Source organism: Protopterus annectens, chromosome 10.part0 (assembly GCF_019279795.1).
Source record: "Protopterus annectens isolate FY-2018-M chromosome 10.part0, PAN1.0, whole genome shotgun sequence".
NCBI classification, from domain to species: domain Eukaryota; kingdom Metazoa; phylum Chordata; order Ceratodontiformes; family Protopteridae; genus Protopterus; species Protopterus annectens.
In genome coordinates, this window is record NC_056744.1 from 631,165,682 (window position 1) to 631,454,039 (window position 288,358).

Below are 288,358 nucleotides of genomic sequence, written 5' to 3' on the forward strand. Positions count from 1 at the left end.
TATAAAAGATGTACATAGTCTGGGCTCAGTCCTGAGGTTTCACCAGGACATAGATGTACTGATCCAAACATGCAAAGAGTATATCCAGGAAGTGCTGAAGTATCCTCGAGGCAGAAGCCTGTAAGATACTCAATGTGTCTCCAGTCTGTCTCCAGAGGTCCTCATGGCAAGTATAGTAAGGGCTATAGTTTCTTAGTATCCACAGTGATAAGAAGTCCACACATTCCGCCAGTACCCCTATGGGGGTCATACTTTCTCACTAAGACCCTCATAATACGCCTGTCCACTCTATCAATTATCTCCTGAGTATTAAAATATAGTGTTTTATTCTCTGCTGATATCTGTGCTTTCTTGGGCAGCATGCACCACTTAGCACAAGCGGTTTTGGCTTAGCCAAGACAAGCAGCTTGGACAGGTAATTGACAGCATCACCATAGATTGTAAAGAAGAAAGAATAAGCATGACTCTGCTTTATTTCACAAATGTGTGGACTGCAGAAAAGTGGGAAATTTTAACTATGAATCTCAAGCAGATGAGAGAACACTTCATTAGCACATGTTGTTTAAATCATTCCTCATTTACATTTCATTATGACTTCATTTACTCAGACTTATTCACAGCTATTATGTGTTAGTGTAATTGCCCTGTATGAATTGTGGCTTACATGTACTCATTTGTGGTCAGAGTGAATAGCCTTAACATGTCTGCATTATGACTATGAATACCACCCTTTACTTCATGTTCCCTCATGCCAGATTGTTTTACTTCATATAACTGACAAAGATAACTGAAAACATCCTAGCAGCTACACACCCTAGGCTTTTGAACCATTAAATTCACAAGTGTGTAATCAGTGATGGGTAGCAATACTGAACAGAAAGTATTTTCCTTCTGCAGCATATAGGTTACTCGAGTTTAGCCTCATGTCACTGTTTGTACAGCTGAAGAAGTTATAGACAACTAAATGTGCAGTTTGCCCTCCTTACTACTGGAGTTGACTGTAATTCAGAAAGAATGACACTGTGTTCTGCTGCCAAAGGGTGCCAAATGTACAAATCGTTGTGACTCATTTACAGTGTACTTGTTTATGCGACAAAAAGTTAAAGTAATAGCCTCACAACTCCTGGCATTATAGGTATGAGTTCAGGTGTATGCTGGGGGAGGGATGTTACTGTCATGTAACTGTGGATATAGGGGTATTTTTCTTTAGCTGACATTAAGTCCATTGAGGAAACTGAACAGGAACATGGTGCCTCTTCTCCTTTTGAGACAAGAATAAAGGCCATGAACTTATTTGTACAATTATTTAAAATTACACTATTAACCCAGCTGTACACTGACGACTTCTGTGGTGCCCCTTAAATTACATGCTTTCATAAATACTTTCATTTAAGTACTTTATTATGCCTGAACAATAGCTGTGTCTTGATTCAGAGATTCTTCAGAACAAGATTTTTCACTGTGTATTTGTCACATTTTCACATATTTTCCTGAGCTTCTTTACAGCAACTCACAACACTGATTAAGTTATTATACTGACTACTCATTAAGTCATTATAATGACTACTCTCATGACTGGAGTTTTGTTTCCATGTTTGGATAATGGCTTGATAAGCAGGCATGCATATTCTCTCTATTTCTCCATTAACAGTCCACCTGAGAAAGTCACAGTGGAGAATAGAAGTTCAAGTAGGTAATTTCTTTTAGTTAATTAAATTCTTGACATCTCATAATATAGTCCAGAGATTACTACAAACTGAAAATTACCAAATTTTCACTTCTGCATTCAGCCAAAAGCCTCTCTGCTAAGAAATTCTCCTGTTTTTTTTCTGCAGCAAGCAGCAGAGAACTGAAAACTCTGGGACCTGACTACAATGATGATAAAGACATTAGAAAATTGCAGAAGATGGCTGCTTTATCTTTCATCAGTTTCCTTTTTCCTGCATCACTGAATTATTTTTGGTTAGAGTATAAAAGTACCTTTATTATTCTTTTTGCCTGCAGACATTGATCAATATCCACTAGTACATGTACTACTGCTGCTGCTGCTGAATGCAGTTGATGAGAACAGATGGTGTTGTTGCTGAAATTATTATGTCAGCCTCCAGTCTCATACTCGGATAGATGGATACCTTATGCACTGTAGATAATGTTTCTTCAAAAAGCTTTCTGTTGGGAGACAGGTACCTCATTTAGTTTATAAAATGCTTCGTCTCTGACCACTTTATGGTCATAATAGTACTTCACTTTTTATTTCATCTAATTAATTTAGCAAAGATATAATTTGACAAAATGCATAAGCCATAAACTAGTATACAGCTAAGACTATGAAATCACTAAACAGAAACAAAACTGAATGAATCCAAAGCTGCAATTCATAAAGTTTCATATTTTTGTTCCAGTGCTAATATTTGAGTAATACAGTAAGTTAACATGAAAGCAAATGTTATAATACTATAGATAAACAATAAGCTATATCTCTTGCATAGATTATACAGCTGTACGATTCAATGAGACATGCTTCAGCAATTTACATGTTTGTCGAAGGTGCAAACCCTATCATGTGTGTGAGCTGAGAAAGTCGGTGCACTGGCAAAGCCCTCAAATGTCAGATGTGGGAGGCGTGTCCCCAAAACACCGAAATCTTTTTTTTAAAGTGTTTTTAGTATACTGATACAAATTCTACAATGTGCTATGTTGCACTACAATAGATGCATTTCTGCAGATATTTAAGCTACACAATGCTGTACTTATAAGAATTTTATTTGAATTTATTATTTGTTATACATTTGTTGACCAGGTAAGCCTACTGTGTCTGGAAGCTTTACCTGCTTAAGTGACTTACAAGAATCACACAGTGGATGAATGAAGGTGGAAGGAATCATTTATGAATAAATATGCTTATACTAAAACATAGCTTCAGCAATGTATCTTGGACAATAAACTAGTGTTTGAAGTTATAGTTCTCTTTTTTTAATCTAAAGTGTGAGTGTTTCAGCACCAAGTTGGAATGTTGCCACGGAATGTGATATACTTAAAAGATACAAAGAAGGTGGTCCTGTTGTTAAGAAGACATTATTTCCTTTGATAGTTGTTCTTGTAATAAAGAAGTCAATTATGCAATTTGTGTAAAATTCTTAAACTGTAGTCATACTAGTCTGTTAAGTACAGATTGGCACCTGGACGGGGGAAGAATTCCATTTACACTGCAATAGCAAAGTGCACAGTACTTGGCTTGACTGTTTCTTGAAGAGAAGGTTTGCTTTGTTTTCTGTTTTGCTGACAGCAGCATGAACTTCATGAAGTCACAGACTTTATTGTCTAATATTTCAAAGACTGTTGCTGATGGAGTTATGAAAAAGTACAGGCCACAATTTAGCAATGTAGGGTAGTACCATTTTCATCGAAAAAGCTCTTTTTCCTTCAGTAAAGGTGGAACATGCTCTGACACTCTTTTCCACAGCAACCTATAGCTATCTCTGCAGCTATCTTCCCCATCAATACCCTACTCCTTAAAATAAAAACACCTCCCTCCCACTTACTAATATCAAAACACAAGACAAAGTATATTAAATACTATCCACTAAAAGTTAAACCTCATTACTACCCTACTATCCTGCTTATATGAGGAGACATACACCCTAATCCTAGACCATCCTCTAACCCTACCCCTCCCCCCCACTAAACACCTCTCCAAACTCAGGTCACTCATCTACAACAAACAAACAAATCTCATTTTACGTTGTCAATACCAGAAGCATCCTTAACAAAGTTAGCCAATTCCCTTCTTGGATATTAAATCACACCCCAGATGTTATTTCCCTAACTGAAACCTGGCTAAATCTCCAAAACCTAGATAAAGACATTCTTCCCTTGAATATAACATAATCCACCTGGACCGTCAAAAGAAAAAGGGAGGTGGAGTTGTCATTGTCTATTCCAATAAACTTACTATTTCCCTTCCTATGCAATCTATCCTATCCTTTACTCCTGCTGAAGTACTAGCAGCTAACCTTAAGCTCAATGAATATACTACCATTACCATATTAGCCATCTACATTCCACCAGGAGATAACACTCCCCTGCTAGAAAATATTCCCTCATATTTCTCTCAAAATATCCCAAATAAAACTATCCTTCTAGGGATGTTAATATTAACTGGCAAACCCTTAGTAATCCACACTCTCCATATCATATCAATTTATATGGATTTACACAACTAATCTCTCAAACACCCCATACAAACAACTCTCATTCTCCTAGCACCTTAACAGATTGGATACTTGTTTCAAATCCTTCCAAATACCACAATCCTGAAACACTTCCTGACTCCCTGAGTGACCACTCATCCATAAAAGTACTCAGGTATACTCACCATCTCTCTAAACCACACAGAATTATCACCTGCCATAAACTTTCCAATTTTAACCCAGAAACTTTTAAAACCCTCCTCTCTAGAGTAAATTGAAACTTCCTTACCAAGCTTCCACTCGAAACAGTCCAAGCTTTTAACTCAACTTTCATTAACATCTTAAACTCACTAGCCCCACTCTGGAAAGTAAGAGTTAATGCTGATGTATCCCCTTGGTTATTTAAAACAACTCAGACCCTCATGAAACCAGAGATAGGGCTTGGAAAACACGGTTGCTATCAAAAGACCTGCCGACCTGATTAGGTATAAAGGACTAAGAAATCAGACTAAAAATCTCATAAATAAAGACAAAAAAGATTTCTATTGCAACCCTCCAACAACTCTAAAATCTGATCCTCAAAAATTCTGGAATGCTATAAACCAAATACTACACCCAGGCAACCCTACTTCACCCAACCTATGCCTTTAAAAGTCACCAGAAGAAATAGCCAACACCTTCAATACCTATTTTATAGAATCTGTATCCAAGTTATTCAAGTCAAACCCCAACCTCCCAAACATCTTTGCTCCCAACTGCCTGGGACCTTGTCCAACTTCTAACTCTGTAAACATTTTTTCCCTTAAACCTGTTCCTACTACCTATATCAAAACCCTTCTGTCTATGTTAAAAGCATGCTCTGCATCTGCTGACAACATCCTCTTATTTTCTCCAGATAGCAGCGCCCTCTCTTGCTCTGCCCTATCTTAATAAATTATCTATCATAATAAATTGCTCCATCTTTGGATCTAAAGTCCCATCAATCTGGAAACAATTTTACACCCTACCTATTCATAAAGGATGTAACTCCTCTGAAATTTCTAATTTCAGACCTATTGACATCATCTCCCCTCTCTCTAAAGTCTTGGAGAAATGTATACATAAACAAGTTACGCAATATCTCATACAAGAAAATCTACTCACTCCCACACAGCATGGGTTCCGACCTAAACACAGTATCACCACAGCTCTTCTATCCTACCTCAACACTATCTCTTTAGCCAGAGATGATCATAAACTAATATCTTGCCTACTCATTGATCTCTCAAAAGCTTTTGACACCGTTTCTCCCCCTCTGCTACTAAACAAACTGTCTGACCTCAACCTCTCCCCAGCTACACTTGCATGGTTCTTCAACTATCAAACTGACAGACTGCAGTCAGTAAGATGGCACTCTGCACTATCTAGTCCCCTTCCAGTAAGAATGAGTGCCCCCCCCAAGGATCCATTCTTGGTCCATTACTCTTTAATATCACCAACGTATTCTATTCTTCCTGCCTACAGTCTTCTATAGTCCAATATGCGGATGACTCTACAGTCATCACTATTGCCAACTCCCCCTCTGAACTCTTGTCAGCTACCCAGTCATCTTTTAACTCATTTGAGACATGGTGCTCATCCTCAATCCTAAAAAAACAAAGCTGTTACTGTTTCTCCCCAAAACAGTCCACCACATCAAATCTTCCTTCTCTATAATGTCCCTAAATAGTACCCCTATCAAAGTTGAATCCTGAACAAACCTCCTTGGTATTACCATCGATGATCAACTAAAATTTTACTTTCACATAAGTAATTGTATTAGAAAAACCCATCTGAAACTAGGACTACTATATAGGAATAAATAATTTCTCACCACAGACGCTAGGATTTCTCTCACTTATGCTTACCTTCTACCTGCTTAACATATTGCTCTCAAATACTCACAAATCTTAACTCCTTGCTACTTACCAAACTTGAGTTAACCTATCACAAAGCAGCTAGATTCACAGCTCAGCAAACCTATAAATCCTACCACTGTCTCTCCCTAAAATACTTAAACTGGCTTGAATTTCCTCACCTGCTTCTCCTCTCAGCTTTAAATCATACACTCCATTCTATATCAGCCTGCCTTCTGTCCAGCCCTAAGCTCCCTCATCTCCCACTACTCTCCTACAATACATCTCCGTAGTGCAACTCAAGATTTATTACAAATCTATAAACCCAAGTCAAAAACTGGGTGCAACATATACAGTTACTACCCATCCTTAGCATGGAGCAAACTCCCACTAGAAATCTGAACCCTCACACATCCTAAATAATTTAAATTGCCTACAAAAAAGTACTTTATATGGCATTGGACCTGCCACTGTTCTCACCCTCCGTGAATACATCCATCAAAACCAGAAACTTTCTTTTCACCTCTCCATCAGTCCCTAACTTCTATTCTCCTTTAGTCTTTCTTTAGAACTCCTGTTACTGTACACATCTTTTGATTCTGGAAAAAGTTTATGTATTACACAACTTCTACACTAATTTATCAAACTTGCTATGCATTTATTGTAACTTCTTATGCATGTATACGTTTATATATAATGATGTACTGTTGTTGTTTACATTGCTTTTTTCTCTGTTGACTTTGACTACTAAGAATTATGCATTACTGAAGTATTTCTTAAATTACCTTGAAATTGTAAAATTGTCTGTTTATATTACTTGGAGCTTTTCTCTCCGGGCCTCTGCTGAAAAAGGGCTTTAGCCCAGTCAGACACTACCTCTCAACAAATGTAAAATAAATAAATAAATAAAATGTACAACTGAAACCTGAAATGGCATAACCACTCCTTGCCCACCTATGAATATTATTACTATAAACATGGCTTAATACATTCCGTCTTCCATGTTCAGCAGCAATATTTTAAAAACTAATTTTTAATGCATGGGTGCAAAACAAGTTTTGTTTTGTTTTGTTTTTTTTTTTTTGTATAAAAGTGTTTGCATGCATAATGATGTATGTAAACACATTTTTATACAAAAATAAAGGTAATTTCACAACTTTAGACAGATCTTTAACAGACTATGACTGATCTTTAAGAATTTTACACAACTTTATTACAAGAACAACTACTTAACACCAAGAAAGACAGCCTGAGCTAAACAAGCAAGAGTTTCTGTCAGTGTGCTACACTGAAACAATTGTTTGACATAGCCACCTTTACATGTTTTCTTAATCTCTTTAGGTATACCAGATTGCATAACATTCCTACTTAGGGTTACCACCTGTCCCACTTTACGAGGGACAGTCTCTGTTTGGGCAGTTGTGTCCTGACAAAAAATATTAAAAATAGCAAATGTCCTGAGATTGTAGGACATAATTATTTCCTATATTTTATGTAATAGTTGCATAAAACAGTTATTCTGTATCTAAACTACCTAAATGTTATAAGAAACAGAATAAGCAACTAAAATGCTACAAGAATAAGCTTTTATTTAGGCAAAAAAGTTAAGTTCTATCCTTTGTATTGACTGTGGGTATGTGTCGGCCTGTAAAATCTGATGTTTGTACCAAAATGCCCCACTTTGGCCATTTGAAAAGGTAGCAACCCTATTCCTACTTCACCCATTGTTTTCAATAGGAGAGATCACATTAGAGATAGGTTCTGGAAAGTTTAGTGGACAGGTAGTGTTGGGGGATGCATGCATGTCTGTATATGTATGGCTGCATTGTGAGTATATGCATAGGCGTGAGTTGCCTCAGATGATGTGTGTGTGTGTGTGTGTGTGTGTGTGTGTGTGTGTGTGTGTGTGTGTGTGTGTGTGCGTGTGTGCGTGTGTGCGTGTGTGCGTGTGTGCGTGTGTGTGTGTGTGTGTGTGTGTGTGTGTGTGTGCATGCGCATGCGTGTGTGTGTGCATGCATGTGTGTAAATAAATTTGAAATCCCAGGCTAAGGACAACCACAAGGCATTTTTTAGCTATGTCTGCAACCTCCAAGACAATTCACAATTATCTGCTGAATTCATTGTTAATGGAGCCACCTATACTCAGCCAGAAGATATAACAAATATAGCACATTTTCCAAGCCATCTTGGACTGGAAGGGGCCTATTTGCACTTCTGTGAGAGAATTGTGCTGATTGGGACCTGCCTGGTAAAGGGGGGGTCTAGGGCTTGGAATAAGCATCCTCATTGGTCCTTTTGAATCTTTTAAAATGTTTTTTTCAAGTTTTTAGTTTCTGGTATTTAGGCCCTGCATTTGAGTAGGTTTCTACTTGTTTTTAACGAGCTGAAATGAGGTGGGCTATCAGCCACAACTCTGAGCTGAGATACCAGACAACTAGAAGTTTCTGAGCTTCCAAACAACCACAAGTTGCCTGTTTTTTTTATATTATTTACTCCACTTTTTATTGCCTGCCATCTACTTTTATAACTGTGTACTAAACTACACTGTTGTACTGCAACTGTCTGCTTTAATGTGTCTGTTAAATCAAATTTTATTGCTGTTTTCACTGTTTAAAAAGCTTTTTTGTTAGTTTCACTGTTTCTTAAGTATTTACTTGTATTTTTCACTGTTTTAATCTATCTGTTCTGCTTGTTCTCGTTTTCCTGCCCAGCAGTGTTTAAATAACTGATCTGTTAACTGCTTAAACATTTTTTAGAGCCTACGTGCTGATTTTCTGCTGGTTACAACACATTGCAGCAAGCTGTCATTTGTCAGAGGCAGGTCAGCTCGGACTCAGGTTTTAGTGGGGGGGGTGAGGAACAGGAAGGGTCAGGATAGGTAGGAGGGTTGAGGTGGGATGGGCTGTCCTGGGGAAGGATTGAAAAGGCTGTGAACAAAGCAAACAGTCTTTTTGATCTCTACCTTGGCAGCTTGTAAATCTCTACTTTAGCAGGTTTCCCAGTTTGAACAATGTGGGTGATCTATCTGAACAAGGTGGGGGACATTTTGATTTTGTATGAGAGTCCAGATTGGGAGCCTTTGGTGTTTTGTATCAGAGAAAAGGCTAGTTAGTTTATTGTTGACATTTAAAGACATTTTGGTTTAAGTGCATGTAGGCAGATTTTTTTAAAGTTACTATTTGATGTAGTGGCTTTAGTTTCAGTAATCTTGTAATTCAGATCAGTTTTATTTTTGAAATGCCAGGAGATTAGGTTACAAATAGGTTAGAGGGTAAAATATGTACTTGAAGCTATTAAGACTAAATTTAAATGACAGAATAGGTTTAAATTAATACTTTCAAGTAGGATTTGCTATGGGATTAAGGCTCACTTAAGGCATGAAACAAAGGCACACATGCCTAAGTGTGGCCTGGGGTTTAGGGATGAGATGCAAAAGATTTTAGCAAAAGCTGAAATTGTTTTTCTTAGCAATCTTGCAAATAATAGTTGTGGCCTGCAATTAATTAGAAGGCTGTGGTCAGTGAAGAATTATATGACAAGGCTAGTGAGTTGGGGCCTGCTTATATGCTTAATACAACATAAATCATGTTTGGTTCACTAACTTGTGCTTAATGCAAGTAAATCATGTCTGATTAATTTCTTAAAAAAAGATGATAATAATAATAATAATAATAAATAATAATAATACATAATACATACTTCAGCTAGGTGGGTCATTAAAGTTAATCTAGGTCTTATGGAATTTACAGCCATTTGTAGGTTGTAAATTAATACAATGGGTCATTGTGGATAGAAAAGATTGGCAAAAAGTGGAAACTCTTGTTCAGGACCGCAAAGCCCATGCTTACATTTGATAACCCTGTGGATTTATTTGTTGTTTATTCTACCTGCTAACTAACACATTACTAAACCTTGGCGGAGTAAAGAGCAGTTGGTGGTTGGGATTCTGTGGCTAAGTAGCAGAATATTGTAACCATTTCAATTTTAGTGGTGTTACTTTCTTTAAGGAAGAAGAAAAAGAAAAAGGGCAGAAAGGTGGGGGGGAGGTAATGGGTCAGTGCACAGAATTTCTTCAGGAAAGGCTGAAATATTTCATATGAGGTCAAAGCTTTGATTTGATGGTAATATTTAGATGAGTTTTTAGTTATCACTGTAAAGTGGCTGGTTGAACAGAAATCATATTTAAAGCATTTTCATGTTTGAGAAAGCGGGATTATTTCTAAATGGGCAAGTTTCATTTTAGCTGCTAATTCAAGCTAGGATCTTAACCCATGGCTGCAAAGTTTGCAAGAGAAGAAAAACTAGCTTGTGTTTGCTGCAAGCAGAAGGTTTTCTCATCCCCCACTTCCTGGAGTGTAATTAGGTTTTATAGGGGTAGGTTTGGTGGAGACAAAACAGATCAGATAGCACTATGCACTTACAAAGGGAAAGAGGTGGAAGTTTTATAGCATTCAACTTACAGTTCTTGGAAGGAATGCTTTAAAGCCTTAGAAAAACCTTAGAAATTTTGGGGCACTGTAAAGGCCTTGAGTTACAAAACTTTCTTAACAGTCACTTTATTAGCTCACATATTTTTGTAAGTTGATAGATGTGCAAATGCACCTTCTTGCCTTTAGATATCCACATCAGTTGGGTGGCAAGAATTCAGCAATAAAAACAAGAAAGCTTAGTCAAGTAGAAAGAGGTAAATGATAACGTTGTGTACTCCAGAATTACTTACAAACCTGGAGGCATGTGAAGATGTTAATAATAATAAAAATAATAAAAAAATTAAATAAATAAATAAGTAAAATAAAGTTAATAAAAATAGTAATAACATTCCAATCTGTTTAATAATAATAAAATAATAATATTACAAAATAATATTAATAACACTCCAATGATGATGATGATGATAATAATAATCATCATCATCATCATCTTCTTCTTTCGGCTGTTCCCGTTCGGGGTCGCCACAGCGGATCTTCTGTTTCCATTTCTTCCTGTCCTCTGCATCATGCTCTTTCACACCAACCGCCTGCATGTCCTCTCTTACCATGTCCACACCAACCGCCTGCATGTCCTCTCTTACCACGTCCATAAACCTCATCTTAGGCCTTCTTCTTTTCCTCTTACCTGGCAGCTCCATTCTTAGCATCCTTTTACCAATATACCCAGCATCCCTCCTCAGCACATGTCCAAACCAATGCAATCTCGCGTCTCTTGCTTTGTCTCTAAACTGTCAAACTTGAGCTGACCTTCTAATATACTGATTCCTAATCCTGTCCATCTTAGTCACACCTAGTGCAAATCTTAACATCTTTAACTCTGCCACATCCAGCTCTGACTCCTGCCTTTTTGTCAATGCCACTGTCTCTAACCCATATAACATAGCTGGTCTCACTACCCTCTTGTAGACCTTCCCTTTCACTCTTACTGGTACCTGTCTGTCACAAATCACACCAGACACTCTTCTCCACCCATTCCATCCTGCCTGTACTCTCTTCTTCACCTCTCTTCCACACTCACCATTACTCTGAACTGTTGATCCCAAGTACTTAAACTCATCCACCTTTACCACCTCTACTCCCTGCATCCTCACCATTCCTCTACCCTCCCTCTCATTTACACACATATATTCTGTTTTAGCCCTGCTGACCTTCATTCCTCTCCTCTCTAAAGCATATCTCCACCTCTCCAGTGTCTCCTCAACCTGGTCCCTACTCTCACTACAGATCACAATGTCATCTGCAAACATCATAGTCCACGGGGCCTCCTGTCTGATCTCATCTGTCAACCTGTCCATCACTACTGCAAATAAGAAATAATAAGGATAATAATAATAGTAATAGTAATAGTAATAATAATAATAATAATAATAATAATAATAATATTCTAATGAGATACCCAGAAGGTCCTCTGTGCCATTAGGTAGAGCAATATTCCTTTCAACTTCTTGGCTTAAGAATTCTGGTCAAAACCAAATAAATCTGTAACTATTATAGAAATTCACTTACCATAGATGCTGTGACAGTGTGCATTTTCTGATAAAAAAAGTAAGAAATGCTAATATCTGGCATTATTAACTGGATTAACAAAAAAAAAAAGTCACACTAGAATTCACTCCGGGTGTTGTGTGTGATAATTTACATGGTGTTAGTATCCAGTGTCATGCAAGTTTTACGGTTAGCTTGTTGTGTAGCAAATTGTTACTCAGTAACAGGGTGTTAAGAGAGATTGCCAGCATTTTTTAATCATTGTGCATTATTCTGCAGATATCTATTTGGAGATATTCAAGAAGAACGGGGGTCAGGGCCATACACACTCTGATGATCTTCCCTCACCTTTTTATTAGTGACCAGATGAATAAATGATGTTGGCATGAAACAAGTGATTAAAACAAATGACATTTCAGTGTGTATGGTAGCAGATCAGTAGACAAGCACAGCTGTGCTTCGTAGTGGTCAGATCTTGCAGGTCAGTGGATGGAAATTAAAGTTCTCATTTTGGAATGGTATATCAAGTGGTGATGAGGATGAGGTTGGTGATAGTAATAATAATTAATATTAATCAGGTTAGCAAAATGCAGTAATCTAAAGCTACATTTTATACTTCTGAAGGTAGAAATGTAAAGTAGTGCAATAAACCAAACAGGCTTTCAGAAGGGAATGAAAACTTAAAATTCTTAAAATCATTTTTCGGATTTTAGTACTGGAATAACCCAAATTCTGCATCTGATATCCAAGTACAAGGAACATTTATACAAAAGTGCATGTGGTTGTGTGTTCATGCACATATATGTATGTGTGCATGTGTATATATGTATATATGTGTATATTTCTGTATATATTTATATATTATGTATGTGTATATATATATATATATATATATATATATATATATATATATATATATGTATGTATATGTGTATATATGTATGTATATAAGTATATGTATATGCATGTATATATAATGTGTGTGTCTGTGTGTGTGTGTGTGTGTGTGTGTGTGTGTGTGTGTGTGTGTGTGTGTGTGTGTGTGTGTGTGTGTGTGTGTGTACAGGTATGTAGTGTATATATGGGTAGATGTATGCATATGTGTATTTGTATTATATATTTGCAATGCATATGTATAGATATAGGTATGAGTATTGTGTGTATAATATACATATGTGTGTGTGGGTAATATATGTACATATATTTATGGATATTCTGTATATGTATTTATATATGTATGCATATACTATATAGCTTTGTGTTTCTAAGTATATATGTGTGTGTATGTGCATATATGTATATATATATATATATATATATATATATATATATATATATATATACATATATATACATATGTGTGTGTGTGTGTGTGTGTATATGTTATGTATACTTAATTTCTGTAAGTTGACTCAACTGGCCATTGCATGTCACATCCCTTTAAGGGATACACAGGACCATCTTCTGACTTCAGTAAGAGGGGACATTTTAAGTTGGTGGCTGAAGGAGTATCCAGGTAGAGAGGCAGCGGCATTGTTAGAGAAAGGGCTTGTCACAGGGTTCAGGATACCAGCAAAAGTAAGAAAAAGGGGGTATTGTTAAGACCTGGAAATCTTTAAAAGACCATCTGAATATAGTTAAGGCTGAGCTAAATAAGGTATTAGAAGTGGGCAGATTAGCAGGGCCATTTCCTTGTCAACCCAGAAGAACAATCAAGGTTTTCACCTGCAGGCATAGTCCCCAAAAAGAAGCCAGGTGAATTTCATCTCAGTCATCACCTGTCATATCCCAATGGGAAATCTTGGATTACATAAATGGGAAGGGGCTTTGGCACTTTATGCTTCATTGAAGAAAGGGTGGAAAGGTGAAAGTGAAAGGGAGAGGGGACCTTATGGCAAAAGTGGATATAGATTCTGCTTTTAGACTTTTACTCTTAGCTACTACGAGCAGAGGTGGTTAGGCTTAGTTTTTGAAGTTCATTATTACATGGATAAATGCAAGCCAATGGGTTGTTTGTTTGCTTGTGCTAAATTTGAAAGGTTTAGTAGCTTTGCTTGGCTGGTGGCACACAGGTTAGGGGAGGACAACATTGTTCATTACTTGGATGGTTTTACTTTTGGGGAAACAAGAATGGGGGAAGGTCAGTGAGCTGCAGATACCTTTACTGAAATCTGCAAAGAGCTAGGGGTACCAGTAGTAATGGGTAAAGTGGAGGACCCCAGAAATAGATACCAAACATCGATAATTCATTAACAGACCTTCCCCTTTTCTCTTTTACAGTGGCCATGGAGCTGGTTGCTATCTCTAAATGCAAAACCTACTCTGGAATGAGTGCCAGATCAGTTATGGGTTTTATGTGTAGATGAGAATGGTGGCAAAAGTGTAATGCCCTCAGTGGAAGGGCAAGGGTAAGTCATAATAAATGCATACAGCAATTTTGCAGACTAGATTATCCAGAGGCTGGGAATCAGCATACTCAATTCCACCTCACCAATCAGGAAAGACAGTTTAATAATGAAGGAAAGAGGTTGGGAGTTTTATTAGCCTTGAATTGGTTTCATCAGGCTTTGGGGTTAAGGGACTTAGTTAATTCATTTCAAGTACACTCATTGTTTAAAAGGCTGGGGGAGGCAAATGCCCAAGATTCTTGACAAGAGGTACCCCATAGGTCCGCTGTATTATGCAAACTATGGCTTGCTGTTTCAGATGTTTGTTTTTCTTCTTATGAGGTAGCATTATTTAAGGCTGCCTTTTTGCTGGCTTTTTGTGGGGCATTTAGATGGCTGAAATTGTCCAACCAAACAAGAAGAAAAGCCAGCAGACAGTTTTGCCTTTGGCACATGTACATGTGCTGGGGGGAGTACACTTAGATTTATGTGGCTAAATCCAAAATGGATCAAGAAGACAAAGGTAATTGGGTAAGAGTGGCTACCCCAGAGGGTTTGGAATGGGAAGTGACTAAAGTGATGCTGGAGTACCGCAGCGATAGGGGTATGGGGTCTATATCAGTTGAGCAAAAAACCCTATTACGCAAATACGTCAAACCGCATTGCATGAAGTATGTAAACCTTGAACGTCCAAAACCGCAAATTCCAAAATGTCAATTTGTTTTGGTTGGCCCGTCTGCGGTATAGCTCCGTAAGGTAAGTGTGCGATAGATAGGACTTTAGGGTTAGGATATGGGTTAAGGTAAGTGCATAGATAGGTAATGTAATTAAGATTTAGTTTAGTGCTAGATGTAGGTTTTTTTTAAGTGCGTGTATGTGTGTAATTTATTTTGTTTGGGTGTATGTCTGTAGGGGAAGTGTGCTGCAGTTATGGACCTTAGGGTTAGGGAGGGGTTAAGGATAGTGCATAGATAGTTGTGTATGTGGGGTTTAGTGTAGTGTTGAAAGTAGGGTTTTGTTAAATGTATGTATGTGAATTATTTATTTTGTTTGGGTGTATGTCTGTAGGGTTTGGTTAGTGTATGTATGTGGTTTATTTATTTTGTTTGGGTAGGTACTAAGTAGCAGGTGGTGGGGTTGGCCAACTATGATAGTTCGATATTTTATTTTTCTCAGTTTAGTGTGTTTGGGATTTTCACAGTTCGAGGTATAGGGGTCGATATTTAGGTAGTTGCGTAAAGGGGTTTTCGCTCAACTGATATAGACCCAGGGTATGTTAGATGGCCCACTCTTTTGCCATCAGCAAGGTGAACCTCTTACACAATATCAGGTGAGAGCAGTTTTAAAGAAGGCAATTAAGTTGAGTGGCTTAGACACAGACAGATATACATTGCATTCTTTTCAGATAGGTGCAGCCTCATACAGACAAGAAATGGGGACTTTATAGGCCAACATTATGAGAATGGGCAGGTGGAAGTCCAATGCTTATAAAAACTGTGTAAGGTGTAAACAACTTTAACTTTTGTCCTTTGTATTTCAGCTCACACATCATCGGACCAGAAAAACATCTGGATAGTTGGTCACTCTTTTATTCGGAGGCTCCACCTCTGGGTCCAGGACAGGCTGGGCTTATCCTTCCAAAGAGGAAAATGAGTTTCTTGTAAACCAATTTGGTTTGGGGTATCAGGAATGCGGTGCTACCATCTTAGTGCAGTACTACAACAAGCAGCAAGAAGTGGTAAAACTCCTACAGCCATTGTGTTACACCTAGGGGGTAATGATATTGGTCAACATCCAACAAAAGATCTAATTGGTATGATGGTACAAGAGATAAATTGCATGCATGAATGCTGGCCACAAGCCATTATTTGTTGGTCAGAAGTGGTACCGAGAAAAAGATGGAGAGGGGCTAGGTCCATTAAAGCTGTGGAAATAATGAGACAGAGATCTAATAATTCTATGGATAAGGTGTTAAGGGGCATTAATGGGTTGTGCATTCCTCACCCTGGCATTTGGGTCTGATGACCAGATAGGTATGAAAGGGATGGGGTTCATTTATCTGAAGCAGGTTCACGTTTGTTTTTTTATAAGGAATTACAAGCAGGTTTAGCTCTGAAGGGCATCCACCTAGAATAGGATGAGATGTGCTGGCTGAAGGGAGGAATATTCCTCCCTTCTGTGGTGGAAGGCAGGAAAGGTAAGAGAGGCCAAGGTAAGTGGGGGGCGTCACAGGACTCTTTAGCTGGACCTTCTACAGGCCAGACAGCCCCAAGGGATTGTTGCCAGGGGACTTATCAACCCGACAATGGCTCCTTGGCAGATTGTAATGTGGACCAGAGGAATTGTGATGAACTGTGAAAAGTTGTTATCATGTGGGTATGATGAATCAGAAGGGCCGGATATCGACAGTGCTGTCTGTTGTCCTGTAGGTTTAGGGGAATGTTATGAAAGAAATAAATGGCCTCCCTAATATTCCTGCCTTGCACACATTGGCTTCTATTAGAGAAAGGTTATTGACAGTAATTGGCAATAAACACATGGTTGTGGCCATTTAATCCATCTGAGGTCTCTGTGTTTTTATTGAATATGTACCTTATGGCAACCTTGACTTGTTAAACATGCAACCTTGATACATATGTTGACAATGATGCAATGGAATGACATGTTCTGAGCTGGTTTTGTATAGAGCTGAATGGCTTGATTTGGACCATTAAAGGAATTATGAACAATGTGTTGAATGCTTTATGTAAGTAACATGGAAGGTTATTCTGGAGGCATCAATGGCAAGGTATGGTATCTGTAAAGTGTGGTTATTGGATTACCAGACTTTAGTAAAGGCAGGTAGAGCTGTACCAATCTCAGACAAAACATTTTTAGTGTCTCACTGCTATTTTTCCTGCTGTTTTAGACATTATCTAGTGTTTCCCATTGAAACTAGGGCAGCTAGTAGGTGTAGTATAGTCCAGAGATAGGCTTGCTACTTCTGGAACAGTTTATAGTGGTCTATTTGTTCTGAGCATATTTTCCAGGCCATGTTTGATTGGAAGGGTCCTATCTGCACTTTTTTGAGAGAATTGTGCTGACTGGGACCTGTCTGGTAAAGGGAGGCTAGTCTAGGGCTTGGAATAAGCAGCCTCATTGGTCCTTTTGAATCTTTTTAAATTTTTTTTCAAGTTTTTAGTTTCTAGTATTAGGCCCAGCATTTGAGCAGGTTTCTGCTTGTTTGCATGTTGTGCAACACCACACACTGCCTCGCAGTTGTGCATCAAATCCAGACAGTTAAATTTAGCAAATTGTCCCTAAAACCCAGGCAGAAATATCCATTCACTAAACTCATGCCTGATCAATTCTGAATAGCCACTCCTAGTGACAACAGTCTTCAACCTAGCATTATGGAAAGTGTGACTACCCTTGTTTCTCCTGCCATCCTTGTTGACTTGGGTCTCTTGAGACAGTGTAGATTGCCTCATGTACACAGACAACTCTCTGCTAATGACACACTCTAGTATAGAGTACAAGAGATGTATTTACACCAAGAATCGAGAGTCCATGCTCTCATTCACTCAAAATAGTAACATGGAGAACGTTGTCAACTCACCCACCACTACTCATATGCATACTACTACTACTCATACTCATAGTATGCATCAAACACATAAATCCACATACACCAAGATTCTCCCAAAAATGTGACAAAATACCAGAGACCTCCAAAACAAAAGACTGCTACAACTAATACAGTCCCCACAGCACCCATGACAGATACTAACACCAGTGTCTCATCCACCAAGCCAGTAAGGCATAACACTCAAAAAACAGATTTTCTTGTCATTGGGGACTCAAAAGTGAGACACATGGATGTCCCACTCACCTGGATGGACAAGGAGAAAGTCACAGTCAGCTGCCTATTTGGTGCCAGGATTCGTCAGATCACAAATGCACTCAGATCTCTCAGCAACAAGTACTATTATGACTCTGTCATAGTTCATGTTGGTGTGAATGATCTGAGATGTACCTCACTGGACTACATGAAGAGAGATATGGTTGAGCTCTCTGTGACCCAGGCATGTATGTCCCTAGCCTTGAGAAGCATACTAGCCTCACCTAGATTGATGCCACAGTATAAACAAAAAATGATTGATTTCAATAATTGGTTCAGTTTTTGGTGTCATTCAGAGAAGATCCAGTTCCTGTCCACCTGGCAAGCCATGGTCAACAAACCTTGCTGCTTTGCCAGAGATGGTTTGCACCTGGCACCTCTAGGCTTTCAGCTGCTGGCAAAGACTCTTGCCTCTCCCATAGTGCCTTTTTTAGGCAAGTTCTCAAAAACATTACTGACTTGATATTAACCAATCAGAACAAAATAAGGGTCATGCTGCTAAATGCTAGGAGCTTAAACCAAAAACTGCACTCCCAGGAAGCCCTTCTATCACTAGAACATGTAGATGTCTGTGCAGTCATAGAAACCTGGTTCAAGGCCTCAGAGAGTACCACAGCCTTACAAGGCTACAATGACTTCTGCACCTTTAGACCACAAAACTGAATGTGTGAAAACCAAAACAGGTGGTGCTTCAGTCTATATTAGAGATAAATTCACCTCCTGTCTAGTTAGACTGGACAACTCCATGGAGTTACTCCAGGTCCAGGCTACGGTGGTTAAGACGCCCATTCAAGTCATAGCCAGCTATAGATCCCCCTTCATGGGTCACGATGCCCATGAAGCCTACTTGACCAAACTGGAGACAATCCAAATTTTACCTAACACACTGGTTATGGAGGATTTCAATTACTCACCATTAATTGGAAAACCTATGCTACCCCTAACTCACTAATGCAAATGTTCCTTGACTTTGTTGATTCAAATGCCCTGGAACAAATTGCTCACACCCCAACAAGGGAAACAAACATTCTGGATCTGGTCCTCACCAACATGTCAAACAGATGCATTGCAGCAATTGTCGGATCCTCATTAGTTAAAACTTACCACCAATCAGTTTCCTTCAAGCTAGCTCTAAAACCAGAACTCACAAAGGGTGAAATTCGACTAAAGAACTTCACCAAGGCAAACCAAACCCTCCTAGCTGAAGGTATAAATCCATTCCAAGCCCCACCCCAAGCTGGAAGTGGTAGCTACACCAAAGCTTACATTAAAGCCTTGTACAATCACTTGTATAAGTGTATAAACTTGGCCATACCAAAAAAAGTCAAAGCCAGGGCCCCAAGTGAAAACAAGCTGCCATGATAGACATTCAGCGTCAACAAACTTTAAAATACATGTAAAAAGTTGCTGCCCAAGAAAACAAAGGCAATGCCCCAACAATGGAAAAGCACTCTACTCAGCCTCAACAAACAAATAAGACAACTTGTCAAACCTTCCAAGGACTCTTTTGAGAGTAACTTAGCAAGTACAGCAAGGATAACTGTAAGGCCTTTTACAGCTACGTACGTAACCTAAAGGGTAGGACCCAAGCATGTGCAGAACTAGTGGCCAATGGTATCACACACACTGACCCCACAGAGATAGCAAACCTGTTAGCAGATAGGTTTGGTGAAAATGTCACTCTCTTATCCCCTCCTAATTTACAACAAACGTTGCCCCAAACTTTCCACCCACCCTACTTGTCTGAAAAGAATGTACTCAAAGCCTTGTCCAAAGCCAAAAACACAACCTCTGTGGGTCTATATGACATCTCAGGCTGTCTTCAAAACAAGCTAGACCATGAAATAGCATCACCACTACATACCCTTTTCAATCATAGCCTAACCACAGGCTTTGTTCCTACAGAATGGAGAACAGCAAGTTATTCCCCTCTACAAATGTGGCCTAGCAACAGACCCAGGGAATTACAGACCCATACGCCTGACCAGCCTCATCTGTAAGGGCATGGAACATATCATTATGGACATCATAAATAAGGACATAGGTGACCTCTAAACCCTGCATCCTACCAGTTCAGCTTCATGAAGGGCAGATCCTGCCTGTTAAATCTGGTGGATTTCTTAGAAAATGTGACCAAGGCCATTGACAAGGGCAAATCTGTGCACACAGTATACCTCAACTTGGCAAACGCATTCAACACAATCCCAGATTCAGGCATTACCAATAAACTTAGCAAACTGAATGTAAACCCCTTTATTGTAAGATGGATTGACAGCTGGCTCAAAAACCAGACACACACTATCAAAATGGGTGACTCCACATCAACCAGAAGACCTGTTACCAGTGGGGTGCCACAGGGGTCAGTGTTGAGTCCCCTACTGTTTGGTATATACTTCTCAGAAGTTCAAGTCAAAACTAAGGGGTTGTGGCTGACCAAGATTGCAGACGACTGCAAACTAGGTGCAATCATTGAATCCCAAATTATGTCAGTATACTCCTGGAGGGTCTCACGTAGACCAGCGACTGGTGTATTAGTCACTGTCTCAAACTGAGTGCACAGAAATGCATCATCATTCCCTTCAGCACAAGTAATGTCCTCTCACATTATCAAGTCAACAACAATACCCTAAGTACCCATGACGTGGTAAGGGACCTGGGATCACAAGTTGACTCCAACCATCATGTGTCTACTGTAGTATGGAAAGCTCTCTATGTAGCATACTTGATTCGTAAAGGCATCGCCTTGAGAGCAAAAGAAGTTATGACCCCCTTATACTTTGCACATGTCTGGCCCATAATTGAGTATAACGCCCAATGTGGCATGTACCATTTTAAGCACCTGCAGCAATTAGAGAGACCTCAGAGGTTTCTAACAAACAAGATCAAGGGGCTCCAGCATTTGCTAGAGGCAGACTAACTAAAATCCCTGTCACTATACTCTGTATCATATAGACTTCTTAGGGGAGACTTATGCCTGGCCTACAGAGCAATCCAAGACCCAAACCTAATGAACTTTCTGCATATCAATAAATCACATGGGACTAGGTCTACTCATTTCAGGGACTTAAACATGGCATGGGACTTAAATAGGACATGCTGGAGGGACAGATTTATCTCCCAGTGACTGCCGTGTCTTTGGAAGAGGGTACCAATTCATGAGAAACAGAGCTATGACACTGTTCAAGAGGAACCTGCACAAGTGGATGGGGCACTGTAAATTCTTACTGGGGATACAGCCACAACCTTCCTGGACATGGGCAGTCGTCACTAAATGTAATCTTTGGTATTGACTAGCACTTCTATGGTATTACATTGGGATGAAGCAGCTAGGCTTAAAATGACCTCTGCCTCAATAGCCTAGTAGTCTACTATGATCCTATGATGCTATGAAGTTATTGGCAGAAAAATTCAACTCTAACTTTACCCATCTCTCCCCCTCAACCTCCCCTCAGGAAATACCATCAAATATAACTCCTATTCTATCAATGGAGAACAGGTCCTCAATGCTCTCTCTCTCTCTCTCTCTCTCTCTCTCTCTCTCTCTAAGGCCAAGAACACTGCATCAATGGGCCCAGACAGTATCACAGGATGTCTTCTAAACAGCATGAAACATGACCTATAAGGACCACTAGAACTGCTACTTAACTGCAGCCTCCAAAGAGGCTTCATGTCTCATGAATGGTAAACAGCAACAGTCATCCCTCTGCACAAAGGTGTGCTATCTACAGATCCTGTAAACTACAGACTCATAAGTCTCAATAGTCTCATATGCAAAGCCATGGAAGGAATTATCAGGAAAATGATCAATAATGACATAGGAATCCTCCAAACACTGGATCCAACCCAATTTGGTTTCATTAAGGGCAGGTCATGCCTACTCACCCTGATGAACTTCTTTCAGTAAGTCACCAAAATGGTTCACACTGCCTACTTTGACCTGGCCAAGGAATTTGACATAACACCCTACTCAGGCATTGTTGACATACTCAGGAGGTTAGGCATAAACCTTTATATCACTCAGTGGAGAGCAGGAACCAGGAAGTTAGAAATGGGGAGCCCTCCTCTACAAAGAGACCAGCCACAAGTGGAGCCCCTCAGCGATCAGTCCTGGGACCACTCCTTTTTAGAGTTTACTTCTCTAAAGTCAAGGTCAGTGTCAAGGGCCTCTGGCTGACTAAATTTGAAGATGATTGCAAATTAGGAGCTGTCACAGAATGCCTCATTGACACTAATGTTCTCCAGGAAGGGCTGACACAGACAAACAACTGGTGTCAGAGTCATGGACTAAAGCTAAATCCAAAGAGATGCATAATAGTATCCTTCGGGAAGTCATCCATCTCTGATAACTATCATATTGACAACACACCCCTTAGAGCTGACCCAGTAGTCAGGGACTTAGGGACACACATAGACAGTAATCTAGCCTTTAACCATCACCCATCTACAGCAGTGAGGAAAGCAGTCTATGTTGTGCAACATATAATACCAGGTGTAAGTAACATGTCCTTTGCCGACTGCCTCAAAGCCCTATTCCTGCATTCTGTCTCCTACAGGCTGTTGAGGGGAGATCTATGCCTGGTATACAAGGCATTGTCAGACCCCACCCTGATGGACCTCCTGCATATTTGCAAAAAAAACAGCATCAGAATTACCCATTGTAAAGATTTAAGCTTTGCCTGTGATACAACTAGGACCTACTGGACAGACATGTATGTGTCCCAGAGACTACCTTTTCTCTGGAATGGGCTCCCCATCCATGTGAAGAAGAGTTCCTCCCTAACCCAATTCAAGTGTAACTTGGACAATTGGAGGGGGTACAGGAAATATATCCCTGGTTTGGCACCTATGTCTCTACTGGACACAGGCAGCCTGTAAATGGTTCATCTCCCAGATCCCTGCTGTTAAATGCTTTATCTCCCAGGCCCCTGCTGTTAAATGCTTTATTTCCCAAGCCCCTGCTTATACTTATCAAGGGTACCTGAACTTGTCAGAGATTTGGGATGCATAGCTATGCTTAAAAAGGCTCTTGTGATCATTAGCATAGTACACACCTATGAACCTGCAACCACAAAAAAAGAGAATATATGATGGCAGTTGAAAGCTGCTTGAACTAGGACAGTCCTCCATGTGGCCCAAGGCATAGATCATATCAATGCCACAAGAATAACTAATCAGAGAGTAGGCTGAGTCCTTAGTCTCCAAAAGGTAAGCTTGATGTTCACCTGGCTTATTAGTGCCTGCAGGTGTAAAGTTCTACATCAGTATATCAGTCCATCAGTTCTGTGGAGGACAAGGAGACTGGATGGTGTGCAGGTATGACTTACACCCCTGGTGCTACATCTAGTGGTTGTGCCACTGTCCATCCCTAACTGGAGCCTGGGTAAACTAGTTTACTCCTGTGGAATAGTGTTTTGAGTCATCTAGTCACAGATCAGTAGCATTTGGAGCCAAGAACTCGCTTTTTGGGACAATCACACTTCATCCAGCTGGGCTGGCACATCCCAGATGAGGATTTTTTTCTCAGATGATTTACTGTCAAGATTCATATCTCAGAGTCTAGACATCAACACAACATTTGATATTTGGTGGGACCTTGAGTTTCAGGTGCCACACAGTACCACAGGAAGTTTAATGTGAAGCCAAGTCCAAGCCTAGTGTATGCCTCTCTTCAGTCTGCACTGCTTTTGGATGGCATGATGCAATTCACAGGCTCCCTGTAGCTTTTGCAAGCCACCTGCTCATCCTCATGCAATGCCATGTGCAAGCTGCTTCCCTTTACTCAGCCACCCAGCATATGTCAGTCACATACTGATCTTAATATAATCTTAATGTAATACCATGTGCAATGACTAAATTCCCTATTAATAATGCTGCTTTAAAGGGTCAGATGACATTGTGTCCATTTTCTCTGAGACGGAAAGAGATAAGGAGTCCACACACCTAACTTCACTACCAGATGATACATTCTTTGAAGAGAACCCCATGTTCATGAGATAGAGCTTAGCCTGGTCTTAAGCCTTTATTCATAGCTCTCAACCTTCCATCTCCAAAATGAGGAACACTAGCTGTCACAATGTGGAACAAATGGGCAAAATGTGGAACACATACTAATGGCTTGCTAACAACTTCAACTAGGAAGGCCATAGGATGGCTAAATATGCTGGTTTTACTTATAAAGAAGATCTTTTAGTGAATTAATATAATTCATTTCTATTTACTATGGATTTCACTTAAAAAAACTCCTAACACTGAATGTGTGACAGAGTCTTTCAATGTGGAACATTGAGGAACTTTAAGAAACATGAACTTTTTAAGATCCTAAATGAGGTACGTTCCTCGTAATGAGGTAGACTTGAGAGGTATGCCTTTATTCCATCCCCTCAACAAACACCTTGAAGAGTTTCTGGAAAGAGGTCTAAGTATCCTCTATCTCCTTTGCAAAGCCCTATAATACTGAACGTGATTCAAGCAGTCTGGAAGCACCCATGAAGCCAGATATCCTGTACAAGCTTCCATTTGATAGGCTTCATAGTGCTGAATGGAATAAGATCATTTTAGTCCAACATAAGTCCCAGAGACCATTGTATTTTGCCACCTGACAAGAAGCACAAAGGTTTGGAAAGATGTAGCAAGCACATTTATTTATCTTTCACAATGGGGCTTAGGGCCCTGATGTACTCATCTCACCTGTCCAAATTATAGTTACACTTAGTTAAGATGCTTCTAGCAATTGCACATGAAAAGTTGCAAACAGAAACCTGACAGTCCACTACAAAAACCTTTAGAGATATAGGCCATCACGTTTCTCACTGTATCTTTTCATGTGCAGATGCTTTGGCTTAAGATGCAGATTAAGGTGAGTACTACTTATTCAGAATGACATGACTGACTTTGTCCTCCCTTAAGGAGGAACTCAGAAGCAATATCATATGTGGGCATTTATTGAGGTAAGTGGTCTTCGGCCAGAATCTTTCCATTGATTTCCTACAGTTAACTCAGGCTTTCACCTATGTGGACGACTTTTGATCACCGTCCTTCCCTCTGTACGTTTTGGCCTTCTAAGCCTAGCCAGTTAAACAGCCCTGCAGATGAAGGGGCTTATCTGCTGGCCAAAGAAAGACATTAAGCATTAGACAGTCTTTCCTCCTCCAGTGCTGATTCAGCTACTAAAAAGGATGACACTGACAGATTTTCTACCATAGTTCTGGCTTTAATATGGGAATGTCCATGAGGAGGTAAATCTATGATTTGCTCTAGCTTGGGGAACCATCACAAAATGCTTGCGGGTTCTAGCCATGATCCCTTTTGGCCACATTCTGCAGCTCACTTTCATTCCCTCAGAAAGAGTACTTTTGGTGGATCTCAGCAGAGGTCTTTTGACAGGCTCAGACCCTACTGCTCAAAGGGACATGTGACTGTATTTTTGGAAAAGGATTTGGGGTTTTACTCTTGCCTCAGTTTGGCCTTATATCCAAGGGAGGAACATCTGCCAATTTGGACCTCAGTCACTTCAGTCACTTTAACCAGCATATACATTATGTCCAGTAACCCCAATGCAAGGATTCATGCCTTTGTTCCAGCAGGTGCCTGGATTGTGTTGCTAGACATGATGAATGCTTTTTATCACATTAGCATTTGGGGTCCACTCAAGAGATTTGTTTGGTTAACTATATTAGTGACAGCTAGCACAGAACTACTTCCTATAGTCCATGATTTGATTCCCACAATTTCCATTTGCTCACAGTATGGCATTGCAGCAAGTCACTTAAACAGAGATTGCTCCAAGCCAATTGGACAATTGGGCTAAGCTCCTCAATTGTTGCAAAGACTGGATGTCTAGTAACTACCTCTGGCTCATAAAAGATTGGATGCTAGTAAAGTGATTATAGGAACTGCACATAAAAAGGTAGCAAGTGATGCATAATGGGATTTTCACAACATGCATCCTAGCTTTGTAAAAAAATTGTTACAGGGCAACTAATACAGGTCAGCAGAGTAAGCACTGCTGAAAGAGTATTTACTAAAGAGTTTGTTTACAAAAAAGCAGCTAGGTGTTACCCTATATTTCATCCAGAGACAGTAGCTAGGAAGGTCATTGAAGGAAGTCAGAATATTTACAGGCCTTTAACACCGGTCAACACAAATACTACCAGTGACTTTATGGGGGCACTCCTAATTCCACAGAAAAAAATATAGGAGTGATGTTAACCTTTATTAATTTGCCAGTATAGATATCGGCATCTTCTGCAAGCTAACAGTGATGTCAAGAGACTGGTAGGGGATGTTCCTATTTTTATTAATAATAAGAATTTTAATGTAAAACTTTGTTTAAAAAGATAATAGTAGGACATTAATGCAAATTCCCTCATGGTCGGTTACATTTACTGGGAACAGGTATAAACAGTGAACATACATTTCTAATGCATCTCCTTTTTTGTGAATTCTAATCAGTAATTGGGCACCAGGCTGTTGTAACCAGCATTGCTTATGCTGCAAATTGCCTGACATGTGAAGTATTTTACATAGGTTACACAAGTAGGAAGTTAATACACGTGAATTTCTCATCATGTTATAGACTAATGCATCATACCATTACTGTTTCTTGTATTATATTTTAAAATATTCCTTTTTATTTCTTAGCCCCTCCCATTGTAAACCTTCCAGCTGACCACCTGCCACATTCTATATGCTCTCATTATAACTGTCCTCAGTGCCTAAGGTACTGTCTTCCAGGGCTGGACAGCCTTAACCATAAGAAGACTGACAGAGGGATGAAAAATGTTATGCTCTTGACCATGCTATACTGGATTTATGTGGCAGTGATTTGGATAACCTTTTTGATTGCAGGGGATATTGTAGGCAAGCAAAACAAATTCACAGTTCTGCACAAGGGCTGAATGATGATTTACATTTTAAGTCAGTTCTTAAAGAAGATATCTGAGAATTTTTTTTTTCAAAACATTTTAATGTGTTCATTTTAATAAGCACAAGTGACTCAATACAGAAAATGACTGGCTGCTGGAAGTCAAGTTCCATGATTTGGTGATGTTTAGATTTTAAGAAGATTTGTCTGACAAAGCCTTTCTCGATTGTGAAAAAGACGAAGTTTCTAACCTTTTATTATTTTACTTGCTTGCATTAAGGATGGCTTTTATTTTCTCTTTCAGTCATTCTGGTTTGTTTTTTGTTTTATATTACTTGTACATACGTATATGTGGAAGATGTGGCTGTTTTACTGCATTTGTATTATTTGATTTTTTATGTTTGAATATGTCAGATCCAGCACTGGCAGACTGTAAGTGAAGGCATGCAGTATGTGTTGTCTGTAAGCTGCAAGCATGCTAAGATGGTACAAACAGCGGTCCAAGCAACACAGTCTGCCACATGTGGGAGTTATTAAATCAGTACAACAAAGGATGTTCATTTCAGTATAGAGCTGGACAAAAACTTGCTGAGACTAGAAAGTCCTCAGTGAGCCAATCTGATTTGTCATAAAAGATTGAAAGCTAAGTATGTACCAAAAAAGGTCTCCTGAATACAAGCCAACATAATTGAATCTGATGCTTGAATTGTTGAAAATGTGAAACAAAAAAATGAAGTATATGCAACTGATCATTAAATACAATGATACAGTTATAAATTACTCATATGCATAAGTGCATACATGCAAATATTTCAGGCGCAGGCAATAATTACCATCTAGCCTGCCACTATACCAAAACTGTTATTCCCATAATAAATGCCCAGCTTGTTCTTAAACATCTAAACTAGTGCTTGCCTTAATGTAATTTGCGAGTCTAGTCCATTCATCAGCTAGTCTCTGAGACAAGCTATTATTACACTTCTCATTCCTATAGAATCTTCTACATAAGTTGTCTGATGATTCTCTAGCACTTTTTTATAACCACAAATACTCCCAGAGGCAGTTATATCTGAATGCCCTATATACCTGAATAAGGTATCCTTTCAAATATCTATATGAGATACTGTGCAATTTCAGATACTTTAGTCTTTCATAATAAATGCCCTTGGAATATTTCTACTGTACTCTTTTCAATTTACTCATGCTTGTTTTCCTATATGGTTTCCATATTGTTATTCTATGCTTAAGTTTGGGCCCCCTGTAACTAACAATGATTTTATCATTTCTAATTTTCTAGACTTTATAAATCTTTTTATACAAGCCATAGTTCTATAACTATCATTAACACTTGGTTGATATGATTAGAAAAACTGAAAGCTAGATCTACCCATATACTCAGGTCTTTAAATGAATCTACAGTTTCAATCATTGTGTGCTGTATTAAATATTCATCAAAGATCTTAATGCAGCATTTCTTAATTTTCTTTGATCAAAGCATCAAAGAAATTTTGCACAATTTAAGAAGCAGAATTGTATTTTGTCTAAAACAAAGAACAACAAATGTGTTCATTATTAGAATAATTAGTACTGTATGTTCATATTTCAGAGGAAGTATCAACATCAAGAGATGATTGTGGTGAGTGTTCATTCAACCGATTACAATCTGTTTCAACCACAGCTGGTTTATTTTATTCATCAAATATTTTTAGAAAACACTACCTCTGGAAATCCCCCCAGATTAACTGCCAGAAACCAAGATTTTCATTGAAGTCCAGCTCAAAACAATCAACAAATAAGGAGCATGAACTATTCCAAGCAGACTTGTATGACAGAGACTGTACCCAGTATCTCAGCAGGAAGAAAGGATGCTAGGTAGGCAAAAGTGTCTATAGAGAAATAGCAGTCACATCGAAACAGCGGAACAAAAAAGTATCTAATCCTTAATCAACAGCACAATGGGGGGTACTGGGTACTGATTTCATGGAAGAAGTCTTTCCTTCCATGGAGATTTCCACATTTTAAAATTCATCTAGGAATATTGAATATTTTGAACAGAATTTGTTAAAAAGAAGTTTTGTATTTGTACCTGCAGTAACAGCACAGGTCATGGATATTTTGATCATTGTGGCTATTCACCCATAAGCTTTATTTGGTCTATGTTTTAGAAGGAGAGGTAATCAGTTTTCCAGTTTGTTGTACTTTTAAGAAACCAAGCATGGTTACTCCCCCTCTACAGAACATGATAAAGGCATTTCATGACCTATATGAAAAGAAATTAGAGAACTTTTAGCATGAGGTTGGGGGTTGGTATAAAAGTTAAGTTGTTAACCTCAGGACCACAAGGTGCAGGTTTTGATTTTCACCTTTGGAAGGGAAATTGGCTAGACTTAAATTGGCTTGCAAGGGCAGTTAGCCTGTTACTTACCTGTGAACAAGCATGAATACATTTTACAACCTCAGATGAGCTAAAAGGTCCATACTACTTACTCTGAGCAGAGATTCTTCTATTAGATAAATTAAAGTGACCATGGGTGGGTGTATTATGCTCCTGGATGCTACTGCATCTATCTCTTACCTGACACTTATTCTTATAAAGAAGCTAATTTAATGATGTTAAATTTGGATATGAAGTTAATATTTTACTAAGGAAAGTTTTGAAAATGGAATGATTCCCAAAGCTTTGGCTGTTTTTTTTTAGATTGGTAATCCACACTTAGGAATAATATTTGGGATCCTGAAAATTCAGTGAAAAGTGATTGATCTATACCTTCTTCCAACTGTTGTTTCAGCTGGGTTCAAGAATAAGATTTAAGCATTGTTCATTGAATAAAAATTAAAAATTATTGTACAAAAAATTGGATCACGTTTAAAATTAATTTCTAACTTTAAAGATATTACTCTTACTGTTAATAATGTTCTTATTAAAATAGATGTGTGAAGTCTTTAGGTGGTCATTACATACCAAACTTTATTAACATGGTTTAAAGACTATTTACATATTGAATGCCTGAAACATTTGACAATTTTCTTCCACTTCTTTTTTGAAGTTTGATTTCATAACCAGCAAATGTAGTGCAGTTTTTCTTGGCCTCTTAGTTCAAAAATTCCAGCAATAAACTTCTCCTGCATTTTAAACAGTTTGACCCATTATCTTCTTTTAAACAAAAACAAGTGACTGCATGGGTAGCCAAAATGTACTCCTGGATTAACTGGTATGACCCTGCAGAGAAAGGATGAGCATGAGTGAAGGTACTGGCAAAGCATGAATGTTTGTAAGACTTAGGAACCTTGGAATATCTATGAATAGATAGAGAAGTCTGGATACCAACATAATGATTACAAAGAATGTACATAAAAAGATAGCAATACATATTTGAATTTCCACAGCATGCACCACAGTTCTTTAAAATAAAAAGTTATGTGTTCACCACAATGTTCCATCTTTGTTGTCCATTTTCATTCTTCCTCAACTGCCGGGTTCAGCTCCAATCCTCTGATCTGACTTGGCTGCTTCTTCCAGATCATAGAGCCCTGAACTCTCAAACTCTTCCCTTTACCCACAATGCCCCACCAACCTAACATACATCAGATCTTGTTTGCTACCCATGTAACTAACAGAGCAGTGCAAAGTAATAAAAGAAAGGATGCTAGAGCTCAAACAAGGAACAGAGGTTCCTAAAATACTTTTTGATCTCTCCAGAAGTAAAATAACGAGGGGCTAGGTGGGTAGAAAGTTGAGGAAGAATGAAAATGGACAACCCAGATGCAATTTTATGGTGAGTACATGACTTTTTTAATCTGATATTGTCCTGTTTTCTTTCATTCCTCCACTGTTGGGATCACGGTCCCCAGCTACTTAAATCCTGGGAAGACTCTAAGGAAAGATATTGTGGAGCATTGCTAAGTTAAAGGTTGCTTGCCCCCTAGAGACCAGGTGCAGTTTGTGAGGAGCAATAAAGGTATGAGGATTAGCCCAAGTTGCAGCTGCATAAATATCATTCAAGGAAAATCTGGACAAAATGGCTGATGAAATTGTCACAGACCTTGTGGAGGGGGTGCTGTGTGGTTTTGGCAAGGGTAAGCACACATTTTGATAAACAGAGGTAATACAATCAGTTAACCATTTGGCCAAAGTAATGCTTGAAAGTGTTTTTCTAGTTTTGAATCATAAAATGAAACAATCAACAGTTCAGACTTTCTTAGATGTTCTGTGAAGGTAAAAACATAATTGTCTGTGTACATCTAACAAATGCAACAAATACTCACCTTTGTTCCAAAAGTTTGGAAAGAACACTGGAAGATTAATAATCTGATTAACATTGGACTCAAAAACCACTTTTGGTAAAAAGGAAAGATTATTCAGTAATGAAACCCTATCCTTGCAAAAAACTAAATAAGAAGGCTTAGAAGATAACGTTTGAAGTTCTGACACTGTTCTGGCAGATGGAAAGCAATTAAGAAAACAGTTTTCCAGGTCAAAAATTTTAGATCAGATTTAGGCGGAGGTTCCAAAGGGGTTGAGTCAAAACCTGAAGTATGATGTTTAAATCCCAAGGAGTGGTACGATCCTTTAAAGGCGTCTGATTAAAAAGGTACTTTTTAGAAAGGCTTTGCAAAGTTTAGAGGAAGCTAAGGTAGAATTATTTACTACCAGATGAAAGTTGGAAATGGCTACTAATTATAGTTTAATACTTGAGGAACTAGCACCTTCATTAAAAATTGTTGCCAAAAAGTCAAGAACATTTGAAATCAGTGCTGAAAAGGGATCTAAGGTTTTGCTTAGGGCACAAAGAACAAATGTTTTCCATGAACTCTTGTAAATCTTTCTGGTGGAAGCTTAATGGGAAGATAAAATGTGACAGATGGAGGAGGAAGAACCTGGGCTGTCTTGCAATGAATGGAACTGGAGAAACCATGCTTTCAACTTGAGACCTGTTAAGTCTGGGTAAGTCATGCCTGTTGGATGAGACAGGAGGTCTGTAACTGGATCCAGAATCCATGGTGGATGTATAAGATGAGGCCAGAGGAATGGAAACCAAATCTGACAAGGTCAGTAATGGGCAATGAGGATAACTGTGCTCTTCAATCGAGATGCTTTTTGCAGAAATTTTGGGATTAGGGGTGGCAGGGGATAGGCATAAAGGAAATGGGGGGGTGCTAAGCATTATGAACAGCATCTCCTGGTGAATCCCCCAGTGGAGGTATCAGGGCAAAGAACTTTCTGCATTTGTTGTTGAGGGGAGAGGCAAATAGATTGCAGCATGGTTGGCCTCACTGATGGAAGATTGTCTCCACCACAATGATATTGAGAGATACTACTCATGAGCATCAGAATGGACCTGCTTAACTTATCTGCAATCACACTGGATTTCCCCAGGATGTGGTTTGCTATTAGAAAATTATTTGAAGAGATCACCCATTGCAATATTCTATACTGTGGTGGTGGTGCTGCGGTAGCATTGTCGCCTCACAGTAAGACGCTGTCTGGTTCGATTCTCATCTAGAGCGTCTTCTGCATGGAGACATGTGTGAATGGGCGTACCTTTGTTAAAGGTTGTGCATCAGAGCTGGCAACTCGGCATGTAAAAATCTACTGCGAATCATTAGCGGACCGGAGTTCCGCTGTGGCGACCCCTAACCGGGAAAAGCTGAAAGACACAACAACAACCCATTGCAATATTTTCATTAGCTTCTTGATAAACAGGGTAGTATCTGGCTCCCCCCTGTTTGTTGATGCACCAGACTACTGACATATTGTCTACCTAGACCATAGTAGTCCAGATTTGGACAGTGTCTTGAAAGGCCTGCAGTGCTAGGAGGGCAGCTCTTATCTCCAGAACATTGATATACACGGCCTGTTTGGGAGACTATCTGCCTTGGACTGCCCTTCCCAGGAAATGCCTCCCCACACCCAAGCTGAGAGGCATCAGTGGTCATTGTGAACTTGGGCTGAGGGAGAAAAAAGGGCAGCCTTTATAGAGTTGATTGGAGTGTGTCCACCAGAGAAGGTAATTTTTGCATGCTTGAGTAATTTTGACTAGCACGAATAGTGGGTGTTGGAGAACAGACAATTGAGTGGTGAGTGTCCATTGAAGTATCCTCATATGGAACCTGGCAAGTGGTGCCAGAGAGACTGCAGCTATCATGGAACCCAAAGCTTGAAGTATTAGCTGTGCCAGAAGGGAAGAATTTTGTATTATTTTCTTGACTTGGAATTGGATGATTTTGATTAGAGGTAGAAGAACAGAAACTATATGGGTGATTGTATCCAGGTGAGCACCAATGAATTCCAAACACTGAGCTGGTATGAGCTGAGAATTGTTGTAACTGATATTCCCAGATGGGAACACAGATGGAGTAAATAGTTCCTTTCTTGAATCAGTGGATGCCTTGTTGAAGCAGTCAGGAGCCAGTCATCTAGAAATGGAAGCACTCAGAATCCTAGCAGTTTCAGATGAGCTGCTACTACTGCCATGCATTTGGTGAACACCCTAGGGGCTCTGGTGAGACCAAAGGGCACTGGGTTGAACTGATAATGACTGACTCCCAGCCAGAAGCATAGGTATCTTCTGGAGCATCTGTTCATTTTTATGTGATAGTAAGCATCTTGATGATCTACTGAGTACGTCCAGTTGTCCTTGTGCAGAAAATGGCAGAATGGACTGAACCATGACTATTTGAAACTTTGTATATTGAACAGATATATTTAGTTTGCTGAGATCTAAAATTGGTCTCAAGTCCTCTTGTCTTTTCTGGCACTAAAAAGAACCTTGAGTAAGTTACGGACCCTCTCTGGTCTGTGGGGATCTCTTGGATGACTTTTTTTCTAGCACCTTTTTTATTTCTAGAAAAGCTGCGTCCTCCTGACTAGTTGAACTTTGGGGATTTTCTTCTAAAGTGTTAGAGTGTATAACATAATTTCTTGATATTATCCTCTGCACTCTTTTTTTAATTTCTCCAAATCTTTTGGGTTTCTAATACTATGATGGGAATGGACCCCATTCCCAAGTCAAAGTACGATTACAGTTCATGAAATTAGTATTATTCCAATCTCTGATGTCAGCCAAAAGTGCTCTTCACACCACTTGCAATGTGCCCAGTAATGACTCCTTCTGCAATTCCTATGGGGTTACATGGATTGGTAACATATCTAAATATGACTGTAAATTTTTTTATAAGACCCATTGCTCCAGCTACTATTGGAACAGTCTGGATATCTTTCTTCCACATTGCTCTCATTTCTGCCTGCAGATCCTGATATTTTATGACTTTGTGTCTCCCTGCACACAAGATACTGTAGTCACCGGGTGTAGCAATTTCAATGATCAATGCTACTTCTGTCTTCTTTTTTGAACACTATATCCAGTTTCCTAGCATCTATCTTTTGAACTGTTGGTAATGGGTGATCCCATGTGATATAAACTTCATCATTTTCTATGATATGATGCTTTGTGGCTTATGTTTCCAGTGTTTTTCAGCTACTTCAATACCATAATGTTTGTACAATCTCCAATGCAACAGTCTTGCCACATTATTATGACTTTCAGTATATAGTCCTTCTGCCATTAGTATGTCACACCCAGCAATTAGGTCTATGACTGTTTCCAGTCTGGTTTTACAAAACCTACATTTGTCTGTTTCTCCCACATGTTCAATGGACTTTGTAAACCAGCATGTACATAGCCCACTATCTTGGGCTGCCAATATTAACCTTTCATCTCTTGGTTTGAATTTGCCTCTCCTTAACCATTCCTGTGTTCATTCCTGATCATCATGAGGTTCTTCCAGACGTTTTCTATACTTGCAACTATATTTATGCTTTTTCCATATTTCTTGCCTTCCCATCTGGTCCTTCATCTTATATTCTTTCTTTTGGTTTTTGGCACATTCAGTTGCTGCCTGATTTTTATCTACTTCTGGTTTGATTTCCATTCCTGCTTGATGCCGATATGCTTCTGCTAAATTAAGCAGAGAAGTCATCTTAGACTTATTCTCCTCATGTTTCAAGACTTTCACTACATTTGGGTCTTGTGAGGTCAACAGATATGTGTGGAGTCCCATGATTGGAGATCTATACATGTAATTAGTTTCAAGGAGGCCCATCCCTCCTTCGGAACGGGGAATATATAATCTTGGTATACACTGATTTTTATAAATCATTTGGTGAGCCTGAAGCATCCTTCTTGTTTTCCTGTCTAATCTATCCAATATGTTTTGGGGCCTGTCAATCACTCCAAAACTGCAAGTTAGGACAGGAAGAGCAAATTGGTTTATAGCGTGGATTTTGTTCCCAGACGTCCACACTGTTTTCAGAATTCATTTAAACCTTCTACAGTATTCCTTACTAAGTTTTATTCACATTTGTTCATGTTTTATTGTTGATCCTTCATCAATTCCTAAATATTTATACATTCCCTCTTGCTCAGGTTCTTTTATATCACATTCTTGTCCCAAACTGATGTTTTCCTGGTGCTGCAGTTTTCCTGCTTTAAAGGTTGCTTTTGCAAATGTATCAAGACCAAATGACATTCTTATATCATCAGCTCCTCATCTGATGAACTATACAGTTTTAAATCATCGACAAAGAGAAGATGAGAAGTCTTTACACTTTGTTGTTTTTTAGGAGCCAAATTGTAGCCATGGCCTAAGTTGTTAAGTAAACAGCTTAATGGGTTAATGGTAAGGCAGAATAGCAATGGTGACAGAGTCACCCTGGAATATCCCCCTTTGAATTTTTATCCCTGGGATAATAATCTGTCTTTTATCATGGCTTAATTGCAAAGTGGTCTGTCACTGTTTCATGGTCACTGTAGTATAGTCGATCAGTGTAGGGTGTATCGTATACATTTTTAAGCACTCTTTTATCCATGAATGTGGGATACTATCAAATGCTTTTTTATAGTCAATCCATGCCATACTTAGATTCTTCTCCTTTTTACAGTTCTCCACTATGACTTTATTTAATAGCAAATAATCCTTTGTTCCATATGACTTTCTTGTATTACCCTTTTGTTCTACTGCCATAATTCAGTTTTCTTCTAAATGACTATAAACTGTCAGCATCAATTCCCATGTATAGTTTATACATCGTTGGAAGGCAAGGTTCACTCTTAAGAAGGAGCATTGTTTTGCCTGTTGTTTTCCAGGTTGATGTCTGTTCAGAGTGCACATATACATAGTTCTTACTCATGGCTAAATCCTTCTGCAAAGATGTTAATTCTTTTCACCAAAAGTTAGGTACTGTATCTGAGCCTGGGTTTTTCCAATTAGAGGCTTTTCAAAACTTTGTCTCAGTCTCTTTGGCTGTTACTTCATCCAATTTCATATCCTGCCCCTTTAAATGTCTTATTCTTTCTTTTACTTCTTCTGTCCATTTAGCATCTTTGTTATGTTCCACAGGATCTTCATAGATACTTCTACAAAATGTATCTACTTCCTCTTTTTTGATGGTCTTTCAGTTCCTTTTACTTTATTTCCCAATTCTCTATAAAACATTTTTGTGTCATCAATAAATTGCTTATTTTGTACTTTTCCTTTATATTTATCTGTGTATCTTCTTTTTCCGCTTGTGCTGAACTTTTTTAGTTTGTTATTTGTGATAGTGCATGATAGATCCTGGTCTGTTCTAATACTGTGCATTGCTTTTATCACATCTATCTTTCTCAGTATTTTTGTTGACCTTTCCCTCTTCTATAGTCTTCTAAGAGTGACACTTCTTATCTTAATTGCTTTATAGGTTTCTCTATTTGATACTTCCATTATGGCATTAGATTTTTCCCCTTCCTTTTCCTCACTACCCTCTGTTCTTGTGGTAGAACTTTATCAGTTATTAATTTAGCAGTACTGTAATATATCCTGTTTACTTCTATTATATCGCATGGATCTCTATGGATGGTTCTAATTACTCCATTCATTTGTTTTATCAGACTTCTGACTTTTGGGGTTTTATTGACCTTCTGCAGTCTATTTCTCTCATTGATTGTAATATATCTATCCATGTCTATTAAATCAAATAACCTTTCTCTTAGCTCATTTTCTTCCAAACTGAGGGCACATCCCTTGTTTTCCATTTCCTGTGGGCATTCTATAGAAAGTTCTATAGCATCTTTCTGTGGCACCTACTCTTCAATTTCATCCTATGTCTTCTGTTGTTCTGCCCTATGGGAACTCATTGGCCTATCACTCCTCAACATTGACTGCATCAGAGTTTCCACAGTTTCCTGTTCCTTTCCTTGCTGTCTAGCTTCAAGTGAATATTTATACTGATTTCCTGTGGAAGGCTCCAAAATATCTTGATATGGCACCTGACCAATTGCTTCCTGTTCCACAGGTTTCCCCTTAACTTAGATATCCATTGCTCTGTCCTGTTGTGGTGCTTTCTGCATTCGATTTTCTACACGGAATCCTTCACTTTGCAGATTCTCCATAATCTCAGTTTATATTTCTTTAACTTCTCCATTACTGATCTTCTTTTCTACTTTTCCTCTGTCTTCTTATTTTTTGTATTGTAAAGTTTTCCATCTCCAGATTCCTTTGCCTGTATTTTTCTTCAAATATCTTTGGTGCTGTTCTTTTTGTATTGGTTAGTTTTGCTTTCTCCTTTGCATAAATATTACGCCATATTAAATCTCTTTTTCTTTCCCACATCCATATTTCCTCTTCAGATGTTTCCTTATCTTCCTGTTTCTACTTTGAGGACTCACTCCCTCATGCTGTGATATAACCTGTATTAGACCTTCTACACCAAATCCTTCACTTTGCAGGCATTCCATAACTTCAATTTCTATTTTTTTAAAATTCTACTCTACTAATCTTCTTTTATATGTTCCATCTTTGTGATATTATTTTTTATTGTAAAATGTTCCATATCCAGATGCCTTTGCCTATATTTCTCTTAGAATATCTTTGGGGCTGCCTTCTTTATATTTATTAATTTGGCTTTCCCCTTTGCATAAATATTGCACCATATCAAATCTCTCTTTTTTTCCCATGTCCATATCTCTTTTTTATATTGTTCAAATATCTCTAGGTTATGTTGTTTATATTTTTGCCCTTCCTCAGATTCTTCTTTTTCCAAACAGATCAAAGTTTCTTGATCTATATACTGTTTTTCACAAATCTGTTGTATTGTTGTTGCCTTTCGGCTTTTCCCGGTTAGGGGTCGCCACAGCGGAACTCCGGTCCGCTAATGATTGGCAGTAGACTTTCACAGTGCCAAGTTGCCAGCTCGATGCCCAACCTTCAACGAAGGCACGCCCATTCACGCATGCCTTTCGGAATGCCACTCGACCCGTGGGAAGGACATGCAGACTCCACACAGAAGGCACTCCCTGCACACTAGCTGAGAATCGAACGGGAGAACCTCTTGCTGTGAGGCAACAACGCTACCGCTGCACCACTGCGGATTTCACACAAATCTGTTGTATTAATGAATGCAAATTTTCATTTGAAGCTATTGACAGTTTTTCTTGCATAAGCATTTGATATTATCCTCTGCACCCATAAGTCTTTTGTGATGTCTAGCCAGGAGCTCTGGTGCAGGGATAGATGACCCCTGGCTGCCTCCAGAGATGGACAGTTGGGCCTCCATTCAGGAGCACTGATAGGATCTGTTGCAGAAAGAATCTCTAGATCCCTGGTTTAGTGGACCACCTCTGCCACAGAAATGGTGCCTTCCATTGGTGTTCCTCCCGTCTGCCCCTGGAGGAACTATCTCCATGTGGATCTTGAAAGGGACCCTAGGACTTTTTAAGAAAATAAAGAAATAGAGAAAGGAAAGGAAGTGAAGGGAAAGAATTACCAAAAAATCATAAAAAAATATGAATAGTTCAGAAAGTGAAAGGGAAGACTACCAATTATGGTATTAAGAGATACTTAAGGAGTACAAGAAAAAAAGGCCTAATATATAAATATTAAAAGGGTAAAAAGGAAGAAAGAGAAATAAATGAAGTTAAACTCACTTAAAGCTGAACTATAGGATAGACAATACCCAAAGCTCAAGAGCTCGCAATCTACGTCTATTCACAATTGCGGCAAATGAGATCTGAAGTATGTTAAGTTGATGGGCATTATGGGTAAATGGAGGAGCTTGAAAGTTTAAGGTTCTATAATCTGGAAGAAATAGCTAAGTCGGATCTGAACCCGACAGTTGAGGAATGAATGAAAATAGGACAACATCAGATCAGAATTTAGTGAAAAAGCAGCAGATTTGAATCAGCAGGTTCACCACTTCTGAAACCGCATGCATTGAATAGGCTGATGTTTACAATAAAATGTTTACTGCTAGATATTGAGAGAAGTTCTGAAAGTTTCACAGAATTTGGTGTAGTGTGCAGATTTCAGCACAAGATTTTCAGTAAATCAAGTAATATACAAATGTGTCTTGGTCTAATGAACATATCTCAGTACAATGCAAATGCAACAAATTACCAGCAGTGTCAGTGTAACTACAGTCAGGTACCACAAAATTGTATTCCACAACTATGGCATACCACCTACAGGGAAATTACTCATTCATAATATGACATTACAAGAGGTGATTTGTCTGTTGTCAAAGTACTGTTCATACAAATGTACAACCATAAAATGCAATGCAGGCACAGTATACATAATGAAAACAGCACATCTGTGTTAACATGTGCAACACACATTAGGGTACACACATCAGAAGAGAAGCCATTGACACAATACAGTGGTGTTTGCCACAATAACAAGGCTACACGATAGAGGTACGTCATTACTTGTGCATCTAGCTCTTCTTTATTTCTGTAGAAGTCACTTGCGTCTTTTCAACCAAAAAAATAATAAAGACAAACTGATAAAAAATACAAATAAGGCAATGGACAAAGGCCACTCCAACAAGTTAATAAGGTTAGCTCTTTCGTACAGGTCAGTGCCTGTACTTCTTCAGACAAAGAAACACCATTAAACTGAATCACTTAAATACCTTCCCCCTCCAAGTAACCACACCTACCAAAAATCACATGAGTAATTAATAATTAAAAATACAATTACTCATAAAATAGTCTGTTTGAAAACAATCTGTTAAAAAAACAATTAAAAAGCCTGGTAGAAGTGTAAAACTAACAGCCAAAAATCTTATAATACACCTACAAAATATATAATAAATATGGATGTATTCAAAGGTTTAAAAATAGGAATGTTTGATAATTTTTGATAAAAAATGGGTCTATATTAGAACACCAAAGTTTCAAAACTTTTGAGTGTTCTAATATCGAACCCAAGTCAACGAAAATTTAAAACATCGAACATACAGAACAGCAAATTTTTTCCTAGCACACCAAACAAACAGCAATCTACACACATACAACTAAACTCTTACACCTAACCCTGCACTAAACTATACATACACCACTAACTATCCACTTACCTTAACCCAAACCCTAACGCTTAGGAACGTCACCTCACCCACGTCCTAACCTTAACTCACCTACCCCGCCCTAACCCTCACGTCCACACAATCGCACACTTACCTGACCCGTGCCCTAACCCTAACTCACCTAACCCACCCTAACCCTCACGTCCACACAATTGCACATTTACCTGAACCTGACCCTTAACTTTCCACCACAGTGCTGAAAATACCGAAACAACAGAAACGGACAACCAAATTCTTTCCCTAGGAAAAAATTTGCTTTTCTGTTTCTTCGATATTTTCAGCTGAAAACGGGTCAATATTAGAACACTCAAAGTTTTGAAACTTCGGTGTTCTAATATCGACCATAAAAAATACCATCTCATATAGGCAATGAATTCATATACTGTTAAATACATTCATACTGATAAATATATATATATATATATATATATATATATATATATATATATATATGTGGTTCTACCTCACTTCAACGACACGCCGGAACATCGACAGGGAAATCGCGAGCCCCAGAAGATCGACAGCGCAGAAGACCGACGCGACGGGACCTAGAAGATCGACAAGCAGAAGACCGACCCGACGGATGAAAGCACCGACGCCGAGGATGCCGAAATGGGAAAAGGCTGTGTAAGTATGCGGTAGTGACGGACGTTAGGGTGCGAGTAAGGTAAGTGGGGATAGGGGTGGGTTAAGTGAGTTAGGGTTAGGAGCGGTCAGGTAAGTGTCGTAGTGATTGTGTTTGGGTTAGGGCGGATAAGTGAGTTAGGGTTAGGAGCGGGTCAGGTAAGTGTCGGTAGTGATTGTGTTTGGGTTAGGGCGGATAAGTGAGTTAGGGTTAGGGAGCGGGTCAGGTAAGTGTGCGGTAGTGACGGACCTTAGGGTTAGGGTTTGGGTCAGGGTTGTAGGTAGTTGTGTATGTATGGTTTAGTGTGAGTTTGTAGGGATTTTGGTGTGCTTGTGTTGTGTATGTGGTTTTTGGACGGGGAATGTGTTTTGGTTGTTGATTGTGGTGTGTGAAGTGTATGAGGTTTCGTGTTTGTGTACCGTCGGTTATTTCGTTGTCGGGCATGTGGGATTTCGTGTTTTTGTACTGTCGGTTATGTGGTGTCGGTGATTGCGTTGTCGGTGTTGTGGTGTTTCGTTTATGTGAGGTAGAACCATATATGTATATATATATACACACATATATACATGTGTGTGTGTGTGTGTGTGTGTGTGTGAGTGTGTGTGTGTGTGTGTGTGTGTGTGTGTGTGTGTGTGTGTGTGTGTGTGTGTGTGTGAGTGTGTGTTTGTGTGTGTGTGTGTGTGTGTGTGTGTGTGTGTGTGTGTGTGTGTGTGTGTGTGTGTGTGTGTGTGTAGATCGCGAAAAAGTTCTACAATATGTATATAAAAATATATATATGAAAAACAGAGAATAAACATATATTCCCAAGTTTCTTATCTAATTAAACGCCTTAGTTTCAAAATGCAAGCTATGGAGCACACATCATTAATGCCTGGATGTCTGAAGGCATCACTCCTAAGTTGTCATAAGAGCTCACACCTTTTCAACCATAATGGAATAGGACCACCTCTAATGAGCCCATTAACTTGTTCTATAACCCTAAAAACAAAAGTATGATCAGGGTAGTTGATTATGTATTTTTCAAGTGCATTCTCAACCTTTTTGTTTTTAATGGCATATATATGTATATATATATATATATATATATATATATATATATATATATATATATTCGTACAACCTGTCTCTACATCTTCTATCCGTCTTACCGATATAGAAGACGGGACATAGTTTACACTTGGCCAAATAAACTAAGCTTTTGGAATTATAATTAAACCTGCCATTGCATGAAAATCTATAATCCCTGATTGTAAAAAGACAACCAGTGTCAATGTACCTGCAATAAGGGCAAGCCTCTTATCGAAATATACCTTTTACCCTTGAATTGGATGCCTTTCTGGTTTCTAATAAGGATTTCAGGTTTTGTCCCCATTTGAAAATAACCACTGGTTTGGTTGGTAAATTATTACTCACATTCTCATCAGCTGTAATCAGATCCCAATTTTTATACAAAATACGTTTCAAATGTAGGGCCTCATTACAAAAGGGTGTGATGAAAGACATCCTTATCTGGTTGTGATATCCTCAAATTGCTGTTAGTCAACTCCTTCAATAACATTCTTTCATCCAAGCTTAGATTATTAATATCTGGGCCATTCCTAAATAATCCCATATTTCTCAAATCAAACTCACAGATATGCTCAAATGCCATTAAAGTATGATTTAGGATAGGATTAAAAGTGCTATTTACATAAAAAGTATTTCTTGCTGGTTGAACATTTTCATGATGCATTCCCAAAAGCAATTTTAAATGTTATTGAAGGAGTTGACTAACAGCAATTTGAAGATATCACAATCAGATAAGGGTAGGAGCATTGCTATAATGGAGAACAATTCGAATAAAGAAAAAATGTCTTTACTTCTGGATACTGCTCATTATAAGTTTGTTTCTCTGAATGAGCTTCATGGTGCATACAGAAAAATCAGGGGATTCTTAAATTATTTATTTATTGAGGCACATATTTCGCTTGACATTTTCAATTTTCTTACTGTGCCAGCACCACAAATCCCTGTCATTTACGGAATCCCCAAGATACATAAAGACTTATACAATCCCCCCTTATCCCCAGTAGTCAATGGGTGTAACCATATTACATATCCTATGGCTAAATTTGTCGATACCATACTTCAACGCTTTCTGGTAAATGAACCCCAGGTATGCAAAGACTCTTGGTCTTTTCTAGCCAATGTGAATGAATTGATATTTATGGAAAATTATAACTTTGCTACTGTTGATGTGAAAGATTTATACACGGTGATCCCACACGACCTGGGCATAGACTGGGTTAGCCAGATACTTGTAAGCAAAGGTATTGATCATGATGAATTGTATTTAGTTTAAGAATTTTTTGGACCTAATACTTACAAATAGCTTTTTTCTGTTTGATGATTCCTACTATGTGCAAACAAAAGGTGTTGCTATGGGATCACCGTGTGGTGCTAGTTTCTCTAATCTTGTGATGGTGTTTTGGAAGAAGGAGTATATGCTGAACAATAACACTTTTTCGGATCTCATCCACTTCTACACCCGATACCTGGATGATATTTTTATCATCTTTAAAGGTAATGAAACAGTCTTTAGGCAACTCATTGGTTATATGAACAACACAACGGAATTCCTAAGATTTATCAGTGATTTTCAGGGAGAAAGCATTCCCTGTTTGGATATACATTTGAGTGAGGACCATACTAGACAGTGCTATGGTGCCACTATTTTTAGGAAGGAAACTTATTTGAATTCCTTCCTACATTTTTCCAGTTCACACCCAGGACACCAGAAAAAATCAGTTGTCAAAGAACAACTTGTCCAAGCAGCTAGAATGGTTTTTTGATGTTGATGACTTTTTTTAGGGGAATGTCAACTTTTAAAGGACATGTTTTTGAAGCGTGGTTACCCACAGGTGTTATTAGATGATATATTAGATGAGGTAACCTTTAAAAGGTCTACTGGCTTTTTTAAAGCTATCTTGAATGATTCTCAAATAGACGAGATGATGATGGGGAATGTTACCAGGGATGAAACTATTAGTCCACACACAAAACCCACTACTGACTTTTCTTTGTCTTTTATCACCCCCTTTTGTAATGAGGCCCTACTTTAGAAACGTATTTTGTATAAAAATTGGGGTCTGATTACAACTGATGAGAATGCGAGTAATAGCTTACCAACCAAACCAGTTGTTATTTTCAAAAGGGGACAAAACCTGAAATCCTTATTAGAAACCAGAAAGGCATCCAATTCAGGGGTAAAAAGTATGTTTCGATACAAGGCTTGCCCTTATTGCAGGTACATTGACACTGGTTGTCTCTTTACAGTCAGGGGGTATAGATTTCATGCAATGACAGGTTTAATTGTAATTCCAAAAGCATAGTTTATTTGGTCAAGCGTAAACTATGTCCCATCTTCTATATTGGTAAGACGGATAGAAGACTTAGGGACAGACTGTACGAACATATATAAGTCATTAAAAACAAAATGGTTGAGAATGCACTTGCAAAACACATAATCAACTACCCTTATCATACTTTTGTTTTTAGGGTTATAGAACAAGTTAATGGGGCCATTAGAGGTGGTCCTATTCCATTATGGTTGGAAAGGTGCGAGCTCTTATGGCAACTTAGGTGTGATGCCTTCAGTCATCCAGGCATTAATGATGCGTGCTCCATAGCTTGTATTTTGAAACTAAGGAGTTTAATTAGATAAGAAACTTAGGAATATATGTTTATTCTCTGTTTTTCATATATATATTTTTATACACATTTTTTACAACTTTTATATTATATATATATATATATATATATATATATATATATATATACAACTTTTATATTTTATATATATATATATATATATATATATATATATATATATATATATATATTTATCAATATGAATGTATTTAACAGTATATGCATTTGTTGCCTATATGAGATGGTATTTTTATTATCAAATTATCAAACATTCTTATTTTTAAACTTTTAAATACATACATATTTATTTTTAGGTGTGTTATAAGATTTTTGGCTGTTAGTTTTACACTTCTACCAGTTTTTTAATTGTTTTTTTAACAGATTATTTTCAAACAGACTATTTTATGAGTAATTGTATTTTTAATTATTAATTACTTGTGATTTTTTTTGGTAGGTGTGGTTATCTGTTGGGAGAAGGTATTTAAGTGATTCTGTTTAATGGTGTTTCTTTGTCTGAAGAAGTACAGGCACTGACCTGTAGGAAATCGCTAACCTTATTAAACTTCTTTCTACTGAATTGGAACTTGTTGGAGTGGCCTTTGTCCTTTGCCTTACTTGTGTCTTTTCCTCACAGCCAGTTACTTCAAGCTACAGTTTGGGTTCTTCTTTTACAAAAGAACAAGGTGTTGCACATCTACGACTGAACCCACTAACTACAACATTTTACTTTCATTTTTCAACTTGCAAAAGGCATGTAAAGTGGCAAATACAAGTTAACTCTACTGTTTGTCTTTATTATTATTTGGTAACTGAACAAGCAGTCCCTGTTAGATTACTTGTTAGCAGGGCTTGCATCTTCTTCTCAGTTAATTGTTTGTAAAAGCAACTGCATCTGTTCGGGGTAAGGCAATGTCCTATATATATATATATATAGACAGATCTTCTTCAGAAGCTCAAATTTTCAAAACTTCAAACTTCAAAAGGCCGAGACCATAAGATCGAAGTTTTGAAACTTCGAAAACATAATTAAAAAAAACATGTTTTACGTTTTTGCATGGGGGCAAGCCCCACCTGCACCCCCTCACACAACCTGCTAATTAAATATACCATCTCCGAGATCGCACTACAGTGAGGAGAATGGTAAATATCCCATTCCATGCTGTACAGTGATCTCCATTCAAAATGTTCGAAGTTTCAAAACTTTGATCTTATGGTCTCAAACTTTTGAAGTTTGAAGTTTTGAAACCTTGAGCTTCTGAAGGGGAAATATATATATATACATACATACATACACATTTATATATATATATATATATATATATATATATATATATATATATATATATATACATACATACATACACATTTATATATATATATATATATATATATATATATATATATATATATATATATATATATATATACATACATACATACATACATACACATATATATATATATATATATACATATATATATATATATATATATATATATATATATATATATATATGTATATTAGCACACACACAAATACATATTACCACAAAAGCACTTTTTTAGATATTCATACAACTACTTATAGCTACTACTTTGGACTACTATCCTTCTCATCAATGCACATTATTGGTCTCCTCCTTCATCTATACACTACTCACTTCTTCACCTTCCCTACGAGCAAAGTCATACCATACAGCTTTCTGCACACAGCCTAACCACTCTCAACTACCTTAGCTGTTTAAATACTGCCCTGCAAATATCTTCCCATCCTTTACCACACATCTTTCTCTCCATTTCTCATAACACTCCTTTCATTAATATACCACATGGCCATCATCTTACCAAACTTTCACTTTCTTCTACCTACCATCTAAACTCTCATCATCTCAACTCACAATGATAGTAAGTCAATTGCTACTGTTTTACAGACTCACAACACTAGCTCACTTCACTAACTGCCATAATAATCCCACATCATATCCCAACTCCCTCACAAACACACATTCATTACATCTCAAAACCCTATTTCTCTCCCTGTGTATCTCTTCTTCTCTGTACCACTATACATGCTCAGATCTGTTCTCTTACAGATATATTAAAGTTATAATAAAGTCAAAAATAGCAGTTTTAAGCAGTAATGAAAGTCAGATACAAATACAAATGGTTCCATACCTCTACTCACTCCACCTCCATCCTGAAACTTAGTGGAGATATTCACCATAACCCCATACCCACACATCAACTACTCACCATGGCCAATCCATTACTTTCTAATGCTCTCAACATAATTTTCCCATCAGGTAACGAAACTAACCTTATTCTTTTCAACATTGACCTCAGAAGTATCTGTAACAAAATTCATGATATCCATGCATATTTAGATTTTTACTCCCCAGACATACTAATTGCCACTGAAACCTGGCTAAAATAAGAAATAACTGACAATAAAATTATTCCCCCAGGTTTTAACATACTCAGAATAGACAGTAAACTTAACAGAGCAGGTGGTATTGTTATTGTTGATAGAAACAGCTTAGAAGTAACTCTAACCCATCTCAATATCCCACAATTTAATAATGCTGAACTTCTGATTTCATAATTCAAAATCAACCAAAAGAAATCTATTTGTATCTCAGTAGTATACATCCCACCAGGAAACAACATTACTACAGCCAAAAATATCCTACACTGGATATCTGACATCTCACAAGAAACCTTCATCTTAGGTGGCCTAAACATAGACTGGCAATCCTTAAACAGCAGCAACTCCAAAGACACTTTTTGTCTATTTGGCTTCACCCAACTAATAAGGTCCACCATCAGAATCAACAAAAGCAATAACAGGCAGTCCACACTGGATTGGATATTGACAAACAAACCCCATAATATAAAATCATCTGGTTGCTTACCAGATACTGTTTTGACCACCTCCCAACTTGTGTAATCAGACAACATGGTTTACCCAAACAAATAATCTATAAACAAGTATGCAATTTAACAAAATTTGATAAAGACACATTTTTTACAGCCCTATCCCACATCATGTTGAATGTATTAATAGTAATGCCCCGAGATGAAGCAGTTACTCACTTCAATTACATCTTCCTTCTTCTTCTTCTTCTTTTGGCTTTTTCCTGATTAGGGGTCACCACAGTGGATCACCTCTCCGCTCATGATTGGCAGTGGAGTTTTATAGTGTTGAGTTGCCAGCCTAGTGCCCAACCTTCCACAGAAGGCACACACACACACACACACACACACACACACACACACACACACACACACACACACACACACACACACACACACACACACCTAGGGCCAATTTAGAGTGTTCAATCCACCTACAGCATGTCTTTGGGATGTGGGAGGAAACCAGAGCACCCGGAGGAAACCGACGCGACCACAGGGAGGACATGCAGACTCCACACAGAAGGCACCCCAGCCGAGGATCGAACCGGAGAATCTCTTGCTGTGAGGTGGCAACGCTAACCGCTGCACCACCTACATCTTCCTAAAAATGCTAAATGATTTAGCATCAGTTAAGATAGGAAGGGTAAAAACTAACGTACCACCATGGCTGACAAAAGAGACCAACCAGCTCATGCTGCAAAGAGAAAAGCATGGAAAGACTGGTATAAGAATAAAACACAACACACCTACCAAAATTTTAGATATCTCAAAAAACATGCCAAGATCCTTGTAAAATCTGACAAGAAAGCATACTACAGTAATCATCAAAAAAGCACCAAAACAACTCCAAGCTATTTTAGTCGTCTCTAAATAAACTGTTACACCCTGGCCTTACCACTACACCCTGCCTTTCTACTTCAAACAACAAAGAGTCCATTGCCACTCAGTTCAACACTCATTTATCCAGTCAGTTTTCTATCAATAATCAATGACCACCTCACTTCACCCCTCCAACTTCCATCTATTCTCAAAAGCAGTGCACTGTATTTTAGTTTTTCAGCTCATCCCAACATCAACCATAAAAAATTACTAGCCAAACTAAAAGTAACAATCTCAGCTGCCAATAACTTTCCCATTGAGCTCCTCAAAATAGTTACAGAAGCACTAGCCTTCCCTGTCTCCATTCTGATCAAATGGTCAATAACTGGAAAGAATCCATTATTATAACCCTTCCCAAAGGAGGTATTTCAACAGAATTAACAAGCTACAAAACTATTGCTAAACTATCACCCTTCTCAAAAAATCCTCTAAAAATGTATTCACTGTCAGCTTATGAAACATATAACCAAACACGGCCTCATCTTCTACACCCAGCATGGTTTCAGGCCTAACCACAGTACTACTACTACTGCCCTCCTCAACTTCATCAGCATAGCAAACTGATACAGAAATGAGGACACTCTTGTTTCTTCACTTTTCCTTGACCTTTCCAAAGCATTTGTCCCACCAAAAGCTTCTTTCTGAACTTGGAACACTATGTCTCACTTATCCCTCCCTCTCCTGGTTTTACAATTATTCATGCAATGTGGTAGTTGCTAGAGATGAGACAGGGTCAGTCTATATGAAACTACATAGGAAAGATTGCCATGTCAATCATCTTTTACATCGCAATAGTGCACACCCACCTCATATTTTTAGGAACGTTGTCACCAACCAAATTATGAGGGCCTCTAGACTTAATGTTAGAGAAGTAGATTTTGACTGTGAATTAAGTAAAGTCACTGGCTTTTTAAGAGAACGAGGCTATGATGATAAGATTTTAACACAACATATACCTGCGGCTGTTCAGAAGCGAGGTAGAGAAGCAAGGCCTTACTCCTCTCAGAGAAGACAAGACACAGATAGAACTAAAGGAGATCATATAAGTAATCCACTTAGAATGTGTTTGAAATACACATCTGATGTCAACAGATACACTGAAATTATTAAAAAACACTGGCAGGTTTTGTTGACGGATAGCAGTATAGTTGATATTATTGACACTGTTCCTAGGATTAGTTTTAGGAATGACAGATCCATTAAGAGGCGATTGTGCTATCCTAAGGAGAATACAGTAGGTAGAGAGTGTTCTGGTACTACTCAATGTGGATCATGTAACTGGTGTGGATATTTAGACATTAGTCAGTCTTTTATTCACCCTGTTCAAGGGAAAGAATATTTTTTTTCATGTTTCAGCCACATGTGACACTAGACATGTTGTTTATCTTGCTAGCTGTAAGACATGTTCTATGTGTTGGCAAGACGGATAGACATCTTAGGGAATGTATCAGGGAACACATTTATAACATCAGGAAAAGTAGTACTACCAATGCACTTGCCAAACATGTTATAAATACTGACCGGACACATATTTTCAGTTTTAGAGTTATTAGCTCAATTCAGGAGAGCTTGAGGCAAGGTGACATTTATAATAGGACTGAAAATTTAGAAGCAGTATGGATTACTAAGCTCAGGAGTACAGAAGGACATGGTCTAAATGAGTGTATCCCCTTAAGACCTAGGTTAAGAAGGAGGCCATTGAAAAGATAACTTTTTGTTTTTTGTCCTTGATATGTTGTTTTTAGTTTTGATATGTATATTAAAAGTGTTAATACAGTGTTTTTATATTATGCACTTGAATTTTTATACATTATGTGTTTTTAAATTTTTTACACATTATGTGTTTTTAAATTATGTAATTAATGATTAAGGTCATGTGATATACTTGTCAGTATAAAGGTGTGTATTTTTAGTGCTTGTAGTACACCTGAAGAAGCTTGTTTGTGAAAGCGCTTGTGTTTTTGCACTAGTAAAGGCCTTTTTGGATACTACAGCCATCAGCGTCTTACTTTCTTCATTTTTACATAAAATCTGTATATAGTTATGTTGTAAGGAAGCAGGAACAACAATTCTAGGACCTTTGAAAATAATGCCATCTTCCACCAAAGTCTCATCTCTGTAAGGTAAATAAGTTTGCACTTCAGGCAGTACATTAGATTGCTTTGATGACCATCCAACATTAATGTAGTGGTTGAGCTTTTGCACAATAGGATCAGTCTTTGTATGCTCTCAGTTTATCATGTCTTGTGGTAGAAAAATGTATGCATGTCCATGACATCAACGTCAAAATTCTCTGCATGAAGCTGTTCCATTGTATTTTTGGGTGATCTGGATAAGATATCAGCCAGATAAAGAAGGTTGCCTTTTGTATAGACCATTTTGAAGTTGTACTTTTGCAATTTGAGCATCATTTCTTCTTTAGAATAGTAACAGAGGTTGGTGATCACTTTCAATCTGAATAGCTCGACCACAGATGTAATCCTGAAACTTTGAACATGCAAATACTATTACCAAAAGTTCTTTCTCAATTTCAGCATATTGCATTTCAGTTTGGATAAGAGTTCTAGATGCATAGGCTCCTGGTCTGCCTTCTTGAAGAATAACTGTGCCAAGACCAAATCTTGAAGCATCAAAGGAAAGAGTTACTGGTTTATTGACATCATAGTAACTTAACGTAGGTGGGGTGGCAAGTTTCTGCTTAAGATCTTCAAATCCCTTCTGTCAAATCCCTTCTGGTGCTGTCCAACCAAGACCATATAACATTTTTGCGCATCAGCTCTCTCAAACGTGCTGTCAACTCACTAAAGTCTGGTATAAACATGCATAAATAGTTGACTGCACCAAGAAAACATTGTAGAGCCTGAACATTATCTGGTGCCGGCATCTCAAGAATAGCTGCTTACTTGGATGGGTCTGGTCGCAAGCCAGTGCTAGTGAATAAATGGCCTACATATGTAACTTCTGGTAGTCTGAATTTCTACCTCAGAGGATTGAGCTTTAAGTTCACCTCACCTGCACTGTCTAGAACTTTCTTAAGGTTTCTGTCATGCTCTACTTCACCATTGCCTCCAGACAGTAAATCATCTACTATTATGGCACAAGGATAACCTGAAAAAAATTGCTCCATTGCACACTGAAAGACTCCCCTTGTAGAATTTATTCAAAAAGGCATCCTGAGGAATCTATATCTGCTAAATGGGGTACTAAAAGTATTAAGTAATGAGGATTTGCAATCAAGCATCATATGCCAAAATGAACTTTTTGCATCTAAGACAGAAAAAACAGTGGCATTATGGCTATGACTTCCTCGAGTGTATACATGGGATGATGTGGTCTCTTTAATGCTTTGTTCAAATCTCTTGGGTCAATACATATTCTGATTTCATCTGAACTTTTTTTGTGAGCTGCTACCATGGACAACAGCCATTCAGTTGGTTCTGTAACTAGATAAATTACACCTTGTTGCACCATTTTATACAGCTGAGCTTTTATTTTATCCTGCATAACTATCAGAACTCTTCTTACTGGTCTGACCACTGGACTGACCTCTGGGTCTAACTTCATAGAATATACAACTGGAAGTTTGCCCAACTTGTCATCAAAAACATCAGCATACTCTAAGAAAATTGCTTCAGTAAAATTGGAACTAGGTTATGTGCTTATATGATGAGCTTCTTTGGTAAAAGAAAGTAAATTCATTCTCAAACTGTCTTTGATACCTAATAATGACTGCACAGGTCTTTGGACTACATAGAATAACAATCTGTAACAGTTCCCAGCCAAATAACATGAAAGCACTACTGAGCCTTTGGTTTGAATTCCTTCACCTCCAAAAGCAACAAGTTTTACACAGCTAGCCACATTGAGTTGTTCATTAGTTTTTACCTTAGAAAATGTGTCTGCTGACATAACATTACACTTTGTGCCGGTGTCTACTTTAAGGTCAGTGGATTTACCATTGATCTGGACAGTACAAAACACTTAATTCTTTGCCAACAAATTTACTGCATCAACCTTTTCACCAATTACTAATGCACCATCTATGTAGAAAGTAGTATTGCAGCTCTCTATATAATCAACTTGCTTTTCTGAGTGATCTTTCTTTATAACTGTGTGAGGTTTACTTGATTTGCAAAATTTTTGAAAATGGTCCCATTTTTATACCTGTGGCATTATTGACCAAATGCTAAGCAGTTTTCTCTTTTAGACTCATGATTGGTACCACCATTGTGACAGTTAACAATAAAGCTGGATTTGGGTTTTGCTGACTCGCCCTTGTACTGCACTGAGCATGCCCTTTTCTTAGAACTTGCTGGAAAACTACAGGTTTTACCTGGGGAGCCCACAGGGGTGGCAGGTGCCATGTGCTTAGGCCTGCTTCTGCTACCCACATGTTGCATGCTGTCTACATTTGCTCTGGAGCCTGCTGAAATCATGCTCTTATCACTTCCAAGCATACTTGTGTGCCTTTCTGTAACATCATTGATTTGATAAATCTCAAAGCTTTGCTCAGCATTAAATCACTGTCATGAAGCAAAATATTTCTCACTGCAGCACTATTAATACCACACACAAGCTTGTCCTTTATCAACTCATCTTTTAAGTCACCAAACCTACACATTTTTGCTTTGTTTTTCAGGTCACTTATATAAGCTGCAATCAGTTCACTTATATAAGCTGCAAAAGTTTCCCCTGGTTTTTGATCTCTTGTGTAAAACAAATGCCTCTCTAATGTAATATTTGCCTGGGGGTTACACATTTCCCTGAACTTGCACTTCAAACACTCAGGGTCTTCCCTTGATTCAGCCTGTACAACAATGTGACATTTTTTTTTCCTTCTCCCTCATATACTGCTGGTGCATGCACAAATGAATGCTCTCTTTCAATGGCCACTGACCCAACTAGGTTTAGCAAAATGAATGCCCTGGTGTGTGCATCTTTGTCAGAATAAGCTGTGTGTATAAAAATGTTGTATCTTGCTTAAATATTCTCCAGTTCTCTTCAATATTCTGATCAAACACCAATGGTGATAGTTTTTAAAATCCATCTGCCATATTAACACATATCAGTAAAGGCTTTTTCAAGTATGCATGAACACACACACACATATACTGTACATATGCCAGAAATATATACCAGTACTTGTAACTAAGCCCAATAGCACAACAAGCCTCTGAATAACTGAACTTTGCGAAATAAGTCTCAACTGCACTGTAATACTCTTGAAATCACTGTACTGTAAGAAATCACCTCTTATCAGTGTAAGAAACATTTCACTATAACTGCACTGTGTGAATCAACTGGGCAGAAGAAGCTCAAGTTAAGAAACTTTCAAAGTAATTGCACTTTGCAAATAGCCAGTACACAGCACACTGAAACTTCCAAAAATGGCTGTACTTTGCTAAATAACTCTTTACAATGCAAAAAACACTCTGTAATGGTGGCACTTTAGGAATAGACACACCCAGCAGAAAAACAACCTTTTGAAATGGCTGCATTTTGACTGTACTTTATGAAATAGTTGCACTTTGCACACAAATAAACTCTTCAAAATAAATGCACAGTAATAAGCACACACTGTAAGCACTTTTACATAATTTGAGATATTTCAAATAACTCTAGTTATGCCCTGAATGCAATGCAAAATAGTAATTATGCCAAAACACAGTACTTTGACAAAAAACATGCAGCTGCCTTGCTTTATTTATGCTTAATGTGCCCTTTTTGCCCTTATTTTGTTTTGCTCATTTAATCTCTTTTCATGCCCATAATATTTTCTTATGCTCATTTTATTCTAAACATGCCATTTTGCTTTAAACATGTGTTTTGCTTTAAACATGTTCATTTTGCAATTCTGAGGTAATTCCGAACTCCTTGTGTGCTTTTCTGATAATTGTTTTATAAAATATCTTATTTTTAAACATTTTGTTTAATTAATAAACCTGTTGTGCCTCTTGCTTGTTTAATAATGCAGTTTGGGCCCTTATAATGCTCCATTCTATCTTTTCATTACCTTTGGTTCATTTCTGGCCCTTTTTCATGCTCATTTCTCTTAGTCTACCTTCACAGTTAACTCTGCACCTCATAGCTCTGAAAAACAGTCTCTGGAATCCTCGTTCTGACACCATGTTGCTTATCCAGTCAAGATAAGATAGATGAGTCTTTGTGGGTTCTGTTCAAGTAGTTTTGTTATGTACAAACACTTTAACTTAGATAAACTTATAAACAAACTAGCTATTACACTCATGCATGCCCATTCTCTGGCTGCACTCTCAAAATGGCACTGAAGCTAGCACATGCTTGCTATTTATATGCACGTGCCAACCTTGAAATGCTTCTTAAAGGTACAATACGCACACATTATTCTACATATGCCAAACATGGCTCTGTTCTTCTTGCTTACTTGGCTAGCTTTACTCAGATTACTTTTCTCCAGCTCTTATAGCCACTTTGTTTCCAACCTTTTTGTACTTTATCATTCCTCATCATACTGCACTAATTTCCTAAATTCTTAGATGTTCTTCGTGTTTTACTGTTGCAGTCATTACATTTGGGTTATCTGCTTGCAGTAGCCCTCAGTCGGCCTGATTAACAGTCTTGGGTCTTGCGTCGGTTGCTGTCCCTTCTTCCATGACGTCAGGTCATCACGGGTACAAAACATGCAGCCGACGCCATTACATTAGTCTTTCTTTCCGTGTGGTGCCTGAAGCAGAAGCAGTTCGCAAGTGCCAGTCGGCCGACTCCTGAAATTTTCGTTTTCGTGTTTCAGAAGCAAACTTTTTCTTGCTCCTTACCAATGTCAGTAAAAGTTAATAATTGCATTACTTGTGGAAAGCAAATATCTCACAAAGATTTTCATTCATACTGTATCCCTTGCCTAGGCTCTGACCATGACGTACCTTGCTGTCAGTTTTGTGCTTTATTTCATCAGAGCACTATCGTCGTTGGTATATTTTCGCCTCTAAATATTTCAGTTCTCGGTTTAATTATCCAGAAATGTCATTGGTTAGCCATCCGACTACCAGGATTCTAAAAAAATGCAAAGATAAAGACAGAGACAGGCCGCCGAGGTCCAAAGCTGCCTACGACACTTCTCCTAAGCCAGTCGCCAGTTCACCGGTACTCAGTGAGGTGCTTTCGCAGCCCCTGATACCCACTACTTCTGACTCACAGGCCTCTACTGAGATGTATTCGGAGTCCGGTATGCTGCGAGATGCTTCAACTGTGGAACCTGTGGATGTCTCTACCTTGGATGGGTCCGGAGCCACTGTGCAGGCACCGGCTTCTGAGGGTGTATTCGGGCCTACAGACTTGTATTAAACTGACGTCTCCTTCTTCATTTAGGCCAAAATCTCAATCCATGCCTAAGAAACTGATGCCCAGGCCACATGCTCAGGCCTCTATGCCTAAAAATCAAATGATAAGAATGACTGAAGATCTTATAACTCTAATCAGGGGAACCCAACCTCCCCCTTCTAAGAGACCTAGGACTGAAGTTGTTTATAAATCTTCTGACTAGGATTCTGATTTTTCTGATGATCTGGATTTGCCCTTATCTACTTATGAGGATTCTGATGCAGAGGACTCTATTCCCTCTGCTTCCCCTCCAGAGGATTTTTCGTTTGGTGAGACCTTACATACTCTAAGGAAGCATTTCCACTGGGAAAGCCAGGATTTTTCTGATTCAAAAAAAGAGGCTTAGGGGTTTCTTACTCCTGCCTCAGCATAGGCCTTTAGCTATACCTCCTGTACTAGACATTGTTGATGATGCCTTTTCAGAATCTAGTTTGGCCCTGATTCTTTGCCTCGTGCTCCCAGAAAGCCTGACATATATTAAAGGGTTCCTGATTCACACAAGTTCCTTTTTAAAAATCCTATTGCGGATCCAGAGACTATTTCACAGGGACCAAAGGGCATTAAGGCTTCTACTGCTAAAAATACTACCCTTTCGGATAGGGACTTCAGGGCGCTGGATAGATGGGGTAAGAAAGTTTACAATTCTGTAACCTTTGCCATTAGGGCTTTAAACTGCCATTTTCATTTGTTAAAGTATCAACAACATGTTATTGGATTGCTTAAACAGAAAATGATGTTGATTCCTGACTGTGCTGAAAATAATGAATTACAGGATTTATTGCATTCTGCAGAACAGGTTGGAAAACATACTTTGCAATGTGGATTTGATTCATTAGAGACCTCTTGCAGGGCTGCTGTTATGGGGTCTGTGCTCAGAAGGCATGCTTGGCTTAAGGAGCAATCTTTGCCTGATCATGTTAAAGTTAAATTGTTAGATGCTCCCTTAAATCAGGACCACCTGTTTGGCAACAAGGCTGAGAAAGTTCTTAAAACGATGGAAGATAAAGCTAAATCTATGCAAACTGTTAAAGATTTCTTACAAGTTCAGCCTCCTAGATTTAGTAGGCACTGGCTCTCTAAAAATTGGTCCTTTCCAGCTTCTTCCAGGTCTTCTTAAGCCAAACCCAGACACAGCAGAAACCCCAGGTTTCAGTCCCAAGGGACACACAAGACTAAGCAGTGGGGGGTTTCCGCACTCAAATCTGGGAGTTGTAAGACTCCCTCCTATGGAAAACAGTCTCAATGACTTGCTTTTAAAGTTTCCAAGCACTTCCCAACTGAATGCTCCTTTAGGTGGAAAGATTGGTCTGCTGGCCAAAAACTGGGAACTCATTACCCAGGACAAATGGGTTTTAAATATAGTGTCCCAATTGATACAGATTTCACTTCCACACATTACCAACACCAAGCGGGAGGCCAGATCTACCCCCAAATCAGTGGGCAGAGACCCAAAATTAAGTACTTTCTTTCTTAAACATGGGGGCTGTTTAGTTGGTACCAGAAGAGGAAAAGGGACAAGGTTTCTATTAGAGACTTTTCCCGGTACCCAGAAAAGGCAATACATGACATCCTATCCTGGACCTTTCTACTCTAAACACCTTTCTGGTGATTCCAAAATTCAAAATGCTGACTCTTCACCAGCTGCTTCCTATGCTAGGAAAAAATGCATGGTTGGCAACACTAGTCTTAAAAGAAGCATACCTGCACATCCCTATTAGGGAGTCTTGCAGAAGATACCTACATGCACTATCAGTTCTCTGCACTGCCCTTTGGCTTATCTACTGTGCCCAGGGTATTCACAAAGTGCCTAGCTCCAGTCATTGCATTTTGCAGGCAAAGAAATATTCAAATGTACCCATACCTGGACGATTGTCTAATTCAGGCAGAAAGCCAGGACATTCTTTTGAATCATCTGGCCTTTGTTCAAAGGGTACTGATTGTCTGGGGTTCACCATAAATTAAAAGAAATCACACCTGGTACCCTGTCAACAAATTATATTCCTGGGAGCAAGCTTGAATACAACTTCCCAGATGGTTTTCCTCACGCCAGAGAAACGGATTCATTTGACAACCTACTTTGAACAAGTGGCCACAAAAACCCAGCTATCTGCAAGGCAAATACTGCAAGCCTTGGGGTTCATGGCCTCCTGCATTCTTCTAATTCCATATGCAAGGCTGCATATGAAGAAACTACAATGGTATCTCAAAAGCCTATGGTGTCAACATTCACAGGATCTAGAAGCAAAGATTCCTATCTTACCTTGTCTACTCCTAGAGTTCCTTTGGTGGGCAGAGGCCTGCCACCAAAACAGGGGACTACCATTCACATTATCCCCTGCTGCCCAAATCTTAACAACAGATGCATCAGACTATGCATGGGGGGCTCACCTGGCAGGGAAGTTCATTCAGGGCAAATGGAACCCAAGTCAAATGCACCTACACATAAATCAAAAGGAAATGTTAGCTGTACAGAATGCTGTGACAGCCTTCAAGGACCACATTCTTCCAGGAGAACTAATGGTAAAGACGGACAATACCACTGTCATGTGGTACATAAACAAGCAGGGGGGTACACATTCTTACCCCCTCTGCAGACTAGCCATAGCATTGTGGAACACAGCCTTGAGCTACCAAGTGAATCTACAAGCTCAATTCCTGCCAGGAAAACTAAATACACTGGCAAATGGACTAAGCAGAAACCTCATGGACTCACACGAGTGGAAACTGGAACCAAGGATTTTCTACATGTTGATGAGCAAATGGCAGAGCCCAGATGTAGACCTGTTTGCAAACCCCCAGAACCATCAACTGGACAAATTTTGCACAAGGATTCCTCACAAGCTAGCTTGGAAAGTGGATGCTCTATTCTTCAGCTGGAAAAACCTATCAGTTTATGCCTTTCCTTCTCTGCCTCTGCTCTCCAAGGTACTACTAATGATCAAACAGGATAAGCCAAGGACAGTTTTAATTGCACCAGACTGGCCTTGCCAACACTGGTACCCACTCTTACGCAGTGTGTCAGACCCTTTCCCTGTTGTCTCAGCAGGAGAACCAGATTCTGCACCCTCAGTTGCAAATCCTGAACCTAGCAGCCTGGCTAATTACCTAATCTCTCCTATACCATCCCTCAGTAAATCAGTGATGGATATTATTTTAGAGGCAAGGAGGCTTAGTACTAGAAAATCTTATGCTGCAAAATGGAAAAGATTTTGTGCCTGGAACCACTCTCAAGGAATGAACACAGCAGTGCCCAATTTACCTCAGATACTATAATACTTGACTGAGATGCTTCATAAGTCTTGTCCTTTTCCTCCATCAAAATTCATGCCTCAGCCATTTCAGGTCATTATAGCACAGAGCCTCCCCTCTTCTCTCACCTACTGCTCAAGCAGTTCCTCAGAGGGGACAAAATTTTAAGGCCACCCAAAAGAGCTCCAACTCCAGCCTGGGATCTTAACTTTGTCTTGGAGAAACTCACTCTTCCTCCTTTCGAGCCAGCTGCTACTGCAGATTTAAAATTTCTTACCTGGAAAATAGCTTTCCTTCTAGCAATCACTTCTGCAAGAAGGGTATCTGAATTACAGGCCTTTGTGTCAGTGGAACCTTTCATCATCTTTCATGCGGGCAGGGTGTCCCTCAGAACCAATCACTCCTTCATGCCCAAGGTGGTATCCAGTGTAGCTCTTAATCAGTCCATTCATTTGCCTACCTTCTTTCCTAACCCACAGAAGAAAGGGGAACGGATACTGCACTCTTTAGATGTGCACAGACAGCTTAGATTCTACTTGGACAGGACTAAACCACAAAGGAAATCTGAACAGCTGCTGGTGGCATTTGCTTCAGGGACAGAGGAGAAAGCTATTTCAGAACAAACCATTTCAAAATGGATAAGCCAATGCATTCATTTCTGCTATAAGCACCATGGAAAACCTATCCCACAGGGCATCAGACCCCATTCAACCAGAGCTGCATCTACCTCTACAGCCTTTTTTAGGGGCATCATTACTAGGGACATCCTAAAAGCTGCTACCTGGAGTTCTGTACATACTTTCACCAAGCATTATCATTTTCCAATTTTCTCTAAATCCAGAGCTGGTTTTGCCACTGCAGTCTTGCAGGGCCTTATAGCTGGTCCTAATTCTATTTAAATTCCTCCTCCCAACCTTAGCTTTGGGAATCTACCCAAATGTAATGATTGCAACAGTGAAACATGAAGAACATAGTATAGTTGTGTACACATACCATAAATGTAGACGTTCAAGTGTATTCACTGTTGCAATCCTGGTTACCCTCCCCTCCAGCCACCTTTTCTTCTTTTGGCTATACCTCTACTTTCACTTACTATGCTCAAAAGGCTTTTTGGTGTATTTGATTTTTTTTGTTGGAGGTATATCCTTGTATTTATAGATTTAATTGCTTCCCATTTGGGAGTCATCTGACATCTGGGGCAAGAAAAACTGATGTAATGGCGTCGGCTGCATGTTTTATACCCCTGACAACCTGACGTCATGGAAGAAGGGACAGCAACCGACGCAGGACCCAAGACTTTGTTAATCAGGCCAACTGAGGGCTACTGCAAGCAGATAACCCAAATGTAATGACTGCAACAGTGAATACACTCAAACATCTACATTTATGGTAAGTGTACACAACTGTACTTTTTCCAACTTCTCTTACATCCCACCACTAACTACAATTTCCTCCACAGTCCATTCATCTTCCTGCTCATTTCCATCATTTCTTCTTTTATATCTCTCTTGACATCAATTTAAGCTGCATTGTTATTTGTCTGTCAGTAGATTATTAATCAACGCAAAAACACACCAGTTTGATCTTTTCACTGCAGCCATCATGCATGTAATACATTAACTGTCATAGTATTTTATTTTTCTGTTCAATAATTATCCAATTTATGTTAAATTCTTGTTTTTGTATTAAAATGCAATGTTCATGTAAAAAATATTTAAAAATTATATAAACAGGGTCATGTATAGATGTTTTTACCCTGTAATCTTAAATGTACACTATGTGTAAGTTAAATGCAGAGCTTTCTCTTCGGAGCTCTGCTAAAAAGTGGGTTTTACACAGTTGGACTTTTTCTGGTCAACAAAGACAAATAAATAAATTGATTAATATGATAACATCATGAAAATCAAAAAAATGTGAAATGTTAGTCCTTACCTTTAATGCCATATAGCAAGGAGACAGGCTACACAGATATTAATGCCAGATGCATACATTATAATATCAGAATAAAACTGTGTACTACATGGCACATAAACTAGCATTAAACATCACACAAAAGTGCACAGTGTCAATGGAACCTCACTGTCAAAATACATTAACATGTCATGTATGTAAACAAGTATTCCAAAAACAAACTTTGACACACTAATGTGTGCACAATATGCATATATATCACCTATGTGCATATATCACACAAGAATGACGTTACAGTGGTGTGTATGTGTGGAACGTTATTCAATTGTGCAGGCATAATGAAGCACACCTGCATATGTCATCACCTTTCCATGTATTCACGATGTCACTGCCAGCAGGACAAGTGTATGACACTGGCAGACATATCTGTTAAATACAAGGGCAGACTGGATCAGAAATAACAATGTCATGGTCCACTGTATGCAGATGAGGCAAGTCACATACAGAGTGCAAGAATACTTTTCCTGCATGTCCATAATGTTGTCTGCAGAAAAGACAGCATCTAATGATCATCAGACACAATGGTGATACTACCAGCAACATAAACTATGAGTATGGTTTTAAGTGTCAGTAATACAACAGGTAGCACACTTGCTTTTGGTGCAGAAGGCTGTCAGTTCTATTCACCCACCAGGAAGATTGATTTCTGATATTACAGTGTAACATAAGGGGGTTGCTGCACTCCTGATTACACCGTCTTTCAGATGAGATGTTAAACTGGGGCCCCATTGCTTGAATAGGTGGTAATTCAGGTGGATGTAAAAATCACATGGCACGTATCAAAAACAATAGGGTTCCTTTATTTACATACTATTTGTATGACATATTATTTACATATTTACATTTTTACATAAATCTATGCATATTTACAAATTTACAAAATTACTCAATTCTTTATATAATTTGCCCATTATGCATTCTATTTTTTCATCTTTATACATTCTTCTTTGTACTAAACCCCCGCTCTTTTTTCCATAACCATCACCTGATTCTTCCCAATATTACTGATAATATCCATTTCCCAGTAAACATTAAACATAAACTCGTTTAATCTCTCACTCCAAATCACCCATATTACACAAAACAATTTTTTGTCCATTCTTATTTTATATTCTTTGCTTCTATTCTTATGATATCCATATTCAATTATATCCATGTATATATCACAATTTTTTCAATTCTTCAAATACATTTTTCCATGTTTGTTTTCAATCTTTAACATTTCAAAAAACTTGTTCTGCGGTTTCTTCTATACCACAATGCAAACATATTCTCTTACTTTTCTTTTTAAAAGGCATATTTGCTTTCACTGGTAATTTATTTGGGTCTCCTTTGTATTATTGAATTGTCACTTACCAGAAAATTACATGCACGAGATGACTTAGCTGAAAACACATCTTTATGAAAACCCACTGAAATTATACTCCAGGGAACTAACCACTTGGCCACCATGAAAAAAAAAAAATGAGGGGACGCTCGGAGCCTAAATGGCCAACAGAGAGCAGTGAAATTTTAGAGCTCCATGAACTAGTAAAATAATATAGGAAAATGCTATTATTTTTAAGGAAAAAGGGTAAAATATCTATAGATAAACCCGGAAAAGTAGGAGACCAAACAACAATCCAAGACACTTGCAGAAGAAGGTAAGTCCACTCCAAGTATTGTAGTTCCTTTTCTTTAATATAGCATAACCAAAAATAATAAAAAATACAGAATATATATTAAAGTAGAAGATAAAACAACTTTGAACACAAAGCACTTTTCGTCCAACCTGGTGGTGAGACTTCTTCAGGTAAAGGCATTCACTAAAACCAATGCATTTAAATACAGTCCATGGTGCAAGCATTTTGTTAGTCAGCCAATGGGTGAGGGCTATTCCCAACACACTGATGATGCTATGAGGGTCCACTCAATAAGTAATTACTTAATTTAAGAGTTTCTTTCAAAACACCCTCTGGACTTATTAAAAGGCAAGTAAGTATACACCCTTTCTTGTCCAGTATTGTGACATAGTAAATCATACTCGTAATGTGTAAACATACAGTTATTAAAAATATTTAAATATCTGAGAACCTTTTAAAAATGTTGTTGTTAAAAATGTCTGAAAATATTTAAAAATATACATTTTATTTATTTATTTATTATTTATTTTACATTTGTTAACTGGGATAGTCAAACTGGTACATGTCCATTTTCAGTGGAGGCCCGGGGAGAAAAGCTCCAAAGAAACATTTATGCAAAATATACAAACAAAATATACTAACATGTTTCTACTATATACAACAAGATCATATTAATGAGCAAACATTAAGTCATTGACAAGCCGTAGTCCTGAGTTGCCACAATAACTCTAACCTTTCTAAATGTAAGGATTATGGGCCCCCTCTTCCGTCAGACTTCACACTGTCTATTGCCTTGTATGTCAAGCAGAGATCACCTCTGTTCTGGATGAGAACTCTTTTGAGATTAGGCAGACCACATAGAAGGATTTTCTAACCACCTTGGCAATATGATTGTCAAAGGTGAGATTGCTATCTACTTGGGTCCCCAGATCCCTTATTACTTTTTCTGTATTTAGGGGACTACCACCTATGTAGCAGCTCGCGGGTACTTTGATTTTTTTCCAAAGGAGATGACTATGCACTTTTTGGCATTCGGTTTGAGGCCATGATTTTGACACCAGGTATCCGACTTCAGTGAGACCCTTCTGGTGGGTGTCTTTATTAGCTGGAGAATCAATTATGGCCCCTAGTTTGCAGTCGTCTGTGAACTTGGTCAGCCAAAGTCCTCCAGTGCTTGCCTGTACCTCTGAGAAGTATATACCGAACAGGAGGCGTCCTAGGACTGAGCCCTGGGGGACATCACTTGTAACCGGTTTAGAGTCGGACCTAGAGTCTGCAACTCTCACTGTGTGGGTTCTGTCAGTGAGCCAGTTTGCAACCCATCTTGTGATATGGGGGTTAATGTTCAGGTTGGTGAGTTTGTCTATAATACCAGAATGGGGAATGGTGTTGAAAGCCTTTGCGAGATCTAGGTAGGCTGTGAGGACCTCCTTACCCTCATCTAATGCCTTGGTAACTATCTCAATGAAGTCCACCAGGTTTAGGAGGCATGATCTGCCCTTAACAAAGCCAAACTGGATGGGGTCCAAAGTTTAGAGGTTTCCAATGTCTCTGTTAATGAGTTCCATGATGATGCGTTCCATAGCCTTGCAGACGAGAATAGTCAGGCTTATAGGGTGATAGTTTCCAGGGTCCATTGTGGCACCACCTTTGTGGAGTGGGATAACTGTTGCTGTGCACCACTCTGTGAGTATGTAGCTTGTAGAGAGGCTGAGTTTGAACAGTGTGTTTAGGTGAGGGGTTAGTTCATTTTGGAGCTCTTGTAAGACACAGCCTGGGACACCGTCCGGTCCCATTGAGGCTATGTTTTTGGCTTTTGATAGGGCTGTTTTAACCTGTGTGTCGGTGATTGCTGGGGCCTTACATTCTTCTGGTATGGTTATGGGCCCTTTAGGGGTGAGAGGGGTGTGATGTTTGCACTGAACCTGTCTGCCAAAATGTTGGCAATATCAGTCAGTTCAGTGTATTTTGTGCCATTCTGCAAAAACTCAGAGCAGATCTGAGAATTTCCACGTAGGTTCTTGATATAGCTAAAGAACCCTTTGTGGTTATCTTTGGAGTCCTTGGCAATTTTTCTTTCAAAGCTAGCCTTGGATGATTTAATGAGGGATTGTAGTTTCTTGCTGATACCAATCAGGGATGTCTTTCCTTCTAGGGATTTTGCTCTTATCTGTACTAGTTTTCTCCTTCTATTGTAGAGCCTGTTTATGGCAGGGGTTCACCAGACTGGTTTCCTTTTCTTGGAGGAATGAGTCTTGGTTTTACTTGGGATAGCATGATCTATGCATTCCTGCAGATGATCATAGAGTGCCTTTGTATAGATTTCAGCAGCTTGGACAGCATTGTCCATTGGCGTGGGGACTGTAAAGCTTTCTACCTCGGTCTTAAGCAACACGAAGTTTGCTTTTGAAAAGTTTGTCCATTGGCGTTGGGGCTGTGAACCTTTCTACCTCAGTCTTAAGCAACACGAACTTTGCTTTTGAAAAGTTTTTCACGGTGGTTTTCTTGATTGGGGTTGGAGGCAGAATGTGAATATCCAGAGTGATTAGTCTATGGTCTGATCTAACCAGTGAGGGGTTGATGTCAGCTGTGGAACACTGGTCACCCATGTTGGTGATGACCAGGTCCAATATGTTGTTCCCTCTGGTGGAGGTATTGACCAGTTGATCCAGGGCATTTGAGTTTATAAATTCTAGGAAGCAATGGGCAAGGGAGTTAGTACTTGAGTAGTTCTCCCAGTTAATGTTTGGGTAGTTGAAATCACCCAGTATTAGGGTGTTTGGTAGGACCTTCATATTTCACAGTATCTCCAGAAATGTGGAATGGGGGTCCTGGGTCATGGTGGGTGATCTGTAGCAAGCTACAATTTGTATTGGAGGTTTGCCTGTTGTTAGTTGCACTTGGATGATCTCTGATGCATCGTGCTGCACCACTAACCTGGAGGTGTGAGTATCCTTGATGAATATGGATACACCCCTGTCTTTTGTGTTTCAGTCCAGGTTCTGTGGCCGAAAGGTGTGGTATGAGTTATAGCCTGGTAGTGCTGGGGTGCTCTCTGGAGCCTTAAACCAGGTTTCTGTTAATATCGATGTTCTCCATACTGAGGAGTGCCTCAAGTGCATGCATTTTGAGGTTTAGACTTCTGGCGTTGAGTTTTTGGTTACTTGTGTTATTTATGGTGGTGGGTTTGTCTTTTGAGCTTTGCCTAAAAAAGGCACTATGGGGGTGGCAAGAGCCTTTGCCAGTATTCAAAAGCCTAAGGGTGACAGGTGCAAGCCATCTCTTGGGAAGCAACGTGGCTTGTCGAGCATGTCATCCCATCCCCTTTGAATGACACCAGAAACTTAGCCAATTGTTGAAGCTGATTATTTTTTCTTTATACTGTGGCATCATTCTTGGTGAGGGTAGGATGCTACTCAGGGTCAGGGTCATACCTGCCTGGGCTACATGATCAGAGAGCTCTTCCATGTCTCTTTTCATGTAGTCCAGGGAGGTACATCTCAGGTCATTCACACCAACATGTACAATGACAGAGTCGTATTTGTACTTGTTCTGAAGTGACCTGAGTGCTTGTGTTATGTGGAGAATCCTGGCGCCCGACAGGCAGCTAACTGTAACCTTCTCCTTGTCCAACCCAGTGTGCCTGACTATAGAGTCGCCTATCACTAGTGTGTTGGGTATGATATTTTGCCTTAAGGGCTGAAATTGCGTGGCACACTGATTATGTGAAGTCTGTGTTGCATGGTTGGTGATGAGTTGTGGAGGTTGCTTAGATGTCTGCTTTGGAGGTCTCTGTTGCTTTTGCAGATTTTTATTTAGAGCCTCTGAGTATGTTTTTGTGTATTTATGTGTGTTATTTACCTGTGTTGGTTTGTTAGGTCTATGTGAGACTGGTGGTGTTTTGCAAGTATTACCCTTCTCCACTTGACAGTCAGTTACAGTCTGGGGTTGAGAGAGCTTTACCACCAGTCTGGTTGTATAATTGCATCTCTCGCATATATTAGTGTTTGGTGGTAGGAGGAGAGGGTTGCCTGTGTACATGAGGCAGTTGTAACATTGCCTTAAAATGCCCAGATTCACCAGTTGGACTGGAGAGTACACCAGAAACTGCCCTTTGGACATGCCTGAATAGGTAGAGTGAGCTGTTTTTCTGATTGACTGGTGTGGATGAATAGAGAGCCTTGTCCTTTTGGACAGTATAAGGGGGGCCAGTGCTAGGGGTATTTAGTGGTTGTTATGAGTTTTAAGCAAGTGCTGGGCTGTAAAATTAATGGTTTGAGTGCTAAAGTTGAAGGTTTGTCTAGTTCCAAGGGAAAAACTGAAAAGTAGACTTCATGGAGTCGGGAAAAGTTTAACCCTAGCTAACCGGCGCTGTCCTGTGCGCAAAACAGCGCAAATGCATTTTTTTGTATCAGAAAGATTAAAGAGATAGAAGTTAGCCCAAAATGGCCGGTAAAAGTACAGTTTCTGGCCAGAAACCACTCCTCCAAGGGCAGGTAGGCTGTTCAGAACTCCCCAGCTTAGTAAGGCGGGAAAATAGCAAGACTTTTTTTTTCAAGAAAACAGTAGAAACAAATGCAAAAACACTTTTATAGTGCAGTAATAGCTGTCAGACTTGAGTGGGAAGCCAGTAACTGTTAAAAATACAATTTACAACAAACGTTTAGGTGGAAATAGCAATAAGCATCAAGAAAAACCAAAAAAAGGTACTTAAACACTCCATTGTCTCTCCTTTTGTCTATCTGGCATTATAGGTCTCTGCAGGACACCTGGGCAGGATCTGCTGAGCTTATACAAACACAAAAGCCACACAAATGTGGTTTTATATCAGAAAGCTTAAAGAGATACAAATTAGCCCAAAATGGCCAATAAAACTACAGTTTCTAAGCAGAAACCACTCCTCCAAGGGCAGGTAGGCTGTTCAGAGCTCCCCACTATCACTGGTAAACAAAGAAACTTCCTTTTTGCCCAAGTAAGGTATGACCAAACACAGAAGCTTAAACACAGTCCAGGTATCAGCAGGTATCTGAAACTGGACTTTTCTAGCTTAGTAAGGTGGGAAAATAGCAAGATTTTTTTTGTTTTTTTGTTTTTTTTTTTCAAGAAAACAGTAGAAACAAATGCAAAAACACTTTTATAGTGCTGTAATGATTGTCGCACTTGAGTGGGAAGCCAGTAACAGTTAAAAATACAATTTACAACAAACAATGAATTTTAAAGTGCCAGCACAAATAAATGCAATTTCAGTGTAGAATAAGCGTTCTGAGAAGCAATAAATGCCAGAAAATTAGCGTTTATGTGGAAATAGCAATAAGCAACAAGACAAACCAAAAAAATGGTACTTAAACACTCCATAGTCTCTCCTTTTGTCTCTCTGGCATTATAGGTCTCTGCAGGATACCTGGGCAGGATCTGCTGAGCTTATACAAACACAAAATCTGCGCAGATGCATTTTTTTATATCAGAAAGATTAAAGAGATAGAATTTAGCCCAAAATGGCCAATAAAACTACAGTTTCTGGGGAGAAACCACTCTTCCAAGGCAGGTAGGCTGTTCAGAGCTCCCCACTCTCACTGGTGAACAAAAAAACTTCCTTTTTGCCCAAGTAAGGTATGGCCAAACACAGAAGCTTAAACACAGTCCAGGTATCAGCAAGTATCTGAAGCTGGACTTTTCTAGCTTAGTAAGGTGGGAAAATAGCAAGATTTTTTTGTTTGTTTGTTTTTTTGCAGAAAACAGTAGAAACAAATGCAAAAACACTTTTATAGTGCAATAATGGTTGTTGCACTTGAGTGGGAAGCCAGTAACAGTTAAAAATACAATTTACAACAAACACCGAATTTTAAAGTGCAAGTACAAATAAATGCAATTTCAGTGTAGAATAAGCATTCTGAGAAGTAATAAACACCAGAAAATGAGCGTTTAGGCAGAAATAGCAATAAGCAACAAGAAAAAACAAAAAAGGCACTTAAACACTCCAAAGTCTTTCCTTTTGTCTGTCTGGCATTGTAGGTTTCTGCAGGACACCTAGGCAGGATCTGCTGAGCTTATACAAACACAAAAACTGCGTAAATGCAGTTTTTATATCAGAAAGATTAAAGAGGTGAACAAAAAAACTTCCTTTTTGCCCAAGTAAGGTATGGCCAAACACAGAAGCTTAATCACAGTCCAGGTATCAGCAGGTATCTGAAACTGGACTTTTCTAGCTTAGTAAGGCGGGAAAATAGCAAGTTTTTTTGTTTTTTGTTTTTTCAAGAAAACAGTAGATACAAATGCAAAAACACTTTTATAGTGCAGTAATGGTTGTCGCACTTGAGTGGAAAGCCAGTAACAGTTAAAAATACAATTTACAACAAACAATGAATTTTAAAGTGTAGGCACAAATAAATGCAATTTCAGTGTAGAATGAGTGTTCTGAGAAGCAATAAACACCAGCATTTAGGTGGAAATAGCAATAAGCAACAAGAAAAAACAAAAAAAAATGGTACTTAAACACTCCAAAAATGCCTGGCTGCTTAACAAAGTAGATGACTTAGAAAACAGGTAAAGGAGAAGTAACATAAGGATCTTCAGATTGCCTGAAAACACTGAGGGTGAGGACATTATTTCATTTTTAACAACTTGGATTCCTGACATTTTAGGCTTAAAAAAGATTTCTCCTATGGAATTGAAAGGACGCACAGAGCACTGAGGAATCCTGTTTCTAATTCAACAAATATTCCACCTAGATCCATAGTTATAAAATGTCTTTCATTTCCAGACAAGGAGTTAATCTTAAAATCTGCTTTGAGAAAATCACACTTAAAATATAATCAAAGCCTGATAAGGTTTGATAATGATTATTCTACCAGAATAATAGAACAAAGGAAAAAGGTCTGGCCAATAATAAAACTACTAAAATAAAACAACATTAAGGCACAGCTTGCCTTTCCAGCTAAGATCAAAATCCTCTTTGCCAATGATATGAGAACCTTTAATGACTTTAGAAGAATCTTCTTTATTTATTAAAAATAACAACATAATTACTATCCCAGAAGAAACGGAATGGATGTCCCCAACTCTTAAAAGAATAAAATAAACAAATCCGTGGACTGATGCTAAAAAGAAGAAACAAAAGACTGATTCCAATATAGCTGTCTCAAAAAAATAACTCTTACAACTACTTCTCTCAAAGTATCAACTGATATGAACTATTATCAGTAATTACTTAAAATGAGCATGCATCCTAAGTATGAATTCTTAAAACAAAAAGTTTTTAAACAATTGCGAAACAGTAATGTTTTATTCAGAATAATTGAAGGTTCAACAATTCTACACAAATGCAGGTAGGTCATGATTGGTTATTTTCTATATAAGTGTATTATTTAATCTAAACAAAGCACCATTTAATATAAACATGGATTCATTTTTGAACTCAATGAATAGTTACCTTGTTCATTTGTGCAGTGATTTTTATTTTTCAATAATCTAATTACTTAATTAATTGGTTTAATAAGATACTTTTCATTTGTGTCATGATTTAAATGTACCAAATTAATATTTTATAAAAGTAGTAGTACCTGTTAGTTGTTTAAATACTTATCGCAATGTTTTAATGACACTCTCAGTTAAACTACATTTTTAGACATGTGATTTATGTCTTCTTGTTGAAATATTGGTTAGTAAGACCTTGGTATAGTTATTCTTTTATAATCTGTCTAAATGTAGCTATAATCAAAATTTGTCAGGTATTATAGCTAGCTGTGCTGTTTTAGCTAATCTGATATGGCATACAAAAATGCTACTGTGTCAAACAGCTTATAATATGCTGCCGTTCTCATCACTGAAGTGCTAAGGGTGATACTTTGCATTGGAAGTTTGCTACTGGCTTGTTAAAATGAAGAGTGACATGTTTCTGGACCGGCTTGGGGTTGAGGGGTGCAAGTGGATAATGCTACGATTATCGTTTTATCCGGGAACAGATGGTATGCTTCCATGTTTATTGGGTGTAGAATAGAGTGGTTGCAGGAATGTACGTCTTCTATTAGATACTGCAGCGTCTTGGGGGAGTTTTCTTTCTTTTTTTTTTCTATCTTCTTTCTCTTCTCTGTTGTTCCCTCACTGAAAAAAGGAGTTAAAATTGTAGCAATGTGAAGCTTTTGCTTCGAATGCCTCACAAGCCCCTGATATACATTACACATTTATACTTACAGGAATAGATTCCATTTATGTTTCCATGGTAATGGAAACCATGGCGACAATGCATAATGGCTGTGCGGAGCCTCCGGGATGAATCTCGGTATTTAGAAAGTCTCCATGTTTAAGAGGTTGTTGCTAAATTATATGCCTGCATACAGACACTCATTTAACACACTCTTCAACTTACTGAAATTGTTCTGATGCCCATTACAAGAGTAGCACTATATATTGAAAGTTTATTTTCTGCTCCAAAAAGCTTAAGTAAATATGTGAACTCAATGAGTTCGACATACTAAACTTTGGTAAACTGTATAATCATGCTTGGAAGGAGCTAGTAACCAGAATAATCAGTACAACATATGGTCTTTAAAAGAGCATAGCAAGAGCCCAAAACATACACAACAGTTATGAAATATATTAATATAGTAGTCTCAGACACATAACATACAATTGTCACATAAGAGGAACTAGTTTTACTGAATTTATATTTTAAGTGACAGGATCTAGTAACAGAGGCTTGTCTTATAACATCACCAATGCTTTAACATACCATAAAGACATACGTAATATTGAACATAAAGGAGAAGCATGTTGATTTATCATACAAGTAAATGTGCATAATAAGTCAATTGTTTTAACTTGAATTTCAGTGTTTGAAATGCATCTTGACCATGTGTAATATGTAAGATGTTACCAAGGGAACTAATGTTTTTATATATGACACTAAACAGGTAAAGTTGTTCAAAGGAAACAATAGAAGACTGAAATTTTGGAATTGCCACTGAATGCAATTGTCACCTTCTGAACAAACAGTCGTGAATTAACAATAGTCAATCAGTCTAATTACTACAGACTATACAATTTAGAAGTTTATTTAAATTTAAGATTCTTAGTATTTGTCATAGAATGGCAATTAATGAATGTAGAAGTGAAACTTTGGATAGAGTTGGTTTGTCTGTTAGACAACTACAGGAAGGACACCAACAATAGTGATTAGTAGACACAACAAGAGAATCTGTGGCTTTAACTTATAATATAATTCCTCTCATACTAAGAAGTGCCATATATGAACATTTCTCACATGAAGAATGTGGGGAAAAGGAGCGGTTCACTGGTATCTGAAAGGCATGAACTTTCATTAATGTTTACATAATGTAAATTTGTTATTTTTAGCAAAATAGTAACAAAACAAAATTATTACTTATATGCTAGTAAAGTATACAGTATAACCCCTGACATATTCAGTTGACTACATTGTGTTAGAAATATTAGTTATAAAGTTTTACTGTTACCAGTTCATATTAGATAATATGTTTTGTAAGTATGATTCCTCATAGTTTAGAGGATCATATAAGATAGATCTGATTTTCATTAATACTGGTGAATATGTTAGGTGACTATTTATGGTGTAACCTCCTTAGTGTGGTTTTATATATGACATAACTTACCATATTATGATTGACTTGCTTGTCATCTTCCTTTCATGTAAATACTAATTGTATCTACAATAGGTAGATAATTTATGCTGTAACAGAATTATTGATTAATCTACTAAAAGCAGTATAATATGTTGCAAACAATACAAATCTTTTTATTCCTATTACAAATACTCTCCATATGATAGTTTAGTTTATGGAGATCAGATGTTTTGGTTTGTCAAAGGTACGAGTGATAATCTGATGGACCTAGGTTTATCCATCAGATTTAGGAATGATTTTCATTCTATGGCTAGAGTGGATCTTAGTTATGTTAATAGTTATTATTTTAATTTTGTTATTATACAAAAACTTTCTTAGTGAGCCTGCTCAATATAACACATTATTGGTAAACACACAGAAAGTAGAACTAATAATTTCTCTTAAAAGTTTATATTTAAACATAAGCTTTGCTGTTATCAGAGAAGACTGTTTAATAGTCACAATAAAAATAAGGACATACTTAATAAATAATTCAAGATGTATTTAACCTTATTATCTCTAAATACTAATGGCTTAAATAATCCTAGTAAGAGATCAAATCTACTGAAATATTTAAAACTGAAAAAAGCACAAGTAGTCTTCCTTCAGGAACCTCATTTCAAAACAAATGACAGTTATAAATGGAACCCTAAGGAATATATGATATTGGCCCAATCTTCATATAAGAGGAAGAGAAAAGGGGTAACAATTCTATGGAAACGAATGTAATCATCCCAGAAATCATTTATAAGTATTAAGATAAAGAAGGTCTTATGGCATTTGTAATAGTTAAATTTAATAACAGAATATGGACCCTAGTTAATCTATACTGGTTCCCTGGCATTGGAATGGGAACAATCAAAAAACACTTAGATTTTATCTCCAATAATTATAAAGGTAACTTAATAACAGGAGGAGATTTTAAATGTATATTTGATGCTTCTAAAACTACAAATAAGAGACCACTGCATACATCTGCTGTTTCAAAAACCTTTAACAAATGTGTAGAATGATTCCACTTAATAGATACTTTCAAACTTAAAGAAGATAACTCTCTGTTGTTCTCCCATCAAGATCATAGATTTGGTACCCAAACTAGAATGACAAAATATTTGTTGCCCATGACTTGCATTCAAAAATTACCAACTTCTCAATCATTCCTTGCCCCTTTTCTGATCACAACTCATTGATTCTAAAACTCCAAAGTGGGTACAAACCATTAATCTCTAATACTAGAATCCCAGCATATATAACAACAATTAAAGAGTTTAAACCTTGGTTGTTATCAAAATTACAGTTTTTTTAGATATTAATTACACTACAGAAATAAACAAAGTAATGATATGGGGCTCATTAAAAGCTTACATATTTGGTAAAACCCTTACTTGGTACAAAAATAAAATCAGAGAATGGGACTCCAAATTATTAGATTTAAAATCTAAACTTTTGTCAGTAAAAACTAGAGAAAATAAAAAAAAAATATGGGCTAAGGGGAATCACATTATAGGGAAACAAGAATCTACTCTAAAATATTTAGGAATAGAGCTATGTAAAGATAATAATGAGCTTGTCTCAAAAAAACTATAATAATATCATCAACACAATTAAAATCTGTGTGGAAAAATGGAATAAAATAATATTAACATTTGAAGATAGACTACAATTAATAAAAATGGTTTTACTACCTAAGATTCTGTATATAGCATTGGCAATACAGCTGCTTCTAGAAAGGAATATACTTAAACAAATAAACTCATGCCTAATAACATTTTATGGTTTCCCAAAAGAAATAGAATAACCTTAATACATCATATTAGACCATGGAAACAGGGAGGACTAAATTTTCCTGACATTGAAACATATATAAAGGCATCCATATCTAAAACCATTACAGACTGGATAAATCCAAATTACCCTGCAAATTGAAAATAATTATTAACTGTAATATCAATAAATGAGTTTGAGTTACAAAATAAAATCCAAATATTAGATCAAATCAATATACCCTGGTAAATACTAAGTATCAGCTTGCAATAAATATAACAAAGCACATTAAACACATCTGATTAATTATTATATCAATTCATTCAATAACTCATTAATACAAATAGAGATTTAAAAATGTGGATTGACCTTTTAACACCATTTACAGTTACAAAGAATTATCCGCATAAAATATATAGATAAATAATTAAATTCCTAGGAACAGAAATGATTTGTTTGTTGGTTTTAATGTATCAAAAATCTAAAAGTTCTAGATATACAAATAATAAAAACAACATACACAATTCCACAACAAAATTGGATAATTATACAAAGTATTCTGACATATTTGCAAGATGTATGCAGAATAATTAAGAATTCTTCATTTAAAGAAATACCTAAACTTATGAAATACTTATATGAAATCATATATAATGATTATGATATGGGAAATACATTTCAAAATTTTACAAACCATTGATAAAATATAAAACAACACCCAGAATATCATATTGGAAATATATAACAAAAGGACACTCATTACAGTTAACTGATGAAATCAAATCAAATACCTTATCGGTAAAATATACTTCTTTTACACAATACTGGAAAATATTTAATTGGAAATGCTTGCATAGAGCATTTTTAACCCCAGATAGAATTACTAAAATCAATTCTTCCACAAATGGAATATGTTGGAGGTGTGAACAAGTTCACAAAGCAGATTGGAATCATATTTTCTATTACTGTCTTAAAATTAAGCTATAATGGAATGGTATAAATAACTTTCTACAAGCTTTATTTAATGAATCGTTTATATTATCCAAAGCTCTTATATTGTTAAATGTGAATGAAGATCCTCAATTGAACATGCCAAACATGTATTTATTATGGACAATACTTGCAATCTCAAGGAAGTGTATAACTAGAAGATGGAAAACAAACACACTACCAACTCTGAAAGACTTCTACAGCCTACTGAAGATCACAGCATTGATGGAAACTAAAATTAAAGAATTAAGGGTTCATCCTAAGCCATTGCTCATCAGCCCATGGAAAAAAGTCTTATCATTGATTGACACTATGCAATAATTGAACAGACATACTCTGATAACTGGATGGTCATATCTATAAAGTAGTTGTATATATGAAATTCTGTTATAGAAGTCAGGCTAATGCAAATAGTGTACATAGTTATTTAAGATGTTATATAGAAATACTATGGAATTCTTTTAACTGTATTTGAAAATAAAAACTTTTTGAGCCAAAAAAAAAAATGAACCAAAGCAAATCAAACTCATCCAAGCGGGGGGCTTTGCCCTCACAACCCCACTAACTAAATGTACCAACTCCAAGATCACACTATAGTGGGGAAAAGGGCAAAGTTCACCATGGTGGCCAAGTGGTTAGTTTCCCAGAGTACAACTTTGGTGATCCAGGTGTTCATTAAAATAAGGTTTTGATGAAGTCATCTCATGAATGTAATTTTCGTGTGAGAATTCGATAATTTCAGATAGACCCATTTCTTTACTCTCAGTCTCCACAGAAAATCTTGACATTCTACTTTATTACTACACCACTTATTTAATTCATTTATAGCTTTAATCTGTTCTTCTGGTAAATTTTCCCATGAGTAAACATAATAGTATTGTATCATTATATTTTTATACCATGTTTTCTGATCTTCTATATCATCAATCTTTATCTTCCACATTTTTATTTTTTCTTCATAATGTTCTATTTCTACGTTCCTTAATTTAATGAAGCTGCAAATACCACTGGATTTGATAATCTCAGTCCTCTTTCATCTTTATTCTTATATAATACTCCTATCTTTATTGAGTTTAATCAAGATCCACAGATAAACATAAAGCTTACTTCTAATACTTGTTTTTCATAAATTCTTGGAATCATAAACACACTTGATAAATACACTATCTTTTCTATTAATACTGAGTTTATCAAATTAACTTTTTTCTGATAAGATAATCTATATGTTCCCCGTAAATAACATATGTCTTTCAATTCCCTCAGAAGGTTTTCCCATTGTGTTCCACTTACTATTTTAGTACCAAAAGTTGTTCCAAATACTGAAAATTCTTTCATTGTAAATTATATTCCTCCTATCTTTATATTTTCCAAACCTTTACTTTTGTCGTTATTTAGTGTTGTACCCATTTCCTTTAAACAATCTACTACACAAAATATGGCTTCTTTCATCCATAAACTATTTTTAGTCATCATTGGCATATGTCATTAAAACTGGAATGTCTACACCTGTTTGCATTACAGACTTTGCATTTGCCATTTTATAATTCACCTTGCTTATTACCATATTCATAACTAAAGCAAATAATATTCCACTCATAGTACAACCTTGTCTTACCCCATTACTTATCCCTATTTCTTTACTTAACCAACCATTTATTAGAATTCTTATCTTATTATAACTATGCGTTGTCAAAAATTTTTAATTCTACCACTAAAATTATATACCTCTATTAATTCCCATAACATCTTATAGTCTATTGAATCAAAAGCTTTATTAATGTCACCAATTTCTCTTACTATCATTAGTAATTCTTGACATCTCTTTCCTTTCCTATCATATATATTTTCTTCCATTATATTTTCCATCTTATTTTCCACTCTTTTTGAAATATCTTCCTAAATATCTTATGATCCATATTATTTAGTACTATTGGTCTCCAATTTTTATATCATCCTTTTCATATTTTCCATATTAATTTTAATATTCCATTACATAGTTCCTTATAACAAAAACCTTAATTTAACCATTTATTAAAAACATGCAACAAGTATTCTTTTTTTATTCCATTAAATTTATATTAATTTCCTATCCTATTCTATCTGGGATTGCTACTAAATCTACATTAACCAGTCTAAGCACTTTATCTAATTCAAACATACTAATATCTTTCATAATTTCCTTATTTACTTGATAAGAAATAAATTTCACTTTACACATTTTATTACAGCCTGTCTTTCTTTCTTTAAACCTTTCTTCTACACAATGAATTACAGTTTCCATAACCTGTGTTTGTTTTCTTTCTACCTCTCCTTTCTTACTTTTCATTTCTCTCATTATGCTACTATCTTCTTTCACAATCTTACTCAAATATGCTGACACTTCTTTTTTTCTTTGTAATAAGTATCTTTGTTTATATAACAAATTCTTGATCTTTTCATAATTAATTTTGCATAAAACTCTTTTCCTTATCATAATATTCTCTCTCTCTCTCATTTTTTCTAGGTTCAGTCTTGGTGAATCAGGAACTGAGTCAGGCATTTTTCAAGCACTCTCACACATAACTTATCTCTCCTGGTACTATTGAGGTCCTCTGCATCACTATTTTCTGAAGACGTTCTAAATACTATTATATAACGTCTCAAATTACCTCCCATGTGATCTCCTGGAAGGAGTCATACATTGCCCATGCCATGCCCTGGAAGAATGTACCCATCATGTCCCTCATCTATGTCTGGAATACGTTGGTGACAACATCATGGATCTGGCCCATCAGATCTTCTGGCTGGTGTGGTGGAGGTTGCTGTCACTGTCGGTTCTCAGGAACAATGGCACATGATGGTCCTGGTCCCTCATCATTGTCACCATCATCCTGGTGTCCCCCTGGTCCTCGGAGTCAGACTCTGCTGGAAGTGGTCAAGAGCATCATCATCTTCTACAGTAGATGGGTGGACCAGCCCAGTCCCACATATAACAATATAAGCAAGTCATACATATGTGATGTGTTGTTAAGATGAGAATTAATCCATCTTTATTGCTTTTGTTAAAACATGCAATACATCCAATCCTAACATATTACAAACTTGTCTACTATGTAAGTCAGATTGTTATGGACAACACATTTGCAATACATCCATGTCAAAAGTAATCTAGTCACATAATTGAATAAATATGTCAGATAATATCATAATCTCTTTATGAAGAAACACACATCGTGTACATTTTGTGATGGTGTAGTGCCTGCTACTATTAAAATGGTTTAAGAAAGCTTTCCAGTAATAATATGCATATTGGAAATGTAGCAGAGCAGAGCTATGACACTTCCGAGTACATGTCAGAGCAGCATATAAAATAGCCCGCAAAGGAGGACACACACACACACACACACACACACACACACACACACACACACACACACACACACACACACACACACACTTCAATATAATCTATCTATATCTAATTCACAGGGCAAGGATTACTGTAGTCCAAAGTATAACTATTGCATTACAATATGTAGTTACATTTAGCAAGGTATCCAAACATCACTGAACAATGACAGCTGCAATGTTTAATGACTGTAATTAGTTAATATATGCACACAAATAAATAGAAAAACAAATATATGATGTGTAATTAACAATATCATCAATTTCTGGTCTATACGAATGATTAACAATTGCATAAGAAAAGCTATCAAGTTGTACTCATCACATGTCTGACATGAAGGTGTATGCAAAAATGACACCATCACAACACATTGACATCAATAATCTAGGTAGACTCACATGAAAAACTGAGTGCTTCCAAGCACCTGTTTTTACATATGCATGTTTTGCAGTATCAGCATGACATAGGCCTGGACAATACACATACACAGAAGTGCTGTATATTGACAGCAGTATATTTCAAAAAATTGAATAGCCAAATTGTCAAAACCAATATACTCGAGGCCATATGGTTGACAATTCAGTCTGTCAACAAAAAACTCAAACCCAAACAACACCAGCATATAACAGAAACAATGCTTTTGCAGGGGGTGCAAACCCCCCTGCACCTCAACAACCCTTGTTAATTATATATACTAATGCTGATTGCACTATAGTGGGGAAAAGGCCAAATTTCCTGATCCCTACTGTACAGCTATCTCAGCCAGAATGGTTAGATGGACTGAATTGTTGATCATATGGGTTTCAACAATTTGGCTGTTCAGGCCTTTGAAATACATCCATATATACCATCTCACATACAAGTTGTGAATAGCATTACAGAAAATCAACAGCTGCCATATATACAGAATCTGACTACAATGGTTAACACTCATATGTATGTTGAGATGTCTCTACAACAGTAACACAAAATGATAAAGCAGTAATATGTGAAATATCTAATACACATAGAGATAACTAGCATCAGATATGTGATCTTATGGAAATCACCATATATATATACACATGGAAGTATATTGTTGAGATATGTATGAAGCTGAGTTTAACATTGCTTCATGGGTAACAGATAATATCACAAAATTCTTTCACCAAAATGCTAATTTAATAGGTCACATCATCAAACACTGCCAGTTCAAAAGCCAGTATGACCTTGCTATGCTGCATGTACATAACAGAAATATATAAACTATCTTGTGAAATCATATGTGTCACTAAACCAAGGAATATTACACTGAAAAATGTAGCTGCAATCCTGAAAAAGGATATGCTCCTAGAGGACATAAGTCATACAGCCACTAACACAGTACAACTATGATTGATATGTGAGACAGTAAGACGCCAATACGTATGTAATGAAATGATCTTACAATCATACTTGTGCACCTAAACGTCAGTGTAAAAAGAGTGGACCTCAAGCAATAACTCTGTCAACATCACTGATATTGTGAGACAGCAGGCACCCATGCACTAAATGAACAGGCAAGATATGCACACAACAAATTAAGCTGAGAACCACAACCGTACATGCAAGTTGCTCACTGTATTCTGTTAAGACTGCAGAGACAGTAAACACTATTGTTGTATGCTGTCAGCAGCAAGTACCATTACAGCAATCTCATAAATATCATATATAAGAGATTTACATCTAAAACATTGTACAAGTAGAACACAGATGGCTATTATTTTAGTTACATCAGTAAATATCAACTAACCTCGATGTAGATGGCTATCATTTTGGCTGTGTCAGAAAACATCATCTAACCTCAGTGTAACCAACTAAATAGGTTCATAGGAGATTACTAGGCTAACAGCTTAAAAATCCCTAGAAGCTTAGCCAATATAACCTGATTTTAAACGATATATGGCCCCTAGGAGTAAAAGAATAACATGGGTTTGTGCCAATGCCTTGAATATCTTAACAGATTGCCCCTGTCCATAAAGGACACAGGCACTATTCCAGGTGTGAATTTGAGATTCCCCATCCATTGATCCAAACTGCATTTGAAGAGGGCCAGGGAGGTGCTCAAAGTGAAAAGGAAGTCTGTTCCAAAGAAGGGACAATCTCTAAGACACATTATCTGTCTCTCCAGCATGTTTTTTTGAGTCGCTGACTAAGTTTAGATCCCTAGATCAGGTAGCCCTCGTGCTGTTTGACTTGTGGATGTGTAACAGTTCCATCAGGGCTGGGTTTGTGAGTGTCTTGTAGGTCAGGCATAGGTCCACTCCCTAACAGTCAGTAGGAGACAGAGTAAAGGGATAGGGCTTTTAGTGTATCTGCATAAGACATGTTGTTTACACCCTGTATTTTCTTTGCAAGGAACCTCCAAGGTCACTCCAGCTGCTGCAAGTGCCTAGTCAAGTAAATTCCAAATGGCACATTGTATTCGATTATTTGTCTAATGAAAGCTGAATACAGTGAGACTTTAATTTCCTTGGATCTGGATGCCATACCTTTACTTATAATCTGTGCCACATAGAAGGACTTCCTCACCAATGTGTTTACATGGTAATCAAAGTTCAGGCTATTATCTATTTGTGTACCTAGATCTTTCACCTCCGAGTCTGCTTTTAGGAGTATGCTATTGAATTAATTTTCAAGGGTATCTGACTTCCCAAAGTGTATGAAAATGCAGTTTTTCACATACAGTTTTAGGCCATTGTTCTGGCACCAATCATTTGTCTGATCTAAACTCTCTTGAAGGATAGCAACATCACTGGGGAATTCAATGACTGCCCTCAGCTTGCAGTCATCAGCAAACGTAGTCAAAAATCAAACATATCTGAATTCAATTAACTTGTTCTCAGAGAGCATTTTGAATGACTTGTATGAATGCAGGTTACTCAAAATAATTTGCACAGCATGAGTTATACACACTAAAACACTTAGAAGATATACCTTGCTGATGTATTATGGGAAACTTACCATCAAATTTGCTTGCATGGATGCCTTCTGAATACAAATCTCAAACTGGAGATAGTGACATATTATTCAGTCTTACAGGGGAAACTAAAGCTGAAAATAAAAACATGTATCTCTCTCCTTTTACTGATCCTGAAGTCTGTGCATCCTTTCTGTACATAGGGTGCAATTTCTAGCTTATTCCTCAGCATCTACATGAATAAAACTATAAGAAACATTACATGACAAAAATAGTTTTGGCTTATGAAGTTAGATGCAGTTAATATTACAGTAACTCTGTACAGAATAAACAAGTTGTATGATCAAGCAGTATTATTCAAGCCTAAGTAACAGTTTCCATCTACAAACATTTATTTCAGAGTACAAATGTATCTCACACACTAGGATAATTGACTAAACACTAGGAGAAGATGAATTCAAACCTACAGCAGTCACCTATGTCCACAGCAGAGTCCAGAACCCTACCTGCCTAGCTACTTGTTCTATGCTCCCTGAGAACAAGTTAAGGGAATTCAGACACGTTTGATCTGTTACTACTTAGTTAAAGCGTGAGATACACCACCATGTGTCCCAGTCTAGCCATGTGTAATGATATAAAGGCCCAATGTAACATAAGAAGAATGATGTGATCAGCATTATGCACATTTTACAGTGACATTAAACAAGGTTAGTACCATATGCATAGTAAGTATTGGAGAATGACCTTTACAATGTTAGCACCTACCTCTCAATAATATATGAGTAGTGCAAGTACTATGACGTAAGATACAGCACAGTAAGGAACAAATGCACATACGGGGACATTTATAGACACCAAAATATCTATTAATACTATCATAGATGTATAGTGTTGAAGAGTTTAGATTTCTTGACATATTTATTTATTTATTACATTTGTTGATCGGGTATGTTCAACTGGGCCAGAGGCCCGTTTTCAGCGGAGACCCAGGGACAGAAACTTCACAGTAATACAGACAACAAACATAGTAACAGCAATATTAGTACAATAGAATTATATACAGCATCAAGAGACTGTACAATGGAAGGTCCTAATAAATATAAAAGAACCAGGGAGAAAAAACTCCACTGTAGTACAAAACATTCAGAAGTACAACAAAAAAATCAAGTAGCAGTAAACCTAATACAATCAGAAGAACTCTAAAAATACTGTTGCAATAGCAGCCAAGAGACAGTAGCTATAATATAATCTGTAGCACTGTACAATTGCAGTATAGAATGAGCAAAACAGTAGATAGTATGTAGGTAAGGTTAGAAGGTAAGGTGAGAAAGGTAAAAGAGTGGGGAAAATAGATTAGCCTGTGGTGAGGCAGGAGCACAGCCAGTGTCTTATAAGGTGTTCCTTTAAGAGTGATCTGAACAGGTCATGTACTGGATTATTTGTTATTGTGTCTGGAAGGGTGTTCCAAAGTTTGACTATTTTGTGTGAATAGAGGGAGTTGCACGTGTTGGTTGTGGGACTCGGTTACCTTTAGTAGGAGTTTGTTGGAAGATCTGAGGTATCTGTTATTTGTATTAGGTTGAACTAAAGAGGAGATGGCAGGGCAGTTGTTGGGATAATAGATTAATTTATGAGCTAAGGATAGTTGATTGAGAGATAGAAGGTTGGGGAGCTCAAGCCAGTTTAATATTGAGAGAGCTGAGTAGTGGTGGGATCTGTGTGGGAGATTAGTGGCAAATTTAGCAATCTTGTGGTAACATGATTCAAGATTGTTGAGGTCAGATTTTTAAAGGTTAGTAAATATGAGAGAGCTGTAGAGAAGGGTAGATAGAAGGTGTGTGCGAGCAGTAGCTAGCCTGGCTTTGGGAGTTAGAAAACGTTAGGCCCTGTAAAGGGCACCTAGTTTGATGTGGACTTTTTTGATGGTTTGGGCAATATGTATGTCAAATTTGAGGTTGCCATCTATGGTAACACCTAAAAGTTTAGTGTGGTTAGTAGGAGTGATACTGGTACCATTTGCAGAGATAGTTGATAGAGGGGACGGGGAAGTCTTGGGCTTTCTGTTACTGAAAACTATAATTTTGGTTTTGTTGGGATTTAAAATGAGTTAGTGTTGGGAGAGGTAGGATTCAATGTCTTGAAAAGAGGATTGCATTTTCAGTTGCAGTTCTTGGGGTGAGGGGGCTGAACAGATAAGGGTAGCATCATCTGCATATTGTATTGTGGAGGCATGTTGGGTTGCTGTAGTGAGATTGTTTGTGAATATGATGAAGAGAAGCTTACCGAGAATGGACCCTTTGGGTACACCCACGGTGATGGGAAGTAGGAGGGAAAAGAGAGTTTTCCCACTTTATAGCCTGTTGGTTAGAGAGGTAGCTGTCAAACCAAGTTAGTGAGGATAGACTAAGGCCATAGGAAAGCAGTGTATTTAGTAGAAGTTGGTGAGATACGGTGTCAAAGGCTTTAGACATGTCAAGGAATATGGAAGAGACATGCAAGCCTTCATTCATGAGGTGGTGGATGGTGTTAGTGAAGGGTAGGAGGGCAGTGCTGGTGCTATGTTTAGGCCTGAAACCATGCTGATAGCTGGAAAGGAGGTTATTGTTAAGGAAGAGGTTTATGAGCTGGTTATGGATGCATTTTTCTAAGATTTTTGCTAGTGGAGAAAGTATGGCTATGGGACGATAGTTGGTTAACTCTTTGGAGGGGCCACCTTTGTGGAGAGGTATAATATGAGATATTTTTCATATGAATGGAACATATTGTTCTTTAATAGAGTGATTGATCAGGACTGAAATGGGGTATGCAATTGAAGGGGCTGCAAGTTTTAGAAATTCATTTATGAGTTTGTCTGCAGCTGTGCAGCATGGTTTGAGTTTAGACAAGAGGGTTTTTATGTACTTAGTTTGTATGCGTGAGAAGGAGAAAGGGGTGTGATAGTTTATGGCTGGGGTGGGGACAGTGAGTGGCTGGGTTGGTTGGTTGTCTAGAAGAAAGGTGACGGTTTTGATGATGTGGGTGTTAAATTGAGTTGAGATAGAGACAGGGTTGTTTGAGGTAGCAGGGGGGTAGAGGTATGTCCTGGGTTTAGGGGTTGCTGATGGAAAGCTGGAATTTTTGAAGGTTGTTTTGGTTGTTTTGCTGACAGGATAGGAAGTATACTTGTTTGTCTCTTTTTATTTATTTATTTGTTGGTAGTTAAGGAGGTTGGATTTGTCTTTGGATGTATGATAAGCTGACCAAGCTTTGTCTCAATGTCTCATTAGTAGTTTGGTTTCTTTGGTTAGCCATGGGAGGGTTTCGGTCCTAGTACGAACTTTTCTTGTGGGGGCTAGATTATTAAGAATTGTGAGGAAAGTTTCACTGAAGTACTGAACAGCCTCATCTAATTTTAGGTGCTTAAGTGGGGACCAGTTTCATTGTTGTAGTAGAAGGTTGAAAGTAGTGGGGGAGAAATTCTTCTTGGAAATGATGTATTTATAGATTATGTTTCTTTGGGTATACACATATATCCTGTAAAGAAAGGTTGGATAGTGGTCACTGAGGGAGTCAGGTAGGCACCCAGCTAAGAAGCCTAGGTTTGGTTTGTTAGTTAGGATCCAGTCTAATGGTGACTGCTTATTAGAGTGTTTGGCAACATGAGTTGGGCAGTTTATTGTTTGGGAGAAGTTGAAGTCATTAATAAAGTTGGATGGATTATCAGTAGTGCAGGAGTGCCAATCTAAATTGAAGTCACAAAGAACAATAGTTTCTTATAGGTTCATAGGTTCATAGGTAGGTACTAGGCTATCGGCCCAAGGCCCTACGTAAGCCTAACCAGCAAGGTTCCATGGCTTACTCCACCCAAGAAAGTTATTTTCCTGTGCCACTGTCAAGCAGAGACACAGAAGTGATCCCTGGGGTGTATTTCCTATTTCCCATCCACTCATCAAGATTTTTCTTGAAGAGTGCTAATGAAGAACTTTGCTTGACATAGATGGGTAGCTTGTTCCAGAGTATAGGAAGTCTCTGGAACAGGAATCTAGCCCTCCAACGTGTCCTGTTTATTGTGGTGACAAGGTTTAGGTCCCTAGAGCATGTAGCATGGAGGGATTGGGATTTCTTTAGGTGTAGCATGTCCAACAGCCCTGGGTTTGACATAGCTTTATATGTTAGGCAGAGATCACCTCGGAGTAGGCGATATGCTACGGAGTAAAGCTGTAGTTTTTTGAGACGGTCAGTGTAGGGCATTAATTTGAGGCCAGTAATCCCCTTTGTGAGGTACTTCTGTGGCCTTTCCAGCTGCTGCAGATGTCTTGTGAGGTACATTCCAAAAGGGGCGTTGTACTCTATAATGGGTCTAATGAGTGTCGAGTACAGGGGAACAATGACCTCTTTTTTCCTGGATGAGAACCCTTTTATGATGAGGTGTGCTATGTAGAAGGACTTCCTGACTACTGTGGCGATGTGACTATCAAAGAAGAGACTACTGTCCACCTGGGTCCCAAGGTCTCATCACACATTCGGCATTAAGTAGACTGCCGTCTGTTTGGTAGTTCATGGGTACAGAATTTTTACCAAAGGGGATGACACTGCACTTTTTGGCGCCATGGCTCTGACACTAGGTATCTGTCTCAGTGAGGCCCTTCTGTAGGATGTCCACATCATTTGGGGACTTGACTATGGCTCCTGGTTTGCAGTCATCTGCAAACTTCATTAGCCAGAGGCCTTCTGTGTTAGTCTGTACTTCAGAGAAGTAGATACCATACAGGAGAGGTCCCAGGATGGAACCCTGTGGTACTCCACTTGTCACTGCTTTGAGGTCAGATTTGAAGTCTGCAACTTTTACAGTGAGGGTTCTGTCAGTGAGCCAGTTGGCAACCCATCTTGTGACATAGGGATTTATACCTAGTTTAGTGAGTTTAGCTATTATTCCAGAATGGGGGATGGTGTCAAAAGCCTTGGTGAGGTCAAAATAGGCTGTGTGAACCACCTCATCCACTGCTTTGGTGACTGCCTCAAAGAAGTCGATCAGGTTCAGGAGGCATGATCTGCCTTTCACAAACCTGAACTGGGTGGAATCCAGAGTTTGGAGTTACCAATGTCTTTGTTTATGAGTTCTGTGATGATACATTCCATGGCCTTGCAGACCAGGCTCATAAGGCTAATAGGTCGATAGTTCTCGGGATCAGTGGTGGCTCCCCCTTTGTGGAGTGGGATAACTGCTGCTGTGCGCCATTCAGTGGGCACAAAGCCTGATGCAAGGCTATTATTGAACATGGTGCTTAAGTGGGGAGCCAGTTCGTTCTGAAGTTTGTGTAAAACGCATCCCGGGATGTTGTCCGGTCCCATGGATGCTGTTTTTTTGGCTTTAGAGAGTGCAGCTTTTACCTGCATAGTTGTGATTACAGGGACTCTGTATTCTTCCTGTATAGATATGGGCCCTTTAGGGGGTGAGAGGGGGGGTAAAGTTAGCACTGAACCTATCTGCCAGGATGTTGGCAATATCAGTTGGTTTTGTAATTTTCGTGCCTTTGTGCTGTAACTCAGAACAGATCTGGGTGTTGCCATCTAGTTTCTTGACATAGCTATAGAATGTTTTGTGGTTGTCCTTGGATTTAGTGGCAATTTTGTTTTCGTAGCTAGCTTTGAAGGATCTTATAAGGGATCTCAGCTTCTTACCGAGGCTGACCAGGGAGCTCCTCCACTCATGGGATTATACTCTCTTTTGCAACAGTTTCTTCCTTTTGTTGTACAGTTTGTTTATGGCAGGGACCACCAGATTGGCTTCCTTTTTAGGGAGGATAGCGTCTTGGTTCTGTGTGGGATAGAATGATCCATGCACTCGTGTAAGTGCTTATAGAGTGCAGTTGTGTAGGATTCAGCAGTTGTAACTGTATTGTCCATCTGCAAGGGTGTCTTGGGTGAATTTAATAGCTGTCCAGAATAGTAGGTATTCAATAGTGGGAAGGTTATTGCCAGGAGGGAGGTAGGTGGGAATTATTATTATTATTGTTTTGTTGGGGTTGATATATAAAAAAACAATGCAGACAAATATAAACAAACACAAACTTATGTAAGTCTGTGCATATATTAATTATCCGGTAGCTATATAGCTATATAGAGATTTGTATAGACATTTATATATATGTAAAACTATGTACAGTAATATTTCTATGTATCTCTCTCCACATATGTATATACATATCCAAAGAGATACATATACACATACTTAAACACACACACACACACACACACACACACACACACACATATATATATATATATATATATATATATATATATATACGGATCTAGGACTGTTGAGCAAAAATTCAGCAGTCTGAATCCACTATCACCTAACACTTTTTAACGAAAGTGCTTTCACCAAAAAAGCGCTTTCGCTAAAGTGTGTTAAAAAAAACCCATTAAATCTACTTTTATGCAGGGGGGTAAGCCCCCTCTGCACCCCCTCTACTTTAATATTCTCACTTTGAGATCGCACTACAGTGGGGAAAAGGGAATTTTCCCTTATCTGCACCGTAGTACGACTGGCACAACAGGCATACTTACGTGAAAATGCCGCTTTGGTGAAAAGCATTTTCGTGTAAGTATGCCTGCCCATTAGCGATTTGGTGAAAAATGCTTTCGTGCAAGAGTCCTAGACCCGTATATATATATATATAGAGAGAGAGAGAGAGAGAGAGAGTGTATATCTTTGTTTCTAAGGTCATATTTATAGAATGATGTGAGACAAACAGGAATGTGTGTGAATATGTAAATTTATGACATGTAATAATAAAAGTCAATGACCTTTGCTGCTCTGTCTTGTGTGACAAATGCTGGCCTCATTCAACACCACACAATCATTAATACCCCAGAAATTGCAGACATGGACAAAAAACATCAAGATGAGCAGCATACGTAGATAAGGTAGTACAACACATAGATTACCTTTTATAAGTTGCAAGTATAAAAACATGCCTACATTTCTAACAAACAGCAAGCTGGCCATTACAGGCATTAAATCTCTTTTGTGGGCTATGAACTTATAAACACAAAATAAGTTGGACTGCAGTGACTTAGATTACCTAGACTGCTAACCCTTCAGTTACAGCACTGTCAAGGAGTTACATAGCCACATTTTCTGTACATTAAGTATAATTACAACAGCCACTAAAATGGACTGCATAGTCCCCTAGAACATTCACATATTTGTCTAATCCATACCAAAAGTAAAGTATGTGATCAGTTACTAATTACATCCATGTTAAGAAATTGCTTTGCATGGTATATTCCCAAAGTTTTGTGGATAACAAAGAAATGAGTAGTCATCCATGGCCTATGTGCTGCAAGCATTAATACACTCTGATAATGAAACACATGCATAAATTATTTCATACCTCAGCACAGAACCATGTGGATCTCATAAAGATATTTGTCTACAACTGTTCTGCATAACAACACTTTTGTAGGATTTGAACACACTAACAACCAACCTCAATTTACAATACTATATTGTCTTACCAGTTGAGCTACTGGACATCACAAATTGATTCTAGGTGGACCAGCTTCTGTTAATGTTTAGTACTGTCTTACCAGTGGAGCTACTGGACATCACAGCTTTTTTCTAGGTGGACCAGCTTCTGTTAATGATTAGTACTCTTAGTGGGATGTCACAAATACATACAGCCCTTAATAACACATTCTGTTGCTTAAAAATCCTGCACACCTGCATTATCTGTGGATAACTTCAGGATGCGCAGTTAGACAGACATCAATAATGAAATACTAAATTGCATATTCTTTACAGTTACCTGATTAGCAGTAATACATACATGAATAGAATATTTATAGACTCTACTTCATTATCTCACCATATACATTCAATAAATGATAACAGTAATTACTAGATGTTGAAGTGTGGATTATGGCACTTATTGGATACATCTGGGGGTTGGTGTCAAAGCTCTGTGATCCCATTGTGAAGGTTATCCCAGTCCTCATGCTGAAGATCATCAAATCAATCCTAGAGCTGCACACCATTCCTGCAGATTCTGATGCATCCATGGAGCTCCCTTGTAATCCAGCTCCATACATTGATCTGGTTGAAGTTCTCTGACATGCCTGCATCCCCTGTTCAAGTGCCACATAGACTGTTAGCACCTGAAGAGTCTCTTCATCAGTCCACTTAGGTGCCCAGATTCACTGTACTCTCTGTTTGGTCAAACTCTCCTTGAAATTGGTCGAAACAGTGAACAAAAACATCTTCTGAAAATTACTCACTGAGGTACCACACAGTTCACAGGTAGCAATGGTATTATAAGAAAATGTATCAATATAACATTTTAAAAATGGCACACAGGGGTGGTAGTAGTCTATTGGCGAGCATTGGCCATGTGTTCCAGATGTTCACGTCCAATGGTAACTATTGGGTATTTGCTCTGAGCAATATATACTTACTCTGAGTTATTGGTTAATGCTCTGAGATCCGAGAACTTACACAATGTTCACTGATGTGATTCGAAAAGATTGTATGATGATGAACCTCATTATTTATGAATGGCATCAATAGTATTTAATATCTGTTTGCACTGAGGTAACTTCACTGTTAGGTATACCTCCCTAACTACAACTTGTAACAATAAGGTAAGCAATCACGAGGTCAGATGTTTTATTGCTCTTTTAAACTACACTACTCAGTAACACTCTACTACGCTCATAGTATCCCGTGTGTACCTTGTAACCCATATTTCATGTATTTTTCATTTTGTAAAGTGTCTGCACATCGATATGTCACTTACATAAATATTAGGGTAGCCTTCCCCAATATGCATGTATATGGTTACATGTACATTGTTACAACAGAGGTCTTCCCCATATGCAGTTGAATGGCTATGTGCACCAACCCTGGTAAACTGCAAATGCAGATGGAATCCATTCCTATATGTAGGTATTGCTGTTTCATGTGTATGCCTATATTGCAGTTTGGGAATAATTTATGGGAGAACAATATACAAGAGTGTGCGCAAACTGTATGTTCAGAGTATGATTTGCAGATATTCGCTGATGTGTATTCCTACATTAGAAGCTGTAATGCCATTCAGTGGAACTGGGGAACCTCAAGATGGCTTAGCATGCCTTTCACATCTACCCATTGCCACTAAACTGTTCATTTTCATATGCTGATCTTGCTCTGCCTTGATTTTCCACACATACAGCTACATATATTTTACATTAGCATAAATGATACAATTGTGCTGATCTTTGTTACTGGTTACATTGACATCTGTGACATATCCCATATGGTTAATGTTGACTTGGTTGGTGTAGCTGGCTGTGAATGTGACTGTGAATACACCATTTGTTTTTTTTTTTTGTTTTTTTACTGCTTACATGGTGATATAGTGGCTACTTGAGTGTCTCTTAGTTGTCATAATTTCCCCAGAACTGGATTCTAATCCCACCTCTGGATATATGACATACAGTATCTTAAGATGTGGTATGGGTTAATTACATTGCACAGGTAGGCTTTAGAGGTCATGATGTATACTCAGCAATTGCTATATGTTAAGTATGTACCTGTACACGGTGATAGTAACATGACACCAATTTTTCTGCATAGCATTATACTGTATATGAAGGGCATTATATTGACATATGCTTTAAAGGCTGCATTGTCAATAACTGCAACTGCAGTATACCACCTGATATGTGCATTATCATCTTTATTTTCAGATGTCAAGTTGTAAATACCATGACAATTTTCCCCTAAAGAAAATGAAACTGCTATTGAGTTGTTATGGCAACTTGGCCAAAATTAGCTTGGATGGATGGTGATACTGTCTGGAGAAACCAAGTGTGGAGTGACATTACCACCACACAGGTGATGTACCATAGTTGCATATCTATGACTGTCCTCTTATTGGTCATGCACACTTACACACTGTATTCATATCACTATCTGTGAGTGTGTCTAATCTCGTCTTATGTTAGCGTTGCAGTATATAACGGCATGTGATATTTGAAAATGCTTTTGTAGTGTACCTATGCCATTTGCTGTTTAAGTGTGGAACATTACTTTGTCGTGTCATTTGTGCACAGACATGTTTATACCCATCACCAATGCACACTGCATATCTGTCAGACATTGGCCATTTGTTCAATATATTTTGCAAGGACTTGTAGTCCATCTTGTGTTGTGCACACATACATGTGCAAATTATCTGCTAAGCTATGGTTGTCCTGCATTATTCTAAGCCAGCTTTCTCTTGCTAGCATTTCCTTATTAATGTGGACCCATATTGTCCACGTCTCTTCCCCTTTCTATCTTTGGCCTATGTTTCACACACACACACACATATATATATATATATATATATATATATATACATGTACACCTTCTTATAACTTATCATCTTCACAATACAGGTGTGCTACTATGTTGGGTATCAAAAAAATATGCAAGGCATATGCACACAAAGTGGTGGCTATTGAGTAGATTCTATCTATGTTTATGTTTTACTTGTGTGTTGTGCATTACCCAGATATTTGCATGCTTCCAGCATATGCACAGGCTTGCAGTTCTTACCTTTTAATATAAATATGCTATTTCATACTGTATATGTATTACCATGTTCTTTATATTTAATTTTATTAGTGTGGGTATGTGGGATGAGCCTTCTTCATGTTCGGTTTATCTGAAGTTGTTGCACGTCACACATCTACAGTGCATACCTGAACATCATCTATGTTGCATCTGGCATGGTAAGTGTTATTTGAGATATAGATCCCATTTTTCCTGCATTTGGTGTGTATACTTATTGGTTTATTTCAAAGCCACATTAGTCTTTTGCTGTAGTAAAGCTGCTTGTCACTGTGCTTAGTTGTTTGCCTCTCACATGCAGAGTTGGAGGTTCTAGTCTGCCCTCCACATATGTGCTTCTGCATTTCTTTGACTGGATGTGATCATCATTGCTTGACTTACACTTGCACTGCCAACAGCCTAGTGGATGATAGTGTTTGATGTCCACTGTATACTGAAAATTACTGCTCTCCCCATTTACTATTCTAGGACACACACTTGCCATCAGTCATACTCAATTTGATATAATTGATACACAGAAGAAAAACGCACACGCTGTACCACGGCTGTAAACTTTATTGAGTTAGCGCTTTCAGGGATACAACCCCTTCATCAGACTACAAAAACAAACTCATTCACTAAATTTATACTACTCCAGTTAAGAGCACCATTAGTAGAAAATAATTCATTAAAGAGGCAGTGACATCTAAAAATATCATAAAAACATACATTCTTTAAAAGCTTCATAGAACACATAGGGCTGCAATACATGTCTCAAATATAAAAAAGTAATAATAGGAATAAATAGTAAATAAATAAATTAATGTTTCAGTGGTCGAGATTTTAAAAAAGGTTTTAGGGACACCTTACTATTGAGGCCTGGTGGTTTACCTGCAGCATAAAGCATAATCCACTTCTGTTCCGAGGCCTCAGTCTGGTTCATTAGGTCACCTCCTCTCCTATTCTCACACAATACCTCTAATATAAAAAATTTTAAAATATGATTAGGGCCTTCATTTTTATTATGTACAGCAAGGGCACTGCTCTCTTTACAATTCCTAATATCTCTGTAATGCTCAAGTATCCTATCCTTGAAATGCCTATTTGTCTTACCAATATAGTATGAGAAACATATAGTACAATATGTAAAATAGACAACATTGGGTGTCTTACAATCAACACAAAAATTACTAATAAACGTAAAACACAAATGGGAATGTGTAAAGTTAACACCTGGGTGAATATGTGTACATGCTGCACAGTTCCTGCATGGATACGTTCCCACTCTGTCAGATTGACACCTGCGAATAGAGCCATCAAACCTGTAGCATAGCTGACTCTTTAATATTTTATTATTATGGAACGTAAAGTCTGGTTTGCTATTTATAACATCCATTAGACCATCAACGTAGATAAAATACCGCAATTTCTGGCAATAACATCACATACTGAGCTAATGTTACTAGAGAATGTTAGAGGCATACTTAATTTATGATCATCTCTCCTGGCATTCAAACCTGTATCTATAGTACTATTCAGGTCTCCAGCCAATCTTTCATTATAGTAGGGTTTGCAGCGGTCACCCCTGGCTTTCCATGCCTCATTTATATAACTATCGATAATATGGCCTTTATATCCTCTTTCACAGACATCTGACTTCAAACTTAAAAGTGCATTATGGAGTTCTTTATCATCATTACATAGTCTCATCACTCTAAATATTTGCCCTTTCACTACATTACTATTAGTATAGTTGGGATGCATACTTGCATTGTGAAGAAGGTTATTTTCCTGACAGGCTTCCTATAGAGGTGTGCCTTAATTTCATTCAAAGAATCCTTACTTATAGTCACATCTAAGAAATCAATAACATCCATAGGATAGAGGACAAATGAACATTCCCATTGCACTAGAAATAGGTTGGCATAGCTAATTGCACAAGCCGTGCCCATAGCCATGCCAACCTTCTGCATATAATAATCATTGCCAAAAAGAAAAATATTGCTATTCAAAACAATATCTAGAAGGGTACAAATCAATGCACATTTAGTGGGGGTGAACCTCGCATCATTCATCATTATGTCCACATTGCCTATCCCCCATTCATTTGGGATAACAGTAAATAAAGACTGTATATCTAATGTAACAAAATAACATTCCGTATACATAGGGTCCCATTTCAATTTAAGTGTCTGTAAGAATGTTTTAGAGACTTTCAAAACACTATCACAGCTGTATGTGAAAATGTAAGAAAATTAAATAGGGACTTCCTGGATTTTCAAACAGGAAATGTCTTTACTTGGTCAAGAGAAAAGTCCTGTGAATAACATACAGCATGAAGTGAATGCTGGATCTACTAGTTCTACAGGTTTGGATAGGCGTGGCCAGGCAGAACCAATAAGTCAGACGCCTACTGCCTCTACATCAGCAAGTGCTCAAGCAGTTGCGGCTCCATTAAAGCAGAGAAATGGGCCTGATGATATGAGTAGATATGTTACGGACATCAGTTCTTCAAATAAATTATTACCATCTACTTCTATAAACTAAGGTCCAGTAGTTAGACCTAAAGAAGTTAACTCTCAGCGTCCGTCTTGCAGTAATTTGAGGAATGTGAATGATACGCATTCTGCAGGCAATGCTACCACTTTTTTATTGAAGAATCCCCTTCCTATAAGGGGACGCTCAAAGAACTGCAGTATACGGAGTCCGAGGAGACCATTGAGTGCGGAAGGACAGAACCGGAAAAGGTTCAAACAGGTCTGATATTTAACATTTCTTCCCATCAATTAACTGAGGCTGAAATGAGACTTCTGAATAAGGGCCTGAGTTTTGTTCCAGCAAAAAGGCAGTATTGACTGATGTTTTAAAAGATTTAAAGTTATTTGGCAGGAACCTAATGCTAAGAGCTGTTCTCTATAGCATCTAAATTTGAGAATAATGTTTTTAAAAAAACGAGTGTTTATGTTCCCCTGAACAATGTCATTATTGACACTTTTGTTGAAGTTTGTGAGCATCAGATTAGAGAATTTTTAAACTCTGAATATGAGTCTAATACCTTTGTTAACATGTGTAAAGATGATTTGGTTGCTTTAAATGAGCTGAAAATACTGAATTCTGTAGAAATATGTCCTGCAGATCAGGGAGGGGGTACTGTTATCCTCGATAAGGAGTTATACCTGAAGCAGATGCACCTGTTATTAAGTGATGCTGAGACATATCAGCTTATAACACTGACAGTAAAGAAGGCCATTATTGATAGAATATCATTCCTTGTGTTTGACTTATTGATTACAGGTATGATTAATGAACTACTGCTTGACTACTTTAATGTCAGTCATCCTGTTATTCCTATTATATATGGGCTGCCGAAAGTACATAAATGTCTTCTAGCTCCACCAATGCATCCGATAGTATCCAGCAGAAGATGGGCTACTGAGCCCTTGTCTATTTACATTGAGAAGAGTTTGCATCGTATGTTAGACAGCCGTGATAGTGTTTTGAAAAACATTCTTACAGACGCTTAAATTGAAATGGGACCCTATGTATACGGAATGTTATTTTGTTACATTAGATATACAGTCTTTATTCACTTTTATCCTGAATGAATGGGGGATAGGTAATGTGGAAATAATGATGAATGATGAGAAGTTCACCCCCACTAAATGTGCATTGATTTGTATCCTTCTAGATATTGTTTTGAATAACAATATTTTTGTTTTTGGTAATGATTATTATATGCAGAAGGTTGGCGTGGCTATGGGCACGGCTTGTGCCAATAGATATGCCAACCTATCTCTAGTGCAATGGGAATGTTCATTTGCCCTATCTAATGAAGTGTATGCTAGAAATATTGCCTGGTACACTAGATTTGTGGATGATATCTTTCTGTTGTGGAAAGGTACTGAATGTGAGTTGAAGGAATTTATCTGTTTTTTAAATGGAACTACTAGTTTCCTTAATTTCACGTCTAAATATTCTATGGATGTTATTGATTTCTTAGATGTGACTATAAGTAAGGATTCTTTGAATGAAATTAAGACACACCTCTATAGGAAGCCTGTCAGGAAAAATAACCTTCTTCACAATGCAAGTATGCATCCCAGCTATACTAAGCGTAATGTAGTGAAAGGGCAAATATTTATATTTATAATATATAGAGTGATGAGACTATGTAATGATGATAAAAAATTCCATAATGCACTTTTAAGTTTGAAGTCAGATTACTGTGAAAGAGGATATAAAGGCCATATTATTGATCATTATATAAATGAGGCATGGAAAGCCAGGGGTGACCGCTGCAAACCTTACTATAATGAAAGATTGGCTGGAGATCTGAATAGTACTATAGATACAGGTTTGAATGCCAGGAGAGATGATTATAAATTAAGGATGCCTCTAACATTCTCTAGTAACATTAGCTCAGTATGTGATGTTATTGCCAGAAATTGGGGTATTTTATCTACTGTTGATGGTCTAAAGGATGTTATAAATAGCAAACCAGACTTTACGTTCCATAATAATAAAACATTAAAAAGTCAGCTATGCTACAGGTTTGATGGCTCTATTCGCAGGTGTCAATCTGACAGAGTGGGAACGTATCCATGCAGGAACTGTGTAGCATGTACACATATTCACCCACATGTTAGCTTTACACATCCCCATTTGGGTTTTAAGTTTATTAGTAATTTTTGTGTTGATTGCAAGACTCCCAATGTTGTCTATTTTGCATATTGTATTATATGTTTCTCATACTATATTGGTAAGACAAATAGGTGTTTCAAGGATAGGATACTTGAGCATTACAGAGATATTAGGAATTGTAAAGAGAGCAGTACCCTTGTTGTACATAATACAAATGAAGGCCCTAATCATATTTTAAAATTTTTTGTATTAGAGGTATTGTGCGATAATAGGAGAGGAGGTGACTTAGCGAACCAGACTGAGGCCTTGGAACAGAAGTGGATTATGCTTTATGCTACAGATAAACCACCAGGCCTCAATAGTAAGGTGTCCCTAAAACCTTTTTTAAAATCTCAGCCACTGAAACATTAATTTATTTATTTACCGTTTATTCCTATTATTACTTTTTTATATTTGAGACATGTATTGCAGCCCTATGTGTTCTATGAATCTTTTAAAGAATGTATGTTTTTATGATATTTTTCATGATATTTTTAGATGTCACTGCCTCTTTAATGAATTCTTTTCTACTAATGGTGCTCTTAATTGGAGTAGTATAAATTTAGTGAATGTGTTTGTTTTTGTAGTCTGATGAAGAGGTTGTATCCCTGAAAGCGCTTACTCAATAAAGTCTACAGCCATGGTACAGCGTGTGCGTTCTTCTTCTATTTGAACAATTTATGTTTTGAGCATTAGCTGTTTTAAAAGTTGGATAGAAATGTATATATTTTTTTTGTAATTGTCACACAGTTTGCAACATCTCATTACTGCTCTGTGCATCTGTATATATGTTTTTCTGAGGTGCACCATGTCTATTATGCACTACCTTGTGTGTCATTTAATCTTCTTCCGTGTTGTACATTCCATATATGTGTTGTCTAAATACCTACCTTTCCTTTATGTGGATTACCAACTTTTTCCAAACCTCTTCTTTCCATGCATTTTCTATTCTTTTGATTCTCAAAAAAAAATGGGGCCTATTCTTGCTAAAAAAAATGCCCGTGTTCCTCTGTATCTCCATCTGACCTTCCTATTCCATATCTCTTTTGGTGTCCTTCTTCTTCACCCTCACCTCACATTTGCTTTTCTGTCATCCTGTTTCCTTGTCTGGGCATGTTACTTGTATTCCCCACAGATGTCCAACACCCATTGTTAACTACTGTTAGCCATGGTGATGTGGCTATGATTGCTTTTCACATTAATTAATTTTTTATTGGAAATGTTGCAGATTATGACAGATCCTGCAAATAATGGTGATTGTCTTCATATATGTACTTTTACATTTTATGATAATATACATGATTCTTTTCTATTTGTCAGTTGTGAGATTATTTGTGATGCTCATATGCAAATTTGTCTTCTGACAGTACTTTATGTATTACTGACACATTCAATTGAGATTGTATACCTTCCATAGACATACATTGGTACTGCACACATACTGCTTTCTAGAGTAGTTTTCCCTTGAATACATGACTGATTGCTGTGGTGCTGATGTAGCAGTTTATTTGTTGTGTTTGCATTGCGCCGAGGTATTCTTCATAGACTAAGGTACGTTTGCAGATGACTTGGCTTGCAATCCACTGAATTCCACGAAGTTTATGGAATCCAGTCCAAAATGCCTACGGTTCATATAACCAGCCACACTCTTACCTCTATAATAAGATATTAACGGGGTTCTAGCCAAACACAGCTTTAATAACGAGTTCATCTGCAGAATCTTCCAATTTCTGCAGATTATTGAAACTACAGTATGTTCTTAGATGAAGGTATGGTAAAACGCAAACTATTTATGGCACGGCGCAGTGGTGCAGTGGTAAATGCTGTCGCCTCACAGCAAGAGGTTCTCCGGTTTGATTCTTGGCTGGGGTGCCTTCTGTGTGGAGTTTGCATGTTCTCCCTGCATTCGCGTGGGTTTCCTCCCACTTTCTAAAAACAAGCTTCTGGAGCATTTTTCCCCAGGCCTCCACTGAAAACAGGATCTGTGGAACCTAGTCGGGACTTTCCCGGTCAACAAATGTTAAATAAAAAAATAAAATGAATTTACATTTTATTTTTTCTCTTCATCTCTCAAATGTATGTGTCTATTTCTGCTTGCATTATTTTTGATACCAGCAAATCAGACCTCTGAATATTAAAGACTTGCCAATATACAGAGAGAGCATTGTTTTCAATATTTCTTCTCTGAGGAAACATTACTACTAACCTACAAGACTCTTATGAAAATTATTCATGCTAGAGCATAATCTTCTAGTGCTAAGAAATCCACCTTTAGGAAAATATGATGATAAATGTTTATGTTAAAAACTAGAGCCATGCAGATAATCTAAACAACTAATAGGTTTATAATATAATTGAGTAGCAATTTAATTTCCTTGAGCCCCAGTTAAATAGACATCCATATAATTAATCCCGGTAAGATGACTATAACATGTAAAATCAATACCACATCTATTATTTTTAACTTCATTGATAAAATTTGGAATTAAAATAGAATCCCTCTTACTAATAAAAATCAAATCATCAATAAAACCAAAATAATATAAAACCTGTTGACTGGAATGTTGATTAGTATAGAGAGTCCCTCACATAAACTCATAAACAAACAGACATAGGTAGAGGTTAATGAAGTCCCTGTAGCTATGCCTTTATGCTGTCTAAAAAATCTGTTCATTAAACATAAAAAAATTATTCTATAAACCAAATAAATCCAACTGAGTCTAGTATAATGTCTTAGGTCTTAGGCACATCTTCCAAAACACATGTATGTACTGAGTTGGAAGTGTTTCCCTTTCTACATTATTGTGAAACTTGGCAGTTGGTACATATAAGTAGTGCAGGGGTGAAGGTTTCTGTCCCTGACATGGCGGTGCAGGGGGCTTACTCCTCTAAAATGCCTTTTAAGTTAAATTTCCTATGTGGAATAAAATGGGCCACAGTGTAGGAACTACATGCTACCTTTCAGTGAATTTGATGAGCTGAGAGTTTTAATGAGTGAAACTCAGTGTGTTGGAGCATAACAAGTTTCCCATTGAGAAGACAGCTAAGATTCACAGGGTGCCCCTCCAAAGATACTACTTAGGTTACAGTTTAGGGTGCCCCTCCAAATATACTACTTAGGTTATGGTTAACGTAAAGGCACAAACTGATAGAACAGCACTTCACAGTAGCTGACAGCCTGTGCTATATGCAGACAACACACTGTTGTGGAAAACAGACAAGAATCTATTGCACTAGTAGACAGACTGCTGCTCCTCAGGGAGGCAGAATGCACAGAATGGAAACAATGTAAGCAAAACACAATGACGTAGTTGATAGCATATACAGAAGGGTAAGGTAGTCCTCTTGCTCTCCCTTGTGTGAGCATTGTGGGAATGCATCTGAAAAGTGCAACAGGTAGCAAGTGTAGGCAATTGCTGTGGCAAGCTGTCACTGCACACTCCAGAGGAGCAGCATATAACAGATGGTAATGAGCACTCATCTGATGCCTAGCAAGTACGACACATTATCATTTCCATGAAAATGGTAAAACAGGGGGGACAGAAAAGTAGATAAAGGAGGAATATCAAACATGGTAGGAATACATAAATGGAAAGCAGGCCAATTACGTTTTGTTCATAGGTACTTGCCAGTCATGTAGTCCAGGAAACTACTTAGGAGTCTAGCCCAATCTCTCATCTGACCCAGAGTACTATCTGTTTAATTCACTTGCTTAAAGTCACACAGAAGGCAAATGGAGATTGAACTATCAAACCCTCTACTACAGAAAGCAACTTGTTAACATTAAGTTCATGGCCTTAATGTCCTGCACTAACTGTTCTATTAATCCTGGCTTTTTTTAGGGACAGGCCCCCATTTTATATATGTAAGAGGGAGAGAAAGAACGAAAGAGGAAAAAAGATGAAATGCACAAAAGTGGAGGAATGCAGAGAAAAAACAGGCAGTTGTGGCACACAAACATATGTAACATGACAGACAAACAAGGGCAGATATGCGCATATTAGAAGAATGGCAAATGCACAAACAAACAGTGTAGACAAATGGTTGGGAATAGGATAGAGTGCAAACATAATGTCTTTTGCCATTTGGTGCAGGGGGATATTACTGGTTACTAACTAGAGCATGTTCGAGAGTCTAACTGGACAGTGGTGTGGCCACATCCACCTCAAGTGGCTGAAGTTATAGTCCGATTGGTCTAGCGAATCTAAAATCTGCTTCAAGAAGTTTTTATATTTGGCAACCCAGTGGGTCAACACTTGGTCCATTGTCACTTCTACCACCCAGCCCAGTTCTGGCTTGGCTATTTAGATGCGACTTGCCCATGAGGAGTGAAAAGCACCCCAAGAAAGACATTGCCATCCCACTCGTCTACCTCAGTCAGCGATGGCTGGGGCAGATGTAGGCTTCAGATGATGTTCCTGTGACTCTGAGCTTCCACTACATCTTGCAGGAGGACACAAAAGGAAAGGTGTTAGTTGTGATGATGAATCACAGCTGTTACAAGGTGATACACAAGTGACAAAATAGAAGCTGACTAACCCTGCTGTATCCTACATCTGTGCTGTCTCCTGCAGCAGACAGCTCATTCTCATCCCACTCTGCCCATGCTTACAGAAACAAAGGGCACAGCAGTCATGAAATACCGGCGTGAGAATGATGCACAGAGCTGTTCAGATCTACTGCTGCATATGTATGTGCAAACAAGCAGAAGCTTAAGATGGTGCCCACAACCTGACAGTTATGGTACACTACCATAGGTATGTGCAATAAAACAGAAAGAAGACAGTATGCACTAGCATTTCTTATTTATTTATTTGTTTATTTATTGACATTTGTTAACCAGGAAAGTCTGACCAGGTAGGAGTCCATTTTCAGCAGAGGCCCAGGAAGAAAAGCTCCAAAGTATTACAAAACATTTTAAGGACAATAATTTTACAGTCTAAAAATAACCCCAAAAAACTGCAGTTTAAATAATTGTACCAAATTAGACATAATATGAAAACATTGGTTAAGAATAGATGCAGATTATAGGACAATGATTAAATATTTAGAGAAATTTTAGCCAGTTTATAGAGAAATTAAAGGTAAATTAGTATAATACAAACAGGAATTGCAATATGAAGTGAGAGAATGCAGGCTTGTGTTATATTAAGAAAGCAAGCCAGGTGAGAAAAAATGATAGAAGTAAGGAAATGAGTAAAGAAGGGAGAGTAAGGAGGTGTGCAGTACATGTAGGAATATACTTTATCCTAGAGATGAGCAATTACACTGCTGACTTATGGCTTGGAAGTCTTTAAGAATGGTTTTGAAGAATAGAAGGAAGGGTATTGACCTGATGGATACAGGTAAGGATTTCCAGGCCTTAGCAACGTGGTACAAGTACAGACAATGCCCAGCAGATCTGACAGGTTTGCAGACAGACATGAAGTTTTGGTCATTGGACTGTAATGACTTTCTGGGAACATATATATAGAATTGTATTTAGTGCTAGAAAAGCAGATGTATTCTGGATAATTTTATAGGTGGTAAAACACTGTGACGTTAGCTGATGTGATAGTTTTAATCATTTTAGGCTTTTTAGTGCTATACAGTGGTGGGTTCTGAAGGTGGTATTTGTTACGAATTTACCAACTTTGTTATAGCATTGTTCAAGTTTTGTTTTTTTGTGATGCCTAAAGATTAGTAAAGATGGGAGCACCATAAAGTAGTATGTAGAGGAGATAAGTTGTGGCAAGTGTACTTTTAGTTGTGTCTGTGGGAAAGTTTTTCACTCTGTAAAGCATCCCTGATTTTTTTTCTTACACAATTTTTTTATATACAGGTCGAATTTAAAATTATCATCCACTATCATCCATAATAATTTGCTTTGAGAATTGACTTCAGTGGCTGTATTGTCAAGAGAGAGAGGACTTTAAGTTTGTTTTTCATGATAGAGATTTGTAGAAAAAAATAGTAGTTTGTTTTGTTTAGGGTTCAGCATGAGTTGTGAGCTACAAAGCCATGTTTCAGTGGTTGTTAAAGCTTTCTGAGTAATTTTTTGGAGATATGTTATGTTGTCAGATCTGCAAATGAGTGTGAAGTCATCTGCGTATTGTACTAAGGAAGCCTGTTGTGTGGATGTGTGGAGGGTATTGGTGAGAATTTTAAAGAGGAGGGGACCAAGGACAGAGCCTTGTGGTACACTAGTGGTGACTGGCAGGTATGGACACAGGGTGAAGTGACATTTTACTGACTGATACCTATTAGGTACAGCTTTTGAACCATAGAAGAATGGGCTGAGAGAGTCCTAATGAGGACAGTAGAAGTTTGCTGTGACAAACTGTGTTGAAGGCTTTAGGCAAGTCCTGAAATAAGTAGCTGACTAGTTTCTGTTATCTCTAGCTTTATTGACAGCATCTATATTAGTTACAGGTACAGTGTTAGTACTATATGAAGGACAGATGCCATGTTCCGTGCAGGATAGGAGTTCTTCCTGCAATAAATAATTTAGCAATTGTTTTTGAATACATTTTTCAAGTATTTTGGAGAGGGGGGAAAAGATTTCTATAGGTCTAAAGTTAGTAGAGTCTGTTGAATTTCTTCCTTTGTTCTGAGGAATAATGTGTGACTTGTTCCAGAGATAAGGAACATGGGATTCCCGTACTGACTTATTTATGAGGATTGAGACAGGACAGGCAATGCTTTTGGCTGCTATTATAAGGCCATCAGCTAAAGTAGAGCATGGTTTAAGTTTGTTTAGGAGTAGTTTTATATAGGATGTGGGCACAGGTTTGAAGGTGAAAGTGAATGTGGTGATACATGGCTGTTGGGCAGGGTTAGAGTCAGATGTTGGACAATCCTTGGTTAGAGATGCTATGCTATCTATGAAATAAGAGCTGAGCTATATTGTGGTTTTGAGAGGTGAGTTATTGGGAGATGGGTTAGAGTAGAATTTTTGGCTGGGATGCAAGATTTTTTAATGGCTGTTTACAATTTTTTAGGGTTGTGTTTACTATTATTCTGAAAGTTACTATAATATAGCTTTCTATCTTCATTTATTTCTTTTTAGTATGATTGTAAAGGATTCTGAAGTTTTCAAGATGTTGCGGTGTTTTATGTTTCTGCCATTCTTTCCATGTTTTTTCTCTATCTTGAATTAGCATTCCACTGCATTGCATAATTAGTTTTTAGTCACTTCCTTCTAGAAGGTTCATGCCTATTTAGGATATTATAGAAAGTTATCAAACAAAGATCCCCTGAATCTGGATAAATTAACCAACAATAAAAGTATAATATTCCAAAAAAGCCAACAACTCGGAATACACACGACAAAACAACACTTTAATACAAAATAGTAAAAATATAAAACATGTGAGCGCTTTCACAGTCCTCTCTGCTTCCTCAGACATACTACAATAACTGCTGCTCTTGTTTAAATAATGGTGCATCTAGGTCATATCCAATCAGTTAACAGCATCTTGATTGAATAAATAAAAGTTAAAGGCATACACTATACAAACACTATATAAACAATCAATCATATAAATAGTGAACTAAAAATATATGTAAAAAAACTGTAAAAACATGCCCTATAAAATTAGATAGTGGTAGAACTGTAAAATATATGTACAAATATTAGAAGATGTGACCTAGATGTATCATTATTTAAACAAGAGCAGCAGTTACTGTAGTATGTCTGAGGAAGCAGAGAGGACTCTGTAAAAGCGCTCACATGTTTTATATTTTTACTATTTTGTATTAAAGTGTTGTTTTGCCGTGTGTATTCCAACGAGTTGTTGGCTTTTTTGGAATATTATAGAAAGTTGTATTACATTCATTTGCAGCATCATCTACGGGGAGGATTTTTAGAAGTTCCAGTTAATAGATGATATGGTAGTAATGAACATTTCTGTGTTAAACTTGGAAAGGTTGCATGTTGTTTTACAAACATGCTGATTAAGTGGATATGTGACATGTCTGGTTTAATTTCTCCAAGTCATTTGGGTTTCTAATACCATGACGGGAATAGACCCCATTTCTAAGTCAAAGTATGATTAACCTTTGTGAAATTAGTATTGTTTCAGTCTTTGATGTTAGCCAAAAGTGCCCTTCGTAACAGCTACAATGTGCCCAGAATTTACTCCTTCTGCAATTCATATGGAGTTGCATGTATCAGTAGCATATCTAAATTTGACTGTAAATATTTTTTTATGAGACCCATTGCTCCTACTAGTATAGGAACTGTCTGGGTATCCTTCTTCTACATTGCGCTCATTTCTGCCTGCAAATCCTGGTATTTTATAATTTTGTATGTCTCTGTCTGTATGTTAGGCACTGTAATCATTGGGTGTAGCACCGATATGCTTCTACTAAATTAAGCAGGTAAGTCATCTTAGATTTGTTCTCTTCATGCTTCAAATCATTCACTACATTTGGATCTGATGAGGTCAGCAGATATGTATGCAGTCCTACATTTGCAGATCTATACATGTAATCAGTTTCGAGGAGGCCCATACCTCCTTCAGAATGAAGCATATATAATCGTGGTAAACACTGATTTTTATATATCATTTGATAAGCATGAAACATTTTTCTTGTTTTCCCATCCAACTGATGCAATACCTTTTGGGTCGAATCATCCCAAGACTGTAAGTTAAAACAGGAAGAGCAAATTGGTTTATAGCTTGGCTTGGTTCCTAGATGTCAGGGTTGTTTTCACTATTTTTTTTTTTTTTTTTTTAACAACACCACGAACTGAAGTTATATAGCAACAACAACCAAAAAGAAAAATACCAGTGAGAAACAGCTCAACTTTCAAGAATTTAATAGACAAAAAACTATCTCACTTCTCTTAGCGCCTCGGCCAACGGCCTTTACAGAGTAGAAAAAAACAAAAAACACATTTAGAGTAATATATATAGTAAAAAGCCAATTAATACATTTGAACAATCAATTAATTATTCAATTATAAAATTTAAAACTTTAAAGTTACACTAGTCATATAAAACTGTGCCAATTACATTCCTTATTGAGTCCATAAGGACTTAAAGTGTTATATTTCATAATCAATACAGACTCCTTTTGTCTTAACACATTTTTTTGAAGAGTAACATTATTAAAATGTAATGGTACATGTTCTAAAATAGAAACTTTCATACATTCTAAATTGCCATCATGTTCATTATTAAAATGTTCTGCAATGGGGCTATTCATCTTTTTATTCCTCACATCTCTTACATGTTCCTTTATTCTCTGAGATAAAGTACGTTTAGTTTCACCAATATAATATTTCTTACATGAGCAGAAAATAACATAAATAACCACTGTACTAAGACAGGAGTATTTTGCTCTATTTAAGAATTTTTTTCCATTAATTTCTCTTATTTCCTCATTTATAAAAGGACATATAGAGCACTTATTACATGGAAAAGTACCTACTTCATTAATGTTAGTTAATATGAGGTTTTGTTTTTCCCTATATACACTATGAACCAGGAAATCCTGTATATTTCTACCTCTCTTGTATGATATCACCAATTCTACATTCTTCAATGAAATGATTTCTTTCTTAACAAAATCCCAATATTCTTTTATTATATCATTAATCATAGGAGAAAAATTTGTATATTTGGTTACAAAAAATAATTTATCTACATTCTGAACATTATTATTATACTGCACAAAATTATATTTATTTTTTAATTTTTTATTACCAAATACTTCATTATAACTATTCATAACATTTGATTTATTATAACCTCTATCAATAAACAAATTAGCTGCTTTCAAAGCTTCATTAGCTGCTAGAGAGGCATCACTGCTCAATCTTTTTATTCTAATAAATTCTCCATAAGGAATAGCTTTTAATGTGTGTATCGGATGACAACTAGTACCACACATTTTCCAATTCATCTTATCAAATTTTCTATGTATACTTGTAATGATTTTCTTACCATTACATCCCGTAAGTGAAATATCCAAAAAATTAATTTTATTTCCTATACAAGTATCATCAAATTTAATACCAAATTCATTACTATTCAAGTCATTAATGAATGTAGTAGATGAATCATACCCCCCATCACATATAAAAATTAAATCGTCAATAAATCTATAGTAACCAATGACATGTTTTCTGAAAACATGTTTTCACTATTAATTCTAGTCTTCTAAAATATTCTTTACTGAGTTTTGTTTGCATTTGTTCATGTTTTATTGTTAATCTTTCATCAATTCCCAAATATTTATATACTTCCTACTACTCAAGTTCTTTTATATCACATTCCTGTCCCAGATTTGATATTTTCTTGGTGCTATAGCTTTCCTGTTTTAAATGTCACTTCCGCGCATTTATCAAGATCAAACAGCATTCTTATATCATATGAGAAAGTTTTGACCACTTCCAGTTGTGCTTTCACCTCCTAATCTGATAAACTGTACAATTTTAAATCATCCACAAGAAGATGAGAAGTCTTTACACTTTTTGTTGTCTGGGAGCCAAATTATGACAACAACCTAATCTGTTAAGCAGACAGTTTAATGGATTAAGGGCAAGACAAAAGAAAAGCAGTGACAAAGAGCCATGCTGAAACATCCCCCTTTGAAATGTTATCCCTGGGATAATAATTTGTCCCTTATCATGGCTTAGCTGCAAAGTGGTTTGCCACTATTTGATGGCCACTATAATGTAATTGATCAATGCAGGGTGTATCTTATATATCTGTTAGCACTCCTTTATCCATAAATGTTGGATACTGTTAAATGCTTTTTGTAGTCAATCCATGCCATACTTAGATTTTTCCCCTTTTCACAATTCTCCATAACAACTTTATTTAACAACAAATGATACTTTGTTCCATATGGGTTTCTTTTGTTAACCTTTTGTTCTATTGCCTTGAGTTTTGTTCTAAATGACTATAAACTTTGTCAGCATCATTCTAGTATACAGTTTAAGCATTGTCAGAAGGCAAGTTATTTGTCTATAGTTTCTCTTAAGGAGGAGTATATTTTTTTTCTGTTGTTAACCAGGTTGGTATCTGTTCATGGTGCTCATATTAGTAGTTTTTACTTAGGGCTGAATCTTCATGTAGCAATGCTAATACTTTTAGCCAGAAGTTAGGTACTGCATCTGGGACTGAAGATTTCCATTTAGACGTTTTTCTTAATTTTATTTCAATTTCTTTGGCCAATACTTCATCCCATTTCCTATCCTGTACATTTGAGCTTCTTACTTTATTTTACTTTTTCTGTGCAGTCAGCATCTCTGTTATGTTCCACGAGGTCTTCATCAATATTTCTCCAAAATGTGTCTATTTCTTCTTTTTTTATGGTGTTTCTATTCCTTTTGCTTTGTTCCCAATTCTCTATAAAACATTTTGGATTTTCAATTAACTGCTTATTTTGTACTTTCCCTTTTTATTTATCTGCATATCTTCTATGTTTTTCAGCCTCATCTTATGTCTTTAGTTCATTATTTGCAATAGTATACAACAAATCCTGGTCTGCTCTAATACTATGCATTGTTTTTGCTTTTATCACATCTATCCTTCTAAGTATTTTTGCTGATCTGTTCCCTCTTCTATACTGTTGTAACAGTATCACTTCTTGTCTTGCTTTATAGTTTTCTCTATTTGATGCTTCCATGATGGCATTTGACTACTTCTCATCCTTTCCCTTTATTGCCCTGTATGTTCATGGTAAGACTTTATTATTAATTTTGCTGTACAGTAACACATATCCTGTTTATGTCTGTTATATTACATGAATTTCTATTAATAGTCTTGATTACTGTGTTCATTTGTTTTATCAGACTTCTAACATTTGGGTCTTACTGACTTTCTGTGATCCATTTCTTTCCTCTATCTAAATATGTCTATCCATCTGTATTAAATCAAGCAACTCATCTCTTAGGTCTTTTTTCTTCTAAACTGAGAGCACATTCTTTATTTTCCTTTTCCTGGGGGCATTCTGCAGAAAGTTCCAGAATATTTTCCTGTGACATATTATCTTCAGCTGCATTCTGTGTTATCCATTGCTTGTTCATATGGAAACTCACTGGGCTATCACTCCATAACACTGATTGTATCAGAGTTGCCACTGTTTCCTTGCTGTGAAACTTCAACTGAACTTTTGTACTGGTTTCTTATTAAAGGCAACTGATCATATGCTTCCCATTCCACCTTTTTCGCCTTAATTTGGGGAGTTACTACTCCATCATGCTATGACGTTACCAGTGTTGAATTTTTTACATCAAATCCTTCACATCACAGGTAATCCATAACTTCACTTTCTATTTCTTTAAATTCTTCATTACTAATCCTCTTCTTTACTTTTCCCCTGTTTTCTTATTGTTTGTATTGTAAAATTTTACGTATTGGGATGCCTTTGCCTGTATTTCTCTTTGAATATCTTTGGTGCTGTTTTTTGTACTGATTGGATCTGCTTTCTCCTTTGCATAAACATTGCACCATATTAAATCTCTTTTTCTTTCCCATGTTCATATGTTTTCTTCATATGCCTCCCGATCCATCTGCTTCTCCTTACTTTGGATACTTATTGTTCCATCATGCTGTAATATAACCTGCATTAGACTTTCTACACTAAATCCTTCACTTCCCAGGTATTCCATAACTTCAGCTTCCATTTGTTTAACTTCTACTTTACTAATTTTCTGTTCTGTGTTCCTCCTTTGTGATCTTATTTTTTGTATTGCAAAATTTTCCATATCTGGGTTCCTTTGCATGTATTTCTCTTCAAATATCTTTGGAGCTGCGTTTTTGTATTGATTAGTTTGGCTTTTTCCTTAGCATAAATATTATACAATATCAGAGCTCTCTTTCTTTTCCATGCCCATATTTTTTTATACCTTTCAAAATCCCTAAGTTTTGTTTTTATATTTTTGCATTTCCTTAGTTGCTTCTTTTTCCAAACGACCCAAGGTTTATTGGTCTATATAATGTTTTTCCTGAATCTGTTGTATTAATGAACAAAAGTCTACATTTGAAGCTTTTGATAGTTTTTCTTGTGCAAGTATTTTTCTTTCCTCTAGTTTCTCTTGAAATCTTTTTGAATATCTTCTATCTGGAAATGCTGGGTATCTTGCGTAATAGTAACAATACTTCATTTTTTTCTTCTCCTCAATAGTCCACTCTATTATCTTTATGGCACTTTTTTGGCCTGTCAGTTTTTGCAATTTTTGTGGAGTACTGCTTCCTTCTATAATGGGGGTCAACCTCCCCTGAGCTTCACCTAACCCCATTGCAGAAATGTTTCTGTTTCTTGCGGATTCTACACTGTCATTTTTTTCCAACTCTGGCACTAGTGCACCTACCAGGTGCTTTTTATCTTAGGACTTATGCACCCAGCTGTCTTTTTTATCATTTAACCTACTTCTGTCGATGAAATATGCTATATGAAATACAGTCTATATATGAGTGTCATCTGGTGAGATTTTGTAAAAACAGGAGCCACCTTGTGAAGGTACTCATCAAGACTTGAAGATGAATTCAATTCCAGCAATACTGCTCTCCTTTGCTTGCTGATTTTATCAATTCTCCATCTGGTTGTATAGATTGGGAGATGATCACTGTAACAGTCAGACATTTTACCGGTGGTGGTGTATTTAGTAGGGTCTAATATGAGGATCCAGTCTAATCGGGAATTTGATGTCTTGCTATAATGTGTGGTGCTTTTAATTAGTCATTTGAAACCATATAAGTTCATGCTAGATGTAAGGGAGTTAGAGTTTATGTCCAACCAACTGACATTCACATCACCTAGTAGTATTTTTTCTTGTGGAATTATCATGGATATCCAATGTAAGATGTCCTCCAGTATAGGTGTATTGTCACCGGCAGAGATATAAAGGACAGTAATACATATTTGTTTATAATTGTTAATTTCATAAAATTAATAAGAAGCTCTGCTGAACTGAATTTCAGTATTAGTTTGTTGTAATGGGAAATGTGGTAGTCGTTGGGAAATATTAAAGCAATACCACAACCCTTCCTCTTTATATGGTCAATATGAATGATATTTTAGCTGGAAGGTGCAACTTCTGAGTCGTTTATGTTCAGTTTAAGCCAAGTTTCAATTACAGTGAGAATATCAGGTTTATGTTGGGTAATCCAGGCATGTTGTTCAGCAGTTTTATTTATACTTCTAACATTTATGGCTGCAAAAGTTAGATTACCAGGGTTGGATGTTGATCACTGTAGGGTTAGAGTAGTGTGTGGAAGAGAATTCTCTTGATGTTCATTGTGATAGCTATTAAAGAGTCACAGTAGGATGAAAGATTTCCCAGTAGGAGGAGAAGAACAGAGGATAAACTGAGGATTAGCATGATTAAGTAAATGGATCTGTATGTTATTGTTGGCAGGTAGTGGGGAAGTAGGGATAAAGAAGTTGCAGGGCAGTAGGATATTTAGAGGTGGTGGTGGAGTCTTAAAGCCGATAGAGAGTAGATGGGTAGGAAATAAGTATTTTCTATGAAGGATGATAGGTAATTGTCCTTGTATTTTCTCTGGAATGTAAGGAATAGAGGGTTTTAAATGAGGATATAGTTAAAATATGTAGAAGTAAAGCTTTATTTGGGAAAGTAGAAAATACAGTGTAGAATAGGCAGGTACTATTAGGGAAGGGAGTGATTTACAAATAAAGTTTACAAGCACAGGCATGTATTCTAAAGCAGAAGCTTTAGAACACATTACAACAATTAGGAGCAAGTCAGCAAAAGCAAGAAATGGTGGCCACAAGCACACACACATACAGGCACAGCTACACATAATACTCCATATAACATCACAGTGTCATAACTATATACCTGCCAACAACAGCACACAGAAGAGACAGTCCCCTACAGCAGCCAACCTGATGCACCCTGGCATCTGTCAGAGGAAACAAATTCAATAAGGAACAGTGCTCTTTAAGGGAGAAAAAAGTTTTAAATTACAGCAGAAAAATCAATGACAGAAACTTACAACACCATTTGGGGCATTCATTCCTCACCTCTGTTTCCTATATCTGGGGATTATAAGGGTAGCAGCATTACAAGTCACTGCACAGGTGCCCACACTGTTCACCAGTATGGATGATGCAAGTCACCTTGAGCAAATGGTCTTCCCTGCATGGAGACAATAAGGGTTTTTGTATCATACCAGCTAGAGTGGACAGCAGTCATTACACATTTCCTATACAGCAACTCTACATAGACACTAGGAAGCACAAAAATGACCACTGCGTATGTTCCCAATAGCTGTTACAGAAGTTCAAACTCTAGGGAGCACCAGCACAGCTATGTGTATATTTTTCACCTGCAGGCATCCACCTGTCATTTGCATGCACACCATGGGACATCACATATTGTACAAAAAATCTTCATCACTTTGTTATCTCTTGTGTTTTGTGTTAGCAGCACAGACCATTGATATGGTGACAGGTGTAAAGAATGGGCCAGTATTGCAGAGTGATATCAGTACCTGAACAGGGTCTGACATGATGCCTACACTCACATTGAGTCACAGTCTCAAGACACATTGACACTGTCTCTGTGAGTGCCACCTTGGTGGTTCTGTACCCATTGTCCAGGGTATTGTTGTGGTCTCACTCACTCATTCTGCACAATAACTGTCATGGAGACTTTCCATCCCTGCCAAAGTGTCCTCCTATGCAACTGACAGCACCATTACTACACCCTCTTAGGGCTTCATTGATGGGGCAGCACACTGCTCAGACATGTGTGCACACACTGTGTGGTAGCCTGACAGGGGTTTCCAGCAACATTTCAAGCCATAACCTGTTCCGGGTATGGAGGTGCTCTTGGTATCAAACAACAGATGTATAGGACTATAATCCAAGCATAGTCTTCAGCTACACAAGCTAACTTGGAGATAAGTGGCATAACTTGCAGAAGTATTTGAGCCAGTAGTGGCAATGCCTCCAGGAGGCCTTGGAGTCTAGAGATGATGTCATGATAGGCCTCATGAGCACTCTGGTGCCAGGTGTTGCCACTGTGTCACCTCCATTATAAGGACAGCAACTGCCACCACTGTTGCCCTACCCATGACTGTTGGTTGTCGCTGGGCATGTGTCCATACATAGGGAGGCCATCACAGGGAACTCAGTCTACACCTGCAGCAGTGGGGTTTTCACAGTCCTACACTTCATGTTGGGGGGTGGCTCTGATAAATAGACACAAGGACTGGGATGTTTCATTGGTGATTTACCTTCAGGTTATGTTTCACCCCTATATATCTATTATCTGGGGGGCCTGTGGTCCTGAAACATCTGGTCATCCAAGTGGCTGCAGTAAACAGGTATGCAGTAGCTACACCAAGTAGTCCTCACAGAAAATCATGTCTGAAAATGCCTTCATCCCTACTTGTGACCACTGTCTCTACCTCCATTAACCACTAAACTAACCTCCACCCCCTAGGTTATGTAAATAGCCATGTCTCCATGTGTGGCTAGGTATATGTGCAAATGAAGATAAATCCAACCTGTACAACCTTCCCTTCTGTGTGATGTAAGTGGCAGTATCTAATGCACAGTCTGATTTAACAATGTACTGCCCAGAATGGCCTTTAGCTAATATTGCATGTACCTCTTTGTTCAGCTTGACATTGCATTGTCACTATGTATTTGAAAGGTCCCAAAGAGGTAGACTAAACATCATCATTTGACCTGCACTGCCATATACTGTCCCCAGTGTTATCTAAGCGGGAGGTATGGCCATAGATTGTTGCTTGTCAGCATCACTCTCATCATTATGCTGGACTCTAAAACAGGACTTGCTTCTGTAGGTGTGCAACCCTGTGGTACTGATGGCTGGGCTTCCTGCTTCTTCATTTTTATATTTTATATTAAGTAGCATGCAGAATACTGTAATCATCTTACAGGATGTGTTAACTGGCATACTGCAGTGCCCTCCAAGGACACATCTGGGCAATGGAGCCTGGCTTTAAGCAGGCCAAGCATTTTCTCCATCGTTTTCCTGGTTTGGGCATTTTTGGTGGTAGTGTTCATCACCTAAGGCACAAAATGGCATTCTGCATCACCAGTAACACAATAGGGGCATACAAAATGTATTATGAGACAGGTATATGTACTGCATGTGGCTTTAGACATGTAAGTGCACCAGTCTGCACCAGTTTGCCTGCACTTTCCTTCTGGGAGCCAATACAGATGATGTCTGTGCCATATGCAGGAGTCATTGGTTGCTTCCAGAGTACTATGCAACTATATTAATTACTCTCAACACGCAGTGTACACTGCCTCTCATCATGCAGTGTACACTACATCTCATCGTGCAGTGTACACTACCTCTCATTGTGCAGTGTACACCACCTCTCATCATGCAGTGTACACTACCTCTAATCGCGCAGTGTGCACTACCTCTCATTGTGCAGTGTACATTACCTCTCATCGTGCAGTGTACACTATCTCTCATTGTGCAGTGTACATTACCTCTCATCGTGCAGTGCACACTACCTCTTATTGTGCAGTGTACATTACCTCTCATCATGCAGTGTACACTACCTCTCATAGTGCAGTGTACACTACCTCTCATCATGCAGTGTACACTACCTGGCAGTTGAAAGGTCCCATAGAGGTAGTACTTCCTCTTAATATATCACTGTCAGTGGAATCGGAGTGGGGTCTTTATTGCCACTATATGCTATCTATGGTTCCCAATACTTCAGGGATGCAGGCAATGTCATAAAAAAACATTTAGGATAGAGACTCTTTCACCTGCAGTGCTAGGAAAATGGATATACACATGCACATCTCAGAATTGTATTCATCAGTTTCTTGGTCATTCTATAGGCTGCTTGTCTCTGGAAGGTCCTTGCAGCTAGAGTGATGAGAGCTACTCATACCTTTGTATCTACTGGTTGGGGCAGGCAATGAGTTCCTCCAGATGCCATTTGGGGGCTATAAATGTCAACCATATGTCATGATCTGCAGATGGTTTTGGAGCTACTGGTCCATCAACTGATGTGATGTGTTTCTATGCCTGCAGCCTTTTTGACTGTGCTTCTTTCTACTGTGAAGGGCTTCCAAGTGTCTGGCAGTAACTGAAAAACACAACAATTAATGCTGCAGTAGTAACACTGCTGCTTCCAGCATTATTGCCAGGTGTAACTCTGAATCTTTCAGAGTACTATTTGCCTTTACATTCAGAAGCAAATTATTGTGTGACTTCGTGATTGACAACTATAACTCATGACATACTTTCAGTCCTCTTTATTTACATCTCATTATGCATTTCTTCATTAGAATGTCATTATACATTTATTTGAATACCCCTCTTTAAGCACGTTTTCACTTGCTGCAGTACAGCGCTATGGTCTTCTATGAATCATTGTCTACCCATGTATTCTTGCTTTAGGACCAAGGCAGCACTGTATACTATGCAAACTGACTGTGATTACCAGATGTAAAATAAACAGTGTAATAGTTCCACCACATTTCAGTATGAGTACCACAGTAAAAGTCTTGAGTGGTTTACAGGACTATTTATTTACTATTTTAACTGTTGGTTTATTGTAAACTGTAAACTGTAAACTGTTCTTCTAACTTAGTATAAATGGCACAAGTAACTGTTCTGTGTTAAAAAAATATCTAGGTTTGGCATCTGCTGGAATATGAATCCTGGCTGTAATTCTTTTTTAAGTTAACCGAGTAACTGAGAACAATCAGAGTTAGCTCTACAGCATGCCAGAAACAGGAATCCACAGAACAAAAAACACACTGTATCCTCTGCAAAGAACTCACTTTATTAGAACTTTGTTTTAGTGCTTTTGTCTTAAAGACTTCTTCAGAAATAAAAATACTCTAAGAGCCACTCCATTTTAAATATGCAGTAATCATGTGATGAAAGCCATGTGAAAAAGTCATGTGATAGCATTGTGATAAAAATATAACACATCTGTGACACCCGTACACTGGCCTAGCAATCAAGGAGCCTCAATCCTCACCACTAACACAAATGAGGGGTGCCCACATTGGGAAGGATAACAAATACACACACAGCAAAAAGTACAATTTCCCTTAAGAGCACACAGAGATCATAGTCAGTCTGGGGCTGGTTTCTCCCTTTCTCTCCGGATCCCCAATAAGACTCCCCACTGGCACAGCTATAGGGTCTAGATCTCAGCCTAGTGGTCAAGTTAAAAGCTCCAGCACCCTCTCTGTCCAACCAGTGCTTTGTGTTCCTGCCCAAGTAGCTGACACACATACACACTTTGAGATATGAGTTATACACAAACACACAGACACTCCTGGGGAAGGCTGGCACAGGTTCTCTAGCTGTGCCCCTTCTACTCAGACTATACGGTAGTACCACTTGCCACCGACCACTAATATCAACTACTATAAGGCCCTTATCAAAGCGTGTCCAATTATTACTGTGCAATATTATTATCCAAATGGTAAGTGTAACTGAACAGCAAGGTTTATTTGGAGTGGCTTAGTACAGTATCACTATATGCATGCAATGTACTCTAGAGTTTAAATTATCTTTACATAAAACAGCCACTGTTGAAAGGTTTAAAAATATTTAATAATAAATAATAAGAACACAAGACAATACTTCTTACTACACAGTGCTTATTAAAAGTTCAGAGATCACAGAGAAATGCTTAAAATAATACAGTAGAAAAGTTCTGACATCAGTACAGACAACTAGTCTAATCTTCCGATTTCCTAGCTATTTCTAATAGCAATCACAGTTCTAAAAATAAACTTACATATAGAGCAAAGCAGTGCTGGTGATGTTGGATGTTCTGAAGACAAATGCAAAATGCCCTGAGTCTCTCTGTCCTTAAATTGATAGCACAGTACTACTGACTCATTTCAGATTACATCATTTTTTCTCTGGTTCCCAGGCTAACAGAAACTCAGAGTTTAGCACCCTTTTGATCTTGTACCTGGTCAAGAAGCTACAGCAATAAAAGACATTATACATGCAAATTCTAGCAATTAACTCTGGTCTCAAAACAACAGCAAGAATTCCTTCATCCAGATATTTCAGCTCCGAGTTTTGAGATCAAACAATTACACAATGCTTGACTTATCAGCTTTCCTCCAGCAGAGTGCAATGTGGTTACATTTTTGAAGTTCAACATTTAACAAAGAGAACAAGCATGTGGCTTACATTAATATTTACAAATGACAGAATTATCTACAATATCCTTTCTAGCTAGACTTTCTCATAAGATTTTTTTTCAAAACAGAAGTAACAACAAATAATCATTTATTTCCTCACTGCCTTCATTTTAAGCATTATTTATTATTTATTTATTTGTCTTTGTTTACTGGGAAAGTCTGAAAGTGGAGTCCCGGGGAGAAAAGCTCCATTTGCTTACATTGCATACAATTGCACTGCATAGAATGCTTTTAATACTGATAGATACATTCAGATAGGGGGTGGCTGGAATTAAATTCAGCTGACAATAAAGTTTAGGATACTCCAAAAATTTTTTCCCAATTCTTCCTGCCCGAAGTCATATTTATTTTTTCTAGTGCAATAAAACTGAACTTGGAAACCCTCTTGCAACAACCAGCATGTTTACTAAACACTTTGTTAGTGGAACCCTTTCTAGCACACAAGGCATCTTCTGACAAAATACTGATGGATTCACCGCACAACAGCAAGTCAAACTGCATCAGAAATCCTCTAGGTATATAAACCTCTTCTGCAACATCAACAGAACCATTTGGAGGGGCAGGTATATGTCACAGAGGATAGCACTGCTCTGGAACATACTGCCCATCCACAATGTTCATCCCTGTCCATATTCAAGTTCAACTTGGATTTATGGATGGGAAACATAAACTTTACCCCAGGACTGTCCCCTGTACTACTGATGGGCAGAGACAGCTCCTAAATGTTTTATCCCATGCATGGGTCCCCTCAAATTATCTAGGTATGATCCTAGTTATTCTCATTAGGGTAATATATAATTATTGACCATGGGATGGGTAAGGCTAATCTGTAACCAAATGGGTTAGGTTAATTTGAGCACAAAAAGGAAATTTGGCTTGGCTTAAAATTGCCCACAAGAACAGCTAGTCTATTACTTACCTATGAACCTGTGATGTAAACATGCTCATATATTCTTTCCCTTATGCTGTGTTCAGTTTTACTGACATAGAACATGGATGAGTAGCTAGCTAGATAAGCAAGTGGCTCTAGTCTCACAATTTGCCCTGACATGTCCAAACGTTACCCCATGATGCTTTAATATTTTACTATACCCAGTCACATTAATAAAACTACATAACTTGCAGTGATCATATTTCCTGGTACCACCCAGCTCTATGCCAGTTTTAAGCTGCTCACAGCTTTAAATTCTAGTACATTTTTGTTATTAGCCCTTCTCTTATAAATAAATCCGAGGGCAATACCAAATGTCTCTCTCTAATGTTGCCAAAATTTATTTTCTGAAACTTTTATTTTTGGTAAAATTGCTACTAAAGGATCCCATATGTATCCCATCATTACCTTCCTACCTTATGATAATGCCACATGCACTTAAAGGAGAGTTGGAATGACCCTTCCAAGCAGTATTGCCAAACATATAGATTACTGAAAGGAAATGTTGGCCATTCTAAAGGAAAAATATAAATTTCTTCTTGTTGCACATTAGAAAATTTTCAAGGACAAACATTTTTCTCTTTTCTGCATTACATCTGCATTCTTACATTTGGTATTGAAAATTGTGCTGTAGTCACTTTGATAATAAGTGCTAATAAAATGGTCCAAGTGACCCTAAAGTTACATATACCAAGTGCCATCCAAAAACTATTATTGGAATCACATTTAAATTAAATGCAACTTTTATTTTTGTTAAAATTGTTTATAAGAGCTGATACCCCCATTAATTCCTTACATTATAGTGGTATTACATAAACTAACACAAGGATAAGGGAACTCTTGAGAGCAGTATTGTCAAAAGTAACGGTTACTGAAAAAAACTCTGGCCAGTTTAAAGGAAGCTTACATTTCAATTTACTGCATATGGAATAATACATATTTTTTATGGCTATGCATTTTTGTTTTCTGCATTGTTTTTCATCTTTAGGTATGGTAAGGGCTAAGTGCATTGCTGTCATACTAACAGTAAGCACCAATATAAAGGCACAAAGGTCTGCTCATCTCTGTAGTACAAAGAGATAAAGCCCTGACTAGGACTCAGATGACCTTAGTGCGAATAGTACCTTGAGCACTGAAACAGCTTGGCAGGGGAGGATGGTAGTCAGTGGCTGTAGCTGGCCATGTGCCCATAACAGCCAGCCAGTCACCATAGCATGTGGAGGCTTGCAGGGCACTGGGGACATGGGCTTATTAATCTTAAATTGATGATATTAAAATCAGTGCATATTGACAGAACAACACACATGCATGGGGATGGAGGTGCTCCCATCAGCCTCTAGTGGAAGGGGTTCAGGCCTCATCAGAAATGCCCTTTTTCCAGGATGCAAGAAAGGGCACAGGCAATCTCCATGGCTGCCAGTATGAAGGCCACTATGGTGAGCACTAGAACCCTTGCTGGGGATAGCCTATGCAAAGGAATGAATTGGTTCCAGACTGATAGTTGAAGGTTTGATGATCAGCTCACATGGAGTGAAATCATATTAAAAAAAGGCACAACGAATACCAAAAAATACATATACCAAGTCCAATACAGAATTTTTTACTAGAATCACTTAATTAAATGCAGTGTTACAGAATCACTTTTTTTATTTTTATTTCACTTTTTGATTATCAGATAAGTTCATTAGGTATGACCTTATCAGTTACAGACTGAGCTCAGTATAAAAAAACGACACAAATGTCATGCAGATAGTATAGCATAAGACACAGAAAAAAACAAATTAGTACAAATTCTGAGAGGAGAGATCCGCTGTGGTGCAGCGGTAGCGTTGTTGCCTCAGAGCAAGAGGTTCTCCCGTTTGACTCTTGGCTGGAGTGCGGGGAGTGCCTTCTGTGTGGAGTCTGTATGTCCTCCCCGTGGGACGAGTGGCATTCTGAAAGACATGCGTGAATGGGCGTGCCTTAGTTGAAGGTTGGGCGTCAAGCTGGCAACTCGGCACCATAAAAATCTACTGCCAATCATTAGCGGACCGGAGTTCCGCTGTGGCGACCCCTAACTGGGAAAAGTTGAAAGACAACAACAACAGTACAAATTCTGAGTGGCAGGATAGTGGTTATAAAGAAGTTTCAGTGTTTCAGCATAGTACACAAAGAGACATTAATTAGTGCAGTCTACAAATGTATTGTAAGATAATGGTACTCAACAGCAGGACAGAGAACAATGTTACAGTATTATATATTAAAGTGAGCAATATAAAAATATATGATCCTGTTGCAAAATATAAGAGTAATCTGTACAGAAAGTGCAGTCACAGCTTTAAGGACTGTCACACAAATAACTGTGACCACTGGATTAAATAAAAGCCATATTAACTGAAACAAATAAATACAATGAGCACCAGTAAAAGAAATACAAAACAATTAAGCTATGCATGCTGAAGATTCATATGTAATTTTTCCCTGTACTGGTATCTAAACATGATTTCAGCATTAATTTCTCTCTCTCTCTCTTATGTTTTACTGCATTAATTTATTAGCCAGAAACTTTTTTCTGATCTAGCCATATCAGTTATCCCATGTAGTGAATGCATTTTCATATCTGACTGTGAAAAATGCTGACTTGACTTTCTAACACCAGACCCCAGTCACATTCAGACCTGCTAAGGTGCTCTTACACTAACCCTCATCCTTCCAGTCTTAGGGAAAACATCTGTGGGAGATGAACTCCACAGAATGTCAAATTACAACCTCTCCAGTATATACACAAATACAAACAGAGCCCTCTGCTTAGCAATGCCATCTGCACGGTATAAAGGTCTTGGGCCTAGTCCAAATGAGAGTTAATCTTATAATTTCATGTGCATGATATTGCAGAATGTGTCTTTTTCATTTGTTATGATAATGTTCAGCTAATAGCCTGTACTAAGACGTATTTAACATTTTCTAAAAGATCAACCATAGATTAAAGTAAAGATTCAGGGTTACATACTTGTTAATATTTGTTAATTTTATAGAAAAGTGAATTGCAAATCCCTTTCTTTGGAACACTGTTATACATCTGGACTGGTAAATGAGTTACTGCTTTATCACTACACTTATTTATCACAAATGATTTATTTCAAGCATGTAATCTGACTGCCAGCAATTTTCTGAGATGTTAAACAAAGTATATTAAGTGCAAAAAATGTGCTATATATCTGGTGCTCAAGTGTAGAGAGGCAAATGTTACTCTATTGTAAATAGCTTCAGCCAAAAAGTTGCTTTTCATGCTTCAAAGTCATGATGCGGTCACAAAATCTCACAGCTCCCACTTGCATGTGTTTATCTTATGGATGTTTTTAAATATTCATGTATGTACCATCACTGTTAAGTGCATATCTAGGAGGTCATAACCATAAGAGTACATCTCCCTTTCAAAAACAGAAAAATAAGCAAACAAAACAGAAAAATCTGCACCTTATAGCAACTGCCAAGCTATTTTGTTTCCTGATGATACCAAGTTGATAGGTAGAGGTTGTTAGAGTAAACTGTTTTATGTAAGTAAATTGCTTTATGTAATTTATATATATATACATATATATATATATATATATATATATATATATATATATATATATATGTATGGGTCTAGGACACATGCTCGACTAGCATATGTCCGAATCACAAAACGTCGAACATACATACACTAAAGCGCTTAACACCGAAAAGCGCTTCCGTGTATGTGTAGCTCAAAAAAAAATCTACGTTTCTGCAGGGGGGGGGGCTTTGCCCCCCTGCACAACCCACACCCCCTACTTTATTATTCTCACTCTGAGATCGCACACATACACGGAAGCACTTGTCGATGTGTGTGTGTGTGTGTGTGTGTGTGTGTGTGTATATATATATATATATATATATATATATATATATATATATATATATATATATGGTTCTACCTGACAAGGTCGACAATTGAGAAGATCGACAGCCATTTAACCAAGACGATATGAACGAAAACTCAGAAAACCGAAAGTGCATAAAACCGACACTCCAGAAGATCGACAATAACATAGCGCAGTAGTAAATACACATATCAGTAAAGTAACATCTGAATCACAGCACAAAACTATGGTAAATTGTCCGTCAGGAATATTATTTACAAATACAAGATATAATATTACCTCCGTGAATACATATGGATTACACAATCTGCCTACCAATACATGCTAATAAATTCCATTGCAGAGATGACAAGTACTTAAACATGTACGCATAATTAGCAATTAAACCAGAATAATGGTCTTAAATACTCGTGTTATTGAGCGTTTGTTGTGCTATGCACCGAAGACAATATGGCGAATGTGGACATGAATACTCCGGGAGTACTTGGGACTTTATACCAGATCGTACATTCCCAAAAGAATAAAGCAATGTTAATTATCGACAGTTACCTGTATTACCTTGAACATACATGGAAAACTAAAAGGTATTGGGCTTGTAAATATAAAAGTACAGAGGGCTGTAAGGGTAGAGCTGTTACCGTTTTCTTAGCTGATGGCGATAAGCTTGAAAAATCAGTTGCTCATTGCCATGCTGCAGAACCAGGGGAGCTAGACCGATACCTTGTGTGTAGTGAACTAAAACTTAGAGCTAGTATGGGTAAGGACACACCGTCACTGATATATGACGATGCATTATCGTCAACTTCCTTATCCACAATTCACTGTCTTCCCCAGAGAAGAGCTCTACTGCAACAAGTGAACCGTGTTAGACATCTGAAGTGTGGACTAACTGAAAAGGTTAAACTAACATTTGACACTATAGATTTCAGCAAGTTCACCCAGAAGAATGGTGCATTTCTAAGTAAACGTATGTCAGATAATGCAACAGACACAACAGTTATAGTGTTCAGTACTCTACATAATCTATTCGATTTAAGCCGAGCTACTATATGGCTAATGGATGGTACATTCTTTTCCAAAGGAGTGACCATTCGGCAATTATACAGCGTACATGCACTTGTAAAATACGGGACATATACCAAGTCCGTCCCTCTAGTATATGCATTCATGTCTAAAAAATCATTAAAAGCATATAACTATCTCTGGCATGGTATATTGTTTCTGCTCACATCAAATAGTTTAGAGATGCAAGTTAAATTCGTCTTATGTGATTTTGAAATCGCAGCGTTAAAGAGTATCAGACTCAACATTCCTGATGTCAGTTCTAAGGGTTGCCTCTTTCACTTTGGTCAAAACATCTGGCGAAAGGTACAATCTTTAGGTCTAGCATGTACATACAATAATTCACAGGAATTACAGCTAGCTGTGAAATCATTGGTAGCACTAGCATTCCTGCCTGAAGATAAAGTTAAAGAAACGTTTGATGAAATAAAGTCAACATTTCCATCAGAAGGAAAGGATATACTGCAATACTTTTCTGACTGGTATGTCTATGGGAAAAGGCATAAGTTCAATACTAGATTGACATCAGCAGTGAGATTTCTGCCATTGTTTCCAATTAAGTTTTGGAATGTTTTCGAACTTAATGAACTTTCTCTGCCTCAAACACAAAACACAGTGGAGGCGTGGCATAGGAGGTTAAAGTGCTTGCTCAGTGATAGGGGGACGGATTTGAAGTATTTGCTCCACATACTGACACGTGAACAAGACCGGGTAAATGAACTGAGAGTACGAATGTCTACAGGGTATGTACCATCACCCAAAAAGAGAAAAGTAGTACTTAGGCAACATCAGTTTGAGACGGTTATAGCAAATATGGAACATTATTCTAACGTGGAGTTTGTCAGAGCTGTTTCAAGACTGCTGAAGATGTGAACGATAAAGTTTAGAATGTTTTCATTGTTTTTTGACGTAGACTACCAAGATTTGAGTAGTAGAAAAATGTCTAGAAATATACATTATATATCATTTTTGCACTGGCACGGAGAATTGTTGATCAAAATGAAGTGGGTTTTATGTTTGTTTTGCGGTGTAATGGTGGAACACGTGTAAGATGACAAAAAACATGTTGATTCTGTACATAAACATGCTGTGGATATCTACATACTGCATATGCTGTTGTCGAGCATACTATGGAGATTTGTCGAACATATGGTTGTCGGTAATTACAACTGTCGGTTATTTGATTTGTCAGTGTTCTCGTGTCAGTCATGTAGTTGTCGGTTATTTGGCTTGTCGACCTTCTCAGGTAGAACCACATATATATATATATATATATATATATATATATATAATATAATGCATGTTGGGCACAGTGGTATTGATTCTTGGCATCCATATGTTTACACTTTTCTTCATGGGCAGCATAGTACTGCTGCAAGAGTTCCAGAATGTGGACAACATAGGCGTACCTTTCCAGACTGTTCTACACTGCTCTACACTTTTCATTATGGACATCATAGTGCTGCTGTGAGAGTTCCAGAATGCAGATACTGCTCTATAAAGGAGAGGAGAGTGACTGGATTTGGAGATTTTCTGAGGAAACTTCATCAGCAGAATTGGGAAATGAAAGGAGAGCTGACAGGTGGGCATTGGGCAAGGGCATCAGCCCAACAATACCTTTACAATAAGTTGTAAAAGACAATTAAGTCTTGGCAGAGAGTATTTTAAAGTCAGTCATTTAATACTTATTGTGGCTTAAATGAAATTAATATATTGACTCCAACCTAGCTGGTAAGTCTGTTTCTGTTCTGGTGACAGAGGTTAGTATCTGACAAAGCTGCAAGCTTATCAAGGGACCTTAAAGAAGCTAGAGGCATGGCCCTAGATACAGACAGTCCATTTCACCATCTTATTTATATTGATGCACCTGGGACAGAAAACACAGGGTACACAACATGCTCAGTGACTCAGTTTTATAAACTCCCCAAAACCTCGGAACAAATGGAAGAATAGAAGTTTATTATTTGGATGGTGCAGTGGTGCAGCGGTTAGCATTGTCACCTCACAGCAAGAGGTCCTCCAGTTCGATTCTTAGCTGGGGTGCCTTCTGTGTGGAGTCTGCATGTCCTCCCTGCTTTTGTGTGGGTTTCCTCCTGGTGCTCCTGTTTCCTCCCACATTACAAAGACATGCATCTGAAGCATTTCTCCCTAGGTCTCTGATGAAAATTGGCTTTGTTCCAAGTCGTGCTTCCCTGGTAAACAAATGTTAAATAAAATAAATATTACAAGGGATTTAAATAAGCCGCGGTGATACAGCGGTAGCATTGTTGCCACACAGCAAGAGGTTTTCCTTATCAATTCACAGCTGTAGTGCCTTCTGTGTGGAGTCTGCATGTCCTCAGCGCAGTTGAGTAGCCTCTGGAAGACATGCGTGAATGGGCGTGACTTCGCTGAAGGTTGGGCGTCGGGCTGGCAACTCGGCACCATAAAAAATCTACTGCCAATCATTAGCAGACCAGAGTTCCGCTGTGGCAACCCTCAACCGGGAAAAGCCAAAAAGACAAACAAACAAACAAACAAAGGATTTAAATAATCAGGTTCATAGTGAAGGAACAGTAGCAGTGGCAAAGGGAATGGTGGCATAGAGAACTAGACATATTTTTATTTGATAACAGAAAAGATGAGAAAATGATTTGGTGACACAGGTCAATAACAGAGAAGTTTTATGGGATTAGAATCTGAAAGGGTAAAGCAGGTTGGAGTGATCATGCTTACCAGATTAATGTAACCCAGTTCAGCACTGGTATTTGGAAATACTTCTTTGCTTACAGAGTGTTATACAGAAAAATAAAGTTACCATAATTAGTAGTGCAGACCAAAACATCTCAGGTATTTAAAGGACAACAATGGGATATTAAAGCAGATTGCTCAACCAGCTGTCTCATTTAGTCCCTGTTCGTTGATACAGCCTCGAAAAATCACCCATGCAGCTTTAAAAACTAATCCACTCAATTGTTTTCCCTATTAGGCTTCCTAACTTTCCATACTGTTTTACTTTCATTTTGAAAACCAAGTTGAAAAACCTCTAGCTGGCTCTAAAATTATGATGCCACATCTGCCAGAGCTCTTGTTCTACGTACCGGAGACGTTTCCTCCCCCAAAGTGATGTAATCCCCACCTGATTTGCATGCTGTATAGAACAGCCAGTGAGCCTCCCACATTGTGATGTCAGAGCTGCCTTGCCCAGCCCGCTCTTAACCTAGCAAAATGTTAAACTATAATCTCACGTTTCTGAAGAGCCCTACCGATATGTGACAAAGTACAGGTAGAAGCACAGTAACAGCTGCAAAAACTAAGAGAATAAATTTGCAATGATCATGCGTAGACATTAATTGCATGTTTTTACATAAGAAGCAGATGTCTGTCACAAGTAATCGACAACACTACATCAGATTACAAGAAGTATGCAATACCATAATTTTCTTAAATTATCACTTAAAAAAAGCATGTGGGTGCTGTCATGCAAGTCTGTGAAATATTTTGTGTTTATAGTGCATCATTTGTTAGCTATTTAACCAAACAGGAAGGAAAGATAATTGGAAGCCTGATGCTTTGCAAAACAGTGATTATTCTCAGTGCTATGGAGCTTGGTTCTAAATTTGACAGGAGTGTAACAAAAAAAATCTCCCACTGTAAGGAAGGAAAGGTTGACAAGAAAACAGTACATTAGTCTGGTCACCTGCTGTGAGCTGTCAATCACATGCAGATAATGGGTCAAATTACCCTTCACTCTTGGACAGCTAGGGAAGGTAGGTGTGAAGGGGGAGGGGAGATACCTTGAAGAACTAGATTTCAGCCTTCACAAAAGAAATCAAGTTAGCATTTCTAAGAAGAAAGAGCAATAAAATGCACTTTTCAATTCTGTTCTGTAGCATTTGCACTGCTTGTCTTTGAAGTAGTCATTGAAAAAGGATGCCATTTTAACCAAAAGTAGGTGACTATAACACAGCAGTGAATGCCTGTAAAATCAGTGGACTGACAGGAGCTTTAGGGAAAACGTGACAGATCTGATTACATTTTTTTGGAGACAAACAATGCATTCTGGGATACTTAGAGGCAGACTAAACAGTCAGAATTATTTCAAAATGCCAGACCCCATGTGGTCAGATTCAGAAATTGTGTATAAAAATATCTAAAAAGCTCTAAATAGTCCCAGAGTGGTGTTAAAATGTAGAAAATACCAAACCATGATGAAAATAAACATGTTTTTTGAGTCTGTGGGTGCAGTTGTCATTTAAGACAATCTAAGATACCTGTAATGACAAACTAAATAAGGCGAAGTCAGAAGACTTCAGAACTAACAGCGGAGAGACTGGGACTAGCTTGCGGTCAGTTGCAATAGCAAAACAGAGGAGGATGGAAGCAGACCAAGGGCTAGGTGAAAGAAACACCATAATCTGCATATTGGATGTGGCTTGCTATTCAGGTTTTTGTCTACTATCTTGACATTAAGAAAATGTACTTAACATGGACTAATGTAGTAGGAGATTTTGCAGCTGCCCTTATTCTGATGTCACCTTGCAGATTTTGTGTAGCAATCCACAGCACCAAACCAGCCCCAGCTCCATCCTTCCCCCTTTTTTGGGCTAGTGTGAAACCTCTAATTACATTAATAAAACTACAAAACTTGCAATTGCAACATTTCCCGGTCCCACCCAGCGATATGCCAGTTTTTAAGTTGCTCCTTTTCACCTAATTGGAGTTTTTTGTTTAATATATGCAGAGAATTATATTTGTCTGATCAAGTACAATAGTCTCAGATATGTAATTTCCTTTAAGGACCTAAATTTCAATCAAAACTACATTTTACCATACCATACCATACCATATTGCCTTGATCCCTATGGGAAATGGTGTCTATATTACCATGTCAACAGGGCTGTTCATCAAATGCCCATATGTCGACATATGTACACTGAAATACCTAAATGTCAAAAGGCCACAAAAGTGATTTTCTTCCCAGGGAAAAAAATCGCTGGTCTGTTGTTGGGAATTTGTCATTTCCTCCACTAGTGCAATCTCGGAGTTGGCATATTTAAGTAGAGGGGGGGCCGAAGCCCCCCACTTAATTGTGTCTTTCAGTTTGTTTTGTTTTTGTTTGCCCAGCGATTTTTTTCCCCTGGGGAAAAAAATCACTTTTGTGGCCGTTCAACATTTAGGTATTTCGGTGTACATGTGTTGACGTAAGGGCGTTTGATGAACATCCCTGTCGACATGGTAATATAGACCTGGAAATGGTGCTGGCATCTTTCCACTGACAGAAAGGGCTAAGCATACTAGAGAAATTACCTTTATCTTATTTTTGAGGTAATGTCAACTCAGTAGAAATATATTCTGGGTATGTATTGCATTCCCCATCTCTTCTTGATGTTATAATTCAACATCTAATGGAAATCAAGTACAATGCACATGACAAGTTGTCACTATGAAAGGCATGGACAAACTTGCATTCAGTATCAATGGTCATAGCTCAGTCACCTTCTAGCAATTATTAACAAAATCTTTAAAAGTTTATACCTAAATGCTCAGACACAAAAGGTCTCCAAGATCGAAATTTCATAAGGATGTAAATGCAACTATTGCTGAGTTTGGATAGCCATATTGCCATTGCTAGTGCAAGGAATTTCAGTGGTGACACCTTTCCAGTGAAAGAAAATGTGAATATCATGGAGACATTTGATAACTTTTACTTTTGTTGAACCAACAGAGACATATTCTGGATATATATTTTATTCCTCACCCTAAATACAAGTCATATAACTTATTTTGTTTAAAACTTTGGATAATGCAATATGAGGGAATGTGAAAGAGAAATTGATGTAAAATTCTGTATATGGTGCCTTTTTTTAACAAGAAATATCTCAATCATCACATAAACAGGTATCAATAAAACATTCAGGCATATTATAATTGGAACTCAGGTACAAACAGTACTTAAATTTGTAATTTAACCATTAAAGACATAACTGTAGCTCAATTTATATTAAATTGGCCATATTGCAATGATTAATATAGGCAGTTTTGGTGGTGGTATATTTCCAATGATAGAAAAATCCTCTAGACACATAAAAAAACATACATAGTCATATATGAGAATCATGTAGTTGATAAATGAGACAAACCAAGCAAATATTCGAAAGCGATGACCAAGGCAGGATGAGAATAATTCCAGTTTATTGCACCACAAATTAACGTAAACACGATTAAATACACTTGAATGAACGCATTCACATAATCAGCTGATTATGTGAATGCGTTCATTCAAGTGTATTTAATCGTGTTTACGTTAATTTGTGGTGCAATAAACTGGAATTATTCTCATCCTGCCTTGGTCATCGCTTTCGAATATTTGCTTGGTTTGGTGGTGTAAGGAGGTGTTTTTTCTGCAGTTTCTTGATAAATGAGACAGCTGATTGAATATTATCATCTATGTTACAATATATCACATGAAGAATTTGTGAAAAATAAGTGTGATTGTTTTGACTCAGTAAGAATTAGACTGGTTTAGATAGTGTCTACCATGCCAGCTACTGATCATAAAGTGCTGGATTTTATTTTGTGTGAGATTATAGTAGAGCAGGAATAGGGAATGTATCCTTTCCCTACTCTAATGCACTCTTAGAGTTGGTATATATAATAGGCAGGGAGTCTAGATGTGCAGCTCTCCATATAAGGGGAGAAGACGGCCTTGTCCTCCTGCAAAATAACTGCTATTTATGACATTTGCCAACCTTTTTGGTCTGTATGATGCTCATACTTCTCAACCACTTACAGCAAGAAATCTGGACAAAGCCATAGCAATGGGAGACAAAGGCCCAAAAATAGGGACAATTTTTAAATATTGTTCTTACAAAGTTATAAAGTTGATAAAATAACTGACTTTGCATTAGTATGAATTTTCTGATGGGTATGAAGTCTGAAACACAAATGTCTGTCACTATTTTCTGACTTCAGTCTTAAATGATTTGCAAGTGATTTGCCAGAAAACTACAATTTTATGAAAACTGGACCAAATTATGAAGCAAAAATCTGGACATTCTGTGAAAATCTGTACAGTTGAGAGGTATGATTGATGCTAGAGTGTCTGTGTTTCTTTGCATGTCAGTGGTTTGTGCCTTATGCTGGGCATTCATGGTGATGTTTATATATAAAATTATCACTTCTAATGTTTTGATGCAATACAACATATATGGCATTTCTCTTTCTGAAAAGAAGTGATATGCTCTCTCTTTATAAGAACAGAGTTCAATGCAATATATAAGACTATGACAGTGAAATGTCTATAAAACACTATATTTGATCCTTGTATTTTCTTTGTTGCTGTCACACCACTACTATGCTTGCCTGTTAACACCTATAGATGAAGAGAGCAATGGGTAGTTTGCACCTAAAAGCTCCCCACTTCCACAATGATATAACATTGGCAAGCATCCAGACCCATCATCTAAAGCCACTCTACAGTTGCTTCCTGATAATTATTTATGTGTACCCTGTGTATGTGCTCCTTCCTAAAATCCTCTCCCTTCCAGGATGAACATCTCTCATCCTCTCCTCTCAGTATCTCAGACACCTAAGACAGTCATTCAAACGAGGTTAAGTGGACCATAGTTAGGGCCTTCGTTGTCTCTATTTGCCACAGCATTAACTAAAACATTTTAAAATCAAAGCTGTGCCAGTGAATTAAGAACTACATTATTCTGTGCTGCCATTTACCTACAGCCCTGAGAAGAAGTAACATCTAAGAATGCATATAGAACACTATGGCCACACCACAGACCACAAGTGACACTTAATAAAGGAATAAATCACTACATGCTGATGTCTGATAAGTGTTGTTTCATTTTGTCTTTTTAATCATTGGTATACATCAAATCTGGGTCACAAATGCTTATAAACTGCTTTATTTTCATATAGATAATCTGATTTGAATGCAAATGAAGAGTGCATTAATGAGCTCTATATTTAGTGTAGACATGTAAGAATTTGGGGTTAGTGCTTCATTGCCATGAGAAGGGCATGTGCATAGATGTTTTCTCTGAGGTCTCTCTCTTATTTGATGAGACAGAAAGGCATGGTATGACTGCATGGCTGGGTCTACATACACAGTTTACACAAGGAAGCTCCAATCTCATTGGCATGTAACATACCTTCAAAGATAATTACCTGGTGGGGGTGTCGCTTGGATGGCAAGCTGAAAGCAGCAGAGTTCTTCAGCTCTGTAGTCTTCATTTTTTCCTGACATAATTTTTTATTTAATTTCACCAACAAAGACCTAAAATACTTAAATCAGATTCTGGAAGTCATAAGCTAGAAGTTGTTGTAATTTTGAAGCTAAAATTTTCATATTTTCCTGTCAAACTTTCAGAAAGAAGGGATACTGAAACCACATTCAAAAAGGAAAATGATCAGCTCCAAATTTCCTCAGCAAAAAATGCCAGTGAAGAAAGAAATACAGGCAATCCTTACTCAGTTGGTAAAATAAACAAATTAAACTCAAAAGTGGGCAGTATAAACGAAGATTCCACCAAGCAAATAACCTTAAACAACAAACGCCCCAGATTGCTGCTTTGGAAGATTCTGTAACAGATATAGACTACAGGTTAACAGAAAGAGAGAAAAACATAGACTTTTTCTTCAAAAAAACACCACACTCATTGAAAAAATAGACATCATTGAGAATAGAACCAGGAGAAACAACATAAGAATCTATGGCATCCCAGAGCAGATGGAGGGGGATAACATAATTAATTTCCTGACTTCTTGGATTCCTAAAATCCTAACCCTACCTGAAGCACTATCCTTCGGGATAGAAACGGCAGACAGGTCTTTGACTACAACTTCTGTATGCAGTAAAAACACCCGTCCAAGATCAATTATTGAAAGATTTATTTCCACTCAAGACAAAGACCTTGTTTTAAGAACTGTCTGGTTCCTTGCTCCATTAAAAATTGGTGACCACATTACTAGGTTTAACAATGACTTTTCACCCCTTGTAATGTCCAAAAGAAGAGCATGTGTCCCTCTAGTAAAATCATTATGAAAGGAAGAATCCAAAGCACAACTCATATTCCCAGCAAGAATAAGACTATCCCTGGTCAGACGGAAAGAAAACTTTTGACTCTCTCGAAGAAGCATCCACATTTGTCCAAAAAAAGAACCTTTTAAGTCATCCTGAACCCATGGATTCTTCAATGAACTTAAAAAGGCAAGCTTCAAAAAATGAGTGGACTATTAAAGAAAAAAAAAAGAAACCCAGAGACAAATGATTTTACATAACTTCACATTTCATGCAAGTTTTTGTTTTCTCCATTGTAAATAATGTGGAATCATACACAGAAGGTAATGTAACTTTTTTTCTCTCCTATTATCTTTCCCACAACAATGCTAACTTTATAGATAATATATATTACTTAAAAGTAAACCAAAATCTTATCTAACTGTAAACTACTATTTTATACTTTTATCTCTGTATATACATGACATAGCACTAGTGAAATGGTATAAAATTGCTTACTCATTTTATATATATATATATATATATATATATATATATATATATATATATATATATAAATATATATTTCCTTTATATCCTATACTTATTTCTTCATGTATGTGCCTTCCCTTTCTGTTTTAGTAGTAGTGTCATAGCATTTTAATCACTGCAGGAGAGAGAAATGCTTACTGTGTTACTGTTAAGAAGAAAGTGGTGACATTTTATTATTATATATACATTTACTACTTAACTGAACTTCTGTAATGTGCTCCATTTAGCTAAGATACCTTATAGCTGTGTATGGGTGACAATTTGGAATCTTTATTTTAAATATTCATCATTTTACAAGTTACGTTTAAAAGGTTCACTTGACTAGAAAATTCCTGACTACTTACTTTTTTGATGGGATTTTGGCAACGTTTGTGAGAAGCTCAAGCTTCTAAAGGCTTCAGTTAGCTCACAGACTCATGAGAAACCATCTGTGCTGTCTTCCAAGAAGTAGGTGTGACCTCTGAACCTGTTTCTCTTCGCTGAACTCTGGCAGCCAGTCAGATTCAAGAATGATTGTTTGAACTGTGTTTTCATTCATTTAGCAATTATTTTTTATCTAAAAAGTCTTATAAGCTTATGTTTTACTGTAAATAGTGATTTATTTAATCTGAATTACATTTATATTTAAATAAGAATTACAAATATATTTCTGACAGTGACAGTTTTAAATGCATATTTTCTGTCTGCTTTAATGACATTACAGTCCTGTATCTACTCATAGCAATAAACAGTTATTAAGATTAATCAATTTATCTTAGTCTGTTTAGATAAAAATAATTTAAGAAATTGTATACAGCTTCATGTTCTTAATTCATGCGCATAGATAGTATATTAAATTAAATGTTTCCTTTTGTATATTTTAATATACACGCAGTGTCCCTTCTGCTCGCTATTAATATGCAGTAGCTAGGACTTCCCACTAGATGTCATGAGAGGGTTAGTTTGTGTCTTCTATGAGAGCTAGTAAGCCTGGATATAGTATATCCATGCAGAAGGTTATTAAAATATATAGTTTTATTTTCAAATTTAGAGTTTTTATATTGTCTATAACAGTTTTAAAAAATGTATTTGTCATAATGAATCAAGGAAAGCACTTTTCAATTTTACTTATAATAGCAGTCTCGATCAAATGATAATATTTAACATTATATCTATTAATGTCAATGGGTTGAACAACCCCATGAAAAGGAGTAGTGTCAACAAACATTTAATGCTACATAAAGCAGATTTTGCATTCATTCAGGAATCCCACTTAGTAACAGAAGATCTAAACAAATTAACATTTAAAGATTATAAGATTTTGAAAAGTTAAAACTACAACCACAAAAGAAGAGGTGTCCTAATTTTACACAGAAAATCAATAAGAATTCCAGAAATAGTTAACTCATACTCAAGCAATGATGGTATGCTTTATTTAGTCACACTAAAACTAGACAAAAAGATGTACATTTTTGAAAACACCTACTGGATACTGGGTATTGGGACTAAAACTGTGAAAAAACATTTAGACACCATAACATTAAACTCTAAAGCTGAGATACTATTAGCAGGTGATTTTAATTGTATCTTGCCCTCCACTGATACCACAAGCTCTAAGCCCATCAAGATATCCCTGGTTGCTAAGCACTTGAACAACTGCATAAAAGACAGAAACCTAATTGACATTGATGATATAAAAATATTATCCTCCCTGAAGTATTCACACTACTTCTACAAATTTGGCACACAGATCAACATAGACAAAGTCTTTGTAACCAGTTCTTTACTGGCCAAAACTGATAATGTAATGCAGACATCATGCCCTGTGTCTGACCACAATGCTATCACCCTCAATGTACCACTTAATACTGACCCCTTAAATGTCTGCCAAGGACTACCTGCTTATCTAGTAATAGTACAAGGATTTAAAGAATGGTTTCTAGATGAAATAAAGCCAATAATAATGGAGAGGTTTCAGATATTATCCTATGGAACACTTTAAAGGTAGTCTTACGTGGTAAGGTCAAATGTTGGTATATAAATAAAAGGAAAACTGGGATAAAAAACTGGCAAACATACAAAAAGAAATTAATGAACTAAAACTAAAACTTACATCAAATGACAAATCTGCATTAGCTGACATATGTAAACTGAACAAGGAATATTAGGATATCATGCAGCATAAAATATCAATAAATCTGGAAAAAAATCAGATTGAAATCCTATGCAATTAATCCCAAGAGTAGGATTGCGATTAGATGTAAATATTTAAATGAGAAAAGTCATATAAAAGAAATAATATACACTAGAAATAATCAGACTATCAAAGTTAAAGATCTAAAAATATCTTATGTTTTAAAAAACATTACAACAATAACTCATCTACAAGTAATAACAGTACAGACAAATGTCTTGCTAATAATATTCAAAAGAAGCTATCCAAACACAATATTAATAACATACAGTGGATATAAAAAGTGTACACATCCCTGTTAAAATGCCAGATTTTTGTGATATAAAAAATGAGACCACAATAAATCATTTCAAAACTTTTCCCACCATTAATGAGACATATAACTTGTTCAATTCAATTGAAAAGCAAACAAATCTGTTAGGGGAAAAATTTAGAAAATAAAAAATGTACAATAAGCTGGTTTCATAAGTGTATACACTCTTAAACTAATACTTTGTTGAAGCACCTTTTGATTTGATAATTACAGGCATATAATAAGAGTAACTAAAAATTTTGGATTTTATCTCAACAATTATAAACAGCTAACCTAAGAATACTTCACACATATCTGTTATTTATAAAATTCTCAGAAAAGATTTTAGCAAAACAGATATTTCTGTTTGGAATTATTCAAGTGAAGTTAATAGACGGCAGGTATTCTCAGAAAAAGAAAAAAACTTTGTTCACAGTCGGTGTAGGAATCCACATCTTCCTTGTTCTGGCATGTATACACATGGAAATTTTTACATAGATTTTTTTTTCACTCCACATAGACTAGCAATAATATACAAGAAAGATGAAATGAAATGCTGGAGATGTGGACACCCTGATGCTGACTGGATACATATGGTTGTTAATTGCAAAATAATTTCCCCATTTTGGTTAGACTTTAAATATCTTTGTAACGCTCTATGGAATGACAGATGTATCATTTCTGACTTCCTTATCCGTTTCAATGTTCCTGAAGTCATTCTTAAAAACCAAACATTTTTACTATGGTCTGTCCTCCCTATAGCAAGGAAAATTCATCATCATCACCCCCCTCCCCCCCCCCACACACTTTTTTTTTACATGGGGTTCAGTGCTATACTCCTGTTTTCTTCAACACTCATGCCTGACTGTCACTGATCTTTTTTCACACAATCCATCCACCTCTTTGCTGGACATCCTCACTTCCTCTTACCTTCTTCCTGTCTGTCCCAAATCTTTCTCACTAGATTGTCTTCTACTTTTCTACACATGTGCCTAAACCACCGTAATCTGTTCTCTTTGATCTTTTCTGCAACTGGAGCTACTTTGGCTTCTGCTCCTATGTACTCATTTCTTTGTCTGTCCCACAGTGTGCATACTAGTACCTTTCTCAGGCACTTCATTTCCATCACCTCTAGTTTCTTCAACTGTTCTGCCTTTACTGCCCAGGTTTCTGTACCATGCAGTAGTACTGGTCACACCACTGTCTTATACACCTTACTTTTCAGATTCTTTGGCATTCTTCTGTCATAGACTACACCTGATACTCTATGCCAGATGGTTGCAGCCCCTCTGATTCTTGCTTTGACCTCTTCATTCAGACTATCCTTCTCCTCAACCACTCCTCCCAGATACTTGAAGCTGTTTACCTGTTCCACTATCTTCTACTCCACTATCTAGCAAGGAAAATTGTCAGTAAAAATTGGAAATCCCAATCTACTCCTGTCTTTAAAGTTGAGTTTATTCATCTTGTGAAATACATTTGTAAAAATGAGATTGCGGTTATAAAAGCAAGGACTAACAACACAACCCATCATTTCATTGCTTGGACAAAATTGTCTAATCTGTTAGAGAAATATTAAGCATTCTGCTATGTATATTGCTTTTTTAGCTGCTATGGACGTTGTATATTTATTTTTATTTTATTTTATTTAACATTTGATGACCGGGAAAGTCCGACTAGGTTCCACAGATCCTGTTTTCAGCGGAGGCCCGGGGAGAAATGCTCCAGAAGCATGTCTTTAGAATGTGGGAGGAAACCAGAGTACCCGGAGGAAACCCACACGAATGCAGGGAGAACATGCAAACTCTGCACAGAAGGCACCCCAGCCTCGGACCGGAGAACCTGCTGCATCACTGCACTGGCCTATATATATATATATATATATATATATATATATATATATATATATATATATATATATATATCTATATTTGGAAGAAAAAAAAGATAATTAATTGGTACTTTCCACTTATTTAAGGTGACTTGGCAAAAATTCCCCTTATACCATATATGTAATGTATATGCACATAGCCGAGGTACCATGCAGAAAGAATGTACTTTTCATGCTCACCGAGAAAAGACATATTATTAAACAGAGTTACCACATTTCAGATTTCTTTATCAGATGTACTACAAGTAATATGATTTACTACTTCAGAACTAAAAGTTGAGTGAAATTTTTCAAAATATGATTTCAAAACTATCTAAGAATTCCAACAGTGAACACAAGACTGAACTTGGGGTCAGTAGTTGATGGCAGTATAATTAGCTTTATGCATAATTCATTAGGTGCGACTACCAGACTCATAACAACTCTTTGCCGGTAATAGCAAGAGGTTGTTTACCCATTGCATTACAGTAAAAGTCTCAGGTCCACATTCCATATGTAGGCTACTGAGTCACTTTCTTTTTAAAGCTGGATCACTTTCTTCTGCAAGTGCAAACATTACAGGCTAGCTGTGGGGAAACTTAGGCTGCATTTTTGCAACATTGCATCATCCTTCTTTGTTTAAATCATAGTCACATAAGTTTTGAACTAAGTCCAATTCAATTAGAACAAAAGTGTGTGTGTGTGTGTGTGTGTGTGTGTGTGTGTGTGTGTGTGTGTGTGTGTGTGTGTGTGTGTGTGTGTGTGTGTGTCTTTTCTTTTTCAAGGGAGTTATTTACAGTAACCTGTTCCTGTCCTGTTTGAGGTCCCAAATGTGTTTACCCTCCAAGAAAATGTCTTCTTAAATCAGATAAATGACAGAACATGCTCCTATTATTTTTCATTTAACTACATAAAGGCAGGGCAACCTTATTAGTTTAAATACATGGGGGGGGGGTGGACTGAAGAAAACTGTCTGATTAAGTGATTTACTCAAAGTCACACAATAAGCAAATGACGAAGACAGAATCAAACCATGTACTCTTGACTTTAACCCTCTATACTAACTGCCAGACCCTCATGTTTTGATGAATAGCTAATAAATGCAGTCAGTCAGTAATGTCAGTCATTAAAATTTCATTTTTTTTTGCTTTTAAGAAAATACATGTGAATGCAAAACCTGTCTTGATAATTTTTAAGTGAATTATGGGTACTCTGCCTCCTCTGTCCAAGTTTTGCAGAATATATTTGATTTTGTCTCATTTTTATGTCCTATTCCTCACCCTCATTAACTGGTCTACTACTTAGCACAGATGACTAAAACTCTGAAATATTAATGAGTTGTATTCGGTGGCTAACGTACAGGGTTTGATTCCTTTCACCTTTAATTACCTACTGTGTGACTTAAGCAAGTTATTTAACCAAACAGTGCTCCCAGGTTGGCCCTGAAAGGGACAGTTTGTCCAGTGGGGTTACCCAGTTAAGAAATAAGTAATAATTGTTTTTTTTTCTGGTAAATCACTAAGGATAACAGTCATTACAGTTATATAGTTCTTATTATTCAGAAAATGCATGTCCATACAACACCTGTTGTTCTGTTAACATTTAAAGTGAATCAGAGTTGTTTTAACACCTAATGCTCTTCAGTGTTAAAGGCTTCACCCCCCACACCCCCCCTACTTAAATATACCAACTCTGAGAACGCACTTCTCCCTATCTGCACCGTACAGTGCTTTTGAAAGTCTATCTTCGAACATTCAAATTTCGAACGTTTGGTCTCGACCATGCAACATTCAAAATTTTGAGCATTCGAAGATTTGTCAAGTACCCTAGATATATATATATATATATATATATATATATATATATATATATATATACATCTACAAAAGGTACATTGTGGATGTCTGAAAAAGGAAGAGAAGATGGAAAATTAGTAATAACTTTTTTAAATAATTTTGGCATGTTTGCACTATGATCCACAGTGTGCAAACATACTTAACAGAAAAAGAAAAACATTTCTAATATGGTTTTCACAAATATACTGTAGGAACTTGCACTGGGTCCATACAACAGTAAATAAGTGCTGTTACCAAGCTTATACTGCTAAGAACCATGCAGTATCTGGGCTGTCAGCCCAGATATGTATGAAAATGAGGTGGATTTCCTGAATTGCTAATAGGAACAACCGTGTCTGCATATCCACTTTGTGCTGGCTCCTTACACAATGTTGATATTCCCAGAGGATGTGGATGACATCAGAGGGGTGTGTCTTATTATTTTTAGGATTTTTTGTTTCCAGCGCACATGTTTGCAAGGTGCGCCACATAGCTTAGCGTGTTCATGCAGACAGACTACCGCATGACAATGATGATGTTGGCAGCAATCAATTAAAATTGGAAATCTTCAATAAATATTTTTAACTTTTGTATAAGCTATGCTGCTTGCAGCTGTGCATAGTGCTGCATTGAGCACTAAGTAGAGCCTTTAAATAATGTTAATTATACCCTGGGCTGGTGAACTGCATAATAATTAGTAAATCCCACATGGTGGACCTAAACCAGAGCTGTATACAATATGCATACACCCTACATTCCGATTTTCCCTCAATACTCTGGGTCATTGGATTAGAGACTTGGGAATTTTATCTGGGATAATGCTAGGGGCTGCTGCAGGTCTGCTACATCTGCATGTGCTAGATGCTGATGTCAATGCTGCTGGTGCTATTGACAATAAGCGTAGGCCGAGAAGGAGGAGAGTGTTCAGGCCAAGGGTAACCTTTCAGGAGCTACAAGAGCTGGAGATTGTAGAGCGCTACAGGGTGGACAGGGACATATTACAAGAAACCAACCAAAGTAAAGAAACGGCAACCTCTTCCAAAACCAACACTGTGCAAAGAGAGGAACACCAAGGAGAAGCGGTCCAAAGTCTTAAAAGTTTTTATTCACAAAATAAATGAATGTTAATCTGTTCATATAACATGTCCAAATTCCTAACATTCTCATCAATAATGCATTTAATAATTTCAAGACCACAATTGTTGAACACATCCAATAACTTTTTATGGAATAAGGACCCTATTTGCACGTTATTAGGGTACTTCCATGTCCGTAACCCTTTCGGCACTATTTTCCGCTGCAAACACTCATTCAGATATCTATTCTCAATAACAATTGCCTTGTACTTGTACATAAGTTTTGAGGCGTCTTCTGTTTTCTTTTTAAAGGAATCAGAGTTTGTGGCGTAACTTCTGCTACCACCACAAGAGTCAAAATCAATAGTCTGTAATTTTCTGAGCCAAACATCCATCTCCTGAAACTCGGAGATGTTTACAGTACCTTTTTTATGTTGTCGCACATCGCGTACAGCTCCCCAGTTGTCTTCAATGTCGTTGTCACCTTCCATGAGTAGTCCCGGTGTAATCGCTGGGTCAAATGTTTGACCATTCAGTCCCCCTTCCTGTAAATCCGCTCCTTCGGCGCCATAGCATAACCTCTTTTGTTTCGGTTTCTGCTGTCTCTGGCCCAGCCCTTCGTTCTCGCTCGTCACTTCCTGTGGGAGGGATCGCTGTACCAAAGTCTGGCATAATGGTGTTAACAAGTCCACTAGGGCTGTAAGTTGCCCTACCAGTTTTCTAGATTGACTAGATTCCTCGCTTGAAATCGGAACCTCCTTCTCCTTATCCATACCACTAACAAACCAACCAAAGTAAAGAAACGGCAACCTCTTCCAAAACCAACACTGTGCAAAGAGAGGAACACCAAGGAGAAGCGGTCCAAAGTCTTAAAAGTTTTTATTCACAAAATAAATGAATGTTAATCTGTTCATATAACATGTCCAAATTCCTAACATTCTCATCAATAATGCATTTAATAATTTCAAGACCACAATTGTTGAACACATCCAATAACTTTTTATGGAATAAGGACCCTATTTGCACGTTATTAGGGTACTTCCATGTCCGTAACCCTTTCGGCACTATTACAAGAACTTACTGATCTCTGCCACCCTAAACTCAGAGCCAGAGCTAACAGAGGGGAACCCACCCCAATAGAGACAAAGGTATGTGTAGCCCTTAGCATACTATCTACAGGTGCTTTTCATAGACCAACTGGGGACATGATGGAGTGTCAAAGGCATCTGCAGCCAGGATACTCCACCATTTCCTGGATGCTATGTTGCCACATGCCAGTGAGTGCATATATTTTCCCCTTACCCCTGAGGTGAAGGCCAGCAATATTCAACACTTCTACTGTGTAGCACACTACCCTGATGTACTGGGTGTGATAGATTGCACACATGTAGACATCAAAGCACCACCTGGTGAGCAGGGTACAATTTATGTCAGCTGTAAGGGGCACCACTCCATCAAGTGTCAGGTCATGTGCAATGCCCAGGGGATTATCCTGAATGTGTGTGCTGGCAACCCTGGCAGTTATCACAACTCTCATATCTGACACACATCACAGCTGTACCAGATGTTTGCTGGGGGGACATCCCACAGAGCCATTTACTGTAGGATGCTGGCTACCCCCCCTGGAACTATGGATGATGACACCCACCACAAATGCACACACACACACACACACACACACACACACACCAAAGAATGCCATAATGAGGCACACGCACAAACTATGAACATCATACAGCATGTGTTTGCACTCCTAAAGTCACTGTTCCAGTGCCTCAATATATATCTGGTGGAGCCCTACAGTATAGTCCAGCCACATGTACACAGATATTCACAGTAAGTGTTATGCTACACAATCTGATTCTGCGGAAACAGCTGTAGCAGGATCAGCAAAGGGAAGGGATATACACGCCCCCACCAGTGTCTAGGTCACCACAGCCACAGTCACAGGAGGACTCAGATGAGGAAACCCCTGCTGATGTCCCTGTCCACGTAGGCATGCTCAGTATGCCCTGGCTTTGGCTAAGAGACAATGCATAGCACAGTCACTGAGAACCTAGGGACCTAGGGACTAACCTTACTCCTACTCACATACAGATATTAAAATTGATGCCAGGCAACTCACACATTCTGTACCTATCCATGTATTGGCTGTGTACTGCTTGCATCAGACAGAGTTAGCCTTGAACTGCAGTTGTGTCAACTGCTGCATTTGCAGGGTAAGTCTGTAACCTACACAGTAGTCTACTGGATTATTATGATATGTCAGCGTATGTATGGGCCGGGTACATTATGCAAGTAACTATAGTGGGCTAGTTGGGCAGAAATGCCATCCACATGGGGCTACAGATACCCACCCCACTAACATGTTTCCATTTCTATTCAGTAGGCCTCATGCATGGAATATTCATGCAGTCTTACTGCAACAGGTTACTTGTACTTCACTGAAGGGAGATGTTACACATTCGGGTTAAATAATAGTCAGACTATCACATATCCTAGCAGAACATGTGGTGTTATTTCCCCACCTCCAGCACAGCAGTATTCCCATGTAACTGCTGTAACAGTAACTCATCAATAGTATATGAGCATTTCACTCATTCTCAGGACAGTACTATAGAAATTGATCATTCATTGTATGTCTTGGAAGAATAACAATGTACATATTTATGAAGGTGATTGTGTGATGAAAGAACCCCTGTCTATCAAGCAACTTCTGTGGCTTAAAGGACTAAGGCAATCACCTTGTGTGATGGCGTTCATGGTTCTTATCTAGAATTATCCACTTGTTTTGGATATGAGGTATCAATAATTTGTGTTTTACAGACTGCCAGTATGTTTGTGTTGTATTATTTTAACCACTGTTACATATTAACTACATAAGACAACTTTAGAAAATATTAGCCAATGTGTGTGACATGCAACAGTGCAGAAACAGAGACAGATGTCATATTGCAGAATACACAAAATCCCAGACTGGAGTATAGCTAGGTGTGGTCAGTGTATCTACTGGTCTTTTGGCTTTTCCTGGTTAGGGGTAACCACAGTGGAACTCCGGTCCAGTAATGATTGGCAGTGAATTTTTACGGTGTTGAGTTGCCAGTCCGGTGCCCAACCTTCAAAGAAAGCACACCCACACACACACACACACACACACACACCTACCTGCATGTCTTTTAAATTCACTCAACCGTGGGGAGGACATGCAGACTCCACACAGAAGGTGCTCCAGCCAAGAATTGAATCAGAGAACCTCTTGCTGTAAGGCGACAATGCTAACCGCTGCACCACTGAGGTCGGTCAGTTTATAACTAGCCAAAACTCCCACTGGGCATGCTCATACATTTAGTTAAGCCGAGTGCAAATCTGTTACTCCTCGCACAATCACTTTTATAATATATAAATATATATATATATATATATATATATATATATATATTCTTTTAAGACTGAAAACATTTTTTGCTTGTGGCTTTAAATGGCCTTATATAAAAGTAAGAGAAGTTGGTTGTAATTTTACACTGAGGACGCCGGGGGCAAAACCAGTTACCGGTCTGTGGTTGTTGTCTGCTGCCAATTAGGCGATCACTTGTTTTCCACTGTTATGATGATGACAGAGTAAAAAGAAGCTATTAAGTGTACTTAAGTGTCGCCAGACTAATTTTTCTACCTGGAATAGGTGTATGTACAGACGTGGAAGCTTTGTTTAGCTGTGTACTGGACTAATTGTGTTTTTTGGATGTATGGTCGGTCCAAGCACTACTTTAAATATGTGCACCGAGGTTTTGGCTTTATATATATATATATATATATATATAGAGAGAGAGAGAGAGAGAGAGATACAGATATATATATATATATATATATATAGATAAATAGATAGATATAGATACATAGATACAGACAATTAGATACATCTATTATATACATAAATATATATATATGTGTATGTGTGTGTGTGTGTGTGTGTGTGTGTGTGTGTGTGTGTGTGTGTGTGTGTGCGTGTGTGTGTGTGTGTGTGTGTGTGTGTGTGTGTGTGTATGTCTGTATTTATTTATTTATTTAGTTAACATTTGTTGATGTCCATTTTCAGCAGAGGCCCAGGGATAAAAGCTCCAAAAAAATTACATAAGTTACAGACACTGATCAAGCAAGCAGTTTATACACTTTATCAAACTTAAAAATTAGTTTAGGTAGGTTTGTGTATTGCCTGACATACCCAGATTGTGGTGATTAAAGCTGCACTATGACACATATATAATGTTGGTCAAAGGAACAAAACTAAGGGCTCAGCAGTAGATAAAGCACTCAGTTACAGCCCCCTGTGCCTGCTGGATGTCATCACACATACACCAACAAGTGAATAAGTTGTGTAATGTATAATGTTGTGTACTCACGCATTGACAGGGAAAATTGTTTTTGGTCACAGGCTTGCCCATCCAAATTCAAACAGAGGCATATGGCCAAAACAGCTACTGTTGCCACATAGCTAGGATAATAAACAGTTGTCTGACTGCTAAACTACTAGATGCAGATGACAGTAAGAAACAATTTCACTCTGCAGGCCACATACCCTGTTCAACACAGGCCTTGTATATGTCCTCTAAAAGTAGTTTGCCTGCAGTCATTTATAATGCAGACTTAAGTTATGGTGTGTGTGCCAAGTATTGTGATCTGTAGTGTGTAGAACTAGATAGGGAGGAGATCTAATCTCACTTCAGTCCACTTCCTGTGTTTGTGTGTGTATGTGCATCACCCTACAAAACAAGTGTGAATCCTCCACTGACTTCCAAACTGCAATGAATATGCACTTCTTTGGCCCCTGCAGTTGATGCAGGCCTCCAAACTCCTGTCTTCCACAAGGCCACCTGATGTCATGTACCATAAGACTACCAACAGCTATCTGAATGTCAGATTTAAGTCGTGGCCCATGCATTAACTACTGTGATCTGTAGTGTGCAATACTAGATAGGTAGGGGTTCTAATCTCACTCCAGCCTATTTGCTGTGTCTGTGTGTGTATGTGCATTTCCAAGCAAGGTCGCAGATTGCCTCATATGCAATGCAGAGATCACCTTGGAGTAGTCTGTATGACATAGACCAAAGTTACAGTTATTTCAGATGATCCCCATAGGACATATGCTGAAGACTTGAATTTCCCTAGTAAGGAACCTTTGTGGTCTCTGCAATTGCCACTGGTGCTTGGAAACCTACATAACAAAATGGCCATTACACTCACATATTGGCCTGATGAGGAAAGAGTATATGGAGGTTATAACCACTTCATATCTGGGTGACAGTGCCCTCAGTAATGACATGAGCAAGATATAATGCCCTTCTTACCACTGTGGAGACATGGTGATCTAAGGTAAGGGAGGTGTAAACCTGTGTGCCCAGGTCTATCACACCTGAGTATGTATGTAAGGTGTTGGTATTGATGTGTTACTTAGCAGGGACATTGCTGGCACTGAAAGGAATTATACTACATATATTTCCATGGAGTTTAATGCCATGATTGTGTCAGCAATTATTTGGTCATGTATAACCCTCTTGTAGGATGTTGACATAATTTGGAGAGTCTATGACCGCTCCCAGTTTGCAGACATCAGCAAATCTTGTCAGCCTCAGACATTCACTTTGTGTTTGTACATTGGATAAATGAATTCTAAGACTTAGAGGACCCAGGACTGAACCCTGTGGAACACCGCTGGTTACAGCTCTGCTATTGGAGGTGGATACCCCTATTCTGACTTTATGAGTGTTATCAGTGAGCCAGTTAGTGACCCTCTAATGATATTATTGTTGGCAGCTAGCAGGGTGGGTTTGTTAATGATGCCCAAGTGGGGGATAGTGTCAAATGACTTGGCTGAGTCCAGGTGGTTGTATGCACAGATGTCCCTTCATCTCGGTCATAGGTGACTGCCTCACAGATGTCCACCAGGTTTAACAAGCATGATCATCCTTTCACAGATCCAAACAGTGTAGGGTCAAGTGTTTTTAGATTACCTATATCTTTGTTGATATGGTCCACGATGATGTGCCCCATGGTCTATACTTCCTGTGTTCAGTGGACACACCACCTCTGTGCAAGGGGAAAACAGTGGCTGGTTTCCAGTCAGCTGTGATGCAGCCGGTGGTTACACTATGATTGCAAAGAGTTTCCATGTTGCATACCATGTAGGACACAACCTGGAATATTAGCAGGTGCAATAGATGCTGTGTTTGTCACCTTACAGAGGCCATTCAGTACCTGCTCTTTAGAGATACAAGGTATGGGACACGTTTTAGGGATGTCATGGTGTACATGTGGTGGGAACAGGGGAGTGAAGTTGTCACAGATCCTGTCAGCCAACAGGTTAGCTATGTCTACAGGCTCATTATATGTGGCATCATTAAGTATGAGTTTGACAACAATCTCGGCCTTTCCTTTTACATTACACATGTAACTACACAATGCCTTGTGGTTGTCTTTTGTGGAGGAGGCTAATATTGTCTCATAGTTTGTTTTGCAGGACTTCACAACAACACTTATTTGCTTGTTTAAGCTGAGGCAAGAGTGTTGACACTTTAGGGGAGCTCCTAACATCCTAATGTGAGACACCAATGTCTAACTCTTATTGTAAAACCTGATTATGGCAGTTGTCCACCAGGCAGGTTTGCTGTGCCATGAGAAGCTTGTTTTGCCCCTGTCAGGTACAGGCAAGTCAATGCAGTTCTACACGTGCTTGTATAAAGCACTGGTGTAGAGCTCAACATAGGTGTGATACTTACTTTGAATGAGACCAATTTGTGCTCAGCTCTGACCAGGGAGGACCTCACATTGGAGGATCTACAGCGATCACCCATATTGATAAGCACCCAATCCAGTACATTGTCTCCCCTTGTGTGGCTGTCAACCCACTGGTCCAGGGCATTGTAGTTAAGGAAGTTGACTAACCTCTGGGCAAGTGAGTTTGAGCACGAGTAATCTACCCAGCTGGTAGGTAGTTAAAGTCAACCAAAACCATCTTGTTTTGAAGTATCTTGATAGACTAAAGTAGATCCATTTAAGCACAGTGGGTGTCCTGGATCATGGAGTTGCTCCTGTAGCTGGCAATGGCTTGATTAGGTGCCTTGCAAGCAGTTAATAGCATCTGCAGTTCCTCTATGGAATCATACTGTCTAACCAATCAGGATTTGTATCTATCCTTAATGAATATGGAACCACCACCTCTATTACTTTGCACACTTTAAATTTGAGGTCTGAATGTGTGGAAGGAGGTGTAGCCTGGTATGGCTGTGATGCTCTCCACAGCCTTGATCCAGATGTCTGTGACTGCACAAATGTCTGCATCTTCCAAGGTGGGGACACCTTCCACTGAGTGGAGTTTAGTGGTGACATTCCTAGCATTTAGAAGCAAAATCATGATGTTGTTTGTAGATGGCGTTTTCTTATTGGAAAGTTTTTCCTTGAGACACCACCTAAAAGGCACATTATGGGGGTGGCAACAGCCTTGGTCAGTAGCCAAAATCTCAGGGGTGACAGATGACCCTCTCTGGCAAAGCACTGAGGTCTGTTGAGCAGGTAATCCAAGGATGGCAGATAGTGGATCCCCTTACAGTGACACCACGCACAACGGTAATTATTGACGTCAATCATTTTCCATTTGTATTGAGCCTTCATCCTAGGTGCCAGTAAAATCCAGCTCAAGGCCAAGGGCATACCTGCCTGAGACACATAGTCTGTCAACCCACTCATGTCTCTGCATACAGTCCAGAGAGGTGTGTCTCAAGTCGTACACACCAACAAGAACTATGATGTAGTCATAACAGTACCTAATGTTGATATACTTGAGTGCATATGGCATATCCTGGCACCTCACAGAAAGCTGACTGTGACCTTTCCCCTATGTAGCCTGGTGAAAGGCACATCAATGTGTCTCACGATGTAATTGCCTATGAGTAATATGTTTGATTTTGTGTTGTGCCTTAGGTGTTTGACCGGTAAGACAGTGGTCCGTGAGCTATTATGTGTACTGTGTTCTGCATAGGTATGATTATGTGTAGCGAGCTTGAATTTCGGTTTCTGAGGTGTCTGGTGTTTACTTATGTGTCTGGTAAAGACCTCTGCACATGTAGGTATGTGTGATGTGGGTTTGGGTGGGGTAGGAGTTGTTCTTTCTAGGCATTTACTTCTCTGCAGTCATGGCCACAATCATTGGCCTCTGACTCACTACATTTGCAGAAGATTGCAAATTAGGAGTTGTCATTGAATCCCATACTGACTCAACAGTTATCCAAGATGGGCTGACACAGGCATTCAGTTATTGTCAGAGCCATAGACTAATAGTAAATGCCAAGGAATGCACAGTAATATCCCTTGGGAAGTCATCCATCCTTGGTAACTAATGTATTAACTGCTCACCTCCAACAGTTGACCCAGTACTCAGGGATTCATGAACACATAGATAGTAATCTAGCTTCTGATTGTCTCAGGTTGGTAATATTTGGAAATGCATTCTATGTTACGCAACCTATAAACAAAGGTATGGCATGTAAATCCAAGACAGTCATTGTTCCACTGTATTCAGCATTTGTCACACCTATCATAGAGAGCAATGCAACCTTTGGTATGTAACTAACCAGGCATATCCGACCACTGTCACATCCACAGAGGTTCCACAGTAAGTCAATACACAGTGTACATAACATGTCCTATGCAGAAAATTTCAAGTCAGTAACTGTGTATTCTGTCTTCAACATAGAGAGAGCATCAATACACTTATTTATTTATTTTTATGTTTGTCATGTTTTCCAGACCAGTGTGCCTAAACCAGCAATAAGAGACTTTATTTTCGCTATTTAAGTGCTGTGACTAAGGACTATCTAGTAAGAGCCATTACATTATTTGCACATTGTTCTTCATCCAGAAACAATACTAAACCTGACCTATATACCACCACTTGTAAACCAGAGGTTTTTTTAAACTGTTGAGTCACCTAGAGCATCACATTTGCTAAAAGGGGGATCACTTGAGAGAAACTGCTATTTATTTATCTTCCTTAGTTTGATTTCTTTATCTGTTCAGAGAAAATTTTACAGGAAGTGATAGAACGCTCACCTTTTTACAAGCCTGTTGCTTACACAAAACCAAGTGCCAGTACATTGGAAGCAGAAAGAGAAGAACAAACTTGTTTCATACTTGTTCCTCTTGCAGCAAATAAAGACGGAGCACAAACTATTTTGTTACCTGTGAACTCTGCTGCAAAGAAAAAGCAAGCAAAAATGATTTTGTTATTATTCCTACTGCTGCAAAGAGACAAGAGAAAAAACTGTTTTGCAAATGCAGATTGCTATATGTCCATGAAAGGACAAAGGACTGTAGCTAATTATGCCACACAACAGAACTGAGAGCAGTGGCTGTATCATTCCACTACAGATGTTGGTTAGCCAAGCAGGCTAAGAAAAGAGGAATAACGTTTTGACTGTTTTGTACTTTGAGTCTATGCAGCATATCATATTCTCTTTAGCTGGCTACAAAATAGTGACCTTGAAAAGTTTAAGTTCTACCTTTTGCTATTCAGATTAGTATTATTTAATTTCCTTACAATAAATTTTAACTTTTAACCCATCACAAGTGTTATTTGCATCCAATGTCTTACAAATGGAGGAAAATGTAGGCAGCAGAAGTTGCACTTTTCAGCCAAATGAATCCACATCACTCCTTGTGAATGTTAATTCACCTAAGACACTTGTTCTGTAGACCATGACTACAGTGGAGTAGCTTTTGTAGACTAATGCTTCTGCCATCAAAGGGAGGATTGAAGTAGGAAATTCAGTGGCCCAGCCAATGGCAGTGCCCCCTTTAAAACCTTTTATTTCAGATATAGAATTGTAGGCCAGTATGGTCACTTTTAAAAGGATTGCTAGTCAGGTGGGTTGGGACCATTCATCACGGGCTCATACTATATTCTAGCTATTCCTCTTACAGCAAAGGTCATGAGGTCATCATAAGTATGGATATTCCTACTACTAACTGCTCAGATTTTGACAAAGTTAAGAAAATATGTTGACCAGAGAGAGTGTAACAGCTGAGACCATAAGCTTTGCAAATTTATTAATCAGAAGCAGAGACAGCAAGGGCTCGATTATGCAACCTGAAGTAGATAATAAAATATTGGTTAGACCCAGAAGGATGTAACATTTATTAGACAGAGTTATAAATATTAATAATAGTTCAGTCTAAAACAGCCTTGACCACTACTGTCAAATGTTATATGTATTAGGCAGATTCCCAAAACTCTGATGAATTTGTAATGCTGTGGAAAAGGTTATTACAGTACATAAGTATGTATATGGAAACTACTAATAAACTTCATCAACAAAGCTAGCCCTAAGACAAGGGGTACTTTGACCCATGTACTTTGTTCTAAAGGTAGGAAACATGATCATATAGCCAAATACTGAAGGCTAGGTAGGAGATGCCGTCCAGGCAGCCAAGTATACAAAGGGAGAACAGAAGACCATGGATTGTGTGCATACTAATATAAGACTGATAGAAAAATAGCCCTTTTTATTGTATTGCAGTCAAGTGTACGCCCACAGTTGATATATAAGAGTGGCAAGGACTCTACAATAGTTAGAGTTCAGTACCTTTGCACAAGGAAAGCCCACACCCCAAAAATATATAAGCCATCACATGGTAACAGAAGATACTACTTACTCACCCAAGTGGAGATACAGACCCAGTGTGGGACAGTATTCCACCTGCTTGCAGTAGTGCCCTACCTCAACCATGACCTAATTATATGGAAAGATTTCCCTCATTTTAAAGATTACGAAGGAAATGGGGAGGGAAACTAACAGGAGATTGGATGGGTTTCACCAAATGAAATAAAGAAAATTACCAAATCTACATAAAGGGAGCTGGACTGAGACAAGACATAACCCCTAATAATATTGGATAAACCAGGCAGCACTACAGTATGGCTACATGTTCCCAAAGAGATGGAGAGTGGTAAAAAGGAAGAGAAAGGACATCTAGGATAAAGGAAATAAAACCACAGAAGCCAGGAATAGGGTAGGAATGGGGTAAAAGAGAGATATCAGAAAGGGGTGGAACTTACGAAAGTAAAGAAAGTGGAACAAGGGAGGCTAACCCAGAAGTAGAAGTATAGAAAATCAACCAGAACAACCCTGTGGACATTGAGAAGGCAAGCTAGAGATACACTGAATTTCCCTTCCTTGGAGAAGAATGGGACACAGACATCCCTGTGCCTGTCTTAGTGGGAGAGGAAAATAGACTACCCACCTTCATGGATACTTGGGAGGAAGGACCCAATCTGCTGGAACTCCCAACTAGCCAAGGGAATTTCAAAAAGGCTCAGTGAGGAAAACAAGACCCTAAACCAGGAACATAAGAATGTTGCTAGGGGAGTGAAACTAGTCTCCCCTACTCCCTACTCATATTTTGAATTGCAGAATGACCTACTCTGTTGAGCAGTGAAAGGCATGAAATAAGGTACCTATCAGTTATTGGACCATAGTCTTTTGGGGCCATGGTAATGAAGTTAGCTCATAACCATAGTTTAGGTGGCAACTTTGTGATGGACAGGTACAAAGTTTGGTTACTAACCAGTTTTATTGGCCAAGAATTATAAAACAAAATGTAGAAAATCTAATAAAACTGGAAGGAGTGACCCATAGTGGACATACCACCAGTCCATAAAGTGTCCTTAGAACATCAAAAGTCATAGTGCTCCAAAGAAAAATTGAGCGGCACAACAAAACTTCATTCAGTCCGCCAAAACACCAAAAATCACGATATGCGAACCAAAAAATATAACGTAGCAAAACCAGGACTCATTCAGTTCAAGGACAACTTTTAATAAAACAAAAACAAAGACACTGGTATGGGTTAGCGCTTTCACCTTTCGGCTTCCTCAGACCATTTAGAACCAAATAAAAACAGAGCAGTTTATATTTAAATATTGGCACGAAAACCACCCACTCATTACTTCTAAAGGCAAACGGACCAATGAATATAGAGATACACACTTTATAGAATACTTAATATAACCAACAATGTACATAGTACAAAGTTGAACTTATGGACAGCTCATATCGATCACATAAACATATAACGTAAGGCATAATTTCAAATGCTAAAAATCACCTATGAAAATAGTATTAAAACTTATATACATAATGTAAATATCAGAATATACACGAAAAAATAATAATAAATATAACACACATACATATGTATAATAATAAAAACTAGCAATCTTGTTAGAATTCATACTTTCAACCTTCTCATTCTAAGGAATGGTTTAACAGATACCTTCCCATTTAAACCAGGATATAAATCTGATCTCAGCCTCATAATACATATAGTCTCTCTACTCTCCGTATACGTCCTGATGTCACCTCCTCTAAATCCAGTAATGATCTCCTCTATAATCTTGAACCTGAATGTGTGTGATCCCCCATATTCAACCACATGTTTTGCTAGGGCATTAACCTTAGAGGCTGTTCTAATACTATACATATGTTCACGCATCCTATCCCTTAGACTTTTATTAGTCTTCCCTATATAGAATGTGTGACAAACTTCACAGCTAGCCAAATAAACTATATCCTTCGACATACAACTACCCCTTGCCCTAAATATATACGATCTCAAATTAGTCGGATGTACAAAAATGGGGCCACAATCAATCAACTGACAAAAGTTACAGTGACCGCATATAGTTGTACCAGGGGATAAATCCATCTCTCCCCTCAGTGTCACCTTATTGTAACAAAGGAGCCTTTTAAAATTCTTTTTATTTTTATACCTGAACCTAGGGGCTGCCCCTACCACTTCCTTCACTTCAGGGTCAGCTAACAAGATGTCCCAGTGTGTTCTAATGACATCTTTAATACGGCCCACATCTTTAGTATAAAAGATGGAGCATGCTACTCTATCATCTTTCATTCCACTTGTCCTCTGTGTATTAATAACATCTGTATCGTGACCTGTATGTCTAGAAAAATAGGGGGCAGCCACCCCTAGCCTCAAGAGATCTATCCCAGCAGTTCCTTTATTTATATCACCAATATAATATCCGTGTGCCATGAGCCTATCATTTAAATCAATTAGTTAATTCTTGAACCCTAATTCCGTTGGATTATATCTCGAAATTCTCATTGCTTGCCCCTTAATAATATTATTATATACATAACCAGGATTCATACTATGACAGTTTAACAGTGTATTTTTGTGACAAGATTTCCTATAGAGTCCTGTATTTATCAGGCCGTTACCTAATTTCTCTACATAAATGTCCAGAAATGGTATCCTAGTATCAGAGACCTCATGACTAAATTTAATATATTCAGTTAATGAATTCATCTCATTGACAAAAATTGTCAATTCGTCCAATGTACCTCTTCATAACATGAAGAGGTCATCTACAAATCGTCTATAAAAAGACACTGACCTAACAAAACTAGGCATCTGAAACATATACCTATACTCCCACTCTGCCATGAGCAGGTTGGCGTAGCTATTGGCACAAGATGTGCCCATAGCTATGCCATCCTTCTGCAGATAACATTGTTCTTCAAAGCAAAATATATTATACTCTAGAACTACCTCTAAAAAAGTCAACAACAAATCGATCTGATCTCCATCCATTCCTGACTGTCTCTTCAGATAACTTCCTACCATTTCTATTCCAACAGCATTAGGAATAACCGTGAAAAGAGAATGAACATCCATGGTAACAAAGCCACAGTCTTGATCACCAATTGTCCCTTTAAGATGTTCATATAAATCTAACAAAAATTGTTTAGTGTCCCTCAAAATAAATACATTAGCATCAACCACTGGCCTAAGATGTTTATCAATGTAAATGGAGAAGGGTTCAGTGGACCAACCCCTTCCAGCTACAATAGGTCTAAGAGGAGGACTAACCCTGTCCTTATGGATCTTCGGAAGTCCATGTATAACTGGAATGAGAGGATATAAAACATCTAATGTAGAGGAGAAAGATACATCTATAACATAGCTCTTGACCAAGTCTACCAACATAGCATGTATTCTATGTATAAAGACAAGGACAGTGTCCTTGTCTATAGGGGTATAATACTTATCATCACTCAACATTGCTATCATACTTTCACAATATTACCTGATATCCATAATAACTATTCCTCCTCCCTTATCAGCTGGCTTAATAGCTATGGTTTCGTCAGTACGCAATTTGTATAGAGCTTGCCTCTGAGAATAAGATAGATTGTCCTTGCCCTTCCATTTCTTATTGCTATTATCTCTCATCTTATACAAATCATCCTCAACCACTCAACCATCTTGTTAAAAGCTGCTAATAAGGGATGCAGAGGGGGTATATAGGTGCTGGGTTTCCTAAAATTATTAAATTCACTATGGCCCTTAAATGCTATTTTCAATGACAAATTACGGACAAACAATTTAAAATCTCTTAAGGTCTCTTCAAAATTACTGTACGCCGTGGGAATAAAGGAAAGTCCTTTGAACAAAACAGCTAATTCATCTGCTATTAACTGACGAGATGAGATATTAACAATTATACAGTCCCTCTCCCTTCCCACATCTTCTTGATGTTGTGGTTGCTGGATCGATCTAGGGACAGGTTCCTCTTCTGTCTTCCTCTGCTTATCGACCGCACCCTCCCCTCTCTCTGTTCGACTCTGATGGGAAAAGGATGTTGAGTGTCATACATAATGTTATTGGAAGAATCTCCTTGTTGGCCTACCTGAGCCCCTGTTATAACTTGTGTTGTAGCGGTCCTAGGAACCTTCCTCCTAACAACTGGTTCCTGAGGCCGTAAATCACTTAAACAGGACTGGTTATTATCAGAGATATTCACAATATTATTAGCAGAGCCGATCAAGTTTGTTGTGGCAGGATGACCAACCGAACTCTCAAATATCGGATGTTCAACACTACCAGTTCCATCACTCAAAACATTAGAGACATTAGACACATTAGAAACATTACAATTCACAGTTCTAACTTGCTCATTCACTTCTAAAGAAACATTGTCATTAGCTCTGCCATTATCTCTAATATAACAGGGGCAGACTCACGGACTGTATTAGTTACATTTACCATTTTATTTAGTCCAGATTGACCTTCAGTGCCCTTGTTACCCCTCGGCCAAGTGAATATATGTCCCCGCCGAAAGTCAATAATGTCTCTCTGTAATTTAAGTTTCTTCTGATCAAACAGCCTCTTCTCATATTGGTATACGCTATCCGACATTGCATGTAGATGTTCATCAACATGTGCTAGTGGAAAGCGTTCATAAATCACGGATTGTTGCTTATTAATATCCCGTCTCAGTTCTTCTTCTATTGGACTAAAAAACTCATTTAAAATTGTCATGTACTTGAGGCTTACCTCGATGTTGAGCTGTTGCCATTTGTACAACAGCTCTGGATATAATGTCCCTGTGGTCGGCATTTTCAGCACTCTCAATCCCCGAGGGATAATGCATCGCTGGAGGCAAACATCAAAATGTAACCTTTGTGTTTGAAGTCTTTTCAATTTATAAAAATCTTGTTCCAGTCCATCTAACGCTATCCTCAGGCCTTCCCGGTCAAACTGTTCAGTCGTTTATTCACCCGGAACTCCTTCACTAACCTCATAGAGCGCCAACGAATTAGCGCGTTCACGCAGACATTCAGAAAACCTATCCAATGCTGGGCGTGTAATGCCAGTAACACTATCACTCCTTCTGATAGTATACAGAAGTTCAATCTGAGTAGAATTAACGTCCACCATGTCTCTGCTCCGGGACAAGCAGCAGCCACGAATATAATCAAGGAAATAATGCCTGTGCAGAGTAAACGCTCCAACCAAAGCAGCCAATAGTATAAATAGTAGAAAATCTAATAAAACTGGAAGGAGCGACCCATAGTGGACATACCACCAGTCCATAACGTGTCCTTAGAACATCAAAAGTCACAGTGCTCCAAAGAAAAATTGAGCGGCACAACAAAACTTCATTCAGTCCGCCAAAACTCCAAAAAGCACGATATGCGAACCAAAAAATATAACGTAGCAAAATCAGGACTCATTCAGTTCAAGGACAACTTTTAATAAAACAAAAACAAAGGCACTGGTATGTGTTAGCGCTTTCACCTTTCGGCTTCCTCAGACCATTTAGAACCAAATAAAAACAGAGCAGTTTATATTTAAATATTGGCGCGAAAACCACCCACTCATTACTTCTAAAGGCAAACGGACCAATGAATATAGAAATACACACTTAATAGAATACTTAATATAACCAACAATGTAGATAGTACAAGGTTGAACATATGGACAGCTCATATCGATCACATAAACATATAACCTAAGGCATAAACTCAAATGCTAAAAATCACCTATGAAAATAGTATTAAAACTTATATACATAATATAAATATCAGAATATACATGAAAAAATAATAATAAATATAACACACATACATATGTATAATAATTTGTTTTTGTTTTATTAAAAGTTGTCCTTGAACTGAATGAGTCCTGGTTTTGCTACGTTATATTTTTTGGTTCGCATATCATGATTTTTGGAGTTTTGGCGGACTGAATGAAGTTTTGTTGTGCCGCTCAATTTTTCTTTGGAGCACTGTGACTTTTGATGTTCTAAGGACACTTTATGGACTGGTGGTATGTCCACTATGGGTCGCTCCTTCCAGTTCTATTAGATTTTCTACTATTTATACTATTGGCTGCTTTGGTTGGAGCGTTTACTCTGCACAGGAATTATTTTCTTGATAAAACAAAATGTCTTTACTTGTGGTCCAGAATGTCAGAGGGCTGCCTCCAACTTCAGATTAAAACAAAAAAAAAAAAAACCATCAATTCCAGTTCCCATAATAGAGGTCCCTTTTGAAAGTATTGCTGTGAGCAATGTGGGTCCTGTTGTCAAGTCCATTAATGGTTAGCAATACATCTTCCAAACATGGTAAATGACCATTCAAAAGTAATGAAAATAGTTGATTTATTAAGCGTTCAATTCAAAATCCACTTTTCGTCGAGTACGCCTTACTCAACTTCATCAGATAACAAATATAAAATTGAGAATACAAATACGCATTGCTACATCTAGGTACTCTGTTTAAATTTCTTACAAAGTCACATGCTGACGCTTCCAACACTGTTATTGGTTAGATGTTTAAACCACCATTTGTTCAGAGTTTAAAGATGCATTGAAATTCTTATGTTTATGTCGAACATGTTGTCTTACAAACTCAACTTCATGTCCCTATATGAAAGCGCGTTAACTAGTAATACGAATATTAACTAAAAATGTGTAAATAAAAAATAAAATATTTGTTAAAAAGTATGCTAAAAAAGTATGTTAAAAAACTGGTAAAGAATTGATAAAGAAGAGCCTCCTTCTACACGCTACAGTATAATAACCCTTTATCCATCATAACATACATCAGGCAGTTACTAAACTTTGTTGTATCCGACACCTGTCTGGCTAATGGCAACATACTCTGAGCTGCTCTCACCAAGTTAATGTGTTCAAATGTTCACATTGTTTTATTACGTCTAATTTTACTTTGTTGTATTTAATTCTGTTTTGCCTATGCTAAGAAACAAAAATGATGTGAGTACTTATAAGAACTTTGTATGATGTAATTCATACAAAAGTACGTTACTACATTTACCTACCCATTCATTTAGTTTTGTGTGTCATTATATATTCTATATGTTTTATTGACATATCACAGTCTTTATTCAAGTCTAATAACTACTATATTGTACTTAACTCGTTTACTATACCTTGCTTATTCTAAAAAGAAATCATACAATTAACTACTATATCAATAAATACATGTATTAGTAATTATATATATACTCTAAAAAAAAAAAAACAAACATGGTTATACTACCAAAAATTGAGGACTTTACTGTGTTTACCATGTACCATTTATTAGATCAGGAATCACTCCTCTGATCTAATCTGTACTCCCAAAATTAATCAAATTGAAGAATGTATATGTATATGTTAAATGTTAAATGAGTAAGTTGTTAAATATTAAAAAATTAATAATGCTTAAAACTTCTGGTTACTCAAACTATTATGAATGTTACTAACCAATAAACATAACTCTATTATAAAGGTAAAATACATGTAGTTGTTAGGGAGGCCAATGAAGAACAGGGTGAAAAACAAATGGTAGAAGACAGTAGTTCTCCAAGGACAATGCTGAGGCCTTCTAAGTGCATAATTTTGCACAACACTAACATTGGCTCCATTGGCTTTAGTCCTTTCAAACTGTATGAGTGACAAACCATAGGACTAATAGACATAGTCAAGGAAACATGGGAGAAAGAATAAACCCCCTTTTAAGATTATAATCAGTATTCAGGAAAGAATATGAATGGCAGTGCCTATGCAAAGGAAGCTTGTGGAAAAGACTCAAACTAGTCACCAAGGACTATATATCTAGAATACTGACTGTATAGAATTTCAAATAGGGAACTGAGTCCTGGTCCTAGCCTTCAAAAGTGAAAATATTTTAGCTAAGTGGCAAAGTCCATACAAGATATTTGAAAAGCTTAACAAGGTGAGCTACAGGGTGAAGCAAGTGGGAAAAAGACACACTGAACAAATTTATCACATTAATGTACTAAAGTCATACCTCTCAACCTGTTACAGCAAGAAATCTAGACAAAGCCATAAATAAAAGTGGGACAAAGGCCCAAAAATAGGGACAATTTTTAAATATTACTCTTAAAAACTTAGAAAGTTGATAGAATAACAGGTTTTGCATTAGCATGAATTTTCTGAAGGGTATGGAGTCTGAAACTCAAATATTTGTCATCATTTTCTAACTTTAATCTTTAATGATGTGCCATTAATTTGCCAGAAAACAACAATTTTATGAAAACGGACCAAAAATCTGGACATTCTGCAAACATTTGTACAGTTGAGAGGTATGACTAAAGTCCTGAAGGGAAACGGAAGTCACAGTGGTTATAGTCGTATCATGTACATTTAGCTAGGACAAGAGAAGCAATCTGACTCAGTTCCTCGGGGAATTCAGAATGATACCCTTTCAAAGCACACAACAGGTGGTCCAAGAATTCCTGTCACTGAAGAAAGACATTTTTTTTTCATTTTTTTTTCATAACTACTAGGCTGAACAACTTTTATTTCCCAACACACTGACTCAATGTTGGAAGGAAAGGGACGTCTCAAGCCTGACAGAATCCCTGAACTTCAAAACAGGCTGTATGGGAGAAAATGAAAAAGATGCAAAACTGGGGATGTCTGAAGAATCCAATAGTGAGTGAAACAGCCTCATCATATTTCTAACAAAGTCAGGTAGCACTGTCCTGTTCTGTAATGATTTTCAAAACCTGAAAAGCATATCAATGTTCAACACCTATTCCACACCCCTGGTGGATGAACTATTGGACTGGCTGGATACTTCACTACCCTGGACATAACCAAGGAGTGCTGGCAAATCCCTGTCTTCCAGAATTCCAACAGCTTTCTCCACAACTGAGAGTTTTTCTAGTATACTATATTCTTCTTCATGGGGCTTGGCCACCATGGGTATTACTTCCTGTGCAGGGAATTAATTCTTCTTACAGATCACACATCTTTCCAATGGCTTCACCAGCAGAATGAGGGCAATGTCAAACTTTGTCAGCTGGCTGTGGATTTTCAACCATTCTGCTTCAAGATCCAGCACTGGCCCAATCTGAACCATCACAATGTGGATGATCTGTTTAGGTCTTACAGACCTTTCTTTTGGCTCAAAGTTGATGGCTTCAAGCTGGGGGGGGGGGGGGGTGATTATTTGTAACATTCTATGATGTGCTACCAGAAATTGCATTACAGATAATACCAACAGGAAGGTGTATGAGTGTTAACCAGATAAAATCTAAAATAGCTGAGTTTTTTATTGGGCATATGGTAGGTATCTGGCCCTTTAGGCTCTCACCTGCTAGATAGAAAGTTAGGTTTAGTGAGAGAGGCAACTGCCTATATAACTAAAAATTGCCTTTTGGCTTTTCCCAGTTAGGGGTCGCCACAGCGGAACTCAGGTCCTATATAACTAATGGTCAGAATCAAGATCACAGAAGTTGCAGAGTATAAGAAACTCACTGTGGGCACTCTGATGGAGTTTGGAAAATCTAGAGGGAAAGAAGAATACATTAATGTCAGGACAGGAAGACCTCAAAAGAGTGAGAGACTTGGAAACACATTACCTAACAGGTCTATTAAGGAGGAGGGAGGACTTTTACCTCTTAGCACGAATTTGTGGTGCCAAGCTATCCTGCCTGCTTTATTGGTAACCACTGGACCCAATTTGGTAAAGACATTTTTTCTTTGTGTCTGCGTCAACTGACAAAAATGTTAAAAGACATCATCTGAAAGAGACTTGCTATTTATTTGTCACATTTTCTAATGTTGCCTTCCTGAACTAGCAGTAAATCACTTTACATTCATATTTTAATTATTGTTCCTAAAAACGATCCAGTAAGTGCCATTACACTGTCTGCACAATGAATTTCATTCAGAGACTTCACTAGGTATGAGTGCATGTACCACTGTTACATCAAAGGTTTTGTTTTAAAACTATTACTTTACCTAGGACTTCCAAATTGCTGCTAACAGGGATTTCTCCAGAAAGAGGCTGATGTTTATTTGTCTTCCTCAGTTTTTTTTTTCTTTTGCGTGTCTGATGGAAAACAACATGACAGGAAGTGATTGAAATGTTGCCCATTTGGAAGACTGTTGCTACTCACTTACACAAGACTGCCTGCTGATGCTGTGGCAGCAGAAAGAGAAAAACAAATCGTTTTGCTGCTTGTTCGTAATGCTGCAAAGGAAGAAACAGAACAAACTACTTTGCTTCCTGTGCATATTGCTGCAAAGAAAGAGAACAAACTGTTTTTTTTTTCCTCCTGCTATTAAGAGAAAAAGAGAGAATTGTTTTGCAGTTGGGAAGTGTTACATGTTTGTGTTGTTACCAAAAGAGAAAAGAAACTGTTGCTAATTAGAGCAAACAAGAACTAACAGTAGTGACAATATTTCCCCACTACAGTGACTATTGTTTGACTAATCAGGCTAAGAAAAGAGAAACAAACTTTTGATTTTTGCTTTGTAATATGAAATGTTTTATTTTCTTGTTTAGCTGGTCACAAAGTAGTGATGTTTAAAAGTTTGACTTCCACTTTTCGCTATGCAGACTAGTATTATTTTATTTCCATATATTAAACTGACCCTAAAATTTCAAACACAGCATTAAGAAAAACAAGACCGAAATGCTTAAATACAGCAAAACAACCAGGAAATCCCACAACTCCCTGCAGCTATGAACCCCAGAACAAGCACAAGCAGGAGTCCTGCAGGAGGGGCAGGTCCAGATGTCAGTATTGCAGTCCTTCAGTGTTGTGTTTTCGTACGCTTTATTTAGTATTACAGAATTCAGCTTTACAATGGTTAAAGGTACACTGGTAAATGGAAAGCCTATGTATATAAAAAATATCTAAACTTCCAGGTGTCAATGTCATTAACATCAACACAAAAATGTTGGAAAAAAGTCGACACCAAACTGCACATGCTCTGCAACATAATCAAAAAGCATATCAATAAAAAACAATGCTTTTTGCAGGGGATTGTTCACTCTCACTGTTAGTATATATAATTAGCAGGGAGTGCTGGAAGCATAGTGGGTCTTGTTCCCCAAATACTATTTTTTTAATTTAGCATATTCTGAGGAATAACCTTGGTGCACACAGAAATGCAAATGTTAGACACAGTGACTTAATGTAAATTTGACAAATGCTACCAGTTCCATAGATATGCAAATGTATATATATATATATATATATATATATATATATATATATATATATATGTGTGTGTGTGTGTGTGTGTGTGTGTGTGTGTATACAGGAGGACAAGCCACTTGAAATCATACATTCCTGCAACTATAATATTGTTAATATAAAAAGAGACTTAGCCAGTATTAGTGAGGTGATGCAGGGGTGAAACTTTCTGCCAAGCTTAGTAATGCCTGCTAACCCTAATGTACCTCATCTTTAAAACAAAACTTCATGTAACACTACCACCATTCAGACAAATTATGCCTGAATATGAGGTGAGGTTTCACTGATCAAATCACAAAAGGAGAAAAGATAGTGTTTTCTCAGCAGGACAAGCACTCCCAGCTACTACTTACATATACCAGCTCTGAGACTGTACCATCGTGTGAAAAGTGGAAATCCCTGGCACACCAGCCATTCAACCTTCTGAGGAAAGGTCATGCATGTACACACAAGTAATCACAAAAATGAGTGTCTATTATTAGTGTTTTGAAAACAGGCCTGACTCCCAGCGGGTATTGCAAGGATGCCAACCCATCTCAGCTGTGATGTATCTTCAGAATACTCCGCCACCTACCTCATTTAGCACCATGTCTCTATGTTTTCCTATCTCACATCACTTGACGATGAAAATGCCCATAGCATGCTTCCCTTGCCCTTCTCCAAGGGGGAGCTGACCAAGCATTCTCTTGTTATTCCTCCAGTCTCTCGTCAGCTCTTCCAGTGTCCAGGGTTCGAATGCATTAGTAATGTGATGTGGGGGGGGGGGGCAAACTGACTAAAAAATAAAGAAACTATAAAACTAACAAATCCTACCATAACCATCATCAAAGTACAAAATGTATCGAATTAATTGTCAACACAAAAAATAACTGTCGTCAACATTTACCCCAGAAGTGGACTACAAAACCACCTATAAGATACTCCATTTATAAAAACTTGTACAAATCACATAAATACTTTCTCACTAGGAACTTAAGCAACTGATATAGCCATTGATGTCAATGTGAATTTCTAACATAAAAAGCACAGAAAATGTATAATGGAATATGTGGGGTCTTGCATTTTATCATTAAGGAGCTCAGTGCAGTGTACCTCTTGTGAAGCTTATTCACTTAACCTGCAATAAAAAAATGTTCCATTTTTCTAAAGTATGCGTGCATAGTCTCATAGGACAGCTCCTGAAGAACAGCATATAACCATTTTATATCCAGCTTAGATGATACAGATATGAAGGCCAGCAAAATAAGTCTAAGGACTTTCTTTTCAGGCTATTTGATATGTTTAACTTTGTGATTGCTTTTCTCTCACATGCCTTAAATACAACCTTTGCTTTAAAGATTTCCTGGGAGACTCAAAGCCATGCCTTGATTAAAGAAGCTGTCTAACCGAAAGAACGGAATGATACCAGAGTTTTGTGAGTGCTGGTTTGTAGAATCCTGTAACATCACTGCAGTACAGGTTTATGTGAAATCCTTTCCCACACACTTGCCTGCATATCTAGGACAAAACTTTTTGTTTTGCATGACCTCATTGGGACTAGTCTCTGGTAATACTTTTTTTAGCACAGTAATTTTTCTTTGTCAGTGTTGACCTGCAACCTGTCAACAGCTGAAGAAATATCTGAACGGTAGTTAACGGACATACTTTGAATTACATATAGCTTCTGCTACTAAATACGAAGGTGATGTGTAAATATATGAGCTGACCCTGTAGAGCCCCGTATTAAATCCAGCTGTGTCTCATGTTCTTCCACATTATTTTATCAAGAGACCACAAGCATAGGCTGTTCTGATGTAGTTACCCTACTGCTGTGAAGATGTCACCTCAATATGTGGTTTTATGAATCCCTGCCCTTGTCTGTGAATTCTGAATTACACCATCAGTGGTTAACATGAAATGCAGTTGGAAGGCAGTCATTTAATGTATGCTTAATTATATCCTACTAACAAGTAGTTCGTCCCTCCACTAGTGCAGCTGAACACAATTTGCTAGAACAGCTGACAATAACAGCAATGATGCATTACAGTAATGAAGTCAGTCTCCTGAACTTATGTGATCACACTCTGAGAAATATTTTCTGAAGTTTATTTTCCTGTTTAGATTCCTCTGTATCTTACTGCATGGTGAGCCAAAGCATATAAGCAGACGTTTAATTACATTAATGGAATGACAAATGCAATGAGAATAATATCCACATTCAAAGTGATTAGCCCAGTATGTCTTTGGTTCCCTGAGTATTTATAATGGTTAAAGCACTTATAATGGGTAGTCCTGTAGCACTGCAGCTGTAACTTTTAAACTGTGTTTTTAATATATGAGGTATAGAGCCTTAATGAACATGAGCTAGCTACAATGATTTGCATGTGATATGGTGCACAGTTCTAGAGACTACTCAATTAATGGAGGTTAGATCACACCCCCATTGCCCCTGTTGTTTATTATTAATTCTGGAATTACAACAGCTGAGCTAAACTGCTGCAGCACAAAAGTTGTGTCACTGTGAAGCTGACTATCATGACCTCCTGTTATTAGCCATGTCAACAGCTGGGAGAAGCTGATTTTTCAAAGGTGCTCTACATTGTTCTAGAAGGTCCGTATGTGGTTACAGTTTTAGTAATCTTTCTATGCAAATCGCTTGTAGAGTGAATCAGTTGTCACATGAATAATACCTTTCCAACACCATTTTTTCATGCCTGCATGAAAACAATTAAGAGACAAACTGTGAAGAAGCTAAGGTGTCTTTTATACCATAAGAGGTTTTTTTTTCCTGAACAGGATTGGTGTAAATCAGAGGTATTGCTGTTCAGTGAAATTGTCCAGGACATTTGGAGGAGCACAGTGTACTGTCTCTGCACATAAAATGCAATGAGAACAAGCCAAAGCCTTACACCACACATAGTCTACTGTTACTGATGTTAAAGCTCTGGAGATGCTGTTCTAGAATGAGGATTATCTAGAGGCCATTGTAGATCAGGACTCCAGATACCATTGTAAGAAGGCTCACTGAAACACACGTAGCAGCCAGTACCAGTATCAGGCTGAGAATGGAGAGGACACTATAACATAGCATCATTCAAGTGACTGAACAGTAAGCTGGGAAATAGGACAGTGGACTGCTATCAGTTAGAATTAGCTTGGCTGAGGCGTCACATGTATAAAGTAGGATGGGATTCAGAGGTTCACGAGGACTGCTCCTGGTGATGACCTCACTTACAGTGATTTATGGGTGTTTATATTACATTATCGACTGATGAAAGCGAACACTCTTTCATTGAAACGATAATGTAGAAAGTCCTAAACAGCGAAGACACAGGGAAAAATTTTACTGCTCCGCAAAAAACAAAAAACCTTAAAACACAAAATGAGTGGGGGGCTTCACCCTTCCACACCCCCAATGTGGGGGGGCTGTGCCCCACACACATACCCTACTTAAATATACCAACTCCGAGATCGCACCGTAGTGGAGGAAATGCCAAAGACCCGAAGACATGGCCCACCATTTTTTCCCTGGGGAAAAAAACAATGTTCCATGTCTTCGCTGTTTAGGTCTTTCAACATTATTGGTTCGATGAAAGATCATTCGCTCTTTACATCAGCCAATAATGTAATATAGACCCGTTTATGGTGATACATCTTAGATAATGGTTGAAGTATGACTGGGCTGTCTCTGGCTCATACCTTAATTTAAAGACTAACTTATGTATGTGGTGACATCTCAGAGCAGTCTCAACAGAAGGTGTTTCATTCTGCTAAAAACACTTGCATATATAACAGAGTCAACACAAAAAAGGCAGCTGGTGGGATGCATAACACTGAGGTGGTAAAACCTAATTACATGGCCTGAGCTGTGGCAGCTGTTTTATAATGTGATGACTACAAGGCACATATCTGACCATAAAAGAGTAACTGCAAGTTAAGTATTAAACTGTAGGGGGTTTCAACAAAGAGCAGATTATAGACTTATTGTATAATCAAATGAAAACTTCTTAACAGTATATAGTATTGGTGAAAAAAAGCCAATGAGCATTTATGTTGAGCTGAGAGCATGGAAATCAGATATATGTGTGCAAAGCGAGGAATAGGAGAAGAGTGGTATACCAGTATCTGAGACAGTGAAATGCAATGTCTAGCTTATTCTACAGAACTCTGGAGCCATAGTATCGCAGAGAACAATAAGTAAGGTATGCTATGTCACAGTACCTTAGGCTAAATGGAGACATCATAAACAGGCAGTTACATCAGCATCATTTGTTTGAAAATATAATTAACAGATCAGTTGTTCAGTCTAAGCATTACACTCTTGATATATATATATATATATATATATATATATATATATATATATATATATATATATATATACATACATACATACATACACAAAACTGCATCTTCTAAAACAGTTTCACAATTAAAATAATGACTTAGTAATGTATGATCCTTGCATGAGATGTATACAGAGCTGATTTTTTTAAACCAAGAGGTTGCACTGAATGCTTGTTCGTCTAATTAGAACATTTTTAGCTACTATTAGTCTGTGGAAGTGAAGCAGCATAGCACAGTGGCTAAAATGATGGGCTGCAGATCTAGAGAACCAAGTCTGAACTATATCAACAACAGTTTCCACAGTTTGTAACTCTAAGTACCATAACTTACTTATACCTTTTTGTGTTCTATGTAAAAGTGATCTAAATGTTCCAATGTGACTATGCAGATATCAAAATACTAAAATAAAATAAAATAAAGTTAACAAAAGGAAGGAAGGAAATAAATATGTAATTGCCCACTATTGAGTAAAAGGAAGATCAAGGACTTAGTGGCTTTAAATGCAAATCGTAAACATCTATCGCATTTACAATTGTGTCATGTTTGCTTGCCACTAAATTACTTTCTTTTCAGTGTTGCTTCTTCCTGAACTTACTGACCATCACCCCTACCACTGGCCATTTGCCTGTCTTCTCTCTGCAGCTGAGATCTAGTTGTAGGAGACAATCATTCTGGAAGTTATAAGGGGTTTTGCTGTACTCTGATTGGTAAGCCAGTATTGTTCAGTCACTCCTACCCACCTAGCCACATCCTCCAGCAGCTGGGTCACTAATCAATCACAAGACATCAGGATGACAGGCAGGGCACTTAAGGGCAGAAGGCACGGACTTACTGTCCCTTTCTGCCTTGAAGAAAATGAAGAGCAGTATTATCCCCCTGTGCCACAGAGAAGGCCACTAAATTAACCGGTTTCATGAGTGCAGCTAATGTTGCTGGTGCTTCTGTAAACACTATCACCAATTAAACATTTTTAATGGAACTTGAAGAAATGGTGGCAAATTATAGATGATTAACCAAGAAACTTTCATGACTTTGGTCCATTTGAAGTTGCTAATCTGGTTTGGTTAACATAGTTTAATTACGAATGTAAACATTATTTGATTAACCTGAAAATCCTACAGGCTTTCCGACAGCTGTAGTGTAGCATTAGGGTGTGTTACAGTTTAGTACCAATACTTGATATAGTATTGTACTGTATCATGGCACCCTACAAGGAGATGCTTACTGGTCATAGTTTGTAAGGTTATTCAAGCTGTGTTCTTCTTACAGTTTATTTTTTTAATTATGTCACATCACTTATTAGGTTTTCTTGACAATACAGTAGTGCATATGAAGGGGTACATTTTTATATAATGCAATAGATCTAAAAAAGTGAAGAGCAATGAAAGAGGCTGAAGAATGCAGGTGAAGTTAGTAAGATATATAGGATGTTTTTTACTGCTAGGATTCTCAGTCACTTTTTTAATTGTTTAATTTTGTAGTGAGGATATTGATTAATATATTCAAAGCTTCATGAAGAAAATTACAGATTCCATATTAAAGGAAATTATTTGAGTTTCCTTGTTGATTACAACATTGACAAAATGGGAATTGTCAAATGTAGTTCTCTGATGAAACAGGAAACATCAAATTATCTTTATTAACTGTCATGTTTTTTCTGTGATGAGCTGCATGACAGCGTGAGACTGTACAACAGTAGGGAGTAAGGAAGTTTCTTCTTATCTCCAAAGTTGTGTGATCTGAGTTAGTATGTTTAAAGATGCAGGTACATGGATGATGCAGAGGCCATGTCCCCCCTGCTATAATTCAATTTGCTGTACATTTGTGTTATGGAAAAATGCCTTATTGTATCCTTTGGTAAGTCCTCTATCTCAGGGAACTACCATATTGACAGTACACCCCTAAGAGTTGACCCAGTTGTTCAGGATTTGGGAACTTATGTGGCAGTGACCTAACTTTTGACCAATGTGTCTATTGTTGTGAGAAAGTCCTTCTATATTGCACAGCTTAGAAACAAAGGGATTCTGTCTAGATCTAGGGATGACCTTGTCCCCTTTTACTCAGCTCTCTTTAAAACAGTTATTGAATATAATACCTCCTTTGGCATGTACCTGTGTAGACATATGCAACAACTGGAATGCCCACAAAGATACCTTACTAAAAGGATACAAGGCCTAAACAACATGTCTTACATGAACCAACTCAAACCTTTGTCACTATACTCCCTGTCCTACAGACTGCTAAGAGGTGACCTGTGTCTGGCATACAGGGCATCCTTTGACCCATTTCTGATGGATTTACTGCACATCAGCAAGTCAAATGGCATAAAAAATACTCAGTCTAGGGATCTAAACCTGTTCTGCAACATCGACAGAACAGTTTGGAAGGCCAGATATATTTCGCAGAGGATACCAGTGCTATGGAATACTCCCCATCCACATAAAACAGAGTACATTCCTGTCCATTTTCAAGCACAGCTTAGATCTTTGGATGGGGAACAGAAAATATATACTACACCTGCCCCTGTATTGTTAATGGTCAGATACAGCTCCAAAATGCCTAACCCATTGTATGGGTCCCTTCAAATTATCTGTGGTATGATCCCAGATATTCCTTGGGGGTAATATATAATTATCGATTATATGATGGGTAAGGACGATCTATAACCAAATGGGACAGGTTATTTTGAGCACAAAAAAGGGAAATTAGCTAGGCTTTAAAAATGGCTCGCAAGGGCAGCTAGCCTAGCACTTACCCATGAACCTATCTTGTGGTAGCTGTTCGTGTGAAATGTCAACTGTTTTTTTTTTTCAGTGAGAGTAGTTTCAATAAATGTTGACTCACTTTTAGTTACTTATCCATAATAAGTAACTGATGTTTTTGGTGCATTGTGTGCCTTTCAATTTAACTGCTGCTGAGGGCAATGCATGTTGTCCTTGTACAACAGTTGAATCTAATGAAGACTATGGCTATTCTAGAAGCATGCATTGCTCTTTATGTTTCCATCAAATGTATATTTAATATGTGTGTGTGTATCCTAAAACTGGACCCAGACAAATGGGGATGGCAAAAATGTTTGTTAGCTACATTATAAAGACAGATAAATTTAGTTATATTCTTTCCACATTAACAGCCTTCTATTAACATTTTTAGTGCAATGTCATAAGTAAATTTCCATCCTTGACATGTAATTACTTCTGATAAAAATCCCTTATACTTACTGTATTAACATTACTCTCAAAAACTAATCTAAAATTTCACACTGGAACACATAACTCAATCACACACACACACACACACACACACACACACACACACACACACACACACACACATATATATATATATATATATATATATATATATACACACCTTAGCCCAACTAATCCACCTAAAACAACCCCAAACCCAAATCTGCACTTACTTTAACAGAAAGAAATAAAACACAAGTTTGCAGAAGTCACAAGTGTCACAAAACATAAACACTGCATGCATGAAAAATTACACTCCAATTCACAAAACTTTACAAAGAAGATTGTTAATGGATAATACATGAACTCAGCATTTTTACAGTGGTCAAGTTTACCAAACATCCTCCAATTCCTTACATTTTAATAAGACCACCTCCAAAACCACCACATGCTGGAAAAAGATTGTTACACAAAAAGCCAAGCATTTACCTTTTCTCTTTTCTTCAGAGAAGGTTTTGAATTGCAGTGTTCTAATTTGTATGAGTTCAGTGCTTGCATTTTGACAGAAGAAATTGCACCCATACTGTGATTTTAACATTACATCTGTACATCTGCTTTGAATTTGTGACACTAATAGTTATTGTCTATCAATAACTTTGAAGAATATGGCATGGGACTAGGGTAAAACTGTCATACTAAGTGTGTACTGGCAGAAAAATAGTAATATGGGAAGTTCATAAATATTGTAAGCAGCACTAAGCACTCACTAAAGATCAGGATGTTATGACACTTTTCCTTCTTAATACTTCATGAAGTTCTGGTAGTTCATCAGCACATATCTACGTTTTTTTATGTTTCAGCAGTTGATGTATGTCTGTGCAACTAAGAAATGCATGAATAAAAGCTGATGTGGATACATGTACAATTGAGGAACAAAAACCTAATTGCCACCATTGTTTCATTAATATCCTTTATTTATTATGTATTATTTATTTTGAGTTTGTTAACTGGGATGGTCCAGCTGAGATATTTGGACCCTTTTCAGAGGAGTCCCAGGGAGTAAAGCTCAGCAACAGGAGAATTACATACAATAGTTTTATTTACACCTGGCAGAATAGGGTGAATTATACAATGTACAACACAGAAATGAAAAATGCCTTATACATTCTAGATAATTTTATAAATATATCTAATTAGATAGCACAATATAAATCAATGTGTTTTTCAAAAGACACAGAGTATGTAACAAAAGACATGAACTATTATATAGCAGTTAGTAGGACAGCTACAGGTAACAGTGTCCTAGAACTATGTCATTATAGTACAGAGGTTAGAGTGGAAGAAAATGAAAGGGTAATGGAGGGGTGATGGGTGAATTAAAACATCAGTCTTCTCAAGTCATGCAGTGACAATTGTAGTATTTAGTCTGTTGACTAAAAGCTTGACATTAGTTTCTCTGGTTGTTTTTGTTTAACTTTTTGTTTTATGACTTACTTTTCCTGCTGCATGTCTTACATAATTATACCATGCTGTATATATATATATATATATATATATATATATATATGTAGTATGTGTGTGTGTGTGTGTGTGTGTGTGTGTGTGTAAGTATCATATCACGGTTTTGCATGAATTTTTTAATTTATAAATCTAGTCAAGCTAAGACTGTCATGCAGTAAATATTGAAACAAGGCATCTACAATTTGAGGATTAAAATGTTATAAAGTTCTGTCATGTCTTGCTTAATACAAAGTTAGACACACTTTTTAGACAAAAATCAACAAATACAAAGGAAAAAAGCTAGGGATGCAGACACTGTACTGTAGCACTTCAACAATCATTGAACCAAACCCTGTGAAGTAAGATTAGATACATTAATACTCAAATTAATTTAAAATATCAAGTATTCCAGAAAATACTCTGTATTAGATGGTATTTCACTTCAAAAACTACAACCACTCCTTTCTTTTTTTCCACACTCTGTACATAACTTTTCCATTGTACCCTTTGAGCACAAGACAGTCCAATCACTCCAGGAAATTCTTAGTGCCTGCACTAAAACCAAGAGCCTCAGAGGACCCCATATATATTAACATGGCTTCAAACCACTAAAGTCCTTAGTCAGTTGTTAGAACCTATCAGCAGTTCACACTCAAAACCCTAGACATATAGATCACCCTCAGCATAAATGATTATAGCCAGCTTATTAGGTGTTCAAGACAGGATGCTAGAAATTCCCTGTAAGAGTGAAGCTTGAGAGGTGAATTTTGACAGCCACATTGAGAATGCATAAAGGGCTGTTGTCAGTGTCCTGCTTGTAATTCTTTGTATTGCATGGAATTTTATCTGCTCCGTCTATTGCAAGTTACAGAAAAAAAGTTTAGGAGTGACATGTGGCTTACTGGTTTTCAAAGTCTTTGAATGCTAATAAAGTACCTAGCACTGTCAAAAAGACAGCAGGCAGAAACAAAGTGCCCTTCTGTAGAAATAGTGGCTTCAAAGGCTGTTAGATGCTTTGTTCTACCACATATTCTGTTTATAACTATGACAAAGTAAAGTTTTAACAGCATTTAAAATATGTTTTACCTTCTGCTATAGTTTTTTGCTGGCCAAGACTGTCCACTGTTAATCCTTAGCATGAGACATGATCTTAACAGAGTTTAGGGAAGCCTAGCAAAAACGTAAGTACCTTTCTGATACCAGAAAGGTATTTAAGAAGCGTTTTTCTGATTTTCATACCATAATCGTACTGTGCCATGCAGTTCAAAGTTATAGTAAGTAAAGGTTCATGATTAGACTTACTTAAACTGGCTGAAAATGCAAATATGAGTTGCCCACAGCCTGTTGTCACCCACTAAGCTTTCACATATACTCCATTTTCAAATTTTACTTTTAAATAAAACAAATATACTTTCCTACAAATAAAAATATTTTATTAACTGATCTGCAGTGTGACTTTAACTTTGAAAATTAGATTGCAGTAAATCATTTTGATCTTTGTATCCTGTACATTCCTGTTCTCTAAAGATAGAAGGACCATCTTGTACATTTTAGATACTAGCAAACCTAGGGCAGGATTCACGAAGGCTTGCACGGAGTGTAAGAGACGTGTAACACTCCATGCAAGCCTCGCGATCCAGGAACAGCCCTAAACTCCATGTAAGAGACCAGCTAAAACGTCTCTTACATGGACTGGGCATGGGCATGCTAAATACCTCACTTGCATCTGAAAGGTATGCAAATGAGGTATATTAGTAATCCACGAAGCAGAAACCATCCCATGTAAGAGACGTTTTAGCTGCAGAAATGTACTCAGTTGACAACTGAGTACGTTTCTGCAAATTTCACAATGGAGCCATGTCAGCTCCACATAAAGGGTGCATAGGTGTCACGCAGCATGCCAATGGCCAAATATGTAGCCATTGGCAAGGTAACCCGATGCAAAATTAATAAAAATATATATATTTTTTTTTCGGCGATCGCCGATGTGTAAACCCAGCGCAGCCCCGCGTAAACGGGCTGCGCTGTATAAAACATAAAAATGAAGGTTATAAACCCAGAAATGTGGGTTTTATGCAATACATGGAATGACAATGCAGGGACCAGCAGACCAAAAACAACATGGCCACCGTGTAGTGGTTGCTAAGGGGGGAAGCCGAGTGTAAGAAATGTAACTAAGCATTAGTAGGCAATCTCATGTAAATGAGGGTTAGGATACTGAATCTCACAGTCACATAGCAATAAGCACAGTCTGAGTAGTGTAAGAGATACATAAGGGGGAGGAATAGAGTAGGAGATAGGTGACATCACAGGGGGGAATGGTAGAAAGAAATGCAGTTCATTTGAGGTCAGTGTAACATGACAGATGACAGACACAGATCAGAGAAAGAGGAGTGCCACAAGATAAGTCTGGGAAAGTCAAGAAATGGAAGGTGTACACTGTTACTTACACTAAAGTTTCTTGCTGGGCGTGCATGCTCACGTGTGCGTGCCATGAAGCGCGAGTAGGGCACTGTGCGCGCGTGTAAGGCAGACTGAGCATGTGGAAGCATGTTGGTAGATGTTTAACACTGTTTGCGTGGGTGTGCGAGCGTTTTAACCTGAATAAGTAGATTCTGAACCGTGTAAGCACGTGTGCGCGCGTGTAAGCCACTGTGAGCGTGTTTCTGCTGGTATGCACGTTGCTCCCCCCTGAGGAAACAAAAAGGAAAAAGGAAGCAACAGAATTAGTAGGAAGCTAGCAGGGAATACTGCTGAAGCTAGCAGGTGAAAACAATTAGAAGCAGGCAATTATACAGGCAGAATAGTAGCCCAGCCCAGCACTTAAAACTCTGTAAACAGTAGTGCAGGATGTTTCTCTTAGAAGACACTGCAAGACAGGAATAAGCTAATAGAAGTGAAAACTGAAAAAGCTTCACTCAGAGCAGAAATGTTAGGGGCTGCCATAGCTGTCATAATGAGACATAGGCGACTTGCTGAGGGTGGTGACAATGCAGATGGTGCCAGACAACCCACACTGAGGAGACAGAGAAGAGTGTACAGGCCCAGGGTCACCTACCACGGGTTACGTAAGCTGGAGATAGTAGAGCACTATAGAGTGGACAGAGAGCTCCTGCAGCAAATACTTGAGCTGTGCAGGCCATGCCTCACACACAGAACCAACAGAGGGGAACCCATCCCAGTGGAAACCAAGGTATATGTTGGCCTAAGAATACTAGCAACAGGTACCTTCCAGAGACCAACTGGTGATATGATGGGGATATCACAGGCATCAGCCTCCAGGGTACTGCACCAGTTCCTGGATGCCATGTCAGCACATGTCGGTGATCATGTATATTTCCCCAATGCCCGTGAGGTATTGGCCAGCAATATACATCTCTTCTAGCAAATAGCGGAATACCCTGAGGTAGTGGCTGCAATAGACTGCACGCACATACGCATCAAAGCACCAGCTGGTGAGCGGGGTAGGGCCTACATTAACCACAAGGGCTTCCCCTCCATCAACTGCCAGGTCGTGTGTGATGCCTAGGGCATAATAATGAATGTGTGTGCTGGCTGCCCTGGGAGTTACCATGATTCCCACATCTGGCATTTGACGCAGCTGTACCAGACATTTGCCAATGGGGACATCCCACACGGACACCTAGTGGGGGATGCAGGTTATGCACTGGAGCCGTGGATGATGACACCCATCAGAAACGCACACACACCAAGAACAGGAATGCCTTAATGAGGCACACGCACAAACATGTAATGTAATAGAGCATGTGTTTGGGCTGCTCTAGTCACGGTTTCTGTGTCTGGACACATCTGGTGGAGCCTTGCAATACATACCAACTACATGTACCCAAATTGTCATGGTATGTGCTATGCTACATAATATGATCTTGCGAAAACAGCTGCAGCAGGACCAGCATAGGGCTGTGCCATACAGCCCCCCACCATTTCCAAGGCCATCACAGGAAGAGCGTGACTCAGAGGAGGAACAACCTGAGCCTGCCCCAGTAGGCAGAAGGAGGCATGCCCAGTATGCCCTGGCCTTGGCAAAGAGGCAACGCATAGCACATACACTGGCTCAGTAGGAACCCTGGGAATGATACCCCCTCTGACTCACTCAAATAATAACATGGATGCCTAAAATGACATGACCTGCTCACAAACATGTACAGGGAAGTGTAATATGCGCATCCGACAGAATCAGCCCTGCAGCACCACCTGAGGCATGAATGCCATGTGTCAAGTAATGTAACACCATGTACTATATGCACACCTGAGCACCCTGACTAACATCCACCCTCACCAAGCATGAAGCCACAAAATGACGATGGGATGATCAAGTGCAATAACTGGCTGAAGTAATGCAGTTAGTCAAAGGGGAGCCAGTGTGTTTCAGGCTGGGAAGACATGTAGAGCGTGACATGATGCACCACCTGCTAGGGGTGGCATGCACCTATCAGTCCATGCCCCATGGATACTGGCAAAGGCTGTCAGTACCCACAGCATGCCCTGAATAGGTAAGTCTCAAAACACAAACTCACCTTCATAGGTACCACAAGGGATAGGAACCTAGATGTAATGCTACCCAATGCCAGAAGTCTAAACAGCAAGATGTGTGCAGTGTAAACACAGTATGGAGAATGTAGATATCAGTCCTGTAATAAAGAATTGGGTCAAGGCTCACATCAGCACCTTAACACTACCAGGTCACACCTCATACTGTGCTGTACAGCCGCAAAACATGGAACAAGCTACAAAAGGAGGGTGACTAGCAATAAATGTCAAGGATAACCACACCCCCATGTTGGTACCACAACAAGAAGCAGCATGGATTAGCCATGGTCAAATACCAATGGCTAAAACCGCCTCCCAGTATATAGCCTGCTGCAGACTACTGTCCTAATACTAGGAACTGCACCTGGCCTATGTTGGAATACATGAATATATCAAGCCCCCCAAACCACATAATATTTCTTGACTGAAAATACCCAGACATACACTGGGAGCATTATACTAGCACCAACACAGTCGGAGAAAAGTTCCCAGAATCCATAAACCAAAATGCCCAGGAACAACATACCACTCTCACAAGAGGGGTAAGCATACTGGATGTGATAATTAGCAACATGTGAACTGGATGGCAAGATGAGAAGTGTATCCTTCACTGGTAAGACCAGAGCATAGAGTAATCACACTGGATATACACATCCCGACTCCAGTCCCTGGCCAGAATACCACAGTGAAAAACATGTGTAAATCATAGGTTGCACCCCTACAAACCGATGTGGAATCCACGAAAGGCCTGTGCAAGTGCAGAATATGGGACACACCGCAGAACATGTTATACAGGCATTCCATGAACACAGCCAGGAATGCTTGGAGTATGCAATCACAAATAACAGCAAGACACAATGCCATACACGCAGGCATCTGGCATGCTGGACTCCAGCCATTACCAAACCATGCAAGAGAATGAGGAAGCTACCACATGATAGATCAAACATAAAAAGGGAAGTAATCACTGATCAGTAGTATAGCAATAACATATGTCCACACATACAATCCACTAAGGCCAGCCACAACAAGTAGAATCTGTGAATCCAGAGGCAATGTGACACCTGTCCCAAGTACACAGACAACCACAACTCCCCCCAATAAATACAAATATATGTGATAGATGCAACCATGTATCCAAACCAGAGGTTGAGCTCCCCCAACTCAGTACTGTCAAAACTAGTCAGGAGGAGAAGGTAACCACATACACCACAAACCCAGTCCCACATAGACCTGCCACAACTGTAAACCAAACACATAAACACACCAAAACATTCCCGGAGGCCCTAATTACAAACACACCACACCAACAGAAGCCTCCAAAGCAGATCACAAGCAACCACAACCACCAAACATAGCACATGCAACACATAGTACACAAAGCTGGTGTGCCAAACAGTCACAGGCCAGAAGGAGAAACAACATGCCTGATACAGTTGTAATAGGTGTCTGTATAGGCAGACACACTGCTGTCCCACTCACCAGACTGAACAAGGGAAAGGGTACAGTAAGCTGCCTGTAGGCTGCCACAATATGCCACATAACACAAGTACGCAGGTCACCCCAAAGCAAGCAGAAATATGATGCAGTCAATGTCTGTGCTGGTGTGAATGACCTGAGATGTACCTCCCTGGTCTACACGAAAAGAGACATGGATGAGCTCTCTGAGTATGTACCCCAGGCCGGTATGACACTGGCCGTGTGCAGCATCCAACCCTCACCAAGAATGATGCCACAGTACAAACACAGAATGATCATGTCTAACAGGTGGCACAGTTACAGCTGTCAGTCCAAGAGGGTCTAATGTCTGTCTGCTTGAGATGTCAAGCATGACAAGCCATGCTGCTGTTCCAGGGATGGCTTGCACCTGTTACCCCTGTGCGTCTGGATACTGGATAAGGCCTTTGCCACCTCCATAGAGCCGTATGTAGGTAAGGCCAAAAAGACTACCCACCACCCTAGAAAACATAAGTGGTAAGAAACATAAGGGTAATGCTTACCAATGCCAGATATGTAAACTGCAATATGCATGCCCCTGAGGCACTTCCCAGTATGGAGAACATCGATGTCTGTGCAGTGACAGAAGCCTGCTGCAAGCCTAGTGATAGCACACCAGCACTACCAGGTTATACCACATATCATGCGTTATGGCCCCAACACCTGGACCAAAACATCAAAGGAGGGGGAGTATCCATATGCAGCACAGACACCCATACGGCCAGGTAACTGAGAATGCACAAAGCAGCGGAGACCACCCATGTGCACCTAAGTGTAGTCAAAACTGCTGTACAGTCTGTAGCATGTGACAGACCACACTCTCACACACAAGAACTCCACCCAGACATCATGAAGACACTGCACAGTATGAATGTCCCACCAAATACCAGACAAGGCACACACAAATTACCACATAGGTAGCAAACCATTATGTATGCAAGGAGTAATCAGGGACCTAGGGACACAAGTCGACAGTAATCTGTCATGTGACACTCACAATGCCAATGTGGCTAGGAAGATTGTCGATATTGGACACCGTATCATGAAAGGATTCACATCTACATCAACAGAGGTCACTGTGCCGCTGTACTGTTCCCTTATCAGACCCATAATCTAGTACAATGCCTCATATGGGATGTACCGTACGTGACACCTGCAGCAGTTCGGAAGACCTCATAGTTACCCCACCAAGAGGATAAAGGGTGTGAAATATATGTCATATGCTGCCTGGCTGTAGACACCCCAGCTGAATGCAGTCACAGACTGCCTACACAGAGGCATTGTGTGTCTGTTGTACAAGGCCATGTCCAACACAGGAGTAATGGACATGCTCCACCACAGGAAATCAAAGCCATTGGAGCTGTGAGAGTGACAGATGTCAGCCTCAACACATAATGAAATAGGATGTGCCGGAGGGACAGATACATAACCCAGAGGCTCCCCACACCCAGAAACAGGATCCCAATCCATGTTAGGCAGAGCCCCTCACTGACACCCCTCAACAGGAATATTGCCAAGTGGATGGATGATCGTACATGTATACTGGGGGTCTTCACTGTGTCACGACCAGACAGAGGCACAGTAAAGAAATTCATAAATGGCCATAATAGTCACATAGCAAGGGGTGGCGAAAGACACACACACTCTGGCTAGGCTTACTAATGCCATAGGGTGGATAGCCTGGTATGAACCCATAAACCTATAAAGATACAAATTGTACAGGAATCTAAGGATAATCACAAGGCTTACTTAACTGATGGTAGGAACCATGTTGGGCATCCACAGATATGCTCCGAATCACACAGATATTACAAACAACATACCAAACACACACACATATTGCTAACATACAACCTGACAGGTGCAGTGCAAACCCCCCCCCCAGAATGCAAAATATATATCCCAGCAGACTGCTGGTCCCCTGACATTGCAGATGCTGAGGTAACAGCCATCATCTGCAAAGCAAAACACACAGCAGCAAAGGTATGTGATGGTGTCCTGGGTTGAGGCCAACATGGACTCCAAGAATAATGGAATGCCAAATCACACTACTGCCCAGTGTCAGCCTTACCACAGGATATGTACCCAAAGAGCAGTGTACAACAACAGTGGTCCTTCACAACAAAGGTGTTGCCTGAATGGATACTGCAAACTACCACCCCAGGATCCTGATAAGCTTGGTCTGCACAGCTATGGAAAGGATCAGTATGTACCGCAGACATAAAGCTATTGTGGACCTACTGATACTGGACCCTACACAGTGTGGCTGTCATAACTGCAGATCCTGCCCCTAAACATGTGTGACCCATTTGAAGCAGTCATTAAGGTCATTGATGAGGGCAATGTGGTCCACACAGCGTAGCTGGACCGTGCATATGCTTCTAGACAATACCCTACGAGTTCAGTATAGATATGTTCACCAGCTTAAATATATACCCCTATGTCAGTAGAGGGGTTGCAAACCAGACCAGGGACAGAACTGACATGGTCAGACATGCTGCATCCATGTCAGACTACAAAGCAGATATGAGTGGCATCCCACAAGGCCTGGTCCTGGGCCCCCCGTTCTGTATATATGTCCCATAGGTATAGGCCAACATGGAAGGACTGTGACTGAACATGTATGCAGAGGAGTACAAACAGCCCACCATATCCGACCCCCAGCTGACACAAGCAACCCATAAAAGGGCCACCTACAAACAGACAACTGGAGCCATAGCCATGTCAGCAAGCTAATTGCATAACTGTGTATAGACAACCACCGTGGATATACAGTAAGTACCCACAAATTACCACACAGGTGTTAACCCATTATGTACCTAACATGTAATGAGAGACCTGGGGACAAAAGGTGATAGATATCCTGCACTGGACAAACATGTGGCTGTAGTGTTCGCAGAAACATACTATATACCCACCCAATCATGAAGGTTTTCAGATGTAGATAAGGGGAGGTCACTGTGGCTCTGCAGTCATCCTTCATCAGCGTCACAATTGACTACAATAGCCCCTCTGGGATATACCTCAGCAGACACCTCCATCAACTGTAAAGTCCACAACAGTACCCCACCAGGAGTAGCAAAGAGCATGAACAGATGCCATGTGTTGCCTGAGTAAACAAACTGCAGCCCCACACACTGCCATACTGACCAGCTACAGGCAAGCTGTGCCTGATGTATGAAGCCATGTCCAACCTGGAATCAATGAACATGCTGCACCTTGTACAATCTGAATGGCAGTGAGCTATGCACATGAGAGACCTGAACCCCAGCACTGACATACATAGGACAAGCTGTACAGAATGATCCATAATGCAGAAGGCACCCCCACTCTTCAGTAAACTCCCGGTACAGGTCAGCCAGAGAGTCACCTATCGACACCCCTCAAGAGGAATCCTGATGAGTGGATGGGAGATGGTAGGCTACCCTGGGTATCACTGTTATATCAGAGGTAGACGGAGGCACAGTATACTAACCATGACATATGTCATGGCAAACTCCAGTTACAATGTGTGTCGAAGGACAAACACACCCTGTGACTAGCATCAGAAATGGCCTAGGGAACATCGCTAGTGTTTGCCAATGTCCACCCATGTTGTGGAATACACTACCAATGTTGGACGAGCCTCGTGTAGGTAGTCCATATCTGAACATAATGCAACATGGTCATATGTGCACAACTGGCCCCTACACAGTCTCTTGTGCTCACTATGAAGATGTCAAGCAGTGATAGGACTAAAGCCCAGGATACTGTCCACCACAGTGAAAGTACTGAACCAGTACACTATACGGTACTACAGTGTTAGGTCATTATGAAAGTATGTTGACAACTGTCTGCAAAGTATCCCATGCAATCCCTGCAGGCACAGTATAATCCCTGTTGTGGCAGACACGAAGCAGTTGGCCAGTTAGTACACAACATGACACCCAACACACAACCATACACGTGAGATATTGTTGAAGTTCACATACACCCAAATATGTGGTGGACTTCAGAGTGCAACATATGGAAAGCTCACACTGGGCATGCTCGCACACTTTGACAAATGAGGCATATGTCAGACAACATGCCATGGAAAGGCTGAACTGGGCATGCTCACACACTTAGGCAATATCTCCGTTAAGCAGTTGGCCACACATATCTGGTATTTGTACGTGTCATTCCAGGAACCAACCACAACACAGCAATCTGCCCAGTGCACACAGTAAATGACTACAGAGACATAAGTGATATAGTGGATAGCCGTCATATGCAAACATCTTCCACAGATACACAAGTTGGTCATAGGAACAGGGAATGCTATGGCAATAAAGACCTGCAAACAGTAGAACAGCACAACAAATATTGTGCATCTGACAATTGAACATATGGGTGTAGACGTCAATACTAGGCTTGTTGCCCTAGGGAATGACAGCTCAGCCAGAGTGTGCTTGGCATCTGCATCCCCAGTACAGTAGGCTATTGTGCCACTGTAAAGTAGGTCACATAAGGCAATGTGTGAGGCTAGTGAGCTGTGCCTCTGTCAAGCAAGGGCACAGTGGAGATCCCAGGGTTTAAATGTGCTAAGCCACAGCCATGTTGTCGGTGTGTGCTGGAAGAGGGTTGCTGAGGATCTCTAACAGTAGGTGGCCGTCAATAACAGACTGAGGGGAGCCCTATCTGCATTCTCTGGACAATTCCACTGTCAACACTGTGTTGCGATGATTATGTGTGAATGAAGTGCCATGCTGGAACTGTTCACAGATGTCCTCCCTCTGTGGGCTACAGCTCTGCAATGTATTAGCTCACTCTGTCTGTTGTACGGCTCATATATGGCTGGTGTACACCTGACAGGTGTCTTGTTGTGGAACAGTCATGGGTATATGTGGGATAGCATGATCAATGCAAACCATACACATGCTCATAGAATGCAGTTGTCAAGGATTCATCATAGATCATAGATCATAGATTAGTACTAAGCTAACTGCCCTTGCGAGCCATTTTAAGCTTAGCCAATTATCCCTTGTGGGACTCAAACCCAGCACCTTGTGTTTGTAAGGCAAACACCTTAACCGTTAGGCCACCCTCCCAACCCAAAATTAATGACTTTGGGAAAGTAAATTGGATGATGCTTATAGGTTTATAGATTACTACTAAACTAATTGCCCTTGCAAGCCATTTTAAGCTAGCCGATTATCCCTTGTGAGACTCAAACCCTGCACCTTGTGTTTGTAAGGCAAACACCTTAACCATTAGGCCACCCTCCCAACCTGCTGAGTGGCCAGTATAGTCCCCCAGCATGGGTCCTCTGAAGTCGTCCACTCCAGTCTTCACAAGTGTAGAGTCTGCTTGTGCTAAATACAGTTTGTGTGCAGTGACAACCTTGCCTGGGGGTGGAGATGGGATATGGATGTCCAGGGAAAGGTGGGTATGGTCAGATATCAATAATGGTGGTCTACCTCTGGTGTGGAACAGTGAGTACCCATGTTGCAGATGGACAGGTGCAATATGTATTCCCCCATGTGGCTGTGGTGTGTGGTTCTGCCATAGCACATGGACCCACAAATTGTAGTGGCTGTAGGGTGAAGTGGTAGAGGCCTAAGTAGTTCTCACACACAATATGCCTGTACCTGATGTTAACAACTGGAATGGTGTATGTGAACACATGCATATCCCGACACTGTTCCCAGGGAAGCTAAGTGTGTGTCCTGGATGTGGGTGTGGTGTTCTGGACTGGTTGTGTTGTGTGTTACAGGTCCTGTGGTCACAAAGCATGGTATAGAACATAACCTGCCAGTGCGGTGTGCATATCTGACCCTGACGTAGGTGGCTGCAAATGCATATATATGCTATCCCCCACCTGACAGGTAGTACTACATGTACATACCTCTGTAGAAATAAAGATGTCAGCACCCTATAAATACTGCAGGTGCAGAACAGATGCCCAGTAATTCTGATAGTGCGCTCTGCTAATGTGTCTCCCTCAAGCGTCATAATATAGTTAGGTAGGGGTTTGAATCCTGCAAATGCTCCGTGTGGGTGGGTGGGTGAGTGGGGTTTTTGTGTGTGAAAGTCTGTGTGAGGGAAATGCCCCTTTTGGCAACTGGGAAAACACACTACAGGATGCACATTCCCCTTTCTAAACACTGATGATGTCAGCACCATATAAGTACAGCAGGAGAAGGGGAACCTCCCAATAATGCGAATAACATGCTCCGCTAATGCGTCCATCTCAAGTGTCATAACATAGTTAGGTAGGGGTTTGAATCCTACAAATGCTCAGTGTGTGTGGAAGAGGGAAGTGTGTGTGCAAGTCTGTATGGAAGACATATCCCTTTTGGCAACTAGGAGAACACACTACAGGATGCACATTCCCCTTTCTAAACACTGATGATGTCAGCACCCTATAAGTACAGCAGGAGAAGAGAAACCTCTTAGTAATGTGAATAGCACGCTCTGCTAATGTGTCCATCTCAAGTGTCATAACATAGTTAGATAGGGGCTTGAATCCTGCAAATGCTCAGTGTGTGTGGAGGGGGTTAGTGTGTGTGTAAGTCTGTATGAAAGAAATATCCCTTTTGGCAACTAGGAGCACACACTACAGGATGCACATTCCCCTTTCTAAACACTGATGATGTCAGCACCCTATAAGTATAGCAGGAGAAGGGAAACCTCCCAGTAATGCGAATAGTGCACTCTGCTAATGCGTCTCTCTCAAGTGTCATAATATAGTTAGGTAGGGGTTTGAATCCTGCAAATGCTCAGTGTGTGTGTGGAGGGGGTTAGTGTGTGTGTGTAAGTCTGTATGAAAGAAATATCCCTTTTGGCAACTAGGAGAACACACTACAGGATGCATATTCCCTTTTCTAAACACTGATGATGTCAGCACCCTATAAGTACAGCAGGAGAAGGGAACCCTCCCAGTAATGCGAATAGCGAGCTCTGCTAATGCGTCCGTCTCGAGTGTCACAACATAGCTAGGTAGGGGTTTGAATCCTACAAATGCTCAGTGTGTGTGGAGGGGGTTAGTGTGTGTGCAAGCCTGTATGAAAGAAATATCCCTTTTGGCAACTAGGAGAACACACTACAGGATGCACATTCCCCTTTCTAAACACTGATGATGTCATCACCCTATAAGTACAGCAGGAGAAAGTAAACCTCTCAGGAATGCGAATAGCGCACTCTGCTAATGCATCCTTTTCGAGTGTCATAACATAGTTAGGTAGGGGTTTGAATCCTGCAAATGCTCAGTGTGTGTGCAAGTCTGTATGAAAGAAATATCCCTTTTGGCAACTAGGAGAACACACTACAGGATGCACATTACCCTTTCAAAACACTGATGATGTCAGCACCCTATGAGTACAGCCAGGGAAAAGGAACCATCTAGTAATCCAAATAGTGCGCTTCGCTAATGAGTCTCTCTCACATGTTGTGACTTAGTTAGGTAGGGGTATGAATCCTGCAAATGGTAAGTGTGTGTTTGTGTGTGTGGGGGTAGTAGGGTGTGTGTAAATGTAAGTGTGAGAGAACAGATCCTTTTGGCAAATACTACAATACACCAGATGCTGCATATTCCCCCAGTAAATACAGGGGATATCAGCACAGCCAAACAGGGCTAGTTGGCCAGTAATGCCAATAGTGCGCTCTGCTACTGGGTCTATTACCATTGTCAGAGTACAGATAGGTATGTTTTGGTAACCCACAACTGCCACGTGTGGTTGTGTCACACATTATGCCCTTGTGTGGGTCTTTGTGCATAACAATGCATGCCATTGCCTAAACCAGCAATGGCATTGCACACATGATGTATGTGTGTGACACATACACATAAATACCTGTGACCTGCAGTAGTAACCATGTCTGACACATGCCTCGAGTGGATAAATTGTATTTGCAATGCATAACAATATGACTGTGTCTTACTGTGCAGGGGCCGCACGCGGTATGTGTCTATACAGTGTGGGTGTATATGGTAAAATACCTACAGCAGGGGATACACATCTGGTCTGGACCATATAGTCTACATGTAATCGATGTACAGGTGCTGCATGTTCCCACCTGTTGTGGGAGTGGTAACATGTCATTCCACTGCAATTCAGTGACCACATGCTGGGAACCTTCAACTAGTGTGTTGTAGCTACAGTAATGCTCACGCACAATGTTTGGCTGGATGCAGTCCAGCCATATAAAGACATTTCTTGAGACTGTCATATTGCCAGTGTTGTTATGGAGGATAGGTGGTTTTCCTGAGTATGGGAGGGTTGTGTGTGACAGGCTATGAGCCAGACAGCAGTCCAACACACTGTTAGCTGCACATGAATAGGCCCTGATGCTTTGTGCTATGCCAACAACCTGGAGGTGTGTGTATCTGTGGTGCCTTGGGATACCACCCCCTGTCCATGTGTGTTACATGTGTAGGGGACGACAGGCATGGTATGAGGCATAACCTGGCAGTGATGGGTTGCACCTGTGAGCCATGCATCAGGACTCTGGTACTGCTCAGACATTGCAGTTCACCATGCTGAGGACAGTGTCCAGTGCATGCATCTTGCAGTGTACACTGCTGGTGTTGTGTAGCAGCACTGTTAGTGTCATAACCTATGTGATACCCACGGAGGTGGCTATGTAATCCATGTCCTGCAGCATAAGGCAGTATGTGTGTATCAAGGAGCTTCACCAATATACATTGGGCCATGGGTGTCACGTGCAAGCTGCCCCTTGCACATCATTGTGGCTTCCCTAGCATGTAAGCACACGTTGACAGCCAGCGGATACCCTATGAATGACAATGGAGACTGAGCAGAATGTAGACATACAACACCCTTCCTACATATAGTGGTAGCATACCTGGTGAGGGTATGTTGGCAACCAAGAACAGGCTCATACTGGCCCGTGCCACATGCTGAGAGATCCCTTCTATGTTCCCTATCATGTAGTCCAGGGAGGTATGTCTCAGGTCATCCATAGTGGCATGGTCAATGACTGAGTCATATGTGTCCATGCCTCTGACTGACCTGTATGCATGTGTTTTGTGGTGGACCATAGTGCCCTGAGGCATATCACTGTGACCTTCACCATATACAGCCTGTTGAGCGGGACCCCACTGCAGCGCCCAAGACAGGTACCTGACACATCTGTAGCAGGTGTGTTGTGTAGCCCTACAGGCTGTGAGTGTGTGGCACACGGGATGTGTGTGCCATGTGTGGCATGTGCTCTGTTCTGACGTAACATATGCCTGTGTGCCAGCTGCGGAGGTGTGTGATGCTCAGGCAGGATGCTATTCTGAGTCCCCACGTATGTCCCAGTGTGTTCAGCATGCTGTCAGTGTGTGTCTATGTCTGGCTTGTATTGTAGTCACTGTAGTATGACATGCCACCTGAGAGGGTATGGCATTACTGGGTTCAGGGAGCTCAGTCCCCAGATTGGCTATGTGGTGGCATCCCACACATGTGTTGTACGTTCCTAGCCAAGGGTGATGGTTGACTGCATACATGTGGCAGCTGTGACATTGCCACATGACTCACATAAACCACAACTGGACCATAGAGGTGATTCACAGGTTACCTTTGCACATGCTACCCTAGTAGTGTGATTGCCATGGTGAGTATCAACACATAGGGCCAGTGGGGAACAACATACTGAAGGTGTGTATGTGTGGGTGTACTGCTACTGTTTCATAGCACTGGCATATATGACTGTACACGTGGGTAAATGCCAGGTAAGACATGTGCAATGTGTCACAGGCAACGTACATGCGAACAGGACGGACAGTGACGTTCTGTCATGTGTAAACTTGACATACGTGTAAATGCGCTATGCAGATGTCACTAGGAGTCCACAGGAGCACTGTAACTCTGCATTGCAGGTGGAAGCAGTGTTCCAGGGAACCCCAAGCGAACATGCATGCAAACAAAGCTACAGTAAGCAAGGCTGGAAGTAGTTCATTGTACAACAAAGAAGGGGTAACACTAACAGTACGTAACAGTGCAAATATGTAGGCACTATCAACATGTACCCAGGAATGCACAGCGCAGAAGCCCATGGTAGAACTGATATTATGTCATAGTTAATTGTGATTTGGATTACATTGGTACTACACACATATCAACATGCGCAAACATCCACATTGCATAGTCATTGTGGGCAACTTGACACCATTACTGTACATGTCCATCATTGCATATCACTACTTGCATTAGCTTCCCCCCTGTGCTACCCATGTATGTGGCTATCTGTTGACATCCTTACCAAAGGCATGCAATAATGTGCAGCTGTTACACTTTGGTACGTACTATGGGTGCAGATAACAATTCAGGACAGTCATACGGTTACTGCATCAGGCATGCTGGGATATACACACAGTCATGTCAGCACACTGTACTGTTACCAACATGATACTACTAATACACTTCTATGTAGTCACCCTGTGCATCAGCAACGTGTTTATCTGTTCCCGCAATGATGTTGGAGATTGCAGGAGGTGGCACAGTGCCATCATATGCACAGGGTGTGAATTAGGTATGCCTGAGTCTGCCACTGATACCACCAATTGACACGTGTGTGTATGTGTGTTGGTGAGGGACCACAGTACAGGGTGGGGCACTGTTGGTGCAGTGTGTGCATGTATGTGGTAGCCCTAGGTGTTAACATTTCGCATGTGTGTATGCACGCACACAGTTCCACCTCATGGCTGCCATATACAGGGGTTTGTGGACAGCCACAGACTGCACCTGGCAGGTCATACAGATCAGTGTCTGTGGGCACGGATACGGTACCTGTGCCTGGCAGGGGTGCTACGGACCGTATCCAGTACTAAGCCAGACTGGGTACTGTCATCAGAAACGGGAGTGTGTTGACTGGACACAGGTCCCTGTTGGGACTGTCCAGAGCCACGTGCACGTGGTCTCCTGGGGCATTCTGATGACAACACAAACCCAGCATTGCTGGGGCTGCTGCTGGCACTATGGGGGCATGCGCGGGCCTGTTGTCATCCACGCCGACTGCCAGCTGCTGCTGTTGCTGGCATACGGCCACGTCAACGCCGCAACCGCCCACCATTGCCCTGGCTCATGGACATTTGGTTGTGAAACTGCTGTAATATGTCCTCTGGCGTCTGTCTATGACATCGGTGAAATTACGGATAGCATCCGCGATGTCACGCATACTGTCAGTCATGGCTGTGCGACATGCTCTCAGCTCCCTCAGACCCTGTCTGGTGTACCTTTCCATACGCGACTGTGCCTGCATGACAGCCCGAAACATAGCTGAGGTTGACAGACCTCTTTGGGCACATCTGCCAGAGGCAGTATGCCCACGGATGCTCCCACGAGAACCCATGGGCAACTGTCTGTGTGGTACCATCACAGGACCCTGCCCATGGCTGCTGTGTGAGGAAGCATGTGCCACAGATACCACATTACCCTGGTCAATACCCACTGTATCCTGTCCATCACCTAGGGACAATGGTGACAAAGGATGTACTGGCAGGATGATGTGCGCAATGATGGGGTTGACAGCTGTGTACTGTCAATTGGCTGACCAATGGCGGACCCTGACACACCTTCCAGTACCATTACACAGATATCATTATTACCAGTACCTGTGGCACCAGATTCAGGTTCCCTGCTGCAGGACACCAGAGCAGCACCAGAACCTGTGGGAGGAAGACAGGAAACACAGTTTACAGTGTCCACACAATGTTACCAGTGATGCACTTATGCACACGTGGTCACATATACACATGCACACATGCACACATGCACACATGGACACAGGCACACATGCACACATGAACACATGCACACATGCACACGTGGACACAGGCACACCTGCACACATGCACACATGCACACATGGACACAGGCACACCTGCACACATCCACACATGCATACCCCGCAGTATACACACAGAGCACTACTGAGTTACACTAGTGTTACTAGCACTATCAGGACTATTATAGGTATTGTTAAACACATTCACCAGCATGGATGGCCTGCCTTGCTGTAACCCCAGAGGGACCTGCAGAAATGATGAGATCAATGTCAGTGGGCACAACTGTGCCATTGATACTGCATATGATACAGTGCAGTAGTACACCAGTTGCCTTTCACACGTCAGCTGCTGATATTGCCAATATCACACATGCACAATTACATACTATGTTGACAGCTACATACCATGGACACACCTTACACATGCATAAACTAACAGTGTACAGAACAGTCAAGTGTACATATGGCATATTACCTGCACGCTCCATGTTGTGCTGCTGTGTGGATCCAGCCTCCATCATGATGCAGGTGTATTGCTGTTGCTGTTCCAGGGCTGGAGCCACAACACTTAGGAGTAGCCCTTCCAGTCTGGTGAGGGGGGGATGTGTGGCCACCCCACCTCCTGTGGCAACCTGTTGCCTGTGGATATCCGACGCACGCTGATGGACATTTCTGATTAAATCACTGCAGTGATGTCGTACCTGCTTATATGTCCTATTATGCGTGCCAATGTCATTTACCATACGGACAAGGTCTTGCCACAGTGCAGCCCTCTCCTGCTGATTCTGGCTGGTGCGGGAAAACAGTATGTCATACTCCCGCACCAGGCTCTGGTGTATCTCCTCATCTTCCGCTGCAGAGTAGGCGGGATTATGCTGACGCGCCATCTCCCTGGAAGAGAACACAAACAGGATATCAGCAGACTATGTCAGCAATATATGGCACACATACTATACATGATACTCATGTGTAGTGATATACTACTACTCCCATATGTTGCATGTGTGTGTCTCGTGGTGGATACACAAGTACATGGCCAGATATCAGTGCTCAGCCAACACCTGTGCAACAATACCTGCCACATTCCATACAACATAGTAGCATGCTCCATCGGTCAGCACACTGCGACAGGTCCAATGCACAACCTCACTCTGGGGGTTCATACCAAGGTACTGTATGTGGAATGCCATCCACTAGTGTGATGTGGACACAAGTTACTCGGCCTGGATATACATATCCCACCACCACCACCAGCACAGTAGACTACTTTGATAAGTATGTTTTTAGACAGTTATTCACTTGTTAGGACTGAGATGGTATCCATGCAGCCCACTGGGCCAGTGGAAGCCACAACCCACACTGCTGACCCCTTTGCGAATGCTTACCACGGACATCCCACAGATTGCATGGAACTTGCACACACATTTCTAACCCAGACCCTATGCACAAAGGTTAGGCATCCTGTCCGGTGGACCCCAGACAGAGGCAGATTGTATAACAATAGCAGGAGGCTACTGCAGGACAGAGCAGATTCACATTAAGGGAAGGCATCTGTGGTCAGCACTGGTAATATGCTATGGTCTCTCATAACAATGGCCACAGCCTACTCTGGGAGGGAAATGGCCACAAACACTATAGATAACCACAAGGCCTTCTTCAGTTATGTTACACATATGGACCAAATGCCTCAGATATGCTCTGAGTTAATACACACCTATTTAACATTCACCGAACACACAGATATTGGCAACATTCTTGCAGACAGGTTCGGTGCACGTATCCCCCTTCCTTCTCCCCCACAAGTTGAAATACTTATCACAGCTGTATGTAACCTCCCTATCTTCTCACATGTCCAGGTGAGGGCCGCCCTCAGCAAAGCAGAACACACAGCATCACTGTGACCTGATGGTATCCCTGGATGTGTGCTACATGCACTCCAAGAGGACATACAACCGCATATAAGACTGATATTTAACCTTGGCCATACTACAGGATATGTACCTGGACACTGGCATACAGCAACAGTGGTCCCACACCACTAAGGAGGCACCTCTACTGACCCTGGGAACTACCACATCATAAGCATAACCGGCCTGGTCTGCTAAGCTATGGAATTATTCAGTATGGGACGCATATACAGCGATATTGGGTACCTGCAGACACTTGTTCCCAGCCAGTTTGCCTTTGTGATGGGCTGATCCTGCCTTTTGAACCTGGCTGACCTTTCAAAACAGTCACTACAGCCATTGCTGAGGGCAACGCACAGACAACTGCTGCCAGGATCATGGCCTAACACTGACTGGCATGTAATGTATAGTCATCCCCTTTTGGTGGAACTATGTACACACAACATATCACATGGACATACCTATAGATACAGACCTACGACACATTTGGAGGGTTCACAGTATGCAGACTATTAACCTGCTACTTTACATTACCTGTGTTTGTCACAGCTGGTTGCGTTACCACTACTTCTGCTTCCTGCTGCTGCTGGCACGGCTTGCTACTGTCACTGTTGACAGCTTTGACTCACAGTGTGTAGCGTGTGTATTTTTTTTTTCTCTCTGTCTCTGTCTCTGTCTGTCTCTCTCCCTCTGTCTGCTTCCAGACAGTGCAATGAACGTATTGCATGTGTGGAGTGTTAGTACAGGATGCTTTTGTAGGTATCTGCATAGGTCCATGTGATGGCCTCTGCACCAATTGTAAGCCAGCATTTGCTAATTGCATGCAGCCAGTTGTGTACTGATTGCAGTTCTCACTGTGATTTCAGGACAGTGCTATAAAAGGGTATGTGAGATAGGCGTTGCCCTTTCAGATTGTAAGGGCGGGGACCATGCTGGTATGCTGTGGACACTGTTCTGTGAGTGTAAAGGTTAGTATCTCTCTCATTATTCAGGCTGTGTTGTAGATTCACATTTCTCCATTCCTCTCTCCTGTACCCTGTAGTAAGTGTGTATGCACAATGACATCTACAACTATATCTATATATATATATATATATATATATATATATATATATATATATGTGTGTGTAAATATACATACATTTATATATGTACATTAACTGACATTATTACCTACTAGCTACCAACTAGCATGGCTGTTTCTGTTAACACACTACTATTATGGGAATCCACTAGTTTTGACAGTAATTCTAAATGACATGCTTTGTGTACTACACATCCTATATTCCCTTTACATTCATTCCTACTATTACATGATATATTTATTTTAGCAAAATGCTCTTGTATAAGAGTCATGGCGTAGTGGTAGGTTATGCAAACTACTGTTTTCAAGGTCCTGGGTTCAGGACTGCCAGTGGGATTTTATTTTGCTTTTGAACTGACTACAGGACCTGTCAATCAGAGTGACTAAGGCACTTTTAAGCAGTTGTAACCGGGTTAGCGCTGATTTGCGCCGTGCTCACGCATGTGCACTGGCGTTTAGCTCTGCGCACACACACCCGCTTACAACCGCTTAACAGTGCTTACTCTGGCGCACACCCGTGCTATTTTCTTTGAAAGAAATGAAAATGAGAAGACAGGAAAGTGGTGAAAAAGGGGTCACAAAGAGGGTAAGACAGTAGGGAAACAAGCTTGGGATTTGCAGGAGGGATGTAGGTAAGGCCCATAGCTGCCCGTTTCTTCATCAGCAACAGCTGTGCATATGTATATAATTTGGTGTGACATTTGAAACCTTCCACCCCTGAGAGAGGTGTCAGGACAACAATAATACTTGCTGTACAGCCAATTGTAATTGATAGTTTCCATGTCCAGCAGACATGTGTGCGGAATGGGCAGCTATGTATGGGGCGTAATTTTTTTGTGGGTACAGAGTGCCCTTTTTTTTTTTTTTTCAGGTGAGAGTGGTATGTCAGGTGAAGGAAGTCGGTATAGCTGGGGAGGTAGGTTGGGTAGGTCAACAGACAAGACAAACAAGACGCATACAGGGGCGGTGTATGACATGTGTGGGGGGGGTTACACAATTGAATGGGACGGAGGTTTGGATATCCAGAGCCCATGAGCCCACAGATGGCAACAGTGGAACTGATATCCCCACCCATAGGCAGTTGCCACTGTTCCTTCACTGCCCAGGACGGGGCTGTGCTGGGGGCTGTGTAGGCCAGGCAGCAGGCATGCCCTTAAGTTGTGTCACCTGTGCCTCAAGTTGGCATAGGGACCCAAGAACAGAGTCCTAGATCTCCCTACGCACCACGGTCCGGACGCTATGGAGGGTGAGTGGTGGTTCTCCTCCGGCCACACTTGCAGAGAGGGGATGAGCCCCATCCCCTGCAGCGCTTCCACCCGCAGGTGGCACAGGGCCACCGGAGGAGGGTCCAGACTGGGCACTAGTGCCAGGTGCACTAGCCAGCTGAGGTGGGAGAGGTGGGTCCGCTGGAACCCGCCTTCCCTGTCGTCCTATGTTTTGCATTATGTCATGACAGTTTGGGCTAGTGACATATAATACCATTCACAATTAGTTGTAACAGCATGCATTAGTATTCCCATTAACCAAACACCCAGATATTCACACCATTGAACAGCGAGCATAACACATGCATAATTTGAACAGCAATACACAGTCCAACAACATGCAGGGTTGATTGATGGCAACAGGCCATCAGGTTTGGATGTATGAACAGGGCAGATGCATCAACGGACATGCAAATATTTATGACCCAACAGGACAAATGTCCAGGGGTGTTAATTGTGATTGCACATACCATTTTCACGTGGAATGGGTTATATGTGGTTATAGGGTGGGGTGAAGAAAATAATATTAACACCTTTGAATACCAATACATATGCTGTACATTTCTAATAGCTGCACATATATGCACACTACTGTTCTAACTACAGTTTCCTATATGATAACTACTTCAACTTGGTGATAGGACTGTTACTGCTACATCAATATACATTTTATTGTTCTTCATACACATTCATATCTAGCTTTGTTCAGCTACATCATCCTGCTACATTTGCTTTATATAGCTATAGACAACTGTGGATGTTTGGTATATCAGACAATCATACTATCTGCATATTGTAGACTGAGAGCAACATATCCAGATTTTGGGATACACATTCCAGCTGCAGCAACACTTTGAACAGATTTCGCTCTTTGGTTTTGCTTCTCACATGCATTTCATTCTTTACTGACTGCAGTATACTTTATTCAGGGGTTATTACTACTGTATTGCTGGATTCATGATACTTTCTCACACTCTCTCACTTGTTTTCATTTTACTATTCAGGATGGTACTTACTTCTAGGCTTTATTGACATGTTTTACCTGTAGTTATTACAATCCTTTCCAGCAGTCTCACTTCTGTCATGTTTCAGTATTTCAACAGGGGTATATTTCACACATGTGATTTGCTCATCTTCTGCAGCTGTACTTTTCAGCCTGCTGCAGGTTGTGTACTATTATATTACAGGTGGGGCATCTTTATTTCAGACTTTATTTCAGACATTTTCATTTTTCTATTTGGATTACAGACTGCAACACACTTTTGTAATCAAGCAATACTTGCAAACACTCTTACACTTGTTACTTGCACATTCTATTACTTAGTGACTACACTGCACTCTTTTGCTAACTGTCATACTTTTATATTTCTTTACAATTACTGGGAGAGGATTACTGACCTGCCTGGTGGCGCAACCGCACCAGCCTATCGCCATAGGCTCTGCGGTTCGCAGAACGGACACCTGCAGCTGTAATATAAATGAAGTAATATTGGAATACACATCTCCATAATATCAGCTAGTTTAAATTCTTACATACATAATTACATGTAACTTAGTAGTGGGGCGTTGGGCATTTGCCGGGCCTCCTGGATCCAAAGGTTCAATTGGTCCTGCTTGCGTCTCTTCAGGTCCGCATGGTGGTGACGAACCTGCTCACCAGTCCTTGGAATCCCTGTGGCACTGGTGAGATCATGAGCCAACCAGTCCCATGCCTCAGCCCTATATGCTCCCCACAGGACCTGGCCCTGCATGAGTTGGGCCTCATGATTGTGAACTAGGAGCCAGACCATGTATCTGGACTCCTCAATGCCCCACCTCTGTGCTTGAAAGCAACTACCCTCACCTACTCCTGTCATTCTGGCTGCAAGTCAGTTCTACAATTGTTTATGCTGTGTATTCCCGCCTATGGGGCTTATATAGGCCGTTTTTCCCGCACATATCTGTGATTTGCCATTTTGGAATTGTATCAACTTCACTAAACTTGCTTTGTCATGCTCCACTTTGTATTCATTCCTATATATTTGCTATTACTGCATTTATAGGTACTGCTGTCATGGCTTAGTGGTTCAGTACCTTGACTATGGTGTATAGTATCCTGGGTTCGAACCTGGCCACTGCTTTTTATTTTTTATGACTGTCTAGACAAGCTGAGGGGTGTGTCTGTGTAAAGGCAGTTTTGATACGGCTTGCTCAACGTTGCCCGTCGGTTAGCTTGTTGGCACGGTGCGCAGCTCCGCGCAAACGGGCTACACTGGTTTAAGCCTCATTTGGCTATCAGCACGCATATTACGCTCAGCTCAGCTAGGGGCACATAGTTTCAGCGTGTTAAACCACTGCTCACCTACGGGCACTCATTTTGCACCTGTTAAACCACTGCTCAGCTATGGGCACTCATTTTGCACCAGTTAAACCACTGCTCACCTACGGGCAGATGCACTCACCCTGTTAAACTGTAGCTCAGCTATAGGCACATCTGGCATTTTTTATTGTTTTGTTACCTCACATTTCTTCAATATAAATGGGCTATTTCATTACATTTTACATAAAATGTGATTTTATATGTGTACATGTTTATCAGGGACTTGTTTCGTGCTTATTTTGCTAAAAATAAAAATTGGTGTTGTGGGGGCTTGAACCATGAATGCCTGCTCTTCAGCCAACATCTCTACCGCTACGCTATTGCTTCTTGGCTTACTTTGCATATTTAGTTCTTATATGCTTTCCCACTGACTGCTAACTGTAGCTGCGCTACAGGCACGCCCGCACAAACGAGCGCACTCACCGGCAAACATCTTTACGATTTAAAAAAAATTTATAACATGTTCATTTATATATTTTCTGTTCATAGTCTGTGGGGGCATGTGTTGTGTTGTATTTATTCACATTTCCATGGACTCTGTCGTGGGTGTTTACTTTGGGCACTTTTACTCTTCTGGAGGCGTGTCCACTTACAGGGCTCGGCCTACGGACATGCCCCCTACTGTCTTACACGGACCGTGTTAGCCTTAGGTGTGATTCAGCATGCTCTCATGAATATGCAGAGCATGCTGACATCACTCCGTTTAACTGCAGCCTCCGTGTAAGAGTTATAACTCTTACACGGAGGCTTTGTGAATCCTGCCCCTAGTCTTTCAGATATGCAAGAGATTTCTTAACCTTGTTGGCACATCTAAATAACTGAATGTCTCTTGTCTGTACTTCCAAACTAGATGATTCTCAAAACTGTTCTTTAATCAGAAACTGGCATTTTGCTGCAAAATGAAACAGTGTCTAATCAACTGGTGTCAGTTCCTGTCTACATTAAACACTGACAATTTATTCTTATCAATGTATCTGGATCTTTTAAACTGTAGGCTGCCTTTTAAGTGAGCTCCAGTTGTTTAAGTAACACTCTCTCACCTTTCTACAAATTACATTAATCAGAGTGCAATTTAATCTGCACAGTCTTTCATACTGGCTTTCAGTTGTGTCATGCTTCACTAACACGTCATCATTGATGGTCTGTCCAAATTAAGGTAATTTAGTTTCAAATACTGACTTTAAGAAAAGTTGTGCCTGATGGCTGCCCAGAGATGGCATGAGGTATTTCCCTGTATTCCATCAAAAACCCATACTGCTTTCATCAAATACGATACATATGTATGTCATGTATTGTTTTGAAGCAGCTCTTTGACATTTTTAGACCTCGGTATTTAGTTATTTCTAAACAGATTGCTGCTAGTGCTAAAGGTTTAGATATAAAGCTACTAGGTTTTTCATTTCATTTTTTATATTATTTTGAACCAATGATGCTATATTCTGAAAAAGCATAGCACTTTGTTTTGTAATCAGGTGATATACCCTGGCTGGAAAATGCTAAACTACAAGGCTACAGCTTGCTTTTGTTGAAATCACAGTCTGTTTAAAGTTAACCCATTGTTTTGCCTCTTGACTATTGTTTTACACAATCTTCATAATCAAGTTGTGTTTTGTCAAACAGCATGATAAAATTACCAAAGTCTCTCACTCTAGGTATGCTCTGTAAAACCTGATAAATTGTGATTTGAAACTATTCTCAGGGACTTTTACTCCTAATATGTGTCTTGCATCTTCTAAGGCCTAGTTGAGTTATAAAAGGTTGCATCTTCTCAGACCTATACGAGTTGTAAAAGTAGCTGTTTCCTGTCTATGTCTGGAGTTTCATTGATGGTAGCCAACTTTGAACTCTCTATTGCTAACTACTCCTGCATTAGTCTCTGAAACAAATTCATCACCTGTTTGGGTGATGTGACGCTTTGTGGCAATTGTTGTATTTGTCTGTCATATTCACGAAAATTCTCACTTATTTGGATTTTTTAGGATTTGAAAGTATTACTATAGAAAGTACAGTTGTGTAAAATGAACTTACCATAACAGAAGATGTTTTAATGATCACTGTTGCAGTAGCATTAGTTATATGGGTTATATCCTGCCAAGGATATAACAGCCGGACAGCTTCCAAAACTTCAGGGCACCTTCCACACACCCAAAATGTCAAGCAGCTCGAGCTGAGCTGACCAAAAGACAGGTTTGAGCACATAGCCCTTCACAGCATTCTTCCTAGCAGAGGGAGAGAGAGTGGCTGAGCCCTGTAAGGACAATGCTAGGAACTACAAAAATAAACATCCACACCCTGTCATAAAAAACATACCAAAAAACAAGGGGGGTATTGGGAGCGACTACTGCAGCAGTGATCATTTGAATATCTACTGCTATAGTAAGTTCAACTCATACAACTGTACTATGTTCTTCATATTGATCATTGCTGCAGTAGTCTTAGCTATATAGATTACATAGCTAAGTATATTTGGGAAGACGAAGGAGACGGGTCCAGGAGCCCCTGGAGAATGGTTCTAAAAAAAACTAGAACAAGACCTAGAGAAGAAATCAAGCCCATAATGCTTTGTAAAAGTAGGTACAGAGGATCAAGTAGCAGCTTGTAAAATACTTCTAGAATCCAGTGCTTTCCAAAAAGCTATAGATGAAGCCAAGTCCCTGGTAGAGTGGGCCTTGACCCTGCCTGGAATAGATTTGTCATGGTGAGTGTAACAAAAGGTAATAATCTTAGGCAATCATTTGGAAATATTTTGATGATGGTTGTCCTTCTACTAACCTTCACAATATATGAACAATTAATCCAAAGATCTAAAATATTTAGTTCTATCAAGACAGTATCTGAGTTATCTGTGGACATCCAAGTTATGCTGTATCCTTCCACTCTTATTTAAGGTACATGAAATTAAATTAGGAGATGGATAGTTTGGTTTAAGGTAAACTTGTATACCACTTTAGGCATTAAAGAAGGATCACTTTTCAAAGAAACCCCATCCCTATGGAAAATGAGGTAGGGGTCACTCATCATAACAGCTTGCAACTCAGATACCCTTCTTGTAGAGGTCACAGCAATCAGAAAAACTGTTTTCCATGTTCTTCTTCTTTCGGCTTTGCCCGATTAGGGGTTGCCACAGCAGATCACCTGTCCGCTTATGATTGGCAGTGGAGTTTTACAGTGTCGGGTTGCCAGCTCAGTGCCCAACCTTCCACAGAAGTCACACACATGCACACACTCACACCTAGGGCCAATTTAGAGTGTCCAATCCACCTAACAACCTCAAATCAGTCAGATTACCAGGTTCATATGGCGCAAGTTTTAGCTTTTCTAAGACAAAATTAAAATCCCAAGGAGGGATCACAGCTGGTAATGTTGTTGGCACCAACTAGAAAATCTTTTGCAGTTGCTAATATATGATTTTCTAGTAGCAAGCTTTCTTACCTGCTGCATGTACTCAGACAAAAGGTGCCTAAAAGTAATTAAGATCCTGTCTGCCAGGCAGTCTGTTAAAGATGATTGTTATTTGGGTATATCAAACACTCCTGTTCTTGTGTGAGTAGATCCATTCTGTGAGGAATCTTGTGGTAATTGCCACTGATCATTTCCAAAAGATGGGAGAGCCACAGTTGCCTGGGACAGAAGGGAGTCAGTACAATGATCTTGGGAGATTCCTTCTGACTCTTCAGAAGTACCCTGGATATTCATAGAAAAGGTGGAAAGGCATACAAGGGCATTCATGTCCAAAGAAAATAAAATAAAAAGTATCTGTTTTCCGGGCCTTCTTACATGGAGCCCTGGAACAGAATTTTACCAGTTGATTGTTCAGAGAGGGGACAACTAGGTCTTCTTCAGGAACTCCCCACAGATGGATGAAATCTTGGCATACCCCCTGATCTAGTTTCCATTCATGAGGGTCTGCCCTGGTCCTGATCAGCTTGTCTGCCACACCATTTTCCTCTGACAGAATATAGGATGACTGTAGACTGATACTGTGCTGTGAAGCTATATCCCAAGCTAGCATGACTAGTACCACATGACTGTGGTATTGTCTGTAACCAATTGGAAAGTTCCAGGGTACCAAAGCTGGTTCAGAGAGTTGAGGGCCTTGATCAGGGCAGGCACCTCCTTGATATTTATGTGCTTGCATCTGTCTTTGGTGTCCCACACCCCCTACACTTTTATCCATCCTGAAACTGCACCCCAAGCAAAGTCCAAAGTGTCTGTGGTGGCTGACTGCTTTGGAACAGGGAGGGAGAAGGGGATATCTGGATTTAAGGATACCTGTTGTCTCTCGAAAGATTTCTCTTGTTGATGCTAGGACCAAAGAGATTTCAGATGCCACTGTATCTTTCTCATGTGGAGTCTTGGTATCATGAGAATTATAGATGCCATGGGACCCAAAATCCTGAAATATTTCCTCACAGTGACCTTGATTGGAAAACCTTAGAAACAGATCTAAATAAAGATATTTTTCCATGAAAGAAAAGCTCTTTGAATTGAAGTGTCTAGCACACACCTCAGGAACATGATCTTGAGTGATGGAGTCAAAACGACTTTTGAATGTTCTCTTGGAATCCCAGCTTCTGCAAGATATCTCTTCCCCCAAGCAAGAGATTCATGAAAGTTTGAAAAAGACTCTGTAAAAATAAGCCAATCATCTAAATGTGGAAAAATGTGGATAGCCTCTAGCTTGCAATGATGTATAACTGGAGCTAGACACTTTGTGAACACTCTTGGTACAATGGAGAGTCCAAGGGGTAAGGGAGAAAACTAATAATGTGATCCAGATACATAAAACCTTAAGAAATGTCTGACGTCTGGATGAATAGGGATGTGATGGCCAGCAATTTTAAGTCTATTGTTATCAGAAAACTTGGAAGAGGAAGAAGAGGTAACAGGTTGTGAAGAGACATCATTTTGATTCTGGGCACTATTAGAAACAGACTTAAGAAAGAACACTCCAGAACTGGTCTCTAAGCATTTTCTTTCTTCTGCACTAGGAACACCCTTGAATAAAACCCCTTCTTCACCTGGGAAAGAGGAACTACTTCTACCACTGCTTGGGACAACATGTGATGAAGAAAAGGTGGAAACAAGAGGTGTTTCTTCCATCCTGATGAATGATTTTCAGAATCCATTTGTCTGAAACAATCTGTTGCCAGAGAGAACAAATGGAGTTTCAGAATTTCTGGAAGAAAAACAGGGGCAGTGTGGAATGGGGTCACAATGTTTCTTGAATAGACATTCAGACTTGTTGGACTATCCTTGGTTTTGGGTGTTTTTGAGATTTCTTTTTGAAAACCCTATTGCCAATTCTTCTTAAATAATTTGTTTACCTAAATTCTGTTGAGACTGTTTAGAGCTGAAAAACCTTAAAGATTCCCTGAATCAGCTTGCCCCTTTCATCACACTTTTTGATCACCTCTGAAGCAGAGGGCCAAACATTAGATGTCTATCCAAGGCAGAATTTAAAATCTCATTTTTTACACCATCTGGGAGGTTCTGACAATGCAGCTAAGCAATCCTCCTTAAAACAGTACCAGTGGCCATATCCCTGGAAGAAGTATCAACAGAGTCATACACACACATTGCAAACAATAAGTAATGAATGGCCTGTGCAACAGAAGAAACCAAATTATTTAAAGCTGATTTTTCTTTACAAAAAGAGATATAGATAAAACATTCCTCATATTTTCACAATGTCATAACAAACTTTAACTTATGAGCCCGACTGACCAAAATCAAAGTTGCCAACGTATACATTTTTCCCATACCTATAAATAATTTTCCTATCATTATTAGAAAAAGTAGGATTGGAATTAACTAACTGCTTAGCAGCAGTGCAGTCAACTAAGGTTATACTTGCTGGGTCATGTTTGGGAATAGTGTATAAAAATGTAAAAGACCGAGGAACTTTATACCTGCTATCTGCCTTTTTAGGTACAGATGGCTGACTATCAGAAAAATTGCAGGCAGTAAGACACACATTCTCTAAAGCAGACAAGACACTATTAATGGGTGTAGGTTCTAGAAAATCCTTGAACAACTCACAGTATTTTCTGAGCTACTGAGAAACCTCAGTGTTCTCCCACTGAAAACACTGGGACATTCTATATAGTCTCAGAGAAAAAGAAACTTCCACAGGGAGAATCATAAACTGAGCTCATCTTTGAGTTTGAATCATAAATCTGAGGACAAAACCCTGAATCCATCCCTGCATCTTCCTGTGCAGATTCAGAATCGTGAATATCTTCTGGAAAAGAGGCATCCCTCTTTTTTTTACCAGAAATGACTTTACAAGAATAATAGCCTGAATTAAACCCTGAGCATGTCCCGTTAAACTACTCCTATCCAAAGAAATTTGAGGAGGTGTAGATACTTGCTTGGTATTCTTTTGCTAGTCGAGCCTGTGTGCACATCCACCAGATACTGTCTGCTGTTTCATAATTGTTTGATCAAATCCTAGGTCTGGTGATGTACATATCAGCAAATTGTAGGTTTTCTTGAATACGTTTTTGAAATGTTTTCCTTTGGTGGAAAGCAATTATTTACTTTTGTCTTTACACCTTTGTATTTGTCTCTTTAGCAGGCAATTGTATTGTTCACATTCTCTAGCCTTTCACTACTTGGTAGAACATTCTGACTTAATTTGGCATGTACTGTAGTATTTCGGGTAGTGATGTGATTTTCACACTTTTAGACCCACAATTTCTACTTTGTTCTTAATGAACTTTGATCTAGCAGTACCAAAGCAAGACAGTGTTGGCTGCTGCTGTGTCTTTGTATATTTCAAGTGTATAACATTCATAATTTGCATGAAAAAGATTTTCCTATGTATTATAAAGGTATTTGAGACTAAAGCTATACAGGATATCTGCAGTGACTCTATTGGAAATGCTACATGGCTGTTAATTTTAACAAAACAATTTATGACTGATATTAAGATCTGTGAACAGTTTATAATTGATATAACGAATTTTGCATTTATTAGTTATTCATACTTCTGGTCAGACTCTGAGTGAGACTGATAGGCAACCTGTTCTAATTAATATAAAATAAAAGTAAAACAGTAGCCTCATTCCCACATGATTTTGTGATTTATCTGTTTCAAGAACTGGTTAGTCAGATACTTGGTGATGATTACTGTGGTATCCATACCTGTGCTCCTTTAATATTGTACTGTACTTTTTATAGTAAGTCAAAATCATGGGAAAGTGATTTGGAAGTAGCTATTAGTAATACATATGTTATGACACAGGAAGTAAATGAGTACCGAATATGAACATAAGTCAGTTTTGCTGCAGACTGCTTTTGTAAGTTCACCACAGACTAAGTTATGTCATTGATTACCTAACTGGGGCAAGTCTTTCGTTGTTATGCCAACCAGAATATGGTGCTGCATAATAAATGGGCATATGAATGCTAACAATCATTATCTGAAATATGTGATGCTATCGGACTACTACAAGTCCTCCCATGATGGTTGCTCATGACATACTTGCTGACTGCCACTTTCTCAAAAAAACAAGTGCGTGAATTCCCACTAGCCCAATATCTGTCTCTACATAGCCCTCCCAACACAGACCCTATAAAACTATATAGTTCTGCCACAGCCCTAACCATAAAACTCCCACCCTCATAACTTAAAGCTCTATTTTCCCTCTCTAACCCTAAAATCCTGATCACTCCCCATACCTAAAACTCAAACTTCCCCTTCCTAAACTTAAATTCCATAGTTGCTCCATAACCCTAAAACTCTCCTCTTGCTCCGTAACCCTCAGACTCCCTTCCTACTCCTCAACTTAAAATCCTTCTCCCACTTCATAACCCTAAAATCCCCCTCTAACTTCATTTATTTATTTATTTACATTTGTTGACCAGGAGTGTCCGACTGGACATAGGTCCATTTTCAGCAGAGGCCCGGGGAGAAAAGCTTCACAGTTAAAATATACAGGCAGTAGTTACATTGGATTTACATAGCGATTAACAATTTGATTAACATAGCAATTAATTACAAACATAGTTACAGATGAAGAACATAGTACATCAGTAGACAACTAGAATCTTTATCTGTGAAGTACATAACAGACATTAACAATTGTTACAATAAGAAGTTCCTGCTGTATAATAAGTAGTAGGCTTATGAGCATCCAAGCTTGCTGTAATCAAGGTCGTTAGTGGGGTGGAAAGAAAGGTAGTGGTTGGATGGGGTGGGTGATATTAGAGTGGGAGTTGCAAGGGCATAGCCAGCATGTTTTTAGGAGCACTTTTAGTAAAGTCTTGAAGTGGGGACATGATGGTACAGAGGTAATTGTGGGTGGGAGGGAGTTCCATGATTTGGCTATGGTGCAAGAGAATAGTACTTCACCAGCAGAGTTATTGGCTTTAATGATCTGCAAGTGATTTTTGTTGCTGGATTTTAGTGGTTTGGTGGTGTGATAGGGCTGGAGTGGATTCTAGAGGGATGGGACATTTAGTGGATGGTTTACTAGTTTGTGGGCGAGTGAGAGTTGATACCATTGAAGGAGGTGAGGGAGTTCAAGCCAGCCCAGTTCAGCAAGTGAGAGACAGTGGTAACTACGGTAGGATGCCCCTGTGGCAAATTTGGCAATTTTGTTGTAGCAGGTCTCTAGCTTGTTTAGATCAAATTGCCTTAGATTGGTATATATTGGAGAGGCATAAAGTATGGTGGAGATAAGGTGGGAATTTGCTACTGAAATCTTTGCTGCTTTGGTGAGAAGTTGCTTATTTCTGTATAACGCTCCTAGTTTTTTGTCGACTTTTTTATGGTCATGGATATGTGAATGTCAAATTTTAGTTTATTGTCTATTTCCACTCCTAGCAATTTGGTGTGTTTTGTTGTGTGTATAGTGGTGTTGTCTTTTGCTGTGATGTTAAAGTGAGAGTTGTTTTGAGTATGTTTGGTGGGTTGGAAGATGAGTAGTTTAATTTTGTTTGGGTTGAGTATTAATTGGTCATTGGATAACCAAGTTTCAACAGAGGAAAAGGCTTCATGTGTGACTTTTTGCAGTTTGGGTAGGGACTGGGCTGAGCAGATGATGGTTGAGTCATCTGTGTATTGTATGAGTGTGCCATGTTTGGTGGCAGAGGCTAGATTATTGGTGAAAACAGAGAAGAGTACGGGTCCAAGGATGGATCCTTGGGGAACCCCTATAGAGACAGGTAGTTGGGAGATATGTCATTCTGCCATACAACGGATTTTTGGCGGTCAGACAGGTAACTCTGAAACCAGTTGGTGACTGATTGAGAGAAGGATAGGTTTTTAAGGACAGAGATGAGTTGTTTGTGTGCGACCATGTCAAATGCTTTAGATAGGTCTAGGAAAGTAGCAGAGGAGAGATAGCCATTGTTTTTATGCTGAAGGATAACCTTAAAATCCCCCTCCCACTCCTTCCCCTTTGTCCAAACTCATATTTGAGTTTGAATGTGAGCAACAGTCTACCATGACCTGTAAGACACTTGAGTCTTTGTCTTCTAGACAGTGACTTTCCAGCACTTGTAGGAGAACCAGTACTACTGTTTGTTACTGTTTGATTACCAAGAATGTCAGAATATGCAATGAGATTAAGCAGCTGTATAAACTGGATCATCATTCTTTAAAGGTTTAATTACATATTTTGAGTAGTGGTAAAACAAACCTGTGCTCTGAATATTTTATATGCTTTCCATTTGCTTTTTCTTTCTGAAAGAAATGACCTACATGTAAGGTTTATTGAAACCAATTTAGCAACGTTATTCTTATTTCTCTGTTATGTCTGGTTTGTAAACACATTGAAAAACATGTTTTCCACCAAAGTCAGTTTAACATACAGGACATAAAATGACTGGAAATTAGTGACTGACAGGCCAAAAGAAAGTTTAAAATCCAAAGGTGACAGATTGCTTGCTTGATAAAGCCTTTCAATTTAAACATATGATCTTAATTGAAGACTCTACTGATCACAAAAAATATCTCATCAACAATATTCTTATTATATCCTGCCGTTTTTAATGTTAGGAACATATTATAGTTACCTGAAGACTGAAGATTCAAAGTCACAGGAAAAAAAGAAGAATTACTGAACTATGCTTATGATCTAAGCTAACTGTTAATATATCAAGAGTGGCAGACTTCATGGTGTATTATATGGGTCTATGTCAACAAATGAAAAGCAAAGTACTCAAAATGACAGTACTGAATGTACAATGTTGAAATGTCAAAATGCTGAAATGTTAAAGTGTTGAAATCAAAATACATACTCCTCTCACATGTAGAAAACTGGACTTACCCCCACAGAACCCATGGTACTGCTCATTTCCAAGGTTCATTAATAGCAGAGTAATATTGTTTGTTCACTTGCTGTGTACTGGCACAGTGTATATATGTGGTACTTGAATGCCATTAGCAGGTATTTTGAGTTCAACTCTTTAAAGTTTCAACGCTTTGACATTTCAGAATTTTGCGTTCAGTAGTATGACATTTAGTATAGTACACCACTATTTGATAAGTTGTCATACACCATTATTGCATACTTATGCAGTAATTCAAAATTGCCACTTTTTCTTTCTTTCTGGTTTTATATTTTTCCATATTTTGGGAGAAATCTCTCCACTGTAGCTCATGAGAGAAAAATGTCCAGTCACTGTACAACATTCTCAGTCAAAAAAAGTACCGGAGAGGACCTAATACAATACATACTAATGAGTCTTCACAGTAGTACAACACACAGTGATGAGTTCTCACAGTACAATACACATGGATTAATCCTCACAGTACAATACACACTGCTGAGTTCTCACAGTACGGTACACACTGCTGAGTCCTCACAGTATAGTGCACACTGATTAGTCCTCACAGTACAATACACACTGCTGAGTCCTCACAGTGCAATGCACACTGATTAGTCCTCACAGTACAATGCACACTGCTGAGTCCTCACAGTACAATACACACTGCTGAGTCCTCACAGTACAATACGCACTGATTAGTCCTCACAGTACAATACACACTGCTGAGTCCTCACAGTGCAATGCACACTGATTAGTCCTCACAGTACAATGCACACTGCTGAGTCCTCACAGTACAATACACACTGCTGAGTCCTCACAGTACAATACGCACTGATTAGTCCTCACAGTACAATACATACTGCTGAGTCCTCACAGTACAATACGCACTGATTAGTCCTCACAGTATAATACGTACTGATGAGTCCTCACAGTATAATACACACTAACAAGTTCTCACAGTACAATACATACTGATGACTCCTCACAGTAGTACAACACATACCGATGAGTCCTCACAGTACTTATTTTATTTGTTTTATTTTATTTGTTTTTGTTTTCCGGGGTAGAGCGCTAATGTCCATGGACCTTTTTCAGACTCATCCAGGGAGCACTGTCTGATTAAGTGACTTTCTCAGACAGTTAGGTGATGGAGGCTTAATTCTCTAAGCCAAGGTAGAGGTTATCATCCCCAAAGATACGTACATAAAGCAAAATTTTAATCATCCTGCAAGGTTCCTTGTCAAAGTATTCCACAGTTTCCCCATTTGTTACACATCCTGAGTGGCAATGTTTCACATTTTGGAGATGGAAGGTTGACAGCTATTGCCAAGCTAGAGTTTTCACTGTGTGATACTTGAAATACCTCCTGCAACAGAGGCCAATGGGATATATGAAAAGGACCCCTTTAGGGCATCGAGTGTTTCAAAAGGAAAAAGTCATGGACATTCAGAAGCCAAATAGCTGAAATATGAAGAGCTCCTGACACCATGCATTTAGAACTCACTGAGCTTCAGAACAACAGTGACTTAAAGACAGCCTTCAGAGAAAACAGTCTCCTCAATTTATACAGCAAATATGTTTCTATAGAAATATATCCAAATATCACAGAAAATGTAATAAAATTTGCTGCACTTTTTGGGAGCACATACTGTTGTGAGCAGCTCTTCTCCAGAAAGAAAAGTATGAAAAGGAAAATAAGACCTTTTGTCACAGATGCACATATGGCAGATACACTTCAACAGCTGGTGCAGAAAAAATCTAGTAATGTCTTTCGGCTTTTCCCGGTTGGGGGGGGCACCACAGTGGAACTCCGTCCACTAATGGTTGGTAGTGGATTTTTATGGTGCTGAGTTGCCAACCCGATGCTCAACCTTCAAAGAAAGCACACCCATTCATGCACGCACCTACCGGCATGTCTTTAAACATCACCCAACCCCGGGGAGGACATGCAGACTCCACACAGAAAGTACTCCAGCCAAGAATCGAATGGGAGAACCTCTTGCTGTGAGGCAACAACATTAACTGCTTCACTGCCATGGCCACTGGTGCAGAGAAAGACTGCTTGTGCAAAAACAATCAGTGTCAGACATGCCATCAACTGTGGTCATACATGTCACATATTCCAACAGCTTTTTATTCTGATTTTTGACATTTGACGTATACCTTTTGGTAAACTTTCACCTAGATTTGCACAGTTGTAACATTTTTAAAACTAATATGTGCATTTGTGTCATTATATTTGTGCTGCTGTACCAAGCATACTATTTGTAAATGTCTCAGGCTGTAAGCCTGTTTTCTGTCTGACAAGAATAGAGAAGTGTTTCTGAAACCAGCCATGTTTCTGTTTCATGACTGAGATGCACCAATGGCTGTGGACTGAATACAAAGCAGATACATCTTCCAGATGGCAATGTACACCCCCCCCAAGCTCTTCTGGTATGGCTAGTAGCCCCAAAACTAAAAAGATTGGACACCCCTGATTTAAACAATATTTTTATGAAAGAAAAAGATATACGAAAAATAACAAATGCATATATATGAACACAATAGAAGGACAGGGCTCTTAATTAGACTGTCAGGTAATACTTGTAAATTTTACTTATTATTTACAGATTTATTTAAATGTGTCACTAAGTCACATTGTTCATATTCTAGTTTTAAAACAAGGGATGTTTTGTTGATGAGGTGCTTAAATACAGAGGCATTACCTACTACCTGTTTTCATAGCATTGCTTAACTTATGTCTTTAGTTAAAATAATCTAAAAGGTAACATTTGACTGGAATTTCAGTAAAACTATTAATTATAACAATTACTTAGGCAGAAAATGTTTCTTCTACATAAACTGGGGAGATGGAAAATGGGGAGAAAACTATTAAAAACATTGGAAAGAGTAAGTTTGTCATGGGACTGTTGGTTGCATGATCATATTGTACTTGATATCCTTGGACAACCATTTAAACTAGAATATTCCTCAAGCTTTGGCATGTGTGGCATGAGCTAAGGTTTTATATGTGGGGTTTTTGTGAATCAAAAAGACACAGTACTTGATTTTATAGTGAATTATCACTCCTAGGTTGATTATTTTAAGAGCAGAACTGGTTTCCTGTGGAATGTCAGCCCAGTTGCATGGTGATGGCTAACAGAATTCACACAGATGAATTAAACTAATAAAATCATTAGGCCATTTTAGGAATGAGTGATATGAGATGATTGACATTTGTTTGTGTTGGTGATGTAATTACTAGACCCCTCTCCAGTAATGGCAGCATTCTTGGGCTTTTCACTTTCTGCATATGGGATGAGCTGAGGTTTTTGCTATGTATATGGATTTATTGTGAGATATATAAAGAGACATAGCACTTGCTCTCGATCCCTATATACTATCCCCTTGGGCTGCTGCGTCTCTTCGGGCTCGAAGTGAATATCCTAATCCGTGTGCACCTGAGTTCCTGACTTTACCCATTCTTAAGAGGCCCAGTGGAATCCAAATTAAGGAACAGAGTCCTGAATAGGATTTATACGTCCTCCCCACTAAGACTTTCTACCCTGAACAGTCCTTTTTGGAAAGTATGTCCTACTATTGTATTTTTTACTTTATTCTCCAGGTTATTTGACTTCCCTCCCAAGTTAACCAGCAGCCTACCCCCCTCCAGTAACAGTTAAGTGACCCTCTCTTACCCTCCTTCTTCATCTCTGTCCTTGAGGCAACTCTCACCTCTACCTAGCCATATCACATTGGTGAGCTCTCTGCTTGCTCTGTCTCTCGTTATTCCTGGACATGGCCACTGGGTGGCGCCCTGTTTACTAGAAAACTATTTATTTCCCTTATCCTCACAGTAGACCTTTGCTTCCTGTTATCACCTAGTCTTAACCCCTTTATATTTGTCTACTGCACCCAACTCTGCTACCTCACTTAGCTACCATACAATTATTTTATCTCTCCAAACCCACCATATTCCTCTCTGTACCTTACCCTATAGTTCACTCTTACCTTGCACTGTACCCAGTGCTTCTCTCTTCTTCTCTGATTGTTTTACTGCCATTGGTCCCTTTGGTGGTTCTTCCCGCTCCGTTCACCCTGCGGGCTCACTCCGCTCCCCTCCCTACCCCCAATTCCCACCCACCCCCAGGGACCCTAACCTTATACTTCCTCTGCCACACCTCCAATTTACTCACATCCTATCTCATTTCCTGCCTCACTCACACTTGTTAGCTCAACACTCCTGTCTTACTGCCACACCCCACTCTCCACACTCCTGTCTAACTGCCACACCCCACTCTCCACCATCCTACTCCTCCAATTTCCAACCTTGCTAACCTCACCTCACTAAAATATGCCTTTAAGCCTTAAACTACTTTATTTACTGCTACCCCTTAACATCCTTCTTTTATACTATACTCTTACTTCCTACGAGTATCATACCCTTAGCAGATCTCCTAATTTAGCTAAACACACGACCTCTATCCTTCCTCTAGCCGAACAAACCTATACTAATATCCTATCATCCTGTCCCTACCTTCCCCTTCTCTTTCACAAATTACTCCATAACAGGTTTCAAACCACTAGAAAGTTTTACCTAATACCCTCCAAAAACTCAAAAATATCTCCAGTCCCACAAACACTCTTACTGTTACACGGGGACATCCACCCCAACCCTGGCCCCAATAATCTCCTCATCCACACCCTTTCAAACCAAACTGCTAACAACTTCAGTTCACCTTTCTCTTCCAACTCCCTTTCTATAGCACACCTAAATATTCGTAGCATCAACAATAAAATCACACAACTCCATGCTTTAATTGACCTCTATGCATTTGATATCCTCTGTCTCACTGAAACCTGGCTTAAACCAGGTACCAGAGACAACGAAATCACTCCTCCTGGCTATAGCACTTTAAGGCAAGATTGTCTTAACAAAAAGGGTGGGGGAGTGGCCTTACTTTACAAATCGCAACTGCAGGTGGCCTTAACTGACTCCCTGCCTCCCTCCCCAGCCAATGCTGAAATACTCTGTAGAAAATTCCAAGTAAATAAGAGCAAGCCATTTATATAATATGTTCCTATATCCCTCCAGGTAATAACTTAAACACACTTGAAAATATTCTTAGCTGGGTCTCCTGTAGCTTTCCTCAAGAAACCATAATCTTAGGAGACTTTAATATTGATTGGAACTCTTGCATATCTCCCAAACCCACCTTTCACCTCAATCTCTTTAACTTTCAACAAACCATAAACTCCCCTACTAGAATTCACAAATCAGCCAATAAACAAGCCATCCTGGACTGGATATTGATCAACAATAATCCCCTCTCATATAAAACTGGAATACTCCCAGACAATATCAGCGACCATCTCCTCACCTACATCACTAAACAAAAAAATAACAATCTCAAACAGGATAGCTATCGTACTGTACGTAACAAAAAAAACTTTAACCTTCCTACTTTCCTTAATGAACTCAAAGAATGTAACTGGTCAGCTCTAAAACACCTCCCACTTGATGAAGCAGTTACCCATTTCAACAACACTTTTCTACAAATTCTCGAGCGTCATGCCCCCTCTCGCTTAATTAGAATAGGATCCAAAGCTGCCCCTTGGCTTTCTAAAAAAAACAAACAAACAATGCTATTAAGGAATAAACTATGGACAAAATGGAGAACCACTAAAAACCCAACTGACCATCAAAACTACAAATGCCTTAGAAATACTACAGAAAAACTCACCTATCTTGATAAAAAAATTATTACCTTCAATATCAACAAAACCAAAATCACAACCCCAAAAAATTCTGGTCAGGAATCAATAAACTGCTCCATCCAGGGAATACCAAAACACCTACACCAGCTAACTTAGCTCAGACGCCACCCAATATAATAGCCAATACATTCAACAACTTCTTCTCTGAAACAGTCACCTCTCTAGCAAACACCATGACTCCCCTCCCTTCCCTTCAAAAGACCTCTCCTCAAAATAACACCCCCACTCTAAAATTTAGTACAGTCTCCACAACCCACATATGTAAGTTACTCTCAAAACTTAAACCATGCACCCCTTCAGCTGACAAACTATCAGCTGAATATCTGCAACTAGCAGCAGCAGAACTAGCTTACCCAGTCTCCATCTTAATTAGCAGAACAATAACTGAATCTACTATTCCATCCTGCTGGAAAGTCTCCCATATCATTCCTCTGCATAAAGGAGATAACACTAATGAACTTTCTAATTTTCGGCCTATAGCCCTACTATCTCCACTATCTAAAATTATGGAACGTTGTATACACCATCAACTCTTACATCATCTTCTGCAAAAGTAGACTCCCAACATAGTTTTAGGCCCTACCATAGCACTTCCACTGCCCTTCTCTCCTTCACAGACATGATCAACAAAAATCGCAATAACAACCTTTTCTCCTCTGCTTTATTCCTGGACCTCTCAAAAGCCTTTGATAAGGTCAACCATCAGCTTCTCCTAGACACTCTGAAATCTCTCTCACTTGACTCTTTGGCATTACACTGGTTTGACTCTTATTTGAAAGATAGAAAACAAGCAGTCCTCTGGGACAGCCATATATCCTCTCAGCTCCCAGTCACTATCGGTGTCCCTCAAGGATCCATCTTAGGTCCCCTTCTCTTCTCCATATTTATAAATAACCTGTCTACTTCACTCCCGACATCCACTTGTATTCAGTATGCTGATGATTCAACTCTCATCTGTTCTTCTTTATCTCCAGAAGAACTTCACTCTTCCACCCAAAAAGTCTTTACAGCAGCAGAAACATGGTTCCACCATATCTGTCTCCTCCTTAATCCCAAAAAAAACAAATTAATACTTTTCACCCCAACCCTTAAATCTGCCCCTATCTCCTTTTCCATTGTGTCTGACAATGGCACTATCATTAAACCTGATTGTTCCACTAAACTACTAGGCGTTACAATAGACAATCAACTAAACTTTGACTGCCACATTGATCTAACCATCAAGGCTGTTAATAAAAAGATAGGTGCCCTCTATAGACTTAAGCCCTTTCTTACTGCAACCACCAGAGTGTCTCTTGCCCAAACTCATCTCATCTCTACACTATTGTATGCCTCTCCATCTTTTATCAACCTTTCAAAAGCTAACCTTCAGAAACTTGCCACAGCCTACCATAGTATTGCCAGGTTTGCCACAGGTTCCCCATTTCGTACTCACCATTGTGTTAATCTCAAAAACCTTCACTGGCTTGAACTTCAAAATCTAATTCTCCTACATCAATTAGTCATCATATATAAAATTCTCCATTACCCCTCTAATACACCAATACTTAATAACCTCATTGCCCCATACAAGAATCTTACTTCCCTTTGCTCAGCCAGCAAACTTCTAGTAGCCACTCTCAAATCTCATAATAAAGCAGGTGACTCCTTATTTACTAATGCTGTTGGCTCATACTGGAATAAACTTCCCATAGAACTGACCACTTTAGGCTCATCTCACCTTTTCAAAAAACAACTAAGAAACTATTTTAAATCCCACTGGCTATGCCCCTACTCTAATCCTGACTGAGCTCAGCAAACAATCCCTCTCTACAGTCCTCTCTATTCACTTCTACTTCCCTCTATCACTATGTCTACTCCTCCATTGTAGTGCACCTAGCGTCCCACCTGCTTATTAATTTTCCTTTACCATCTTTTCTCCTTATACTTGATATATTACTGCAACCTGTCATCTCTCCTTTTATTTAACCTAGATGCTGATCCCTACTGTGCAAATCTCTATCTTAAAACTAGTGCCCTGGCACAAAATGTTTATCCTAATTTGTTAATAGTGTAAATATTTATAGACTCTTTAAGTGTTACTATTTTCTCTCTTTTTCATTTTATAGCAGTCCTACTCTTGCAAATATTATGGGATAATGATTCCTCGCTATTGTTTAGTTCTTGTTAAAGTGCTTCTGTATTGTTACTATACTACATGAGAATATTTCTTTATTTGCTTATATGTTTGTATATTTTTGTTTATTGTAAGTCACTAGTATATAGTGGAGCTTTTCTCCTCGGGCCTCTGCTGAAAATGGACATGTATCCAGCCAGACTAGCCCGGTCAACAAATGTAAAATAAAATAAAAATAAAAATGTTTCTCACTATTGAAGTGATTGTATAAAATACAAAGTTGATTTCCTGATAAATATTAGCCTGAATGTCAGGGTGGTGGTTTGTGCTCACACAGATAATTTTGAATAGCAAGCTCATAGGGCAATCTCAACAGGTGGGATTAGGTAATTGACACTTAATTTTATCCATGATGTAAGTGCCAGAGCTCTCTGTGCTAATGTCAATCAAGGGTCTATCACTTATTGTATACGTAACATGAATCTGCTTTGTCTACTAAAAGTAATACTTGTTCTCAAAATTATAAGAGAAATGAGCCATAACATATAAGGCTCATCCTAATAACAGATTATGATAAAACATTCTCTCCATATTTTCTATGAATACAAATTCTTTTCATGGTAAAGGAAATGGACCTACGGAGCTAGATGGCCTATTTAATTCATGTTACTTTAAGTATAACCATTTCAATGGAACTAAACATTCAGTGAGTAGCCTAGAGGAAACAGCTATGTTAATGAAACTTCTGGACTGAGACTACATCACTTGTTGAAGTGTACATTTGCTATGTGAAAGAAATGTTTGACGAATTGAAAAACTACATGACTTTCATATAAATTCTATAGTATCTGCCATATTTTGTCTAAAAGAAAGTTTATTTATCTAGAAACGTGATAAACTCCTCTATGATGATGTGTTAAGCAAAAGAAAGTCTGAGAATGAAAATTATTTATAATAAATAAACATTTATTACTTTATCACCCCTTAATCAAAACTTGATATAAATTACTATACTTGCATGTTTACAATATGTTCATTTAGTAAAGGAGGAAAAGGGAGCAAGATTACTTTTCCACAGTAGAGTTATTCACAGCTAATGCTCCAGAAGAGAGACGAAGTAGTATGGCTGTTTTTAACCTTAAGTGATGCACCCTAATGTAATTGCATAAGTCAATAAAGTCATATATAATTACTTTTCCAGCTATATATCTCAACTTGACCATACAAATAACTTAATGGTTACATCTCTTTGAATAACAGTTATTGTTCACATTAGCAACAGCTATTAGGAATTGCATGGTATAGAGCTAAAAAAAATTAAATATCTATAAACTGTTATGTAAATACAATTTGAATATTCTGGATATGTTATATATTTATCTTTCAAACTTAAGTTATGCATTTGTTATACATTTATTAAATTATTGCTATCGCTGAAAACATTATATTACCTTCCAGAATAATTTAAAATTAGCTCTTATGTTGACTAGGCATTGTGTACTTCATGACTATTATATACTTTTGTTAAGCAAATGTCATTTCTATATGTATAACTAATTATTACGTTATATTGTAAACATTTGATCAGGTATAAATAAACTCATGTACATGGCAAGATTTTTATGAAAAGTAAATCAAGGAAAAAGATACCAGATTAGTTATTAGTTAATGGGGGACTCTAATATTCCCTTATAATAACTGAACTCTTAAGCTCTAGGTTAGTTAGTATGCGAGGGCCAGTCTAGTGACTGTTTTTTGTTTGTTTGTTTATTTGTTTACAACTAGTCTATGAATTTCAATAATTCCATGTTTATAGCTAATCAAAATTGTTTCAAATATTAATTTCACTGTAATTTTTTTTGTCATGCCTGAATTCTAAATTTTAATTTTCAAACGACAAAAAGAGGTAACACATTTTATTATTCAACAGTTCTTACTAGAAGAATTATTAACTTACTAAAGTCTATTTCTTCTATGGACTTGACATTATCTTTAAATATTAGTAGATTAAATAATCCAATGAAAAGAGAAAATCTTCTAAAATAATATTTAAATATTAATAAGGCTCAAGTTCCATTTCTCCAAGAAACACATATTAAACATTCAGTCAAAAATAACTGGAATCCAAATAAGTATACTATTTTGGCACAATCTACAGTGGTGCTGCGGTAGCGTTGTCGCCTCACAGTAAGACGCTGTCTGGTTTGATTCTCAGCTAGAGCATCTTCTGCATGGAGACATGCATGAATGGGTGTACCTAGGTTGTGCAGCAGCGCTGGCAACTCGGTACGTAAAAATCAACTGCCAGTCATTAGCGGACCGGAGTTCCGCTGTGGCGTCCCCTAACCGTGAAAAGCCGAAAGACACAACAACAACTACATTTAAAGCAAAGATAAGAGCAGGTATGATAATTTGGAAAAATAACATGTTATTGCCTCAGGTCATTTACAAATATGTGGATGAAAATGGCCTGATGTCTGTTGTAGTCATAAAACACAATAATAGATCATGGAGTCTAATTAATCTTTACCAGTTTCCTTTAATGGCTCCAAGTTTAGCTAAAAGACACTTAGATTTAATCTTTAATAACACCAAAGGTAACTTAATACTAGGAGGTGACTTTAGTTGCATTTTAAATGACATAGACTCCAGTGCAAAGAGAAACTAAGATTAACTTCTACTGCTAAAGTACTAAAAAACTGGCCAGAATCTTTTAATCTACAATATACTTTTAACATCAGAGACAAACCTTTAGATTCCACTGCCAACTCATGTAATTATGGCACACAGACTAGAACTGACAGGATTTTAACTTCAAATGGCCTAGTCTTGAAAATACTAGGCTTTAACATTGTTCCCTATCCTATCTCACACCATTATGCCCATATTCTAACATTTTAGACTGATTTAAAAATACCATTTATAACTAGAATTGCTGCTTATATAACTAAGTTAAAAGAATTCAGACAATGGCTTATATCTGAAGTTCCAAACTGAAAACAAATGGTCCATGCACACTAAAGATGGCTGAGAATAAATTTATTATAAAATTTAATATGCAAGCGCTTTCACCCTGGGACTAAAGTAACCGAAATGTTTAAAAAGACATACCCTCCCCCTTGAGTTGCAGGTAGACATACTGGCAGTTAAAACTAAATGCAACTACCCCCCCCGGGTCTTAATGACCACATATCCATAAAACCATATTTTGTTAAAAGAGCAAAGAAATTATAGTTTGGTTTCACATTTACATGCACTGTATAACAAGATATATTTACAATGTATTTTGAACAATAGAAATTATATAAAATGGACAATATAAAAAAACGTACCTAATTACAGTATCTATTGTTGTATTTAAGGGGGAGGGTAAGTCTTTTTAAACATGTTGGTTACTTTGGTCTCTTTAATTGCTTTGGTTTCTTAAAAACCTTGTTTCTTTAAAGAATTGGTGCCTTTTTAGAGGTTAAAGGGTATTTAAATGGAAGAAATTTAGTTGTTTTTTATTACTTGAAAAAGCCTTGCACTTGGGCAGAGTGAAAGCTCTTGTATATTAAATTTTATAATACATTTATTCTCAGCCATCTTCAATGTGCCTGGACCATTTGTTTTCAGTTTGAGGTTTTTGGTTATATGGTTCCTACTATACTTTAGTTATATCTGAAGTTGATTTCTTCATGTAAACAAATAATTTAGAAGGACCCAATTTAATCATGGTGTGGGATTCTCTAAAAGCATATATCTATGGTTAAGTCTTTAAGCTGGTTCAAACTAAAATTAAAAAATAGAATCTAGAATTAAGAAACATTCAATTAGAACTCCAAAAAGCAAAAACTAGATATAAAAGTAATGAAAAATCTACAGTAAATAAAGTAGAAGAACTAAATAAAAAAAAAATTGATATTCCGTCATGTGTCAGCTTTGATGTTAGAAAAATTAAGAGTTGCCTCTTTCCCACATTCCCTAAACATATACACAACTTGTCTAAAATAGTCAAAACACAGACTAAATGTTCTATACTTGCGAAATAAAAAAACAGTAAAAATAAAAAAACATACACAGATACTGGAGATATGCTAGACACATTTAGATACTACTATATATATCCTTACATTGAGTCAAAATATACTGAGTCTAACACAAATTTAAATCTTGACTTTTCTCTTGTCAAAAAGATCCCACCTGAACTAAAAGAAAACCCACTTAAACAAATCACTTTCAAAGAGGTGTTGAATAAAATTAAAACAACTTAAACCCAATAAATCAGCTAGCATTGGTGGAGTAATTTGTGAAATATGCAAACTATTTCCTTCAAATATCATCCATTTTTTCATGACACCCTATCAGAAATCCAAAAGAATTAAGCAATTTCTCTTTCATGGCAATAGTCTTTAATCACACCAATATCTAAAGAGGATAAAAGTAATTGATTATGTTCTTCTTATAGACTTATTTTCACTCTTAAATAATGACAATAAAATCCTTTTTGGATAAAGAAAATCCTTTTTGTACATTATCATAGACAGTTTAAAAGAACCTGTCACACAAATAATGAATACAGACCAAGCTGGCTTTACTCAAAAGAGACAGACACATAATAACATTAAAAGAATATTAACCCTATAGACATCTTAAATAATAGGAAAGAGGAAGATCTTATTATTAATCTGGACATTGAGAAAGCTTTTGTTGCCTTAAATTAGAGTTGCTTATTTAAAATTCTAGAAATATTTGACTTCCGTTAAATTTATTTCCCTGTTTACAAATATATGCAAAAATAATAAAGCATATACCAAACTAGGACCTTTACCTTTGTTCTTTCCTCTAACTAGAGGAACTAATCAATGTTCCTCCCTAGCTCCTATTTTGTTCACAATAGCCATTGAATTTCCAGCAATCTCAATTTCATCCAACCCTAAAATTAAAGGTATAGAAATTTCTAAAAACTACAATTATAAGATTATGTTATTTCTAAAAACTACAATTATAAGATTATGTTATTTACTTTTGATATAATGTTAACTCTATCAAATTTTCCAGATACTCTAAAAGAACTGAACCTCACTATCAAACAGTTTCAGAATTACTCAGATCTACATTTTAATAACAAAAATCCAAATATATATTTATAAAAAAAAGGAAAACTTCAAATGTAAACCAATAGCTTTATTGGTAAAGAATTCTCATCTTTAACCTTCCTAGGTATCACTGTAATAAAAACTTTAGAAGAAACAAGAATCAGAAAATATAATAACATTCTAGAAACTGTCATAAATATATCTCATAAATGGAATAAAATGACAATACCTTTGAAGACATGTTCCAACTAATAAAAATTGTACTTTTTCTAAAAATCTTATACAAAATCCAGAGTTTAACTCTCCCTCCAAATAAGATTCAGAAATGAAATCTTAACAAAGAGCTATTGAAATGTATATGGTATCCAAAGAAACCTAAAATAGCATTTCAACACCACAAGAAACCTTGGGACTCAGGAGGAACAAAATTTCCAGACTTAGAAACATATGATAAAGCAGTAGTTTTTAAAACTGTGATTAATGGGATAGAACCAAATTATAACACAAACTACAAGAAATTACATTTCTCATTGCTTAATCCAAAAAAATGAAAACTGATAACAATAATAATAATAATAATTTCAGCATATCTAACTCAGCATTAAAGAAAGTGGGCTATATCAAAAAAACTATTATCAAGAATCCATGGACAAAAAGTATTAATATTAATTAACTCATATCAGAAAAACAATACCTCTGTTAGTTGAATTGCAGTAGATTCTGTCTAGCAACAATTTGTTTAAATTGTTTCCTTCCTTGAAACAACAATTTATTTGACTAGAAAATTCAACACATATAATTAGATGAAAGTTTCTTTTACAGGTATGTTGTATATATTGAAAATAGTTTTGAAGTTAATGTTTGAACTTTTGCATTTTTTTCTTTTTGTTTTTCTTTCCTTTATTGAATTATATAAATTTATAAACTAATGTATACTTTATTATATATATATATATATATATATATATATATATATATATATATATATATATATATATACACATTTTTTATAAACATAAAAAAAATCAAAAAATAACATATGTTGATATGTTTTCTCTTTTTCTTTCAGGTAACAGTACTTTCAGCAGCATGCATCCTTGGATAGTTATCACTGCATAAATAATGCTGAAGAGTTGTCCTACACCCAAGCGCTAATATAACAGAAAGATTTCAGTGCTTCTTTCAGTCAAGATAAAATATGTATTGATAGTCATATAAAATGATTTGCATGCTATCATCAACAGTTTCAACATAATAACATTTGTGGTATTACCATAAAACACAGCACCAACTTTAGTTTATGTAGCGAGTGTTTTACTAAAGGAGCAATTTTGAGTGACAAGCAATATGTGCTATAACTATAAAAGTAATTTTATTTTCTCATTTTTTATCATATTGATTGGTCCAGAGAATATTACATAGTACACAGTTGTATAATTATCTTTGCCATTTTTTGGAAACCTAGCTAGCATTAAATCATAAATGCATGTATGAATTATTGACAAGAAAAAGGTCAACCAGCTGCATGCCTCAAAAATCAATTTTGCGGAAATGAGAAAGAAAATAAAGGCCACCATTTATTCCTCCCACCTAAATGATAATGACAATAGTTATATAATAATGCCTTTCTATAATAGTTGCATTTCAGCTTAGAGTACAGTTTGAAAATGTGAGAAAAATAACCGTGCATAGTTATGTGTTCTTGCCAGAAGCATACTTTATTTTCCTACCCATGAAGCCTTATGGTTAGCTTTGAGAATATAACTTTAGACTGGAGGTGGAAATAAGTAGTTATTACCTTATTTATTTATTTATTTATTTACTTATTCATTCATTAATGTATTTATTTATTTATTCATTCATTCATTCATTCATTCATTCTGGTGTTGGACTAGTACCAAAATGTCCAAAACATAGTTGATTTCTTGCTGAATCTATTCACAGAGAGGTAGAGGCCTGACTACACCCCAGTACCCTGGGTCTATGGGAACTAGATATGGTGGAGAGATAATGGGCAGATGATGTTGGCTGCTCACTCCTCCTGGGATGGAGGAGCTACTTTAAATCCATCATAACAGCACACTCTGGGGGAAAGTATAGATGTGTATTCTGTGCATACAGGGTCTTGTAGGCATCTGCCTAGCCAAGGAATGCTCTCTACTCTAGCTGGGCATTGGAGTTGTGTACAAACATGAACTTAATATCAGATTAACATTTTAGAGTCTTACATTGCATCTGATGGCCAGTAAGGAGAGGGAATAGGAGCACTGCAAAATTCTCTTAGCCACATAGAGGTAACTGCTACATCCCAAGCTTTCACCTCTCTTTCTTGATATTGTCTGAAGCCAGAAGGGGAGGAATACATGTACTTACTGGAAAAGATGCTTTGAGGTTATTGGAAAGCTAGAAAACCTGTTTGACTGTCAATCACTTCCTTAGTTCCACCTGCAACTATGGAATCTTCATTAATTAGGGGGATAAACAGCAATCTTATTGCTATTAGCAGTGTTTGTTCAGAGTTATCATACCTCCCAAGTGTACCTTAATTCTAGTAGTGAGCACTGTTGACTGGCAGAGTAATAGGCAGAGCAGCAGACTTTTATGTGTTGCAAAATTATCTGCAGTGTCTTTTGACAACAACTGCTGTTCTGTTGTGATATATTTTTCCATTTCCCAGACATTTATATGAAGTAATGTCAATACTTCTGGGGTTAATAAAAATGTAACAGCAGTAACTGATATTATACAGTATGTGCATAAATTCTAATCTATTTTACTCTGTATCCTTAAACTTTACACTCTTGTCTTTGTTTTGGACATTGCTGGTTTTAGAAACTGTCAGCTTCTACACTGTATGAATATAAAAGGAAGCAGATGAAATTCACTGCTTATGAGAATGCAGGTATAATAAGTTAATTAAAGGGACATGGTAATGAAACTGGCAGATATTATAAGTGAACATGTCACAATGTAGCCCTAAGGTAGACCAATACTGCTTTTCAAGCAGAGTCTGACAAAGTATATACCTCATACCTATCAACAGTCCCTGATTTTGCAGAACACCGCAAATTTTGCTTCATATTTGTTGCCCTGCCCCTGTTTTTTTTTTTTTTTTTTTTGGGGAAATCACTGAAGATTACAAGCAAGTCAATTATGCCAAACATTAGAGTACCATACTTTTAGTTATTCAGAAAATACATGTTTATGCAAAATCTGGTGCTCTACTATCTTCTTAAGTGAATTAGAAAACTATTTTAAAATTGTCTCTGATTTTTGTCCCTCAAAATGTTTGCAGTTGGATGAGGAATCCTGGAATTGTTCTCCTGATTCCAAATAATGAATCTGAGTCATAATACCATCCAAATTAAAGATTTTACATTGGTGTGCAACAGTAATATAAAATGTCTGTGGAACAACATGGCCCATTCAAATAGGTAGGTGGTACTCCACTGTATTCTTGTTATTACATAATATTAAGGCCAGTTGCCTGCAATACTTTTGCTGAATTGTAGGTGGAGCTGTACTGCAAGCTGTGTGGAGGTTGGGGGTGGGTGGCAAAGGTCTCCATGCATAAGTGATCATTGTTTCTTGTGAGTCATCCCCTCTGGATACAAGATTGCGTTCTGTGAGTCATCCCCTCTGGACACAACAGACAACACAAATCACGTTTGCAGTCAGATCTCAGGATGAATTTCATTAGCCAGGTACTACAGTGTGCTCTCTTTGTATTTTGAGATGTGAACACCTCTCAACCATACTGAATTATTCAGTATTTACCAGTTTTGAGGTCAAATTAATGGGGTGCCACGGATTCCTAATTGGCCTCTTTAATTTCCGATTCTTTTTCTTTTACAAAAAAAAAAGTTTACATTTGGAACTCATTTCTGACATCACCAGGGGCAAGCTTGGTGACGCCAGCTTCCTGAGGCAGCCTACCTCCTATCAGACTCAGCGAATGAATAGAATACTAGCAGGGGCAAAGATGAGCAGAGTGGAGATAGCCTGTGTGCACAATACATTACAGTATTAAAGTTTCACTAGTATTCATCATTTCTGTTTGAACTTCTGCAGAGAAGTCCAGCAGCAGCTCGCCCACCCGTGTGTCCATAGCATCCAAGAATGAGAAAATTTGCTTTCTCCAGTGGCTCAATTTTCTTAAAGTAAGTGATGAAGAATTAAAAAAAAAAAACGCACGTACGCACACCTAGAAACTGCAGCAAAGCAATCAAAATAAATGATTCTGCAGTCTGCTGTGCTGTAGTCTGCCTGTTAATGTTGTTAACTAGTGGTACTTTTTTGATCAGTTAGTGATAGTAGCAGCAGCAGCTGCTAACCTGCTACAAGTTTAACTGATGTTGGACTGCTTTAAAGTGTAATTCAGACTTTCACAGAATTAATGTATTGTCATTAGATTATAGCTTGGGAATCCCAACTTATGATCTAATGACAATGCATTCGGATTTCAATTTATTTATTTTATTCTAACATTTCTATTCTGGGGAAGTCTGACAAGTACAGAGTCTATTTTCAGTGAAAGCTCAGGGAGAAATGGTCCAACAGATGCGCAGGGAGAAATGGTCCAAAGACGCATGTTTTTGTAAAGAAGCTGGAGCACCCACAAATGTAGAATAGTGGTCTGTCCAATCTTGTGCCACTACTAGGTTTTGACTGGACAGACTGGTCTGATAGGTAGGCAGCTTTTTTTTCATTACTGCATTTTCAAGGTAAAATACAAACTTTCCACTTTGTTTTTGTCATATTTTCTAGCGGTACCATGAAATGGAGTTGTAAAATGTTCATGTCTCGACTGTAAGATGTTACCATTTTTCCTCAGATTTCTCATGCATACATGTATGCATATTGCAGAGGCCAGTATTAAGGCCTTTGTTGCCAGGTATCTTTTTTGCTGTCATTAGTGTAAGGGATCCCATGTGTATAAGTAATATATGGCTAGCTATAAAATACAATATGTGGACCCATGATTAGCAGATTCATTTATACACTGACAAAATCTAATCAAATGAAATGGGTAGTGTGCAAGCAACTGGTTGATTTTCATTGTAAATTAATATATTATGGTATCAAGGAGTAGCAGTGACAACACAAGATTAAAAACAGCATTACATTTGTAAATATGACGACGAGATACACATATATTATCGACAAGAATTTCAACATTGCCAACAACCTGTCTACCAATGTAGAAAATTGTGTTTGGGTCAGTACATTTCATCCTGTGAGACATTACAAATAAGTCGGTGCACATTTTAATTTACATGTATGTGTCTACTAGACCTTTCTTAAAACGTAAAATGTGGTGTTCCATTCTTATCTTATTTGATTAATAAAATTACCTAATAAGAGAGAATGCAAAGGGAATGTGTTACAATTCAGTAAAGCCCCTTTCTGTGATGAGCATTTGGTGTCATCAAATTATCTTGGGGGACATAACATGCAGTCTTCAATGAGTTGTTAGCTGTATTTCTGTTTGAAGCATGTGTACATACTATATTGCCCAGTTAACTAACAAAAGTCTTCTAATTTAGTTTCAAACATAGATAGTAATAACCAGGAGAACAAAAAATGAATATTTATAGTTTAGCACAGTCCCAAACTTTAAAGTAGCTTGCTACTATATATATGCAAGTAAGCATAGTCAGAGCAAACTCAAAAAGAAGTTAGACATTTACTTGGGAGATAGTAAAATACAAACATGGCTTGGTCACTTGGTGACATTTAAGTTTCTCACTGAATTTTTGTCCTAGTCACCATGAGCTTAAGTACTTACTGTGATATTTTGAAGATTTGTCAAATGAAATGTAAAAACAAAGTTTTGACCCAGCTTCTCCTAGCTGTATCACCTGATCTTCACACAGTAGCCCTTTGGTTCCTGTCATTGCAGCAGTCCAGGATTGGTGCTGGAGATGGGAAACAAAACCTGAGAGTTGAAATGGTAACATAGGCAATTTATCCTTCAAGGGCAACAGGCACTTTATTCGTAGATAAAACAATGAAATATGAAGTTATTTGCTTGCACCAACTTCTTCATTAGTTAAAGATCTTTTAATGTGGAATTATTTAGATGACTTTTACTTCTGCAGAAATTGTGCATATTTACTGATACTGGTGGATTGTCGAAGTTTGAGTAGACTTTTATGATGGAAATGTTCTGAACAGGGCAGTTTTGTTATTACTGGTTCATGCATTTGTTTCATTGCTTACTGGAAAAATGTTCAAAACAATAAATTTAAAATGCACTAACAATTGAGCTGTATTATACAAGGAATATAGTTTAGTACTATCAGGAAGGTGTATTAAAGAACACGTTCAGTATATGTTTCGTGTGCAAGGGGCTTTTGATTTGAAAACAGCCCAAACTTAATCTTTATCCGCCACTGGCCAGATGCATTTTCTTTGAATGTGGGTTTCAATGCTGTTTCAATGAATGTGAGTTTCAAGGGCAGAGTCATTTTAATGCTAAGTCTGTTTTCATTGTGAGACTGTATTGCTTTGTTTAGCAGATGTCTATTAGTGTTTATGCTATAAAATGCAAAATAAAAGTTTTAAATGAAATTTAAATAATCATTGAAGAAGTAAAGCAGTAAGCACATTAGTGTTTAAGGTAAATGGAGTGAAATAGCCAAGTAATGGGACACTGGAATGGCTACAGGGGGAGGGGTGTGTATGGGGGGTGCCCATTCGACCATGATTTTTTGAGGAAGAAGGGCAGCAAACTCAAAGACAGCCCCAGGTGGCACAAACTCTAGCTACACCACTGATCAGTAGGCCATGGAGAATGACTTTTGGAGGTCCTAGTAAACTATAATATTCTTTTGCTAAGATTAGAATATTGCCTACCATTAAATGCCCTATGTTTACCACAAAACACACATACTGCAAGTCACCAAAAACAGAATCCTAAGGTTCATCTTCTCTCTTCCCAGTGAACATCATTGCTGCGCATTTCAAAAGAAAAAATGGTTACCATTTACTACAGGTTCTGGGGCCATATTTTGGTTGTGTGTTCTTCAGTTTGTGTTTGAACATTGGTATCCCACAATTCCATTGGAGTGGGTTGGGCTACATAATTATGTATGTAAATTTTATGTTAATCAGCATACAGATTTGTACCTATTTTTTCATGGGGCTTTGTCCAGATTTTTGATGTTTCCAGGTTGAGAGGTATGGTGAACACACACATATAACAGTCACACCTCTCAAGTGTACCTCATTACAAGAAACTATCCTCATTTTTAGTCTTCCATCTTCCTCATAGTTCCACACTGACATGGTCTGTCATACATTCAGTGTTAATATTTTTTAACTAATAAAGTAAATAATACAAAATCCTATTAATTCATCAAAGGAACCTTTAAGTATAAAGCAACACATTTCAACCAACATGGGAACTTCCTAGCTGAAGTTTCTCATAAACTGTTAAAAGTGTTCCAGATTTTGCCCATTTGTTCCACGTTGGAACTAGAACACTGAGAGCTATGATGACAAGTTTTTTAGTTGTCATGCATGCACTGTCATATCTTATATAAAGGTGGAACTTCAGGGTCAGCCAACATTGAAAGATTTTTATGGCTTTTGGCAGGTTGGTTGGGGTTTGGGTTATGCCAGGAAAACATAGTCAAATTCATTTACATAAAATGCTTCTGAATCATATTTCCTGTCCCTTGACTAGTGAGGACTTAGTGTACTTATAGCACTGGCATTTCAATGGAGAGTATATGGTGTAGTCTGACCCTGTTATGATGTCATATTGGGTGGGCTGAGCTGAGCTGACATTTACTATCAGGGTAGCATAACTTAGATTTACTATCAGGTTAGCACTGTGGGATGGATACTACCCTGCAGTTTACAGAATCTAGCTGTTCAGTGTAAGAAAAAACATTCAAATGTAAAGAAAAAGGAATCACAAATTTCACAGTATAACAGTGATATACCAGAGTTGGTATGGACTAGTCATATTTTATCCATGTTGGAAAGTTCTTGTTTGGTGACTAATGCTATACCCATGTGGCCAACTCCTCTCCCTCAAGGCTATTTTAGTCTAAGGACCATGTCTGCCTTGCCAGTACCCATCCTCAGGGTTTACCTCCTTTCTCAAGAAGTCAGTTAGTCCTAGGATAAATATTGATTTAGTTGTCCAAGTTTAGTTTGAAGGAAGATATTAAATTACATTACTTAACCTGCAGAGGAAATTTATTCCAGAGAAGGGGGAGGTACTGGGTGATAAATCTATCTCTCCATCACGTTCTGTTTTTCCTGCTGATGAAGATTCAGGTCTCTGTTTCTAGTGATAGTTGTGGTGTTTGTCTTGCTGAGATTTTGGTGGTCAAGGACTACAAGATCTCTAATGGTTGAGTAAGTGAGGCACAAATCACCCCTCAGGAGTCTACAAGACAGACAGTACAGGGAAAGAGGTTCCAGCCTCTCCTGATAACTAAAGCTTTTAAGACCAGAGATATTTTTGATTAGGAACCTCTGGGATGTTTTGAGTTTGTTTGATGTGGAAGTGAGGTACACCACAAAGGGAATGCTGTACTCTATAAAGGAGCTAATCAGTGCTAAATATAGGGGAATAATAGCATCTTTGGATCTAAGTGAAATATCATTGACCATTAGTTGTGCTAAGTAGGACTTCCTGAGGTTACAGCTGCTATGTGATGGTAACAAGAGAAGGAACTATCAGCCCAAGTGTTCAGGCCCCTAACTATGTTTTGATTTTGTAAGGGAGTATTATTTACACAAGCTCTGGGTAGTCACTGTTTTTCTGGAAGAAACAATGCTATAGTTTTTAGTGTTCATTTAAGACCATTATCCATACACTGGGTATTAACTATGGTAAGCACTTTCTGAAGGGCATATATTTTCAAGCGGGGTTTAACAGTTACACACAGTTTGCAGTTGTCTGCAAATTTGGTTAACTAGAGGTAATGGTTATCTGGGCAGCTGCGTTGGTGCAGCGGTTAGTGTTGCCACCGCACAGCAAGAGGTTCTCCGGTTCTATCCTCAGCTGGGGTGCCTTCTGTGTGGAGTCTGCATGTCCTCCCTGTGGTTGTGTGGGTTTCCTCTGGGTGCTCTGGTCCCTACAGACCAGTCTTCTACTTTGACGAACAAACAAAAATACATAAAATAAAGAAAGAAATATGCCAGATGACTACCAAAAGAAAAAAAATGTCTGGAACAAAAACTGATGAGAGATGAACTAAAGAGAAAGCAGATGATACAAGTAAAAGTTGTTAGAGACAGATGCCAGTTAAAACAAAATGACTCTTTGAGAGAGGAACTAAACACTGGTAAAGCAGGTAAGATGTGTAATAATTTGACTAGTATGTGAAATTCAACATAGTTAAAAAAACACCATCCATTGCTGTGACTGTTAACATTTAATAAAAGTTAACACATGAGGTTCATACTACTGTTCGTACCCTTACAACCTCAGCATCTTGTGTCAGCGTATCTCCATACAGAATACAGTACAGTAAGGATACCTTACAACATCTGCTGTCAAGTGAACATCAAGAGTATACTACAGTTCTGTTAGTGGAAACAGTATTTTTAAATTCTTTCCATGAATGTTATTTTGCATTGTTTGTTACTCTGTAATTGCACCTCTCAGTATGTGCAGCTACATTAAAAATCAAATAATGCAGGTTTTGTTTGCACCAACTAGATAACATTTCCTTCTTGTTTTCCACAAACCAAAAACAGAACCACTCAGTCCTTTTTACTGAAGACTGAGCAAGACAGGAAGCCCTTTGTTCCTTCCCTTTCCCGGCAACTGTCATTACAACAGTCATACACAATCTTCCACTTCTCAGAAAGAAAGAAAAAATGCGTATGAGATGGACATAAAATGCTGCGGGGTGGGAATCCAGACCTGACATTCAGTGGTAAGTCCGTGTTTTCTGTAACTCTGATCACATGCTTGTCCAAACAACTAAATCTCTCAACCTAGGTGGTGACGTGCTATTTGCCAACACCACTGGTAAAATATGGAACTCTCTCCCAAATAACATCACGCTTGCAACTTCTCTAAGTCTATTCAAAAATAGTCTAAAACTCCACTTCAAGTCACACTGGCTATGTCCTTGCTCAAACCCAGACTAGCTCTGTGCCATTAACTAAAACATAAACAACTAGCTAAGATGATAAGTACTTTGTATACTGTGATAAAGAAATATGTATCCTGTCTAACTCTATGTCATTATACTGCCTACCGTCCTTGCTAATATGTTATTAATGTTACATTTGTAGTAATCTCAGAAATAGTAATGGCAGTCTTGTACTTGTATGTAAATAGCCTATGTTTTTGTTAAGTTCTTTCACCTCATTTACTGTACCTAATTATCAATGTAACCCTGTTGGTGCTTTTCTCCCCGGGCCTCCGCTGAAAAAGGACATGTATCCAGTCGGACCATCCCTGTTAACAAATGTAAAATAAATAAAAATAAATAAACTAGAACCACGTCTTCATCCCAGAGCTTACTATTAGCTTACACATTGTTCTTCTAGTCTATTGCAGTTTAACAAATAAGTGAAACAGAAAAGGTACAAAAGATGACAGATAAACGGACACGAATTCAGGTAGCCCCTAATTAACAGTCACAAAACACATCTCATACATGTCAAAAGTGCCAGAAAGACTGATTACATTTTCACCCTCCACTGCCATGCCCACTAAGTGCACACTACACTAGTCATCACACACACACACACACACACACACACACACACACACACACACACACACACACACACACACACGCACCTTACCTGAACTTGTCTGTTCCGCTCGGCGCTCGCATATTCCCGTAATAATCCATTTATAAGTGTGTCCTTCTTGCAGGCAGCCAGATCCATTTAGAAAAGCAGTCGTTATTTCCTTCCCGCTCGCGTGCATTCAAAAACACACTGGCAATGCATGCACAACGTACGCAAGTGCTGAATTCCGACAGGCTGATGGAGCTGACGTCATCGCGCATGCGTGGTGATGTCAGCAACATGCAGGACAAAACATTAAAATAAAATATGCTGGGAAAATCAGAAATGAAGGGGTGCCACTCGGGAATCGTAGCACCCCATTTTTTGACCCCAAAAACTCAGCAAAAAACGGATAATTCAGGACAGTTGGGAGGTATGGTTTTCAGTATTTTGGGATTTAGGATTTTGAGTTTTCAGGATTTTGAATTTTCAGGATTTTGGGCTTCAGGATTATGAAGTTCAGGATTGTGATATTTCAGGATTCTGAAGGGAAACCATTTAGAGACACACTTCATAGGCTCAAAACTTCTTAAAAGACAGGTGGTGTGACTGACCATACAGAACCTAGCAGTGCGACCCAGAGATTTTAGTGAATAAATTGCTTCCCCCTTGATGAGGGCCATATTGATTATCCCAGTAATAAATTTGTTGGTACTTACCCAATTGCAATGGCAGAACTTAAAGGAAACCATTGTCTGACATTCAACAGGAGCTTGCTCCATAGATAGGATCTAAACCCAAAGAATCCCCTACCTCTTCAAAATGTCTTGTTTATGTTGTGATAAGGGTTAGGATTTTTAGAGTGAATATTTTTAGCATTACTAGTATTTCTAAGGTGGAGAAGTTCAAGCAGGGCAGGATTTTTCATTATCCAGAAGCTGCGGCAGAGACTACAATAGAGCAGCTAGCATGACACAAAGAAGGGCAGGAGGGTTCCTATTTTCTCTGATTAGTTAAGGGAAATCAGTCCTTTGATTATTTTTAGTCAGATAATTTTTGCAGTCTTTCTAGTTGGTCAAGGTAATTGCAGCAGCAAAAAGTGTTTTGTATTCTGTGACTGGCCTGATGAGATAATATCAGAGGGTCAAATAGCATCGATAGACCTGGAAGACATACTCTTGGTAATTAATTGGGCAAGGCAGAAGAATATCCTAACTATAACTGAAACATGATGATTTAAGTAGAGTTAATTGTTGATAAAGGTACCTTGAGCTCTTACGACTTAGTTTATCTTAAATTGGGTCCCATTTATGTGGTGATCAGTAGGACAGACTTGTTTCCGAAAGGCAACTGCAGTATATTTTTTGGCATTGTGCTTAAGGCCATGGTTTATGCAACAAGTGTTGGTTCTGGCAAACCCTTCTTGAAGGATATTAGTATCTGTGGGAGGAGTCAATAACAAAACCTAATTTGCGTCCATAAGCAAACTTGGTTAACTGTAGATATCTGACATATGCAGAACATCTCAGACACAGGACTCACTGATGTAAGATTAATGAACAAAATCACAAATTTATTTATAATTTTGTTTATGGAGCCTGAGAACTAGTCCAAAAACATTTTCAGCCATAGCTTAGGCTGTTATGACTCTGGCCCCATCTGTTTATATGCACTTAGTTCAATGTTGTTGTTGTCTTTTGGCTTTTCCCGGTTAGGGGTTGCCACAGTGGAACTCCGGTCTGCTAATGATTGGCAGTAGATTTTCATGAACGCCGAGGTGCCAGCTCAAAGTCCAACCTTTAATGAAGGCACTCCCATTTATGCATGTCTTTCGAATGCCCACCCAACCGCAGGGAGGACATGCAGACTCCACACAGAAGGCACTCTCCACACTCCAGCTGAGAATCAAACGGGAGAACCTCTTGCTGTGAGGCAACTATGCTACCGTTGCACCACCGCGGAAGTCTACAAATCAATATAAATGGTGCACTGAGAAGAGATACATTTCAACCATGCACTCAGCACTACTATTATAAGAGATGGTGCTCTGGAAATAGAGGAAGTTGGAATATGACACTAGGTATGGTACAGAGCAAGGCAGCACCATATGCTTTCCATGCAACATATGGAAAAACAACACTCTGGTGTGGAGAGAAAACACAAAACTGCAAAAGGCACATACTATAGCAATAATGTGCGGTGCACTGAAATACAGGTAGTATGGGGGAGAACTATATACATTGTAAAGAGACCCAAGGGCAGCAGACCATATACCTGCATTCTAAGTGTTACATCATGATGTGGGGTTTTATATAAAAGTAAATATTGTAGCACATGGTGTGCCACTCATGTAAATAGTGCACTTTTCTTCTGAACAACTGTCAAATAAAGAGATAAATGAGGGAATAGGGAAATAAATGTAGTAGTGTAAATGGGCATGACAATCACACACACACACACACACACACACACACACACACACACACACAATTAGGCAGCATAGCCAGCTTTAGGCACCAGCAAACCTGCGGTCGCTGGGGACCCCCTGGTCCTGGGAGGCCCCAAACAGAGCAAGTTATCTTATCTTGATATTTTGTAGCATGTCTGTCAAAGCAAGTGGGTAATAATAATTCTTATTTATATCTGCTTCAAAATTCAGCAATATCTCTAGCTATAGTAACAGTGTTTTGTCAATTAACAGGCTTCACAATTCCATTAATATTTTACAGCTGACATTGTGCCCATTGCTTAGTTTAATCCTACTGATGGACATTCTCTCCATTAAAACTAACAACTGATCGAGGTTTGGATACCTACAATGCCCATGGCTGTGGGGGGGCTTAATCATCCTTGACTGTGTAGGGGCCTCACAAAAGCTGCTGCTGACTGGAGAAAAATGAGGAGAAAAAACATATTGATTTTCTGATTATGTTCTTTAACCTGAACAGTGCTGGGATTTGACCATGTTAGGATAAAGCTGATAATGCACATAAACAAGGTAAGCGCTAGAGAGATCAGTAGCACACAGTGACTGACCTCAGTGTATACCTTGAATTTTAAAAAGAACTGTTGCTTCCAGTCTTCAGGGATGGTTTGGGGAGTTTTATAAATACTGACAGAACACCAGATACTATAGTTCAACTTCTTTAGTCAAGAATTCTGAGCAAAGCCAAAAATAATAGTGACTCAAAATCAATAACATGTTTTAAATATTACTCTAATTTACTCACAAAGTTAATATAACATAGGCATCTTTGGACAATAAAAAAATGAAATTCTGATCTCTGGATTATTGACTGTCTGCAATCCTAAATGATTTACCAGCAAGTCAAACTTTTTACAAGGGACAGAAAAAAATATCAAGCAAAATCATGGATGGTCTGTGAAATCAATGACATTGACAGTTACACATTACTCCTCAATGAGATAAATAAAAGTGACTTACCCCTGCTAATATTTGACAACTGCTAAACAACAGTAACTCATCGATTGTGGCAGTACCAGTGTTGTACAATGCATTGTTATTTGCTGAAATACGTATAGAACTAGTATTGCTGTGACCTGTGTGTGTGTGTGTGTGTGTGCGTGTGTGCGTGCGTGTGTGTGTGTGTGTGTGTGTGTGTGTGTGTGTGTGTGTGTGTGTGTGTCTGTGTGTTATTTAGGGGAGATGTAAAAGGATCACAGCAAGGCTGGCCCCATTGATGGGAGATCATATCTGTCACTTTCTTGTTGAGAGGCCACTCATGAGATAGGAGAATGGACCTGCTCAGTCTGTCTGCTGTAACACTGGACGTCCCCAGAATGTGCATTGCTATAAGAAGGCAACTGAATGAGATCACCCAGTGCTTCTTGACACAAGGGGTAGGATTTCCCCCTTGCTTGTTGATGTACCAAACAACTGACATAGTGTCTGTTTTGAATCCCAATTCCCCTTAAGGGAGGGCATCTTGGAAGGCCTGCAATACTACGAGCACTGCTCTAATCTCTAGAACATTAATATGCAAACTGCTTCTTTAAGGGACCATGTGCCTTGAACTGTTTTCTCCAGGAACAGCCCTCCCACCCAATCTGAGAAATGTCCATGGTCACTAAAGCCTTTGGTTGCGGGAGAATGAAAGGATAACCTTGTAGAACCTGATCTGATCGAATCCGCCACCAAAGCTACTGTTTGCATCTTTGAGTGATTGTTATCTTTGTTGACATTTGCTGGGAAAGAACTGACCATTGCGTTGTCAACACCCATTGGAGAATTCTCTTATGAAATCTTGCCAGAGGGACTAAGATAATGGCAGCTGACACTCACCCCAAGGTTTGAAGTATTAAGTGGGTTGAAATTTTGGTACTGCAAATTATTTTCCTGATCTGGAACCTGATAGTCTGTACTCTTGAAAAAGGAAGAGAAGCTGTCACTGAGGTCATTTTGAAGACTGCTCCTATCCTATGAATTCCATTGTTTAAGTTGGTTGTAACTGAGATTTCTTGTAATTTATGGTTATCTCCAGATGAGAGCAAGTCTGGATCACCTGATCTCTTTCTAGTAATAGTAGATGCTTGTTCGGGGCGGTAATGAGCCAGTCATCTAGGTATGGAAACACTCAGAATCCCTGCAGTTTCAAGTGAGTCACTACTACTGCCATGCACTTGGAGAACACCCTGAAGGCTGTGGTGAGGCCAAAGGGCAGTACTAAGAACTGATAGTGACTGGTTCCCAGCTGGAAGCATAAATACCTTCTGGATTGTCTGTTCAGTTTTATATGACAGCATGCATCCTGAAGGTCTATAGAGCACATCCAGTCATCCTTGCCCAGAAAGGGTAAAATGGATGAACCATCACCATCTGAAACTTTGTATTTCAAATTGAATTGTTCAATTTGCTGAGGTCCAGAATTGGCCTCCAGTCCCCTGTTTTCTTTGACACTAAGTAAGTTCAGAATTCTGTCTGGTCTAGTGGGACCTCTTGGATGACTCTTTTTTTTTCTAGCAACTTTTGTATTTCTTTTGCTGCTTCTTTCCTCTGACTGGGTGGAACATCAGTCTTGCATACAGTTGAAGGTAGTAGGGAAAATGGAATTATATAGCCTCTGGACACAATCCTCTGCACCCAAGTATCTCTAGTTATATCTAACCAGGCTCTCTGGTGCAGGGATAGTTGACCACCGATTGCCTCCACAGGTGGACAATCAGGCCTCCTTTCAGGAGCGCTGGCAGGGTCTATCAGAGAAAGAATCCCTGGATCCCTGGTTTTGCAGGCCTCCTCTGCCATGGGGGCATTGTCATCCATTAGTGTTTCCCCCTCTGCCCCTGGGAGGACTATCTCCATGTGTGAACTGGAAAGGACTCTGGGACTTTCTGAACCACATCTTCTGACCACCTTATTGAATCCTAGAAAAAGATCTTTCAGGAGTCACAAAAAGTACGCCCACTGCAGAAAGGGTCCTTCCATCCTTCTCACACCTAGAGAGTGTGTCTTTCACTTTTAGGTCAAACACCGAAATGCTGTCAAAAGGAGCATTGACGAATGCAAAATCATATAAGCGCGTCCAGGCATTCCTCCTACTAGGTATGCCTGAACCCACTGCCCTTGAAGCACCTTCAGCTGCATGTGAGTTAAGCCTCATGGGCGAATTTCAAATGGATTGGAAGGTAGGCAAATGATGGGCCACTGAAGGTTGAGCCTCAGCAGTAACGGTCCCTAGTAAAATGTGCCAAATAGTTCAGCAACCTAAGGGCAATGGTTGCTGATGCATAAACACACTTCCCAAACCTGTCCATCCACCTAGACTCCCTGGTAGGGGGATGGACTGAGGAACTTTGCTCATCAAGTTCCTTCTTAGTGGTCACCACCACAACCATGGCATCCACTGGCACCCCCTTACTCCAGAATTCCTTCCAGACAGGTGGAGCCAGAATCCAATCTGGCCTGTTAGAGATCAGCTCAGCTGAGTCAGACTCCTTCCATGCCTGCCTAGATATCAAATCAATGAGCTCATCGGCGGGCAGAGTAACCTAGCAGGTAGATGGGCCATCTCCAAAGGCTTATAGAAATACTGATTTCTCCAGTGAAGGGTTGTTTAAGGATTCCAAATGAGATATTTTCCAGAGGTGATTGTGGAAACTCTTCTCCCTCATGAAATCAGTATCCTCAGTGACTGTCTCTTGCAGACAGTCCAAGTGCTTCCTTTTGCACTTCCTCTTCCAAGGAACTTCCTCAGTGGGATGATCTTGTGAAGTGTTGGAAGAAATTGTAATACCTTGCTGGGTGATCTGGAGGCCTTGGGTTGGCTGTCCCTGTGGCATAGAATGATGTGACTCCAAGCACAGAGACATTTGGGAACTAGACTGTAGATCTGAAGAGGGTGGATCCATCCATCCTGTTGGGACATAAAACACTCTCTTCATAACCTCAAAGGCAGACTGCCCTGGAGAGAAAGAAGACAGCAGCTTTGAGAAGACAGGCTTCTGGATCACTGCCTCCCAATGCCCTGAGAGCAATCCCCCAGAGGTGGAAGCCAGAGCCAAGCTATCCAATGCTGAAGCTCCGAGGGACACAGATGGCTCCAGAAACCTTGGAGTTGACTCCAATGCCTCTGACCCAACGAGGCAGCTTCAGCTACTAGAGTCAAGCAGATCTGAAGAAGTTAGAGCCAATGTGCTCCGAGAAGTCTTTGGATCTGAAGATAAACGAATCTTCAGATCCAAGATGAATGGACCCAGAAGTCTAGAGACTCTGAAACCATTTGTGGGATCAGAGAAGGAGTAGACAATGGTGGTGTAAGAGACTGATGGGCTGCCTAACCTGAGGAGGTAGGAGCTAGGAGAACATCCATCTGAATCTGTGCCAAGAGAAACTTCCTCATCATCCTGTCCACATCTTCCTCAGTTAGACTCCTGGAAGAAGAGATTATGCAAGGAACTGGATCCAACCTCAGGGAATATCTTGCCCTCAGAAGAATCTTCAGGTCAGAAGAGCTTGGATCTGAAGATTTTCTGGTCAGATCTGAAGGAGAGAGTACCTGAGCAGATTTAGGATCCGTTTTACATTTTTAATTCGGTGGCTCCGATAAAGGCCTGGAAGAAGCAGATGGCCTTGGAGACTTAGTCAAGGTCTCCTTATCTTTTATTTTGGGGGACTGATCCCAAAAGATAGCCTTTACAAATGAGGATGGAAGCAAACATTTCAATATTAATTTATTTTTCCTATGTGCTAAGGCCCTTGGATTGAAATTCTTGCAGATAGTACATTCCTCCTGTAAATGTTGACGGCCTAAACAATATACACATAAAAGATGGGCATCTGATATGGGTAATTTATGCCCACACCTCTCTCATTTTTTGAAGCTGGCTGGCGCTTTGTCAGACATGATGATTTTACAGGAAAAAATAGAAAGGGGATTTTTTTTTTTTTTTATATATGAAAAATAAGGATGAAAACAAGAGAAAAATACCAACTATGATAAAAATATTACACAAATTTGTAGCTAATAAGGGAATAAAAAAAGTAGGGAAAGAAAATTACCAACAATGGTATAAAAGAGTCACAGTGATTGTAAAAGAAGGGAAATAGGAGGGTGTTATAGTTGTGCAGTGGTTAGCACTGTCGCCTTACACCAAGAACCTGAATCTGGTTCAGTTCTCAGCTGGGGTGTCTTCTGTGTGGAGTCTGCATATCCACCCTGCAGTCACATGGGTTTCCTCTGGGTGCTCCAGTTTCCTCCCACATGCCAAAGGCATGCAGTAGGTGGACCGGACACTCTAAACTGGCCGTGAGAGTGTGTGTGTGAGTGAGTGATACAAATGAACTACTGCAGCAGGGCTAGCCACCCAGTGGTGTAAATCTTGGCTCAAGATGATTGTCACTGCTGAAGTGATACCCCGACCCCATGTGCAAAAATGGGAAAAGTGGTTGCAGATGGATGGATGGATATATATAAAAAAAATCAGAAAAATGCACTTATCTTAACAAAAGCTCAAGAGTTCAGGCTAACCATGTCTTTCGCGAAAAGTGGCAAATGAGATCTAAGGTATGTTATGGGTTGGTGCATTATAGGTAGGGGAAGAGCTTGAGCGTTTTTGGTGGCCATGAGCTTTAGCAACTGCCGAGTCAGATCCGTGGATCAGATCTGAACCCAACAGTTGTGGACAGAATGAAATATGACATCAGATCACAGTTTTCCATGTTAAGAACCTCAAGTCAGCCAGATAAGCTGACTCAAATGGAACAAGTGTTAGTTTGTCGAACACAAAATTAAAATTCCAAGTAGTAAATACCAGTTTTCTTTTTGATCTCTTTCACAAAACTCCTTTCCATAACCTGAGACTGCATTGAAACAGGAGGCTCCATGGGCAAACATGCTGAAATGGCAGATAAATGAACCTTGATGAAAGAATATGAAAGGACAAAGGATAGTAACTCATACAAATATTGTAAAACCATAAAAATATTAGGCCTCTGTGGGTGCTGATTATATTGTTGTCCCCAACTAGAAAATCTTCTCCATTTGCTAGTATATGATTTTCTAGCAGCAGGCTTTCTTGTCTCCATTAGTACCTGCTGTGCATCCTAAGTAAGCAGGTTCCCAAAAGGGAATTAAGACCCTATCAGCCAGGCACTCATTTGAAGTTAATTAGGATCGGGGTGTATCAAACACCCCTGTTCTTTTGTGAGTAGTTCCATTCTGTGAGGAAGCTTGTGCTAACTGCCAGTTGGCATTTCCAACATATGGAGAAAGAACTGCTGCCTGGGCCAGAAGGGAGTCACCACAATGATTTAGGATACTATCTGAATCTTCAAAATACCCTTGACCTGCTAAGCTTTTCTGCCAAAATATTTAGCTCTGACGAGATGTAGGATGCCTGTAGAGTGAGATTGTCCTGGGAAGCTATATCCCAGGCTAGCATGACTAGTCTGAAAAGGGGGTAAGACCTGGTTATCTTTGCTTGTAGATGTACCATATGACTGTGGTATTGTCTGTAACAAAATAAAAAAACAGTAGCAATATCTGAAGGCAACCAACACTTTAATACGAAATAACACCTCAAGTAAGCACTTTCATCTTCTCTAATTAAAACACAGAGACTTCTTCAGACTGAGGTACAAACTAGTATTTTCCACTTTTAAAAAACCTAACGCATCACATGATCTACTCAAAACGTTACATAATTGATAAAATTTACATGGTTAATGTAAAAAATTTTACAAATATAAAAACATTTTTTCTTTTTTTTTTCATATTGGATGTAAAAACATAGGCAGAAAACATACAAGCCACACAAGCATTAATGCTTCAGTCCTTTTCTCTTTAAATACATAATAAAATCCACTCTATTATTCAATCCTGGTGTAAAGCAGGCATTCACCCTTACTTGCCAACAGTATTTTAACTGACCCAGCTCTTCCTCTATATTTATAACATTAAAACTACTAGATAATATTTCTAAGACCAAGAATTTGTAATCAGCCTTACACTTCTTCATTTTGTAATGTTTGCTCAGTGCGTTCCTGTCATCTCCAGTTTGAAAAGCATATTTGTGTTTATAAATCCTTCTATTTAATTTGCAGGTAGTTCTACCCACATAGAAGGAATTATGCTCTAAACATACAGCCAGGTCAACAACATTTTTTGACTTGCAGCTAAATACATTACATTAGCCATGTGAATTTTATCAATCATGTGACGTTTTGAGTAGATCATGTGGTGCATTAGGTTTTTTAAAAGTGGAAAATATTAGTTTGTACCTCAGTCTGAAGAAGTCTCTGTGTTTTAAGAAGAGGAGACAAAAGCGCTTACTTGAGGTGTTATTTCGTATTAAAGTGTTGGTTGCCTTCAGATATTGTGACTGTTTTTTTATTTTATTCAGTTTTCTGTCAACTTGAAGACATATACGGTACCAAAGATGATTCACAAATTTGAGTACCTGTATTAGAGCAAGCATTTCTTTAATATTTCTGTGCTTGCATTTATTCTTGATGTCCCAAACAACTTGCATTTTTCCCTTCTGAAACTGCTTCAGAAACAAAGTCTAAGCTGTCTGTGGTGGCTGATTGCTTTGGAGCGGGGCGACTTGGGTTTTGGAAAATTTACTGTCTTCACCAAGACATTTCTCTTTTGACAATCCCAGAACTGGAATTTGAAATAATAAGGGGTGTTGATGCCAGGACCAAAACGACTTCAGATATCACTGTGTCTTTCTCATGTGGAGTCTTGCCAGGGTTATCGTGGCAATCATAGATGTGATGAAACCCAAAATACTAAGGTATCCCCTCAGAATAACCAAAGCCTGAGTGGTAAACCCTAAAAACAGAAATAGGTATAGATCTATTTTCTTTTTCTGTTGAAGAAAAGCTCTTTAAACTGTGGTGTCTAGAAGATACCCTAGGAACACAATCGCGTGTGATAGAGTCAAAATAGACTTTTGAATGCTTTTGGGAAATCCCAGCTTGTGTAAAAGATCTCTTCCCCAAGCGAGAGATTCCTGACATTTTGAAAAAGACTCTGTAAAGATAATCAAGTCTTCTAAATATGGAAAATAACTGGAGCTAAACACTTTCTGAACATTCTTGGTCCAATGGATAGTCTAATGGGTAATTTAGAAAACTGGATGTGAGCCTGACACACATTACCTTAAGAAACGCCTGAAGTCTGGATGAATAGGGATGTGATGATATGCATCTTTTAAATCTAGTGCTACCAGAAAAGTTAAATGAAGAAGAAGGATTACCAGTTTGTGAAGTGGCATAATTTTGAATTTGGTCACTGTCACATATTGGTTTAGGAAAGAAAGATCCAGAACTGATCTCCAAGTATTTTCTTTCTTTGGCACCAAAAACATCCTTGAATAAAAACCTTTCCCAATCTATGAATAGGGAGTGGCAGCATCATGCCAAGAGACAACAGGTTGAAGGACAGGTAGAAATAGAGGAGTTTGATTTGGGGGTTCAGGAATTACCCCAAGAAGGGAGGAATTTCTTCCCACTGCCATCTTTTTGGAAGGGAAAAGGAGCTGTCATTATGACAGAGAGGAGCAAAGTCCCTTAAATAGTCATTCTGTCTTGTTGGACTGTTCTTAGTTTTGGGAGGGGGGTCCTGTATCCTTTCTGGAACTCCCTTGCCATTTCTTCTTAAATATCTGTTTAGCAACATTTTGCTGAGACTGATTTTTTTTTTTTACTTACCAAAGTGAAGGGTTAGAGAATCTCTTAGAAATTTTGCAAAAGGAGGGCTGAAAAAACATAGACAGTCACTGTATCATCTTACCAGTCTCATCACATTTTTTGATAACCACTGCAGCAGAAGGACTAAAATCTTATTTTTCATATCATCTGGGAAGTTGTGAGAATACAGTCAGGCGGCAAACATCCTCAAAACAGTACCAGTGGCCAAGGCCCTGGAATAAGTATCAACTGAGTCATGCACACACTTTAATCAATGAGTTGTGACTTCTAAAATGGAAGAAATTAAACCATTTAAAGCAGGTTTTTCCTCATAAGAAGAAACTGAAGACAAAACATTCCTCATGCTTTCTCACTTAATCAAAATAAACATTAACATATGAGCCTGACAATTCAAAATTCTGAAAAACCAAAGTTGCAGAAGCATACACTTTTTTTCCCATACTTATCAAATTTTCCCATCCTAGACTAAAAGTGTAGAACTGGAATTAGCTAAAAATTTAGCAGCAACAGGATTATCTAAAACTATAGCTGCTGGGCCAGGACAGAGACACACACATCCTTCAAAGTTGACAGAACTGAAGCATGGGTGAAGATTCTGGAAATTCCAACTGTAACAGCTCATAGTATTTTTTGAGGGACCAAGAATCTTCAGGGTTCTCCCACTGAAAACAGACACATTCTGGAAGTAGGCAGAATCAGATACTAGGACTAGGACAGAAAATGAAGGACCATCTTCCATAAACAAAAAGAAAGCATATCCCAGATTAGGCTAGTGCACTTGACTTCAGGACGAAGAGAGCAGGATGGGTCACATTCTGTTCTCAAGTTAAATGACAGATTAAATACCACAGACAAAGCACTGAAACACTTTGTCTCTTACTGCTCTTGTAGTACCTTCTAATCGGTCATCACCCAGTCACACTCTCAACATCTTGTACCCCAGGGTAGCTGCCCCCTTCCCTCCGACCTATATATGCCTCTGCTGCAGTTCTTCCTCACCTTAAATATATAGTTTTGAGGAAAATAACAGTATACAGCAATACAATAGCTAGTACAGTTTATGAACATTCCAGCTCTGCAACTATAAAACCAAAGCTTACTTACAGCTATCTACTAGTAGACTTTTGCAATATTTCTAAAATATTTGGCTAAGACTACAAAAGATCAATGTACTGATCAGTATTCTACCACATAAGCAAACATACACAAATACATAAATCAATAAATTAATCAATCAATAAATAAAATATTTGTAAGTAATGTATAAATTGTGTGTGTGTGTGTGTGTGTGTGTGTGTGTGTGTGTGTGTGTGTGTGTGTGTGTGTGTGTGTGTGTGTGTGTCTATGTCTGCATATATGTGCATGCATGTGAGTGACAAGCTACTGATAAATATATTACTTCTAGTGAAAACAACTCATATAGCCTAAAAGGTACTGCAGCAGTGCAGAATTCTAATGTTATCTGTAAGCGCAACTTACACAACTGTTCTTTCCATCACTCAGCACCTTCTCTTGCTCTGGAATAGACTCCCCTTGCATCTCAAACAGTGTAATTTCCTGTAAGGCCTATAAGATTTGTATTGAGTAAATGAAAAAATGTAGAAAATTCCTGAATCAATTTCCCTTTTCATCATATTGCTTGAGAATCTAGGTAGCACATAATTTTTATTTTTCATAGGAATAATAGGAAATACAAGCCTATTAGACCAGGGACCAAGTGTGCCTTGCCACAAACCACCCTCGGGCTCTACCAGCCTTTTCAAGGAGGGCATGGCCCATAAGTCCCAGAGAGTATTTTAATGTACCAATCCAGTTGTCAAAGCTCTGTTTGAAAGCCAATGGTGAGTTTACTCCAGCGCAAGGGAAGGTTCTGGGTGATGGAAAGTACAGTTGTGAAAGTTGCACTTACAGATAACATTAGAATATCTAACTGCTGCAGTAGTATTTAGGCTAAATGGGCTATTTCTTCTCTAAGAAACAACAACAGGTTATCTTCAAAAAACCTCTGCCCCCCCCCCCCCCCCACACACACACACACACACACACCTCACTCTGACTTCTGAATGAATTTGTTGTCTCCACAGATGAATTTCCCTTTCTATGAAGCCCAAACTGGAATATGATACTCCAGAGGAAAAAGTGTTGGGTTTATACATTTTAGAAACTATTGCATATATCTCATCTGTAACCTGGGTAGGGTAACCATAAGAATCATATAAGCCATAAACACTAGGATCATGAGAATTTCTCTTGCAAAAGTCTGGGACCAGTTGTAGAAGCTCAGGAAAGAGAAGTATCTATAAGACAGCCCAGAAACATAATCATGTGAAACAGAATCAAGGAGGAATTTGCAATAAGTGGCTCTGTTAAATAGAGGGAACAAAATAGGATTTATTGAGTGGGCCATTGTAGATGTCAAAAGTAATGTGAACAATAATAGCTGACCCTATTTTTCAGAGAGGTTTGAACAATCAGTAACAACAAGTTATAGTAATCAATTGGATAATGTCAGCAGGGTCACATTAACATAGTCGAGTGATGTGAATAGAGTTTGTGACATTGTGAAAAAGATTTGGCCCATTTTATTGACTGATCCAGATATAGGTAAGGCTGTGGGATCACAATCTCAATTTGCCTTTAAGAATAGTAAATCGTTGAAACAACGTTTATGTTATAAACAGATGCAGATGCCCCTAACTGTTTCAGAACGAAAGGGTATATTTGCGTGCAGATCTTGAAAAGCCTGTAAATATATCTGGCCTGTAAGTGAAGTGATGCACCCTAGAATTTTCTTTTTATGCTGATTGTTTGACTAAGAACATTGTTTATTTAGCGAAATGTTGTTCCTGCGAGTGTTTTTATGGTGGGAAAAGTAATCTGGACCTTGAAGGAGAGGTTGATGGAACACGTAAATGATATTCGTAATGTCAGACTCACTAATGCATTAGCTAAACATGTGTATGAAGCAGGAGAATCACATTATTTTAAGTTTTTAGTTTTACAGAGAATTAATGGTAACATAAGGGAGGGAGATGTGGCTAATGATACTGAATATGTAGAGTTGAGATGGATAATAGATTTTAGAGCCAACATCCCTCCTGGTCTTAATAGTGCTGCCTCTTTAAAACCTGAACTTAAGAAGAGGGGCTTGTTGCACTGAGTGAATCATATGACTATGTTTTTAATTGTGACTGGTTAAACTATTCTATTTAAGTATTTTATTGTATATACTTATTGTGGTCTGAAGAAGCTGGTGACCGTGAAAGCGCTTAACAATTTTATGTTTGTCTCTCAGCCTTGTGGACGCCTTATTTTCTGCATTACTGTTTTTTGGATTTGGTCCGGGCTCCACTACATTTTTGTTTGAACATTCAACACATCCTCAATGGATGGCAGCATATGAAAGATGGGAGAGGAATGAGGTATATCCATTTGTAACATGTCATAGTATCTCCTAGTTTGGAAGGAACATATTTTTCTTCCCATAAAAATGCCTCATTCATCCTAGATATGTTCTGATTAAACGAAAACTCCTCCATGACTGAATAACAATTAATATTTTCCTTACAATCAGAAATTTGGGATTGGGAATCTGTAGAAGAAGAAGCCCATATCTCTTTCAAAATCATAATAGTCAGGCCCTGTTCTCTCAGGAATTACTTCACAGGGGATGCCCACCTGTAATGTCTTCTGTGTACCGATATTCATTGCCTGTAATCCCTGCCTTGCCAAGGTAAGACATTCAACTTTCGTAACTGAAATTGCTTTTTCAGATGAGCAATGTTTAATCTTTTGTTTAGTGGAACTCCTATGGAAGAAGACTGACTTGAAGGAGGAACATCTGCCTGGTCTAATGGTCTCCTACCTCAGTTACCCCGAGAAGAATCTCATGGAGCATCTCCCAGACCTACAGAAGATTGTTCTTCCTTGACAGTCAGAAGGTAACCTGTCAATAAGTGTTCACAAGCAGCACACTTGCACTCACAATGCTTTCCCTAGTCCCTTCAGGAGAAAAAAAAAACACATGCAGAACATAAATTCCCTGTCAGTATCCTGTTCAAACACTTACTGGCAAAAAGCAATATGGCAGGTAGGTTGTTACAAAGTGTGCGTCTGCATTACACTGCCACATATATTCCTGTTTGTCCTTACAGAAAAATGTTTTTTTCAAAAAAATCAAAGTTTACACAAACAGCATAAATTCTCACAGAGACAGACCCAGTTAGATTAACAGACATTATTAGCTAAGAATAGTGATCCCTGATAGGAAAATTCCAGTATTGTGAAAAAATACTGGGTTTCTAAAAGATGAAATACCACTGGGTTTCTAAAAGGTGAAATACCACTTTCAGTCAAAGAATAAAATATATAGAATTATTCTTAAAAGGGCAATTATTTCTGTGTGGAGGGATTCCCCAACAGGGACTTATCTACCAGAAACAAAGTTTTTAGACAATTACTAGTCCTGTGAAGCCCAAGAGATGATTATTCTCAACACAGCAAGAAAATACTAAGAAATCTTTACTCTGACTGCTGCTTTCTATCCCTGTGATTAGCCAATCAGAAGTTAGAGTGAAGGTTGGGGTGAGAGCTTTTTGAGGGTGTCTGATTGTTGTTTTCTAGACAGGAAACAACCCATATAGCCTAAAAGCTATTGCAGCAGTGGAATGATGAACATCTATTTCTCCATTTAGCTTCATTTATTCCCTGATGTAGACTGAAATCTCTTGTTCTAGTGTTGGCTGCACTATTTCACACATTGAGATAAAGGTCTCAGATAATGGTATCCCTGAGTAGTAGATAAATTAATTGATAAAGATCAATCAGGATTTATAGTCAACACATTAATGTATGATAATATAAAAGGGGCAGTAACTCTTCTAGATTTAGCAAAATGAATGAACTAGAAACTGGCCCTAATTAGCTTAGATGTCAAGGAGCTTTTGATTCTATAGTTTGGAACTGCTTGTTTAAAACTTTAGGTGCATTTGCATTTCCATAACAATTTATTGGAATATTAAAAGAACTTGTACAGAGACTCCAAAGCATATGTTAATATTAGATCTTATATTTCTCAAGGATTCACTTTAAACAAAAGCACAAAGCAAGGGTGTCCCTTGCCACCTCTACTATTTACATTACTTATTGAAACCTTAGCTAATAGTATAAGAAGCAATGAAAAAAATGTATGGCTTCTCAATTAAAAATTATCAATTTAAAATACAGCTTTCTTGCAGATGATGTTTTACTAACTAAACTTACTGTAGGAGATGTAAATTATTTGATCAAAGAAATAGATGAGGAAATTGAAAAGTTTCAAGATGTATCTCTGCTGAAATGTAATAATAATAAAACTGAAACTTTAGTTTTAAATCAATTTCTAGATAGTAAAATTAAAGATAAATATTAATGTAATTGGGAAGGAAAAAAAACTAAAATATTTAGGAATACAAATCTATCAAGGGGTCGGTAAGATTATTAATAATAGTTGTGAAAAAAAAATAATTGAAGAAATGTTACTTCTTATTAAAAATGGAATGAATGATTTTTTACTTTTGAGGATTGGTTAGTATTTATTAAATTATCATATTAACCAACATTATATATATTGCATTCACTAGCTTTAATACCTGACAAAAAAAACTTTTACAAGAAAATGGAAAATGTTAACTTCATTCTTAAGATATCCTACAAAGTCGTGAATTCCTTATAGAAATCATATAAGATTATGGAAGTATGGTGGTATTAGCTTCCTAGATGTAGAATCTTACTGTATTGCTGCAAATTTTAACTCTACTATATCCTAGATAGACCCAGCCTACACTAGTCAATGGAAAACCATTCAGGAGCAGATTATACTAAATTCTCATAAGATTATCAAATATAATAAATTAGAGATATGTAACGATCCTTTCATCTGGTTAATAAAATGTATCTTTGAAGTAAATTAATTTCAGTCTTTAGAGTCTGCATATATGAAATCAATTCTTAAAACAGTTAAGAAACATGTTTTCAAACCTCCATTATTATCAAAATGGAAATTTTGGGGTTTTTCCATTACACACACCTCTAGATTTAAGGATACTCAGCACAATGTTAAAATTAATTTATTAAAAAGGAATGGATTAGTATTATGGTCTGACTACTTTGCAAAGAGGAAAATCTAAGAATATTTAATGAAAGATTATAAGCTGGATGAATCTGTTAACTAGTTAATATTATCCATCAGTAAGAAATTAAATGAATTTGTAGATAACATGAGTGAAGAGGAATACAACACTATTCCCCCATTATATGTTTATAAGAATGCAATCATCTAAGGTAAACTGACCTACAAGGGAAGCTTGTCCAAGTTATATAAATTAATTATAAACAATAATAATTTTAATGCAACATTCTGGAACTTTTTAGATAGTAGTGGATTGAATTACTCTAGATGGTAAGAACAGAATTTTGTTACTTAAATCAGTCAGTCAAACTTCTTCAAGTTTATAATGGAACATGTTTATGTGGAAATATGTACATAGAATGTTTGTTACTCCCTATAAAATCTCTAAGTTTAGTAAAATGACTTCCTTAGTTTGTTGAAGATCTAGTATAGTCATAAAACTGGACACGCATATTTATGGATTGTGAAAAATTGAATGTATATTTGGGAAGGGATACATTTATTTTTAAGTGGTTATAGTCTGATGATTGTTCTTTAACTAAATCAGTGATACTAATGAATGTTCCACTTCATTTATATGTAAAAGCCAAACAACAAAAAAAAAATCTTCCGGAGTCTACTGGCAGTAGTTAGAAACATTACTGCAAAAAATGGAAATCAAACTCAGTTTCTAGATTCAAAGAATTTTTAAATTTAACAGAAATACTATGCAAAAGTTTGTAGAATAAGATCTATAAATCATAAGACTTTTGGTGGTTGGGATAGCCTTGAAATGTTGCTGTTGAAATACCAAGACTCTTAATGTGTTAATTGTATAAGATTACCTTGATGATTCAGTGTATTCCTAACATTGCATGCATTGTATAACAGTTGGATTTCTTTCTTTTTGTGTACATATTGTAAATATGTCAAATTAATATTTTTTTCTTAACAATAGACTCCTGGCATTGTGAAAGATAACCTTGATGTTATCTAATTTATGATTTGAGTTGTCGGTTAGGTTGAAATGTTCATTAGAGGAACTCTAATAAAAAAGTAGAATGATCATAGCAAAGGTTTTGCCCAGTATGTAAAAGCCCTTTAATAAGGGGTATAGACCATCCTTGGCAAATAAATAATCTTGTCAATCATCTTCTGCCAGGAAGACAAATACTTGACCCCCTAAAGTGACATCAGCTATGTAGCCATCTGTTGAAATCAATTACATTTTCTTTGAATTTAGGCATCATTATCAATGATGAGAGAATACCACTCAAAACCATTGTCTTACTCTTGATGAAACCTTCTGCAGCAAGTCCCAGCAAGTCGTTCTGCATATCTTTGATAAGTTTTCATGCCAGATCATTCATTCCCACAAGGGTTATAATCATACCATAGTTATACTTGCTGGAGGAGAGGGTTTTCTAATTGAAAATGCAATAATCATTAATCACACATTTTATTGTCAAAATATTCTGCTCTTCCCTTTTACCATGGCCAGCCTTAGGCATAGATAAACTAGGCAGTTATCTAGGACTCATCTCATTTTGGAATGGAAATGGGAACTTTTTCAACTTTTTTTTTTAATTTTTACTAGATTATTTCCTGTTTTAATAGGCACCTCTTAATCTGTGAGGCAGTAGTTATGGTTTGTTTTGAGCTGACAGTTGCTTCATCTTGTCTGCATCTCTGAGGTAAGTCAAGTGACAGTGTGCAGTGACCAGCAGAAATTGTGCTCATGAATATTAAAATATTTAATCTGAACTACCTAACCCTCTCCAAGCAATAGCAAGTAGAATCCACCTAGTAGTATAGTTTGTGTAAGTGTCTGCAGCACCCCCGACAGCATCTTCTCATGGATAAACACTGTTCCAAAGATAACAAAGGCATATATAGTTTGGACTACAGTCACCTTTTATTGCTTGATTGTTTTTTTTTTTTTTTTGAGGGGGGTGGAGATGCCTAGTAAATTCCTGACAGGTTAAGGAATTTAGTACAGCTAACAGAGAAAAAAATGTGCTGCTAAATATCATTCCTCAAAGTTTTGAAATTATAAAGTGGTTTTGCTTAAAAGTTACTTAATATAATGAGTTGCTGCAGGGAAATCATTTGTGCTGTGTAAAGTGAACTATTTTGTCAACTGCCAGGGACTGTAATGATGAAGAAACATTTAGAGCTACTTATTAATTTATTCATTCTCATCTGGATTTATAGTTCTCTAGTGCTAATTATTTTGTCCCACATTTTTCTCTCTCTCTTCTTAAGTCTGGGGATTCCAACAGTATGTTAATGTATAAATGATGTAACATTTGCATTTGTATCTATTTATTGCTATCTAGATTTGAATTTCTCAACTGAAATACATTACCATGGCCACCATTACTTTCATTTTTATCCAAATCAAAAATCTGAGAGCCAAACAGTTTTTGGAGGTGGGAAAGCACAGAGTATGGGTGTTAAAATAGCAAACTGTATTATACAGTTTTCTAGGAGGTGCAGTATGGGTGCATAAAAACGAGTTGAACTGAAATACATTAATGCGGGTATTATTTTATTCACTTTGACAAGGCTAGAGAAAAACACTGCACATTCTGGAATGATCGTATTAGTCAACTGACTTTTTTACTAACTTAGGCAAGGTAGGCTACACTGCCAAATATTTAAGGAGTAGTTTGCTAAGATATTTCAGGCATGAGGTAGCTGCCTAGCTAGGTTTGTGATGTCTCAATATCTCCTATATGCCTCTACCTCTTTACTGCAAAATGAGTTAAAATCTTGTTTATGGTGCTAGCAACTATGGTTTCTGAGCAGAAATGCAGAATATAAATACATCTGTTATAAAATGAGAGATATTCTGCCTTCAGTCCATTCAGCTCAGTGCCTACAGTGTTTTAAGAAATCAGAGAAACATTTTATTTGTATTTACTTTTATTTAAGCTTGATAAACAGGTATGAGAAATGGTCCAAAGACAATTTTCAGTCATGACCCAGGCTAAGATACAATAATAATTTTAAAAAACAAGAAACAGTAACAATGTTTCAAAACAGCATTTATAAACTAATTAATTTCTGAGTTATTGTCCAAACTATTTATATTTAAGTCACATTATAATCAACAATTATAGTTTAGTAATTAGTCTAGCAGTGCTTTTACATTAACGTTATTTGTACAAATCATTGCATTTTATATAAGGCTACTAGCACTATTTATTTACATATTTATATTAGTTGAATTGTTGTCACTATGTTTCATTATGGTTGTACAATTTTTAATTAGCTGAACCTTTTTAAATGCCTTTATTGAATTGTCACTTGTGACATAGGCAAACTTATATTTATATAAACATAATCAAGCCATATTAACAAGTTCACATTAATAAACAGTTCATATAACATATAATCATATAGCCAAAGCAACATTTCATAAATTGTACAATTCTTCATTTCTCTTAAACCTCATACCTCCTCCAAAACATTTTTCTGTGTGTACTGTTCTCACAATTTCCATTTATTTCTGTGTAATTTATTCTGTCCTTGTCCATAAATCCCACTTACTGCTGTTTTCTCTATCACAATGTTCACTGCTTCAAGTATAGTTGGTTTAGATTTTGATTTCCATTTTCTAGTAATTGCCTTTTTGACAGTCATTAAATTTAAACTTAACAAGACCTTAGTAAGTCTATGCAATTCCAGTTCTGTATTCCACCTTAAAAATATCATTTCCTTAGTTACACTCATTTGCTCACCCAGTATTCCTAACAGAGTAGTTTGTAGGTCTTTCATTTAGGATTCCCCTATCCCTTTCTCTTTGTCTATACTCTGATATTAGTGCCTGATAGGGAAGGCAATCACTAGGCTGCAATACAAAAGACTTCTTTGCCTCTTCCCATCCTATTACCTTTCCCTCTCTAATTATTTGTTCCCAATAGCTTGTTTCATTTGCCAACTCCCTCCGGTACATTAAATCCCAGCTTACTCTGCCAAATGCTTTCTCTGCATCAAGACCCAACAACAACAGCAGTATTTTCTTACATTCTGCTTCCCTGTGGATCATCATTCCTATATTACTGTTGTCAAAATGTTTGCCTCCCCTCCACAAAACTCCATTGATCCATATCTATCAATTTTAGCTAGTGTAGAGATAAACACTTTGTAATCATGGTTTTAAATTGAAATGAGTGGGTATGAAGCTGGCTGTGATGGGTCTTTACCCTCCTTGGGTATTACAGCCACTACAGCTTTCTTCGAAGATGTTGGTGCTGCCCTTGCTTTCAAAATACTGTTCACCAAAACCTTCTAGATCTTTATTACTTTCTTCTCTCCTAACATCCAAACTTCCATAGGAGAACCATCTGTTCCTGAAGACTTTCCTGCAGATTGATTATACATAATCATTTTTGTCTCCTCTTATATTGTTAATCGATGAACCTCATCTACTTCTAACCTTGAAATACTCAAGTCTTCCATAAATATTTCCATTTGTGCTTTTTCTTGATTTCCATATTTCTCTGCTTTATACACATCTTCATAAAATTTCTGAAATATCTCTAGCACTCCTACAGGATCGCTGGTTATTTTTATTGTTACAGGCTCCCTGTGTTTGGTGATGGTTTCACTTTATAATCTCAAAGTACTAAAATACCAAATTTTAGTATCTCGAGACTATAAAGCTGAAAACTCAAAAAACTGACACCCATAACCGCGAAATTCAAAATCACAATCATACACATACACACACCATCACACAAACAAGCACATATAGACCTACCTAATGACACTACAACAAACACAACATAACAACAAGCGTTTTCCAACTTGTACCAACTCAACACAGATCCTCGTGGTGGCCTGCAGAGTGATCCAAGCAGCAGAGAGCTAAAAGAGTGACTTTCTACCAGATATAAGTATTTTTTGTGGCTTTCCCACTGTTATTAAGCTAGCGACTGTATTTCGCCTGTTTTACTGCTACTTTAAGTGATTTCTGCATTTTACACTGTTTATTGCACTTTAAGTTACTAATTGTTGCAAATTGTTTCTGTAGGCTACACACTAAAGTGCACTAGCCGATTTACAGCATTTATAGCATTTACTGTCTGTTTTTTTCCTTGTCTCTGTAAAAAAAAAAAAAAAAAAAAATCTCTTGTTTTCCCACCTTACTGAACTAGAGTAGTCCAGTTTCAGAGTTGCTGATCCCTGGGCTTTGTTTTTAGTTCCTGTTACTGATCCATTGCCTTATTAGGAAGGAGGGAAGTTTTTTTGCTTACCAGTGGGAGTGGGAAGCACTGAGCAGCCTTTTTGTCCGATTTGGTGAAGTTTCAGCCAGAAACTAGTAGTCCATTGGTTGTTTTGGGCCAATTCCTAGCTCCTTTCAGCCCCCTGCTATAAAACACGCTAAACGCGCGTTTTCCAGCTTGTACCAACTCAGCACAGATCCTCGTGGTGGCCTGCAGAGTGATCCAAGCAGCAGGGAGCTAAAAGAGTGACTTTCTACCAGATATAAGTATTTTTTGTGGCTTTCCAACTGTTATTAAGCTAGCGACTGCATTTCGCCTGTTTTACTGCTACTTTAAGTGATTTCTGCATTTTACACTGTTTATTGCACTTTAAGTTACTAATTGTTGCAAATTGTTTCTGTAGGCTACACACTAAAGTGCGCTAGCCGATTTACAACATTTATAGCATTTACTGTCTGTTTTTTTCCTTATCTCTGTAATAAAACAAAAAAATCTCTTGTTTTCCCGCCTTACTGAACTAGAGTAGTCCAGTTTCAGAGATGCTGATCCCTGGGCTTTGTTTTTAGTTCCTGTTACTGATCCATTGCCTTATTAGGAAGGAGGGAAGTTTCTTTGCTTACCAGTGGGAGTGGGAAGCACTGAGCGGCCTTTTTGTCCGATTTGGTGAAGTTTCAGCCAGAAACTATTAGTCCATTGGTCGTTTTGGGCCAATTCCTAGCTCCCTTCAGCCCCCTGCTATAAAACACGCTAAACGCGCGTTAGCGCGGAGTTGCCACTGTTGCACACAAAAGCAGTGGCGGTTAAACAAGGTTAAACTATTCGGGCCATCTAAATTCCACTCTTCAAATTTTCCCTTAGAACTACCTTCCTCGAGCTGTACTGCTGATCTAACCAGCATATCCTATAACTGAAAAGTTCATCTCTACTTGATTCCCAAGTAGACTATTCTCTATCTGTAAAGCCTAGCACTTACTCCTACAGTACTTGTACCTTGATAAAGCACTCTTATTATAGATAGTACCCCACCAGCCTAAAACCCACTTCCCCTGGAGTCCTTTGAAAGTCTCTTTATCTACTACTTCTAGTATGTTGAGGGATCAGTTGCTAGTGTCCTCTCCAGCTCAACTGGTGAACCTGGGAATATTGAGGCAATGTTACAATTGCCTCGTGTACACAGACAATCCTCTCCTTCTCCCACAAAACACAAATACATGCGAGAGATGCAACTATACGGCCAAACTGGAGGCTGAGCTCTCTCAACATAGGACTGGCAAGACCAGACAGGAGGAGAAGGTAACCACACACAATACATACCCAGTCACACATGGTACCATCACAACTTCAAATCATACACATACTCACACAAAGACATACTCGGAGGCTCTGATCAAAAATTTACCAAAACAGCAGAGGCCACCAAAGCAGACACCCAAACAACTACCACCTCACAACCCAACACATGCAACACATAGACCACACAGTCAGAGTGTCAAACAGTCACAGCCCTTAAGGCCAAATAAAATGCCAGACACACTTGTCATTGGTGATTCCATAGTCAGACACACTGACGTCCCGCTCACCAGACTGAGTAAGGAGAAGGTCACAGTAAGCTGCCTGTCGGGTGCTAGAATCCGCCACATAACGCAAGCACTCAGGTCTCTCAACAGCAGGTACAAGTACGACTCAGTCATTGTCCATGCTGGTGTCAATGACCTGAGACGTACCTCCTTGGACTACATGAAAAGGGACATCGAGGAGCTCTCTGATTATGTAGCCCAGGCAGGTATGACCCTGACCTTGAGCAGTATCCTACCTTCACCTAGAATTATGCCACAATACAGTGATAAGATGATCAGCTTTAATAATTGGCTTAAATTCTGGTGTCATTCAAAGGGGATCCAATGTCTGTCTGCCTGGGATGACATGCTGGACAAGCCACGCTGCTTCAAGGGACGGCTTGCACCTGTCACCCTGGGCTTCCGGATATTGGCAAAGGCTCTTGCCACCCCATAGTGCCTTTTTAGGCAAGGCTCAAATTTTAAACCTACCACCCTAGAACACCAAAAAGGAAAAACTAAGGGTAATGCTGCTCAATGCCAGAAGTCTCAATCTCAAGATGCACGCACTCGAGGCCCTTCTCAATATGGAGAACATCGATGTCTGTGCTGTGACAGAAACCTGGTTCAAGGCTCCTGAGAGCACCCCAGCACTAACAGGTTTCACCTCATATCATGCGTTCCGGCCCCAAAATCCGGACAACACCAAGAAAGGAGGGTGTCCATATTCATAAAGGACACCCACACCTCAAGGTTGGTGGCAACGCACGATGCATCAGAGACCATCCAGGTGCAATTAACCTTAGGCAAGACTGCTCTGCAATTTGTAGCATGTTACAGGCCACCCTCTCAAACTCAGGAACCTCACATGGCCTTCCTGAAAACATTGGAGGGGATAAATGTATCTCCAAACACCATCATACTAGGTGACTTCAACTACCCTAATATAGACTGGGAACACTACTCAAGCCCGAACACTCTAACCCAAAGATTCCTGGAGTTCATAAACTCAAATGCCATGGAACAACTAGTCACCATCCCCACAAGAGGAGAAAACATACTTGATCTCATCATCACGAACATGGGATCAAAATGTTCAACACCGGAAGTATACCCCTCACTGGTGAGATCAGATCATAAACTAATCTCGCTGGAGGTCCTCATCCCGCCCACACCTGAAACAAAAAAGACCACAGTGAAAAACTTCTCAAAAGCCGATTTCACACTTCTAAAAACTAGTGTGGTCTCCTTTAAGGCCCCTGAGCCAGTGGTAAACATTACTCAAACCGCTGAATCACTTACAAATGCCTTCTACCAGCACCTACAGGACTGCATGGATCAGGCAATCCCAAACAAAACTAAGACTCTCTGTACCAAAGGCAAGCGTCCAGTCTGGTAGACCCCAGCCATAAACAAGCTCTACAACAAAAGGAGGAAGCTACTACAAAATAGAGCAAAATCCTTGAAAGGTAAGACACCTTTGATCATTATAAGTAAAAAACTAAGAGCTCTCATAAAATCATCCAAGGCAAATTTTGAGAGAAAAATCGCCAAGGACTCTAAAGACAATCATAAGGCCTTCTTTAGCTATGTTAGAAACCTAGGAGGAAACTCCCAGATATGCTCAGAATTAGTTCAAAATGATGTGAAAATTACTGAACCTACACACATTGCCAACATACTGGCTGACAGGTTCAGTGCAAACTTCTCCCCCCCCAAAAGGAGAGATATCTATTCCAGAGGATTGTAGCCCCCCAAACATCTCCAACGCCCAGGTGAGAACTGCCCTCACTAAGGCAAAAACACAGCATCCATGGGACCGGATGGTGTCCCCGGCTGTGTACTTCACGAACTCAACGAGGAATTAAACCCACAGTTAGGACAGCTGTTTAATCTTAGCCTCACCTCAGGATATGTACCCAAGGAGTGGCGCACGGCGACTGTGGTCCCACTTCATAAGGGCGGTGCCTCCACAGACCCTGGAAATTACCACCCCATTAGCTTGACAAGCCTTATCTGCAAAGCCATGGAGAGGATCATAATGGAACTCATAAATAAAGACATAGGGAACTTGCAGACTTTGGATCCAACCCAGTTTGGCTTTGTCAAAGGCAGATCCTGCCTCTTAAACTTGGTTGACTTTTTCGAGACAGTCACCAAGGCCATTGATGAGGAAAGGCAGTCCATACAGCCTACCTCGACCTGGCAAAGGCCTTCGACACAATACCCCACTCAGGTATCATCGAAAAACTCATCAGCTTGAATGTAAACCCATACATCACAAGATGGGTTGCAAACTGGCTAAGTGACAGAACCCACAGGGTCAGAGTTGCTGGAGCCATGTCAGACTCAAAGCCTGTCACAAGTGGTGTCCCACAGGGCTCAGTCCTGGGTCCACTCTTGTTCGGCATCTACTTTTCTGAAGTACAAGCAAACACAGGAGGGTTATGGCTGACAAAGTTTGCAGATGACTGCAAACTGGGCGCCATAGGCGAAAACACATCTGACACAGATATCCTCCAGAAGGGCCTCACAGAAACGGATAACTGGTGCCAGAGCCATGGCCTGAAGTTAAACGCCAAAAAATGCATAGTCATACCCTTCGGGAAAAACAAAGTTACCCCTAGCTACCATATAGGTGGCAATCCACTGAGCACAGAAAAAGTCATCAGGGATCTGGGGACCCAGGTTGACAGTAGCCTTTCGTTTGACACTCATGTTGCTAAAGTAGTTAGGAAAACCTTCTATATCGCCCACCTGATCATGAAGGGATTCACATCTAGATCAAGGGAGGTCATCGTCCCCTGTACTCATCACTCATTAGACCTATGATTGAGTACAATGCCCGTTCGGAATGTATCTGACCAGACACCTGCTGCAGCTTGAAAGGCCCCAAAAGTTCCTCACCAAAAGGATAAAGGGTCTCAAAATATGTCTTATGCTGCCCGACTGAAAGAACTCCAGCTCTATTCAGTCTCATACCGCTTGCTCAGAGGTGACCTGTGCCTGACATATAAGGCCATGTCAAACCCAGATTTGATGAATATGCTTCACCTCAAAAATCTAGATCCCTCAGAACCACAAGGGCGGGAGACTTAAACCTTGACACGGTTATAAATAGAACGTGCTGGAGGGACAGATTCATCACCCAGAGACTCCCTATGCTGTGGAACAAAATCCCGGTACATGTGAGGCAGAGCACCTCGCTGGCCTTGTTCAAGAGGAATCTTGACCAATGGATGGGAGATCGCAGATATACCCCAGGGATTACTTCAGTGTCACTGCTTGACAGAGGCACAGCAAAATGATAGGCATAGTTTTTATTCAAACTAAAGGGGTGGCGAAAGCCACATAACTATGGGCTAGGCTTATAAATGCCCTTGGGCAGATAGCCTAGTATGAACCTATGAACCTATAACAAACACACCTACCTTACCAATAAGCAGGGGGGCAAGCCCCCCTGCACCCCCACCACCATATACTTATATATATATATATATATATATATATATATATATATATATATATATATATACAATAACTCCAAGGTTGCACTAAACACACAAACATATAAAACCCACCACTACACACTCGCACACACTAAAATCTCTACCAAATGCTCTTACAAAAACATCACTTACCTGAATCCCCAGATAAATCTGCAAACCGCAGCGCAACCGCAGATTCGACATTTCCACATTTGATATTATGCAGTTTCACGTAACTGCACTTTTGGCTTTATAGTCTTGAGATACTAAAATTTGGTATTTTAGTATTTTGAGATTATAAAGTGAAACCATTTGGGAACAACTCTTTCTACTTTCTGTTGTGTCAGTCATTGTACTAAATGTTTTTTATGATCGAGAGCTATTATAAAAAAAAGTTGCTTAACAGCAATATTTGTAAACTTATGCATATTAGCCAGATATTGCTATATTTTCTTTTTAGCACTCTGTAATTGTGCCTCTTCTTCTTCTGTGATATTCCCCTTATTCTGCAATTGTCAGCCCGTCTAAATAATTTCTATTACTTCTTAACCATATCTCAGTTTCTTTTATTTTTACCTTATTTTTAAAATCCATTTTGATTTTATCCCACTCTCTAGATATATCTTTTGAAAGAATTTCTACCTTCACTAATACCTCTCAAATAATTTCCACTACCCATTCCTTCAATTTCTCTCTTTCAACAGGTAGGTGTGAAAGTACCAGTGTTCCAGTTTTACTTCATTACCTGCATTTTCATCTTAATTTTTATTGATGCATGATCTGAAATAGCTAGTGGATGTGTGTTGAAGCTTTCTTTTAAATGCACATGTTCATGTGAAATACAATTTTTATCTACTATAGCCCAGTTATTGTACCTAGCAGAATAATATGTAGATTCTCCCTGAGTTCCTACTACTGAATTCATGTCTTCCATATCAAATATCTTCATAAATATCTTCAGAAATCTACCCTCTTGTTATATTTTCAATTCTAGGTCCCCCAAATACATCCTCGCTGTTGCAAATGAAGTTCTAATCCCCACCTATAAGTAATATTCCCTGCTAAAAGTGGATTATTTCTCCCAAAAATTTCTTGAGCTCCATAATAGTAGTTTTTGTTGGAATATAAATGCATGGTCCTCCTCTCTTGCCAGCAGCCCCTTACTACCACAAATCTACCATTATTATTTTTCCCTCTTTTATCACTATTGGACCTCCACCGGCAAATAGTACAATTACTCCTCCTTTCCTTTGTCCCTAATATTTTGTTGAATATCCACCCTGAAATCCTTTCTTTATCAAATTCACATTCTCCTTTCTTTTCAAATGTGTCTCCTGCAGCATTGTTATCTGCACTCTGCGTTTCTTTTTTTTTTCAGAAATGTTTTTTATTTTTAATAATAATAATAACAGTAGTAACATATTTACAATCATGACAGAAAAATAACTATATACAGAGTCCATAACAAAATTAAACGTATATATACATTCAGGAAATCATTTAAAAATTTTGGAATAATAAGTATAGCATTTCCCAAACAATTAACTTGTGTGTTAAGTTTTTTATTTTAAGCTTTATGCTAGAAATTTCTTTTTCACATAGAGTTGTGGCTAAATATATAAATTAATTTTTAAAAGAGAGAGGAGAGTTGGTTTTCCAATTTTTTATTACAACTTTTTTTTGCAACTGCAAGAATTGACCATAATATATGTACTTGAGTTTTGGGTATAATCTCCGGTATTGTTTCATTAAAGAGAATGAGAGAGTTAGAAATTATACAATTATCGTTCCACAAGGATTTACAAAAATTTTCAAATTCATTCCAAAATTGAGATAACATTGTACATATAACAATCATATGATACCAGTCAGCATCTATTGCTTTACATCTCCAACATTTCGTATTCACTTTTTTATACATTATTGCAATTCTTTGTGGTGTGAAATAACATCTATGGAGGAATTTCCAAGTATATATCTTCCAGTAGGGAGAGATTGTTGTTTTCCCTATTGATTTTAGGAGGAGCTTTTTATTGTTAGTAGTAAAATCTTCTTTATTTATTTTAGTAGAGTACTCCCAATAAGAGGCATTTATAAAACTAAAATCAAATCTAATAGCTTTATAAACTAAGGACATAAATGAGGTGCCTTTCAAAGAACCCCTTATAATATTCAACATTAGTTCCAGTATTTTAGGTATATTATTTCCATGAATTTGCAAAGTGAATATAGATTTGTTATAAATGAATTTTCTACAAGTTTGTATGTATATCAAGTTATTATTATGTAAGCCATACCTGGCAATTAAATAGTTAGCTGAATTAATTTTATTAAGGGACAATTGATTCCAGTATAATAAATCACCATCTTTAAAGTCAAGCATTTTGTTAATATCAAAGGCAATTAAGCACTCTGGCAATTGGAAAGGCAGATACTAATAAGTTTTTTAACTAACTGGTTGGATTGAGTAAATCTCTTAAAGTTTTTTAGTATTAGGTTATTGAATGAACAGGATTTTAATGTCTGTTTATTTTGCATATATATTTTTAATGACCATGTAAAGACATTTCCATGTATTGTAATGAGAGGTTCAATTAGCATTTTGTTATTGGTTAATAATTTTTTTTCATGTATTAATTTCCAATATGAATTATATGAGAAATATAACCATAGAAAATGTGTATTAAAGATAGCAGCATTTATATAAAAGTCAATATTGGGGAAACTAATGCCTCCTTCTTCCCAACTTGCAGTGTGTCTTTGCACAGATATCCTGGGTTTTTGGGGGTGCCAGAGCAATTTTAATATAATATTATTGGTCTTTTTTGAAATTTTCTTAGGTGGGGGAATGATAAGAGACTGACTGATGTAAAGGATTTTGGGTAATAATATCATTTTGAGTAACATTAGCCTAACTTCTAAGGTAAAATAAAGTTTGTTCCAGTTATCTGTGAGTTTAGTGATTGAGCTTGTTAGGTTAATATAGTTTATAGATACTGTTTCCTTAAGATTTGAATTAATGTAGAGACCTAGATATTTAATATTTGTAACATCCCAGTTGAAGTGTTTATAATTTCTCATTTTAGCAGTTACATTTTTTATTTATTAAGAGAGCTTGGGTTTTGTTATGACTAAATTTTAATCCTGAGAAATTTTCAAATAGGTATAGAGCATTAAGTAGGTGGCCAAAGATGCTTCAATGTCTCCACTAGTTAGTAACAGATCATCTGCAAATAGTTGAATCTTTGGGGATAGGTCATTATTGAGATCATAACCTTTTATACGTAGGTTATTTCTAATATAATTAGCCAATGGTTCTATGGCTAATGCAAAAATTAAGGGAGAAAGGGGGCAGCCTTGTTTTGTGCCTTTTATGAATTTAAAGAAAAAGGATAGGAAAGAACCTATTTTTACAAAAGAGAAAGAGTCTTCATAAAGCTTTGCAGTTAGTTTTAGAAAGTCTGGAGAAACATTATACTGTATTTATACTCTAAATAAGTAAGACCAGCTAAGTGAATCAAATGCTTTATCTATATCAAGACTCATTATGGTTAATTAATTTTTATTATTATTTGCTATGTCTGTTAGGGATAAAAGTCTTATTATGTTGTCTTGGACTTTTTTATGTTTTATAAAACCTGCTTGGTCTTCTTCAATTAGAGTAGGTATAATGGAATTAATTCTATTTGCTATTATGCTCATAAAAATCTTATAATCTATGTTTAAAAGTGAGATGGGTCTATAAGAAGAACAGGAAGTAGGTTCTTTATTAGGTTTAAGTATAGGTGAGATGAGAGAGTACGTCCATGATAGTGGACTAATAAATGTATTATTAATTTCATGAAAAGTACTTAATATTTTTAATATGTTGTCAGGGAAGATTTTATATTTTTCAAGAATCAGGCCATCTAAACTTGGTGATTTATTAGTTTTTAATTTATTTATTTGATCTTTTATTTCTTTAAATGTAAAAGGTCTATCAATTTTGGCTATGTTTTCAGGGGATGGGGTCTTCGGGATATTATTTATTAAGAATTTATCTAGAGTTCCATTTTTGCTGCTTGATTTAGGGGTATTAATGTTCTCATAATGTTTCCTGAAACAGTATACTATGTTGTTCATATCAGAAGCTTTTATTTTCCTCTTGTTTTCCACATATATAATTTCTTTTATAAGATTCCTTTCATTTAAACATTTAGACCTTACTGCAATTTCATGTAAGCTTTTAGGATTGATAGAATATGAATATAGTTTGATTTTTTTTTTTTTTTTTTTTTTTTTTGAGATTTATAGATATTTTATGCTGCAAAATGTTTTGGTATTCTTTGTTTAGTTTGTTTATATTATCTAGGGTTTTTTTGTCTTTGAATATAAGATTATGTTTTAGATTATCTATTTCATTTTGAATATCTTCTAATCTTTTATCCCATTCTTTTCTTTTTTTGTATATACCAGTTTTTAACCTTTCCATATAACACAATTTGTAGGGTGTCCCATAAAATTGTGTCTGGTACCTCTCTATTATTGTTTATCTCTAGAAATTGATTTATTTCAGTTAGCATCCAATCACAAAAGCCTTTTATTCTTGTAATATAAGCTGGCATTCTTTACCAATGATTTAAGGTTTCTGTATGAAAAGTTATATTAAAAGTAATGTTGTTGTGGTCAGATATGGGGCAGGATATTAAAAGTACATTTTCTATTTTTTGATTATAAGGAGTTCAATATTAAAACTTTTTTCAATATTAGTTTGTGTCCCAAATCTATATGAGTAGTGGGAAAACTTTAAAGAAGAGGGAAGTTTTATATGATATATATCTTTTAAATTTCTCATATTGATGTAGTTGTGTAAGTGTCTTGCTACAGGGGAAATTTTAAAGGGTTTAGTATTCATTGTTTCACTAGAAGAAAGGATACAATTAAAGTCTCCTGCAAATATCATTTCTCCTCTAGAGTGTAAGGTTATAGTGTCTAAGTACTTCCTTACCATTTTTTTACCAACCTCATCTTTGTCCATAATATACCTGCATTGATTGCAAGTCCCACATTTGAATGTACCTAATTTCTTGTTTTTTTACTCTGTCATGTCCTGGATCCACTCTTTCAAACATTTCTTTCAAGTTAATATCCCTTCTTCTAATGATTGAATTTCTTATTATTTGGAGAAGAAAGAGAGGGATAATGTAGAACCTATGTAATCTAGCAAACTGTTTGAAGCATTTACATATAAGGTATAATACCCTAGAATTATTGTGCTTAAACTTCTTGGAAATAATAACAAACTTCAAAAACATGAGTATGTAAAATGCAACCTGACAATAAAATGAGGTATCTGTTTCATTGCAATCTAATATTTTGTTTAAGAACTTGAATGCTGTCTAATAAAAATCACACCTTATAAATGTTTTACAAAGTTCAGCAAGGTACAGCAAATAACCAAAATCAGTAACTGCAGTATATCAACAATAAAAATATAATTGCTTGCATAAGTATTTGTTATTTTATGTCATAGACTACAGCATATTGTATTAACAGTGTGGTACAATGTTCTATTACATGTTATAGAAACAAATGTATTGTTTCACTTGTTTATATTTATAGTATATTACTTATCGATAGAAATAATAAGGTGTACCTTATGGGTAAATATAGCCATGGCAGTATGAAATATCTTGGAAAAAAAAGGTGGGGGACCACCATACTATCAATTCAAAGTAGATTTGTGTTTCTATAAATATGTGGATAATCAATCAAGCAATATGCTGAAACTAAGGGATGACACTGTTACTGTTAGTCTATTGATGAGTGATAAGAACAAAAGGCAGCAACAGACAAATATACAGACTGCAGAATCTTGAAATAAAATGGAGTTAAATAGGTCTGTTGTTCTTAAAAACAATACATCATTTGAAAACAGAATCAACTTACACATTTTACATTAGACCATATCATCATAGTTTGTATAATGCAATAAGCTGCCAAACAAGTTTAAAAGTCTATCTTGCTGCAAAGCAGCATGTGAGTCTACAACATTGTTGATTAAACTTCTTCAGCTCATTATAAGGGATATATGTATCTCTGAAGCAAACAGGAATGACCACTATAATTTTAAATCAAGAGGTATGAATCTATTTAAATTGTACAGAATCTATGAGACATGAGTGCTACAAATTTATTACATGCAGGCAACAGTGATGAAAGTGTATAATCAGTTATGGTAAGTAGTGTGAGAAATAAATCACTATGTAGTATTGTTTTAATATGCTTTCCATTAAGTTTTGGCCTTTACTTGTTTTGAAGGACCAAAAGAATCACTTACATTTGTTTCTTTTATAATATACAGGATCGTTTTATGTTATGAGCTATTCTGCTGTTTCTGTTGCATTCCGGTTGGTCTGGAGGTTCCAGAAGTTCGAGAAGAGTTCAAGGGTCAATGGTAACTTCCTTCGAGGCGTCACAGCTGTTCCCATGTGGAAATGAAGCCTTAAATGAAGATGGATATCTCAAGCTGGTTTCCAAAAGGTTCCAAGTGAATATTTAAGGTACAAGGGTGGGAATGATTACTTAGAAAACACTCACAGATGTATTAAACATCCGTGTTTAACACAAACAGTTGTTTTTGATGTAAAATGGCAAAATCAGCAACACAAAACTCCAAGCAGTCAAAAGCAACCATACCATACAAGTTTCAGTTCAAAACAGGTCAACAAAAGCACCCACCATAGCAAATACCCCTAAGCAGAGAATATAAACCAGTATCTAGTAAATGGTCAGAACAAGTGTAACAAAAGGCTTTAGAGCCTCTCACGAATCTAGAGCAGAAACATACTGGAGTATAATTTCAAATAAAGACATTGTACTTATATATAAGACATTATAGTCTATGTCAGCAACATTCATTCATAATGCCCATTTCACTCTTTAAATATTTAGAGCAAGTAATCAAAGTGAAGCTTAGATAATGCAAATTATTAATGTATAGCAACTTGCGTATTATCAAAATATCCTACACTTGTCATATATGTTGATTTAGGTTTATGTAACTGTTTGTTGTTAAGTTATATTATAAAATTATTAATGACAAGTAAAGAATAAGGAACAAAGTTTTCACCTTATGTATCCTTGTAAATGTTTTTATGAAATCAAAGAGTATCTATTTAGTGAAATTAATAGAGAATCAAGTAAATTTGTTTACTTGTCTCTGGATTTATTTTTCTCTTTCACAGACCAGTCAGGTTTTGTTGATTGTCTTTGTAATGTAAAAGTAGTACCCATTTGCTCTTTAGTATTTATCAGGTTTTTCTTCTTTATGAAGATATTTGCTTTTTCAATGGTTTCAAAAGTTTTTTTCCATCTGGAAGGCAGAGTCTTATTTTGGCAGAATATGTCAGTTGTGTCTTGATACCAGCTTGTTTTAGTGTTTTAATAAGGGGAATGAACATTTTTCTTTTTGCAAGAACAGCCATGGAGTAGTCATTATCAAATATGACTATCTGGTCATTTATTTTCAAAGGAGAGAGAGAGAGCCCAAGCAGATTTTAAATTAAGATCTTTGTCCTGGCTAGATATAAGTTTTACAATGATAGATCTTGGATATAGATAGGGATCTGTGGGCTCTCTCAATGCCAAATGAGAGAGCCTCTGGTAAATTTAAAATTTTGGGAAGCCATGCTGTTAAAAAATTCACTACATTATCTCCTTCCATTCCTTCTGGTATACCATAGATCCTGATATTATTTCTTCTGGAGCGATTTTCTAAATCATGCACTTTATTAATAAGTTTGTTGTTCTGTTGTAGAAGATGCTCAATGTTTTTCTCTCCCTCTATCAGTCTACAGTCGATATCTGAGACTGATTCTTCTAATGCTGATATCTGGATTTTTTGCTGTTTTAAGATATCACTCAATATTTCAATTTGCTTATTTGAATCTTCTTTAATTTTGTCCATTTTTGTATCTAGTTTGTCCATTTTTGTTATTAGGTCTTGAATGTTTGTAAGAATTGAGTGTATCTCCTTCTTCATAGAGTTGTCCTGCTGTGTAGCTTTGAGAAGGCTCATCTTTTTTCAGATGTAGTTCTCCCTTTCTTCTTCTTGTTAATTTTGACAGGAAAATATAAAGTTTGTGTACTGCAAAATACACCAAAAGAAAGCTTTTGAGTTCCACTTTATAAATCAGTTACTTTGAAGTTATCTTTGGTGATTTTTGAAAATAAATCCTGTCAGAAGAGGTATAGAACTGCAGAGCAGAGAAATTATGCTGCTTTCAGGCTTCCATCCAAGCCATGCCCCCCCCCCGAACAAAAATCCACTCTGCATTTCTTAATATAATTCAATACTCTTTCTTTTTGTTGATACCTGCAAGGCTACTTACAATCCAAAATAATATGGATAGCATAGCCATTATGATAAGAAGTTATTGTTCCTACCTATTATACACGATAGCTTTTTTGAATGTGTATTTTAAACCTTTGTGCTATATGTATACACTAATGTTTGGAAGGTTGATCTTTTATATAGTTGCTTCTTGTCATCTACATTTGACTTTATGTCATTTTTTGAGACTTTTTGTTTTAATGAAAACCCTCAAACAAAAAAACTAAATACATTTTCAGAACACCCCCATACCCTATTAATTTTAGAACAATTGCACAGAACTATGTACATCTTCAAAACTGAAGTTTAACCCTCTTGATAGGAACAATTGCCCCAAATTGACAGTGCTCCCACTTACATTGATTGCTACCTGTTCTTTTCTTATCCCTGTTTTCCACCCAGATGTGAAAAACAGCTTGTATGCTTTCAGAAAACATTAACTTTTAGCCTTTAAAAAGTACACTGGATATCTTTAAACAAAACTAAATTATACACTGTTCTATTAAATGCTTTGATGATAAGAACAGAATATGCAATTGCCTTCAGCAGCAGACTTCTTAACTCACTGAACATTTAATAAAGGAAAAGGAAAAGCAAGCAAATATCATTGCAAATGCAAAAAACCCTATCACTTCTCTTGGCATTCATCATTTTGTCTTACTTTTTAAGCCTACTTCCTTACAGTAAACACTTGTTTTCAGATTAAGCCAAGAACATTAATCCAGACATTCATCTATGCAAAAACAAAAGAAAACATCTCAACTCTACATATAATATAATCAGTGTACTTCCACACCTCCATCCCATGCAAAAACTAGAGAAAACATCTCAACTCTACATATAATATAATCAGTGTACTTCCACACCTCCATCCTTCAGCCCAATAGCTCATGACCAAAGCATATCAACTCAAACATTTCCTTCTCCAGCCTTTCTTTCTCTTTTTACAATGCAATGCCTATATTCTTAAAACTAAAAAGTATCTGTTTATTTTAATGTCCATCACATACAACAATCATCAGAGAGACTCATCATGCCCCCACATTCAAGATACCCCTGACTACATACTACACAAATCTAATGTACTATATAATGTGCACTTTATATTATGAAATGTTTTGTGCAAATACTAATAAGAATTAAAATTGTTTTACTTACACTTACTTTTTCCCCATCTATGTCCCTCTAAACATTATGATATAAAGTGGGGTATATTCTTTACAGTCCACCCACAAGTTTAACAAAGTCAACAAAAGTCCAATTTTTCTCAGCCACTTTTCTTGCAATGCCATATTTCACAAATGTGATTGATGCTTTACAATCTCACATTTATTCACTAATTTCAGTGTTGCTGGTCCTCTTCTTGTTCATCTCTATCTCCCAACAACAGTCTCTGGTTCAAGTGCATGGTACACCCAATTCTTCTAGTCAACTCCTGTGCTTTCTTTTGTTTCTCAAGCATTTTCCTTTGGAATCTTGGGAAAGGTTTCACTGGCAAAGTCTATTCTGTGAGCTCTATTGTCAGAAGAAAGAAACGCAGCATCCCCCTCTGTTTGATGGTTCACCTTTTGTTGGATACACTTTTGTATTTCCTCATTAGCCTGTTCTGCATCAAAAAAGATATTTGGTCCTCCAGGAAAAATATTCTGAAGACAGTTAAATACAGCAGTTTGAATATCACACCTGCCTCTCAACATTCCCTGATTGTTGGCATAAATTTGATTCTCTTCTGCCTGGTGCACAGTGAATAATCATTTTCTACAAGCACTCTACTATCTTCAGTTTTTAATACTTTACCCTTTTACCACAATTTGGTCAGGATCAACTCTTTCTGCTGATATGATTGCATCTTTACTAATATAGGCCTTAGCTGCTTTCTCATGGCCAGGTTTGGAGCATACATATGATCTGCCCTTCCAATAAACAAATCCTGCTGTGGAATACCAGTCCATTTGCTTATTTGTGCATTCATAAAATTAATATAGTCTGTTCCATTCTGTTTCTCTGGTGAAACAGAAAATCTCAGTTTTTTTCTGTGTGCTCTGTCTTCTAATGCTACCATTTTTTGAAACAGCTCCTCTTAACAAGTCTCATACTCAGCCAGCATTTTCTTCATTTCATCCTCTAATTTTTGCAGTTTATCAGTTCATCTAAATAGCTAGTTAAAACTTCTTCTATTTTTCTTTCAGTTTGTTATTTGAATTGATACAATCCTCAGGGATCTATTTTAAAAGCACAAAGGTGTATTTACCCAAATACGTAAACACCGACACATATTCCACTAACCACAAATACACAGAACACCCTAAACCATGAAATTCAAAAACTCGAACCGTCATAGTTGTCCCACCCCACCGCCCGCTACATACTACCTACCCAAACTAAATAAACCACATACATACACTAACCAAAACCCTACTTCTAACCCTAAACTAAACCCTACTTCTAACCCTACACTAAATCTTGCATGTACTACCATGTATGCACTTACCTTAACCCACACCCTAACCCTAAGGTCCGTACCTATCGCACACTTACCTTAAAAAGCTATACCCAACAAACTAAATAATCCATGCACATACACTTAACAAAACCCTACTTCTAACCATACACTAAATCTCACATACATTACCATCTATGCACTTAACCCGCACCCTAACCCTTAGGTCCATAACTATTGCATACTTACCTTACGGAGCTATATGGCAGAAGAACCAACCATGATGATTCAACGTTTTGGATTTTGCACTTCAGGACGATCGATGTTTTCATGGTTCGATGAAGACATGTTGATGTTTACATATTCGGGTAAGTACACCTTCATGCTTTTAATATAGACCCAATCCTCAGTGTTTCATTTATTTTAACTAGCTTTGAGTACATTTGATTTATTTTTTACTCTGACTTACTGGAAGCAATCTCCTGTACCAAAGTTGGAGATTGAACTGCTTTTTGCTGAACACCTGTAGGATTCTTCCCATTCAGTGTTTTTTCTTCAACTCTTCTAGTTGATTTTCTTTCAGGTTCTCTAAATTTCTTTGCTGGCATCCAGGCAATGTATTTAATAGCCAGTAACTGAATTCTACTCAAGATTATAAAACTTCTTCTTCTTTATTTCTTTATTTATTTATTTATTTATTTTTATTTAACATTTGTTAACCAGGAAAGTCCGACTTGGAACGAGCCAATTTTCAGCAGAGGCCCAGGGAGAAATACTCCAGATGCATGTCTTTGTAACATGGGGGGAAACCGGAGCACCAAGAGGAAACCCACATGAACACAGGGAGGACATGCAGACTCCACACAGAAGGCACATCAGCTGAGAATTGAACTGGAGAACCTCTTGCTGTGAGGCAACAATGCTACTGCTGCACCACTGCTCTGTTCTTTTTCTTTTGGCTTTTCCCAGTTAGGGGTTGCCACAGTGGATCACCTGTCCACTCATGATTGGCAGCGGAGTTTTACAGTATTGAGTTGCCAGCTTGTCGCCCAACCTTTCACGGAAGGCACACACAAGGATGCGCACAGTCATGCCTAGGGCCAATTTAAAGTGTCCAATCCACCTACAGCATGTCTTTGGGATGACTCAAGATTAAAAAACTACTAGCTCTTATTTCTCATTTTTGTTTTTCACACTGGAAGAACTGAAATTAAGCTGTTGATCAGCATGCTACCATCTTGGACATCCCAGAAATAATCCTTCTTTTATACATAACATGGTATCAGAGTTTACTTTAAGACAAACTATCTGGATCTTTGCCACAGACAATTCAGGTACTAGCTAGACAGAACTAATGCTTTCAGATCTTCAGATCAATTGTTTATTTTTTGTGAAGGCAATAATAAGAATAAGAATAAAGGACACCCTGTGTCAAAATAGATTATTTCCAAATGATTGTTCAAGGCTATTACCTTTTGTTATACTCACCACAACAAAACTTTTCCAAGCAGGGTCAAGACTCACTCTAACAGGGCCTTGACTTCATCAAAGGCTTTTTTGGCAAGGGTTGGATTCTTGAAGTACTCTAGAAGCAGCAACTCGGTTCACCATTCACAAGGCATTACAAGCTTAATTCCTTCTCTAGATCTAGATCAGGCTTTATTAGGACCATTCTCCAGGGACTCCTGGACCCTTCCCATGCTATTTACCAAATGTAGCAAGCTCAGATAATCTACCCATATAGCTAAGGCTACTGCAACAGTGTTCGATATGATGAACGTAGTACACCCATGTGAGTAAACTTACCATAATAGTTGATGTTTAAAATGATCACCGCTGCAGTAGCTGCTCCCTCCATCCTCTTTTTTTCCTTGGCGTGTTTTATACCAAGTTGTGGAAACTTATTTTTTGTTGTTCCTGTCATTGTTCTTTGAGGGCTCAGCCTCCATCCCTCTATTGGTATGAAAGCCCTGAAATATCAGCTCAGCTTAAACTGACTAATGGTTTGGGTGCATGGAAGGTACCCTAAAGCTTTGGAAGCTGGTCAGCTCTTACATCTTTGATAGGATATAGCCCATGTAGCTCAGGCTGCTGCAGTGATTATTTAAACATCTACTGTAATGGTAAGTTTACTTACACAACTATATTTTTTAATGCTTTTCACTTTCATTTACTTGTGACCACTAGCACATAAGGCAATCACAAACAAGTTGATAGATTCTCAGAGAACCATTTTAATCAACTGAACATGAAACTAGGTTGTGATAGTCACATACTAGAGGCTATTATCAGTTAAATGTTGCAAAGAAGGAAAACTTAACTCTTTAAAAATGTTATCTCTAACACAGGGTAGTCATGAGGCATGGCTGAAGTAGTTACTATCCTGGAGCAACAATTTTTAAAGACAGCAGACAATGGAAACAGACGTAAGGGCACAGTTTTAGAAGATCATGAGGGAGCTGCCAAAAATAAAAGTATACTAAATGATTATATGGACAAGGTAGACATAAAAATGAAGGAGACAGAATCAGCCCTCACCAGGCTTTCTGACCACCTACAAGAAATTGATATAGAGCTAAAATGTTTTGACTATTGAAAGACAGTATTGGAGGCTAGAACACAACTTATGCAAGCCCAGCAGATAGATGCAGAAGACAACTGCAGATTGGAATTCTACAGTGCAGACTTTGTTGGATTTATGGTGGCAAGACTGGCTGAGTGATTAAGTATTCCAGGTGTACAGATTAAGCTTGAAAATGCACACTGGCTATTTCTACAACAGCATCTGTGGTCTCCTTTCCTTTACAGAAGTTCTTGTGAGACTTAAAACCTCCCAATAAGGAAGAGAAGTGTGGCAATGTTGTGCTTTGTTTGGGAAGTAATAAAAAATTATGTATCAAGGATTGTTTTTGTAAGCATATTTCCAGCAAACCTACCTGGGATTAAATTAAGTTGCACATTAGAGGAGAATGTTATTAGACATATAATATAATAATTCAGAACTTAAAAGCATTTCTTAACATGTGGAAAATGCAGTATTGTGTTTTTCAAAAAAGTATATGCATGTCACTGGTTTGTACTGCCATTATTATTGTATGCAGCCAGTGGAATTCCACCTCCCTCAGTCAGCAGTCTTTACAAAATTGTACAAGATGTCACTGGTCTTTGCTTTTAGGGGATGAAAGGCCTACACTTGGTTGTAAATTGCTTATTTTACCAGGTAAGGAAGCAAGGGTCATGGTCCTGGATCATGAATGCTATGCTTCTTCTTCTTTCGGCTTTTTCCCGGTTAGGGGTCACCACAGCGGACCATCTGTCCGCTCATAATTGGCAGTGGAGTTTTATGGTGTCGAGTTGCCAGCCTGACGCCCAACCTTCCTCAGAAAGCACACGCACACACTCACACCTAGGGCCAATTTAGAGTGTCCAATCCACCTACTGCATGTCTTTGGGATGTGGGAGGAAACCAGAGCACCCGGAAGAAACCCACGCAACTACATGGAGGACATGCAGACTCCGCACAGAAGGCACCCCAGCCAAGAATCGAACCGGAGAACCTCTTGCTGTGAGGTGGCAACATCATGAATGCTATGCTAATGTTATAATATTCAAGCCATTTTGTAACTTAAATAACATGGTTTACCCTGCTCTTTGGAAGATATTTATCTTGAAGAATGTAAAAGAATAAATGAGTTATATTCTAATTTCATTTAGAATATTGAGAGTAAAGACAATACTATGTCCCCTTAGGGAAAATGTTAATGAAAATGAAACAATGGACTGAAGCAATGATGGGGAAATTTCTTCCTACAGAGCAGTTTAAATAATGTAGCTCTCCAGAATGGGAAGTTACTTGAAGACTGTGTAACATACATTGGGGTGATTTCTTGGGGCGCTATGCTTCAGGATAATACATTTACCGAATACAATGATTTTATATGGAAATCTGAGTAGTTTATGGACTTCCCAGGTTGATATGGGAGATTTAAGGTAATGGTGAGTAATTTGAAGTTTAAGAATGTAGAACAAAGACTAAAGCAAAACTAGTTAAGTGGGTTATAAAGTCTAGGGGAGAAAAACAAACAGCAAAAGGTTAATAAGTAGGGATTGTAAAACTGTAATGTCCTCAAGATAATTGTGGGCAAATAAATATAAATATATGTGGGGGAAAGAGCTGTAGCTTTAAATTCCTAAAGAAGTATGGGCCAATATGTTGATAACACTGAGATATGCTTCAAAATGGAGGCATTATACATTGTTTTGGATGGAATTGCCTCTTTAAATATTTTATACACCCTCTAAACTGGCTTGTATGTATTTAGTGTGAACAGTGATTGCTGGGAGTATAAAAGAGAGCTACTGAGTAACTGGAAAAAAATTTTTTTAAGTGTAAGAAGTTAGACTGAAACAATATTTGCATAGTTTTATGGGCAAGAGGAGGCCTTGCATAATACAGTTACCCTTTGTACTTTGCAGGACTTCACTGAATTCAGTAGGTATATGATCAGCAAAAGAGTGCCCATTGCTGGATTGCTGATTAATAATAATATTTATTATTATTATTACTGCTATTATTACTATTATAATACAAAAAAACTCAAAAATAGAAAAAAGAGCCACTGCTGTAAACAATATTGCTGAATTAATGAGAGAAAGAAACATGTCAGAGGTGCAAAGTAGAAACTCTAGAACAAAGGCACACATGCTAAAAAACGATTGCCACTGATCTTTAAGATGGTAGATTAGGATAAAGCTTTTGCATGGGCTTCCCTACAATGTTGGAATTTTATCCTCAAGTAGGCTCTTTATGTAGATCAGGATACTTTGCTGCATGATGCAGATATGTACTCTGTAATCAGATTAAGTTCACCTATGTGATGGTGTGGCAAAGATTTCCTTAGACTATCAGAACAGCTGTTTGCTTTTGGCTTAGTTGCCCCATTAAATGGTTGCTGTGTATGTAAAGATGATGACATGATATTGCACAGTACTTGCTGTGTCTATTTTATGAAGTTTGGTATTTTTTTATATTATACATTGTGTATGTTCTATTTTTGTAAATAGTTAAACCTGCACATAATGATGTGCATTTGTAAGGTAAACTTTCTTGAAAAGTCATTCATAAGATCGAACAGACTATTAGATAGATGTAGTGTACACTGAGTTTGTTAAACATTTGATAATGTCATGCATACATTAAGAAATGAGCTAGAGTGCATAGCATTTAAAAGTTATATAACAGCCAGGATTCAGGAATGGCAGCGAGACAGAAGCTGACAGGTAAGGTTAGAGAAGAATGTGTGACAAACCTTTTTTCTGGGGAAAGATGTGCCCCAGGTGTCAATCCGGGAATCAGAATGTTGTTCTCCAGTTTGGGTATTGTTTAATGTGTTCTGTGTGTTTAATAGTTGAATCTGGATACTGATAGAGAATTTTTATTTTTATCTGTTGCAATTTGTATAAAAGATGATATTAAAGGTGATTTATTAAAACAATTTCAAAGCTGTCATGAAGCACAAATGGGATGCAAAAGTGAATTTCCAGCACTCATTTCTGTGAAGCTCACCACTATGACTAGGGATGCTCCCTCTCATGCTCGAACCAGTCTTGTCTCTCATCAAAATGTCTCTCCCATATAGGTGCTTTCTTGATCTCCAGCCTTAAGTAGGATTCTATTCTTCCATTTATCGAGTCCTGTTCACTAATTATCCCCTGCATAAAAATGATAGACACTAAAGCCTTAAACTGTCCCAACATCAATTTCTGCTAAAATTCAGCACTCGGCATCACCTCCAGGCTGATAAGTCACCTGCTTTCCAAGCAACAGCTCCTTTTGTACCAGATCCCTGATGTTAACATTTTAGTGGTCAGATTACCTGATGCAGTTTCTGTACATCTTGTGCTTATATAGTTGACATCTTTTAATCTTTCACAAGTCTATCTGATATCAGTTGACCTGGTGGCAGCTGAAGTAATATTTTTCGAACTGACATCACGCTATCCAAAGATCAGTGAAAGCATATGCAACACTGGTCACACAGAAGCCAGCATATCAGATGCATATATTCCCAGTACCAATAGAACAGACTTCTCAACCTGTGTAAAGTCAGTATTCTGGAGCTGTAGTGGTACTTCTGGCAGTGTTTACAACTTAGACAACTCACCTCCATATACCATATGTCTGCAGCTGGTATAACCAGACCCAATCCTCTTCTGCCTACTGAAACCACTCCCTTGCAATTCAATCTCCCTCCAGTACAATCTTCAGCCTATAGTCAGAAAGCTGGATGTAAGAAGCCGCAACATCATCAGTCTCAGGTTCTCTAGAGCCAAAGTGGCCCACTAAACCTATGGCAATAACTGTACACCTTGAACTGTCTCCTCTAAATTGAACCCACTTTCTAAGTGCATGATGAAGGAGGATGATGGTCTGTCATTGCCATTCCTTACAGAAGACTCCATCTTTGATTGAATGGTGTATTTCATGCAGGAGAAAGGGACTGGCCCTTAGTGGCTGTTGTTTTACCACAAAGAAAACTTCAAAAAGTCAGCAGAATGCTTGTGCAGACTTATGAATATCTCTTATCCTTACTGAACATGCTAAAGACTACTGCTTCCTATGCATTGGGCTTCACTTAATTGTACCAGTGTTACTGAAACATGTAATTATGACCCTTCCTACACCTACTGAACTGCATAAAAAGAAATGCATACATAATCATTTAACTCCTAAACTTAATGAGATACTACAAAGATATACATATCAATTGCATACGAAGAAACTTGATCATTATGATAACGCATAGCTTAGTTAAGAAGAAATCTATACTAATACAGACACATTGTGGCAGATAATGAGAATTATAAATGCACTTGCAATAAATGATGAAGTCATACAAAGAGTGTTATAAAGTAACCCAACATTTGAGAACACCTTATTTTTGCTGTAGCTGTGGAAATAGTAAATAAATATGTAAATGCTGATGTGATAAATATTCCGCCTACACTAAGTGTACATTGTTCTGAATGAGCAGACAACACAAGCATAGCTCACACCTTCTTCCTCCTAATTTTAGTTTTCCTACAGATTTACTTGCAGCCTTAAATATCGAAGGGGATTCATAAAGGTTATACCACAAAGTGTAGACTACAAAAACATTTAGTGTAATCTTTCTGAGTGACTAGAAAGCACAAAAATGTGGTAAGGATGTTCTTGAATGCAGACTGTGTACACTAAGTGTAGGAGCTAATGAATCTGGCCCATTGGCATGTCTCATACTCCCAACTCAGCCAATGACAGTCATCAATTATGATAACTTTCTAATCTAAAAGACAAGCTATTTATCACATCTCCTTTACTAGATACTTATTCATCTTCTTTGAAAGTATAACAACTCTACTACAACCCAAATCAAGCTGCTAATTATATACTGTCTGCACTCTTTATAATTCATGTACATCAAAATCTACAGTCTGCTGTATTTGTACATTTATGCAATGTACCTCTATTCTAAAACACAAGTTGAAATAGCATACTTAAAAATAATATAAACTGTCTATGTACTTATGTAAACAGTTTGCAATAATTACATTTTTCTTTCATTTATGAAATGGTTGTATATCTTTAGGAGACTTTCTCCCCATGCCTCTGCTGAAAATGGTTCTCTTCAGATTAGTCAGACTACCTACATAACAAATGAAAATAAATAAACAAACAAACAAATGCAGTCACGGATTCATAGTTAAGTACTAGGCTAGCTGCCCTTGTGGGCTATTTTAAGACTAGACAGTTTCCCTTTCGGTGTTTAAATTAACCTATCCCATTTGATTATACATTGGCCTTCCCCTGGTCAATAATTATAAATTACCCTTAATGGGATCATACCCTAAATAATATGAGGGGACCCATGCATGGGATAAAGCATTTAAGGGATGTCCCTGCCATTTAGTAGTATAAGGGGCAATCCAAGGTCTGTTTCCCATCCATAGATCCAATTTGCACCTAAGTATGGACAGGGATAAGCACTGTTTTACATGGATGCGGAATCTGTTACAGAGCAGCAGTATCTTCTGCTAAACATACACGTACCTCCAAATCATTCTGCTGATGTTGTAGAAGATGCTTAGATCCCTAGAAATAGTATTTCTGATGCCATTTGACTTGCTGATGTGCAATAAAGCCATCAGTATTGGGTCATGGGATGTATTGTATGCCAGACACAGACCATCTCTTAGTAGTCTGTGGGATACCGAATATAGTGACAGGGCTTTGAGTCGGTCCAGAAAGAACATATTGTTTAGGATTTGAATCCTTTTAGTAGTATATCTCTGTGGGTGTTCCAGCTGTTGCATGTGCCTGGACAGATACATGCCAAAGGGGACATTATACTCAATGACTGGCCTAATGAAGGCTAAGTAAAGGGGGACAATGACATCCCTAGATCTAGACACAATCCCTTTATTAGCTGTGTGATATAGAAGGACTTTTCTTATGACAATAGACACACATTGATCAAAGGTTATGGCACTGTCCACATAGGTTTCCAAATTCCAAACAACTGGGTCAACTCTTATGGGCATATTGTCAATTTGGTATTTCCCTGGGGTAGATCACCCAGAGTATACAATAATGCATTTTTTGATATTTCTGTTCAGTCCATTATTTTGGCACTGGTTATTTATTTGGGACAAACCTTCCTCCAGGATGGCTAAGTCATTTGGGGATTCAATGACTACTCCTAGTGTGCAGTCATCAGAAACTTAGTCAGCCAAAGCCCTTTTAATTCAGAAAAATAGATGTGAAACAGGGGAGGTCCCAACACAAAACCCTGGGAATCCACTGATGACTAGTTTCTTTGTGGAGGTAACTTCTCCTATTTTGATTTCCTGCATTCTATCTGGGAGCCAGTTAGCAATCCAGCAGGTGAAAAACACATAAATGTTTTAATGTAAATCAGATAGCATTAGAATAGGACCAAGGAAGATATAGACATTGTTCATACTGCAGCTTCAAAGTTAAAGTGTATCACAGGCTGTGTGTGCGTGTGTGTGTGCGTGTGCATGTGTGTGTGCGTGTGTGTGCGTGCGTGTGTGCGTGCGTGCGTGCGTGTGTGTGTGTGTGTGTGTGTGTGTGTGTGTGTGTGTGTGTGTGTGTGTGTGTGAAAAAAAGAACACAACTTTTTGATGAAGATTTAAAGCTTAATAACTGAAAAATAAGTCTGCAAAGAAGTGAAAAAACTTAGCTGGGATTTTTTACATATTTTATAATCTGGAATGTATAAAATGTTCAAAAGACCCATTAAATATAGATACATGGTGTACAAAAGGAGCATTTATACTATGCCTTGTGAAAAATATAATCCCTTCAAAAAGATGATTAATTTCTAGTACAATATAGGTAAAAGACTAGTCTTTGAATTTCAAAGTAAACATTTAAAGTAAGCTAATCTTGATGTCTGAACACAAATTTAGGAATATAAATAATACAGCTTTGCAATCTGCTGGTATTGAATCAAAAACTTAGCAGAGCATATTACAATAGTGGAAACTGCTGATGTGAATACAGTTTATAAGGAACAAAAAGAAATATTACTTATGAACATATTGTAAGGTACTGCACCCAGTTTACTTGGAAAGAGTTGAAATAAAACTGATTTTAAGTAACTAGATAAGTGTATGACTTCTGTAAGATAAACTTTGGGAAAGGCACTTATGAAGCATGAAAATATATTTTAAAAACATGGGTATATTAAAAGAAATTGCTATTTGTACTCTTGTTCTAGAAAATTCCAGACCTGGTTATGAAAGGCAAATAATGTATCATGTTAATTCTGATGCACTAAATTACCTCAATGAGAAAAGCTTGCATACATGTAAATACCCAATCAAGTATTAATGTGAGATGCTTACAGACAGTGCACTTGTGCATAAATACACAATAATGACTGGACTGGCAGATATGTAACTTGTGTGACTACATCCTCAAAGGATGGTATAACATAACAATCAGTATTTGTGCTATATTATTCTACAAGATTAGCACCGAGTATTTGAGATGTTAATTATTGCTGGAGTCTAGGCTTATAATCCCTCCACAGGGCCATTTTGTGATACTGAAGACAAATGTTCTGTCAAGCCTATTTATGGATGGCCAGAATGAAAAATTTATCTCTGTCTTGTGTTTTGTAGCTCAGCATAGATCATGGCAAAGATGCATTTTGACTGACAAGCAAACATTAAATTATCATCAAATATCCCACCACATCCTTAGAAATGTCCTGTAACACCATGGCCTAGACTGCATGTGACTTATATTGGTCCACTCCTTAGAAAAAAGTTTCATTAATTCTCATTCAGAGGAGATAAGTATTTATGACATAAATTCTGCTTTGGTTTCAGTAGTATAGACTTTGAAAACGTTATGAAAATAATGGGAATTTTCATGTCACTATTGTGTCATTATATGTTTTTCTAATGTCCTAACAAAGAGGGCTGTGCAGAATGTGAATAAAAGGACAAATAAATTGAAAAGTGAGACTATAGAAATAAAAATCTAGCTCAACCCTCAGATAAACTTCCAACAGCACATAAAACTCCTGAAAACAAACACCTCCAAAACCCTTTTCTGGGCAGAAAAAAAATCTTTCTCCCTCTCTCCACAAGGAAGAAAAACTATAGAAAAAGATATTCTTAAAACCTAATTAGAATATGGCCTTCTACTCATCTTGCTACTTAAAAAATATATATAAATATCTTGACTCTACAAGCGATTTCTAACTAGACCTGCAGATTTATAATCCTCTCATCAAATACAGAGCATCGCTGTTTAAGGTAAAGTGGCTTCCCATCAAACATAGAGCACAATTTCTACTACACTGTCTTCTGTTCAAAATGTTGAACTAGGACCTTTTTCCTCCTTAGTTGAACATCTTACCCAAGGGTCTCCAAATATTCTTTTAGATTTTCCAGTCCAGCCCTTCTTCTCCTCATAGTGGACTACATTGCACTGACTATACATATGCACTTATTGACCCCAAATGCTGGTTTCAGAATGATGTTCCCTCGGGACAACAATATAATGGTAAGAAGAGGGATAGAAATGACTGGGGACAAAATAAAAATGCCGAAAAACATTCATTTAGTAGAAATAATAAAAAAAAAAAAATGGCACCAGTGTTGGTAAGGATATTCAGTCTCCAACAGAGTCGTTAGTGTTAAATTTGTCTACCATAGATGTCGCAGACGTTGCCATATCTGTTTTAAATTTGGGTTTGAAATTAATACCCACGGTATTACCACATTTACATATTTTAAAGTGTGAACTTTTTCATTTTGTAGCAAGTCGTACCATGTGGACTTTTTTGAAAAGTAGACTGACAATGTATTATCTGATGCTGATAGTAGCGCTATCATGTCATTTTTTTTCTTGTGTGTTTGATGAACAATTTGTGAATGTACAGAATAATGCATATAGTGCTTTAGATACAAATAAGATCAAAGGTGAGACAATGTTTATGCCACCCTATGTGAATGAAAGTATTCAGAGTTTCATGACAGTCTTAAACTATAGTGTGGAAAAATTATTTTATACATTTTTGAAAAGCCGTCAGACTGTTCAATATAATTTGTGTAGGGAGCAATGGCTTGCTTTCAAAACGTTGTGTGAAGATCGAAGGGTAGTTATAAAACCAGCAGATAAAGGAAACAGAATTGCAATTATGAATCATGCACAATATGCTGAGTTATGTTACGGACATTAAATAATACAGAAATATATGAAAAAAGTGATGGGATAAGGTATCGTAGGGCAATGGAAGCATATTTAAATTTGTTGGATAAAGTCTTATATTTGGAGTATTTTTCTAAACAGGATTTAGATAAAACATTTGGTATTGCTAATACTTGTATTGTAACATTTTATTGTCTGCCAAAAATACATAAAGGAATTAACAATATGAGTGGTCGACCAATTGTTTTAGCGAAAAAATATTTTTTAAGAAATATGGGTGTTTTCTTACATGAATTTTTAAAGCCTTTTGTTTTAAGAATTCCATCATATATTAGAGATAGCCAAGTTTTTTTGGATAAAATTAAAGGTATAATATGGAAGGAGAACATGTATTGGCTATATTTACATGTAAAAAGTCTATATACAAATATTAAACCTACTTTTGGGATTCAGGCTTTATTTTATTTCCTGGGAGATGCCCCTTTATCACATTATATTGTGGAGTTAGTATTTTTTTGTCTTCAAAATAATTACTTTACATTTAATGGGGAAATGATTTCATCAGTCACAAGGGACGGCCATGGGGGCAGCATTTGCCCCCATGTATGCTAACATAGTTATGTCTAAACTTGCAATAGATAAGTTATATAGCCACACATTTTTCAAGTCATATGTAGTGAAATATTTTAGATACATTGATGACTTAATATTTTTTTATGTGATGGGGGTATAAATGAAGTTCCGCAATTTATTCAGGATATACGATTGAACAGCTTTGGCCTAAATTTTTGATGGGATACAAACAAGTAGGTTTTTTTTTTGGATATAGATTTACTGGGAAAATAGTTGACTGTATTTGTACTACAGTTTATAGGAAATTTAAAAATGATAATATGTTTTTATATGGTAAGAGTTGTCATCACCCGCATGTTATATCTATGCTACTATATAATAAGTTTTTATGAATAGAAAAAATGTGTGGTTTGAATAGTACTCTTGAAAGGGAAATGCAAGATATGGCAGATATGTTTGGAAAGCGGGGATATAGTAAGGAAGTGGTCGAAAGTTCAAGGTTAAAAGTTTTGAGTAAGTTTTATGATGTGGATTCCTTAGGAAGGGATAGCCATGCCATTTCTCATGGAATAGGTTTTGCAAGTAATTTTTTGATAAAGAATGAAAATATGAGTAAAGAAATTGACTATGTCACAACATATAATGTTCGGACTGAACAAATAGTTAAGGAGGTTATGGGTTATTGGCCCATTTTACTTCGGGATAAATGTTTGGGGAGTCTACTTTACAGTACTCCATGTATATCATACAAAAGAGGAATGAATTTGGCAGACATGGTGGTACATAATAAATGTATTCCACCAAATTATAGTTTATATAGTAATATCTCTTTAATAATGGGCACATTCACATGCAATTAATGTTCTGTTTGTAAATATGTTGTGAATAAGTTTTCTATTATTAATGGATTTAAATTTTTATCCAAATGAAGCTTATACATGCAATCCTGAAGGAATAATGTATATATATTGAAGTGTACTTGTCAGTTATTTTGCATTGCAGGGACCTATAGATCTTTCAAAATTCACTTGCAAGAGCACATCAGGGACATTAAAAATAAAAGGTTGCTGAGTGTACATTTTCCACAGTTTCATGAAGCTAATTCTGATTGTTTAAAAGGATGTAGTCTGAAAAAAGGTTAGTTTAACTTTAGGGGAATGTGCTGATATTAAAAGTTATTGTACAAAGCAGCTTTATTTATTTTAAAGTATAATACTTTGGAGCCATTGGGCTTGAATAAGGAATGTAATTAGAAATATATGATTAAGTAATGTGTTAATTATTTAATTGTTTTATAATGACTATTTAAGACAATGATTGTGAGGTGTTTTTTTACTTTCTACTCTTTGAAGGCTTTTGGCGGAGGTGAAGTTTGGTGAATAAACTGTTTTAATTTTAAGTCATGGTGGTCATTTTTGATTTGAAGTTTTTATTTTTTTTTCATTTGGTGGTTTGTAATACCATCATTTACACCTGGAAAATGCCTAGTTCTTTACTAGGTAATATCTTCCTTTGCAAATGAAAGACATCCAATCCTTTCCCAAAATTTGTTCACAACTTAAGAAACATCTAATTAACCTGAATAAATGTAGCTATTTTTACTTCTGCAACTGTATAAATGTAACTCACTTTTGCATATCCATACCTTATTTCTGTCTTCTCCAGAATGCATTCACTTACACTCCAGCTCTACTCAATCTAACTCCTCCATGATTCTTTCAGCCCTGACATTTCTAATCTTCCATAAATCTCCTTCCTACTACCCAGTTTCATTTCTCCCCTTCCCTTCCCCACTCTTTCCCTTCCTCCCCCACTTCTAACTATTTACTTACTACACAAAAACAATCCTACCTTCTGTTACTTACATTGGTTTTCCTGTTAGGCTAGAAGGAAGTCCTGCTTGCATAGTATATGTCTAGGCATTGCCATATGGGTTCTACAACAGACAACATAAACAACCCTTTTTGTCCCACATTTGTATGGAATGCTATGTAGGGAAACAGAAAAGTGTTTAAGAACATGTATTTATCATGTATATAGCATTAACAAAAGTTATTGTTTCTAGATATAGATTAAATTAAAATTTACCTCAGAGAAGAAGACTGGCAAAATAAATTAGAAATTCAAGAATTAAAGTGGTATCTAAAATTAGATGCTTGTAAATAAATGGGCCTTAATGACCCAATAAGTATTGCCCGCATTGTAAAACTAAAGGCATTTAGGTTATAATGTAAATAGGCACCGATGAATTATTTTGAGATATTTTTAAATAAAATATCTAAGTTGACTGGAATGTGTTTTAAAATTAAATTCAAGTACAGAAAACATAAGTTGGTACAATTAGGAATGTTTTTATTTGTTTTTATCAAATGTTAAAATAGGCCACGGTGGTGCAGCGGTTAGCTTTGTCGCCTCACAGCAAGAGGCTCTCCCATTCGATTCTCGACTGGAGCACCTTCTGTGTGGAGTCTGCATGCCCTCCCCGCAGTTGAGTGACATTTAAAGACATACAGGTAGGTGTGTGCATGAATGAGTGTGCCTTCTTTGAAGGTTGGGTATTGGGCTGGCAACTCGGCACTATAAAAATCCACTGCCAATCATTAGCAGACAGGAGTTCCGCTGTGGCGACCCCTAACAGGGAAAAGCCAAAAGACATTTTATCAAATGTTAAAATAGTGAATGGTAGTACTTTATATGTGATTGATGTTAAAGCCACATGACCATAAACAGACATATTTAAATGATGTTTTATATATATACTTGGCAAGTTCTGAAGAAGTTTGAATTAAATAATGAAAACAACCTCCAACTGTGTAGTTATTACTGCAGCATTGCTTAGCATATATTTGCCAATTTAAAGTATCCAGTTCTCCTATGGCTACAATATCTCCCAGCTGTACTGTATGATAGATACACATAGAACTATCCTTGAGTAGACACTTCAGAATCAGACAGGACTTAATGAAATTAAGCCTGAGTAAGACTGTTCAAATGAAACAGTACTTGTAAACATCAAGTATGAAAATATAACTTAGTGAAGAATATATTGTATACTGGTGGAATACTACTGAGAGATATCTAAAGTAGACTCCTGATATCATTGTAAACAAAACAAGACCAATTATGTGATGAGTTACAGGAACCAACTCAATCTTGTCTTACAAGAGAAAGTCTACCCAGCAGAGTCCTAGACCTGTAATGAATAAGGACACTAATGTGCCTGAACAAAGGAATTCAGATATTAGAATATGGGATATTAATTGTATTAATGTACCAAATGCGAATAATGAGTCGGGTTCTAGATTTGATTTGTTCTATAAATTTACACAAATGACTGCTGTGCAGAATGGGAAGACTGATGTCCCAGTGAGCTGATAGTTTATGACACAAGTGAAAAAAGTGCAGAGGGTTAGAAAAGTACACCAGCTCCTGACCCACTTATTACTCAAGATGGCAGTAGTTCTAGATCTATGAAAAATGGGAATGGTTGTATTCTAATACTGACCCCAACAGATACACACCCAGAACACAGGCTGGGTTAAAATCCAAATATATTTATTGTCAGATAAGCTTTTTCACGATAAAGCAACAAAATCGCTTCATCCGATCAAGATCTCATGAGAATAGCACACCTTAAATCAGTCTAAGCTTCCAATCAAATTCAGTATCACACACACACCTCCACATATTCATAAGATAGCTAAAATACTAATTAAACATAGCTTTAAACTTATAAAAAGAACCATTGAATACCTTTAAAAATATTTACAACTAGAAATACATATCCTAACATTCCCATTACAGAATAAATATATCTATTTAAATTAAACACACAGATACCTGAATTACTTAGACAGCCTACGTGCTTTCAGGATGGGTTTAAGAGGAACATGTTCATTTTAGACCATACTTTTCACAAAGTCCACAAATGTGTAATGGGAATGTCCCCAATGAATATGAGAAATGTATCACTATTCCAATCCACTATAGTAGTGATATAAATGCTATTACTAGAGTGATCTGGAAACATTGGCCTATTTTGTTGACGGATGATAAAATTAATAATACAGTAGGGGAATGACCTGCTTTTACTTTGAAAAATAAGAAGAATCTTAAAAGGTTGTTGTGCTACCCAGCTAGAGCTAGAAATAATAGTAGAGCATATGATAATATAGCTACTGTTCCCTGTGGTAATTGTCGTTACTGTAAATACATAGAGACTGAGAGTAGTTTTGTCAGTTTAGATATGGGTCATAGGTTTCACTTTAAAGTACATGGGAATTGTAACACCAAAGATGTAGTGTATCTTGCCCATTGTGTGGAATGTTTTTCATTCTACGTGGGCAAGAGTAACCGTAAGTTAAAAGAGCGCATTAGGGAGCATCTTTATTCGATTAGTATTAATTACAATTTGAATGCACTGGCTAAACATGTTATGGACAAGGGAGCTAACCATTGGTTCATGTTTTGGGTGATAGGGTATATGAGTCCCTAAGGATAGATGATATAAGAAATAGGACTGAAACAGTTGAACTAGAGTTGATTATTAAAATGCAGGTACATCAGGGAATTGGTTTAAATGAACATGTTCCCCTTAAACCCATCCTGAAAGCATGTAGGCTGCCTAGGTAAATCATGTATCTGTGTGTTTAATTTAAGTAGATATATTTATTCTGTAATGGGAATGTTAGGATATGTATTGCTAGTTGTAAATATTTTTAAAGCTATTCAATGGGTCTTTTTATAAGTTTAAAACTATGTTTAATTAGTATTTTAGCTATCTTATCAATATGTGGAGGTGTGCGTGTGTGTGATACTGAATTTGACTGGATGCTTAGACTGATTTAAGGTGTGCCATTCTCATGAGATCTTGATCTGATGAAGCGATTTTGTTACTTTATCGTGAAAGCACTTATCTGATGTTAAACATATTTGGATTTTAACCCGGCCTGTGTTCTGAGTGCATATCTGTTGGGGGTCTATATGTTTATTGCTGTTGGTGTGCGCACTCTGATTTGCCCGAGTCTTCAGTGGCTGTTCCTGTGCATATGTATTCTAATACTACATAATATATTTCATAGGTAGACTGTGTCTAATGGCACTGATCATTTGAACCCAGTAAGTTGTTGAATGTGATGTATCAGTCAACATAACTTTGTAAATATGAACCTGCACACTCCTTTGTAAAATGAAATACACATGCAGAGCTGGCCATAGTTGAACTGGTAATCTAGGAGAAGACATCTGCAGTGCCCCACTGCAGCCCACTAACCCCCTCCCTACTTACATCGCTAGGTGCTCCCCCCCCCCATCATGGCCTATCCATACCATCCAGAATACCTTTTTCTTCTTTTTCTGATGGTTTGTCTTACTCTTCAGTGTTTTCTCCTGAATTCCTTCATTCAACACATGTTAACTAGGCAAAAATGTACTTTTATAACTGTGGAGAAAATAACTGCATTTACCCAGGGGTCTGGAGAGTCCTAGATGCTCTGTAGTTTATTTCAGAGTTTTTTTAAACAACCCATTTCATTCAATGATGGTTTGGAAAAAATCCTGATTATGAAAGGAAATTCAGTGTTTTTCTTCAACTTTGCTTTTTTCTGCACCCTTTCAATCCATCCTGAGCAGGGCTGCACTGTAATAACCATGGAGAAAATAACTGAATTAATTTGAGGGTCTGGGGGCTAACTGGCCTCCAGAAGCCATGGAGGTTCTACATGCTAGAAGTGTATTTTAGAACCTTTTCTCTAACCTTTTGAGCAAATGATGGCTTGAACAAAAATCATGATTAAAGAAAGAACTTCATTGTTACTCTTACTTTTTCCTGTATCCTTTCAAAAGGCCCTAAGAGACCAAAACTGCAAGCTGGGGATTTGGGTGCCACTAAGCCAAAAGAAGCTATGAGTGTTATAAATGCTTAGAGGTGCATTTTAGACCTTTCCCCCAACATTTTGATCCAATGGTGGTCTAAGCAAAAATCATAAGGAAAGAAATTCAGTCTTATGTTTTTTTTTATTTCAAGAAAGAAAAAAAAGTTATGTCTTACCATAATGTTCCATCTGTGTTGTCCATCTTCTTTCATGCATCACTGATGGGTTCGGTTTTGAGCCCTCAGAACCAAGTAAGCCTATTACCAAGCTCCTGCCAGCCAAAAAAACTCTCGAGCTAAGTCTCTACTCAGAATGCCCTTCTCCCTGTTACCTCAGATTGAGTTTGCTAAGAATGGAAGTAAAGTCGAGGCCACTTCTACACAAGTACCCTAGTGCACCACTCAGACCCAGGAGCCTTTGGAGGGGGAAGGAGGGTGGGAAGTGATGAATGAAAGAAGATGAACAACACAGCTGGAACATTATGGTAAAACATAACTTCTTTATCTCATATTGTTAATCTTCTTTCCATTCATCACTGATGGGACAGAATCCCAAGCTACCTTGAGGTCCATGGGTGGCCCTTATGGAAGAACATTCCTGAGTACCATTGAGCCGAAAGCAGCTCTCCCCCTGGAGACCAGGTCCAATTTGTAATGATTGATAAATGTATGAGGCTTAGCCCAAGTAGCTGCTGTGCAGATGTCATCCATGGATTCCCTGGAATGGAATGCTATAGAAGTTGCCATAGATCTAGTTGAATGGGCTTTAACTTCTGACATGGATTCATTATGGAGGGAATAAGTGACACGTATGCAGTCCCTTAGCCATTGTGATAATGTAACCTTGGAAACAGCCTCTCCCAATTTTGGTCCTGAGAAGGAGATGAAAAGCTGTTCAGCTTTACAGATAGGTTTGGTCCTGTCTAGGTAAAACCTTAATTGTCTATGTACATCTAAGGTGTGAAGGCAATACTGTCCTCTATTGGCAAAATTCGGTTCATAGGTTCATAGGTAGGTACTAGGTTATCGGCCCAAGGGCCTACATAAGCCTAGCCAACAAGGTTCCCTGGCTTACACCACCCAAGAAAGTTATTTTCCTGTGCCACTGTCAAGCAGAGACACAGAAGTGATCCCTGGGGTGTATTTCCTATTTCCCATCCACTCATCAAGATTTTTCTTGAAGAGTGCTAATGAAGAACTTTGCTTGACATAGATGGGTAGCCTGTTCCAGAGTATGGGAAGTCTCTGGGACAGGAATCTATCCCTCCAGCATGTCCTGTTTATTGTGGTGACAAGTTTTAGGTCCCTAGAGCGTATAGCTCGGAGGAATTGGGATTTCTTTAGGTGTAGCATGTCCAACAGCTCTGGGTTTGACATAGCTTTATATGTTAGGCAGGGATCACCTCGGAGTAGGCGATATGCTACAGAGTAAAGCTGGAGTTTTATGAGGTGGTCAGTGTAGGGCATTTGTTTGAGGCCAGTAATCCTCTTTGTGAGGTACTTCTGTGGCCCTTCCAGCTGTTGCAGATGTCTTGTGAGGTACATTCCAAAAGGGGCATTGTACTCTATAATGGGTCTAATGAGTGTCGAGTAGAGGGGAACAATGACCTCTTTTTTCCTGGATGAGAACCCTTTTATGATGAGGTGTGCCATGTAGAAGGACTTCCTGACTACTGTGGCGATGTGACTATCAAAGGAGAGACTACTATCCACCTGGGTCCCAAGGTCTCTTATCATGCATTCTGTGTTAAGTAGATTTCTGCCTATGTGGTAGTTCATGGGGACAGAGTTTTTACCAAAGGGAATGACACTGCAATTTTTGGCACTGAGCTTGAGGCCATGGCTCTGACACCAGGCATCTGTCTCAGCAAGGCCTTTCTGTAGGATGTCCACATCATTTGGGGACTTGACTATGGCTTCTAGTTTGTAGTCATCTGCGAACTTCGTTAGCCAGAGGCCTTCTGCGTTAGCCTGTACTTCAGAGAAGTAGATACCAAACAGGAGAGGTCCCAGGATGGAACCCTGTGGTACTCCACTTGTCAAAAAGACACAGGTAGATAACCCAGGTAGATTAATGGACTGGTTAATAGAGAATTCATAAACCACTTTGGGAAGAAAGGATGGGTTTGTTCGAAGTGACAGTCTGTCTTTGTGAAAGACCAGATAGGGCTTCTTGATACACAATGTCTGCAGCTCTGAGACTCTCCTGGCAGAGGTAATACCTACAAGAAACAAAGATTTCCAAGACAAAAACTTTAGGTCACACATAGCCACAGGCTCAAAGGGCTTTTGAGTCAAAGACTGGAGGACTAAAATGAGGTTCCATGATACTACCGGCTGTCCAAGTGGAGGCCTGAGATGAGAGGTCCCTTTGAGGAAAGCCTTACAAAGGTGTAATGAAATAAGAAGGGTACCATCTATATCATCGTGGAAGTTGGAAATTGCCACTAGATGTACATAAACTGAAGAGGCAGAAGCTTTGTTATGAAAAAACTTGAAGTACTGCAGTAACTGGGGCCAAATATGGGTCTAACATGTTATCCTTGGACCAAATGGAAAACATCTTCCATTTATCCTGATATAGTCTTCTGGTGGATGGTTTGTGAGAGGCCAGAATGATGTCTTGAACAGGTGAGTAGAGGTTAACCTGCCTGGTGACTAGCGGAAGTGGAGAAACCAAGCTGTCAGCTCAAGAGTGGACAGGTTCAGGTGACTCAGCCCTTGTGGGTGAGTGATGCGATCTGGTAGAGGGTCCAGAATCCACGGTGGGAGTACTAGGTGAGGCCGAAGAAAGGGGAACCAAACTTGTTGTGGCCAGAATAGGGCTATGAGTATCACCTTGCATCTCAACCGAAGAGCTCTCTTTA